Source organism: Tyto alba, unplaced genomic scaffold (genome assembly GCF_018691265.1).
Source record: "Tyto alba isolate M040663 unplaced genomic scaffold, T.alba_DEE_v4.0 Super-Scaffold_22, whole genome shotgun sequence".
In the NCBI taxonomy this organism is placed as follows: Eukaryota; Metazoa; Chordata; class Aves; order Strigiformes; family Tytonidae; genus Tyto; species Tyto alba.
The window spans coordinates 16,323,132-16,611,489 of record NW_024881296.1 but is presented as its reverse complement, the minus strand read 5'-3'; the positions used below and the strand labels follow the sequence as shown (position 1 = coordinate 16,611,489).

Genomic DNA, 288,358 nt, shown 5'->3' with positions numbered 1-288,358 from the left:
GTTGGGAGCACTAGCTCCGTTCAGCTTTAGAGGAGGCTGAGGAAGGATATTCCTCTTGGGTTCAGCTTCCTGACGGGAGGGCACCGAGACAACGCAGCCAGACTCTTCCCATTAGCGCCCATGGATGGGACTAAAGGCAACAAGCTGGAAAACAGAAAGTTCTAATTATCTAAAAGGGAAAAAATTTATACCATGAAGGTGGTCAAACACTGGAATGAGGCTGCCAAGAGGCAGCGATTCAAAACTCTGAGCAACCAAACTCTGGTTTAAGCAGTAAGTTAGACTAAAGGAGCTCCAAAGGTTTTAACTTAAAACAGAAGCTAATATTTGTTTCATTGAGTAACCTACAAAATTACAGTGTAATAAAGCTTTTGTTAAATAGCTGTTTTGTTGTTTTTCCCCCCTCCTGCTGTCCTTTCTTCTCATTTTCTTATTCTGTGAGGAAGAAAATTAGACTTTATAAGACTCAAATCAAGTGTAGCAATATTGGCCCTCTAGGGATAAACCCATCAATACAATTAGAAATGCATTTCTTTAAAAAAGAATACATGTGGCTATAGGACTAAAATTATGAGTTTACAGACCATTCTTGTCTAGCAGCAATGTCATGTTTATGCTATATCTCAAATGCACTCTGACACTACAGCTTTCTGTCATGCTTTTATTTTATTATGAATGTTTTCATATTTAACTTAACAAAGTACTATTTGTTTTCATTACTTTTCTGTGGAAATGTTTAGTTCCTATTTCCCTGGCACTCAGTGTATGATGCTGTCTTTAGGATTTATAAGTTTACTGATTCTGGTTGTACTAAAAAAAAAATCCTCCACAAGAAAAAATAACTTGGAATTCCTTAATAGCCCCCGATCAATGTGCTAATTATTTCAGAGAGGCAGATTTGCTGTTACCTTTCATTGTCGAAAGCAACACACTCATGGCAGGCTTCAGTGCTATAGAAATAAATACTGTTTAATATATGAACATGTGATTGGCCATGCGCAATGAGTGCTTTAATTTGTTCACCATCCAATTAAATTGCACAAGTCTTTTCCATGATTTATAGCACAGACTATCTTATGGCTTGTAATTTGTCATACTCTAAAGGGTCTTGGGATACAATTTTATGAAAAGGAATATATTCAAGTTAGTCGTTATTGTAAAATGCTAGAAAGCACATCTTTGTTGCATCATATCACCACCCTGGAGCCTTATAGTTAGATTTCAAGGGATGAAGTGAATACTAATGGTTCCTGAGCATAAAAGGGAAAACTTTAGGGAAACCCAGAGTCTAAGGAAAAAAATAAGTAAAAAATGATTCTCTTTTATTTTAAGATATTGCACACAACAGTGTGAGAGCTAGTTTAAAATTCAATTTCTATTCATTCAAATGTTGGTGTATGTTACCCTTACATTATGATTATAAATATGTTATTTGAGAGGACTGCACATAGAGCACAATATTTTAGCAGTTGATAACACTTATGTCCATATCTTAGAAAGCATAATATATTCTGGGCAGCAGTTCTGTCTGTCAGCCAGACCTCTAACTTCAGTAAGTCTGTTTTTCAAATGTATTCAAAGTAAAGCTTAATTAAACAATTATCATACATTAGATATTGATAGGCAAGTGCCTAAAAAATGCTTTTCATTGCTTGTTTCCTTGATTTCTTTTAGACAATTAAAATATAAAACATTTTAATTGCTAAAATATAATCACTTGTTGGAAGTGGCATCTCAGTATTAATTAAGGCCTGCAAATTTATGTATAACGTTTGCAACTCTACCTGCTTGCCACATGCCCACCCAAATCCAAGATGTTTCTAGTGAAAAGAGATACCTGTTCTACAGCACTAGGCAAGCAATGGTTATACAATCTGTTAAGAGAATCCCTATGTGGATGGTAGATTTTAATGTTTAGACTGTACTTGCTTTCCGTACTCATTTCAAGAATTTTTAGGAGCATTAATGTTATAATTTTTCACATTTAGATAGAAGTTAAAAATGCAGTGTACCTCTGTACTGAAAAAAAATCAATTACGGATTAATTCAGAAACTCTGGTGACCTGAGTGTTAAAAGTTCACTTCAGCTCAACTTTTAATATACTGTATACTTAGTATACTCAGAAATACAGCACTTCAAGCTCCAGCCAAGCCTAGCCATCTAGCCTGAATTACATTGCTTGTACATTTTGAATAAGAACATCTTTACTCATGACACAATGTAAACATATGCTTAAATATTCTCCTGATATTATGTAGTTTTTATGAAGTAATCCCAGTAAGTCAGAAAAAGAGCAAGGGCAGGTAAGGCTGAAACACTGATCCATATATCTGTGATTTGAGAAAATCTGTCCTGCAGATATATTAGACAAATCTTTAGGCTGCTGCATTATTCTGTTTCATGCTTTCAGAATGAGTATTAAGGAGGTCCTTGGAGCTGTACTTTCAAGGAACTGAAACTCATGTTCACTGTAAATGTTGTAAGACTTTTGGCAGTTGAGGGCTCCCTCAAATACAACTCCTCCCCATCTCACTAGGAAAACAGAAGTTTGGCCATTCTTCCAAATCTCCAAAGGTACTGAAGTGTCTCTGAGGAAATGCTCTAGCCCCCACCCCCTCCCCTCTTTTCCTTTATAGCACAATGATCTGTGGCTCTTTGTCTAGAGCAGCAGCTGAAAAACATGGTGAGGAGATATGCAACAAATGAAATAAGTTTGAGTTTATTGTATTTAGTATGTTACCTCAAATGCAGACAATTATTTAGAACAAACAAACAAATAAAAACAAAAACAAAACACAAAAACCTGAGAACTGCAGATTTGAAAAATAATATTAATCAAAATCTGTGTCAAAGCAGTAAATTTGATAATTTAGCAACTATCTGCAATCCAATTTACTGTACTGTGGAAAATAACACTGTCACGGCAGATTTCAAGGCCTGCTCCCTGCTACTACCAGCTGTAATATTAATTACTTCATATTTTATGTTTTACATACGGCACAAGAATAATTAAAGAAGAAATTTTCAGTAATCCCTATTCTAAATATTTCAAATCCTGAATTGTCTGAATACTGGTACTACAGAAGGTTTCCCCTCCCCCCGCTTTAAAAAGTTTCCTGGCCAGTAAGACATATGGCAACAGGGATACTACAACATTGAAGACAGGTATTAAAATACATTATCTTCAACTTACTTCAGTATTACAAGTTCCATTCCAATCACTTTTCTTATTCTCTAGTTTAAATAAAAAATAAAAAAAGCTATGACGATTATAAGGAAGAAAATTTTACAAAGCATTTTCAGACAACAAAGGAGTCAGAAACGAAAACAGGTTCTTTGCTGGCTCTTTGGATACCAGATCTGGATACAAAATGAAAACGTTGTTACATACAAGTCTTGAACAAGTACTTAAATTTAATAGCTCTACCAAACGAAGCAGAATGAAATGAGATGGAGAAAATAAATATTTTTTCTTCAGGATAGTTTCATTTTTGAGTAGTAAGTGGGTAATTGTAGGTTACTATTCACAAAATACTTTCTGACAGAGATCTATTAGACTGCCAAACTACTTTCCAAGTACACGGCTGAAAACGCTTAGCAGTAGACATATAAAAAACTAGAAATATTTTCTTAGAATATAGCATGGAAAAAACATAGATCAAAAATCCTTTTTGCAGCATTGTTTTTTAATCCTATGAGTAAGGTAAAGAACAACGCAATGCCAGTAGAGGCTTTTTCTCCTTGTATATATTCCCTTGCTTCTTATGTCTTTGTTTAATTACCAGACACCTGACTACTTTCTAGCCATTGACATTGCTTCAATGAATGATGATAAAAATTTTATGTTTGCCCTCGTTTCATGCCATAAATGTTTTACAGGTTCATGAATATTCATTTTGTTTTAAAAGTTAAAGACAATGATGTTTCCAGGGTTTCTCTGAACCTTGCCATTCTGCAGTCTGCTTTGTTTCATTTGAATGCTTTTGTATTATTGTAGTTGAGTGGTTCCTGTGTACACAGCAGTCATATAGACCAAAATGGCAGATTTTTTTCTTGGCAACATTTCACCAAGTACATTGAAAAAAAATTTCACAGCATAGTAATTGACCCTGTAGCCTGCAAACCAGTTTCCTCATCAAGATGTGCAGCAGCCAAATCTAAGATGCTGGTCTCACCACAGAAGTTACACCATTTTCTATATGACCACTGAAATGTTTGGATTGAATAACCAAACAAGATCTCATTTGTTTGCCAATTACTTCCTTAAAAACATTACAGTCATCAGTTAAAAAAAAAAAAAAAAAAGAATATTACATCACCTTATTACTTATCAGCAGTTGTTATTTTTAGCAAACACACAATCTACCGACTTAAGAGCTTTTATGTTTGTGAGCCAAATCCTCTGCAGGGATGGAAGCTGAGAAACAATACTTGAACTGGTGCTGCCAGGAGGTTCTAAGTGACTGTGTTCTGACTTTGCTCCTCATATTGCACAAACACACACACAATACTATTGTCCAATGTCACCACCCTTCTGGGAGAATGCTTTCATACTTAAATTATGAAACCTGTATTTATGAAGACTGGATTAATAAAACCCCGATCTTGCAAACATTTTTTAAGGAGTACGGTGCCCAAAAGCATGAGCAGCCTTTGACTTCAAAGGCATTTATGTGTCAAAGCACTCCAAGTGCTTTACTGTTGTAGATATGTGTTTGAAAAACTGTATTTATAAGCACTAGGTACCAATGGCTGTTGAGAATGAGATGACTAGGGCTTCTGTGGTGCAAGACTTGTTTCTTTGTCTTATACTTCTCCTGCTCTCAGCCTTTCTACACACATAAGGCATACTTTTTCAGTTTAACCAATTTAAAACCAAACATAAGGTAGTTTCACTGAATTAATTAAAATGTTTTCTAAGATTATTTACTCATATTGATGCAACTTTCACCTGCAGACATTGTCTTACAGACTTGTTACTGACAGTATTTGTCAGACTATCAGGTGACTTTAGTTTCTCAAAAGCAAAAAAGGAAACAGGAGGTCCTGGACTGCGTTACATTTGCCTTCAAAGTGTGTTGGCTCTGATACAGGGCTGCCCCCTCTCACAGCTCCGCAGCGTACAGCTTCTTACAGAGCCTAGAAGTGACTCTGCTGTACACCTTTAGCTAACCTCATGCCTGGCTGAGCTGGTGGTCCCAGGGCAAGTACCATGTGTTGGGATGGATCCACACTGGCAGAACTGAGACCCAGCTCCCACAGCTTCTCAGCTCAACATGCTGAACCAGGGAATTGGCTTCAGTGTTGCCTACAAGCTTTCATCTTAAAGAATGCTGCCTGATTAGACACCTTGACAATATATGAAGTGTTGCCACTTAGAAAACGCACCCTTCGTTTTGCCTTTTTCCGTAGTAGCCTTGCTGTACCTACTTCTTCAGAAAACACACTTCTTTGAGTTTGACATCTGCCTGACAGACAAAGCCATTGCCTGGAATATCTTATGCTTTCTAAGATACAGATGCAAGTGTTATCAACAACTAAAATAGCATGCTTTATGCCTGGTCCTCAGATAGATTTGTCCATCAATAAGAAGATTGAACTACTACATAGACAGCCTTACTTCCATTAAACTTCCAGTTCATTTCTATTTGAATCTTAGGTATGAACTGATGGATTAGTCCTGCCACTTCCTGCACTATTCTTTAAGCCAGCTTTCTGAAATGTATGGGAGCCCAGTACCAGAGACAGACAAGGTAAAAAAGGAGTCTGACAGTGTGATAGACACCTAGTACCAGCATGATTGATGGGGGCCCTGGGTTAAGTCACAGAATCAGTTATTAAGGCTGGAAGAGACCATTCTATGGGGTCATTCACTCCACACCACTGCCTAAAGAAGACCCAATTATATCAGGGTGCTTAGGGCTGTGTGCAGTCAGGGTATGAATATCAAGGAAGGAGATGCCACAGGCTCTCCAGGCAGCCTGTTTCAATGCTTGAGTACTCTTGTGATGTTTTCTTTTTTCCTAATATATAACTTTCCTTTTTACAACTTGTGTGTCGGTTACCTCTTGTCCTATCACTGCACACCTGTAAGAAGAGCTCCATTTTGCTCTGGATCTTCCCATTAAATAGTTCCAGACAGCAATAATACCTCTTCTTAGCCTTCTCTTCTGAAGAGCAAATACAGCCCGCTCTGTCCTTCTCCTCATATGTCATGGGCTCTATAAACCCAAGCGTCTTGGTGTCACCTTACTGGATTCACATCTATTGGATTCATGTCTACAAGGAGGCTGTGGTACCAAACTGTTGCACATTATAGTATCTCTTCCCCGCATCAGAAACCCATGTACAAGGTGTAATTATGAAGCACATCTGTGGACTGCCAGCCAGCTATGTCCTACATGTCAGCTCCTACAAAAGATGAGTGTCAGTGGTGATGAGCAGCCTATGCAAAAGGCATCAGGATCATAACAGAAGAATATGAAAATATGGGGTGAAAAAGCACAAAGCTGGTATTTACAATATTAACGTTCACAAAAACTGTTAGGGAAAGTATTCCCAAGCAACTCAAAGGCAGGCTTTCAACTTCCAGCCTCTCAGTCTTCACAGGACACACTAACAAATTTCAATGATCAGGCTCCTGCTTTGAAAATGTTCCTATAAAGGAGATGATTTACTATGAAAGTTGTCCAATAATCATTATTCATTCTGGATACTCCTTTCAGACATCAGGTCATTGTTAGTCTGTGTATATTCTTGCACCTGCCACATTTCTTTACAAAACTCAACACTTCATGTTAATTGGTTGCTTAAAAATTAAATATTGTGCTGCCACTAAGTCAATACCAAATTCTTCATCTGGCATTACTTTCTTTGACCAATGGATTATTGAAAAACTGATCTTTGAATTGAAAGGTCAAGAGAGCATATATATGTAAAAACAGGACACAATCACTAGACAAGTCATTACTCTGAATCAGTCCTACTATTCTAGTTATTGTATCCTAGTTGTAGTATCCCAAAGTTGACATTCAATGTTCATTTTCATATTAAAAATCATTGTATGAAACACTGAGCTAGACGTGGCTCCTACATTAACTTGGGGAGAGGCAGGAGTTCATCATAGGATTTGAGGTGTAATGCAGATGTAGTACTTCTCTGAAACACAATTTCAAAAGTCCAATAAAAAAAATAATAATCTAAAACTCAAAACGCATTAAGGAAAATTTGGGAAGTTGAACTGAAAGTGCATTGAATAGCTGATGTGAAGTAATTCAAGTACAACATTATTATCATAAGTATTTTAAAATTAAAAATGTACTACACAATGACAAATGAGTAAGGAAACTTGTATGTACTCTCATCACTGAGATTATTTTTTTTTTCAGAATTATTATTTGATGGTATATTTCTTTCCCAATTTCTAAACTGTGTAACAAATTTTAAGATGACTATAAACATGCACTGTTTCACCCATCATTGAAATTGTCACTTTTCTTGCACACAGCAAAAACACTTAAAAGCTTAACAGCATTTCAAGAAGCTGCAGTTCAAACTAAGAGGAATAGAAATCTACAGATTAAGGTATAATATCTGCCCTCCCCAATCCCCAAATTACTTTAATTTGAAGTCAAGTAGCAAAAATAACCATTAAGATAATAAGAGTTCAAGGTTGTGCAGATCAGGGCTAGATCAGAAATTAAATATTTATCATGTACACCTGAAAATAATACTTTCTTCAAGTATTAATATTCATAAATTTGTTGCAATAAAAGCTGCATATGCTGTTCTGTGGAAACAGTAGAGCTGTCACTCACTTGCAAGAAGAGAGTGCCTCATGCCCTGGGGTTTCTTCTGAGTATGGCTTCCACAGAAATAATGTTACTTTACTGCGTAAGATTGTGCTAGTTACACTTTAAAGAAAAAAAAAACAAACAAATGAAAAAAACACATCACCAAAACAAAAAAACACATGAAAAAACAGTTTTCTTCCCCCTCACCCTCCTCCTCCCTATTACAGAGCACAGGAATTTTCCCCTTATAAATAAACTTTAAATATTCTATATTAATTTATGTTCCTATTCTGGATAATTTCTGTTTCCTAAGTGGACTGGATCTATAGCTTATTATTAAAAATCTCAAAATTTTCAGTCAATACAAATTCACACTAACACCAGAGGATCTAGTGCAACAGGATTTTCATGCCTGTGTGTCTCCAAGGTTTAGTAAATCTTTAAATATGGACATCCAAAGTCAAATAAGATGTATACAATCTTCACTATACACCTAGGTATAGTGAAGATTGCAAGAAAATTACCACAGCATTAAGACTTAACACTGAATATATACTTCTTATGAATGTACTGGTAAGTCTACCTAGAAGATGACCATAATAGATTTAAAAAAAAAAAAAAAAAAAAAAAAAAAGATGGACAACATTCATTACTGCTATAAATTTCTATCCAGAATTAGAAAGTTCATTATTTTATTTTTTATCCATATTATGTCTTTATGTCGTCCACCACAATAAAATTATTTATGTTATCTTTCACATATACTACAAAGTATTTAAGTATTCTATTACACAATGGGGCATTAAAACAAAGAAAAACACCAGATCCAGAACAAATAAATTTCAGGTAGTCCACATTTTGTCACTAGGTCACAACAACAAAAAGAAATGGGTATTGGTTTTGAAAAATTATACCACCAGTCACTATTAAAAACAAACAACCCAAAGAAAACAACAATGAAATAACAAAACTCCACAGGTTTATACAAACCAGCTGAAGAAAGGTCTTAAAATCTAATTTGTTGTCTCATAATTCTTTCAGTAAGATGATTTCTATCATATGAGGACTATTTTGTATATTTTATTCTTATAAATACTCAGCTATCAAGGTTTTAGCAGTCTATTTATTTCTGTCAAATGCCCATGAAGAACCCCTTTAGCTTAAGACAGCAAAAGAAAAGCTGTTTCTTCTTTCTTTCAAATATTCCTTCATTGTTCTCTAGTACCAATAAATGAGATTTGCACCAAAGAACTCCATCTCAGATTCGGTTCTGTCAAATGAGCCCTCATCTCAAATTGTGCTGAGTACGTATCACTGCAGTTACACAAGGTACCTGAATTGGGAGTACTCACTGAGAAACTCATAAAACGTGGTCTCCTTTCCCATTTGTGTCAGACAGCATTAGACCACATTGACTTTAAACACTGAAGAGTATGATTCAGAGAACACATTTTCAATTCAGAACTGAGTTGCCTTTGAGGTTAATAAATAAACAAATAAAATCTTACTAGTCTTGAAGGGCAAATCAGTTGGATATTCCTATAAAACTTTTGAGACCTTTAAAAGAGATCTCATTTTAAGAAATACAGGTATACAGAGTACTCTCAATGATACTTCCCACAGCTTGAACTATAGCAGGTTTGGTTTTGATTTGCTTTTTTTTTAAAATGGCAAGCCCACAAACTTCTTTCCTTGCCTGAAATTTTATAAGAACTGCTTCTTAGCAGACCTGATTAGTAAAGTGAAGCTATATCTCCTTTTTTCTCAGTTAGAAGGCTTTCATATTTAATTTGTGTCTAAAGAAATTTTACTAACATAGAGGCCCTGGGATAAAAAATTTAATTTTATGGTTATAATAGAAAACAGGGGAATTGAAAAAGCTCCCTTGGAGTTCAATCACAAAAAGGAAAGATTCAATTACTTTGAAAATCTTTTGAACCACAAGACAGAAATATTGGAAATGATGAGCCAGACTGGGGGTCATCATCAGCTGTAATCCCAAATGGCATTTATTCCTTGGCTTGTATTATTATTAATTTAGAAACATAATGAACTGCAAGCCACTAAAAACAAGGGGAGATAACTGCACTTAAGGAAAGTAAGCACTCTCATAATTATTCATTAATTGAATAAAAGCAAATGTTAACCACAGTAATATTTTCATTGTCTGCCTAGTGCTCAGTGACAAAACTGAACTTGCAGGGAAATTATAGTTTCTGAATATGTCTATTTATGTAAGATCTTTAATGGCAATGTATTATTATAGAACAAATATGCAAATAAGAGTGCTTAAAATACATTTTAATTCCATAAAGGTTAATAAATATATGGTAAAATACTGTGATGAGAACATAAAGCTACCTATAGTTTCATGGAGTGAACCTGACACACCATTTTACACCACTACCGTTTTACTGATTTTAGTTATTTACTCCTAACATATACTATAGAAATATGAGATACATGACATTTTTTATGTGCATACACCTCCAAAATGTGTATCTGGCATCGAAATGAAAACCAAAATTGAATTAACAGACAGCCACTTCTTTCAAATATCTGTATGAACTACTTCTATCCTACAAACCAATGAAAGTGTGTCAAAATTAATTAGCAACATTTTGAAAACAATCTTGTAGAATGAACTGATTCACTTGAAGTGATTTGTAGTTGGGACATTCAACCTATGCTGAAATCTAAATCAATTTTTTTTTAAAGACTTCAGAACTCAGGATGATCATCTTTAACATTCACTTGAATAAGACTTGTATATAAATTATTAATAGCAAAATACTGATCATTCCTTTTTAAAATACTACTTTCTGCAACACTGAATTCTCTATTTATTGTTGAAATACATTCAGAATCTAAGAAGTCTCTTTAAAAAAAAAAAAAAAAAAAAAACAAACCTCTCATAAAACAAAATTAAAGTCTCCATTATCCTAAACAACCTATTATTTCTTTTCATGATCCTACTAGTTATATCCAAACTATATAATTCTTCCTTCTTATTTATTCAGATCCTTAAGTATGTGTGCGTGCAAACTGTGAAACGACCCTGGTCACGTGAGGCTGTAATTATGTCTGAGCAGTATAACACTGCAAAAAGCCCACACGTATATTAGTTACCATGCAATATATTAATATACTAAGATAACAGACTTTGAACTATGTGTGCAATGATGACTGATTTGATGTTAAATGATGTCTGAAAGCTGAAAACTTATCAAATAAGAACAATGTTGGCATTTTATTTCTATGATCTATGGTTTAATGCTTGACATGACTATATCTTGAACTTCATTGACCAGCAAACTATCAATAAAACTTAATTCTCCTTCTGTATTAAGCAGTTTTCTATTTCAAATACATAGAGAAAAAGGAACAATAACTTGGAGAACATCACAGTGCTGCCAATTAATGCATTGTATTCTAAAAAACTTTTAAGGGATTACTTTAGGCTATTTAATGAATCCATTAATGAGCAGTGACTTATCTGTTATAAATTGATTTCTCTCCTACACACTTAACTGATCTTGCCATTAATCTGTCATTCTGCCCCCAAATGATTTCAAATTAAGTTCTTCATTGCACACTACCACTAAGGACTCCTAGTATAGAATTTCAAGGCCTCTAACCTAACAAAGGTGTCCTGAAGATTCACTAGACATAGACCTCTGGATGAAGGAATGCTAATAAATTAGCATAATAATATATAAAGCAAAATATTTGATCACATATCATGCTCTCTTCCTCTAGTGAGAGTGTTTTAAAAAAATTCTATAAAATTGCAGGCTTTGTGAACTATTGATAGAATTTTATAACTATGTGCTGAGTTAACAGAAGTGGCTGTATTCTGTAATTCCTTGCTCTACTTACAAGAGCTCAGTACTAAGAACATGTTGGGTGGCAAATACTTCATCCATTCTCACACTTTGCTGTAATCATTGAGCAGGCAAAACAATCCATCTTTATTAAATACCACACTTTTTTTTTTTTTTGCCTTTTTAAAAAAAAAAAAAAAAAAAGAAAACAAACCTTTTATGTGAACTGAATACGATTTCAGTATTTCAGTTCTGTAAGGTGCTGAACTATACCCTGTGTTCCTGGGCACTCTCAGAAGCCATGTATTCAAAGGGAACTGACCTTGCATATTTTATATGGCATAGCCTGACTGGGTTTTTAGGTTTTTCCAATATTACATACTCCTGCTTCACAAAAAAAAAAATAGCTAAGGATATCTACACTCAAATAGCAGAAAAGTAACTTTAACTTGCTTTCTGGATGTGCTGCTAATCCAACATAAAACTATTGAAAACCTAAATATTATTCTAGTTATGCATTAACCTTGATTGATACATACAATATTACCCAGTCTCCCAAGGTTTCAGTATGGAGCTCAGAAGCACGAAATATGGGATGCTACATCTTTTTTAACCATTTATACTCAACATTCATTTTCCTGGGAATAAACTGTTAAATTGGTAAACATTATTGGTTTCTGACTTCAACATTTTCATTTTAAGTTTCTACACATTCCCTTAAAATATCTCCATAATTTACTTGCCTCTTTTTTTTTCTCCTTGACATCAAGCTTTCCTTAACGGTGCCCTGTTGCCACTAGTTACACAGAACAGTCTCCCCCTCATGTTTCTGATCACCATAGTCTCCCCCAATCAATCAATTCTTTCCTTATCTATACATGGGTTCAAAAGACAATTAGGTAAGTACAAGGAAAAAAACTCTATCAATGCCTACTAAATAGAAGTGCAGCTTCAAAGTCTGGCTCAAAAAAATCCTAAACTGCAGGGTAAGACTCAGGAATAAGGGATCACTGAATGTCTGTCTTGTTCTTACGTCCTTCCAAAATGACATCTAGCTGCAGTCTGTCCTGAAAACAGAAAACTCACTTGGAAAGGGACAAGGGGCAGAACTGGCAACATAACTATCGTGGATTAAGAGACTAAAAAAAGAAGACTATAGTTGGATATTGGGAAGAATACCCTCAAAGTGCTCATTGACTTCTGAAATACTATCAAACTTAAGTAGAGACAGAACACTGGCAAATTTGGGTTGGTGTTATGTTCTCAAAATATTTTCCGTTAGCTCTTGTAAGACAAGAAGACAGTATGAATGTAACTATTTTATCAAGACATTACATATATGGTCTATATGATCATTCTCGGATAATAAATTCTTAGAAGAATTGAACCTTCCAGGTAGGTTAAGAACACAGAAATGTTTGTCTTGATATCCTACCCTTTCTCTTTTCAAGTGTTCCTTATTAAAAGGGAACAATCAAGCATTGGAGGAGGTTATCCAAAGAGGTTGTGGAAACTCCATTCTTGAAGATTATCAAGACCTGATTAGACCCAAGACCTGAGCAACCTCATCTGAATTGACTGACTATACTTTGACCAGGAGTTTGGAATAGATGACCTTCTGGGGTCCCTTCCAACCTGAATTATCCTGCGACTGTATGAAACACGTACTTCACAGAAAATCTGTCTCAACTGCCTTTATTTTCTCTTTTCTAGTTTCATAACTTAATCTTAAAAAAAACAAAACAAAACAAAAACCAAATCCAACAACTTGCCCAGTATCACTAGTTATCATTTGCATTATTATATTGCCAAGGAGATAAGTCACAGCTATGTCTTATTCTTTACATTTATAAACAATTTCAAATATATTAATAACTGTTAACTATTAATTCTAATTATTAATGTACATTATACATGCAAATAATTTCTGAGAAAAAAAGCAAGCTCTGCCATTAAATTATTTTGGGGATCACAAGTGAAAAAATGTATATAATTTATATAATTTGGCTAAATATGCTTAAAACCATTTTCTATCCAAGAGTCTAGCAAAAGCCAATCCACAGTTACCCTCTTTAGTTGAATAAAGCATTACAAATCTAAAACAGCAAACCCAAACCCCAATTATTATGGGGTATGTCAAAAGACTCTTCAGTGTTTTCACTTTCAGACCTGAAACACTTTTAGCCTTTCTTTTAAAGGCTAAGTTAAAAAGAAAAAAGAAAAAAAAAATAATTTCTCACTTTGCCACTTACTTTAAGGTTGAAAATCAAAAGACAGACAATAAATTAAATGATAGTGAAAAGAAAAAACAAAACATACCCACAACAGGGCAACAAAGCAACAAAATTATCTTGTTTAACACCATGTTACCCTAGAGTTAAACATTTGTTAAGAAAAACAAGAACAGATAGAGGTGCTAGCACTGTTTTAGCAGACGTACTCAACTGAAATGGAGAATGGACATTTCTATCATAATGCAGTGTCTAGCTGTGCATGTCAAGAATCTTATTAAACTCCCTTAGTGGTCATTTCTTGTTCCCTCTTACACCAAAACTTCAGACTATAGATATAAAACTCTCCAGAACTCTGCAAATTAGATGATGTTTCTCCAAATTGCTCCAAAAAGATTTTAAGTAGTTTTTATTAATACACAGAAAACTTATCAAAGAAAACAACTATTATAACATTGAAGAGTCTTGTGAGCTTCCATCAGGCAATATAATTTTCTGCATTTTTATCACATGAATTATTTCAATTTGTAAAAATAAAGACAGAATGAGCAACAGATAGTATTTTTTGAGAGGATTGTAACATTCTGGAATCCTTCAAAAAAAAAAAAAAAAAGAATAAGATGGCTTTAAAAGTCTTAATATCACATTTAAGAGAACAACTACAATAATGTTTGAACATCTGTTTGCCAAAAAATATGATGGCAGAATTTAACTTTGTCAGCCCTATGACACAATTTGGCCAGTATCAGTTTAGAGCACATTTCAGCCATGCTTAACAATCTGCCTTGAATTGCAAGGAATTAAGCAATCTACAAAGATCATCAGGGGAATGTTCTAAGCAGAAGCGTCCTAAAACACTGCATCAGCAAATACTGTTTCAGTGTAAAGATTTCCCCAAACTCTTCCAAATCCTTTATCAATTCGCACAAGTAGTCCATCAGTCTTCTACTGCCCATACTGAAACCAACGACCTGAATTTCTCAGTTGCCTGTATCAGAGAGCAACAGTAAAGTTAACCACTTTCATTGATAGTGTTGTCAAAGAGCTACAGACCAAGACAATTACCCAGAATAAACCTTTTATTAGAAGTCCTCATATAAAAACCTTTTCAACATTTTGTTTTAATTTTGTGAGTAGTTATGATTCATTTTTCAAGGACTTTTTTTGGCCCAATGCAATTAAACTACTTCCAAGTTGAATAATATAAGCATATAAAAATTTATGTTGAAAAAAAAAAAACTGGAGTGAAAATCATCAATCAGTGCATAGTGAATGCACTATGAAAAGATACACTGGTATTTACAACAAGCACAAAACTAAATTAGTATTTCACAAGTGTAGTTCTAACTGTTCTGAATAGTTCAGAACTCTTAAAATCTCCTCTTCTCCCTTTTTTTTAAATCTTAAATCTATGCTACGTTACTTTCTATACATAATATTGAGACCATCAGAAACTATATTCCAGCATTAAATCCTGTGGTATATATTCTTGTTCTTTGTAGTTAGTCAAAAAAGATAGGCAACTGTGCTATAAAATCTTTTTTACCTAAAACAATCTGAATAACTCTTAATTCAATGCCTGTAAAACAAATTATCCACACTATAAAAGCAATCACACACCTGGGTCAAATGGTACACTCAGAGCTGTAGTTCTCTAAAGAGAACTGTACAGGTGTAACTCGGGTATACAAAGGAGTTGAAATTATTAGCACAGCTGAGGCAACAAGTGTGGAAACAGAGAAGTAAATCCCCACAGAGTAGCAAGAAAGAAGCAAAGAATCATAATATAAAGGACTACAGCATGGGGATCCAGGGAGAACAGCAATACAGGGTCATCAAATACAGCAGAAATTAATAAGGAGACAGAAAATATGAATAAGTCTGAAAAGTCATCTGTCAACTGAAAATACTGTGATGGGAAAGGGGCAGAGAGATACTAGAAAACATTCAAGAAATGGGGGTGTGGCAGAGGGTGGAGAAAGGAGAAAATAAGCAAGCAAAACAAACCAAAAGAAAGCAAAATTAAGGGACAACAAAAGGACAAAGAACTACTTAAGAAAGGTCAGAGAGAATATGCTGACACAGAAAGTAAAGCAAGAAACATAGTATCTACTGACGCCTAAGGTCATTAAGAGCTACAGTTAGCTAGCTTTAAACATTTCTTTGCTTACCCTGAGTACGGGTGGAAGGCTGTCCCAGAAAAAGTTCTTCCCTGCTGCAACAGGAATGTTTCTCTCCTACAGCACAATCAATGAAAATCAATTGGCTGATAATTGCTTTGCATCAAATTAAATTACGGAGGACTACATGGCTCAGAGTGTTGGAAATGAGATGTGGAGCCTTTCACCTCTAGGTCACTGCTACAAACACAATGCAAGTCAATAATGACTAAGAGTTGTTACTGTTGTGTTAGTGAAAACACTGATTTTAAGCTCTACTAAAACACACCTTTACCGCTTTGTAACCTCAGAACTTTGTTTTGCCGATCCCTGAACAAAACTCGATGAAGCTCCCAATACTTCTCATGTGACCTTTGTGCTGCCTGTGATTATCATTTATGTAATTCTTTGAGAATACTGTTCTTAAACTTTCAATAGATCACAACCCAAACAATCAGGTTACTTCTCAAACCAGTTTCAAAAATTAAAGTTTGTAAACAAGACATAAAGTATATATCAAGACCCCAAAATTATGTCTAGTATTTCTACTTTTAGCCAAAGTCATAAATACTCAAAACAGAAATTTTGAGAATTTTCTTTGATTCTTACTAAAAAAGAACCAAACAAAACAAAAAAAAAAAAAAAAAAAAAAAAAACAAACAAAAAAACAAAAACCACCAAGCCAGAACACTACTAAATTGTGCTTCCCTGTGGAGGCACAAAATCAAAAGGGAAATAATACAACTTTTTCAAAACACTAGCTGATAAATGCATTTTTTTTGTTGTTGATTAGTGAGAGGAGTTTGTTTTCACTTCAACTTAATTTATGCATGTGTTCCTGTTTGCTAATTTGTTCATGGTGTGAACAGATCTTCTGACTCAATTACAATACTAATTGAAAAACAAAAATACATTTGGATAGCTAGACTAACCTTTGCTCTCCAATAATGTGCTACTTGGTAGGTCAAGGAAGTTTAAAACCACATGGCCCTGTACATTACATACTATAACCATGCAAAGGCAATATTGACTCTGTTTTGGCCGGCAAGGGCTACAGATGAAAACTCACTGTTGTAATGCTAGCCCATGTAAGTAGCTAAGCCCCACACAGCCACTCATTCCCCTCCAGCAGGGTGAGTATGAGAATCAGAAGAGCAAAAGTTAGAAAATTCATAGGTCAAGATAAAGACACTTAAATAAATAAATAAATAACAAAAAACAAGACAAACAAACTCCAAAACCCAAAGAGAACACACAATGATGTTATGCAAAAAACCCTCTCAAATGCTCACCACCAGCCAATCACTGCCAAGCCAGTCCCTGAGCAATGGCAACCCTGGCTGAAAATAATTATAATACTAGCATGAGTCAGTAATCCCTAATACAGAAGTAATCCAGAAAATAGATACTTATCTCCATAGAAGGAAATATACATTGATGAAGGCAACCAGAGTAAAGGCTAGTACAAAATTTCTCTTCAGTTTGTTATGCTCTGGGTCATAGCATTAAATAGTTCAAGTACAATAACTTGTTAGGTGTGTTTTCTCCCCTCTCGCTATTCAGATGACTGAAACATTGCTCACAATTTCAAAGAGTTCTAAACCTCTACAACAAATTCTCAGAGCCTGCACCAAAGGGTAGTTTCTGTGGCCACACACACTACCTTGGACCTATAGCATAACATTTCTTGAGATGTGAAAAGCATTTCTTTAGGCAGTTTCACATTTTTGAAGATTACAGTTGCTGTAAGTAGACTGAACTCTGCTTTTGACAGCTAAAAGATAACTGCTTTTGATTGTGAAAGTAAAGTCTGGACAGTACCTCCGATACTGCTGCCACTAGACCGGGTTGCTCAAAATCCCATGCAGCCTGGCCTTGCACAATTCCAGGGAGGGGGCAGCCACAGCTTCTCTGGGCACCCTGTGCCAGTGCCTCACCTCCCTCACAGGGAAGAATTTCTTCCTTCCATCTAATCTAAATCTACCCTCTTTCAGTTTAAAGCCAGTACCCCTCATCCTACCACTACACCCCCTGACCAAGAGTCCCTCCCCACCTTTCCTGTAGGCCCCCTTTAATTACTGGAAGGCCTCTATGAGATGACCCCAGAGCCTTCTCTTCCCCAGGCTGAACCCCAACTCTCTCAGCCTGTCTTCATAGGGGAGGTGCTCCAGCTTTGTGGCCTCTCCTCTGGACTTGCTCCAACAGGTCCATGTCCATGTCCATGTTCAGGAGCCCCAGAACTGAATGCAGTACTCCAGATGAGGCATACTACTACTTCTTATATTCCTGTGTATATAAACACTCTCCTAATTTGGAGTGTGATTCAACTTCTCAGTAAGATTAGAATAAAGATAATGTTCTTCCCCCTCCCCCTGCCCCTCCCCGCCCCAAATCTTCCTTTTTACAATTTATTATTCTAAGAATTGCACAGCAATTCAATACAAGCACCATGGCTAAATATTGAAGGGTGGGGAAAGAGGGGGGGGCAGAGGGGGAGAACCGGGGGGGGGGGGGGGGAGAAGAGAGGGGGGGGGGGAGAAGGGGGGGGTAGAAGAGAGGGGGGGGGAGAAGGGGGGGGTAGAAGAGAGGGGGGGGTAGAAGGGGGGGGTAGAAGAGAGGGGGGGTAGAAGAGAGGGGGGGGTAGAAGAGAGGGGGGGGTAGAAGAGAGGGGGGGGTAGAAGAGGGGGGGGTAGAAGAGGGGGGGGAGAAGAGGGGGGGGAGAAGAGGGGGGGGAGAAGAGGGGGGGGAGAAGGGGGGGGAGAAGGGGGGGGGAGAAGGGGGGGGGAGAAGGGGGGGGGAGAAGGGGGGGGGAGAAGGGGGGGGAGAAGGGGGGGGAGAAGGGGGGGGGAGAAGGGGGGGGGAGAAGGGGGGGGGAGAAGGGGGGGGAGAAGGGGGGGGGAGAAGGGGGGGGAGAAGAGGGGGGGGAGAAGAGGGGGGGGAGAAGAGGGGGGGGAGAAGAGGGGGGGGAGAAGAGGGGGGGGAGAAGAGGGGGGGGAGAAGAGGGGGGGGAGAAGAGGGGGGGGAGAAGAGGGGGGGGAGAAGAGGGGGGGAGAAGAGGGGGGGGAGAAGGGGGGGGGAGAAGAGGGGGGGGAGAAGAGGGGGGGGAGAAGAGGGGGGGGAGAAGAGGGGGGGGAGAAGAGGGGGGGGAGAAGAGGGGGGGGAGAAGAGGGGGGGGAGAAGAGGGGGGGGAGAAGAGGGGGGGAGAAGAGGGGGGGGAGAAGAGGGGGGGGAGAAGAGGGGGGGGAGAAGAGGGGGGGGAGAAGAGGGGGGGGAGAAGAGGGGGGGGAGAAGAGGGGGGGGAGAAGAGGGGGGGGAGAAGAGGGGGGGGAGAAGAGGGGGGGGAGAAGAGGGGGGGGAGAAGAGGGGGGGGGAGAAGGGGGGGGGAGAAGGGGGGGGGAGAAGGGGGGGGGAGAAGGGGGGGGGGAGAAGGGGGGGGGAGAAGGGGGGGGGAGAAGGGGGGGGGAGAAGAGGGGGGGGGAGAAGAGGGGGGGAAGGCTCCATCTGCCAAAAGTATCATAGAAAAAAAAAATATATTTATGTCTTTCTACTTCCTTTTTTCTCCCTACATCCTGGCACTGAAGAATGTACACCCCCCTCCTCTGGACAGTCAGGCACCTCCTTACATAGCAAACAAAAGAAACACACCAGTGTTTGTTCCATCCTTCAGTACACTTAGCTTTACCCAAGTATACCAAATATCTGTTCTCTAGAAAACAGAATGCTTAGTATTTTCAGTGTTGCAGACAAGCCATAATAAAGGCCCTCATTATAAAAAGCAATCCATCTGTAGCTTCATGCTACACACACTCTGATTAATATACCACATTATCAAATTGCGACTCTCCCCACTACTGCAGCAGGAGATTGTCTTCCTGGTTATAACATGAGGAACTGATTGAAGTAATTAAAAAAAAAAAAAAAAAAAAGAGAAAAAAAACCCAAACAACTTGTCAAAAAACATTTTCTCAAAGTCGTCATCCAATGGAGAGAGCACAGGCTGCCTTGGGGGTAAAAGCAGCACAAGGAACAATTGCAGTTTCTTCAGCAGGCACCTTCCATCATGAATAACAGCCCAAGGAGCCTCATCCTTTGTTTAAGAAGAAACAATCCCCACAGCTCAGTAACATTTTGTAAGCAGTAACAAAGATAAAAATCGTCAAGTTTAAAAACTATGGTGCAAAACTACACTAGCAGCACAGCGATACTGGTTTTACTTCAGTTAGAGGAAGAGTCCTCCTTTTATACAATAGTACAGTGATTGGAGCACTGATTGAAAAGCAAGAGTGCCAATTTCCAGGCCACAGTTACTCTGAAGACACTTCTTTCTAGGAAAAAGCTCTAAGCTGTAGGGAGGACCAGGAGGGGGGGCCTTCCACTTTCACCACAGCATCTGGGTCACTGTGTGCACAAAAGGATGACAGCCTACAAATCACACCAGCCTCGGCACTTACAGAAGCTGTCTCCATTACCTCAGGAATCTTGTATTGCTACAAAAGTTCCCAGTTCAACTATGGGGGTGAACAGTTTCCCAGTCCTAGCTTGGCTAGGAGCTCAGAATACATTTATGAAAGCAGAGAACTGTATCTGCAGACTGTTTGTCTATCTAAAGCTTTCTGTTGGTGCTCTCTAACCACCCAGCGCCTGTGTAAACAGTTGGTGTCACAAGGTGTGTTCTGAATTAAAATTGATGCTATATGAGTGAATTAGCCATGCTCAGACCCTGCCCAAGAAGCCTGATAATTCTGGGAATTTAGGTGCAGGTGAGGTACCTTCCAAAATGTATCCAATCAACAATCCACCTCCTTCATGCAGAAAAAGGAAGATTTCCCACCTAAAGTAAGGTGCTGTACATCTTGGAAAAATACGATCACTGGTGAGTAGTTTCTATTCTTAAGACATTTTCATTGCCACAAATAACAATGCTATAGCTCTATAATACAAATTCATCATATATAATCTTCAAATTAATGCAGGAAATAAATACTACTTTATGACTCTTGACCGGGAAACTTGAATGAAAGATGTTGCAGCTTACAGTACTTAAAAAATATTGGTCTAATTCCTCACTATACTTGAAAACTAAATCTTTTACACTTATTTACTACATATTTTTTCCCTCTAACAGAGTAACTACTGAAATCATTCTTCAGCAAGCTCTGAAACAGTTTGTCATGATTTTTTTTTAAACGTACTTTTTATTGGCATAAAACAGTTTGAATTCAGCTTGATTTATAATGTAGGCTTCATTGTGTGTTATTTTTCTATAGCAGCTCTTAAAAAGCTGCTTCCATTCACAGGTACATTGCAAAGAACAAAAACCTTATACATAAAAAGTAATGTGCTACTATAATTTGAAAATATTCATCTCATTCACATTCCCCTGCCTCCACTAAAAGATTTATAACACGTCTAAAACAGGAATTGATGAATTCATCAGCGTCTCGGACATTTTGATCATAATCAATAACATAATTTTACCCTTTAAATGAGATTTCAATTAAAATACGTTTTCTCAAAGTAATTTTATTTTTATCATAAAAATAGTTTCTGTGCAGACCAACAGCATTAACTCATTTGATACCAGATTCTATGTTGTAAGGGATGATAACCTACACAGCCAAACTATGATAATACTATACTTAATGGAAGATATATGTAATTCATTGTGCTGTTTCATAGGCTAAATATTAAAAAGTGAAGCATTCCTTAGATAAATAAGTACAAATATAAAGATCAAGCATTATTACACAAGTGTAGAAGTCCATTATACAACAGTGACAAATCTAAGGACAGTAACATAATATCAACGTAAGGAAGACAGGCTGGCCTGGCTCCTACAAATTCACTTTTGAGTTTTCTCTTAGCTCTCAGAAAAACACAGGACAAGACATTCCAGTAGCTTCCACAGAAAGTGCAAAAGCTTTCTTGGATGGAAGAGTCTGCCAGGAGCAGCAGAAAGGGAGCAGACAGACCATCATCAGTCTCTCATCAGATGATATTAAATGACACCATCAGAACTTATTCTGAGTTCTATCTCTTTGGAAGCTGGTGCTTACTAGGCTAGGGAGTTGCTGTAGGGAGCTGAAGTAGGGAATGTTTTAAAGAAAAAAATATTTTTAATACTATACAGCAAGAAAGTTTAGATGTAAGAAATAGAAACAAAATGTAATAGTCTGGAATAAGATGAATGAACAAATATATACGAAGCCATGCTAAACCAGAGGGGTTTGTGGTTCATTGAACAAATACTCCTGCTGTAGGAAGTAAATTAAATCAAGTGGTGTGATCTGATTATCTTCAAGGATTATTCGTCATGGGCAAACTACTGGTTTGGGTAGGAACAGACTGCTACCCTTCAACTAAGTGGCAGTTATTGATCTTTGCTGGCACAGTCTCATTGTTACATGGCTTCACTGTTACAGAGAGGCTGCTAGCTTAATGTCTGTCAGTCTGGGAAATAAAAGTAGCCCTTACTTAGGAAAGATAAAGGGAGGCAATTTCAGGGTCTTTCATCTTTTTCCAGAGCTGTACTGCTCAGAAGCCAGAAAACACATTTTCTTTGTCTACAGCAATTAACTACATTTTGAACATCACACAGTTTTTAGGGATGGGTAATATGTATGCCTAGATATAGGGAGAAAAATTCTGGCACTATTGGTATCAATGGAAATACAACTTCACCCAGAATCATCATCCTGCACCAGGACACAGACTTCAGAGCAAGGAAAGGAGAGGTGGGGGTAGGTGTAAGACTACTTGTAACTGTATGAAGCCCTTAGAGTTTTGGTTTCACTTCTGAGAACTTTCTTAATCGAATGGAAAAACAATTTGTCCTGTTTGGGGCTGGCCTAGAGTTCCCGTTGGTCTGGCAGCAGGAGGAGCTGCAGCCCCCTGAGACCCCAGGGGCTCCCCAGGTCCCAGTGCCCTCACCTGTGTGCGGGGGCGGGGGGAGCACAGCTGGAGGGCTGGGCCCCGATTGGCCGATAGTCCATGTCACATGACATTGCGCTCACTATATAAAGGCAGGAGTGGGTCAGGAGGGGCTCTCACTTCCGGGGGTGTGGCTGTGGGGCCTTTGTGTTTGGGATCCCCGGCCGGGAGCAGGTGGGTGGTGAGCAGCTGTATTGTACATTACCTGCTGATACTGCTGTCAGTGTGTTGTTCTGCTACTGTTATCGAACTGTTTTTATCTCAACCCGCGAGTCTCCCTTTGCCCCTCTGATTCCCTCCCCATTCCCGAGTGGGGGGAGGGTGGGTGAGCGGCTGCGGGGCGTTTAGCTGCTGACCAGGCTCAAACCATGATACAATTGCAGAGAATTTGAAAATAAAAAAATAAGTTTCTGTAGCTCCAAGAACAGACAAAAGCTTTGTGGTCTCTTGTCCAGTGAACTGCTTTACATAAATCTTCACAAAGTCACCAAGAGGCAGTATCCAGGACAGAAATCACAATAATTATAGCTATTTCTCAAGCTCAAGTACCCAGCTTGTTTTGAGGCAAATCTCAGGACAAACTCATCAAAACAAAATCAAATCAGAGAACTATACTAGACACAAGCAAAAACAGGATTACAGAAGCCCAGGAACAAGCACATGATGCCACTGCTCCTCACATTTTTCAAAAGATATTTGCAGTTTCTCAGTTCTCCACATAATTTGAAAATTTAAAGTTACAACTTGGTAGTAGCCTTAGAAATTTCACTCTATTCAGCCTGGAGGTGGCAGGAAGCTGTAGCTCCCCTTACACTATTTCAGCTGAAGAATCTCAGCTTCTGTTTGTTTACATTTGGAAGCTGGTCCTGAGAAGCTTTAACATATAGGAAAATCACCTTTCCATGATGAAGAGCCAAATACGAATCCAGTCATGAATAACCACTGCACAATGGGAAACACGTAAGTGTAGACCAATTCAAATAGAGGGAAATCTTGATTTTATATATGGCCCCCTTAGTGGAGAAGACTAATTCCTGCAACACAACATTCCGATTAGCTTCCATCATTACTTTTACACATTTACCTTGGCTCTTGGGTGCTGTGCATTTAAGTCCCAGCTGGGAGATCCAAATGTATAATGACATCCCCCTGAGTTTCTGAAGCTCAGTGTCTGGCAGGGGGGTGAGGCTCCTCAGAAAGGAATGACAGCAGATGCCCTTCAGGGAGCTACAAACCAGGAGTCACCCCGAACTGCCACCCTGGGCCCAGGCTGTTGACTCAAGGTGAAGAGCTGACAGGCAGCAGCCGTATTTGCAGATGTTTCAGTTAGATCTCTCCCAGCAGGTGTCACTACAATGTAGCATTGCTATAAAACCTTAAAATAACAAATATAAAAGCAGCAGGGTTTCCCCCTGACCAAATGACAAAAAAAACATCCTGAAGACTAATCATGTCAAATCTGAATAATCTGCAGAAATCAGCTTTGTGAGGAGAGAGTGGGAAAACTGTTAGTTGTGTATCCCTTCCACTTTCATACAACTAATTTTCATCTTATAAATTGTTACTCTAGAAGAGATGTCTTTAATGAAGTGGTTAATTTAATGCAAAGACTCAGCATTCCCTTCTTAGCAGTGATGTACACAGATGGCTGTATACCAAACTCCATCCATCTATTTCAAATTGTTAGAAAATGGGTGTTGAATTCTATTCTTTGTAGAGATAAAATACATCTATAATAAATATGGCATCCACAACAGTTTTCTAGAAAGTGGTTCTGAAAAAAAAACAAAACCCCAAAACAAACCACTCCCCCCAAAACACAACACAACAGAACAAAAATGAATTTTCATTTCAAAAGCAGTCTCCATGCAGACTCTGACTATCCTACCACCCAGCTATTCTGCAGGCATTCAGTCACTTCACTGTAATGTCTCAAAAATCGATAGCAATTTATTCTCTTTGGACCCCAAGCAACAAGAGTAAATAATACTGTCACCTCCAGCCTTCCTTCAGAACATGGTCACAAAACAGTCTTGCTACTATACTACAGCCCTACAGAGCTCTTTATCTATGCTGGCTTTGCAGATTGTATTCGCTTTCATACGGGAAAAAGACACAAGACCACAACACAAAGGGGGCAAGTTCCTGTACTCCAAACCAGCCAGGCTGCTGAGTCGGAGTTAAGAGGATGGCTTGGCATTTGTCTTTCTTCAGTTTCACCTATACTGATTTTATTGGACCAAAAAACAACCAACCAACCAAAATGTGGTATTAGAATTTTGTTTTTCCCATGCAATAAAGGGAAATTGAAGAGATAAAAAGTTGAAAGACAGGTTGGAACTTCAAACCTTTTCAACATTTAAAGGTATTTCTTAAACTAATTTGTTAAAATTAGGACGCTTTATAATTCACATTCCTTACAATGCTACTGAACATATGTCAGAATATTTAAAATAATCCAGAATATTCAGATTTCTTAAAATTATCATAATTTGTAGCTAATATTAAGGAATTAATTCCCATCTCATTATATGCCAGCCCGTCTCTTCTGACTGCTCATAGCATCAGGCACAACATCACTAGGACTTTTACAAAGTTTCAAACACAATCAAATTGTTAGATATGAAGATATGTTCAGTTAACAACTGGTGACACTGTGTATGCGTGTAAAATGGACTCTTTTCAGGGAATAGTAGAGAAATATGCTTGTACCTTTGCATATTTAATTGTCTTCACTGTTGGATGGTGTGTAATCCTGTAGAGCAGAGAAATTACCACCCCCACCCTCCAAACAGCAATTCTGTTTCTTTTTAAAAATTCTGATTTCCATGGATTTATATCTAACAAGTCCAGGATGCATCACTAACTCATACAGGCACCAAGTCCTGATTTAAAGCAGTCCACCATTTGTTCTGTGGCAGTTTTGTATCAATAAGCACAAAGACAGGGTATAAACTGAATGTAAAGCTGGGACTGTAGGGTCAAGAGAAGAAAATTTACCTTCTATTCCTCCAGTTTTCAACACGGACAGTAATTCCTTGAAGTAATTTCCCACTCTTAAATGATAAATTGCTGAAACTTAAAAGCACAATAAAAATCTCTACATCTAATGGATCTCGTAAGAATTCTCATTACCAGACAGGTCATAATTGTGACTTTTTTCAGTAGGGGTAACTAGTAAAGAAAATGGGAAATTCTAAAAGATTTTAGATTAGTATCTTAGGAAAAGAAAAAATCTGAGTGAATTTTACATGACTATTTGAGAACAAATGAGGAAATACTAAGACTGTTTATTCACACAAGGTACATATATCCTTGTCTAATCAAATGGCATTCTAAACCCAATGTTAGCAAGGAACTTCGCTAAAACTTTAGAAGATTGTCCTGGTTCAGGCTGGCCTAGAGTTCCCGTTGGTCTGGCAGCGGGAGGAGCTGCAGCCCCCTGAGACCCCAGGGGCTCCCCAGGTCCCAGTGCCCTCACCTGTGTGCGGGGGCGGGGGGAGCACAGCTGGAGGGCTGGGCCCCGATTGGCCGATAGGCCATGTCACGTGACATTGCGCTCACTATATAAAGGCAGGAGTGGGCCAGGAGGGGCTCTCACTTCCGGGGGTGTGGCTGTGGGGCCTTTGTGTTTGGGATCCCCGTCCGGGATCAGGTGTGTGGTGAGCAGCTGTATTGTACATTACCTGCTGATACTGCTGTCAGCGTATTGCTCTGCTACTGTTATTGAACTGTTTTTATCTCAACCCGCGAGTCTCCCTTTGCCCCTCTGATTCCCTCCCCATTCCCAAGTGGGGGGAGGGTGGGTGAGCAGCTGTGTGGCATTTAGCTGCTGAGTAGGCTCAAACCACAACAGTCCTTTTTGGCACCCAACGTGGGGCACAAAGGGTTGAGATAATAAAACCACAACAAAGATCAATGTATTCATTATTTTAGAAGTCAGCTAAAAAATGCAGAAAACCCAATAGATACTAATGTGAAAGAAAAAGCAACAAAAACTGCATTTTATACTGAGTTATAAACTGAATAAAAAGGGAATGAACCAAATGAAAAGACTGAATTCTTGTATGATAGTCACATAATCCGTGAAGAGCTTTGAATAGGAGATGCCTGGAAAGAAGGTAGAACTGGAGTTGGAAATTAAGCCACAGAGCTTCCTTTTACTGTGAAACACAGCCACATCAAATGGGAAGTCTGCTACTGTGAGAACCGACAGTCAGCATAGAGCAAAAACAGTCTAAACAGTGGATTATCATTCAATTATTTAATTAAAATCTTTAAATTCTGCAGGGCTTTTTAATAAATATTTAATAAGCACACAGGCATCTGAAATCAGACTGTTGGTATCTGACTGTCTCATCAGGACCTACACCGGACACTCATTCAATCCTATGAAGGCTGTTACTAGCCCCTTACAAAAAAAAACCCTCACAAGATTAAAAATATATTACAAATAAAAATCTCACAAGAAGTTAGCAGCATATGAATCAACAAAGCAACAGTAAAAATCAGGAGTGATGCTCTACAGTTCCATTTGTATCCCCCAACAAGTGCACTTCATTTAATTTACTACTTACTCATTTTGCATCTGCTATTGTCTGTAGGTGTCAGCAAATACAGTGCTAACTACACCTAGTACTGGGAACACAAAGTAGCAATTTTAGAGATGGGCTTAAATCATTCCAGAAATTCTTCTGTGGCTTTGAAGTATCTCCCAATAAAGCTCTGAGGAGATAAGCTTTAACACTTTCAAGAATAGTTCTACTGTCCTTAAAGGAAGACTCTATGAAAAAATCTAGGATTCAATAATCTTTACGTAGATGACATGGGGCAGTGATCAACTATCCAGATAATACTGTTAGTCTCATACCAGCAAAATGTTAAGAATGTAAGCCAATATCCCTTAAAGCATTTATGCACAAAGTCTTTTTCAGGACCAAGCTTACAAAACATCTGAAATCCAAATCTGCTCCTATATTTATCACATATAATCTAAAACAGACCCTCAAGAAGTCACTCCAACCACACTCTTATGGTGACCACCTTAGTATTCATCTAAAATTCTCGTACAGATGCCAAGTATCTGTAGAAAGTAAAATTCAGCTATAACCCTGAATAATGAGTCCTATTGGTGGCCCTTACTGACACACACAAGCCAGAGTTTCAGAGCTGCTCTCAAGAGTATCTTTCATCTGCAGTTGCTTCACTTTGCTTGCACCTACCTCCTGATACACACCTGGTCTCACTGGAAGCCAGTTCAAGGAGCAAAACCAGCCAAAACTACCACAAAGAGGAAAACACTTTTTGTCATTTTTAGCTCTCTGAATCAGTTCTGCACTGAAGGAGACAAGCAAGAGTATTAGCACGTGAAAGGGGTTCAAAGGGATGATTTAGCTTTGCCTACCCATTTTAACAAATTAGCTATCACGTGAAACTGAAAACTGACTGTATAGAGGACCAAAACTACGAATACGAATGCTCAGTCATCCTAATACATCAGCTGCTGACACTGCCAAATGAAATTAGATGTTTCTTTGTCTTTATTAAGAAAAGGTTAACATGTCCAAACCAGCTTACAGTTAAAAACATGAGAGATATTTAAAAGTTTTGCTAAACAATATCATGGTGAAAGCAACACATTAGCCTCCACATATTACGAAGTGTTACCTAATTTATATTTTTACACCAAAAATGAGAGTAAATATAGTTATGGTCATTTTAAAAGACCTTTCCATGAATACATTAATTTAAATTAGCTATGTACAAATAATTAGGAAAAAATACTATTTTGTTGTTTGCATTGTTTTGTGTGTATTGCAAAATCCAGTACAAGCCCAAATCCAAGTGTTATTCCTTACATTTGCAGAGCTATATAAACACATAATGTATGAATGTTACCACCTTACCAAAGTTTCTCTTTTTATAAAGTCTTAAACTAAAATCACTGCTGAGTACATTTCATTTTACCTACCTGTCCAGTAAAAGATTTGTTATATTAAGTACGTATTCAGCCATTTCCTGATCTAATCATAAATGTGAAATGTAGGAAGAAATTACCACCTGATGTTTCGAATAAATGTGACTGAGGCAATATTGGTTTAATATTTTGCCTTTATCTGCTGGCCACTTCTTGCTGTAGATACCCAGTAAGTGGAAAAATGAGTGAGGAAGAAAGATCAAGTTAAACAAAAGGGAAGAAAAAAGGTAGCCTGTATTTCTATTTTTGGCATGTCAATTCTACCAATTCAAAATTGTATCTTTTCTTCATGAAGAAAACAAAAGACTGAATTAAAATTATCTGCTGCACCCCAGGACTGCCATTTTTCAAGAGATTAGACCCTGTCATGACAACTTCCAAAAATCAAGTGCCCTAACTAATTTTCTAAAAAGATTACATTCCATTTTTGCCTGTCTTCAGATAGAGAAGCTTTTTATAGAGACTTACTTACACTCTAGCATATATATATATATACACACACGTGTCTGTATTTCTAATAATTAACTATTACCCTCTCTCCAAAATTATTTGAAAAGGGGTAATTTGGGGCCTTTGCTGACATAAGCATTCTCATTCCATGTTCAGATAGTAATTTCTTTTGTCATAAGGCTGAGTAAGCCCTAGCCCAGAGCCTATCGTTTATAAGGAACTAATGAGAGTTAACAAGAATATTTACCAAGTTTGTAATGAATCAAACCCTTCCCTTTTAACCAAATCTCCACTAATTGCTACAACTACTAATAGCTACCCTGAGCAAACTAAGAAGGTGATTCATTCTAATCACCACTTCCTCAATACTGCCAATTACTGCTATGATGCTAATGTGGCTATTTTTCTTTAGAACGTAAATAGAAATTGTTAACTAACTTCACACCTCTTAGATAACTAGTTTTGACTGCTAATCAGTTTAGGCCAGATTAATATTTGCAATCTAAAACCAAAAAGACACTACTTTGCACCACAAAAGTAAAATTGACTGGACAGGACAGCATTCTTGCTTCCAGTCTTTCCCAATTAATTTCTTGAAACGTCCAAACATGACCTTATTGGAGCACAAGCACATGAGATAATAGTACATAATGGGGAAGCCTGAAAATATATGATAAAATTATCAAGGGAAGACAGAATTGTATCATAAATTTGAGGAAACAATGAAATTTATAGAAATACATTTCAAAATTTGTATAATACTGGAGTACATTAACTAGAATAACTTGTAACAAGTTTGGGAAAACATTAGTTTGAAGGCTGACATTCTAAAAACAACAGGCTCAGTTGACCAACTAAGGTCCCCTCAGCCAGCTGCAGATGCACACAGTGAAACCAAAAGCCTCTAGTTGTATTTTTGACACTGTTAAGTTTATGTCCTTCCAAACACCACTCCAGACTTCACAATACACTAATAATGTAAAACTATTTTTCTCCTGAAGTTTTACACAAGGCTTCATAAATGTTCCAGTAACAGAACAAAACAGTAGTTTGCAGCCAGAAATCTTGTAGTTTAGAAATAAATAAATAAATTTTCTTTCTCAAGTGTTGTAAGTTAAAAAAGAAATTGTACTGTCAAACCCAACTGCTTGTGCACCTCTTTGCGTAAAGCTAAAAGGATGCTTTCAGGACAGATATAGTTTTGTGCCTTGTGGCTGAGCATAAACAGAGACTGCCACACTATTATAGCACAGTTTATTATTTAGGTTGCCTGTTGTTTCCAATTGAAAGGCCTTGATTCAATTCCTTCTTTTTTTACTTAAATATCCAGAAACAAATTTTCCATTAAAGAAATATTACAAGAAAATAAAACCTGTTTCAAGGAGAAATGGAATGCATTAGGGAGACATTCCAATACCATCATTCTTATCACTGAAGATGAGATCATACATGCAGATTTCAAATCAGATTTCAATAGAGCACAACAAATGAGGCCCAGCCTGCAGTACTGAACAACAGGAACTTACAGTGGCTCACTGAGTGTGTACTGAATGAGACAGAAGCGCTGCAGAAACACAGAGGCATACACTCAACACAGTGCTAGTCCATTCAGACACAGCTCAGGCGGAGCTGACATGGCTAACATGGCACTCGAAGCAGCATTACTAACTTACATACTTTACTAGTTCTAGGAACATTTTATGCTTATTGATGAGGGCTATTTATTATGCATAGAACAACATGCTAGTGCAGCTATCACGCTTTTGGTGCATAACCCAGTTTATTATATTTATTGTATAATTATAGAACTGTATGTAACACCAAAATGTACAGACAGCACACAGAAGATCTTAAATCTATTATTTCCTTACTTTTGAAATGCTTGATCACGATGTTGTAATAATATTCACTCAATCTACATTCATAAACATGTAATGTTAAAATTTTCTTTATGCAATATTAGCATAATCAGAAAAATGTATACCCTAATATCTGAAGAAAATACTAATAAAAAAAGTTTTGGAAAGAACAGTATATTTTGGAAACAGCATAAATTTTGTGTGAATTAAATTATTCCTTCAACAAGTTTAGAAAAGTTAGCTAAGTAGACTAGTAGTAGATTAAGGGCATAATCTCAGAGCTAAATACAACTGAAGAGTTAATTTACTACAATATATCTAAGACCCAAAGTAGCAGAATTTATTCAACAGTTTTAAAAGACACAAAACACCTACAATATCCTTGTTATTGTAATGAGTAAAAACAAACCAAGAATTTTAAAATCGATTCTGAAGTCTATCTTAGCATTATAGTAAACACACATTAATACATCCAAATTTTAAAAAAGCTTTTTCTTCATTTTGTCATCATGATTAAACGCCCATGCAAAAGCGGGTAGCTGTTTAAATGATCCAGACCTCAATCAAGAAGTTCAGTACCTAATTAATTTACAGTTAGAGCTATTCTTACTATATAACTTAATATAAATAAGGAAATCTAAAGAGATTTATCTACATGCACAATGTTATCTCAAGAAAAAGTGTCCTCTGTTGTAACATGTTCTGCAGCTTATACTCATTTATGTATTTCACACTGCAGATTCCATTTAATTTTTTTGATTTACCCTCATCATTATGTGAATATGCTCCAATCAATGCCAAATTGATAGAATTTGTTTCAAATAAGCAGGCTATATTTTACTGACATATTATGAATGCTACAGAAGACTGATTTTGTTTGCTGAAGTACGCCAACTTCTTTGATCTCAATGTCTTGTCTTCTAGTCTCTAGAACCATACTCTGAAACTAGAATGGGTTTATTTCAGTAAGGAGATAAAGGTATGACCTAATTCACTTTTCTGATAGTAAACACGTAATTCCAATTCCTTCCTCACAGCAACATAAAATTTATAAACACTTTATTTTTTTTAGTAGAAACCTATGATTTGATACAAACTGATTTTTCTGAAAAAGAAAAAAGCAAATTTTAAATTCGCCTTTAAACACTGCTGTTACAAACTTATTCAGTTAAAGCAACATTAACTTATAACAAGGGCTAATTTTAATGTACTATTTGTTTCTGATATACTCTTATACCAAACATTATTGCAAGGAAATGAGGATGTCCAACACTTTTCATCTTTTTTGAACCTCTGACAGCAGTTCATATTTGAATAGTTGCAGCATTTCCTTCACAGAAATCAACATGACTACCGAAGAATAGTAAGCAGGTACATCAATCTATTAGCTGGATTTGAAAGAGTACAAGTTTATAAGTTATTTTTTAGTCTGTTGTCATAAAGAATCATTCAACAATCATGTACTTAATTTTAAGGTTCTTCTCAAATCTGTTGACTACCTATGAAACATAAGACACAAAAGAAATACACCATTCTGCATACATAGGAAACCATATATTGAAAACAACCATGACAAAATAAAGATCTACTCTTCAAATAAGTTACTTCTGGAAGAAGGAAACAAAATCCACAATCCAAATTTTTGTGCCCTCCTTTCCCTTATATTTCCCTTGGTTTTGCCCTTCATATCCAGAGCCAGATTCAACTCCAGTTAGGATTCTCTTTTCCTAACCCCATCCTTGCATGTTTGGACAGCGTCTCTATTCCTCCCAGCTCGCCTGTCCTTGCTGTCAGCTCTCGAGTACTTCCTTTGTATTTTAGTGTTTTATCAGGAGCTCACTGCTAACCCATGCCACATTTCCTGCACATCAGGATGGATGACTCTTGAACGCAGAGCAGATAATTTTCTGGGTGATGCCCAACCATGGACTGAAGCAGCTGAGGAGAGCCCCTCAACACAATCCTTGTTCTGCTGACTATGCTTGAGGGCAGTAGCCTCTGGCCAAAGTACATTGTTGACGGCTGCATGAAGTAACCTCTCAAGTGCCACGGTAAGGTTGGCCAGATCTTAGCCCTTAGAGCCTGGAGAGGAGTCTAAATCCCCAGCTCGAGAAGACATCAAATTCGAGTTATTTTGCACTGAAATAGACTGGAATGTAGTTAGCTACAATTAGACAAATCAACAGAAATTAAAGCAACTGGGGAGTCTTAAGCTCTAACGCTATTTTGCAAGTTATCACAACACCTCGTAATAACAAGTGAATTACATTAGAATTTAATCAACCTAAAACCAAATTCAAACTAAGCCAGACAGCAACTTGTGAAAAGAACATGTTGAGAACACAGAAGTGGAACTGTATAGGAATATTTAATACATCACTTTACTGACAAAACTTTAGTATAGTGAAAAGCCTAAAAAGTGCCCAAGATGGAAACACTAAGGTGCCCCACTAATACATAAATGGCAATTTTTAATTCTTTTTTTTTTTTTTTAAATCAGTCTTTTTCCTCTGTTTGACGTACTGTTGATTTAGGTCTTAGAAGTTTCAGCTTGCTTGTAAATAAAGAGTAATTTGGACTCAACTGAGAATATAGATTTTGAGAACCAGAAGCTCTATTATACTATAAAAACAGACAGAACAGAAATCCCAGCAAGGCTGATGAAATAACTGCTCACTCTGAAAAGATGTACAAACTAGTTTGTCTTAAATTGTCAAAATTTAAGTAGCTTTAGAAGAGAACTGCTGCAGTAAAATCACAATTTCATTCCCAGCAAAACTAAGAATGATAATTTACAGTCAATAGCCATTACAAGTAACTAATGCAGATAAAGTGAAACAGTCTACTTCTTATGAGGAAGAATTCGTACAAGTCTGCATTGCTAAGATGGTTACTGCCCAGTACCATCTCCACTGCAGGTGAGGCTGCATATACTAAAAGAAAGATAGGACTGAATATACATACTCTTCAGTTTACTTTTTGGTGACTAGTGGTAAACTAGCCAGGTTTATTTCAGGTTGGATATTAAAGATTGTTATTTTTTAAATTAAGTAGTTAAGTGACAAGGGAATAAAAATAAGCAGAATTGAGAAAGATAGACATATTGCCCAATATTAAGAAGGATAGGATGAATCTCATTTTAAACAGTCATTGCAAAGGTAATGTTCTAGAGTCAAACATTCATTATTACATCTTTAAAATGTCAGCAAAAAGTTTTGTATACTTCACCAATTCTGGAATTCTTAATACACTTATAAAATAATTTTATCCTGGTTGATCTATTGTTAAAACAATACTGGTTTTTAAAATATTTGTTTTTTTTTTTTTTTTCCTGTTACCTACTATATTGCTACAGTGTGCAGCATATTATCAGCTTAAAAAAATAGATACAATATCACAAACTTGCCATTTTCTTTCTCAATGAAATAGAAACGAAGCCATAAAGGTTAACTTCACAGAAAAGTATTAGCTGACTGCATTAAAGCACAAAAATGGGAGATAGTTATTTATGGAGCACTGTTCACCATTATCCTTTCCAAATTCTACAACGTGGCTAAATATTGATGCATTCCCAAGTCACCTTTTCCCCCCTTTAGTGTTAACAAGTAGGAGTATGTTTTTGATGCTTCCAATTTGTCAAGATCAGGTGAACTGAATGGTTTTACAGAGTACACTATTCCAACTCCTTCAGGGGCTATAAAACCACATTAAACTCAGCTTGTTATTAATAATTCATGGCAACTTCCTTAGTTCACTACAGGGGCATCACTCTTAGGGCATCATTCTTATTGAAACAACTTAACAGGGAAAGTCAGAAAAACAGTGTTACCATCAAAATGAGAAGAAGCCTACCATGAACCCAGGGACACTGAAAGCCCTAAAGAATTTCAATTCTTATAATTTTCAGACTAAATCCGGCATTCTACACCCCCTTCTAAAAGCTGATACTAACTTAATAGACCAGTAAAAACAACAAAATTCCTTCTACCTACTAACATTTGGCTTATCTGTAGATTTGAATTGTCAAATTTCCACACATTTAGCTATACTGCAAAGGTATTCATGTTCTCATTGCTCTGCAATAGACTCCTTTAACAAAAATAATTTAATTCAATTAAGGATTAAACAAAATATATCCCATTAAACATATCTATGATGCAAAACTATTATGATTTGGAATTGGAACACTTTTTACTATAGTAAGACAGACCTACTACTAAAGCAGTTACAGTCAACACCAATTACATAAATATAGAACACAAGACTTCATTCTTCATGGTCACTGAATAGATGGCTCATACAGGATTATGTATTACTAATATTTGACTACAATAAATGTGGCGCTAACTAGATGGATGGATTCAGAAAAAAATGGCATTCGATATAAACACATTAAGGTAGGGACCCAAACAACATTTTTGTAATTTACTCAATGGAGCAAAATTACCTTTGACACATCAGTAAAAAAAAACATGGAAAAAACAGATTCATATTTACAGAGTTAGTTAATTCCAGTGTAGAAGGAAAGTGAGTTCACTTCAAAAGCTTAGCCAACTTTGAGTAAAATAATGATATATACACTAAAAACTTTTAGTCATATGGAAATCAGAAATCCATCTCTGATTCTTTTAAGTAACAAGAGAGAACACTGTGTTTTAACCATCTTTTCCCTCCCAAACATTTTTTTAATCTGTTACTACACTAACACTGGATTTAACTTGTACGAACAATAATGTTACTTAATGTTGGCTTTATGCCATCTTTTACACAGATGTTAAGAAGGAAATGAAGATGTAAATGAAGATGTCCCGAGAGCCATCTGACTAGGAGAAAAACCTAATCTAAAACATGAGAAGAACTGTCTGTGTATGCTCAGCTTAACAACAATCCACACCTATGTGTGCTCATATTTATAGTGGGTGGGGAAGACGACTGTTTAATACAAATACTTGTCATTGAGATTTTTTTTTGTTGTTGTTCTTTTGGTACAAAGCTTATCTCCTGGGCTTTCGTCCTGGGTTTGAGCGAGTGGTGGGGTTTTTTGGTAGCAGGGGAGGGGGCTATAGGGCTGGCCCCCTGTGAGAAGCTTCCCGAAGCTCCTCCAGCTCCACCTCTGCACCAAAACTGATCCAATCAGCTGTGCCTCTGCAATAATGTATGTAAGAAGGGACATGGTGAGGAGAAGTGGGACTTGTGAGGAGGAGTTGTGGCAGCTACGTGAACACCAAGGTCAGTGGAGGAACGGAGGAAGAAAGGAGGGGGGAGGTGTGCCGGAGCAGAGACCCCCCTGTATCCTGTGGTGAGACGGCAGGGCGGCCCCCCCCTGCCACCCATGAAGATCTACGGTGGAACAGACACTGATTTATGGCCTGTGTTTTTCACCTGGTTGATCAAGGTGCTGTGCCCAAAGGAGGCCGGGGTCTCGTGGGAAAAGGTAGCTCTGCTGCTATAATTCAGCACTGGGAGAATTACAGCATGAGGGGATGTCACACGCCAGAGCAGCTCGGGAAGGGCTGCAGCCCATGGGAGGGAATCCAGTGGGAGAAAGTTGGTGACCCATGACGGAGCAATGTGGCGAACGCTGCGGCCTGTGGGAGGGACTCACATCAGAGAAAGTTGGTGGAGGACTGTCTCCTGTGAGAGGGGGACCACGATGGAGCAAGGGGAACAAGTTCCAGAAGCTCCCCCACTGAAGATGGAAGACGCAGCAGCACTGACTGCACCCCCCATTCCCTGCCCCTGCGCCACTGGGGGAAGAGGTAGAGATATCGGGAGCAGAGCTGAGCCCGGGAAGAACGGAGGGGTGGGGGGGAGGTGTTCTCAAGATGTGTCAATGCTTCTCACCAACCTACGCTGTTGACTGTTTTTAGTGTCTGTAATAAACGTATGTTCTTTTTTATTTCCCCTAACGAGTCTCCCTTTTGCTCATGACCATAATGGGTGATCTACCCCTCCCGGTCCTATCTCAAACCCTAAGCCTGGCTCTCTGTCCCTTCTCATTGCCGGAAGAGAAGGGGGAGAGAGTGACTGCGTGGTGTTTGGCTGCTGACCAGGCTCAAACCACGACAGCTTTGAAGGCAAACACTCTAGAATAGTCAACACTCTCCTATCTTGCCCACAACTGTAGATGGGGGCGGGGGGAGGGGGAAATAAAAAAAGGAAAAGGATATCCTGCTTGAAGGGCTGAGGAGACAAATCAATGTCACTTGTCATTTCTCAAGAGTGTTGTACTCTTGAACATTTGGACAATTTAATTCTCTAAGGAAGGGCACAAAACAAGAAAAGCCTTAATTTAAAGGAAAAAGAAAAAGTAGTACTTTTAAACTTCTATCTTGTAATTTAAAATACTGAATTTCATAAGCACATATTACTGAAATTCTCATTAAGAAATTCCTACCTAAGACAGTTTGAGAAACAGACAAAAAACCCAAGCACATGTCATCAATAGTGTAGGTCCTTCACACACAAGAGACCGCACCTTCTTGTTCACATATTTGAGTTCCAGAAATCCTTTAAAATTTTTTAACATGAGATTTTTTAGAAAAAAGCTGGACTTTACAGATAACAAAATGCAGATCTCCAAGTGATATTAGGTTCAACAGAAAAACTGAGACCTGTCTGCTATGCACGAATTATAACTGATTAGCACCTTCATATGAGGTTACTCTTATAAGCAGCTATACTCCTATGCTGCTACAAAAGGATGGCAGGGCCATCGCTTATATAAAAATCTGGTAGATATGCATCCTTGAGAATTCAAAATGCTCAACAATGATAATATGTCAAATGTCAGATCCTGGTAAGCCTCCACACGAAGCCCAAACCCACTCAGACCATCACCACTTCATTCAAATTAAGGGGGAAAACCACCCACAATGGCCACACAGCCTGTGGAAGAGTGCTGGAATTAGGAAAAAGTAGTGAGGGTAAAGTTTATTTTTCTAAATAATAGCACTATGAGAGCAATGTGAATGATCGCAAATAAAGGGAAAGCTGGAAAGCTCCAGGAAGGAAAACCGGTCACTGCCTCTATCCAAGAAGAGGATAAAGGGTAAAACTCTCCCTCCCCAGTTCTCCATATTCCACCACATGGAAGTACAGATCAGGAGAGCTCCACATCTTTACCAGCAGCACTTTGAGAATAAAAACTCTTGCCACCTGCTTTTTACCTCCAGCAAGAATTTTAAACTCATCCCCATCTCTAGGATTAAGCAGGCTGCTTTGGTCTGGACTGCCTCATTTATCACTGTAATTTTCAAATGCTTGGGTCTGACTTTTTGGAGAAGCAATTACAGTATTTGAAAATCTGGTATTAAGAAATAAGGTATTGGTGAGTGGCTTGCTGTAACTTGCAGTCAGTGTCCAACCCAGATGATTAAAAGGGCAAAGCTTCAGACATACATGGGGGCTAAGTTTTACTGCTATGCTTTCAACGTACAAGAACAAAGGAGATTGTCTTTATTGCCTGTATCATCATTCCATGGACACATTATCTACACACTTGTAAAGGCAAATTTTAGATTAATCAGTTCTGATTCTGTTGGAGAAAACAAGGAGGGTCAGGCTTTTGGGTACTGATTCTGTATCATCTACACAATACCTATTGACTGGTGTTTCTCATTCACTCCCTGTTCAGTAATGTATTAGTTCAGGAAGGTTGTTTTTTCCTAACATAAACCCCAAGGACAAACAGAAATTCATTACTGCCTTATGGTCACAACAGTTGACAAGCTTTCTCAAAAAGTCACTTATTTCTCCTAAGATAGTTGATGTCTAAATCCAGCTGGGAAACAATAAAAGGGACCCAAACTTTCATTCTGAAGAAATTGGCATTGTCTTATTTGACTATGACATTACTGTTAACAAAGTCTAATTCTCCAGTACTGATAAGCAGTCAAGTAGGTGCACAACAGCTTCATGCAGATAAAATGAACAAAGAAAACAAACATTTCTTGACTTTGTATCTTAACTCCCCCGTTTGTACAAATGTCAAAGTAAATCAAAATTCTCCCCCTGTCCTCAAAGGGCTGCCTAATCATATTAATGTCTAGAAATAAAGTAAGATTTCAAAAGCTGTATTCACATGAAATCAACTACCTGCTTTTTTCATATGTGTGTGTGGCAACTGCATCCTAAATTGGTTTACAGATGGCTGCTTGCTTTCTCTCAGTTCAGGAAACTGATTACATGAACAGTTCCAAAATAATGCATTTGAAATGATACTGAATACTCGTTCCACACAGTGATATGCAAGAATGTATTAGGTCCTTACCAGAATTATAGCAATAGTTCCTCTATTACCCATGGAGAGTGATTTTTTTTTTTTTTCCAATTTTACTTACATTAAAGATAAATGTTGATTTGTTAATATTGAAAAATCAGGAATGAAAAACATGTTGGAACTACTGTCATTGTCAGAGGAAAGCAGACCTTTCAGAAGTGGAATGCACCATGAGAAACATTTTAAGTCTGTCACTGAATACAAGTAACATCATAAACAAGAGTTATTTGCTAGTATTTGAGTATTAATTGGCATTTTGAATGCAAAACTCTACACAAGTGAAGAAAAAAATCAAATCCTAAATGTGTTTGTGACATGATTTAGTGTCACAAAAAACCTGCTTACTTTAATGCAAGTTACATGTCCTTCAGTCTGGGTACTACCTGGCTAAGAATGCAAAATCTCTGCAAAAGGGTATGTGAACATACAGCAGGTGTTCACTGATTTGATATGATATTAGATTAACTGTATGGTGTTAAATACAATTTTTAAGTATCTGATGCTTACTGTTTAAATGTGCAATTATTTTTATCTTCATATTAAGAATGAAAAATAGTAAATTTAATCCAGAGATTAATTCAGAGGTGCAGCTTTGTAACACCTAACAGAGCTGCACACACACCACAGTAAAAATAACTTATGTTAGGTATATATAACTCAATAATTCTCAGGTATAAATGGGAGAATGAAGTCAACTGATTGAAGCACTTAGCTGAATTCAGACAGCACAGGTAAACTCTCAGAGAAGTGCTGGGATCAGTTCTGTGACTCCCATAGATTTTAGCACGTTACTCAAGTCTCATATTTATTCACAGAACAAGTAAGAAAACAAAAATTAATCCCGAAGTGCCTCCCTTAAACTCCAGATGTTTAATAAGATTGACGTGGCCAAAGCACCACACTATACTTTAAAAATCTGAGTTTTAATTTTATTTCAGAGCAGCACTTGGTACTTTTATAAGGCTGTAATGCATTTTCATTTTACCTGTACTGAAAAAAAAAGGATAGAGAACAGCAGGAAAGCAGCTATTCTAAGAAAGGAAGGCATAAAACGTAAGCATAATGCAACAAATAAGAAAATGAAGAAACTCTTCTTTTCCTTTATTAGAAATATGTGAAACAGATTGTGCTCATCTTGCTTAGGGCCAAGAGCCTTATTGTGTGGAATTCAGCCAGGCTCCGCCACATAGCTCACTAAGGAGTTTTGCTGTGTTAAAGAGTAAACCAGATGGGATATTTGCTTCCAACAAGATAATTCTAATGGAAATTGTTAAAAGTACTGTAAAAGAAACTTTTCAGCTTCATCTGCTATTTTATTGTGTACAATGAGGGCAAGCAGAATGAAAAGTAGACTATAAAAAAAAAATAACACAGAAAATGTAAAAATTCAAGACATTAATCATTAACCAATTTTAGAATTTATATGCCTCAGAACTCCATCTGCTTACATAAAGTACATACCAGGCTAAAGCTAGATCTCATACAGTAGCAGAGATAGTATCAATAAAATACCCTAAAATTATGTAAAGTCAAAATACTCAACTCAAAGGTCAGTCCATAGCTTCACACAGCTTGAAGAAAAAAATACCTATCATGCGAACAGCCTGCTACACCCAGAGCCTGGTAATACTGTAACAGATACAGCCTTTCTGTTCAAGACCATTAAGACAACGCCTCGTTCCTAAAGACCTCATATTTTCCAGATGAGCTACAAAAGATAAAGAAAAAGGGAGATTAGGCATGGTTCCTGTTCTTTACATCTTCTTGTAAATCTTACTAAGAATTTTCAAAGTCTTGTGCCCAACTGTGCTAGAGCAAAATGAAAGGTTTGTTCCCCCCCCCTTTTTTTTTTTTTTTCAGTTAATCAGTATCTAAGACTGTAGAGCCTGAAAACTGATCCTAGCAACAAACAGTTTTTTCAATATAGGCTACGACCACTTGATCACAACAAAAAATGTGTTCTTACAGAAAGAAAAAAGGTCACAAAGGCAGTATTTTATAAACAAAGCAGCTAAGATACATACTGAGCCTATTGTTTCTGAGAAAGAGGGTCAATTATCGTACAGAAACAAGCTTGTGCTTCAGTTATCCCCATCTAGTTTCCCAAGCAGAGGTACCTGCAACTAAAAATTTATCATTAAAATGGGCAATATATACTATTTCTTTTTAATCTTGCTCTCTCAGACTAAAAACTGCTCTAAACTCCCTTTTCTTCTTCAGGAACTGTTCTATACCAGACTTAGACATTCTAAACAGTCTTTGACTTTATCCTGCCATGTTTCTTCAGTCAGAGAGCAGACTGGAGTGAAATTGATATGATTGGATAAAGGAAAATCAATTTTTTTTCAACATTTAGTTTCAGTAATCTGATTATGAAGCTTTCAGTAATAGCGTAATTACTTTGAAGTTCTGAACATATGTTTCCACTAAGAGTATTCCACAGAGGCCACTGTATCAGAAAAGGGAAGAAATGCAAACATAAATGTACCAAAAATATTTCAGCTCATCAAAAAAATTAAAATTGAAAGGAGAGCCATATGCCAGAGATGTATTATGATGTCCAACATAAACCCCTTTCATTTCCATCATCCACAGTCCCTTTATTTAACACCAATGAAGAAAATGGAATACTTTTTCCATGACCTCAGAGCACATTACCAGAAAGTTACAGGATTGGCATATTTAAAAACAGAAAAAACACACAGAAAATTACTAAGGCAGAAAGAAGCTGAAAACTGTTCCTTGAATTTTGAAGGGGAAAATTCAAACAGGACTAATGTTTCCACTGATGGAAAGGGTGTCTTAGAAAAACAGCTCACACAGTAGTCTTGAAAAACCCAGATAATTCAGTTTCTTGTGACTCTTACTCTTTTGAAGTTAAGTAAATATCCTTAGCTCTATACACTGAAATTTATTAAATCTGATATATCAGATCCGACAGAAGACAGTTCTATTGTAAAAACTTACTAGGAAAAAAAAAAAATGAATCAGTAAACTAAGATGGGAAATTTACCACTGTACAAAACATTTATGAATGATAAACAAAAGATATAGAAAACAGCAGCACAAACAACAGGAAAACATTAAAAAAAAGGAAGTAGTGCAACTACGTCATCATGCAGAAAAAAAATACGCTTCCAACAAAGCAACACTTGTATTGGTTATCACAACAGTGATGAACAGAATGAAGCATTGCTTTTTTCTGGAAAGACAAGTTTACCTTTTTTGTTTGTTTGTGTTTTTTATATATCACAAACAACTTACAAATATAAATGAATTGCTTCCTCGCTCATCTATGTCATCATAAACAAGCTTAGTAGGTAAGCCTACTGTTTTATGTAGTAAACCAAAAAAAAATTTCAGACATTTGTAATCACAAAAATAAGTTTTCACAAATAAACTAAAGTGAATGAGAATGTCTGACTTGTGATAACAAGTGTATTGTTAATACCACCTTCACAAATAAAACATCACAACCAACACCTTTTGATGGTAACTGCTCTTAAAAAGCTGTGCTTTCATTTCCTACACATTAATATATTATAACCTTGCTGTCCTTTAAACTGCCACGGAATGACAAGATCTTTCCTCAATTAGTATCTTCATTCATCTTTGCTAGATTCTGAAGCTCTTAAACAATAAATCAAATCCACTCCTACATGCTATTCCTTCATATACTGATGTCAGGATTGTGTGCACTCTCAGTTAGAGGGGTTTAGGCTTAGAGCTTGGAGGCAAAGACAAACTGTGACCTCGAATCCTAAGAGAATGTCAAAAGAATTTTGAAAAGCATGGAATAAAGCAAAGCATGTAAAAATATTTTTGTGTTTTTTTCTTACCAAAATATCTATGCTATAGGGACAAATAATACATAACAAAAGACCTTTTGACATATACAGAAAATGAACACACAAACTCACTGGTCCGATTTCTAAAATCAGGGTTAAAAAGGGAAGACAATTAATGGCAAGGCACTCCTTGAGAACATTCATTTGACAACCAGCTTACTTTCATCATTTCAACTTAGCTCAAATCAGATGAGTATAGAAAATCATAAATCTTCCTTAGCAATCATAACTGGAATAAAGCTGAGAGGTGTGGGTTAAAAACTGTATGCAGGATCCAGACAATTTATTTTGAAGATGTTGAATGGGCAATGGATGATCATTCTTTTCAGTTGTGTGTGTGGTGTTGTCCTTGTTTTTCCCCCTCCAAAGATAAATGGAGAAGAAAATAAAGGCATATAATATCACAATTTCAGAGGTCATCAGCAAGGATGGAAGTTTAAAAATAACTTTAGAGTCAGAGTTTAAAAACTTTCCTCCACTGAGACTGTTAGCATGAACAGAGGTATTAATTTCTGCAGATGGCCTCAAATGGTGCCAAAATCCAAGAGAAAGCTTTTGCTCTAAAATTTACTCTAACTACTTAGGAATAACAAAGCAGGAGAACAGTTAACATGGTTAATTTCTCTGGAGCATGTAATTTACAATGGCACTTCTTTTTGAAGGCATTGTGATAGACTTAGAAGGAATTGTTGAAGATTTGTAGTTCACTCATGACAAGCATGTAGCCACTGTAAAAAAGACATCACTGAAATGTCCTACATAAAGCTACCACGTACCTAATGCATCATAATTGTGACTGCATATTTACAGCAATCTTTTGGCTGAATTTATGAGAATTCATTAATCTGACTGCCTTCTTCAGAAAAGATGCACGTTTACAAGCACAAATGCCAGCTACCACTGTACCAATTGCTCAAGGGCATTAAATAAAAGGCAGTCTTACGATTAATTGTGAATTAATTTCTACCCCTAAGATCACTGAACTCGAATTTAATATTTGACTAATGGCTGGAGGACTTAAATGATTCCCCTTGTATCTTGTCATTTTAAGAGAGATTTTGTAGTAACATGGCAAATCTCTCAGTAATTTTCATATATCTTAAAGAACAACTTTTGTGCTACAGTTTTTCCTGGTCAAACTTTAATATTGTCTACTAATTTACATGCTAATGTCTACTGAAGTAATGTACATGCTTATGGACAGAAGTGATGAAACACAGGAGTTACTGCTTGAAAGCCAGTTTAATATGACCAGGCAGGCTTCAGTTTGCCTCAAGAAGTGCACAGCAATGAACTAATTCTTTCTCCATCTTGTCCAGACTCAAGAATAAAATAGACAAGATGGTGCGGATGGGTTTTTATCCTTTGTAATGTCATCCATCTTTCCACTCCTTTTGCACTGATCAAAATGCAGTTTGGAGAGGCCTAAGGTACAACATTTGGAAACAAAAATGGTTAAAGTACAGATTTTAAGGAACATAATTTATCATACTAAAATTTAGTTAATGATTGTGAAGTCAGTCCTCATAAAACGCAAACATTCGCAAGATGCCACACAGTGTAGTTCAGAAGGGAAAAATCATGTCTTGTTAAATAATTGACAATTATATAATTAAAGCCTGTCTGCTAATTATCTCCCAACAAACCTTTGTTGTGGAATCCTGTGAACTCTGGGTATACAGCTGCAAGTATCTCTCTTACATAAACCTGTTTGGCAAAGTAACTAAGTTACCACTAACAGTTTTACTTTCCCTTGTGCTTCTACTAAATACAGTAACTTGAAACACCTGCACCATTCAAAGTATTGTTTGCATCTGTGGGCTGACCACTTATACAACTGACAGTTCCATGATACAGTGTATGCTAGTCCAATTCATTTATTTCAGTAAATGGAGATATGCCTGTTTCCAGTGAAGAAAACTACCTCTTGAGGCCATGTTATCAAAACAGAATCCAGTAACATCTTCTGATTTCAATGCATCTACAGAAGACACGTAAGTTACTTTGACAGGGATTCTTATGCAGTAGCATTTGCTGTAACACATATCAAAATATTATTTAAATTTTCATATTTTGTTATCATAGGCCTTTTCCTAATTGTTTCTCAGAATAAGTGGAATTTGAAATTCTTAATTTTATTCTCATCTCACAGATAGATTGAACCAAATGTTTTGGCAATAGATACTATATTTACACATTATGTATGCAAGAATTTGTCCTTCCTGCTTCAAAAGCTGTTTTCAGTTTATCTTTCTTTATCACTCAGAAAAAGAAGGTAAGAATTTAAATACAATATTCTCCTTTATAATCCCTTTTGTCCAAAGTGCTGTGAAATCCTTTGTCAGCTTTGGATATGCACAAACTTCAGCCAGAGCTGAGCGCACACTGCAACAATTGAGGGTGAAGACACATAAGGAGGACTAAACAGATCAAAAAGCACCCTGATAAAATATTTAGTCCCATTTTTGCTATCTCCTCCTGCATTTCCCACTTATCTTGAGCTGACTTTGGTGTTCACTGGGCCCTTCTTTGAGGATGATATCCAGCAAAAATTGACAGGTTTTTTGCTACAATAGCACACTAAATTAGTTCAACAGTCCAATTAGCATTACGGTCAGCGACAGGAATGAGGCAGGACGCACGGACTGCAGCAGAGAATGGGAGGGAGCAGCAAGGGAAAGAAGTGGAAGCAAAACCTTTTCATGACTGATTCAGCTAGATCAGAAGTCGTCACCCCTATCACAACAAAAATTTAGTATAATACAGAGTCAGATCTTAAATTAACATACATACACATATATATATCCACTCACCATTCTCTTTACAGATATATCAGTAGGTAACTAAATAATACAGAAAAGGATGGGGATTTTGGCAATGGGAAATAATTTTAAGAAACTGCCAGATCAGTAGTCTATCTGTAGGGCCCTATCTGGAAAGCTCAGAAAACTGCATCAGAACATCCTTAGCCACTGCTTAATTAGTCTCTAATGTGTCTTGATATTACAATACTGTTATTTTGTGGCCATTTAAAAAAACAAACCAACCAAACAAAAAAAAAAATACCCACAACAAAACTAAACCACTTTCCTCCCCCCTTGCTACTTTTCTTTCGAAAAGAAATCCAAGCAAAAGGTCTTCCCATCCCTCTTCAAGTAAACAAAGAAATACAGAATGCTCAAGTGTATCTAACAGAAACCAGATGTCTTTTGAAGATAACCTATTTCATATAATACAAACCTTCTAAAACCTTGCTTATAGTCATAACAAAGCATTTTCTAAGAAAATAATCAATAACACAGAAACCCAGTAAAACACACAATGTTTCATGATGCAGTTTTGTACACACAGTATAATAGTTACCCTCGCAGAAGAAAGCAAAACTCAGAACACCATCAGCAAAACAAGACATGCATATGAAATGCGAGTAGTCTTTGATAATCTGAGATTTAGGTTTTGTTTAATCAAATTAATTACCAGAAAATTTATTCCACATGTTTGTAAATAAGTGTAGTAGTGATCTACAACTCAAACTATTATTCCACTTAAAAGTACGTATTACGGTGGAACTATCCATAGTATTACATAAACCAAAACAGAACATCAAGATGACAACAGCAAAAGAAAGAAGCCCAGAATCGCAGCATGAGATCATCAAAATATCTAAGTAGACAATTTCCAAAGTACTTTTCCTTTGGTTCCTAAATTGGCACCATTATCTTCTGGTCTGAATTCATTCAGGGAAATTCTGAAATAATTTCTTCTAATTTTGCTTCCTCAAGGTTATTTTCATAGCAAAGAGAAATAGAAATATTTATGCAAAATGCAAACATTACCAACACACAGAAAAAGAGTGCAATACAGGAGTGATCGGTCATCCAGATAGCTAAGACTTTCACCCAGGCTCTTCTTCTCCCCTAACTTGATTACTGCTGTATGAATCATATTTCACTGTCAAAGCCCTTTGCAACCTGTCTCTACCATCACCTTCATCTCTCATCCACTACATAAATGGTGGCCTGCCAATGTTAACTATCTAGAGCCCATTTACATTTTTTAAAAGTTTAGTGCCTTCTCCCATCTTTTCTGTCCTTTGAGAGCTATTTCCTGAAAAATTCCACGAAGCTGCCCCAATATCTTCCTTCAAATTGAGTTTTAATCTTTTTCTGTAATACATATTGAAAACTCAAGAACGGGTTTTCAGGAGAGTAACGTTATTGTCAATGTTGCTGGCTAAACTAGCTCAGCTAATGCAACTGCAGGCTGTCATTTCCCTTGCACCAACACTGGTTCTCAGCTGATCCAATGACAAGCAGATATAGGGCTTTAAATGAAAACAACACAAAAAACTCCCGTGCCCTTAAGCGGGTTTTTTGACAACCCAGCTCACTTAAATAGCTCACTCTGGAATCAAAGGAGTATCAGTTTCAGCTCAAGGAACACACGGTTGGGCCGTAATGGGGAAGGGAGGGGACCAAGGTGTTCTCCTTCAGGTGGCGGTCAGCTGCCCTACACACCGCCACGGCTCGTCCGTCACTCGGCAATTTAAAGAGCCAAGCAATGAAACAGGGTTAAGGGGTGTCCCTTCAGTTACACTCGTATAACTTTCGTGCCACCACACTGTGAACCAACTCAGGGAATTGATTCAGACTGAGAAGAAACTATTTCTTCTGGATTATGTTTTGACTTCACAGTGTGCCTGGACAGATGGTCGCTCTGATGCAACTGAAAGATTGTTTGCTGGTGTAAGGGCAGGGATGAGCAGTGTACAGCAAGAGGAGCCATACGACCTAAAGACAACACTGCTGTAGCATAATTTTTAATATGAAAACTAATCATACTAACCCAGGTTTTGTGTGTACATATCCTCTGTTATACCTACAGTGGGTAATGCATGTATGGGGGGGTTTTGGTCTGTATTTATAAAATTCCAGGGTATTGCGGTGCTACAAGTAGAATGCTTAAATGCCTGGAACAAGTCCTTATGAAGCACATATATGTTGAATCTGCAAATTATTTTTTTTTTTTTTCTCTCCAAAACATAAAATAGAAGCATTTGAAGGAGCTGTTTATTAATAGCGCACTTTGCTGAGCAATGGAGTTTTTTTCCTTGTTCGAAAATATATTTCCTTAGTCTCATTTTAAAATCATTGGGAGATTTTTAGGCAAAAGTAGTTGGGGAACCAACTATATACTGAATTTCCACTGGATTTATTTTTGCCTTTTAATTAAACCTTTAAGAAGCCTACTTAATCCTATCATCTAAAAAGGACAAAGGAAAAAAAAAAATAAAAGGGAAAACTATGAAAGTTACAGAACTGCTAGCTTCCCACGATAAGAAAAATATAAAAATTATAAAATATCAAAGAACATCAGACCATGCTAACCTTGTCTCTTCTTCCAAACTTTAACACAAGTATTTGCTGATTTAAATAGTACTTGCTAGACATAACTCGTGAAATAGTAGATCTGATTAGTTTTTATTTATAAAATTGCAACATTATCAAGGTACCAACATAAAAGCTATATATTGCTAAGCAGCTGAAAGAAGGGTTACTTGATGTTTATGACTGTCTGTGACCAACTCTTGAACTCACATTTCCTGTTACAATCTTTAACTTCTTCACAGAAATTAGCAATGCTGCCTCACATTAGAGAGCTGTAATTTTTGCTACTGGAAAACTTCTCTTATTAAATTGACTTAGGTACACGAGCCTCTGAAGTTTTTGTCCACTTCTTGTCAACCCACAAAGACTATCCTGTATCATCTGCAAAATAACACCACTGCATTACACTTTCCAACAAATCTGTCTTCCTGACACCGATACCAACACAGAATAAGTGTGAGCAGGAAATTGGAATGCTAGGAGGTCAACTGATGTCTTTCAGTGATTTAAAATAAGCAGCCCTCAGCTTAATTATATCCTCATATTTAGGTGATTTTATCCTTTCAAGTAAATAATAACTAAAATCCACAGCTATACCAAGCAGAGCATGAGCCCTATTGTTATTACCTATAATTTTTCTTTCCAAAGTAAATTACCTCTAATTTTCTGTAATTGCTAATTAAAAAACTTTACTAAAAATTAATCAATGAATAGTTGATTAGTTAAGTGCACCAGAAGGTAATCAATATGTAAAATCTTCATTACAAAGTATGTTATCATGTCTTTTGCTCCATGACTACATCATTTGTTAAGACTGATTTCTTTCTCCCCTTTTAATGGTAGAAAACAATTGGCCTTAAAATTATCACCAATAACCATTCTAAAATAACAAGGGTTCTATGTAATCTAGCTGCAAACTCATTGCAGAATACATTTCATAAATAATTCAGACCCTGTTCTATATTCTTTATGCACCCTCACAAAAGCTCACGTTTCGACAGAGCACTATCAACAGCTCCTTGTGAAGCAGCAGAACCATGACACTAGTGATAACAGATAAACACAGTGCAATGCATCCACATGGACGTTGGACTGAGTTTATTTAACAAATCTTACAGAGTTCAGCCAGTTCAAAAAAAAAAAAATCACACTAAAATTGTATAACATTGTGATACGGATATGCCTGTATTCAAAACAAAAATAAAGACGACAGACCGTTTTTCTGCTCCGACTAAGGTAGAAAAATGCAATCTAGTATTTTACCAGTGTCACCAGTATCAAAAAAGCTAAGAAAAATGTTATGCTCCAAATACTGAAATAGATAAAAGTTTTAAGAATCTGTGAAACAAATTTGTGAAAACTTCTGGACAAATGTCTGAGCAAATTACCTTTTTTTTTTTTTTTTCCAACAGAACATAATTTCCAACTTTTTGCCAAATCTAAGTGTCAAATTTAAAGCATCACATCAATACCACAAGTACCCATCTTAACCTTCGAATCATGATCTAAACATAGGTCTTTCATCCTATTGTAAAGCTAGTGCTGCTTAAAACTCGTTCTCTCTATCCACAGCTCCAGTGGGTTTCTGCTGCTATCTGAAAATCTGAGCATACTCTGCCTGGGGCTACTTTCTGTATGTTAAATCGAAAGTATGATGCAGTTAAACTGTGTGAGAACTTACATCCATGTCAGTATGGTTGAAAAAGGTACGTTAAAATAACTGAAATGTAAGGCAAAAGTGTGCAAGTATTCATACCTTATCCATGCTGCACAGCCACCTTGGAGCCACTATTATGTAAAAAATTCATGGTAAGTAATAAAATACTATTTTCTGCAAAAACTTCGGGTTTGATAAAGATTTTTACCAAAATTTTTGCTTGGTTCTTGACCACAGGACAGAGTAAGCTCTAGGCATCAGCACAGTTACTGTCGTCTAGGGCACCCAACTGCTGGAGGCTGCAAAACAGCCCCAGTAAGGTTGATCTCAATCACCACTTTTTGTCCAAGCAACAGTACTGTTGATCAGGGAAGAAGTCATGGCAAGGAGTCACCAGCAGACCCTACCCCCACGTCAGCCACAAACCCCAAAGAGGTGTTCTCAATGCATCTGACCAGCCCAGCATTATGAGACAGAGCGAGCAGGCAGGGGCAACTCCAGCTAGTGCTCATCAGGCTGATCCCTTTTTTCTCTATTGGTCACAACTTACCATTAAAGTCATGCTTTCTAAATTTCACTACCTATACTGCTAAAAAGCTTTGAACTAGCTGCAACAGACAGGCATTTCCACGGTGCTTCCACTGAAGCACAACAGACTCACTAAAAAAATGTGAATGCAGGAAAAATAAATGGGGGACAAGAAGCAAAGTGACAGAAACAAATCTGGAAATATGGAACAGAGTCTCAAAAGCTTAAGGCAAATGGTAGTGTAGAAGTTGTCCACAGAAATGTTTTCGTCTACAATAAACCTCTTTGAGAACTGGCTGGCAGAAGACAATGAAGTATGACACAGGTCCTTCAAGCAGCATATATTTAATTCATTTAACTTGCACCACTGTTACAAGTATGGAAATCAGAATGAATTTGGCTCCCCAGTGGTCAGTAATTTATGCAAGGATTCCTATCTTGCATCGGTCAGAACATATACATACAGTATTCTCTAGTCAAAATGAAAAACACTAATTTGAGCACTCCTCCATTTATATCATTCTTTTTCATAACAAAAATAAAATAAAATAAATTTCTACAGAGAAGTTTACCGAAGTCCTTAACTGAACAACACATCAGCAAGTAGTATAAATAAATTGTAACATTAAAAAAGGCAATCTATGCATAAGTGAAAGGACTGTTGAGGAATTATTCTGGCAACTTCACTTATAAGTGAAGCACATTACAGAACAATCTTCTAAAAACATTTCTAAAACCAAGAGCTGTTTTTACCATTTACCTTGAAAAATAATTTTATAACCAAGTAGTAAAATTTCAGAAGCACTCATGAACCCAATACAATGCATGTGTCAGCTGCCATGGACTTTCCAGAGAAATTTGTCCATGGAATTTCCACACAAATGGGAGTGCTACATAATCAACTTGCTGTTATGATTTTCTAATAGCAGATGTCACACAGATTAAATAAAGTTACATATTTTGAAGGCCTTCCTCAAGATATAACTTCTTACTGAAAACAAGCATATACTGATTTATTTTGTTTTTTTTTTTTTTTCAGGTAAGATGCTAGCACTCAGAAATTCATTTATAAGCAAATCTTTTTTCCACAAATCTCCGTTCAGTCAACAAAAACTAACCAGACAGGAGAATGTAATAACAAGCAGGATGGGAAACTGTATGAAGACTATTAAAAACCAGTAATACAAGCCAGTTGTCTAACCTCTTCTGGAACAAGAAGTGCTATGGAAAAAAAGTCTTCCCCAGCAAAGTATCAAAAAATTTCTTGGTGGGGGGCAAGGGGAGGAAGTTCAAAGAACCACCATGAGTATGGCCAAACACTTAGAGAAAGGTGGAGTGAAAAGGTTCACCTATTTCAGTGGACAAAAGCATAAAACCAGAGGGAGAGTAATAAGAAAGAATAAGAAAAAAGTAGTAATACTAACATATTAATCTGGTTTGTTGTCCCCATTTTGTAGCACAAGAACAAAGGGACATGAAAAGAAAGTAAGAGATAGAAAATTAAAAATCAGCTAAAGGAATTCACTGTCATGTGTTGCATAATTACATATTAGAATCCCTTGCCACAAGAACTCATGAGAACATAAAGCATTTCCAGAGACATGAAAGTGTAAAACATTTTGGAAAATATACTGTGTGCCTTCAATAGGGTAATTCTTTAAACACTCAGGTCAAGAAATTGGGCATAGATTACACAAATTATTTCACCCTTCTCCTCCTGCCCCCAATTTTGCTATGGTATTTGTAGGTATAAGTGCTTAGAGGAGACTCTTCTGAAAGCAGGACATTGGACAAGGTCTCTACATCATATACTTTGAAGGCAATTCTTGTATTTTAAGGGGGAGAAGGGGCGAGTTTCACTTTTTTTTTTTGTTCACTAAAATCACAGGTTGCTGCTTAAATCATTTAAGGTTGCAAATCATGTAAAGCTGTGTTTATAAATTTGCAACTAATTGGGATGTACATTTCATAATCAATATTCACAAACATTTCCATCTGCCACAGTGAAAACAAAATTATAATTCCTCAGTCATGTAAATGTTACCTTCATGAGCAGTAAGTAAACATGTAGATTTCAGTATGAGGGCTAGAAACATCAACTCTGTAACCACATGGGCAGTTCGTTATGTACACTTCACTTACTTTTCTAAAACATTCAAAAACAAACCTACACTGCGGTTTTGTAAATACGTGTATTTTATATACTATAGCAAGACATCAGCAGAGGAAGTAACATTTCGAGATGATAGTGGAACATCTGACCCCGTGCTTTCCTTAAGTCAAGCCTTTAATTTAAAATATTATCTCCTACATAAGTAAAAAAAAATAGTCCACATGACAAGAAAACCCAGTAAGGTCCCACAAGTAAGAAAAGACCATCAGACCATCTGCATAAATATTTATACAGACTGAAAATATCATGTAAATAACAGCCTTTTAACTTCCTTTTAACTTTTAAAAAGCTGAAAGTAAAAGAACATTACCCAAATACTCATGTTCATATACTGCTAGCAAAAAATTATGTCTAGTTGAAAGACCCATAGGATTCTTGGACACTTTTGAGACGTTAAACAACAATAAGTATTTTGACAACTGCGTGCATTTCTACTTGATCAGGTCTTACATAGACAGCAATTATGACACTTATGGTGAAGATAAAACAGCAAGCCTGAGGAAGGCAAGGAAATATTAAAATAAAAGTGCATCTACTACCTTTTATAGCTTTTACTTCAAATAAATCAGAAAATTTATAAAGTGAATGCAAGATGAAATATGTAATGAGAGGCAAGGACTACAAAACAGATTTTGTAATTTGTGGGACTCCTCCAGTATGAGATTCATCTTACAAACAGAAGACAACCCAGTGCTGGAACAACCGAATCAGATCATCATACCAGCACTAGATGGGTACAGAAGCCAACTCAAGAACGAAATGGCAAAACTCCCAACATAACTAGGGCTCAATTGCTTCTTCCTCAGATCACCACCGGCGAGCACCATGCCAGTAACACGTACTTATACCAGGCAAGAGCAAAGTTGACAAGCGACACATCAGCATTTACAACCGATACTCTGTGAGGAAATAAAAAATAACTTTAAAATGACCTCAAGCACCATCCCTGGGCAGGCCGTTAGTGGGTCATCCCCCACCAGAGGGGCAAACAACGAGGGCACTGACCCCTCGGCACTGCGACCCCCGAGCCCCCCCGCACGGCCGCGCCAACGGCACGCAGCGCTTCAACCTGAGGCGCAGCAACGAGCCGGCGAGGGGGCGGCCGGGGCACAGCCCCGGGAGCCGCGCAGCGTCGGCCCCTCCCCGCGGGGACCCGCCGAGGAACCGGAGGGACCGAGGGCAGCCACGCCAGCCCGCGCCACCCCCCGGGCCCGACGCGCCAGGGGCGTCGGCGGCAGAGGGGCGGGCAGGAAAAGGCGGATCTGCATCCGGGCTCGCTCGCTCGCTCGCTCACTCACCGATCATGGAGGCGGCGGCGGGGGGAGGAGGAGGAGAGGATGGGAGGGGAAGGAGGCGCTCGCGCGTTCCCCTGCACCCTGAGCGCCGGCGGGATGCGCATGCGCCAGGGCGGCCGCGGGGCCCTCTGGGTAACGTAGTTCACGCCTCTTTCCCACCGCCCAGCCCTTCTCCTCACGGGGCCGCCTTCCCCCTTCCCCCCCGCCGCTCATCTCCCCGTGCTAATTACTTTCAGTTAATTTCCGTCGCGCGGCGTTAGCGCCTGCCCGCTTCCCGCTGTGCCCGCCGGCACGGGCGGGCTTGCCGTCGGCGTTTCTTTGGTTAACCACCCGCTCTCCCCCACCCCTCTCCGCGCGCACGTGACCCCCGCCGGCGAGGCGGCGGGTTGTTGACGCGTTGCCTAGAGACGGGCGCGAGGCCGGGGACGCGTGCAAGCGCCGGCGGCGGCCCGCGCCCGCCCCGCCCCGCCCCGCCCGCAACCGACCCCGCCGAGGGACCCTGGCGCGTGGGGCCGGGCGTGAGGGAGGCGGCGGGAGGGAGAGGCCCCGGGGGGTATGGAGGAGCAGGTAGTGGGGAAGGGCTGGGGACGGGGGAGAGGGAGCGGGGGGACGGGCTGGGGGACAGGGGAGGAGGGCAGGGGAGGAGGGCTGTCGGGGGCAGGGAAGGCGCGGGAGCGGGTGGGGAGGTTGTGGGGGGCGCAGGAAACTGGGGTACACCCGCTGCGTTTCCTGACTTACCAGCTGGGGCGTTGATGGATGTTTGTTTTTTTTTTTTTTTTTTTTTTTTTTTTGTTGTTGTGGGTTTTTTTTGTTTTTTTTTTTTTTCCCAGTCTGTATTTTGCCGCTTGGCCGTCGCGGATGCTGGTGGGGAGATGGTAGTGGAGAAAGCGGGTTCAAGCCCTTCAAAGCCCGTAGGTGACGGGTGCCCCCAGCAACAGAAGCCCCTGGGGCACGTGAAGAAAATCAAACAGCAGGTCTCCGATGGATTCACTGTTAAAGCCATGATGAAAAATACTGTGGTACGTTTACTGCTAGTATAGAGGTGATGTTAATTAACTTCCATGTCCAGGAAGCATAGCAAGTTAGGGCTGGTGATAAAGCATGTCAGGAAGGTGTGGGATTTGCTAAAACTTCATCTGGAGTTTGCTGGTTCTGAAATTACCTTCAGGCTTTACAGAAATGTTATCATAAGGTAACTGTCTGTGCCTGTGGAAATTGTGATGCTTCGCCTCCAAGCATATTGCTTTGGTGCCACAATTTTTCTGTATTGTTTTGTATTGACAGCGCACCTTCTATTAAACTCTCAGCCTATAGAATTGTGTGCAAGCCTTACCGCCTCACATTTAGCAAAATGCTGTCAAATAATACTGTAGTAATATTTGAGAGTGGTTTTATACACTGGCACAATGTAGTGTAAATTTGATGTGAATATCACATAAGATGGCAAAGATCTGGAAAATACATTCAGTTTTAAAATAAGCTTGCAAAATAATAAAAAACTCCCACATGGTATAGGAGAATACTAAAATGGAAACAAACATTAGTTTTCCAACTCATAGTTCAAAGACAAGAAGAGTTGATCCAGCAAGCTTCAATTTCAGTAACAGTCCCAATTTCTAACGAATTTAGAGGTATCTGAGTAAAAATGCTAGGATAAGGGTCTTTCAAATTGCTTTATATTGTTTTATTTGTCTACTGCTGTCAGATTTTATTAATTAAAAAAGCTTCAGCTAGCACAAGATGCAAATCTTCAACATATAAATGGATGAGCTAATATGAACACACATATGTGTTTAAACTCCTGAATTGTATTTTTATTTGGACACAGTTCAAGGTGTTAGCAAAGTCTTGTGTTCTCAAGGTTTTTTTAATTCTATATGTTCTTCTGACAACAGTTAAGAAATACATTATTTTCCCTTGTTTTGCTGAAACAGTCTTCTGTGAGCTGTCTCTCTGGACTTATCTGTAAGAGTATCCTCTTAAAAACCCAAACAAGCCCATCTTTAAACACATTTTTAATGGAGTAGAAATTGTGTACATTAAAAAATTTTTTGTTATTAGTAAAACTAAAAGATGTTTCACCTTAGTGGGAAAAATACAAGAAAATAACAACAAAAAAACCCCTTTGTTTTAAAGATTGTTTGTTTTGTTTGTTTTTAATTCAAGAGATGTGTGAAATAGACTATTACACTTCAGCGAGTTTAAGGATTCGTTTTTTGAAAGACTTTGCCTCTTCTCTGGGCAAAATTCAAGTCATGGATATTTGCACATATTTGTGTACACCTAGATATGTAAAAGACACTTGATTTTGTCTACAAGAATCAGCAGTTTCAGTGGAGTTTGAGAAATATATAGTTAATTTTAAGAAAGGAGCTTTGACTTGTGAACATAACTAGCTATGAGTTTAATCATGATCTAAGTTTCTTTTAAATATTTATAGAGTTTTAATTTTTATGACTGCAATTCTAGCTTCCTAAACAGTACCAGAATGTTAAATCATGTAGTACTGTCATTAAGCAACAGCAAAAAGGTAAATCTGCTGCCTTTTTCACATAGACCTCATGGAGACCATCTAACCCAACTTCCCGTTTGAAGTGGGCCTATCACTAGCACTCAGTCACGTCAATCATGGATTTCCCTAGCTAAGCTGGGAAACCCTCCAACATTAGAGATTCCCCGACTTTTCTGGTCAACCTGTTTCATTGCTGCCCCCCACTGCCTGACCCCCCTGCCTGTCCCCTTTCGCCCTGTCAGAGGTAGGGTGGACAGTGGTCTGACCAGCTCCACAGGTTCTGCTCATAACTGGGTAGGAAGCAGTGAAACTGTTAGAGGTCCTGGAAGATTCACAATGTCAAGGCTGTATTTTGCAAAAGCTCCGAGTGAGGAGAGGCAGCCACTGGGATCATTTCCAGTCAGTGTGCAAAAAATCAGGATAGAGTAAGGGATATCTCACTGCCACTCTGTCTGTGCAGAAGTGGGTGTCCCTTTTCTCTTTTCCAACAAGTGGTTAAATGGAGCTTCAGATTAATAAATACTCACTTGTCAGGGGTTGACATCATCGATGAAGTTCTCATGGAAGGCTTAGGAATTGACTGGAGGGTTGAGAACACAGCAGGCAACTATAGTTAAGACATGGCAATTCTTCTCGTTAACAGCATAAGGCACGGAGTTGTCAGCACCATGTTCAGCATCTCCAGGTCAAACAACTAGTTACAGATTAATAGCCTTTGGTGCAAGCATGAAGTGAGTCATAAAATCAGCAGAGAGTCTAACAGATTACCATTATGCATATATGACTGTAAATATTGTAGTAAAGGTTCCAGAATTCTTTGATGGTGCTTGGGCAAAGAACATTTCCGTAAACCGTATTTCATGAAAGTTTCTGGATAACTTTTTCTTCTCAAGTCTGCTTTCACAGCCAGTAGTAACTACAGAAATTGAATACATGCAGTATTCAAGATTTTTCTCATCTCTGGCTATATCTAAAAATTATTTATTGAAATACATTACTTAATATATATTCACCAAAAAAAATTGTTCCTGAACTGAAGAAAGTGTTTTGCTTTATGTTATTCCAAAACTAAACTCATATAGCAGTTTAGATTAAGAGCAAGATCCAATATAGGTCTTCTACATTAACAAGTTAGATACTGTGACATTTACATTTTAATTGTTTTGTCCTCCAAGTGGAATCAAGAATGCCATTTCAGGTGCTCATGCTTCACATGTACTGCTACACATGTACTCTACTGAGTAGAATTAGGAATATAATTAAAAATTAACATACAGACTAGCAAGTAGATAAGTGTCTATACATGAATGTGGGCAGCAGGAAGATACTTCTATTCACTTCCGATCCTCTCCAAGTGGTTATTTTTCCTATTTTCTGCACTCGTACATGAGAGAATAAATGTTATTGCCCCCCTTTTCTGTAATAAACTAGTGGTAAAAGCACCTTTTCAAGGAGAGGATTAATTTTGTTGCTTAAAGGGAACTGTAGAAAGGGAATTCCAGTCTATCTTCCAACTTTTGAAAGATTCTTAACCAACAAATTACAAGATTGCTGAGGCAAAAAAGATCGCAGAGGGAAAAGTCTCCATATGTCCTTTCAAAGTGCTGTTACTGTGATACAAAGAGATAGGATTCATAGGGCTAGAAAGTGGCAAGCTAGGGATTGAGGTAGGCGAAGCTCCTGCTACCACAAGGCTCCTCTGCCCTGCTCTCCTCTGTGCCCTCACTGCATGCTTCTGTCCCCCCTATTGCATTTATATTGGTGTTTCTTGCAACCACAGAGGAGGTTGATCAGCTCTACCAGCTGTTAAACTAACATTTAAAAGGAGAAGGGGAGACAGGAATATGTTGTCAGCACAATCTGTGTGGGTGGAAATGTCCCTCTTGGCAACATCGCAGTCTTAATTGATTTAAAACCAGTTATGAAATGGAGTTCTAGCAGAGTAATTCCGCAAGCATTTAAATTAACATAAACTTGGATGACAATTGAAAGGTGTGGTTTTCATCCCTGGACATTTATTCTTTGTGCAATATAAACTTTTGTATGGTCACGCAGTGAACTAGACTGGGGTCCTGGTTAAACCTAGATTAAAAGCAGTTCAGCATTTTTTTTCACAGCAATGCAGACTTGACGCACAGCTCAGTAACAGTATAATCTAATAAAAGTTGTAGCTGCTACAGTCCTGCCTGCTTCTGCTGCATATTTATTTGTCCCTCCTCCTTTGTGCCAGTATACAGTCATGCAACTGAATTGATGAGGCACTTCAGCTGCATTAGATCCAAACATGAAAAGCTTCAACACAAAGAAGTTTTTATTTCCCCTCATAAAGTTATGTTCCTTTCCAATTCCATGCTTGTTTTTGCTGTAATGACCACACTGCTAGTATAATGTAAAAGCAGAATACACAGGAAAAGTACTAATACTTAAGACCATAATGTCTTCTAAAAGCCTGTATTTCATACTATGTTTTCCAGCTATAACTTACATGGCTTAATCATACTGCTCTTGTTATTTTAAAATACTTTAAAATCAGCCCTTAATTTTCACAAATATGAGGAAAGGTTGATACTGTTCATAGTGGCAGTGCCAAGATGATAAGATTTGTTTAATATCATCAGACATGAAGAATCATGTTGTTTCGTTTATGAAAATCTGTTACACACTTGCATCTCGAGTAAATAATTTTTTTAATAATTCAGTCATGATTTAAAATAGATAATAAGTAAATTACCAGTTAGACTCCATTTCATGTTTTTGATTGACATTTCTTGTCTTAAATCACTTAATTTGATTCACGATCTTTTACGTAGAAAAAGACCTTGAAAGGTTTTAAATTTCATACCTAGAGGATGTAAATGTAAATTGATTTTAAAACATTATGACAATGATGTTTCAAGACTCCTCTACTAATCAGTTTTTTATGAACTAATGAATAAAATATTCTAAGTGGAGACAATTACAGAGATAGTTGTCAAATTCTGTAAATTCTTTCACTGGAATTAATCTATTTTAAACTTTGCAAACTGAAACTGATATAGAAGAGCAAATGTCAGACTAAATTTTTTGAAGTATATGAGAGAAAAACTCTTACATGTTTACAGATTTCATACAAGTTAAAATTCTGCAGTGGTATGAGTATGTGGGTATCTTCAGCTGGTGTTTCACTGAATGAAGTAAGCATTTTTTAGTTTTCAGATGTTTGACTGCAAGTGTAGGAATTCAGAGCAAAGTATTAGAAAACAGTTAATAACAATAGTCTCAGAACAAGATTTTAAGACATCAACTTGCTGAGTAGGGAATTATCTAAAATCAGCATTTCCCACATGCATCTGTGAATCCCTCTAGAGCTAGCTGACAGAAAATGTGAAAGAGATTAGTTAAGAAGCATATGCCATACACCTTTCTCAGCACCCAGACTCCAGAACAGATTCCAAAGAACATATGTACATATTCTTTCTTTCAACTTGGTATCATTCATTCCAGCTAAGAAAAATCATGGCCTTTATGTAGACTTCAGCCTTTATCTTGGTCTTCTCCAAGAAGTTGACTGGCAATGCTATACGATACCTGGAGTGAGTTCAGTGAAGAGCCATCAAGACAGGGTTCTGGAGCACATGTTCCATGAGGAGAGGCTTAGGGAACTGTATTTTTTTCCGCCTGGAGAAGAGAAAGCTACCAAGGTATCTAATGGTATTAAATCCTAACAACTTAATGGCCTAATAGCTGTGAGAAGGTTGTCAGAAAGATAGGGCCAGTCTGTTCACTCTAGTGAATGATGGGAAGACAGAAGATGTGAGTTGAAACGAGGTGTTCAGGATGGTCAAAAGCTTTTTCACCATGAGGATAGTCAAGGAGTGCATCAGGTCTCCCAGAGCTGCTCAGTCTCCTTGAAGGTTTTCAAGACGCAGGTGGAAAAAACCCTGAGCAATCTGGTCTGATCTTGGAAATAATCCTGCTTGGAGAAGGGGGTTGGACTGGAGACTTCCTGACGTCCTTTCCAACCTGAGTTTTCCCATGATTCTACTACTTCTTCCATAAGGTGGTTGGTTGTAGCCATTCCATGCCTTGGCTACTACTAAGGTCAGACAAATTAGTGATGAATAAGTGACTCCAGTTGGGGGAGGAAAAAGCAAAAAGGCATTTGACAGTTTTTGCTTTAATAGCTTTGCTGCTTGTCTGAAGATGTGATGTGTTGGGGGTAATAAATACTACAACTGAGAACTTTTCTGATAAATCAGTCTCCCTTCTGACCCTCATAAAAATTATATAACACCATATTGTTCTGATTATAATAGTGAACTACATCATAAATGTAGGATTGACTTTATAAATACAAGTGAGTAAGCCTGCATCAGTGCTTGGGTAGCAGCAACATGTGTTTATCAGGTGAGATCCCTACTGCAGCTAATTCTTCTTATACGGTCTGCTCCAACAAGTATGTGGCGAGCAGTGCCGCCAAGCACACAATGAATGCTGCGAGGAATTGAAGCAGCAAGCTGTGTCTGTAGCTGTCAACTTCTGGATGCTGTCCCTTGTCTCACAGTCTTCCCTTGTCACTGCTGGAACTTAAATGACATTGGAAGCTTTAAGTGAGCGAAGGAGACAGAAGAGGTAGCATAGTGGCATTTGCACTAGAGAAAGTAGTGGGAGAACACTGGGGAAACAGGAGAGGAACTAAATGTCACTCCCCAGAATTGGGGACCTGGGTGATCACTAACCCACTGTGACTTTTGCTATGGCTGTTCTCCCCAAACTTGTGCACTGATGTTCTGAAGCCAGTTGTTGCTTTGTTGCAGGCGGAGGGCTAGAGTCCATACCAGGGAAATGGAAGTTTTCTTTCTTCTCCTATCTGATACTTCCAGTTAATGTATATGCCTGGTCTTACTGAAGTGATCTGGTTAGGCTTTGAAGGGGTCAGGGCGGTTTTGGTTTTTTCATTAAGTTTTCTTAACCATTTTGAAATGCCAAAACAATACTGTTGGTACATTGATAAAATTTCTAGACAATGTGATAGAAAAACTACTGTGAAAAACTGAGTGGTTCCTTCCAACAACAGTTGATTCCTTTATATACTTAACATTAATATAAACAGTTTGGCATAGCTTTTCCTTTTGACAGCATAGTTACATATTTTTTGCTGGACAATTTACTGCTCTCTGCTAACTTCCTTTCCTAGATAAAATACATGTGAGATAAGATGAAATTATAAAGGTCCACTATGCAGTTACAGTGTGCTGAAGGCTGCATTGTGGAAGTCTTGTGTTTAATAGTTACACTCCGACTCTGTGGATCCTTTACAAATATGCTTATTGTAGTTGCAGATTTTGATCTCTGATGGGTGTAAGTAGAGGGGATGCGTGTAAGTAGAGGAATTGCTCTTGAGAGCAATGTAATTCTAGAGTCAGAAAGGCCTTCTATAGAACTTCAATCAGGCCTCTTACTTGACAAAACAGGATTCTGATGCAATAATAAAACTTGCCTGAATTATAATAGGATAATAAACACACAATTTAGCTTTTCATACATTTGTGATGGTATTTTTTAATGTATATTTAACAGTTTGAATGCTTGTGTTTGAAAGCAAAGTTTTTTCTTTTAAAAGAAAAATGACTCTTCATCCATGTTTCTATAAGGAGTGATGTCAAGAACTTGATAACAACACTGAATACGGATTTGTTTTCAGTTTGATAATAGAAATATGTCGATAGCGTATCATGCCTTAATTGAAAACTGATGTCATTAGCCTGTTTAGAATCCAGACTAGTTTTGGGGCTTTTTTTTGTTTGGCTTTTTTTTTTTGGTTTTGTTTTTGTTTGTTTTTTTTTTTGTTTGCTTGGTTTTTTGTTTTTGTTTTTGTTTTTTTTTTTTTTGTGATAGAGGGCTTTTTATCACTTGTCTAGAGTAAACAATTCTACACCGCATTAAGTACAACGTTCTGCACAATGTGTGGCAAAATTAAAACATATAAAATATATCATAGAGGGTGCAATAAAAATTCTTGAATGCATTGAAGGAAGCATGGCATACTGCTAAGATCCCATGTAACAGCATTTGGAGGAAACTTATATTTTGATGCCTATTTCATTAATCATAAGCATATTACTGAGATTTTTTTTGATGTGGTTGGTAGGTAATTCATAGTATTTTGCACAAAACCCAATGTAAATCCAAATCAAAGGGTACACTATTTTTCTGCCTACCTTGTGTGCTTAAAACATCCACTGGTTTTGACTTTATCATATTAACATTATAATTTTTGTTTCACTGTGCATCTCATTAGAATATGAAAGAAAGAACTACTTCTGCATGAGTTGCTTGGATTTGCCCGTGTGTTCTTTAAAGTATCTGTAGGTATTGTCTTCTAAAGTTTAGCAGATCTTTTGATCTTTCAATAACTGTTCAGATAGGATTTATTTTCTGTTATTTCCATGCAAGATTTGTCATAATGACAGCTGTATTATTAATCCCATGTTTTACAGAATTAAATGTTATTCCCTACATACTTTTTTTTAGATTTAAGGGAGTGAGTGAGCAAGGCCCCATGCAAGGAACATTCCTGCAAGGGCTTATGCAAGGAGCATCCCTGCAAGGCCATGCAAGGCCACATGTGCAAGGCTGGTGCAAACTCCTACTCCCATACATGTGTGCACTCCCAAGTGCAGCTGCTGCAGCTCCCTTTTTATAAGACTATTTTAGAGGTGTTCTAAAAAATCCAGAAGCTTTGAATTAATTTCCTTTCATTGTAAGTTTCATTGCATAAAATTAGGTGAGATACTTTATGATCCAAATTTTCTGTTTCAAGACTAATCATATTATACTTATTTAGAAAAGACTGGTGCTCTACATTTAAATCTTTAGTAAAATTAAATTATGCCCTGGCTTTTCTTACAGTCATCTTGCTAATGATTTAAAGTGACACTAGTCACTTTACATTGGATATTGGAGATATCCAATAGAATATCACATGTAGAAGATATTGGATATATTCTCAGCTGAAACTATTTAGTCAAGGGTGCATTCATACTTTACTGTCATTGACAGCCAGAATTTGATAAACTTTTTTTTCACAGAAGTTGAAGACATACATTCCTACTTACCAAAGCAGGTCTATTGTTCTCATTCTTTCCGTGCTGTTCTCTACTGCTCCATGCTCACTTTTTCTCTGACTTTCTTTACTTATCCTCCAGATGTGTCATTTCTTCCTATCAGTAGATTTCTCTTGCAATGATGTTCAACAGGTGGGTTTTTGAGGGGGAGGACAGTTCCACATAGCTAGAAACCTTTTAAGCAATGTACTTAGAAAGCTTCTACCTGGATCTTATTAGAATACCCTGGATAATAATTTTTACTGTAAAAGATCTCAAAGCAGTGAGCTCATTATACTTTTAAATTGTAACTTTTTAAGGTATGACTGAAAAAATATTTTTCCCAGGAAGTGTACATGTATTAGCTGATTTTTTTACATCTTTTATATAGTGTTTTACTAACTCATCTCATGCCCTTCTAATTTGGGTGCCCTTCATTTATTTTGTCAGATTTTAGATTAATAGTTTAAGGTCAGAGGAACATTTAATATAACTTGATTTGATCTCCTGCATAATATAATCTGCTAAATTCAGAAAGTGATTTTTATATGAAATGTGTAATTTCTAATTGAGCTACCAGATATGTTTTTTTAGAGTAATACAACCAGAAAGTAATGGTGGTGTTAGAGAGTCCATTATATCTGTAAATTATGCCAATGTTTATCTTGACTAATGCAGTACCATTAGAAATTTGCAGTCCAGACCCATATATGTTTACCACAAAATAATCAAATTTCACTGTGTAAATATTTTTGAGTTAAACAACCACTTACAGAGAGATAGTATCTTTAAAAATCCACAAAACTAAAGTTTTAACATGCTTCAGACTTCTATTTAAAATCTGTTTGATTAATTATTATTTTATGAGCTTCTAGTATGACTTTGGACATACTTAACATGTATTACAAAATTATTATTCAGGACAACAATCAAGTTTTAATATTTTATTTGATAGCATCTGAAGGCTTTTGGTCATCCAATTGTTCATCCAATATGAAGAATTCAGAGAGTGCACTAAAAATTTATAACATCCAGCACTTTGATTTAAAAAAGCAAAATAAGTTCAGTTGTATCAGTGGAAATCAGTGAGTTACAGATTTAAGCTTGCATGAAATTTCACAAACTCTTCTGTCTACTGGTATCTGACAAAGGAATCTTTAAAACAGAAATATTAACTGTGTGTCAACCATTGACAGTACTGTGCCTACCAACTGGATGCAACATTCAAACCTTTGGATATAAATTTGGCTGAGGAATTACTGGGTTTTAACAGGGTTGCTTCAGTTTGGATTGTCATTTTTCCTTTACCCTGTCACTGGATAGAATTGAAATTTTTTTCAGCTTAAGTGAGAAAACAAATGGCCCTTTAATAGCAATAGAAAAATTCTTCCTCTATTGTAGAATGTTCCATTAGGCAGTAATAGCAAAGTGTGTATTGGGGGATATATTAAAATACATTCACAGGAGTAATCACTCAATCGCCACTAATAAATCAGTTAACTCTAGATTTTTGGCCGTTTGGTATTCCTTAAGATGTTCTTTATCAGGATATCCTTAAGTAGGATTTAGATGATTATTCCCCGTATTCTATCCTATTTGCTCTTTTGCTTCAGGCAAGTGGAACTTCTTTTATACTCTATAATTTTAAAAGCTCATTCTCCACCATTTCTTGAAGAGGTGAATTGCACATCTTATCCATGTGATTAATATAAAGACTGTAAATCTGATTTTTAAATATCACAATTATTGATTTATAATCAGTGTATATTATATCTATTATCTATCCTAAAAGTGTGCAGGCCTTTCTATATTTACTATATAAAATTTAAATAAAAAAAAATATATATATATATTTCCATGATGCAAGAAGAACCAGAAATGTAATTAGTGTTAACAGGACCACATTAATTTTACTCTACATTTCTAGATTATGTAGATTTCTGCTTATGCATCACAAGTAAAATTTCAGCATATTAATGGCACTAATAAATATTACAATGCAGTGATTGAAATGCTTTCTGAGTATTGTATCATTTGAATACTAGCTATTTTTCACTTAGAACTCCAGAATCTAAGTTAGAAGAAGTTTGTTGATAACTGGCTTTTCTGTGTGGAGAAGGACAGATGGCTAGCTGCTTAGCTATATTATTGGAATTATATTTGCTGGTGATTAGAATAAATGTGGGTTGAATATACCATTTTATTGCTGGGTTAGAACAAAGCTAGATGAATATGTTTAATGAAGGTAATTGGAAGATTCAGTATTCAGCCATCAGGTAAACCAGACCTACTTTGTTAAACTGTGGAAGGAACATGACTAGAAAGTGGCTCTGGTATCTCCCTTACTCTTCATAATGAAAGCAAGTGTCCTGTTTTATACATGTAACCTTTCAAGCTTCAGGTATTATTGTATATCTTAGCTTCTGTTGATTTTATCCTTTTGGAAGTTGGCCTTTTGCTTTTTGTCATCTTTTTGAACATGGTTTCATTAGTATTTTATAAAATCTGTCAGGTATAGGAACATAAATAGAGAAAACATGTTGAAAAGGTTGGTAACCAGTATTCTGTAACTAGTGTAAGTGAAGAGTTATTTACTCTTTCTTTACTTTTTTTAATCATTGCAGTCTGATATTTTGTTGGTCTTGTGATCGTCTGATTTGATGAGGTCTAAAGGGTAGCAGTCGTCTTCTGTAAAGCACTTCAGCAGTCTATAATCATATTAGCCATCTTTCATTACTATTTCAGCAGTTATAGTAAGATGGTGGCAGTGTATTGATGTCAAAACTAACTTCTCTGTCTTCTGTAGTTTAGTTTGTAGACAGTCAGCCTGCAATGTCAGTAGCCATTCAGCTTCCTTTTGACCAAAAGGACTGCAGTTAAAGTGAGCAGGGGTATAACTGAGCAACAAATTACAGTGAATATGAATTAAACAAAGCAACCCTAGAGTTACATGGCAGAAGTCAAGTGTTACTAATTCTCTGAATTATTACCTCATAATAACTAGCATCCTGAAGATGTTCCTCTGTTATTAAATTCTTGCAGAGTGAGTGTGTTATATGAAATGCTGAATAACATTTTTCACAGTGTGTGATTCACATTGAGTACTTTATCTCTGGTAATCAGATCACATTGCATAAAGGAAATGTGTATGTGGTTGAATCAGGCAGATTTTAGAGGAAAATGGTATTTTAATTTCATTTGAAGTAATATTTAGAAGAAAAATGGAATCATTAAGCAACTTTTCTACATTTGAAAAGGGCAAATTGTGCTTAACAAATTTGGTGATCTTCTTTGATGGGGTCACAGCACTGATGGGCAAGGGAAAAGCAGCTGACATCATCCACTTGGACTTGCGCAAAGTATTTGACAATGTCCCACATGACACCCGTGTCTCTAAATTGGAGAGACATGGATTTGATGGATGGACTACTCAGTGGATAAGGAATTGGGTGGATGGTCACACTCAAGGAGTTGAAGTCAACGGCTTGATGTCCAAGTGGAGAGCAATGACAAGTGACATTCCTCAGGTGTCAGTATTGGGACCAGTGCTGTTTAACATCTTTGTTGGTGGCATGGGCAGTGGCAGTGGGATTGAGTGCTCCCTAGGCAAGTTCACTGATGACACCAAGCTGTGTGGTGTGGTCAACATGCTGGAGGGAAGGGATGCCATCCAGAGGGACCTTGATGGGCTTGAGAGATGGCCCTGTGCAAACCTCATGAAGTTCAAGAAGGCCAAGTGCAAGGTCCTGCATATGGGTCAAGGCAATCCCAAGCACAAATACAGACTGGGCGATGAGTGGATTGAGAGCATCCCTGAGGAGAAGGGCTTGGGGGTATTAGTGGATGGAAAACTGAGTATGAGCCAGTAATGGGAACTTGCAGCCCAGAAAGCCAACTGTGTTCTGGACTGCATCAAGAGAAGTATGTTCAGCAGGTTAAGGGAGGGGATTCTTCCCCTCTGCTCTCATGAGACCCTACCTGGAGTGCTGTCTTCAGGTCTGGGGCCCCCAGCATGAGAAAGACATGGACCTGCTTGAGTGGGTCCAGAGGAGACCAAAAGACAATCAGGGGCTGGAGCACCTCCCTTATGAGGATGGGCTGAGAGAGTTAGGGTATTTCAGCCTGTAGAGGAGAAGGTTCTGGAGACACCTTATAGCAACCTTCCAGTATCTAGGAGGGCCTACAGGGAAGTTGGAGAAGGACTTTTTACAAGGGCCTGTAGTGATAGGACAAGAGATAATGGCTTTAGACTGAAATAGGGTAGTTTTAGATTAGATATAAGGAACAAATTCTTTACTGCGAGGGTGGTGAGGCACTGGCACAGGCTGCCCAGAGCAGCTGTGGCTGCCCCCTCCCTGGAAGGGTTCAAGACCAGGCTGGACGGGGCTTGGAGCAACCTGGGCTGGTGGAAGTGTCCCTGCCTATGGCAGTGGAGTTGGAACGAGGTGATCAACCCAAACCATTCTATGATTTAATGGGTCACATCTTACAGACTTTTGGAGTTGCATGGTTGACAGAAAGTTATTCAGTAAAGGGAAAGGCCAATGATTAATCATTTTCAGTTTTACCATGTCTCTAAAACACTCTATTTTTTATGGAAAAAAAATTTCTAATGCAGTTTGAAATTTATCTCCAAATCATTAAAATAATAATGATTAAAAACTATAGTTTGTAGTTTCTATTATAAAATATTGTTGCATTTAACCAGATGTATAGCTAGTGATTCATTGCGCTGTATTACAGGTGGATTTATAAGAATTAACACTAAAAACCTGAAATGATTCAAGGGAAATCAAAAGCTTTCAAGTGTTGTAGGTTGACTGAACCTAAGTATTTTACTTAATGTCCTCATTGACTGAACCTAAGTATTTTACTTAATGTCCTCAACAGTCATTGTACTTTACCAACATATTTATCCGGGCACGTGAAAAGAATCCCATTTGGGGCAAAAATGGAAGTTAGTTGTACTACCTTGTTCAGCTTTTAGCTTGTCTGTTAATAATAATTCCATACTGCCAATTGTAATGACAGCTTATGGGGTAACTCAGAACTAAAGAGAGCCACCAACCTAACTCAGCAAACAGTAATCATATATGCACAACTTTCTCTCACTGTTGTGGATAGGGTAAAATGTACCTAAGGGCGAAAAAGCTTAATATTCTATTATAAAATGTTAGGATGACAAAACTTCTGTCTGTATTTTCTCCAAATGTTGCCAAGGAATGAGCTCTTTTCTTCAAATCATAAAAAATGGTATTATGTTTTAAGATTTATTTTTTTTTAAATCAGCATCCTAAAGAAAAATGTATCCTCTTCATCAGGATGTATATTTTAATTATACTCAATGTAGCCTATGAATAAATAATATATTTTCTATAATGCTATTATATAACATTTGCTTTATCACTTACTATGGTTTTACAGTGATGGCTATAGAGTTCCATCAAAGTTTGCATTTGTAAGGTTTTTCATGAGTATTTATGGAAAAAGAAGGTAAGGTACATAGAACCTGATATTTTCCTGTGCTTCATTTTTTTTTTTTTTTTCCAAAAGATTCTAGAGAAAGCAAACCATGTTATATCAATTACACAGTTATGGTTTTATGCTTACACAAAGATATCTATATCTCTCAGGATGCTTTTATACTTTAATATCCAAGATCACTTTTTGTTTTGAGCTACTTATATGTAGACTCCTGAGCCCACGCACATTTTCATTTTCCTTGTAGAAGTCAGATGAGCTGTGTACAAGCATAGGCATCCATTTGAACCCAGATCATTAAAGATCTTGGTATAAATTAAAAATTTTGGAGATATTTAGGATTTGTCTGTAATCCTGGCAGATGTCTGATTTAAGCATGAGCAGGAACATAACAGTTTATGATGCTGTGATGTGAAGTTCACTATAGGGAAGCTACTGAGGTTAGTACTGGGGAATCCAGTGAACTTTCATGCCAGAAACTGTAGACCTGCTGATGGTTCCACCACCTGTGTCAGTGCAGTGAAAGCTGGTCCACAATGTGCTTCATGTGCTGTGGTAATCCTTCTGCTCACAGTGGAGCACCTTCACAACACAGGTCTATCAGATTTTTAACATGTGTCTAGTTATGCTTAATATGATGTATAGTAATATGTAAAATATGTTACTGAATTGTAAATACATGTAGTTACACAGATACTTGGTGCAGATACCTGTACAAATATAACTTGATGTTCTTGTATTTGCACACAGACATAGCTATATTCACAGTTAAGTTACTTTGATACATTTATCAAATTCTGGTTTCATACCGTTTGGATATGTGGTAATTTAAAAACCAAACTGGGGCATTTTCAGATATATGGTTGAGAAAATGTGTATGCAATCTTAAAGCCAATTTATCATTATTTGTTACTGTACTCGCATAATGAATTAGGTTATATAGATGTGCAAGGATCATTATTAAGCATTTTTAAAGAGCTTAACCTTTTAGTATAGAATTAGTATGAGAAAATTTAGCCCAAGGATTGCTTTTCCTAATTACAAATTTTCAAATGTAGGAGTTCATAATGGCAGTATTTCTTGCGCTCCCTCCTCTTATAGCCTTCATAGCATAGTGTGGTAGCTAATAGGGGCACTGCTAGCAATCCTAATACTTAGATGACATAGCCTTTTCCATTTTAATAATTTCTTACATTCTTTTCTTTGAGAAACTGTCACATTTACAGTGTTTTCATCAGATCTTTAATTTGGTGTAAATAAACCCTTCAGTCTATGAACTGGTTTTTGTAACATGAAATTCTCTTCAGCTTTTGCTGATATATAAGCTTGAATGTTGAGATTTCCTTTCTTGGTTGCTGAAGAACTGTGGCCAGCTACCAGAATAATACTGCATCAGAATTTGGGGGCAGACAGGCCTCTCTGCCACAGTGAAGGCTTGAGAGCTCTCTGAGCTGTTGTTTATTGGAAGAGTGGGACAGGAGCTGAAACAAGCCAAGCTGTCCTGTCTTCAGAACTCAGCTTTATCCTAGCACTGACAAAACTATCTGCAGAAGAAATAAAGCTCAGTTCTCACTGCTAGTAAATGTCTTCCCATGTCCAGGACATTCTGATCCTGTGTATAGTTTTCCATCTTTTTTCCTCCTGCTCTGCCTCTGACACAAGCATCATATGGTCATGAAGGTATGTTAATATTCCAACAAAACCAATGAGAAGTGGAGGAGAAAAAGAGTGGAGTGAGTTGTTTCATTTGTCAAAGGTGAAACTGTTTGCTTGTTTGCTTTTTCCTTTAAAAGAGCACATAGGAGGGATTACATAGGAACAAATCAGTTGTAAAGCACACCAAAATTAGGAAAGGCCAGATTCCAGATTGCCTGTGATACCTTAATTGGTTCTTCTTTGTGCATTTATAGTATGCTATAATTTTTAATAATTTTATAGTATACTAATTTTTATTATTCAGTCCTCAGGATAAACTCAGAAGGGTCAGAAATGAAATTGCATGTACAATATTAAGTCTGCTGGTTTTAGATTATTACTTTATTTTGCAACAGTAAAATCTTTTGCTCAATCACTGTATATAGACAAATGTGATAAAATATAATAAGCAACTATCTGGGAAATTAGTATTTTAGAAATGTGTGTATGTCAGATGTATTTTATTTCATTTGTTTGGGGAAATTATTCAGGATGCTAAAATTTGTTTTATCTTAAAATACTGAGGATAATCAATAATGATTAGTAAAGCATATATCTAACTTTATTTACCATTGTTGTGTCCGTGCATGCAATGAAGACAAACATTTCTAGTTGCTATGTTGAGGGTGCTAAAAAATTGACTGTCCAAATAGCTTCTTTTCCCTTGATACGACATTCTTAGGTGGTCAGTCAGAAAAAAAAAAAAAAAAAATTTCATTCATTGTGAACTCTGCTACTTCTAATACCTCAACGTAGTGAGCTTTAATAAGCTATTCACTTAGATGTCTATGAGAAAGAATGAACTTCAGTTACTCTGTAGATCTAATTTCAACTTGCTGTTTTATAGCACTTCTTCAAGTAGTAGTCATCCAGACAAATCTATTCTTGAAAGCTTCTTGAAGGCTAATTACATATCCTATACTGAGATGCATGTTACATCGATGAAAAAATCATAAATCAGGACATAATTATGAAGTTTAGTAGAGCTAGAGAAGCGAGAAAAGGAAAATTGAGAAGGATTTTTTTCCTACCGCAGTTACTATTCAACTTAAAGTTCTATGAATGATTAGCATAACTGGAATAACCCTGGTAGAGATTTATGCAAACCTATAAAAGATTAATGCTGATTCCTATAGATTTTTGTATTTGGGAAGCTGCCATAAAATACACAGTTCACTAAAACATTTCCTGTTAATTTGGTGTGGCATAACATGACTTATTCTCAAATATAAAATGTCACTGTAATCATATGTTACTGGGATTTATTTTTCCTCATCCAGTCACAAGAGAAATATAACTGATTGGCACATTGCCAACAATAAAGTCCTTGTCTTGATTCTGGTTTACCCTGTGATGATGACTGTATAGCATTTCTCTTTCAAAAACCATGTGGTTTTGCATTGCCTCTTGAACCAGATACCAGCTGTTCGATTAGACATTGCAATCATCAAGAGGCTTTGCAAATCCCGATAATGGGTGTAGAATGCAATCCTAAATTTTAGGCTCTTGATCCCCAAGGAGGAATATGGAATCTTCAGCTTAGTCATTAAGCTCCCTATATAGCAACTTCAGGATAAGTGCCATAAAAATATAGTCCACAAAACTGTTATGAAGAGGCACCTCTTGTGTCTATTCAATAGAAAGTGTGAAACATACGGTGTCATACAGTATCACTCCAACTGAAATTTATCATCTCTGGCTTAGAGGTGCAGGGAGGTACCCTCATTCACTTGAAGTCGAAAGATTTAAGTTTTTCATAGAATTAACAGCTAACAGTATTCTTTGAACAAATGAAATCAAGACTTGTTCCTGTGCCACTGCTACAGTTGCTATTCTCTATATATTAAACTAGTGTTTAGAAATTTTGGCTAACAAACGGAAGGTCTAGATTTGATTCTCTTAGACTGAAGAGATTCAGGTCCACTTCTCACAGGAGCACCCATTTATACATATATATCCTTAACCTTTCCTATTGCTTTCTGATATTCATGTCAAACAGGAAAGTGAACAGAATTAGAAGATTTCAACTTTTACATTTTAGCATGCTAAATTGGCAGAAAAGTAACCCCTCTTCTCCCTAAGAATGAATATAGTTTTCTGATTACTTAGAACATGGAAAAACCTTAGCATAGCCAGATCTAAGGCAAGAGAGAAAAAGGAAACATTGCACCAAAGGTAAGGCTGTTGTGACACTACAGCTTTGAACATACTAAAAACCATTTTAGTTAGTAGATATACTTACCTCTGTTTTTGCACTATTCTCTATCCTTTTATAACAGTGTTGGTATCTAAATTTTCAGAAATAACTGACATCTTTTTAAAGGTTAAGTAGAATATCATTTTTAAAGTACTGTGTTTGCTCTTTAAGAAAAGCAGGTGAAAAAACTGGACATTATTAAAGAATGATTCTAGAAAAATTAATACCTTAAAAACAATAATAGAAAAAGTTATTGGAGAAGGAAATTGCTGCAGTATAAATGTTTGATTCCCAGTATCTGCATACCTTACTCCTTTTAATGTTAGAGATATCCTGGAGTGAATGCAAGCAAATTTACTTAGTATCTTATTTGAGCTAATTTCAGAGTAAGTTTCTTTTATCTCAAAGCATTCATTTACCATTCACTGAAATGCAAACTTAACAATAACTGATTGAACAAGGAGGCCAAATTGATATAACAGTTTTACTAGGGTATTTTCAGTACCAAAGAACAATATTTTATCATGTTCACTTTGTTAGATAATTAGTGCAAGACAGACTGTCAAAATGTAATTTAAGTACAGTATCCATTTTTCTTGTTTTTAACTTGAAAATATACCAATAAATAGTTTTCACAGCTCAATTACTTGTGAATACTTGCATTATCAGTTTTTAAAATACAGTATGATAGCGCTTTCTGTTGACTGCCAACAGAAATGTACTTGAGAATATATGCCCTTCTAGAGCTTTGTCGGAAGAGTCACGTTATGTCAGAAGAGTTGGCTGTAACTTCTGCACTGCATTTGCAATCCTATGTATTTTTATGAATTTTGAGTACATATTTGAAACTACTTTTAAAAAGTTATTGCAGTAGAAACGTGGATGTGATGCTAAAAGAATCATAATTATTTTTTTAAAAGGTGATATGCATTTACACCTAGTGCTCCATGATCTGTGGTTTTCTGGTCAGGTTCCTGTGTTCTAAATTTTTAATTCTAGTATATTTAAGTTTCATTCCTAATACAAATTTGGTAAATATAGCATTACGAAATGGTCATACAGTCATAACTAAGAGCTCATTTCCAGTGTACACATTAGAATTAGTGAATTAATACAGTAAGCTCTCAAAAGTTGATTTTAGATGCTTGCATCTGTTCTTTTCAGAAATTTATCAAGAAAGTCTTCATGGAAAGTTTCCGTAACAACCCAAAAGAACATCCTCCTTATAAGATAGATTTTAAATATTGCCACAGCTATATAAGCCAAACAAGGAAGTCTGAAAAATAGAATAGAAAGCAGATTTTGTAGTAGTTAGCTCTTAATTTTCTGACTATATTTTTTTCATTTCACCCGTGTTGTATTATAGAGTAGTGCTGATGCCAGTAGTCTTCAAGGATCTGATCAATCATATTCTATTTAATAACACCTACAAAACAGTCTTTTTACAATGTGAGTAGATTTAAAAAACATTATAATTTTGTTTAAAAACCATTATCATTAGGCTTGGAGTGATAAACATAGCAAATAAATTAATGAATATGCATGGTTAGGTACTTTGTTAGATCAGCACTTGTTGAACAAAGATGGAAGTTCATGGTATTCCAGTAACTTGTCACAACTGACATTGCCATTAGCCATTTATCTTCTGAGCTTTGATTTACATTATTTTATTGAAAATTCATATCCAAAATAAAAGGAAAGTCTTAAACTTCATGTTTATGCTAAGATGCTGTCTTAATGCATTCCTTATTTAAAAATGGGTGAAATCAAAGAAGTCATTCACTAAAACCAAGTGTGGTTTGAGTTTTTGTGTTGCAGTTATCAGTATCACTGAGAGATAACCCATTTCTCCTGAATTTTGATGTTTGTCCTAGAGGCAGTAGAAAAATCAAATGTATTTTAATTTACATTATCTACCCAAATCTTAAATGCCCTTGATTAATAAAAATATATGTGACAGAAAAGGATAGCTCTGCTTTTAATCTGTTACAAAGATCATAAAAGCAGTGAATGTTATGACTAAGATGTTTCCTGAGGGATGAAGAAATCTGCACTATTCTTAAGATTGACCCATCACCTTGAAAAGCAGTCGTGAAGGAGACCTGCAAATGCAAGACCACTGTCAGGTCAATCTGTCGTGGTGCTGACAGGTCTCTGATATAAAACCCAATTTACTGTTTAAGAAGCACATCCATTATCCTTCTGATTTTAAAATAGAACATACATCAGCAAAATGATAAAAGAAAGTGCTTAAGAATTAAGAAAGTCAAGGACTATTTCATATCAGAAAGTCACAACCTTTTTTGCAAATTACTGATTAAAATTACAGTGGCTGTTAGTATTCATCTGTCTTTTTTTCTTCCAGAAAGTTAAGAGTTTACATCAGTTGAACTTCAATCATTGTAATTTTACTTGTATTATATTGTTATTTGGATCAATCAGACATTATATTACATTACTTTTTATAGGATTTGAAGAGGGTTTTGGAAGTTTGGGTGTTTTTAGGAAAACTGCTGTGTCAGGTTTTGGGAAAAAGACCTGTCTTTCTGACACTAATGAAAAAGCCACCACCAATAAGCCATGTGTTTCCTATCAGTAGGTTTAAGCTTCATTTCCATTTGTAATCTGGAATAGACTAAAATTCTCAAGTTTCCTATTTAAGGAGAATCTGTAGATTGTTTTATTTAATACAGTTTCAGTTCTTGAAAAGTGAAAGTTTAAATCATTGCTGAATGGGCAGTAAAAAAGGAAAAGCATATTAAAATTTTTTACTTGATGACCTTAATCAATTTAGATGTGAAGTTGAATATCCTAAAACAGCAGGAACAAAAAACTGATTATATTCACTGAAGTGTCCACCAAGGCTGATGGTGAAATAAGATTATGGATTTCTAGTATCAATTTCCAGTGTCATCTTACTTATGAAATTTTGAAATAGCTATTCTAACTTGTGCCTGTATTTGATGATACCTTTTTTCCTGTTGTCTTTTTTTTTTTAAAAAAAAATGCTTTTATTGCTAGTTAAAGTGTTAGAGCTTGACTGCATAACTCTTAATTCTGTAGAATTACTGAGCATAAGATTACCTAAGTGTAATTTTTCACCTTAGAAATAATTCAGGAATAAATATACTATTCACTTCATATTTTTTAGTGCGATTTTATTTTTTTCAAGAGTTTGTCTACTCTCCTTGTAAAGGATTTGCTTTACTTGTAAAAGATTCAAAGTCTTCAAAGTTGAAATATATTTAATTACTATTTCTAAAGTCTTAGGATATATTCATATGAAGTAATGTATAAAGGCACAAAATAATTGTAATTTTAGCTGACTGGCTCAAAATCTGTTTTGTTCATTTGGTATGTGTTTGCTGTTATAGTCTGTGTTTTCACTTAGAATTTTGTTATTTCTTAATGAGATATTATGTGATTTATTTTATGTATCAACAAAGTTAAGAATATTTATAATTCAAATGAACTAAGAAAACCACTTCTAGCCACACAGTCTATACACCATCTGATAAGATTGTTCTTGAATTTATAATATATATAACTGCATCAGTCTTCATTGCAAGCAATATAGGCTTATTTACAATATGCATATCTTCAGGTTCATTGTTTTAATTGAAAGACAGCTGGTTTCTTGAAACATAAATAAAGCTGCTCTAAAAAGTGAGAGGAGGCTTGTCCCTGCACCTGAATTTAGCTAACAGAAAACAGACCTATGTAGTTAACCATTTTTTGAAGTAATTATTCTGATGTTGAAGGGTCATCTGTTACAGATCAGCTTTCACCTGAGTTTTACTAAGAGGTACCAGACAGCCACTCTTTTTAAGAAGGTTGGTTTTTTTGCTTGATTGATCTTTCTTTGAGTTTTTTTGTGGAGATTAGATGTAGTAGAGCTTTTTTTGAATTAAGGTAAAAAATTGCAATTCTAGTAGTAAAAGTTGACTTGCGTGCATTTTTAATTTCATGGGAAAGTTTCTTCTAAGGATTGTTTGAGGGAAAAAATCTTAAGAGTGAATACCCTAATTCTTATAGTTTCTAATTTCAAAATAATTTAAATAACATTTACATTAACATTTCCAACCCTTAACTCTGTTCCTGTAAAGCAAATTTTGTCATTTTCAGAAAGATATATTCTGTTCATTGTTGATTAAGTTGCTTAGCTATGTGATTTCCTGAGGCTTCCCTGCATGGTTTATTTGAGATACTACAAATTTTCCAACAAAATGTGGTTTTATACATCTTCGTGTAAGGTTATATAATCTACAAGCAGAGAATGCAAGCCAAATGTGCAGAGTAAGATCTATATGCTGAAAAGCAGGGATTCCAAAAAACTGTTACAATAATGAAACCAATAACAAGTGAGCAATAACAGCAGGGCTGTGGCCTTGTATATAATGGACTAATATGAAAACAAAGTTTATAAATAGAGACTATATGAAAATTATTTTGCTCATATATAGTATCAGCAGTTGGGAATGTGTTGTAAATCTAATTTCTTTCATTACATGTAACTCCATTATACTGCAAGACATATGTAAAGAGCATATTTACCCATTTTCTGTGTGCATTTTGGATTTTTTGAAAGTATAATTATTCTAGAATAATTATTTTCTGTGTATACTCTCCTTCTAGGTGTGTTTCCATACAGACTTGAGGAGAAAGAGCTTATAAGAAACAGTTGTTCTAGACTAATTAGTGTGTATTAAATATTTTGGAAAATTTCCAACTATAGATGAGTGTTAATGATGTACCTTGCAGACTTGGTCTAGATCTCATTGGATTTAATTCCCCTTGCTTCAATGAAATTTGTTTCAGAATTACTGAGCTAGTTTTTAATATTTACTAGAGTAGATATAGCTAAGGCAATTTGCAATTTTGAATAGAATTTAATGGGGCACTCACATAATTTATTGAACTCTTGAAAGTGTTACAGTGATTTAACTTCTTTGTAGTTGTCTTGCTCCAGAGTGAAGGGATACATCCCTCTACTCATTAATGCATGTGTGTGTTACAGCAACCATTTCCACCAGCTTCCTCCAAAAGCACCAGTAAATCCTCCTCTCTGTAGGTGTGGTTCCATGAACAGGTGAGCTCATATGACACTTTACTGCTGCCTAGAAGAAGTCTTGGTTGTTTCTTTTTTTTTTTCTTCCCTGCTCATCAGTGTACAGACTGTCTTCTTGGGCCATATCTCCTGTTCATCTGGTGCTAGTATAAATTGGTCTGGCTTGCTAACCCAGCAAAAAGGTATAACCTCTTTTGTCCTTGGTTAGTTTTCTACCAAATTATTGAGATGAATCAACTAAGGGGACTCACACAAGCACAGTGAAAGGCAGATATTGGGAGTATGTGTCTAGTAGCAGGGAGTGGAGAAAAAGGAAGCTCCACCTTTAAGCAGTGGTGAGATATTAGATCAGCTCATCTCATTCTGTAAAAATGTTGTGATAACAAAGCCACTTTTGAAGTTTGCACTTGACAGGGTCCCTCAAAGAAACATTGGCAGACATGATTTCCTATTTCAAGCAATGGATAAGGCACAGTGGAGGCTTTTCTATAGTCGTATCTAAAAATTAAAATAAAAAAGTCTATTAGGATTAGTTCTTTATTAAACCTATGATACTTATCATGAATTGCTCCTTTATCCTGTAGAGAATTATTGATTCTTTTTTCTTCTTTGTAATGCATTCAATTTTTACTAGCTGTTCTATTCAGGTATATTGGACAAAAATGTTCGGACTGTGCATGCATTCAATCTCTCTCCTCTCTCTCTCTCACACACATACATATGCACAAAATAAAACATTCATCATGTTTCTCTGATAATATAGTTTACAATATAATGTATACTGTATATATCTGTACTCTATTCTTTACTGTCTGTAATTTTCATTATCTAATTAAATACTTCCTTTTTTATTTTTCCATTCCTAATGCACTGGAGTACATAAACTAGTGGGCTGGACAATATGCAATGTTTTCAATGTCATTAACTAGAAATGGGAAAAATTATTACACTAACATTAATTTAATCTATTTTGTACCTCTTTTCCATATTTACTTTTTTGTGGTTAAATTATTAAAGCTTGTTTTTATATCTTTTATTAGCAAATCATCTCTCAGTATGTTACCATTCTCAGTATTTTCTCTAATATTGCTATTACTTTAGCTAAGGTTTTTATCTTTTCTCTAAAAATACTTTTATTGGAACAATTATGATCTGTTTAGTTTATTAGTTTTGATTTTTATCTCCCAGTCTTGCATGGATTTGGGGGAATAATCCCAGGTTAGCTATTCTTTCTTTCTGGCATAATAGTATCATTACCCTTTTCCTGAGCTGTTTTCAAAAAATCACCCTGAACATTTATAGTTCTTGTATTTTTACAGTGATCTGTAATTTATTTTTCATTAATTATGATCTTTTTAAGTTGTTTTAATAATTTTCCAGGTTCATATTACAATAGTATTGCAATATTCAGTGCTCCCTTCTTCCCTCTTAGTGTACAGAAGGCCCCATGAAATTAATGAATCAGTGAAAAAGTAGGAAGATAAGACAAGACGCAAACCACTCATATCCACAGTTCTTCTACTTTGTGTGTGTACTGGAACACCTCATTTCAGACAGCTTCATTCATATGCTGTCCCGTTGGTTGCAACAGTCAGTAATAATTACTGTAACACTCCTGATTCAGAAACAATCAGCTTTTTCAATGTTAGGGGAAGTTTTTTGTTGTTGTTGTTTGTTTTCTGAGATTGCCTTATCTATATAGCTTCTAAATCTTTGATAAAGATCCATTACTGTACTATTCTTAATGATGTTATTGCAAATTTATATCATCTTATTACTAGAAGCCATAGTCAAAGAACAGGATCTGCTGATGACACTGTACAACACAATTCAAAACTAGAAGCTCAAGTTTATTTTTCTGCATCTGTTCCTTTAAATATCTTAAATATATCTTATGCATGTGATAACTACCTTCAAATATTTCTATTTCACTGAAACAGAAGGCTAGAGAACATGGAGGAATATTCTGGAAGAATATTCTCAGAAAAGCTATGGAAATATAGGTATCGCAATGATAATTGGCAATATTAGATTTTCATTTTGGTGAAATTTTTCAGTTTTTGAGAAAAGATAATGAATAAGAAAGGATAAAATAAGAAATGTGATATGGTACTTTGTATGATTCTGAAAACTATATTCTGTATTATTGGCCAAAATGATCATGCTTGGAAAGGTTATCTAGTTCATCAGCTAGTGTGCTGAGATTCATGCATACAGTTAAATGTAAATGATATCAGTGAAAATGGAATTTAGTCTTTGTCTTTATGCAAGAGTATGTTACTGTCTATTCCATTTGTCTGCAGTTTGACTTTGTCTAATCCAGTTTATAGATTGACATGATGAATAATAAAGAGGAGAGAAGTGGGAAAATAATATGTAAATATCTTATTAAAGCTATTGGGGAATAATTTCTTTGTACAGCACTTTTAAGCAACCGGAATCTTTATATGACCAAAACCTAAGCTATTTTGTCACCGAGCTGTAGTTATTGTTAAGATTTTACCTGTCAACAGTTTCAGTAGTTTGGAAAATAAGTTTTACTTGTCATCTAACTCTGTCATTGGTCTAATTTTGTATTTTCAGAATTCACTATATAGTTACTCAATATGGTTTTGATCTCCACAGAACCTATACCTTTATGAGTGCATTCTCTTCTTTGTGTTCTTACCTGCAATCTGCTGAAACTGGCAAAATCACAAGAAACGTACATGGAACCATATTCTTTGGCACTGGCTTTTTGCATCCTATTGGCTAACTGTACCTATTTTGTTGGGGTTTTTTCATTTATATGTAAACTTCTTTGAAAATTTATTCCAGATTCTTTAGGTAGTAAATTCTGTTTGTTGGTGAACTAAAGAAAATTAAATTGATGATCGAATGTTGGGGTTTTTTGTTTGGTTTTTTTTGTTGTTGTTGGTTTTTTTGTTTTTTTTTTTTTTTTGTTTTTTTGTTTTTTTTTTTTTTTAATGTAGGCACTCTTGATTTTAATAATCCAGTTGTCTGCTAGTGACCTTTGGGATGAGAATTGTTCTGTAACACCCTGAGAAGAGGGTGTATTGTTCTTTCTGGATCTCAGTAAGAAAGGCATGACAACAAATGACATAAAATAGTTATTTTAATAAAACAGAATAAAAATATTACTATAGATTGCAAGTAAATCTTCCATCCTTTCAGAATCTGGGAACCCTCCTTTTATGCAGCACTCGACTGACCGCCTAGATGGATTTTCCCATGGCACACCGTGAACTTTAGGTCTTTGGAGAGTTTCCTCTTCCTTCCTGTACTGTGGTGACTTTCATTTTGTGTAGCAAACAGAATCATGTTATCTTCTCCTGACAAGTTAGAATGTTATCTCCATCATAACATTCACCAGCACACAGCACAGGCAGGCATGGGCCACTCCAGCAGATTTACTTACAATGGCATAATCATACTAACATGAGGGCTTCTCAAGTGTTAAATACAAGCCTCAATAGAGCAGATGTGTTGCTCAAGATCACTAATGCCTTGAATACAGTGTCTTCCACAAGGCTCCCAATACATTCATCTGCCCAGATGTAGATGCATACCAAAAAAATGAAGTATCCATAGAATTTACAATATACATTGAGTTAGAAAAATTATCAGCTCTGCTTGCCTACAGTGTCATTCTGTTTATCCTAGAGCAGATATAAATTTTAAGCAATAACTGTACAACCAAAGTTTACCAAAACTTCAGGAAATAGCTGTTTAGTATATGTGAATCGGTATGATCTGGTGCTATAGATTATTCTATGTCTACTGTCTAACTCTACTCTGAATGCAGGGAATTTACCAAGAATCAGTCCTATGTACCTGAAGTATAAGATCTTACTTCATTTGCTATTCTATCTACATTTTGTAAAGTGTTAAAGTATTGAATTATTTGTATTGTCCTTTAAGAGGAATTAATTTAAGTATGTTATATTTGAGAAGATAAAATACATCTTAATAGTTCAAGCTTAGCAAGGCATAAAAGCTTGCTTGCTTGCTTGCTTGCTTTCTCTTAAAGTCATCTTTGGTCATCTTATGGTCTTTGTATTTACACTGAGTGCTAGATTTATTTACAGACAATAAAATCTTGTCTTTAAATTTCAAAGCAGTCTTTTTCCTTCAGGTCCCAGAGGTTTCTTCTCTTTTTCCCTGAAATGATACATGAAAATTAGCCAAGTCTCACCAGAAGTGTGCGATTTTTCTTTGACACTAGTGCAAATAACAAAAATAGCATTGTTACATATAAAGACAATAATTTCTCTTAACTATAATGTTAACAACAATCACCAAAGGCATTCAAAGATTATTTTACCTTTGGTAAATTTCCAGTATTCATAGGCATATATTCTTAGAGCATTTCTATCATTTACTTATTTGTTCTGAGATCATACCAATTTTCATTTCTGTCTTTTCTAGTTTTGATAGTACTTGGGTTGTTTGAGTGTGTGCACTGTTCTATCTGAATAAGAAAATTGATAAGAAAATTGATAGCCTCTGGTTTGTTTAAGATCTACTCTTGTGTAAGATGAGATTTTGCAAATATATGTTTAAATTAATCTGTTACTAGTCTTGTATGCAAGGAATTGAGATTGCACTCTAGTTACAAAGGCATCAGCCAAAATTTTTGAAGACCAAGATTTAAGAATCTTTTATAAGTCTTATCATTTTATAACTAGCTTAGATTTATTCACCACATCCTCCAGACTCATTCCTGATTTTGGAAACTAGATTGTACATCAGTTTTTCAACTTGTATTTAACATCAATGTGGTTAACACTATACAGTTTGTTCCTCTTCATTCCTCTCTGTCAGATCTGTAGTGTTACAGATTATTTCACCTTGTCAGAAAGAAATATTCATAAAATAAAGGTATCTTAAGCATTTTATGCCCTGTATCTTAACATGGCAAAGTTGCCTTTTTTTAATGGTGTTCTGCTTTTTCAAGATACATGCTCTTACGATGACAACCTTATAAGTTTGCTTTCTTGTTTACTTTAAGCAGATACTTTCTTAAAATGGAATGTGCCAACTGTCAGAAACACTCAACTATTCAGACAAATGGAATCCTTATGAGAAGGAGAGTTTTTCCTTCCACTTACTGATTTACATATACCATAACAATCTCCCTATTCTGGTTTGGTGACAGGGAGAAGGTGGGACATTATTCCTTTAACTTGTTCGTTGGTTCTTTTCATTTTGAGATTATTTGACAGAGTTTTTACATAACTGCAAATTATTACATGGTAGAGTGTTATGTTACATATTGCTAAACACTAGGTGAAGTGTTAAGTCAGCATTCCATTACAGCTGTTTTCTGGAAACTATCGTTTTATATCCTGTTCAGTTCCTGTACTATTGTCTTTTCCATGTTACACAGAAGATATCTTTTAGAAGTTTAATCCAAAAAGTAATGGAGAATTTGTTGTAGTATATAGAACCTGCTACAAAAGATTCCTATTTTGAATTATATTCCTGTTCCTATGGCAGTGTGAAAATTAATTTCTGTATGTGAAAGATGAACATAAATATTTGGAGACATTCTGTATGTATGTTCACATATTGCACAAAGGAGCAATAATTGAAATTACTAGGCTTTCAAAATATTGGTCTTATGAATATACATTTTTCTGTTTATTTTTTGAGATATTAGGACTTGATATTTCTAAAGAAGACACATCTAAAGGTTATACGATACGGCCTCTGATATCTGATTTGTGCCAATATCAGTTGTGATTAATCTGATAATCTCCTATATCCTCTTCAATCCTCTCTAAGTCCCTTTATTATTGCAAACTCCAGTCTCTGGCATCAGTGTTTCAGTGTTTTTATTACGCCAGTTACAATCTGGATTGATTTAGGAAGTGAGTTTCTCTAACTGACTGCATGCTCTGCATGTGCATCTTTGCAGTTTCTTTTTGTGGCAACGCTGTATAATCATCTGAAGCATCTTTTGCTGAGATTTTTATAAGCTGTGATTTCACCAGTAACCATATGATTAGTTTCTTCCTTGTGTTATTAGTAGCTGGATGTATTTTTGGATGATAAATATAAAGCAAAAGGTGACTGTTTACATAAACTTGAGATTTTAGATCCTCTTTTTTTTTTCAGGAATAAAGAAAATAATTCATAGCAAGTAATTAGCTCAATGAGTTTAGATGAGTTTATGCTCTACTGTTTCAAAAGTGTTAATGAGAATATCTGAATTCCCTCAATATTATTTATTTTATTGATTTATTGTGTAAATATTTTCAGTAACTTGGCAATGAATTTTTAATGTGAATATTTGGTTTTATACTAAAACACAGTTTCAGTTAGGTAAGTCTTCTGAATAGGCTTTTCAATCCATCTTAGTAAACACAGTAACCACCTAGCAGAAGACCATGATTTCCTTTGAAAAAGAAAATAAAATGAACAGTAGAACTACTGTACTCAAGACTTCAGAGACGACCTTAAGACTAGGACTGTTTCATACTGGACAATAAAATGTGAGATTGCAAGTACTTTGGCATATAAAATGCAAAATGTAATATTTGATCAGTAATATTTTCATTGTTTTTAATAATCACATAAATTCACCAAGAAATCTATTGTTAGTCAGCTGTGTAGCAAATAATTTTCCATTGGACTACAGTTCTTTTTCACAGAAAGTAAGCGTCCTGGAAATGTAAATGTTGTCCATACACCTTCTTATTAGAAACTATTGCTGTATAAGTTTCTAGAATAGTCGATATGAAAGTAAGGATGGAAATTTTGAGCTAAACTTTTGTAATCAGTAAAATTAAAAATCAGTAGTAGGTAAATGTATTCTTCACGGTAAGAACAGCATTAAAATTAAAATTCTTATTAAAAAACTTTATTGTATTGGATAAATTATGAAATTTCAAAATTCCCATCAAAGTTTTCATTTCTTATGAATCTGTCTTCATCTGAGGAATTGTATTTGGTGAAAGGAAAGACAGTTATGAAGTGTTCTGCTTGTTTCCTTTAGATGTTTCATCCTTCTGAAAACATTGCCTCAGCTGATGGGGAAAACTTTCATTTAATGGCACTCATTTTAGTTGGTCCTGAATTAATACAACTTTTTTTTTTTTTTTTTTAAAGCAAAATCACTGTTTATTTTTGATATCTGTTTCAGCTATACTAAAATTATAAATACAGACATACATTTTGGCCATAAAAATTCTGTATATTCTGAAGTAAAATAAATGTGTGATCTGCCCTTAGATTTTTTCTGATAGCAGAAGAAAAGTTTGATACTAGATGAGTAATTTATGTGTAGCTGACCTGGGTTTTTCTTCTGACTTGTCAGTCTTAAAAGAAGTATGAATTTTATTGAGGCTGGTGATGCACATGTAGCTTTATTACCTTTTTGAGAAGCTACGAAGTGTTGAAGCTCTTTATTAACAAATGCTTTTTATTTCCTTGTGTCAGCAAATTTCCTAGATTGATACATTCTGTTTGATTTCTACAATCCTACTGTACTGTTTATATGGTTCTAAGGCATTATTGTTTGCAAGGCCTTGAAATAAACTAGTAAAGGCAGTATAAATATATCCTTTTTCTTTTTTTTACTTTAGTCATATGACTTCCTTCTGTGCTATGATTAGCTGCATACTTACTTTATTCTGACTTCCATGAGTGTTATTATTAGTTGCTCTCAGTTGACAGCTGAACTGTCAAATACTGTATTACTGAAAATAAATTCCTTCTTAAAATGTTAGTAGGCCTGATAACTAAATAATAGTTACTGCTCACCTGTCTTCCACATCTTCACCTCACAATATTACCCAACTATCTTTTCTTTGTGAGATGGTACAACTGACATATATAAAACATAATTGTCGGCATTTGTTCTCAATTTCTGTTTAACTTTGAAATTGCAGTTTCTATTACAGACCTAAAGGAGTATCTTGGTTTGGGCTGAAATAGAGTTAATATTCCTTTTCAGGGACTAGATGAGTGCTGTGTTTTGGATTTAGCTTTGGGTTTGGTATGAGAAGAATGCTGATAGCACACTGGTGTTTTCAGCTGCTACCGAGACTTCAAGGACTTTCCGACTCCCCATGTCCTGCTCGTGAACAAGGGCACAAGAAACAGGGAGGGAGCATGGACAGAGCACCAGACCCAAATTGGCCAATGAAATATTCCATATCATGGAACGTCATGCTCACTATATAAAGGAGGGGTGGCTGGGAAGGAGCTCTCTCGCTTCCGGGATTGTGATTGAGGGATCTTGGTATCTCGGGGTCGCTGGCCGGGAACGGGCTGGGTATTGGTTAGTGGGTGGTGAGCAATTACGCTGTACATTGCCTGGTTATATATTTCTTTTTGTTTTCCCCCTATCATCGTTATTGTTCTCGTTTTATTGCCATTATTAAACTGTTCTTATCTCAGTCTGCGAGTCTCCCTTCACCCCTCTAATCCCCTCCCCCATTCCCAGGTGGGGAGGGGGAAGGGAGGGTGATTAGCTACGGGGGTTGGTTGCCAATCAGGCCCAAACCACAACAAGGAGGACTTCTGTTTTGATTTTGCCAGTTATAACAATTCATCTAATAAAAGATATTCACCCTTACTGTAAACCTTATTGCTAGAGTCTGTGTACACTTCAAGTCTTTATATATGCTGCTTGTATATGTCAAGGAAATTAGATCTGATTTAAAAATAATTAGAACAGATTATAAACAAAATAATTTAGTACAAATATAAGTATCTTTACAACCATTATTTAATGCATAATCTTCCATTTCTTCAGTTTGATTTTTTGAAATCTGCATTGTAATGAGTCATCAGATTTTGAAAATTTATCAGGAATGAAGGGATTAGAAGGTTTTATATGGCTGAGTAGTTCATCTTTGGCAACAGTAAATTTTTGTTGATCCCTAGTTAAGCAAGGGATTGCTGATCCTCAGTTAAGCAAGGAATTCATGCTTGTGCTTACCTTGTGGTAAGCTGTGTGAATTCAAAAAGAAAAGATGGATGGAACCTAACATTTTACAAGTTTTCAGTTGTCACTTTGCTGTGATTTCAGCTATGCATTTTACAATTCACTGGGTTTACCTCTTCTTTAGGACTAAGGGAAACTAGATAAAGTCTTTTTCTGTGATTAAAGAGGTTGCAGCAGCAAGATGGTGTATTTTCTGATTGCAAACACATTTGTTGGGAATGACAGTCTGTGAAGGTGAGGAAGAGGGAGTTGCCCTTTGTATGAGAGAGCTGCTGGAGTGCATGGAGCTCTGCTTGTGACAAACAGTGAGCTTAGCTGAGAGTTTATGTGTTAGGATAAGAGGGAGGACAAACAGGGTGACATTGTTGTGAGTATCTACTACAGACCACCTAACCAGGTGGAAGAAGATAAGGCTTTCTTCAGACACCTGGAAGAAGCCTCACATTTGCAGGCCTTGATACTCATGGGGGACCTGGTTGATGTCACTTCAGTGTCACTGTTGATAATCTTTGAAAGGTCATGGCAATCTTGGGAGGTTCCTTGGGGCTTGAAGAAAACAAGTATCACTCCTATCTTGAAGAAGGGCAAAAAGGAGGATTCAGAGGACTATAGGCCATTCATCCTAACATAGGTCCCTAGAAAGGTGGTGGAGCAAATTATCCTGGAAACTATCTCCAAATATATGGAAGACAAGAAGGTGATCTGGAGTAGTCAGTATGGATTTGTAAAGGGGAAATCATGCTTAACCAACACGATAGCCTTCTATGATGATGTGACTGGCTCAGAGGATGAAGGAAGAGCAGTGGGTGCTGTTTATTTTGATTTTTGCAAGGTTTTTGATGTCGTCCCTCATCACATGCTCATAGAACTGGAGTATGGAACAGATAAGTGAGAAGTGAGGTGGATTGAAAACTGGCTGAACTGCTGGGCTTGAAAGATTGTGATCAGTGGCACAAAGTCCAGCTGGAGACCGGTATAGGTACCTATGGGACAGAGTGCACCCTAAGCAGGTCTGTGATGATACAAAATGAGGAGCTGCCGATATACCAGATGATTGTGCTGCCAGTCAGAGCAACCATGACGGGCTGAAGGAACGGGCCAACAGGATTATTCTGAAGTTCGACAAAGGGAAGCGCTAAATCTTGCCCCTGGGAGGAATAATTGAATACACCAGTACAGTCTGGGAGCCTACTGTCTAGAAAGCAGCTTTGCAAAAAAGGGCCTGGAGGTCAAAGTGAACAACATGTTGTACATGAGCCAGCATCATGTCCTTGTGGCAAAGGCAGCCAGGAACTTCCTGGACTGCATTAAGAACATCACCAGCAGGCAGGGAAGGGGATCCTTCCCCTCTGATCAGCACTGGTGGGACACATCTGAAGTGCTGTGTCCAGGTCTGGCCTCGCCAGTAAAAGAGAGGTGGACATACAGAATTGAGTCCAGGGAAGGGGCACAAAGAATATTATGGGATTGGAGCATGTGACGTACAAGGAAGGACAGTGAGAGCTGTGGCTGTTCTGCCTGGAGAAGGCTCAGGGGGATCTTATCAGTGTGTTTAAACATCTGGGATGGGGCATGGGATAAAGGAGGTAGAGACAGGCTCTTTCCCACTGGTGCCCAGTGACAGGACAAGAGGCAATGAGCATAAACTGAAACACAAGAAATTCCATTTAAACATAAGAAAAATAACTTTTTCTTTGTGAGGATGATTGAACATTGGCATAGGTTGCAACAAAAAGGTGGTGGAATCTTCATCTTTGAGGATATTCAAAACCCAGCTGGACACAGCCCTGAAGTAACCTGCTATAGCTAACCCTGCTCTGAGCAGGAAGAATGGACTAAAGAGTCTTCAGAGATCTCCTGCCATGTCAGCTTCTCTGTGATTGTCATATCTGCAATTTCTCCTACCCACCAAAGTGGAGAAAACAACTATGAAACTTAAAATAAATTTTGCCATGTAGAGAATCACACTAAGATTGCCAGTTATCTTCCAGTATCCATGTATTAGCTGACAGAAACTGGCTGCTCTGAGAGAAAAAATGGCAAATACAGTAGCTTATGACAGCTGACTATACAATAGTGTTCAGAACAGCCAGATGCCTTGCTGTCCCTATCCCAGTGTCTGTTTTTATATCCAGCATTGAAGACAGACATTGAAAAATGATTTGTTTAAATGACCACCACCGAAAAAAATGTCGTCATAAAGATTATGGAACTCTGTTTACAGTGTATCTTCAAACAGTTCTTCATTGCTCTGTATTTCAAAAGTTTTTTTCATAATCACAAAGGTTTTTTTTCTTTTTTGCATTTTATATGGGAAAATAATACAGTGAGATTGAAGGAAAACCATTTCAGAAACTTCCATGACTCAGAGCCATAGTTGTTCTTCATTTGTGTTCATGGGAGAACTGCCTTCTGATAAGCTCATCTCTTTTTTAATTGAATCCGTTGGAATTTATGGTGAGGAGAATAATTTATATTTCTGGATTTTGACACTTAAAAGATTAGCTTATTTTCCCTTAGCTCCATCTACTACTAGATTGTTAACTGTGTTTCTTCTTTTTATTCTTACCTGAAGATTCTGCCAAGTCCCAGCAGAATTATGCTTTGTGATGCTGAAAATTGAAACTTTTACTGGAATTTTGTTTTCCTTAAGTATTGGTTGATTTATTTAAGAATATTGTGGTTTACGATAAAACAATAGAAATGGTATTACTTTGATTGGTGTGGTCTTCAAAGTATGATCTCTCTGTCTTGAAGTTCAAACTGGTAGTTTGAAAATTAATTCTCTTCACTAAGAGATTCTGGCCGGAGAGACTGCAAGGACATACAAAATTAGGGTAAACTTAAGTACCTGGGTTAGAAAATGAAGCCCCAAACAAATGATTGAAACAATTGACAGTCCTGATGTGTCTCAGGAAATAAGAGTCTGAATTTTCTGGAAAAAAGAGAAGTTGAATAATGAAACACTTAAACCTCTTTAAAAAGCTTAATAAACAGGGATTGTCTCTAGTAGCATTCTAAATACATGCTGTTGCATCTGAATTACAGCCTAGGTCACCTGCATTTTCCATCAATTGTTGCACTGAGATTTAATAGCAGAACCTCAAGGACAAGGTTAGCAGACTAAACACCATATGCAATTTCTGTGAGCCACGGAAACATATTGTGTGTGTGAAACTAAGAATTTATGATTCATCTAATTGAAGTCTTACAGTCTGACAAAAAATTATCATCAGTCTAGGTAAGCAGATACTTGCACTTATAGTCACATTATCCAATTATTACCGCTTACGACAATAATGAAACTATTAAAAATGATACACACAAGCTTTCTAGTACCTATGCCTTACACTCATGCTGTGCTCAACCTTCTGATACATGTCTGGGTCCTGAACTCTGTGGTGCTATTCCTCCTCAAAATAACAGGTTAGGGCAAGTCATCAGCATCACAGCTTTCTGATAGGAGGAATATGGTGATTATGTTGATGATTTTATCCCCCTCACAAGGTGGTCCCCCTTGGGCCTATTTGGCATCATATTTATACATTCACTAACACAGTTGATTTTTTTCTTCGTTGGTCTGCATTTCCACACTGTATCCAAATTACTGTAAGTTATATGTTTTGTGTATGTTGTGTACTTGTTTCTGTCTGGTTGGAGGTGGGGGAGCTGTTACAATTCTAGTTTTATTCAGCAGCCTGTAAACTGTGGATTTCTGATAATCTAAGTAATGTTTTACTGGCATAACCTAGTTGAGCATATATACTTGTTCTGAGGACATTAGTAGTTTACAAATGCAACAGTGCCCTAGAAGGCATTGTATATAAACATATAGAGAATTAGATACAATGTCCTAGTAACAGCTTGTCACCAGTATCTACTAGTTATGTCAATATCACTGATACATTATTAGTTATTTCACAACACAATGCTTGACATAAATTGTAATCTATACTGCCTCAAGAATAAAGACAACTCTGAAATATTATTAATCCATTTCAGAGATTACCTACCAAAAAACCTACCAACCCCTCCCAAATTGGGAGATTAATTTTGAAAAGTGACTTTCTGATCTGAACTAAAACATTAATATAGATGCACCCAACGAGTTAACAATGTTGTAAAGTGTACTTGTAAAGTGTCTCAATTGGTAAAACACAAGTTCTGCATTTAATTTCCTGTTGTTATTCATGAATAAGGTAAGTGACAAGATTACTTCTACAACACCTTCCTGGTAAACCCACATATCAGTTTACTTTGGGATATCGAACAATCCATTGTCATATTTTAAAGGTTCCAGTGCACTGAAATACTCTAGAGATATGGACTTTCCACACTTCTCTTCAGAGGATCTCCCTATTACATATTTAAAGTTGAGTTATGTATGTGATTGGCCTAGTTACTTCACTAACTACCTCTTCAGATGGCAAACTGCATGAGACTCTGTTAAATTAGTTACTTGCAGTCACCATTGCAAGCTTCACGTGAACTTAAGTTACTCTGATGGTATTGTTGCAAAATGTCTCTACCGCTGAGATCTGCAGAGTTTTACCCTGAAATTTTATTCATATTTTACCAAGCATTGCCAAAACCTCCAAAAAATATTAATTTGCATTTGAAAGAACTGCCCTCATCACTGTATACAGTGAAGAATTCTAGAACCCTTCTTCAACTAAATAGTGGCTCACGAGGAACACAATTGAAACTTGAAATGTAGGAAAGCAGACAAAAAGTTTTATGTTACTCCTAACTGCTGTTCTTCAAAGTATGTCAACTATAAGTGTTATTCAGAGCCCCTTTCTCTGATAGAATTGTAAAATTTGAGGGTTGAGAAGAATTAAAAAGAAGAAAGTACATGCTACATCATCGATGGACATGCATTTAAATAAAGAGCTAGAGCACTGCAAACAAACTGCAGAGACTAAAAATTGTCTGGATTTCACTGCTCAGTCTTACAAACACCTACAACATACACAGCAAATCACCACAAAGAAAATCAGTTACAGAAAAATAACTTTTTCATTCATTACCTAACCTCATCTGTTCATGGTCTGTTTATTCATATAAATTGCCATTAGTGCTAGTAATTTGGCTCGATACCCTTGTGTTTGATATCTTGATATCTTGTGTTGACAGAAGAAAACAGAACATTAGTCCAAAGGGGTTATGTAGACATGACTAGATACCACAGTTCAGACAAATATGTTGTTTGGCTAGTTTCTAGTCCAGATATTTTTAGCATAGTTTTGTTTCCCCTTACTCCATATGCATAGCTGCTGAAAGACTCAATCCATAAAATTTTCTAGGAGGATTATGAATGTAGTGATGCTGGAGTAAGGGAAATTTAACATATATAGTGTAGTATGGAATACAGAATTATGGAAGCATGCAAGTTGTAAGGGATCTCAGGAGGTCTCTGGTTCAACTTTCTGCTTAAAACAGAGTCAGCTATGAAATCAGAACATGTTGTGAGGGGCTTTACCTAGTCAGGTCTTCAAAATCTCAAAGTATGTAATCTGGACAGCCTCTCAAGGCAACCTGGTAGAAGCTGTCTTGTTTCAGTTTATGTCTCATCCTCCTTCCATGATACACCATCACAAAGAAGAAATTTGGTTTGAACAAAAGAGGCATTGAATGCAGTGAAATAAGGACCAGGAAAAGATGAGCATAGTGGTACTATCAAAAACCAATTTATCAAAAGCCTTTCATGAAAAGGTTCAATCACAACACAGATCCAACAAAATAATACCAGTGGCCATTGCCAGAGACAATAAGTGCAATGACTTTTAAGAGCATTAGAAGAATTGAAACAAATTGAGAGAGAATAAAAAATTTACAGGGTGAGTTTGCTTACTGATTTAGGAGAGGCATGGACCTCTAAACAAGAAATATAGCAAAATCATAGCATAATTTAAGTTGGAAGGGACCTCTGGAGATTATTTGGTCCATCTCACTGCCCAAAGCAGGGCCAAACTGTAATTTAGATCCAACAGTAAAGGTCTACCAGGTTTCTCAGGGCCCTGTTCCCAGTCAAGTTTTAAATATCTTTAGCGGGTGAAGATTCCACAAGCTCTCTGGGCAACCTTTTTTAATGCTTGACCAACATAATTTTGAAAACTTTATTTTCCTTGTACTTGATCAGAATTTCTTACATTGTAACGTAGGAGACAGGTGGAGCTGCTGCCAATGTGTATACTGCTGTCATTATTTTTGGTGCCATTGATTGTGGCATGACTATGACTGGCCTGAGTCTGGAAACTGCTGGCTGCAGCACTGAGTGGGACTGGGGAATCACCGATATTCTAATGCAAAATGCTGGTGGCAGAACTGGAAATATTTTGTATCTCCTTGGATCTCACCTGTAAAACAGCAATATTGTCGTTCCTTTAAAATAGTTCAAGCTCTGCTGAAAAAAAGGATCTGCGTATGTGGTTATTGTATTACTAATGAAGAAGAGAAATTGACAGTGCAAAAAACATGTTACTTATGTATTTTTATCACAGTACTAAAAGTGGGATAGAAGAATAGCAAAAGATATTTTCAGATTATGTTCTTTACATGGAATTGATAGGATATGGCCTAGACATGCCAGCTAGAAGAAAAAGTGGAGCCAAAAGTCACACACTGACTGTCGGACTTCAGAGCAAATAGAATGCTAAAACTTTCCAGAGTGGTGCAAAAATAAAAGGTTGTTGGCTTGGTAAGAAATTAAGTTTGTCTTGTTGATTTGGCTTTGTTCAATGAACATTAAGGGTAAAACATTCAAAGTTGCAAGATTGTACATGAGGGAAGAGAATGCCAGCTGCTAATTAATTTGATGCAAACTACCAAGGAGCATTCAGACATTAATATTTTTCTTACTACAAATCTAGGACATATTTATTGATATTAAGATAAACTATTTTTCTTCCATGACATAATGCATAGAGAGATATTGTTTCATCACAAACATATGCTTCAGTTGCTTGTATTTTTTTTTATTTTTGTGTGGGTTGGAAAGAAGAGAATTCACCTTTTATAAAATATTTCTAAACATTTACTCAACTTTTAGTATTTATAGAAAGTCATATTCTGATGTTTCTTAAGCTACAGTAGAAACTCAGACCTCCTGAATATGAAAGTCAATATGAGCTCTACCTGAAAAACAGACAGATATAATTTAGATCAGAAATGTAGCTAAATTTTTCCCTTAGTGTCATTCATCTTTTATATATTATAACAATGTTTCTGTGTTTCTACAGTACTTGTGCTTCCATTATAAACTAAGCAGACAACCAAAAGGAACCTTTCAGGTTGATATAATTTATTTTCAGGGTACAGCATATCATCTTTTCATTTTCTGTTACTAATAGAATTCTTAAGTACAAGATGTCTCAATTTTCTGTCCTATGTTATGATTCTATAATTTATTTGTATTTCTTAGCTTTGACTAATAACTTTGTTTAAACCTTGAAAATATCATTAATTAATTGCGGTTTAGTAGTGTTCACGTCATTCCATGAACTTATAGAATTGCTGTTATTTGAGTTGAAGTACATGTGAACTCTCTAGTTTACAGATGAATGTGATTATCAGTGTCATAGATTGTGAAGAGTCTTTCTGTAAATTATTTCATGAATCTTCTAATTTTGTTATTTTTTTATTAGTTATTACGAGATAGTGTAACTTTTAATTTGGATATATACATATCATAATGACTAGTTACCAGTGTGTAGGTGTTATTTTTACCTAATCAGAGAGAATAAACAGCATTAGCTAGTGAATATAGATGCCTACAGTACTCTAGCAATTGAGTTGTATAATTTATGTTATTATATCAAAATCTAGATGAATAGTTTTAAATTTTAATGAGTTACCAGATAGAAACCTTATATTACAGTGCCTTCCATTTATACTTTTGGCATCATGATGTTTACATTCTTGGTCACCACTGACTTACACTTTCATGTCCTCTTCAATGTGCCATGTGGTGCATATTCTTGAAATGATAGTTGTCAAGCAGCAGGAAGGTGGAGGAAACAATATAAATGTCGATACAGTCCCATGATTTATGATTTAACTTCTATCTTCATGGAAAATATTTGCCTGTGTCAGTATGATACATCCTGAGATCCAAACAGTTAGAAGGTGTTACTTTTCAATATTAAAATATTAATGGAGTTATAGTGAACTATAGCTGCCTTCTGAGACAAAACCTCATATAAATGTTTTTGACAATAGAGCTTAGTGAGAATGATCACCATTACAGTAGAGAGAGAGAAAACATCATCTCATTGTAGTACCACAACTGAATCTTTACCAAAACTACAGCATTAAAACTAGTCCATAGAGGAAACTGAGATATTTAAAGCTTATTTCTTTCTTTTTTTTTATCAAACTAACTCAGGCCTTTGGCTGTGATGCGAAGTATGACAGTGCTTTAGCCAGGCTTTTACATTCAGTGACTTGATCAATGATCTTAAAATGGATATTAAGTTGGGTGGAGTTACACAATACCATGATACCATGGGTAGCTCTTAAAATATGTTGATAAAAAGAAATACATACATTGTGGCCCTTATAAGAAGGCAAGAATGAGCAAGACATTGTAAAGCAGTAAATTATTTATAAGTGAAGAAAGTAACAAAGACTTGCTTCCCAATGATGGCTGCTACTCATACCCTTTTCCCTGGATATGAATTCTACCTGTTTTCTCTCTTCCCCCTTTCCCAAACCCTCCTATACCTTCTAACTATCGTCTAGGAGAGAAGTACATGCTGCTAATGAGCTACATGTGCTAACTGGACAGATAGTACAGACAGGCAGAGTAGCTTGCGACTGGTTAAACAGAACACTTAACTGATACATTCATGTTACCCTCCCTCAGTGGAATATTAATTGAGGTCTGCCTTCTTTACCTGGCTGCAGGTTTTCACAGATCTTCTAGGACTCTAATTATATCCCTTTAAAAATCTGATTTTTTTTTTTGGTACTCAAAAGTTATAGAAGGGAGAGCATACAGCTTTATTAGCTTCTTTCCTTAGAATAAGAGGCTAAAAATACACTACCTATCAATTTATTTTTTTTTTTTTATTCTTTATTATCGTTATGAAGCAGTGATAATTATTCTGTAGTTAGAGTGGAAACAATCTTCCCATCATAAGCATAGAAAGAATGAAATTCCCTGAGACTATTCCTACTTTCCAAGAAGTTTGATGAAACTCAAAAAAAGAGTTTTTATATTACATTGTTCAATGTAATTGTAGCAGTTTGTTGTTCATGGTACTAGATCTTCTGATGCACTCTGGTCTCTTGGTATTTGTATTAAGGAGCTAGGACTCAGTAAATAAAAATGCCCACTGAAAGTTTCCAATTACTAGTTATCAACATTAGTAATCAACATCTTTATCACCCTAGTCTATAATTTATACTTTTCAATTCAGTGTGGATTGTTTCTTTGGTTTTGTAGCAATTACTTTTGATTAACATATAGAGCCAGTAATCTTTCATTTCAATTTATCTGTACAATTTTGATAGAATTTTGCATCTGGGAGTTTTATTAATAGTGTTATTAACACTCTTTTCTAGATACTATGTGGAAAATTTTCTTAATAGTTGCACCTTCATTTATTTTCTTTGTTTAGTTCATTGATAAATTTCAGGAATATGCTTTTCAATAAATATTGTTTTATGGTTGTATCCTGGAGGTAAGATACCTGTGATATGGAAAGCTTAGATTTTTTACAGTTCTAGCACTGGAACAGATGACTTAATCTTTATTTAATCAATTAAAACAATATTGTCAAGGGTTCTAGAACCACAGTGTGTTGTAGAAAGAAGATAAAAATAACTAGAATAGGTCACCTCCTGTTGAAACTAGACACTTTCATTCCAGTCCTTGTTCAGAATAGTGTATGTAGCATATAAAACTACATCAGAATATGCTAGGAAAAAAGCATTCCAATACTGTGTAGTCTCATGGCTAGGGCATTCTCCCTTTCCTGCTAGAACCAGCCCTTTTATAGTTCAAGGAGTCTATACACAGTAAATAGGAGGTGTCAGTTTAAACTGTATTGAGTATGAATTTGGCTGTTACAGCACAAAAAAGTGGGATGAATTAGACATAATTTGACTGAAAAACAGCATAACATCTAAAAGAGCCACTTTTATTGTGGAAAGGGTATGTACATTGCACATAGCTTTATGCTTGCCATTGTGCATACCTTTTAGTTTCTTCTACGTAAAAAAGTCCTTGTTCAGTTTTGAGAATCTTCAAATCACGAGGAAAAGAATATGATCATTAAGTTTCATGCATTCACCATGTAGGTATTTGTGGCTACTTTGCTAAATTAATATACTGAAGATACTGTTTCTGTCCTTTGACTTTCACCTATGATTATCTTCATGCTATCTGCTAAACTCAAAACTGGGGGAGGTTAAGATTCTGCTCCCATCAGCACACTAGCAGATCAGTTCCTGAGATTATGAGAACTATAAAAAGAGGAAATAATCACTATGAGGTAAAGAAAATACATAGTTGGTCATATTTGCTGAAAGATAAAAAAGAAGTCCTACATCTGTCATGTGGACCCCTGGAGTGAAAAGAATTAAATGAGGTCCAAAAATTTGCAAAAACTGTGTTTTGACTGGCTAGATAGAAAATGTCTTCCTATGCAAAAATATCTTTAAGATTCCTGTGAACCATAGAAAAACTGAGGTCAATCTTTTGTGTTATTTCAAGTCTAGATTGAACAAAGGCTGTTTGCAATAATAAAAAAATCTTATCTAGCTGAATCTATAATCACATAAATATATAGGACAGGAAGGCTAGCAAGCTGGTGAAGTGACATTTTAAGGTCTAATTATCTTATACAAAAAAGAAACTGAGGAAAGTACAACTGAAGCAGTTGGACAGCCTGTGTCAGTGAATGATGACGATGCTAAAAAGAATCTCAGTCTCAGACTTCTTTTCAAAATGGAGAAAAAAGCCAAAAAACCCCCTGTCAGTACTCTCCAGTCTAAACCTAATCAGTTTACTGAAAAGAGAGAGATATGTAATATTTCAAGATATTTTTAATAACATGGATATCAACATTTTGATAATGGATCACAAAAACAATATTAACGTTCAAAAAAAAAAAAGGGGGGGGGGCCTTTGACATTCAGTAAGAAAAGTTAATCTAGCTCTACTTCACCACAAACCTGAAACATCATGATATCCAAACAGTTGATACCAACTCCTGCTCAAATGGTCTTTTTTAAAAATTATGGTAGAACTCACAGTTCATTAATTTCAAATACTGCTGAAAAAAAATCAGCAATTTCAGCAAAAGATGAGGGAGCTTCAGAAAAGGTCTTAAGGCAAAGAGTGATTAAATAGATTTAAAGCCATATCTTAAGTCACAGCACACATAAATGGCAAAATTGTTGAAGAAAAGCATGGATTTGATACGGCAAATATTTTATACTTGTCACTGAAGATTAACAAAAATCAACAAATAGCTAACAAACTAACAAGTATGAAAATGATAAGGTAATTTTAAGATATTTTTTTTAAGTTAGCAAAAGACTCCCTCATATCTTCCAGACCTCCAAAAGACCACAAAATTCTTACAGCCCTGAATATGGAACAGATTGATTTAGCCCATAGTAACAGTGCTGTATGGATTAAAGATGCTAAGAGCTTCAGTATCAGAAATAGCTACATTCAGTAAATATTATTCATAATATTACTCAGAAGTGGTAATAGGAGCCCACAGAGTAGAAAGTTCAAAGTTTTGTGTTTAAATATTTCATATGTTCAGGTTGAGATTAATATATTTCCATGCAGACTGAGCAGACATCAGTAACAGACAGTATGTCTTCCAGCTGTGTTGAAATTACTAACATCAACATAATCAAATTTTATCACCACCTTTTTAGACATGAAAAAATATTTCTCAAGGAAAAAGGATGCAAACAAACAGTAAGTCTAGGTGGTTATGGAAGTTGAAACAAAACATTTGGAGAATATAGATGACTACAAAAATTTACTAATCCTGCATTTGCAAATATGAAAAACAGTTCAAATAACAAAATCTGTGAAAGTAATGGCATTATGACCTATAAAAACACGTCTTTTTCTTCACAGTCACAACGAAGCTGCTGTCATTATCTGTGAAGACATTCTGAGAGAGTTCCTTTTCACTTGCATCCTACTATTTTGAGTTCTGATATGAGACAAAATTGACTCTTTCACTGAGGAAAATTTTACATCTGTTAGGGTTGGTTTTTTTACCTATATGCAAAGCAGACAAATGGACATTGTTAAAATCTCTTTTCAGCTACAATTTTAATTAAACAACTATTCTGTTCCTACTAAGGTTCCTCTTGTGAGGAAATGATTTGAGTTTAACACCAAAGAAAGCCATTGATCTGTTTTCCTTGGAAAAAGGACAGATATCTTAGCAGGTTAATACATACCTTCATCAGCAATGTTAACACTGAGAGAAAGAAAAAAATCCTGCCATACTGTAGACTAGATACTGCATCATGTCCTAAATTATAATCTCAGTACCAACAAACTTTTTTGCTCCTATTTTGTCCAAATAATATCTTACATGTTCATTTGTAATAGATTTGAATCTGAAAGTACTAAGGCAAATAAGTAGAAAAATTATTCACATAGATGAAACTTTACACCCCAAAACAGATCTTGACAAGATGCATGCATATGCCTAGAAGAAAGGAATGGAAGTGAAGGATCTGTGTGTGTAGGGTTTCTGCTTTTGTTTCTAATGATAACAAAGAAATAAAGAAATTGAAGTGTCAGGCTGGATTTCAGTTAACTAGATAAAGAAAGAAGCATGAAGATAACTCAAGTATTATATAGAGATAAATTTTAACAGATAGAGACAGAACCCCTCCTATGTAGAGAATGTATAGATAGCTTTAAGAATGCTGGTTCTCCTGAAATTTTAAGATTATCCTAAAAGCCTTTGAACAGCTCACTAAGTCAACTGAGAACCCCACTCAGATACACAAAAAGGCTTTTCACATATGCTTTCTGGTACACCATTTTTTGAAAACTAGTTAAACTACCGGTAAGTGTAGTGTCACATTAACTACACTAAGTCTGTTCTCTGTATTGTCACTGGCAGTTTAATATTTGTATAAGATGTGCTTAGCAAAAAGCATAGATGGTCAGGTGGCAGAGCTGACTCCGACTGCTTGTTGAAAGGGTCTTTGACAGTGGCATCAGTTCATGTGACAATACTTTCTACTGGTATTCATAATAATGTTCATAATAGTATAAGAAGCTGCTTTCATTCATATAAAAATCAGAAAAATATTATCACGTCATGCTACTTTTACTGTGAATTGTGGTTATAAGAATGTATCGATTTCAGTGGAAATCATCAGATGCTTACAGTCAGACATTCTTTTGAATTATGTTAAAGCAGAAGTGCTTTCTTTTCAACTTAATATATTATTCATAGAGGAAAAAAGAAAAAAGTAACATATGGAAAGACTGTATTTTGGGGAATCATAAAAATTCACCCTGTTATTGATAAACATTGTTTTTTTCAAGTTTATTACAAAGATGCAATATTTCACAATTCGTTGATGCAGTCAGAGCAAACACACATATAACATACTCTCTCATCATGAGTTAAAGGCCTTCACTTCTCTGTTTTAAGATCTGAAATAGTAAAGTATGAAACTGTCTTCTGGGTTTTGCTCATCATGAAAGGTTGGCAATTTGCTTAATAAGTGCAGGCTACTAGCACTTGTATGGAGAGTAAGCTGAGGCCTACAATCGACTTAATGGTCAAAGTTATAACAGAAATCTAGTAGCTTGAACTTGAACCTTAAAAAAAATGAAAAAGAAATAAAATACACTTTGGGGCAGTTGTATTTATTGATATTCTTATATTGGTTGAAATAGTATCTTTTTATTTTAAAAATCATCAGATTTCATAAAAGTTTTGCTATTTCTATGAATAGTGTTTGATACAGTATTATATCTGAATTAATTATATGGTTATAGCACACCAGGAATTATCTCCTAGAAGTGAGATTTTCTATCTGTTTAAGACAGACAAGGAAAAGTTCGTAAATAAGCAACTACTAAATGCTTTATAAATTTTTCAACAGTAATTCTCAAACTGAACAACAGTGGGTAAACTTACTTAATCAGGTGATATAAAAGAAGATGGCAATTAAAAACAGTTCATATCCTTTATGTTTAGAAAGTGGTGATGTTGATGGGGATAATTTTACATCTAGCTGTTAGTGTCATCTCACTTTCAGATCCATCATTATTCTAATTTTTTTTGGTTTTTTGGAAGCATGTCACACATGAAGTTGAAAAGAAAATGGAACTGCTTTGGCTGTTTAGGTACAAGCTCAGGTTACCTTCGTTGGGTTTTAATAAATAAGTACTTGATAAAGTGAATAAAATACGTAGTAGCTTTTTAAGCAGTTTCTTAATCTATTTCAGTGGCCTGATTTCACAACTTTTTAAAATACATAATGGCTTCTCCCAGTGTTTCAGTATTCAGTTTTACCACTTGGTTCTTCAGACTTAAAATGTAGTAGCTGGGCAAACATATAGAGGACTGTAGGACATATGGGATCTGGTCATGGAATTGTGCTGTTTCCTCAAGGTGGAGCAAATGTGGATAGGTAATGGAGGTAATAAGTAATTCAACGTTCCTCTCCTTTCCTCTTTAGCTGTTGCTTTTAGTGTTCCTATTCCATCTCTTTAGATGCAGTCAAGTAATCTGCTATTGGAGATAGCTATAGAACAGGATTTTGTACATTTTTTTTAAATTGTGGGGGAATGATGAGGTCCCTAGAGTACCTGCTTTGCTAGCTAAGCCTCTAGCCATGGGAAGCTTCCAGATGCATTCAACTGAAGTCTGAAGCATGACTATGAAAGGTGATAGGTAGCTCATCACAACCCCATCTGATTTTTTTTTATTTTTATAATAGTAAGTGATTTACCAAATATTTGGTAAATAATTCTAATCCAGTTCTAAAGTGGGAAATGAGTGCCAGTGTTGTTTCACTAAAACCATGCATGGAGTCTGTCACAATCAGAATTAGAATGCAGTGATTTTAACATTTCAGTCCAGTGATGAATCATTTAAACAGTGTTCTGTCATGACCCAAGCAAGTTTCTTGCCAGGTCACAGATCAAGCCAGCCTTTCAGAGTCTGTGTCTTCAGATAAATGATTTACCTGGATTGTTTTAGGGCTAATGAACCAGTGATTCAAAAGCTGACTGAACCCAATGGGGCCATGCTCTCTTTTGTGAAAAACCTAGATATTTTCAGACACTGTTCCCAGTTGGAGCAAAGATAAATTTTTATATTTTTAATTTCTCCATGATATGAGATAAGTTTATTTGCACAGTTCTCGTAGGAGTTAATTTTTCACAAAAACAAACAAACAAACAAGCAAACAAGCAAAACCCACAAAAAAAAAAAAACAAAAAAAACCAAAACACAAAAAAACAAACCAAACCGAACCAAACAAACAAAAAAAAACCCTACGTCTAAATAATTTGAAATAATTTTTTAGTACAGTTTTGTAATTAAGCTTTCCAATGGAATACATTAGACCTGCACAAGATGTCATCATTAGAAAACGTATTTACCAAAACACATGATGAGGCTTATTTAGTACCTCCTAGGTGTGGAATAACTGCCAAGGAAAAAAACAAACAAACAAGCAAAAAACTAACCAACCTCCTATCAATCAGATTTGGTTCTATGCCAGTTTAAAATAATTTAATTCTAGCTATAATGGGCATGCCATTCCTTCTCCTTCATTTTCAGCAACTGTGGTGGCATTCCAACTCTGTCGAACCATTTCAGTACATTCTTCAGCAAAGAAAAAAAAACAAAGCTATTTTAACAAAATAATGTGAATAGTTTCCCGACAGATCAGAGCATTGAAATGGCTCAGTGCATGATCAGGCAAACACCAAAATTAGTGTAAAGGATAGCATAGATCCAAATGGGAGGGAGGGCAGGACTTTGGCAATTCAGAATAACAAGAAAAAGGATTGCAATATTATGGCCTTCTTTTTCTTCTCTTCCCTAGATATCCTCAGTCAGGGTCAGAATAATAAGTTAGGATGTGAGGTGTGTTCCAGCATGGAACTTCATACACATATGTGTGATCAAAGTTCAAAAGAGGCTGAGACTAATTCTCTTAATATTTTACAGTTTTACCAACTGTTCTTTACTTTGAAATACACAGAGATATGCCATGATAATATATAGGAGCATTATGAAGAACTAAAGATTACAGAAATAAAAAAAAATGTAATTGAATTATATATATTACTAAAAAAAAAAAAAAGGCACCTGTTTCATTTTGTTTCCTAGCCAACAACCTTCTTATAACTTGCAGTACGTAGATTTGACATCCAAAAATACGTACTCAGCCATAAAGAATGCAGTGGTTACTTCTACATCAGGGAGCAGTGCAGGCCAATAGGAGAGGATCAGCAAAGGAAAAGAGCTGTTTCTGAGTATATGATGTTCCACACATTTCAGGGATTTTCTTCATACAGACTAACTGTTGTCTGAAAGGACTTCATTCACATAGAAACTGCTTCATGATGTGAACCATAATTGGGTGCCACTTCAGAAGCACACTTGTGATCCCAGATGAAAAATGAATGCAAATATATTCACAGTGAATTTATATTTTTCTAAACATTAGACTGCAGATGGAAAAATTTCTACAATCAGGAAAAATTTAGAAGGCTCACAGATTTAATGGAATTGATATACCAGAAAGCCATGTGTAACTAATAAAGCAAGAAGGAAAAGACTGTATTTGTCTGTGGACTGGAAGAAGGAGAGAAATATATTAGCAGTTGTCTCTCTTCTCCCTTTGCATTAAAGGAAATTGCTTGACAAGCATCAGGAGAGAAATCTAATAGATATGAAATAGTTACACTATACTCCATCAGAGAATAATAGATGGAGGACCTTCTGAGAACAAAGTGCTGTAGAGCAGTTTGTAACATGGGCACATCTGGCTTATCAAAACAGCTTATCTTTTCCCCAGTCAAAAATAACATTTCTGAGGCAATGAAATAGAGTAATTCTGCATGCAGCCTATGACTTACTTTCAGTAGTGTCTCAAGGCAATAATGAGATACAATATCTTTGTACAAAATCACATGTCTGATTTTCCTTTCAAGTTCTGGTGCTTTAGAAGCATGTGTAATGTTTGCTGACCTATTAATAGTTTCATTTTGGGTGCTTAAAATTGATTTATCTCATTTTGACTTTTGAAACTATGAGACGGTCTTTGTTCCATTGTCCAGATTTGTGCAGTAGCCCCAGAAGCAGCTTTTAAGCATTAGATGTGACACCATTTAAAGCCTATCAAGTGGCACATGTGAAGAAAGATCTCCCTGTTTCTTTTTGGATATAGAAAGCTTTTGTGTGATACATGTTGATGGATTGGGTTCTTTTGATATCGAATGCTTGTGATATTGATATCAAATAAAAAGAATTAATGTGGAACTCAAGAGTACCTACTGGGACATGTTACTGTTCCTCTCCTGTCATTTGATGTTTCTCATTCAATTTTTGTTATGTCTGCAGAGCAAAATCAAAACATGATTGTATTAACCACTTATGTTAGTTTAATCAAATTAGGATCAGTAAATTAAGACAGAGAAGTACAGGCTTTTTTGCTTATTGCCAGTCAGAGTAGACACTCTTGGGGATGCCCAGTGCAGATTCTGATTGTTAACACTTGCTAAGATTTGTGTTTCCAAGATTTTGCTACTACTATTACTTATATTTATTAGAAAATCTGTGGATGTCACCAAATACTATTAACATGATGTCATTCTGTTGTGTTGGTAGGTAACTGCCAAAATCCTGATGTTTTCTCATACATGATACCTGGGCTTGCCTTGATGATGGGCTTGTCTGTGTTACAAGCACAGAAACGTGTAACATACCTGTGTATGTACTAACTCCAGAACCACAAACTGGGAATCATGGCTTTTGCACCTAGGCTTGCTCTCTGGGCATGAGTTGTAACTAGGCAGCATTGTGCTGATGCCTGGTCGGCCAAGAGCTCTATCACACTATATGGATGAGGACCTTGGGGTTGATGGTTCTAGTAAAGCTTTGTACGTCAACATGGCACTGAAGAGTGCTAGGTATATTATTTGCTCTTTACTCCTGCTAGCATGAGTATTTCTTCACTGCATGGTGTAATTTATTTGACTTATTTAATATATCTTGCATTTTACTTGAGATTTACATTAGGATTTGGCATCATCCTCTGGCTCCAGTACACAAGGAAATGAATGGTGATCTTTTCTGTGGGGAAATAAGTATTTTGCCAGTTGGACTATGCTGCATTAGCCAAGTAGACTGTTAGTTTAACACAAGTACAAGAGGCAGATGAGACAAAGACCCTGTCAGTGGTTACACAATTATTGACTTCTGATTTGAATAAAACAACCTATATCTGCATAGGCAGATGAGAAACTGTATCTCCAATTAATTCTTGGTTTTTAATATAAATTCAGCACCATTCCTTGAAGAATCAGTCACCTATTTCTTCTTGTCCCACTCCATGCTGCTCCCCCTCTTATGCCACCTTAAGTGTTCACTCATCTTTGTAGTAAACCACCTCAAGGTTCTAATACTTCACAAACAAACAAAAAAATAAAAACAAAACAAACAAACAAAAAAAAAACCAAAACAAACAAACAAACAAACAAAAAACACCAACCAAGAACACCAAAAAACAATACAAAACAAAAACATCCCTTTGTTCTTGCTCTGGTGCTCTGAATACCTACACAAAATCCTCTGTCATTAATGGTGGTTCATATATTGTGGTAGCATGCAGGTGCATGAGGTGGGGAAGACCACTTATCTCAGTGTCAGTGTCAATTTTTGTTTGGCTTAAACTGCTTATGAAACTAGTATGAGTTTTCATGAAAATCACCAGCTGTCATATGCAGATATGTGTTTAAGCTCCTGAGTATGTATAGAGTTTGACACTCAGGAAATTTGGAAAATTCAGGCTTCAAATAATTAATCACTGTTTAAACCTTCTTTCAAATAATTTTTCTTAGTCATTTTCCTAATGTGCCATCATTGAAAAGTCTAAGAATGCAACCTGATACAATGGTTTTAAATGTCCACAAGTCAATGAAAGAAATACAGTCTTTCTCCTTTTTTTTTCTTGCTTAATGGCTTGTATGTCTTATCTTGTCACATAATTCAATGGCATAGAATTACAATAAATTAGTTTTGCAGTTATCAAACTCGTCAACTTCACTTTGTCATTTAACGAACCTCAGAAGCTGTTTATTGCTTCATATACTTTGCCATCGTGAATATTAGCCTTTAATTAACTGGAACTCTAAACTTAGTCTTTCTAGCTGTGTTGCAAGCAAATATTTTTGTTAGGTTGAAGAAGATAGTATTTTTTAACTGTTTTTCCAATAAATTGAATACATTCAGAATGGCCTTTTTAGTCAATAATTGTAACAATATAAAATGTAAGAAGACAAAATTCATTACCACAAGGAAAAGCATTGTGTGATTTCTTTTTGTATATTTTGCATAACAACATAAAATCACAGAGAAGCCTCAGCTGAGAGAGACCTCTGGAGATCATCTTGTCCAGCCTTCTGTTGAAAGCTGGGTCTTAGATTTGTTTTTTCAGGTCCTTGCCAAGCCAAATCTTGAATATTTTCAGAGAGATTCCACCACTTCTGTGGGCAACCTATTCCAGTGTTTAATTTTTTCTGAGAGTGAAGAACTCTTTTCTTGTATCCAGACACAATTTGCTTTGAAGCAATTTGCACCTGTTACCTCTTGTCCTGTGCATCCTTCTGAAGGGAATACCTCCATATTCTCTATTAATTATCTGTTATGGATTAGAAGAGTGTCATTAGATCCTCCCCTGAGCCTTCTCTTCTCTGGGCTGAACACATCCAGTTTCTTGAACCTTCTGTCAAGATCTCTGGACCTCTGATGATCTTCATGGTCATCTGATAGACTCTCTCCCTTTTTTTTCAGTTTTCTGTCATGAACTGGGAGGACCAGAACTGGACACAATATTCCAGGTGTGTCCTAACAAATATCAATAGAATGGATCTTCTTGATCTGCTAGCTATACCCCTATTGATACAACCTAGGGCTTGTTCTGCCTTCATTGCTGCAAAGGTACTGCTCACACAAGGTTAGTGCTTTCCATGGGAATCCCCCAGGTCCTTTTCAGCAAAGCTACACCCCAACTAGTCAGATCCCACCCAACTTGTACTGCTGTTTGGGATTATTTTACCTCATGTGCAAGACATTACATTTATACAATTCTTGTTGACCTGGTCTTCTCAGTTTGAGAAGGACTCTGCGTGGTGGCTATTCTTTGTGGTGTATAGTACTTGTTCTTGCAGTTTGGTATGATCCACAAACTTGGTAATCAAGCATTCAGTTCTGTCATCCACATCCTTTATGAAGATGTTGAACAGAATCGGACCCAATACCAACCTCTAGGAACTCCCGTTGTGACCAGCTGCCCATGAGTCAGTAAAAGCGTCTTAGTCTTACCCTAGGAGTTCAAGCCGTAACATTTCTGTAAGATTTTGAAATGCATAGTTTATGTAAGCAGCTTGGCAAATCAGATTATTTCAGCTGTCATCAGGATTAGTAGGTATTATCCCTCTGATTTCTACATTCTGAAATTACAGACCAGATGCGTCTTCAGAAACTCTCACATTACAGCAAGGAGGGTCCTCATGAGTTGTACATGGAGAAATGCTAAATCTGAATGAGGAGAAGAGCCATTAAGAATGGTCATTCAGCTGCAAAGAAGGACTGTTCAACAGTTTTCTATTCTGTATGAAAAGCAAAAAAAGTTTACTTTGTTTCCTCTAGAACTTGACTGACCTGAAAATTTTGGGACAGCTTCTCTCTGTGGATACTCTGTTCCAGAATTTAAGTGTTGGTCTTCTATGACATTTTTATAGCATGCCTGAGTAGCATTCCTGCATTGTGATAGTCTGCAAATAGAAAACAGAAAGAAGTCTGATCTCAAAAAACACTACTTAAAATCTAAGTATAGGAAAATAAATATAAAAAATGAAAAAGATCAGAAATTATAAAAAGTGAAAAGGTAAATTATACACATGTGCTTTTCCTCAGACACTGTCAAAGATGCACAGCTAGAATGACCCAAAGATAGGTCTGCATTAGAGAACAGTGTTCAGAATACCAAATATCATAGTGATGGTTTCACTAGTAATAAAGATAGGAAGGAAAGGAAACTATTTGCAAAAGGTAAACAGTATTAGCTCAATGCAGCCACTCTAGTGAATGTCCTGTAATCTACTTTTATCAGATGTAAACAAAAGGAACAAGTTGTCTCCATGTAATAGACTTAAAGCAGAGCGACAGTACTCTTCAATCATGCAAGGTACCGTTTCTTCAGTGCAGGGATAGTTCAACTTTCTTCCTGATTGTTGACATTTGTTTGTTCTAGGCAGATGTTAGGCTCATTCCTGTCTAGTTTTATCGCTTTGGAGTCAGTCGCTCTTCCTGGTATTTAAAAGGTCTCTATGCCTATTACAAATCAATCTGACAAGAAAAACATCTTTAAGACAAAGGAAAAAACAACAGCTCTCCCTCCAGACTATTTTCAAGTATTTGGTATGCTGCTGCTTCTCTAGGTATACACACTACTTTGCTAGTTATACAGTACAAGAATTACGAGATATGTAAAATGGGTAAGAAACTCCAAATCGATCTGGAGACAATAATGATGTATAATGTTGAAATGAGATACATGATAATAAATGAAAGTTATTAATGAAACTTCTTAAGAAGTGGTTTTAGGGCTAACCTTATTTAATATTTTCATTAGTGACCTTGACAAAAAAAATTAGGATTGTATAATGAGATTTATAGTTGACATAATGTTTGGAGTTGTTATTAAAACAGATGAAGATCACAGTGTCATACAGATGGAAGTGGAAGCCCTTGAGAACTGGTGTAATAGAAATTGAATTAAATGTAATAGTACAAAGTACAAGATAATGCACTTAAAACTAATGACAAGAAATTGTGTTATTAACATAGAGTTCATCAACTGGAAAAGATAGTTGCTGTGGCAGTTAATCAAAGCATAACTGTGAGATGCCAGTGTGAGGTGTCCATGAGAGACCAAATATAATGCTAGGAGATCTACCAGACAAACTGTAACTTATGAAAAAGAATAATACTTATTGTATTTCTGATCACTGATAATGTGGATTTAATATGAATACATTTGTCTTTCATCAACTTTTTAAGTCACAGATTAAATATACAGAAACTTTTAGGACCTCCAAAACTGACTTTTGGCATGGAGTTCCAAAATCCACTGCTTGCTTCTTGAATACATAACTACGTTTGTTTGTTCCAAACTTGTCACTTACTAGATTTTTTTGATGCCCTGTACTTTTACTGTAGGAGACTGGAAGATCTGTCCTTATCATCCTCTCCATGAAGACATGATTTTATAGATCTTTATTTTATTCCTCCATAGTCATAATTTCCCCAGTTTACTCTTTTCTTGTGAAAGCCATTCCATAATCTCAGTCAGTATCCTCTGAACCTTTTCTAATTCTACAATATCTTTTTCTGTGGTGACATATTAGAGTAGGCATACTATTTAAGATGTGTTTTCTAACCACTGAAAGATAATACACAACAGACTGGATTTGATATCCAAGATCCTTTTAGTCCTAGTTTCTTTGTTCCTAAATAAAAAATAGGAAGAATTTGAATTAACATAAACATATTTTCTAGAAAAAATGTAAAGGTATAGTAGAAGAAGTTTCATAGCAAATTTACTGACATGAGTTGGGAAGAAGAAAATGTGTGGTTTCAGATAAGATGCAGTTTGGGATTGCATTAGCTACCTCTAACGATGATCATCTGCAAGAAATAATTAAGATTATATCTCATGAAAACATATTCTTTATCAATAATTTAAGATAAAATTTAATAGAACAATGACTTCTAATACTGTACAGCAAATAATATTTTAAAAGATGTGTGAAGGTCCTGTGTTGTTAAAAATATACAAAAAGAACATAGATGCTTTTCCAGTGGCCTCAAATGAGCAGTGGCTCAAGGACTTCCCTGAAAAAAAAAAAAAAAAAAAAAAAAAAAGACAAGTGAAAGTATACTAGTGGCACAGAATAATTGTTCCTCTGCAGAACAATAAGTGTAGATTTACACTGGTTATAAATTATTTTCTTGGAGTATTACTCTCAACTGCTGCAGATGTGTTTACTAAGCAAACTTACAGCTATGCATATCAAATTTATTTTCACTAGTCATGGTCCATCAGTGACAGCAATATGCAACAGTAGGTCACAGTTTAGTAACCCTAGGTTAAGCAATTTGTAGTAAAGTACAGTGTAGGCATACCACTAGTGGAAACCTCTACCTCAGCCAGTGGAAAATTATATCAAAATACTTGGAAGTTAAAAAGTGCCAAGTCAGATTTAGATCTGAAGTTAGCACAGTTAAATTACAGAATAGCACAAATGAAACAAAGGTTGTTACATGTTTGCATATGTTCGCTGGAAAGCTGAATGTCTGTACTGCTAGAAACTAGCGTAAGGGTCATTGAAGGCAGAGAGACAAATCGAACAATACAAAATACTGGATATGATTGATGATCCTTGAAGCTCTCACCTTTTTTTGAAAATAACACTTTCTATGTATTAAAAGGTAGCAAGTCATAAAGGCATTTTTGACAAAAGAGATACACAGAGAATTGTAGGAAGTTCTTATCCTAGATGTATGGCTATAAAACCAAACCAAAAAAAAAAAAAAAAAAAAAAAAAAAAAAAAAGACAAGACTTTCTCAGGGAAGAATCAGTTGTCAAGGACATTTGAGATTAGTTTACCTGTTTTAGTCTCTTTTAGCATTTGAGATTAGCTTTGTTAATTAGCTTAAACAATAGATTTCTTATAAGTACTTGAAATTCTGTTATCCAAGTGCCAATTGTTAGTTACTGTTACTACTATGATAGGCTGAGAAAAAGGCTCCGGTGTGAGCATTTGGGAATTGGACTGTCATTCAGGCTCTCCGGCTACGCAATATGCTAACCAGCAATAACTTAGATAAGGAACTAAGTAGAGCTAAATCAAATTTCTTCACAGGCAGAGAGGAGAGGTCTGAGAGAAGACTTTCCTTCATTTCTTCCAGTGCTTCAGCCAACAATACTGAAGGGCTGGAAGTCATGAAAGCCAGATCCATGAGGAAGAGATATGGTGAAGGAGATTAGGTAATGGCCAGGCAAAGACAATGGAAGGTGAGGACAGTTATATGAGATGGAAATCAAGTCAAATGACTTCTAGAAAGAAACAAACAGAAAAAGGAGAAATGCTTAATTGTCCAACAACAACTACTACGTAATGTCAATGTTTTATTCTTGCTTAAAAATGTTGTGATAATGAAGAAAGCTACTTTGAAGAATAAACAGTTTGTATGAGACAATCTAAATCTGGCAACAAAAAAAAGCAGTTAAGACCTGTAGATCATTGCCAAAGGGTACCTTCAAAGAAGTGAAGTATAACATGTAAAAAAGAAAGCAAACTGTAATTTGGGAGATCAATGTTATTCTTCTTTTGTATCTGTTTCTATTTTGAGCCACATAAATTAGGCCTTTTCTAAAAATATAATACCACTGAACTATGGTTTTTTTTTTTTTTTGTTTGGTTTGGTTTTTTTAAGGTAAGAGGGCCCCCACTTGCAGGAGCATTTAAAGAAAGACCAACAAAGCCGACAGCATTTCGCAAGTTTTATGAGCGAGGAGACTTCCCAATTGCCCTTGAGCATGATACTAAAGGAAACAAAATCGCCTGGAAGGTAAGTCATGGCACAGCTGTGACAGCCAGCTGAGCGTATTGAAGTGACATCTCTCATTGTCAAAGTTAGCTTGTAAGTAAATAAACTGAAATAATTTCTTATCAAATGGAAGATGGTGGAAAAGCCATTAGAGAAAGGCCTCTGAGTCAGCTGTCTACCTTGGCTAACAATTAAATTATATGGTGCAAACAGGAAGATGACAGAGTTGCTTTGCCTTAGAGAATTGTCTCCTGCCCAATTCATCTCTATTTTTATGAGGACTTGGCAATGCAGCCTGTTTCAGGCAGTCCGTCAAATGATGGAAGTGGCTGGATACAGTGAGCAGCAGCCATTTATCTCCCCCAAATTTCACCTTCCTGCAGGACACTTCCAAATAGAAGCTTTAATTACCTAAATGGATAGGTCAAGATTGCCTGCTCCCTGAAAATGCAGAGCAGAATACAAACGAAGGCAGATTCTCATTCCACAGCTGTACTCTCAGTCTACAGCATATGTCAGACAGCGTAATCGCTGTCATACGTGCCTCTGTTACAGACTGACCTCCACTGCTGAAACCATTACGGCTCCGACATTTCTCTGACAAAAGGTTAATTGGCTTCAAAATAAATGTATTGCCTAATGACTCCATTCTAATGCGGCTGTGTTTCTCTCTAAAAGGCTTGGTGATGTTATTTGTAAAACTTGCCAATCTTCTAAGTAACTACTGCAGACTTTTAAATTTAATCTGAAAAATGAATGCTGATCTTTAACCTGCTCCTACTATTTAATTATTTTGGTTATCATGAATTACTTTATTTTTTTGAGTTATTTATTGAATTAGAATAAGATTTTGCTGGAAGCACTGATAGTTACAGAAAATGAACATGATATGCATGAGCAAAATATGTCAGATTTGTAGAATGTTTTAAATTATTCATGTCAAGAACATTATATCAATTTTAAATGTATAGATATGTTAATTCAAAAAAAAAAAAAAAAAAAAGGGTCAATTTTGCAATCTTATAGCTGATTCTATTCCTAACTAAGCCAACAGGATTAGACCTATAGCATGGTAAGTGGCACTATATAATTTGTTAGTAACTAGAGTTTAAGGTAGCTTTTTTGCTTACTGAAGTATAAAAGAGAGATCTGTGCTACTGTTTTGTTGCCCATAGCAGTGTTGACTCAGCACAAGGAACAATTAATAGTTCTTGAAGCAAAAGGAATCTCTATCCAACAAGACTTTACCCATGATCTGAATGAGATTCCAGTGCAACTGGTCTTTAGGCAACCCTAGAAATGCCCTTTCTGGACTAAAACTCAAAAGCTTACAATATAAGTCTACTCTCTAATCTTTCATCACCAGGTAAGACCCAAAGGTGATTTGCAAGCAACTGCAAAAAATCTGGAGAATTTGTCTTTTATCTTGAGGCATTATAACTTCTAATTTCTCAAAATCAGACTGAGAGTTACAGACCATTTACCTCATTTTAATTGCTGCCTGATACATGCATTTTCATCATAAGGACTATCATTCCACTAGATGATGCTAGTGACTGCTTAGTTGACTTAGGACACAAGAAAATTGAATGAAGCTGTGTCAGGGGAAGTTCAGATAGGACATTAGGTAAAGATTATTCACTGTGTGGTTGGTCACTGGAGCAGGCTTCCCAGGGAAATTGTCACAGCACCAAGCCTGTCAGAGTTCAAGGAGTGTCTGGATGGCGCTCTTAGTTGTATGATCTAGTTTTAAATAGGCCTGAAAGGAGCAGGGAGTTGGACATGATGATCCTTATGGGTCCCTTCCAACTTGAGGTATTATATAATTTTGTGACATCTTGCCAACTTGCTGCGTACAAGCCTTCCAATCACAGCTCAATGTCTAGAGTACGTGTTTGCTCCCTGTATCTGACAGTTTGAATTATTTGAAAATGTACAACCTTAAGATAGTCACAATAGTAGAGTCTCTAGTCAAAGATCCAGTACTTTTTTTTTTTTGGGGGGGGGGGGGGGGGGCGGGGCGAGGGGAGCACAATTTGCAATCTTACAGACCTAATATCTCCCTAGTGTCCACCTACCACATTGTCATGTAGGTAGTGCATCTAGGACTGAGATGTCATGCAACAGTTGCTTTTTCTATTTATGTTAACCTTTTCTTTTGAAACAAATTATCAGTACTTCAGCATGCATGCAAGAAGGCAACATAGTAGCAGACTATTCCATTCTTACATTAGCCCATGGCAGGGTCCAACCTTCTCTCCCTTAGTCCATGCCACTTGATTTAGTCACAAATCAATCCCGACTGAGTTCTGTGGCAAGCACTCAAGAAAACAATACTGAGGTAGCAGTTACTTGAGGTTGTTTAATTTGGCATGAAACCATCATTGATTGTTGTGTAGTTTAAGTAGATGAAGCAGGCAAATAGAAGTTTTCTAGTTCAAACTTTGCATTAGATAGATTCTAAAGTCTTAGAGGCTGCCCACCACTGTAAAAGTGTGAGAATTAGCTAATATTTAAAGGTACAGATAAAGTAAGGTCTGTATTTTTCACTGGTTTTAAGGACATGCAAATAGTCTAAATATCCAACACATACCTAACGGCTAATTTTCATCAGTTCATCATTGTTCTTTGTAAGTCTGATTAAATAAGTAATCTTTTCAGAAATATATGTTACTCAATACTGCTTAAATTCATGAAAATGAAAAAAATACTTTAAAAATGAAATGTGTCTAGGCAAAATGTTCTATAAAATCTTGGCTGAACTGTATTTATTTGCATGAATCATGGTTCTAGTGGAAGGATAAAAAGAATAATGATAACAGTGATATTTTAATCCTGCTGTAATTGCACAATATCAATCTTTTATTGTGAGAGGGTTTTTTTGCTCTGTTTAGATGTAATATACATCATGGTTCATTTCACTCTTGTTTGTCTACCAAGTGATGCATGAGAGAAAATGCAGGGGGGTCTCAGAAACTTGATTTGTTCTGACAGAGGAAAATACTACAGGATTTTGTTCTTTCTTGTAAAACACACAGTTGTTTTTTGTTTGTTTCTTTATTTGATTTTTTTTTTTTTTATATAATTAATGAAACAAAACAAAGTAACCGCAATTGTCAGACAAATATTTTTTTTGAAAACTCTTCTAACTCTTGTGCACTATATTGTAATTCAGTGGACAGAATGCAGTCATTTTCAGCTAGAACATATGAATCTGAAATGTTCTAATATTCATGAATTGTGTTAATATGTACCAAAAAAATATGTACAAACAACCCTTGATTTTGTATCAGTTCTGCATATCCCTAATTTTAATCCTGTGATTAATTTCCTGTAAAAGCTGACTACATACAACTATGTTTGCAGACCTAGATAAGATATAAATTTAAAGTTCAGGAGCTATTCAGAACTATTTCTGAATAACTGCATATGTTAAACCTTTAATTCTGAAATAATAGGACTTGGTTGTTCTTGTTGTTTAGCTTAATTATTTCCAAAATACACTAAGTTTATAAAGAGGCATTTTTACTGCAAATTAATCCTGAACATAGGCAAGATTAAACTCTGCAGATAAACCATGGTGTTTACCTGGTGCCTTTTCTTTAAAAAGGGACCAAAGCAAATTAGATCTCACTACAAGATCATTATAGCAAGATGTGTCTTCTGTGTGAATTCTCAGACTAAGTCTTTAAGTTTAGGAAGGCACCTCTTTGCATGCTTCTGTAATATTGGCATTCTGATTGGTAAGTTTTACTATTATGGCAAGTTCAAATAAGTGTGTTTAGACCTAGTGGAAGAAAACAAATGAACAGATAAAATAAATATGTTTACAGCATATAAATCATTATATACAAGAAATGGAAATGAAACCCGGTTTTGAAGAATACCATCCAGAGGAAAACAAAACAAAACAAAACTTAAAAAGCTCTGATAATACCAAATTGAAATTATCTGGTGTTAGAGGCTGTAACCACATTTATTTCTAAAAGCAGATGACATGACTGTCTTGGTGTTCCTAGTCTTTGTTTTCAAAACTGGAAAAAAAGTTGTCCTTTTGTCATTTTCAAAAGGTGAATATAGAGAAGGACTTGATAATCATGTCTGTGAAAAGAAACACACCATCATTGTAACTCACTACGCAAGTTTCTGGGTTTTATTACAACTAAAGTGAAAGAATCCATACAAAATTAATTCAAGACTTTTTATCCCCATTCAGGGGATTTACTAGCAGCCAGTGAATCTTTTGCTAAATGGCATGCACTCAATGTAATATTTTAATATCTAATTTGAATTCTTTGTTTTCATACTCCCTCAGTGGTCATTAAATAGAACTGTATGGATATTAGTGCCTTAAAATTGCTGCAAATATATAATACTCTTATTTTTTGATAAACCAGTAGCTTTTGATATCTAGAAACAAACAACTTCTTTGGTTGAATTATTCAACAAATGTTCAAGGGTCTTTTTAAATTTGAAGCATTCGGTTTTGTCCGCTAACAAAGAATGAATAATAATGATATGGTTTGAAAATGTATTTCTGATGTGTATCAAATGTAAAAGTTTGGAACATAAATGGTTGTTAATTTAGAGTTAGATAATATTATAAAGTGATCTTTTTTGAAAAAGAATGTGTTAAAATATTTGTAATCCCTTTGACTGCTTATGTGGGATCCTGCAGTTTTCCTTTAGCCTATTTTATTTCAAAAGGTAGTAATATATTCTTTTGCACAATCTCATACCAAGCTACAAATAATAAAAGCTCATAGTTCAGGTCTGAAAAAGACTTGCATTTTTAAATATACGTTACTGAATTAAAAAAGGTCAGAATGCAATTAAACCTCTGACTAAGAAAGTTGATAGAGAAAGTATTTCTGAGTTATTAAGAATGTGTTTGAAATGCAGTTTTCTGTATCATACAGAAAGTCATCAGGATGTTTGAAAGATTATTTTTTAGGGGGTGGGGTTAATTATGAAAGTCATTATGCAGGGAGAAAAAAAGCTTCTATTCTTCAAAAGAATTATAGACATTTTCGAGAAATGAAAACCAAATTCAAAACTGCAAGCTTCTCAAGCAAAATATCAAAATTAACATGATTTACATCTCTTGGAGTTTATGGTTTTTTTTCAGAGTAGCTATGTTCACTAAGGCTGACTTTTAAAATTTTAATTTCTCTTCATCCTCTCTTTCCTACATCGCTTGCTTTTTTAAGGGGCTAGTATAGGTTATGGCAACAAAAGTACTTATTGGCAACAGAAACTCGATGCGGTGGTAAAAGATGTTCTGCCCTTAACATCATGAATTTGGATTATGCATCTAGTCTCTTTTGTGTTTTAGTTTTTTTTTGTTTGGTTTGGTTTGGTTTGGTTTTGGTGTTGGCTTTGTTTTGGGGTTTTCTCCATAAAATATCTGGGTTTAAAATTGGGTTTTTTCTCCTGAAAGTGCAAATGGGTTTTGCTTGTTTGAGGGATAAATTTTAAGTGAGAAAAAAATATATATTTTTTTTATATCAACTGATATTGTTGGAAGGGAGACAAGTTGTCAGTTGCAGACCTCTCAAGTAACGTCTCAGTATTTTTCATTTTTGTGGCATTGTCTTGCCATTAAACCACATGAATAAACACCGTATGTTATTCCCTCTGCAGTATTAAGTAAACTTAGGTAACACTTCACAAAGTTCAAATCCCCAAACAAATTAAAAATAGTTGGAGGGAACTCATTTACCCTACTGAATGACCCCGTTATTATACTAACATCTTGCAATGTATAGAGGTGAGATGTAGTTCTAGAAGTTGACGGGTTTCAGTAGCTTAATGCCATCAGAAGGGGAAGGTCGAAATTCCCTTCACCTCTTCTGCTCTCTTTTTCTAAGAAATACTTGGCACTGGTACTGATGCTTGTCAGAGACCTCTGTGAGTAAATTTATCTCACTAACTTAAGGAAAAAAGGTGGATGTCTTTTTTCTCATTTAGCAACACATTCACAGTCCTGGGAACTTCGGTTACAAAAGGGTCCATGAGTGCTAAAGGTGTGTTTTGGTGAAGGAGAGAGGAACAGCAGTGAAGTACAGTGAAGAATGGGAGAGAGTTGAAGGATCTCAAAACTTTTTTTTTCTTTTGACAGCAATGAATTGCTAGGTTAGTTTAGCTGCTCATGGAATTGCAGCCTCAGATATCTAAAAGCAAAGAGAACAAACTGTCTATGAAAACTAGTACTTTTCTTTTGGATGTATTTCAGATAAAGAGATTTTTTTTATGCTTCCATTCTTTGTTAGACTGTGTTTAATATATTCTTAATAAAAGATGTTGAGAGGACATCCTGTTAAAGAAAACTCATAAATCCCCCACAAGTGTTGTCATGCAAAATGAAAGCTTTTTGCAAGATTATGTGGAAAGAGGAGTGGCCATGAATCATACTTAGGCACAGCGGGTACAGCACAAAGTGATGTTAGTTTCTGTTTTATTTAATGTCTTCATTAATGTTTTAAGAAATAGTTCAGAGTTTTCTTCTGCAGTAGACTTATGTTTATTTTCCCCAGAGGACTCATTTTTTTTAATCATTTCAGTGGTCCTTTTTAAGTCTGTCTCCAATACAATTGTATTAATATAACAGAAAACTGCAGTGTGGAATCAAGAGAAGGCAACTGAAAGCAAGAATTTCTTAAGCCAGAAATAATACATAGTAATTTAGAGAGGCTAGAAATATGAGTTGAGGTAAAGAAATAAAGTCTTGGAAAAATAAATTTTAAATGCTGCCTCTGGGAAAAAACAAAAACAGAAACAAACAAACAAACAAACAAACAAACAGGCAAACAAACAAACAAGTTATATTAACAGATTTAGTGTAAAAGAATAATTTGGAAAATAATAATTTTATTTTTTAAAGGACAGTAAGAACCTTTTCTGTGGAGACGGTAATACAGCACACTTGAGATTTGGCATGGTAGCAAAAAAGAATTATTCAGTCTTAAATTAAAAATGTAGCAATAGCTCTGTTGCATCATATTAAATCAGAAGTTATTTGTTTCTATGGTTTACTGAAGCAAGCACAAGCAAATACTGTTAATAAACAGTTGTGTATAGACAAATGGTATTCATAATTCTTTGTGACTGTGATACTAGTGCCCAACTAATAACTATTTAAAGTGCTGTTTTCACCGATGTGCAGTGACAGGACTTTTTCTTAGAGATTGCTAAAAATTGCAATCAGAAGTCTGTTCTAGTTTCCTTTTTTAAATGCATAATGCTAAAAAATAGGCACATCTTAATGACTATGACCTGGTTTTCATTTAAATGATAACTCCTTTGAATCTTTTAAACAATACTGTGTACATACTACACTTGTACCCACTCTATGACCTGAAACCATACAAAAGATCTACAGAATAAATGCAATATATTTTCTAGCAAATAAAACAACAAAATTCCTATTGACTCCATTAGAATGGGATCCTTATGACCATAGACAAATATTATCCATTATCTTGTCCCTTTTCTCCCTATAATATTACAAATTTTTATACTGATCTATTATGTTTTTAGTCCTTGGTAACACAGGAATCTATTTCTGATCAGCTATAAATTACAATGTCCTGAGTTATCACAGTTACAGAAATTATGATCATCCTTTTGATAACAACAGAATTAAATCTCTCTTACATCTAACAATTGTTAATTTGTATCTTATTACATTTATATACAATAATGTGTTAATTTTATATTTATATTCAATAGATATGTAGTTGTTTTTTTCTTCAAAACTCACTACGCTGACTCTAGCGTGTTATTTGAGTTAGCTAAGATTAACCATCTTTCATTTACAGACTAAAGTAGGGTACCAAACTGATCTCCTTCAATTAAGGCAACATTTTAAAAGTTGTTGAGTAACTCTTGGTGCTTCCACTTTCCATTCCATGACACATATAGTCATGGGAAGTGTTGGGGCATTAGGTTTCTCTCGTTTGAAATTTCTACATTGATTTATACCCACCATTAGATAACAATTCCAAATACATTTAGTCCATTCAAATCTTGCTTTTCAAAAGGACTATGCTAGAATTAATTTTCAATTGAAAAACATTTCTTAATAATAGTGCATCAATTAACTGCACGCTTAAAACAGTCATTAAAAATATAGATAGCTAATGGCTCTGTAATATGCATTTTTCTGTTGACTCACTATTTCTTAGTACTAATCAAATCATTCATGATTTTACTCTTTTGTGTTAATTTTCATGTCTGGACAGGAGATGTCTGCAGTTCCTAGAAGAAATGTGTGAAGTTAGAGATTAAAAAAGAATCTTATGAAAATGCTATTTCAAAACACTGTAACACAATACTATGTTTTTAATGAAATCCCATAAAACTCAAAGTTGCTATTTCAATACTTATCAACATTCTTATTGGTTGTTTTTAGTTTGTACATTTAAACTAATATTTCTGATGAAACACTGAATTATGTCACATTAAGTATTAGAGGTTACTCAATTTAATCTCTTCTTTTTACCACTTGTGGCTCACAAAAATGTAATTCTTTCTAGAGTTAGGTTTTTTACAGTCCTCTGATCTTTTCCATTTCTTTCATATTTATAATTTAAGAATCTAATTAAATGTCTCTTTTCTTCATGCTTGCATAAAGTACCATATTTATTAAAAATATGACATGTACTTTTGCTTAACAGCTGAATAATATGTTTCCCTTAAAAAGTAAAGACTGTTTTCCCGGAAATTAATGAGATCTCCTTTCTTTTAACAACATCAATGCTAAATCTGGGGGGTAGCATTCAGCTGAAGTGTAAAACAGGCCTTGCAAAGAGTAGTGACATTTTACCTGATTCCTGTAGTACAGAACTGCCATATTTCAATTATTAATATTTCTGTGGCTAATTAATAGTCACAACTTACCCCAGGATTCTAGAAAACAGTAATATTGTGGCAGTTAATTTACTGTTCCTTTTTTCCCTGCATACACAATTACAGCCATTCCTTTATTTGATGTAAATTGCCATCTCTTGAAAGCGTATGGAATGAAAACCCAGCCATGTATCAGAAATAACTTTAATTTAAATTTGCTAAATGACCTCTGAAAGCTAGATGAAAGATTTTCTGCTGAATGGGCTGGTGCTCCCTGCCTGTATAATTTATGTGAGAAATTAGTGCGAATGGTTCACTTTTATGGAGCAGTGCTGCTTGTAGCAAGCCTGCAGAAACAATTTTCCCGCAAGCCTCCATCTGTTCTTCAAACCAGGGCATATGCCATCTCATCGAGCTTGAAAGTCAACTGATTTATAACTCCTGAAAAGTGCATAGATTGAAAAGAAAGGTCGACTGCTGCTATGTGGCCATGATTTGCTAGGCACTTGGATAAAGACAGTTCTCATTACTGTGGACCCTAGAGGACACATGTGATGTTGTAAGCTTCAGAAATTGGTTGATTGACGTACAGGACAAAAACAAATTGCTCCTCCTCCTTCAGTTAAATAGCTACCTCTCTTCTTAAAGATGAAAACTTTTTAGAAGGCAAAGAGGTAATATAGCCAACACATCTTGTTATACTGTGTTTCAGGCAGAATAAGCTTTTCCTAGCTACAAAGGTTGCCATCTAGAAGTGCCAGGACTTGTTCCATATTAATCTTTAAGCTGCAAGCAGAAACATCTGTCTTTAAAAGTGCTTCTTGTTGTTTGTCAGAAAGTTTTGTTCAGTGCCACAAACACAGCATTGATGAATTTTCTGTATCTACTCTGAAGGTGATTTCTGAGCCCTGTCCCAATTAATGGATGGCTTGTTCCTTGTCCATTAGTTGTCAGCCTTTGTCCTGTTACCCAAATATTGCAGAGTTCTGTGGGAAGTGACAAAACAAATGGAATTGACAACATAAAAATCAATGTGTGTTTGATGTTTTCATTTCTGTTAGTCAGATACTGTGACCATTCTACTTTAAGGCTCGGAGACTGAGTAATTTCAACTACTTTGTCTTATCGAATCTGAACTTATTAATATAATTTCAGGTAAAAAATGACATGTAGTAAATTTCATTTTTAATTTAAGAAAGGTAACATAGAAATGATGCAAACAGAATCTTTTAATGTGAAAATTTGGGGGCAGATTTTGTCCTGAAAAACAGAGGTGTAGTATAAAAAGTACATGTGAATGTCAGGAAGAATCATCCTCTAAAAGTATGAGTTTATTGCTTGTTGAGGTATCTGTAGCATCTCTAATAAAATAATGGCTTTGTAGCTTTGGACAATCATCTGATGTTATGTAGCCATGGATATACTGACCTCACATAGAGTAGTATGCTTTCTGAACATCATATGACCCAATAAAGAAAAGCAGAGCAGTGCAAATTAACTAGATCACTATTATGAGTTATTTCTGTCGTATAAATGGAATCTCAAACACTAAAGTCAGTACCCAGCATACATACTGGGTATTTGTATATTGTATATGCTATTGACTGACTAAAGATGATGAAAATGTAGAGCTAATAAACCGTGACAATTAAATATACATTATAAACATCTTACTTCCCTATGTTGAAGAAATGTATTAAACAGTTGTAATACAGCTTTATAAAATTGTAAATTGTGTAAAGGAGAATGTGAGATGTTTAGGAAAACTTCATACTGTATGTCTCTAGCACAAATTAATAGAGAAAAGTTCACTATCACTGAAAACATATTCTAAAAACATATTCTTCAAATGTCTCTGCTTTAGGAATGTATTATAGTGGATATCTGTTCTCATCATTTTGTGATAAACACTATATATTTTGTTACCCTTCCATTGTTTCATTTTTGTTGTCCACTGTATGTTAAGCATGTGCATGGGCCAAATTTGACACCCTCGGTTCCATTTCATTTGCTATACTGTTTCCAAAGCATAAATTAATTCGTCTCATTTCAGTGTCATTTTCTCATCACTAGCCTCTATGGACCTTTCACATCAAATCCACATTCACATCAACTATGCTGCAGAGTTCTGATCTGGGCCTAGCACTTATGTTATTCCTCACATAGTTAGTCTGCTAATTAGTACTATCTGTTTGCTTAATAACTAGTTTTATTGTCCTTTTACTTTCTTCCCTGTTGGTTCTTTCATCTGTATCTCCTCTTGCTTATCTATGAAGAGTTTGTCTTCACATGAAGTTATTCATGAGGACAGCTCAGCAGGAACTGAGTAAGGAATGAAGGAATGTTTTTAACATGTTTTATTATGCTGTAAATGTGTCCTTGAATAGAAATCATTCAAATTAAGATTCATGAAAAATTCCTAAAACAGCAAGACCTGAATTTTAACCTTTTTTTTTTCCTTCAAATTCCCTCTTCCTTTGAAACTTGTTGACAACTCAGTTCAATAAAATAGCTATCAATGTGGCATGAGAGAGCTCTGTTCCTGCAGAGATTTAAGCATGTACTTAATGCCTTGTGTTCAAGCTCACTGAAGCAATACTTTTGCTTATACTATGTATCAGTAGTCTTAGTCTGATGTACCTACCTCTAAAGTGAGAAAAATATATTTACAGTTGTTTGTTTTCAGTCATAATGATGTAAATTTCTTAATAAATGCTAGTTTCAAATTAATGTTATTGGATCTTTAAGACATTAATGGGCAAGACCTTTAAAAATTCAAGTTATTTAAATGCATCTGATAAAAACTATTGAAGTGGTTAAATTGTGCTTTTTTATGGAAAATTTGAAGACTGAATCCATATTTACGTTTCAAATAACTGTGGATTTTTGACAGTAGTAGTAGCTTGTGGTAGGTTATCAGGGCTAAAATAAATTATCTTAAATATTTAAATGAGGTTGTTCCCCTTGGCTTTCAGCTTTTGCACATTAATGCTTCAGGAAACAGGCAATTGTAAGTAATTATAAATACTGCAGGTTTTCTACTAAGTGACAGAATCTGTGGGTTGCTAGTTTTCTCTCCTGTGACTTTCTTCAATAACATGCCAAAAAATGTGTCTTAGTTTGGTTTTAAAGAAATACCAGCTAAATAGTCTCTGTATAATAAAACAATCTATGTGCTATAGGACCTGATATATTTATAATATCAGAGTTAAACCCCAGAATTATTCATTTAAATCTTATCACTGGAACTGATTTTCTATGTTTTAATATTAGTATTTTATTCATATGTGCAGGTAAATCCATGTCTTATTTAAAGAACTATTACAAAAATTAGACAAATAATACTTCAGGTCACAAATAAGATTCAGCTGGACAGGGTGCTGGGCCATCTTGTCTAGATCATGCTTTTTCCAAGAAGGGCTGAACCAGACAATCCTTGAGATCCCTTCCAACCTGGTATTCTATGATTCTATGAATTATCTTTAAAGAGATATGAATATTCAGGTGAAAATTTCCTCAGACTAGAATGAGGCTAAAAAAGTGTATTGCTTCCAGTGTAATCTAAACTTCTGTCTAAATACATATCTGTTTAGGAATATGAGTGGTATTGTAATGTAGTGAATCTCATCTTGTAATGAAGACTAAGTGCACAGAAGTGCAGTTCTGTTCTGAAAAAGTAACACAGTCAATGATGGTGTGTTCTGTTCATATCCAAACAAATTCTGCTAGTGTCAGAAGCCAGTGGTCATACACATAAGAAATCGTAAATACCTATATAAGCCTGTACAGTAAGTGATGTTCCCACTCCGTCGTCTTCTCTTGTCCTTTCAGACTCTTAAAAAGGCCAGTTCAGTTGGGAGACCACTGCTTTGCCTTGCCATATAATAACAGCACTGGAACTTTGCTGCTCTTATTATTCCTAGGGTGGTAAACTGGAGGCCCCGGATAAAGCTCGTGTCTGAGGCAGAAGCATTCCTTTTAACAAAGCTCGAGCTGGAGTGTCAATACCACTGTTGAACTGAGGCGAATTTCAGTTTCCTTTGAGTTGTCACTTGCCTTGTACTTCCACAATGTGAAAGATAATAAGCATTATTAACTGATCTTAATATGGATTTTTTGCTTCATATATTCATGTGTCAGTTCATACACTTGCTGAAAAAAACCTCTCACATATTAACCAGGTGAGAACAGTGACAACTGCAGTCCTTCTATGTCTGTGCCAAAGTCTAACCTTCTATTCTTGTGCAGCAGTTTGGGTGGAAATATGAGCAGCTGTAAGTTGATACAAAAGGGCATAGTATATATAGGTATAGGAATTTGGGTGTTACAGTTATTAAGAGTAATTTACTCCTTTCAGAGTTAAAGTAAACTTACTTGTTTAAAATTTTCTCAATTATACAGTTCTCAGGGGTTGATCAATCCTGAGCTCAAAGAATAGTTGGCAATTTTGTTATTTAGCTGGAAATTTCTAGTTTAAGCTAAAGATGAGGAAAGCTACACTTCATTTTTTTCTTGTAGAAAAAACCCTGTGTTTTATTTTTTGTTTCTGCTCTACTATTTTTCGTTCCTTTTATGTTTTGATGTTTTTCTAAAGAGATGGGAAAAATAGCTGCCTAAAACTCTTCAGTAACATTACTGAATTTGTCCTATTCTTTCTTGACAAACTATAAGCAGCATATATCCACAGTCATGATACAACAAACCCTTCCCAAAATGAGAATTTTTTTTTTTTTTGGTGGGTAAAGATTATCTAACAAGAAAAAACCTTGATCTTTATTAATTTATGCATGGATTTTTATTAACCTTTAAACTTGAACTTACTCAAATCTTTCATTCACAAATTAAATCAGAAATGCATAGCAAAGGATTTGCAGTTTGTTTATCATCAGCTGTGATAAATTTGATATATTATTTCTGTGAGATAATAAAAGGCCATAAAATTCAGTCCAGCTACAGTGGAAGTCCTTATGCTGTGTATAACAAGTATGAAAACATGGACACAACTTCCTGTTCACTTAGTTCTTGTCATCAGTCTGTCAGAGATCACTTGTCTTCAGACATTTCTGATTACAGACAACAAGGTAGTATTTATGCTTTCATGTGTACAGAGTTGCACATAATTAGGAAGATAAATCTATTTGCTCTGAAGGGCATGGAAAGACAAACTTTTGTGGATTTACCACCTCAGAAGGTGAGTTAAACTATCTGACTGACTTTTCATTAAGTCAATTTGGAATGCTCATGTGAATAGAATAGAATAGAATAGAATAGAATAGAATAGAATAGAATAGAATAGAATAGAATAGAATAGAATAGAATAGAATAGAATAGAATAGAACATATTTCAGTTGGAAGGGACCTACAATGATCATCTAGTCCAACTGCCTGACCACTTCCTGATGCATCACTTAGACACAGCTAGTAACCATCAGTAATAACAGTCACAGAGAACAGGTACTTTAGCCCCATACCTTTTTCCCAGGTAACTGTTTATTTATTTAGGATCCTAGATCATGAATCTAATTTTTTAAAACATTATAACCTAATGTGGTGGTATCATCTAATATGGTGACTGTCAGGTTAGAATAATCCTCAAAAAAGTGGCTTAATTTTTAGATATGCACCAGTTGTGGTCCACAATTCCAGTTATTGATTAGCACTGAATTATTTGATAAAAAGTTAAAGGTAGGAAATACATGTTGGGACTGCTGGAATTGTGCCGTTCCTCTTAATCTTTTAATTGATCAAAGAGGTTTGCTGATAAACCGTACAGTTTAAAAGTGAGCTCTCTCTAAGAGTGAAGCATGTTTTCTCTGCTTTAATAATTAATTCTGTACCCATGTATATTTCATAATAAAGTGGCAGCCTTTTACACTGCTGTTACTTCTGTAAGAAAGTCAAAACTAATATGCACAAGCACATGAGAATGGTTTTTCTAAGTTTTTAATTTTAAAACATTAGTATTTTCATATCAGCTAAGAAAACTCTTCACTTATGCACATTCTCACCTGCAGGTAATGAAAATGCTAGCATAACAGGATAAGCCTCTAAAATACTATCTCGATAAAATCTACTGCTTTTTATTTCCAGAGGGATTTTTAAAAGTAGTTATTTCTGATCTGATATGACTGTATATGAAAGATATTTGATTCAGGTCTTCCATGTCCTATCATACATATCAAAGTTCACTGAATAGTAGAAGCTACCATGGCTTACTTAGAACCTACCAAGAAATTTCATGCATCTGTCTGGAATTCTTTACAGTCATTCAGCAAAACTTTGTACCCAAGTCCTGTTGTTCGGTCAGTATTTGTTGGAAAATACTTCGAAATACTTGGTAAAGTTGTTAAATAGTCAGGTTCTTTGTTCACAAATTCCTATTTAAGTCAATCTACCTAAAGCATAGATTTAGTGGGCCAAATATTTTCTATTAACTATACTGACTTTTTACTCCTATTTATTTCTAACTCTAAACCTGTGTGGTTTTTTTTTCTTGTAGAAATGTTTAACCTATTCTCCAGTAAATGCTACTTTTTTGTAAGAACCATGACAAAGCCATTTTAATGACCTTCTAAAGAAAGACCTTCTAATTAATTGCAACTTATAATATAAAATGTTTCTCAGTTGCCTACAACTTTATTGATCTTACAAGAATTCTGATAAGTTCAAAACATTCATTCCTCCTTAGCAAAAAGTGTTATATCTGTAGTCTATAAAATGTTCATCTGACTATTTTCAAAATTTTTTTGAAAGTTCCAATGTTTTTACCAACTAGGAGTGTAATAACTATTGTTCTATAATTTCTGGAAGGTCATTACATTTCCTGGTCATCAGATCTTTGGCCCAGTTGTTGCTATTAAATACAGTGTGAATGTTTTCTAGCACATTAACAATGTATTCCTTTCAAATTGCTACCATCCAGTTGAGTTTGTGAGTTTATTCCAGTATCTTTGCTTTTTTTTTCCTCACACCATTTACTGCTGTTGGTACTTAATTTTTATTACCATAAAACAGAAAGCCTTTGGTTTGTGTCTTGCTTTTATATTATATATTCAAAACCATAATGAAGATGGTGTTTATTTTCTCATCAAAGTTCATGCTCTTCTAAATTTCAATCTGAGATCCCAGATGATTTTGAGTTTCCACAAATATTTTTTCCTGGCATTTTATCAGATTTCTCACTGTTTGCCTTTGTACATTTATGTACTAGTTCTTTGTTTTTTTGGGGGGTTAGTTTTTTTTTTTTTCTTTTAACATGTATCTTACTATATTGTATGCTTATTGACTTCAAGAGGGTTTGATTTTTGAAGTTCAAAATTTATCACATTTATTTTTGCTTAAATTAAATTAAATGAGATTTTGGAAAATGACTGACTGACTAGTAGCACTTATACAGAAGCAGGTTCTGGTGAACAGCAAGGTCATCATGACTCATCTGTGCACCTTTGCAGAATTAAGGCTAACCACGTACTAGGTAACGTTAGTAACATGAAGTCAGTGAGCTCGGGGAAAGGATTATTCCCTTTTATTTAGTAGCCATAAGGCTGCATCTGGAATTCTGTGTCTGGCTTTGTGCTTACAAAAAATAGAAGACAGATACCAACATAGTGGAGCAGGTCCATCAGGGAGGCCACCAAGCTGACCGGGGGGCTGCAGCACATGACATATGAAGAGATAGTGAAGGAACTGGGTTGGGTTAGCCTGGACAAAAGAAGTCTAGTGAGGAACTAATTGCAGTCTTCCAGTGCCTAAGGGGTGTTATGGAGGAGACAGAGCCAGACACTTTTCAGTAGTGCACGACAAAAGGACAAAAGACAGCAATCACAATTTGCAATAAGGAAAATTCCAGCTGGATAGTAGAAAAATAGTTATCCATGTTTGGAGCAGGGGGTTGAGTGAGATGATCTCCAGAGGTCTCTCCCAAAGTAAATTATTATGTGATTCTATGAAATTAGGTGGATGACCATGTTATTTTGTATTTCTGCATTACCTTTCTTTTTAAAATGTCAAAACATACTACAACTTAATGAGTGAGACTTTCCAGTGCTTCTGAAACAGATGTTTTACAGGTAAAGAAACTGAGGCACAGAAATAATGGTACAACTTTAAATGCTATTAATGCACTTAATTCATTCCATTATATTCTTAACATTTCTTTAGCTTAAAACCACATTTTTCTCATATGCAGTATTTATACATACGTATATATTTATTCAGTACATAATTGCTATATCTTTCTAGCCATATCAGGCAAATTTACAATTGCATTCATAAGATGTCTAAGATTTGTATTCATGTTCAGTTTATCATAACTAAATACTAAATTCTAAAAACAATTCCAGTTTTTGATTCTACAGTCAAGCAGCTCTCTAAACTTGTGTCAGTCTGATTCTTCTTGAACACTTTGAAATTGATGTAGCTTACTGAGGAAAATACCTTCTTGATGCAGGAAAGCCAGAAACATTTAAAATTACTATGATTAGTCTATTGACATTGTACAAAGTGCTTTGGGCCTCTAGATTTCATGTGATTTAAATGAAAGTAGAAGAATTTTAACAGTACCTGTCATGTAATATTAGATTCTAAAAGTGACTTGAATAGAGAAGCTCATCTGTTTTCTTTTTAAGTTAAAAAAAAAAAAAAATGAGGGGGAGAAAAGTGAAATACCTCACAAATCTCTTACAGAGCTATTGAATACCAGACACTAGAGGCAATATATGGAATAATAATTAATTTATCTGGTAACCATCAACAGAATCATCTTTCCAGTTCCTCAACATCTTTCTTAAGGTGTGGCGAGGAAACAGGATATAATAGTCTACATATCGCCTCACCATTGCCTATTAAAGCAGGATATTAACTTTCCTCTGCCTGCCAGCCACATTCTTTTTAATGCAGCCCAAGATGTGTTTTGCTTTCTTTGTGACAGGAGCAACGCTGGCTGTTATGCAACATGGCAATCACCATAACCCTCAAGGGAGAAGGACTGCTACTCAGCCACTCAGTTCCCAAACTGTACTAGTGTAGGGAGTTGTTCTATCCCAGCTGCAGGGCTTTGCACTTTTTGTTGAGCGTCACAACTTTTCTGTTTACCTAGTCTTCAAGTTTCTAGAATTTCTAGATTTTCTGGTTTTATTTCTAGAACTGCAAGACTGCAGTTTGAAAATTCTTTTGGATAATGTGCATCAGAAGGCAAAAGATGTGAAATATCCTTCTGTAGCAAAAGTTCACTCTTAATAAAAAAACAGAAGAAAATATTCCAAACAAGGACATGAACTACTGGGGTAGGGTTGAAAAATATTTCAAATAAATGAGAAGAACTTGAAACAGACAGAAAGAAGCTTTTTTTAAAATAAATTTGAGTGTGGAAAACTGAAATTCTAAAATTCCAACATCAGATTTTAGCCAGCTTTCTTAAATACAAAAGTGTGGGAAATTGAAGGGAGGCTAATGGGGGATCTGCTCCAGAGAATTCTTGTATACCTGGATAATTTTACTCATATGAAGATTCCAATAACATCAGAAAGGTAATATGGCATTTTGTATTTAAAGAAACAAAAATTTGATTCTGTGAACCTCCCATTTCTCCATTCTTTTTTTTTTTTTTACTGTTCTATTGTCTTCAAATGCTTAAATATCTATCTGTTCCTTACTCCTATTAACATTTGGTTCATTTTGGTAATTTAGAATTATCAATGTAAAAGATGGCTTTTCAAGCATGAATTGTAGCAACTATGCAACAGTAGAAATGTCTGGAGAGCCTGAAAGATGTGGTGTTGGACAAACAGATCATATCTAACCCATGGGATTGAAAAATCCTTCCAGGGTCTTTGATCTGGCTGCACTCCTTTGACTGCAGTTTGTTCCTTTACTGACACGAGACCGAAGTAGAGCAATATAAATCCAACTGCCCTTTAAGAATGATACCTGAGCATAATTATCCAGGCTGGTAACATTTTGGCCCCTTTTACTTGCCTGTAGTGTTCTTTGCAAGAATAACTTGTGTTTTAAAAACAAACTTCTTCAAATAGAGATACTGGGATAGAAAGATTCAGAGAAAGTTACGGTGGAGTTCAGGATTTTTGGGTCTCTGTCTTCTGATGATACCAATGGGTGTCTGGGAAGATTTGTGTTTGGATACTGTTCTGTTCTTCCATGCGCAAGGATGATGACCAACACATCATTATTAATGTGGAAATGGTCACGGTTTTGGATTATATGTTCTGTCCCTGCTGATATGTGTTCTTGATGTTGATATGATGCCACATAAATCTTCATTTGCTTTTTTAACAAACTAGGAAATTCCATTTATCACAATCAACAAATACTATATTCTGATTTATTATTATGCTCTTTAACTGAAGAATCATATATTTTTCCCTTAGGGACTCAACTTCATCTAATATGCAGGATGGATAGTTCACTTGGGATAGAGCTACACAAACACTTGCTTTTACATCAGAAACAGATAAAAAAGTTCTATCTGTTTGTTCACATCCTGTGCCACAGTCCAGTGCTCTCTCAGTTGCACTTAAGTTTCATTCTATTAGTCAGATCACTAAAATGGTAGATCATAAAACCATTAAAAAATATGTTTGTGGTGGGGTTTGGTTTGGTTTGTTTCATTCCATTTTGGTTTTACCTTTTATTTTTATTCAGGTCATTACAGTAATCTGAGTGCAGCCACACAGACATTTGCACTGGTGCAGCTGAAAGGAATGTGAGCCATGGCAATAGAGTAGGAGGGAGCAGCAAAAGGAGGGAGAGAGGGAGGGAAGACATCTTAAATCCATTTTACACATGGATAAAATTTTAAAATATAAAATGTCTAATCAGTGGTCCCTAGAAACCTTGCATGAAGAATATGTCGGTTTATATCTTTTTAATCTGTGCTTTTTTATAGTGCTCTCAGTGTAGTATCAGATTGCCTCATAAATGTTCATCAGTTTATTTTACACAGTTTACACTATTAAACCTGTCTTGCAGATAAAGAGAAAGGTCACAGAGGGAGACTTTGTAATAGATTTCAAACTTTAGCCTAACCTTAACAATTATATGTATAATTTAGTGATTAATTAGAAGCTGGTAATTTTATTCTAAGATCTGACTGTTCAGATTACTTAATTTTATTTATGTGCTCAAAATGCAGATCCTGATGACTTATACTATCTTTATGAAGGCTCTAACTGAAAGATTTTAGAAACTATTATTCACATTATTAACTTAAATGTTTTAAAATTACTTAGAATCAAAGAATACTATTTCAGTAAAATGAAACAAATCTTTCTGTTAAAAACCTAGAAAATTACTTTCCAGCCAGAAGCAATCTTTTCCTTTCAAAACCAGACCAAACCAAACCAAACCAAACCCTGTTTATTTTTCTACTTAGCACTTCTGCAAATCAGATCCAGGACTCTGAAGTATGATCCCTGGAAAACAAGGAGTAGACATTAAGTGGACATACGAAAATTTTAAAGTAAAATATGGCCTTAGGCATTAGCTTTTTGTGAGAGGCAGAAAGAAGGCATACAGGGCCCTCCAGTGCATCTTTCAATTCTTTCCCTGAAGTTATTCTTTCTTAGTAAGAACACACCTTTCAGCTTTAGCCAAAGAATCAAAGGCTTCATAGACATGAAGCTGCTATTAAACTTACACCATGTTTCTTCTCTGAGTAGGATCCTTCTAGAGTATATGTAAACCAACCCTGCTGAGGGGAGGAAGATTGATTCTATAGTTAAAAAACTTAATATATTATTGTAAAAAACAAAGATCACATTTTAGATTCTACAACAAGTGTAACAATTACTTTTTCTAAGATTATAGTGTTCAGTGGTGCAACTTCAGAACTGTCCTGTAATTTTTGACTAAATATTTGTCTACCTATCCTACCTGTGTTTATCCTGTCTTTATCCCAAAGATAAATATGTACTATTTTTCTATCCTACACTGTGCAGTGTAGACACATACTGAAAAGATTCTAGGATGAAGTTTTAAAGCAGTTTCTGTAGTCATTCCATATTTTAGCTATTTGTAAACTAATTCTAGCATATTGAATTTGCTAGGTATATTTTGAAGAAAAAAAAAATGTATTTCTGCATAGATGAATACAGGGTTACCTTATTCGAGAAAAAAATCTTAAAACCTACCTCTTACATAAGAAAAAACTGAAACCCCCAAATCAAATGTTTCCACCTCTCTATTAAAAGACTAATTGATATATCCTAAGCTTTTCATAGAACTATGAAACTTTATACATCAGTATGTATTGAAGAAAATACCTTTCAGTAAGCAGCAATTATCCACGCCTTTGAATAGTTTGAAGACTAATCTTACACCCATGGTATCAGTAGGAATGTTTAGCTTTTTTATTTCAATAGACTCGAGAACCAATATATTTGTTTATGATTAATTATACTCAATTGGATGCTTCTTAGTGCGAAAAGGAAATATGTTATATATGTGACTGCTATCTTGAACCATGCTGGAGGTGACCAACATAAAATCAAGTATTCAGCTCTAACTGTGCTTCTATGTGACACCAAACTAGGCTAAAATATTATTCTTTGTCTACACTGGGCAGTGAAGTGCACTGCCATATAGAAAACCCATGGAAAGTAGACTGGTTAAAGTCTGGCATTAGTATACAACAACAAATAAAATGGGTACAAAATCTCATTTTTATGCAACTCAGAGTGCAAAGTAAACTGTGCAGCATTGTGTTTACGCAACCAGAGGGCTACTCAAAGGTTTAGGTCATAAATACAATTCCATGGAATGGTTTGGGAAAGCAGCTTGTCTAGAATAATTGCAACTGAGAAGAAACTAAAATAATTAAACATACATATAAATATTTTTATTTATATGAACATATATACTTACATAAAAATATATGTATTTTATAGCTAGCTCAGAATGTCATCTCTATTCTGTTTTCCAGACAAGGCTGCATGCTCTGAGTTGGCTGGATTTATATAATAAATATCACAGAATAATAAATAAAAGTTATCTAAATTTCATTTTAACGTAATCTTGTTAATAAAGTTTATAAAAAAGCTTTTAATAGAAACTGAAACATTAAATTTCACAAATTTTCAGTAGCCACACAGTGTTAGGAAAAACAGCAGTAGAGAGAAAGCAAATCTACAATTGAAAAATACACTGAGATGGCAGAAATTGTTTCTTAAAAAGCTGAATCTCTTGCAGCAGAACCTCGATATTTGGGGAGAAGGTGATGTGGAATATAACTGATAACAAGTATTTAATCTTTCTGAGCAAAATTAAACATAGGGCATAGGAACAATCCTTTAACTTCTCCACAGAAAGAGGAATAATTTTAAGATACTCTCTTCCAAAGAGTTCACAAAACCAACATTTTTCTTTTAACAGTTACTGTAATCTTATTTGAATGGAGTGTGCAAATCCTACCCTACACTCTTTTTATTTAGATGACATGGGAAAGCTGAAATTAATTCTCAATATTCTGATGACTTTTGATGCAGAAAAGTGTTAAAATATTTTGGTGAAATATTGCCATGAATAAAATTATGATTCATTAATAGTTTGCATCTTATTCCATATTGCTATAATTTAACAAATTATGTTTTATGTAATGAGCTAGAAGATTTTCTTCCAGTTATTACCTTTCAGTTTTAATGGAATATCTTCTCACGTGTACTGGTATAATGAATTTAAAGTGTTTTTTCTCTAGTGATTACACAAAACATCAGTCAAATATGGAGGATAAAGTCCTAAAATCTAAATTAAATAGTCGAGTGACATAAATCTCATTGAACTGAGAAGAATCTCTTTCACCTATTTCCTTTACTAAAAATTAATGAATAGGCATGCTGTAGAAGTATCAGAAACTCTTTTGTTTGCTTCAGCTGACCAACAAAACTGAACCCAAAGAAAGTAGCAACAGTTCTCTGAATGGCCTGTCTCTATTGTTAAATGTTTTGCATATTAAGGTAAAGGGATTATTCATCATGGTTGTTTACTGAAGGGCAGGTGGTGATTTTACAATCTTGTTAGGTTTCTAATGACGACTTCAGAATACAAATACCCTTATAGATTGTTTGCATCAACAGGCAACATACCGAGATGCACCCAGAGAGATGAAACAGGAGAGCAACTGCAACAGCTACCATCACAAAACTTTGTGTCTGTCCTATCTGCTTCCCTGATTTCTGTTTGTTCTAAAGTAGTGGAGAAGACTTCGAGGTCATACACCTCTATGTTACTAAGTACTTTTATGTGTCAGCTTGCTGAACATTGTTACTTTAAAAATATTCGCTATTCTAATTAAAACAGTACTGTTTTTTCAGCATCTGGGGAAGATTCTTCAGCACGGACTGTAAGGGTTGACAGGGAAGTGGTTGCTATGGAACTATTTTCTGAGCTACTATGGCAGAGCAACATTCAGCAGGATTTAATTTGCATCTCTTCCATGCTACAATTTCTTTGGGATGGTCTGACCATTGATTTCACCAGTCTCCCAGAAAGCATAGCTCAGCACAGAAATTACTTGTTTCCTCAAAAATAGTACTAGTGTCAACCCTCCCACACCCCCGTTTAGCAAGATTTCTAACAGTAGTGATGATCAATCTGCAAAGTAAACATGGACGCTAGTAGTTATCACATTTATTAGTTTCAATAAATCCTGAGCTTTCTTTTTTTTTTTTTTTTGTGTTTTTTTTTTTGTTTTTTTTTGTTTTGTTTTGTTTTTCCATGAAGGTGTTAGACTTATTGTTATGAGGGGGAAAAAGGTGTTATGTTAATTACAGCAATTAACAATTGCTGACTCAAGACTACAAGTGTGAAACGCCTGGACTTTCCATTTCTGCTATATAGGTAGAGAGACCTAAACATCATAAACCACTTATATCTTTATCTTCCATTGAAATTAAGTCTAATTCTGTGAATTTAGTTTCATGCTCATTTGAAAGGACTTTCTACTTAAACTTCTACTTAATCTATAGTTTATTAATATAATTAACATTATTTATCAATGATGCTCTTAGTTGAATTAAATATTTGTGTGAATAAAATGTCATTGCATGGCTGTTCTATGAAGTTGGAGGATCTGGAAACAAGAAATTGTAGCAAGAAAATAAACTGGTTTAACATATAGCATTAAATAGAAATAATATAATTTTAAAATTATACATATTAGCAAAGTTGCAAGCCTATATGCTAAGACATCCCAGACTGTATTTATGTATTATTCTTTCCTCGATAAACACAAGATCATTTAATATTCTTTACTCGAGAAAGGCTGGTTTTGGGATCATACAAGTTGAAATTTCATTCCAGCCCAGAGGTACCTGGCAAGTTAACTAATAATTCTTTAGATTTGACATTTAATGCGCCTCTGAGACTTCTTTTTACCGAAATATGTTTTTAACATATTTCGGTAAAACATGTTAAAAAATTAAGTAGGTCGTCGTGCCAGAGCTGCGGTCGTCAAGATTCCTGTTTTCCCACCTAATTCTCTGCTTTGGCAGAAGCTACATTTGGCTGTCACCCCGTGCCCACTGGCAGGGCTGTCTCCCGTGGGAGCTCCTGACTGGAAACGCAGCGGAGCACCCACGTAGCCGCCGTTAGGTGGCTCACTACGAATGCGTTTGCGGGGGCACCTAGCGGTGCCACCCCTCCTCCGCTTCGCCTGGCTCTCCGCCGCTGGGGCTGCGTCTGCTGCGACGAGATTTTTTGCAAAGTGTGAGTCATTTACGGGAATGAGGAGAAAAAGGCCCTGTCTTTGAGTTCCAGAAGAGCCGAGACCTGGGTCTTGCTCTGAGGAAAGTGCTCACAAACTGCAGTGTAAGGAGAGGTCTATTTGCCTCGCGCTACTGCCTGCCCCTTTGTTCCTTGTGTCCTTGGCAGAGGCTGAAAGAGCTGGGCCTGTAATACTTGGGCCCTGCTGTGCCACTTAAAGAAATAATAAGCCATTGTCTTCATTAAGCAAGCCTTGTTTTAGCAAACAGAATTCAGATACTAAAAAGGGAACATTTTTAAGGGGGGAGAATTAGAGACAGGGATGCTTTACAAAATTCCCTAGAGAAACTGCTTTGTTTCCACTATTTTATTGCTACTTACTGAGAAGATTCATATTCAAATAGGTTGGGGTTGTGAATCGGTCGTTTGCACATTCTCATGCACCCAGGAAGGCTATGATTATGGCTAATTACAATGACGAATGAAATCCTAACAAGAGTGCTCAATCAGATTGCTGCTCATGCATGAAGCAACTAAGACTAGCCAATGGAGGTGTGATTTTGGTAATTACAAACAATGGGGCTAAGTTGAAAAAAGCTTAGTAAATCTACTCGAGACAAAATAAGGTCTAATTAATCACTTTAAGTTCTGAATTCTCCAGATGATCTGCATGCTCTGTTCTCTTTAGCATTCTTTTAATAGACTTAGTCTAAGGAGTAAGAATGCTTCCTTTTTGCTCACACTTTCACTGGATAAAATGCAACTGTTTCAAAATCTTCTGACTTTTCCTTTGTGACAATCGTGTTGCAACCTGTTTTTCAGTTGAGTAGATGGAATGTTAGAAAAATAAACACACTGTTATTTGCTTTGCTAGCAATGCCATTGTCAACATTGAGAAAGACGATGACATTTCTTTAAGTTGTAATAGTATTATTGACTTCATTCCCAAACCTTATTTTATTGATGTAAATGTGAATTTTGATGTATCCTCCAAAGACTGCAGATGTTAGATCTGCCTTAAAAGACAGTTGTACTCAGTCTAATGTAAAAACATTACTAAAAAGTAATTTTTAAAAAACTTATTTTCATTACCTTATTTTTTGAATAAAGATGTATTAGTAGCATATGTACAACGTCAAATGAAATCTAATCTTTTGGCAATGAACCTTTGAGGGCAGGGCTCATATTATGACTCATTCCAAATTTTATTTTAGACATTCCATTACATGACCCAATATTTTCATATCAAAAATCCTTAGATTGATTTGTCCGTAAATAAGCAACATACTGAAGATAATAGTATGTGAGTAACACATAAGCTGGCTTCAGTACATTAGGGAACATTTGAGGAACTATTTTTTTATTGTAGATTCAGTTGGTGTGAAGGAATCATCTGTATATTTGACTTCAGTGAAACCTTGCTTTGACATAACCTTTGAGAGGAGTCATTTGGGTTTTGAACTTTTAAGAGCACCAGTTGCTTATATTTGATGTTAAATAACAATAAGTCTTCATATTAAGTTTTCCTGCTTATTTCAGAAAGCTATCTGTCTGTCTCTGTAGACATGTAAGTATGAAGGTATTATGTACTTAGAAAGTCCACAGAATAAGTTCCTTTTATTGTACTGCCATGTGAAAAACCACAAACCATAAAGTAAGTAACGTTTGTTTTGGACCACTGATGTTTGTACATGTAAGTCTTCTCTAGTTTTATTGTCCTTTTCTGTCATTTAGACAAGTTAGCAGTTTTTCCAAAGGCCCTTTTAAATTAGAGAGATCTTATAGTACACAAAATATCTTTTCCTTGCCAAAAATGTTGATGAGGTTGATGCACAGGTTCAGAATTTTACTGGATATATCACTTTTTGATTAGACAGTTTTAATTGCTGCTATTTTGTGAACGTTGGTGTTAGAAATTATAAAGCTTGGATTTGAAGTGCTAAACTAAACTTAACAATTCGGTCCAAGGGTTCTGTTGGTGTTTGTTTCAGATGATCTTACAGATTTGTTAGTAACCTTGTGACTAAGGACAGGAGTAAAATTTTTGCCTCTGATTCTTCTGAAATAAATGTCACATTTATACTATGAAATGATGTATTGCCTAAGTTGCTGTACTTCTTTCATTACCAGTTGTCTTAAAACACGTCTTTTGTAGTGTGGTTTGGTTGTGTGGAGGCCTTGGTGGCAATAAATAGGAACTTTCTGGTATGCCCTTGAACTGCTTTGGTAGAGATTCTGTCATATTATGAATTATGAATGATCCAGTAGTGCACAAACCTCTCAGTAAGGATCATGGAATCACTGCTTTCAACCAGGCCCAGATTTGCATTCTCTGGATAAGCCATGATCCATAGTTCTTCATTAAATGATTGACCCGATGAAATAGCTTGCTGCTGCCAAAATTATAATTTTGCCCCTGCTGGATCCTGTTGTTTCCCTTGGGTAAATCCTACTGTTCAGCTATACCTGAGACACGGTGCTGCTGACTAAACCAGCAGTGGATATAGTATTCTGCTGGTTTGGTGAGCTGAAATGGTCAGCAAGGGATCCGGACAATACCAGAGCAAGCGGGACAGAAAGGTAGTGCACATCCAGACATGGAGATGGAGAAATAGAGAGGAGGGAGTGGAACCTCAACTTATCATCAATGTCAGGTGGCTAGATTGTTTTAGTCATCTCTTGAAACTATGTCCTATATAGGCCTTGTTTGTATTTAGTACTTCTACTTCATTTCCATCCATTAACAAAATTGTTCAGGGAGTGTCTTCAAAAGCTTTTTACCTCTTTTGATTGCATCTAATTTGTCATAAATACTTACGTTTTGTATGGAAAGCCTTTGTGTAATCTTTTCATTTGATTTTCCAGTAGTCCAGTGAATTAAAGCCATCTAGGTTGTATGCCAAACACTTACATATCCTAAAATTAAGTAATCCGATTCATAGCTTGATCACACGTACTGTACATAATCTAAAAAAAAGCAGAAGTAATCATTTTGCCTCACTGCAATTTCTCATTTGACATAATATGAATGAGAAACTTACCTGAATATGGCCATATGTTTAACTTGAAGATCTTATGAAAAATTCTGCATGTGATGCACATACAGTAATTTCACTGGTGAGACCAGTTACTTTTGTCCCTGCTTCTGTGCATTTTTAAATCACTAATTCTTATTTTGATAAAAATGCAGGAGTAGGAGTAAGAGGAGTATTTTAATCTCTTCTCTCCAAGAAAGGAGTCTCTGTCCTTTACTGATGTGAAAACCAAGATAGAAAACAATAATTCCTACATCAAAGAAGTCCAACAGTGCATTGCTCATTGAGGCAGGTAGGAATAAGGGTTGTTTGCTGTTAGATAGCTATAGCTATCTATCTGCTCTGTTCCAAGGGATTAAGATATCTTTTAGCCTTGCTGAATTGTGAAAATTATATTAAAAACTTATATGAAAAAATGGTTAAATATATTTGGCTTAGTTTTTAGAAGAACATTGAAATTTTTTGAAGATAACATTAGTTGTAATTTTAGTCCTAAAGGAACATTATAATTGGAGAGAGAATAAAATTAAGTCTAGTGTATTTGCATTACTAGTTTATATAATAGAATTTATTTAAAATATGAAACATTTGTTGAATACATAGTGCTATGGTGCAATATAAAGGTTTAATTGGCATTCATTTTTGGATGACCTACATTATGCCTATAAAACCTTTATTTTCTCAGCATAATGTTTTTTCATAGTAACAATATGGAGCTGTATTAGGGCAACTTAAATAGCTCTTTATCTTATCAAGAAATGAATTTAGCAAATAGGCTTATGTAAGATGTTATTTGAAGTAAGCGTAAAGAAAATCTGATTTTATTTCTGTTAACAGTGTATTACAGAATGTTGTAGATTTCAGTTTGTTGTCTCCCTGCATTTGGTTATATATTCTCCATGACATCCAAGAGTAGTTTAGCAAGCTTCTCTAATAGATAGCTTTACAGTGACTTTTTGTGTTCTTAATTGAGATACTGTGACACAAAAGTGAAGCATAAACTGCTATATGAAGTTACTATATAAACTAGATCCATGCCCAGGAAAAAAAAAAAAAAAAAAACAAACAACACTACAGGTGCTTTATCTAGGCACTCTGATTTAGTTAATTTATTCTGCTTGTCAGAAACTTTTGGGATATAGGAAACTCAGATGCTCTAATGGCATCTCTGACAATTTATTCCCACAAGCATCAGTTTAGTTGTTTCATTTTTGGAACAGGAGGCATTTAATTGACAAAGTATCCTGGAAAACATACTGAGGTTAGAGCAGTACCCTATGCTTTCCAGTGACAAAATTACTTATGAACCAGGGAGCTGTATCAGTTTGCTATCTACACTACTCCTACCTGTCTCAACGGCGCTCAGGGTAGGAGGAATTAGAGACTCTAATCTCTGTGTAGGTTAGTATGTATTATTCACATATTATGCAATGTAGCGTATGAAAGATATTCTATAGGTAATTAATAAAATTAATCTTTACATCTTTGATGTTACCTACCATTTCCTTCATAATTATTTTCTCACTATTACAGTAATATTATTTTTACTCTTTATTTTAGTCTAATCAAAATACCAGTTGTTGCTTTTTTGTTGTTGTTGTTGCTAGGATTTATTATATTTTGTAATTGTTTCCTTTTTTTTGAGGTATTTGCAAACCTTAGTGAGAGTAATAGTAATACAAAGTTGGAAGATGTTGCTAATGCAAAGAGGGACCCTACACGAAAATAAGAAAAGTTAGACAGGTTTGCCAGCTAGAGTGCTAGAAATGGGTTGAAACTTAATACCAAAAAGTTGTGTGTTTAGAAAGTAATAGTAAAGGTTACTCATAGTAATATTAATCTTATTCTTAGGGATTTTGTAAGTGGGAGTCTGTGCTTGATTTACATAAAACAAGATAAAAAACTTATGACAATGTCAGTTGACTGCAGGATGGCTGTGGGATCCTGGTATGATTCAACTCTAATGCAATTTTGTAATGCATTAGTGCATTTAGGAGACAGGATATATAACATTGTGGAAGGAGTTGATAAAACTTAATTTGGAACAATCTGTAGTTCCAGTCACCTGTGTTCAGGAAAGATTAACTGAAACAGGTGCAGAGAACTCCCAGGATGACTAGGATAATGAAATCTTAGTTTTACAGAGAGATATTTAAGAAGAGTGGCATATTTAGCTGAGCCAAATAAAACTTGAGAAGGAAATACGGCTACTCAGAATAAATATAGTTATAAATTGTGGCCAGAAACTTAGTCAGGAGTGAAAATCTGGAGTAGTCTTCCAAATTGCATGGCAGCAGCCACTTGAAAGGCTTATGGAAGGTTTATATGTCAAAATTGTAATTCCTGGAGATAATAAAATCCTGTAGGTAATAAATTATTTTGTTTGTGTTGCCATAAGTATGGTTATCTCAAAGGCTTTTGAAAATAACAGGATTGCTTCTTACTTGCACTGTATTTATTTAATACTTCAGTTTGTTTGGGGTTTTTTGCCAGTAGGAGTGTAAAACAAAAACATTTTTACTAGAAATACATCATTTTCCCCTTGGTTTATTTATTTAATTTGTTTTTTGTTTGCTTTGAGGCACGCAGCATTTCTATAATTAACAACAGGTTATCATCAGGACAATTTTTCTCTAGAAGCTTGACCTACACTTGTAATACAAAAGAATACTTTTGCAGCTGTGAGTAGATTCTGCCATCATGAAACAAACTAAAACAAGATAGATACTTGGAAGTAATGTCAATAGTTTTATTCTATAGATTTATTGAGAATGAGATTTTTTTTATATAATTTGCAGCTTTACCCCATGGTCTGGAAGGTGTGCCAGAAATTGTTCTACTCCAACAGATTTACAGATTTACAGGGTCTTTAGCAATACTCTTGAAACAAATATAAGTAATAATAAAATAGTAATATGGTGGTTGCAGAGAAAGGTCATATCATGCTTCCTCATTGTGTTGATATAAATTTTTCAAAATTGCACAACAGTCAGAGGGAGTATTCAGTGCTGACTGGATCTAAACTTCCATTAGTTTTTATGGTGACAATATACCTACATTATAAATTACAAGTATAATTTATATATTCTTTAATATTTATATAATACATATATATTTTATATAGTTATTCTTATAATTTATATAAATTATATAATTTATTTATATAAAAATATTGCATTTAGTTATAAGCTCAGACTCATTAATTATAGCCTAAACTTAAAAAAACTATAAATCTAATCTTCCCCAGAATTTTGTTTTAGAAAATATTTCTCATTTAACTAGCCAAAATAAGAATGGGAGAAGTTATGTTTTACTGCAGAGGTGAGAGCTACAAAATGTACTGTCATTTATTAATATTTAATTTAATATTGGAATTATGAACATTTTTTTAAATTTAGCAGCCTATCACTTATAAATATATCTTTGTAAAAATTGGAGTTATGACAGGAACAATGTAGGAAAACTAAGTTCTCCAACTACTTTGACAAGTTATTATTTGATAATCTTTTTAATATTAAAACTTCATATGTGTTCCATTAATTTGTAATAAAATGTATGTTAGAATGCCATAAGCAATTAATGTATAAAATAATCAGAACAGCTAAATCTGTATCCTTTTGCTAAAAAAAGGACTTTGTTTATCCTTTATGTAGTAATGTGGCAAGAAGCTATTTGAAGGTTGTTAATGACATAAACTGTGGGTGGAGTTTATAGAAAACATTGTTACAATCTGCAGGCAGAAAAGCTTGAAGTATTTGTTTGTTTGTAATTAGACACAATCTTTTGTCAATTGATCTGTTTAGAACTTCATGTGTAGTGTCTGTAGGCTCTGCATTATGACTATGTAACAACAGTATTCCCCTTGGAAGAGTTTAAAAGAAGGAAAGAAAGAGAAAGGCAAACAACTGATTTCTCGCTCTTGACAGAGGACCCAACAGGAATTGATATGAACTGGTTGCTGGGTAACCTGCAGCTGCTCCAGTAGGATATCTTATGGCAAGCATTCCTCTGGGAAGTGATATTTAGGACCATGACAGGAATTAGAAGAAATAAATCTAAACACACGTACTGAAAAAAATACCTTCTTTTTGCTGGAAGTTTTACAAGACATAATTATGATTCCTTGGATTTTATTCATTTTATGTTCCTACAGTTTAATTGAACTAAAGTAAGACGTATGTGTCACCAAGTCATGCCAAATTGGTTGCCAGAAACAATACTGCCATGTAAAAGAACACAGGCATGGCATAATTAACCTCTTTATGATAGTTTTAAAATATTTTTAATGATTAGCTAGAACTGTCATATGACAATAAATACTATCTTAGTAATTATTATTATATAGTTTAGAAGCTAAAGTAATACATTACAATCAAAACCAGAACTGTATATCACTTTGTTAAGAACATTTTAATGAAGGAATTTTAAATCACAAAACTGGTTTTATACTTAATTTCATATTGGGGGAGGAGATTCTCCATCCTGCTCAATATCTCTTCCTGAAACTTGTGAGAAAATCTTTTCATAAGAATTAATTTTTTAAATGGAAACTGCTTTCATTGACTGGTGAGTAAGAAGAAGAAAGCAGACCTATAGTAGGAAAATACTTTTTCATTTCACTTTTAAAACAGTAATTTTCCAGAAGTAGCTATCAGTTTCTTCAATACAAAACACTTCCCATGCAACTCGGAAAAAATTTATAGTACAAGTCTAATAGTCTATTCAGACATTAAACCAGTTGATTAAGATATATTTACATAATAATAATGTTCATAACATAGAGAATTATACAATTCTAAGAGAAGGCTTTAATAGAAACACTTTAAAATCATGTGTATATAATTCATTTTGTGATGTCTATATAATTCATTTTAAAATGTGTATTGTTTAATGAAAACCCAGGAGCCCAGAATGCTTCAGTCAAGGAATACATATTTGACAGGACAAAGTTTCTTAAGAAGTACTGGGCTGTGGAAATGAGTAGTTGGAGGAAGCAGGCACTACCTACTGTTCATAGTACACAAACCCATTTACTCCCTTTAGAAACCTAGAATGTATCAATGCAAAAAAATCCCTTGAAATTAGAATGTGCATTGTAGGGATGATTGTAATGCCTTTCCGTGATAAATATAGCCGTGTAAAACAAGACTTATTTCATTTTGCAGTGAGTGAACATGTAATGAATACCATGTAATAGTTCAATACCAAGTGAGAGAGATTTTAGTGTCCTACCTAAATTTTTCCCTTAAGCAATGTCACATTGCTTTATATGAAGTCTTATTATTCTTACAAAATAGACTTTATTTATTTTAAAGTAGGGTTATTCTTAATGGTTAAAATAGTTACCAATCATGCTTCTACCTCTGAAATACTTCTAACAAGTTTTCCTCTGGAAATGAAAAAAACCCCCATATATTAATTATTACTGTTAATGAATTTTGCAGTCAATTCAGTATTCTAATATAATTAATTTCTCCATATTTTGTCCCTCATTTCTTCTCCAGTAACTTTCCTTCAATTTGTGATTAGTTTCTATGCATGTTAATGAAGTGATGCTTGTGTTTTCTGTTAGGGAGAGATGTAAATAAGTTTCCTTGGTAGTCTGTTTCTACATTCACATTTTGTTATATTATAGCTTTTTTATTTATTTGTGACTGATATGTTAGCCTTCTTCTTGAGGTCATTTAGACAATTTGCTGGAGTAATTTTTTTTTCACCTGAATGGCTTGTTTTACATTTAGTAACACTCATTACAGTTCAGGTTATGTGATCATCTAGTTACCTCAGTAGCAAGCAGGACACGGGTTATTGTTAACATTTTGTCCTGTCCATTTCATAGAATTTTTGAGGAATTCAGTAGGAAAAAGATGTCCCTTTTTCTGAAAATTATGTGAAAATCCATTATGAATTAAGCAGATTACACTGCTCTAGCTCCTACATCTAAAAGCCTGTTTACATGCAAACTGAAATAGCACTTTATCATTCAGGGAAAAGCAGTTTGTATTGGAAACCACGTTTTTACACAATTCATAGCATAATTTTCAGTTTGACATAACTTTTTATAATCTTTCTAATGTAATGATTTTCTTTAGCATCTATTTTTATTATTTCTTTATTATTGTCCATAGAATCATTATCAAAGCACGTCTAGAATCTTTGTTCTTTTGGGGAAAAAAACAGCATGTTTTAGGGTATGTGGATTTTGAGTTTGTATTTCTGAGAAAGACATGAAACATGCCAATAGTAAAACTACAAGTCTGTAACCTCATATTATTTTCAGCTGCTGTATTAAGCAATAAAAAACTGATTTATTAGTCTTTAACCTAGCTCTCATAGATACCTTTCCTGCAGTAATGAATGTAAACCATTGTTTACTATCTAAATCAGCCTTGTCAGAGAAAAATTCTCCAATAATATTTTTAAGTCAAAATAAACTGATGAATTCTTCTGTGGTCTGTGATCAAACAATCATGAATGGCTGTTTTCTTTCTTATAGTTGCATATTGAATTTGAATAAGACACAAATCTATATAGTCTGAAGTACCATTTTTATTAAAAATGTATATTTGACTTGTAGTCACTGCTATAAACAGTATCTACCTAAGAAACTGATAGGACTTCTATATTCTGATTACTTTCTATTTAAAAGTTTCTTTTAAGATGTTTGGAGTTCCTGTTTATGTTTATTACATCAAATATTAAACCTAACCTTATATGTCAAATATTGGAAAGCACCATCATTTCCAATATAATTTTGCATATTTTCTTTGAGAAATCAAACTACAGCAATAAACAACAGTGGCATGGAACTTTATGGGCCAAAATAAAAGAAGCAAAACCTATTAAGGAGACCTGAATACATATTTGTAAATTGGCAGACATTTAGGAAAGAAATTACTAGACTCTATTGCTCAGAAACCCTACTAAATTGGAAGACTAAAATGTATTTTACTGTGGGGAAGAACTGTCATAAACTTTCAAGATGAGAATTCAGTAGAAAACGGAGATTTAAAAGAAAAATAAAAAAAAAAAGTTAGATGTTTGTTTTTTCTTATTTCTGTATACAAATCTGATATACTGAAATCACCATTGTCTCTCTTTCCCCGCAGTAATACATGTACTCTCTCTGTGGGGGACTTTCTGCCACAAAGTATCTGGATTGAACTCATGTGTTCCTAAAGATAAACACTTTTCACTGATGTCAGTAAGATTAATGTCTGAATATTTCAGGGTGCACCTTACAGAAGAGTGTTTCACAAGTTACACTAGATAGAAGAGTTAGATCATTGAAGTTGTTTAACAGAATATGTGCATTACTTCACATTATTAGACTATTGAAAGGCATAAGAGACTTCTTGTAAATACATTTAATGAGAAAATGCAGATATGGTAGGTCAGTAGAAATAGGATCATCTCAGTTTTAGAAGACAAACAAATAAACAAAAAGCACCCAAAGAACTCTCCTGGTTTTGGCTTTTGACTCTAAAGCATTTATCCTCCTCTAAATCTTATTTTTTTCCATTAAAAATCAACCATCATGAAATTAATATGGAACCAGTTGAATTTCACTCAGGTAAAGGGTGCAATTTCTTACATCTTACGTAATTGATATGGTACAATATATGAACATGCTACTGATATTCCATGGGTTTTCTTGAGGGTAATATTAAAAAAAAATGTTGATACGAAAATTTATGTATCATACTTTAATTGTGAAAGCTGGAAATCTCAGGTAAAATTGCTGTCCTGACATAGGTGTAAAAAAGTTTGTAAAATAATTTCTGAAAAGAGGAAAATTATCAAATGGATTTAAATGCAAGTGAAGGAAATAATTTTAGTAGCGGAGTAATAGGTAACAAAAGAAATTATTAAAGTACTTGTTTCTTTAGAATGTTTCAAGTGAGTTACATTAATTATTTGAAGGTATGAAGCTGCAACAGAGTTACAGGCCTAGGGTTAAGAAAGTATAGTGACTTAGAAGGTGATAAGTGGTATGACAATACATACTGTTTTGTATTTCTGTATTCCAGTTTTTCAGTCTTTGAGAAAGCTGATGTGATTTGAACGGAGAAAGTAAAAGTAAATGAGGTGAACATTTGGAGAGGAGAGACAAGCGGAAAAGTTGTAGAGAAAAGAGCAGAGAGGGTAAAAATGGATTAGTAGAAATAGGGAAAAGGGATCTGTAGAACATAGATTTAAAACTGCATTTTTAAAAGCAATGAAGAAAAAGAAAGAGAAAATAAATTCATAGCAATATCCCAGCCAGGAGAAAGGGGCTGAAGATGAAGGTCATCTGGGGTTTTCTAGGTACAGGTATAAGGATGCCATCAGTTCTTGGGTCTTGTCCTGGGTTGAGTGAGTGGTGGAGTTTTTTGGTGGCAGGGGAGGGGGCTATCGGGGCGGCCCCCTGTGAGAAGCTTCTCGAAGCTCCTCCAGCTCCAAGTCAGCTCCACCTCTGTTTGGGAAATTGAGCCCATCAGCTGCACCTCTGCGATAACGTATTTAAGAAGGCACGTGGTGACGGGCAGTGGGACTTGTGAGGAGGAGTCGCTGCAGCTGCATGAACACCAAGGTCAGTGGAGGAGCGGAGGAAGAAAGGAGGGGGGGAGGTGTGCCGGAGCAGAGACCCCCCTGTATCCTGTGGGGAGATGGCAGGGTGGCCCCCCCCTGCCACCCATGAAGATCTACGGTGGAGCAGACATTGATTTACAGCCTGTGGCTTCTGCTTGCATGATCAAGGTTCTGTGCCCGAAGAAGGCCGGGGTCTCATGGGAAAAGGTAGCCCCGCTGCTGTAATTCAGTGCTGGGAGGATTGCAGCATGCGGGGGAGTCCCACGCCGGAGCAGCTCGGGAAGGGCTGCAGCCGTGGGAGGGAATCCAGTCAGAGGAAGTTAGTGACCCATGACGGAGCAGTGTGGGGAACGCTGCGGCCCATGGGAGGAATTCAAGTCGGAGAAAGTTTGTGGAGGACTGTCTGCTGTGTGAGGGGGACCACGATGGAGCAGGGGGGAACAAGTTTTGGACACTCCCCTCACCGAACATGAAGGAAGTGGCAGCACTGACTGCACCCCCCATTCCCTGCCCCTGCGCCACTGGGGGAGGAGGTAGAGATATCGGGAGCAGAGCTGATCCCGGGAAGAAGGGAGGGGTGGGGGGGAGGTGTTCTCAAGATGTGGCAATGCTTCTCACTGTCTTACTCTGTTATGTGTTGTTAGTGTCTGTAATAAATGTATGTTCTTTTTTTCTTCCCCTAACGAGTCTGCCTTTTGCTCGTGATCATAAAAGGGGGATTTTCCCCCATCCCAGTCCTATCTTGAACCCCAAGCCTGGCTCTCTGTCCCTTCTCATTGCCGGAGGGGAAGGGAGAGAGAGCTGCTGCATTGTGGTTGGCTGCCAATCAGGCCTAAACCACGACAGGTCTGTAGATCTTTTATTGCAGTACTTTAGTGGAGTAAACATAGTTTAATACAGACAAGTGGAAGAAATAAGATAAACTCTTACTAAATGAGTTCTTCAACTCAAGAATTTAATGGTATTCTCTCAGCCAATGTAAATGCACGTTAGTTATATTCTGATTACTGTGTCATGTTATTCATAACATTAAAATGTTTAGTGAAAGAAACTCCACTGAAGTATTTACATTAAATCTCATTAAATTTATCAAATCAATTATAAAAATATTTGTTTGAAGCTGCAGCAAGTCTTTATTTACCAAAATGTAATGATAAGGTTTTTATTTTGAATCACCCTTTATGGTCATGGGCAAAAGGCAGACTTGTTAGGGGAAGAAAAAACCTAATTTATTACAGATATTAACACCACCACCACTTAACAGACAGAGTAGGACAGTGAGAAGCATTACCACATCTTGAAACCGCCTCCCCCCTCCCTTCTCTTCTTCCTGGGCTCAGCTCTGCTCCTGATATTTCTACCTCCTCCCCACAGTGGCGCAGGGGGAGGGAATGGGGGGTGCAATCAGTGCTGCTGCTTCTTCCACCTCAGAGGAGGAGGGAACTTTGTCATTCTCCCCCTGCTCCAGTGTGGTCCCCCTCTCACAGGAGACAGTCCTCCACTACTTTCCTCCACTACTTTCCTCCAACTTGAGTCCCTCCAACTTGAGCTGCTTTGGTGTGGGACACCCCCGCATATTGCAGTCCTCCCAGTGCTAAACTACAACAGCAGGGGCTTCTTCTTCACACAGGATCCCAGCTGCCTTCAGGCGCAGCCACCTTAATTGGGCATATGGGGTCCCCCACAGGCCATATATCCATGTCTGCTCCACTGTAGATCTTCATGGGTGGCAGGGGGGGCCGCCCTGCCATCTCACCACAGGATACAGGGGGGTCTCTGCTCCGGCACACCTCCCCCCTCCTTTCTTCCTCCGTTCCTCCACTGACTGACCTTGGTGTTCACGCAGCTGCTGCAACTCCTCCTCACAAGTCCCACTGCCCGTCACCACGTCCCTTCTTAAATACGTTATCGCAGAGGCACAGACGATTGGCTCAGTTTTCATGCAGAGGTGGAGCTGACTTGGAGCTGGGGGAGCTTCGAGAAGCTTCTCATAAGGAGCCACCTCTATAGCCCCCTCCCCTGCTACCAGAAACCCCACCACTCACTCAAACCCAGGACATAAGCCAAACAAAAATCCTGAAAACTGACTGATTCAGTAAAGCAGGGGTTTTTTTTAGAATTTAGGCACTGAAAACTGTTTCAAGTGTAGTGCAATGAAACTAATGTGTTAATTTAAATAAAGCTTGTGAGATAGTCTTGTTTCAAAAAAAACATTTATTTTTGCATTTGTTTATTTTATGCATATATTTATTAATGTAGCAATAAGGATTAATACAGGAATCTCAAAGTTGAAGAAGAGAAGGGTAAATTAAAAATTATTGGATGGAAAGATTTTTCTGATAATATGTGTCAGGTATCAGACCCAGGAACAATAAATTTAATGAGTTTTGTAGCAACCAAGGGAGAAGAATTAAAGAATGATAAATAATGTGAAGTTGAAAGGTTTTGACATTACTGAATAAGACCAGATCATCATACAAAAAAAATTAGATAACCTTGAAAACTCAAATAATTAAACTGAAATTAAATTTAATAGTAGGATCTCTGGCTTCAAACAATGGAGACTTCATCTGGAGAAAGTGAGGAAAATAATGGGGTTCAAAGAATGTTGCATGATTTTGTGATGACTGTAAATGGCCAGCATAATTCAAAAGTGCTAGTGGACTTCTGGGATGTGCAGGATGTTTTTGTAAAGAAACAGTCATTACACAACGCATTGGTAAGGCCTGACAAACCAGGTTGTATTCTGGTCTGAGAATCTCTTTCCAGAAGATATTACTTTTAACTGGAACAAGTGCAGGAAAGACTACTGAAATGGGTGAGTGTATATCAAGTCTATTTTAGGAGAAAAAAAAAAAAAAAAAAAAAAAAAAAAAAAGTAGGAGTCTTCTTTAACCTAGAATAGTAAAAGATGAAAGAGAATAGTGACGGTGAGGTGTTCTCAGTGATTTTAAATATTTCTTGGCAGTTAGTGCATCATCAAAATCTGCTGTTCCACCTCAAACTTGAATTGTGTGAAATTGCAGACAGTGATAAGGAGTGCTAAATTTTGTGTTACCTGCAGATTTTTCAGTGACTGGTGCATAGACTCATGTATCACTTGTCTGTCTCACTGTCTGCCTCGAACTGTAAGACTGTTTGACTGACAGCCCTTGCTGCCTCTTTTATTGTCTCTTCTGTTGTCCCACCAATGAATGCCAATTATGCAAGTTTAAAAAGGAAGACATGACACCTTCTATACTAAGAGGTCATTGCATAATCAGCTTGTATTCTATAGTGCATATTTTTCTATTTTCAGAAGTGACCCAAACAAATTGCATCAGAGAATTCTACTTAATTGGGAAAATATAAACACTATCTCATAAGACAATAGGAAATTAAAGTCAATATAATTTTTAGTGATTATAATGAAAACTTGAAGACTTTTGAATTTGATGTGTCACTGAAGAAACATAACTATATGTTATGCTTGGGGAGAAAATAAAATAGAACTGGCTAAAAATTTCATTTCCGTTTACCATTATGTTTTTCCAGCTTGTTAATATAGGATCATAGTTAGTCCTGTGCTCTGTAAACTGTAAAGCTTGCTCCCCTTAAAAAATGTCTTTTAGATTCTTTCATACTTAGATGCTACAATTAAGATAAAATGACCCCCATTATGCTATCCAAGTAGTGTTAATGCAAAACTCAAAGATCCTTTATATGCTCAAGTGACAAATATATTTGTAATTTTTACTGTATTTTTTCATTACATACTGACCTGGTTTTGATCCAAAACCTTAGTAAAGAACGAAAAATAAAACCTGGATTTAATCCATTGTTTTCTGCAGGAGTAACATAGAGAGATGATGAAATGAGGTCACCTTTCTTCCCTGCCTGTTCAAACTCCTTGCTTGAATTCCAGAGAACCAATTTTCAAAACCCTTTTTATGAATTTTTTGATAGACATTTCTCCATATGAGAACAGTTTTGGAAATTATATTTTAATGGGCCTGATGGAAAACACATGATATTTCTAGCAGTATCTGTTCTTGTCTATGTAATAAATCATAGTATATATTCAGTAGTTAGATCTCCACTGTAAATTTATTTTGTTTGGAAAACAAATATATTGTTTTTCTAAGTATTCTGATAAACCATAATGGTGTTACATTTTTCATCAAACTTGTTAGACTAGTTTATATAAAGAGTAATAAACATTTGTATCTTCTTTTAGTAGCTGCTTACTTTTTCACAAGGAATTATTTCAGTTCTGTAGCAAGTTCTATAGTCCTCATGATCTGCATGCCCAAGTTCATATCACTGTCAATGAACCACTTTGGAGAATTTTTTGCTGATATCTGGCTATACCCAGGGAACGGACTTCCATTGGTCCTCTTCTGGTCAAGATCATTTATTTCCTTGCCTTTCTAGATTTCAAATGTATCCTGGTTTGCTCCAATTGCTGTTAGGCCAGAGAACAAAGAAACAAACATTCAAACGCCCACACCCCCATACCAGAGTTTAGCCCTGGCTTAGATAAATCTGTGTTGGGGGATCATTTCTGTAGAATGACTGAAGCAGCTGAAGTGGCTGGAAGAAACTTCCTATTTCTGTCTATGATTTCCAGCTGTTATTTGTTCTCTGGTATTTCAATGATCCAAATCAACCTATGTTGTTTTCAGGGTTAGTGAGTAGAATTTTGTATTATACAAGCCTGAGAAATGTGAATTAAAATAATAATAAAAATAAAGAAGTGGAAAACTTCACTGAGGTGATTGGACAGGAAAAACATTTTCTATACAGAGAAAAGCTAACTTAAAATGAGAGATGGTACAAAATATAAAGGAGCATTTTGTATCTTCTTACTCAAAGATTTATTGTATCTGTTCAGCTTGAATTTATATGAATCCTTTGATAAGTATATTGCATGACAGTACAGTGTTACATAATTGTGAAAATAACCACTTGGCTATTTCATTTGCTTATGAGTTTCCTTACTGTGTTCCTCTTCAAGTATATTTACATGTAATGTAAAACATAATTGTTTTTCACTTAGACACAGTACTTGTTTGTTATGTCTTCTGACTGAAGTGATTAACTAGAGTTAAAGGGTTTGCACGTCTTTGCAGCTAGGAGGAAAAAACATTAATGTAGTTCATGTTTTTAACACAGTTTTGTTTATTTACAAGGAAGTGGGTAGTCCTGCTTTCCTAAACACTAGGGGAATTAAAAAACTAGAAACCGCTTCTATTCATGACACCTGCTTTTTTAGCCTTCACTCTGCACCAAAAGCCTAATTTCAAGCTTTCTCCTAGAACATATATGCCAGAGGTTTTTTTCCTTTTTCTAGAAGTTGATTATCATCTTCAAAAACTGGCGTGCCCCATTCACATGCAAACATGAAACTTACTCTGCCCAAAACAATACTCAGAAAAGCTATTACTTCACAAAGATCATACAGTTTCTTAGAAGGAAATAGCTTAAAAATAAGAGTTTTTATAAGGCTTGATCCAACCTATTACCTTATCTTTATCTTCACTGTGAGTTAAATAAATTACTAAAACTATTGAACATAATAACAACTGAAGAAAACAGCATGTGGATATGTGTATATATGTGCTTTTTTCTTGATTCTTTTAAGCATTTTAGGACTTGTCATTGTAGAACACGGTGTAACTGCAAGTATAGAATATTACAACTGCAAATGTTATTCTTGCCTTTGAATGGATTTTTTTTCTCAGACCTGTATGATAGAGGGCATATTATACAAATTCCTTTTATATCAGTCATAAAGTCTCATTAAATTACTAGAATATGGATTCTTCAGTGAATAAAGCAGTGTCTTTCAAACATTGTTAATAGTAATTAAACCACTTGATCTTTAAAACTATTACAGGCCTTAAAGACTTATTGTCAAATGCATATTGGAAGTTACAGAAATCTTATGCTGTGATGAAACCTCTTTTTTAACAACATCAACAATGTTTTTCATTTGATATGGGAATCACATTTACAAAGCTGTTTATTTCAGCTGTTCACATTTTCAGATTAATTTCAGGCATTCAAGTTTCAGATGTTTGAAAGTATTAATTTCACAATTTAATTTTTATCTTGTCACATTCACTGGCTGTATGCTAGTAGTTTTAGAAGAATTTTATTAAGAGTCTATAAAACCACAAACATAACTGAATTAAAGGAAAAATTAGATGAGACTCACAAAGTATGAAATCTGTTGTGCTACAAATTTTCCATGTTCGGGTAAATATAAACGCTACAAAAACAAAGTAAAATGAAACCTTCCCATACCACATACTTTTCTACAAGTGAAAATATTTAAACACAAATATATGACTTTTTATCTTGAATTCTGAAGTGTTCTACACAAAGATTTAAGTAATTTCAACCTTCACAGCCTCAATTGGTATTGAGGCAATGTGTTCAGGAAGCTGTCAATGCAAATAAATTTACAAAGCAGATGTGAATGCAGATATTAGTAAAATGTCACATGAAAGAACTGGAAAGTGAAAGCTTAATCCAAGATAATTTCCTAACTCTGCTTTCAAAATGTAATGTTTAAATGTGGAAGCAGGAAATCACAATTCAGTTAAGTTTGCTTCCATAGTGTTTGTTATGCTAAAAAAAACAGGTTCGAGTGACAGAAGTAGATTTTCAGTTTATGATACTTTTCATGTTATAAACTTAACCTGTTGTGATGATCTGAAAAAGAGTAGTTAACTGATCAGATGCATCTGATTCCTTTGATTTACACTGTTAGAAAGCAGTTTTCATGACATACTGATTTGATTCAGCTCTCACAACTGCTTGTAAGAGATAAGGAGATTGTCAGAAAGATGTTATTGGATGCTCAGGGACCGCTTTTGAAGTTACTCTGAGCTGACAACTAATGAGAAGCTGTTTTTGATAACTTACCCCTCAGTGTAGGTAGATGTCGTAGTTATTTTTTGTTTGCAAACTGATGGATTAAGTATGGCTTTGCTAGTATGGCCTTGTTTGTTGTCTGTCTGTAATATAAAATCTACCCTACTACCAAGCAGATAGTTTGTTAATATCCCTTTTCTGTTTTGTGTTTTTTTTTTTTTTTTCCTGTGGGTATCTTCTTTACCATGTGTTAGAGCTAAACAGCAGTGTTTTGGCATATTGAAGATGACAGGAAGTCTGAATTGAAAACTGAAGTGTTAGTGTGATTGCAGTGAATATGTTTGGTATGACAGCAAGAAATATTTTTTTCCCAAAATTGTAAATACATTTTGTAAGATAAGCATACCCTTCTATGTGAGAAGCCCATAAGATTATGAAGAGGTTAGTTATAATTGTTTCTCTTGACAGAAGTTACTTGGGATGTATTTGACTGAAATTACATGGAGAAGCAGCAGCTGGTTTTGCCTCCAGATGTAGATTTTAATAATCTTTGACTTTTTTTCTTTTTTACCTCCTAAACATGGTGGTTAAGATATTTTTGATAACCATGATAAAAGGATAAAATAATGCTATTGGGAGCTGAAGGCACTGTGAAATGAAAAGTGCTATGTTTAAGGAGTGAGAATTGTCATCCTGAGAATGTATAGGAGATAAGGAAATCAAAGAAACTATATGTGAAGGAAACATGGAATAATACAAATAGCTTCAGTTTCAATGTTCTCACCTATTATCTTCAGAAGAATTAGTTGTTCAAGAATTTTCTCTTCTCATGCAAAGACATAAAAGTATTTATTAATGCAGTATCAACCATGAAGAGTTTAATTAAAAAACAGGCCTTAAACTTTGTACCTGAAACTCAGACCTGGCTAAATGATTCCAGAAGACTAGTCCTGACAGAACCAGTCCTACTCAGGCAGTTTTGCCACAGAGGAAGATGGAATGTGTCTTCTTATTGTTCTGATCTCACAAAGAATATGAGAGCTCTCAAAATGAAATTTATTAGACACTGTATCTGGTTTTGGTAAAAGATCCTGGACTGGACAATGATGCTGTTAGTGCTCAAGTAAAATTGTCTCCTTTGTACCATGAAATTGGTACATCAGGATATTTCATCAAATTGGTAATACATGACAATAATACATTATTTCAAAATGAGTATAGCTAATGAGTCTTTGGAATGAGCTGAGGACTTAGGTTCTGACCCATCAGGGATTTCCATAAACATAACTGGTCAATGAACCAAACTATCATGAATATAATGGTAAAATCCTAGGTTATTTCTGAATTGTGAAATAGGTGCCTGCCACAGTATATCCTGAGACACTGAGGGTCCTGGCTTTACAGGGAATGCTTTCCAGCCTTCCTGTTTAGGTGTCTTTCCCTCTGAAGAAGGGCAGAAATTGAGAGAGGAAATGATACGTGTCCTCGTACTTTCTCCCTAACATGGATTCTGGAAGTAGCTAAGAACTATCCAGTGCTGAGGAGCTGGAAACTATTATCACTTCTTATGCAATTTAAACCAAGCTTGGTCACAGCCTCAATGTAGTTACTGAGCAGGCCTTAGAGCTTAAGTCTCTGGTGATTAGAAATTGAAGTATTGGGTGTTACTGTCACAGGCCTGAAATTTCTCTCTTGTAGTTTTATTTGAGGGCATACTTCACTGGCAGACAAAATAGTCCTGAATAGTGATAACAGAAACTACACTGCTTACAAGTTTGAAATTAAGAAGAGATTAAATATTGATTATACAACGCATAAGAAATCCTCAAGCAATGAAAAGTATCCTCACATCAAACCACTGAGGCTAAGAAATTACTCATATCAAGAATCAGAACTTTGATTGATCATTAAATAAAATTTTGAAAACTTGAAAGATGCACACATCCTTCTTATAAGCCTCATTCATTAGTGTTGGAAAGAAACCTGCTTTTAACAGGCATTTCTTGCTCATTCTTCTGAAGTATCACTATTATCCAGTATGAGACATGAGATAGTTTGCTGCTCTGACTCAGAATGGCAGATTTACATTTCTCTTTTTTAAACCTGCTAGCCATTATCACTTTGTCTTTTTCCATTTTTTCCACTGTGTCCTTCCTCTTCGCAGAGCTCATGTGCACAAATAACAGTCTTTGGGGTTACAGTGTGTGCCAAAATCCTTAATACTTACCATCTTCTGACTGCCAGACAAACTCACTTTATTTGTGATGGTGGACTAGGAACATCAACTGAATTTGCACAGATGACTACTGAAGCTTGAACTAGTGACTCAGTTATAAAAAAGCAAGCTTTTGTCTCCGGTTCCTATAGACAATTGCCCTAACATCATGTTCCCAAATTCACCATTGAAATTCCAGACCTTGCATATGATATGAGATAGTTTTCAATTCCTAAAATTGAACAGAATTTTTTTTACACTGGAAACTGTTAGTATCTAAATATTAAAAATCTCATTTTGGTATCTTTAGGTTTTCTCAAGAGGACATCTTTTATTATAGTGATAATGCCATGGGAGATAAAAACAGAAACATCAATCTTAACAGAGTATTAAGTCTGAAATTTGATTACGATCACTTATTTCTCAATATGTTTAATTATTTTTAGTGTTCATTATTCTTTGAGAATATCAATCTTGAATGCTTGTCTGCTATGATTAGATGAAGTTGTTGTAAGGTTTAACTGATCTTACTGAATTTCATATTGTAGGAACAAAGTTGTATGTACTGTAGCAGCCACTGAATGGTCTATCAAAAATAATTTAGATTATTCAAATAATTAAAACATTTTTTATTCTTTTTAAAAACTAATTAAGAGGATTTTGATTGATTACCCACATAAACCTTGTTGGATTCCTGCAGAAATTGGGATAATTGCATTAATCTTGAAGTATTGTTAGGCATAAGTGATACTTAATGATGGTATGGGAAATAAAAAATAATATTGTCGTAGATTTTCTATAGTGTTCCAGCAACGTCTATGCACCTTGTTATCAAGTTTGCTTTCCACAGCCCATTTGACAGCTATTAATATAAATCTTTGTCAGATTCAATTTTCCTTCTTATTTATTATTCCAATTTTTGGATCTGTATTACATTTCATATAAATATATGTTTAAATTAGCCTTTATAGTTCTTTTCAATCCTGACTGAGCTTGCAAGCAGCCTGGAAGTTTATTGCAGTAGGGTGACAAGTAAGCCTTCATTGACAAATAAAACATACTCCCAAAAAATAAAATCTGTGAAAAAATTGTAGTCATGAGGTTTTGGTTTTGGCTTGTTACACAGCAAAATTAATTTTCTCTGAATGCTGAGACAGTACAGACAGTGCTAATGTACTGGTTTGGGCAAATGCCTCAGTTTAGTCCGAAGAGAGATTCATGTAGAAAAAATCTATCAGTGACACACCCACTTATTTCATTACATCTTCCAGACAGCAAATTAAGTTGCTGAGGTAACATTGCAACAATGTAAAAGTTTTATAGCTATACCAAAATTTTAGTAACTTTTTAATAAAATACATGAATACTGAAAATATTTGTATAATGGTCAAAAAATATATAGTAATTTGCATTTTTCTGCTTTACATATGACTATTTTGGTAGCTCAGCAAACAGTGAGATAACCCGGGTGATGAAAGCCCAAGTGTACTGCTACCTCTTCGGGACTCAATCCATGGTAGCCTGTCTGCTTTTTCTTTTTTTTTTTTTTTTTTTTTTTTCCTCTAATATGAGTGCAGAATTCCCAGTAAGATTGCTAAGGCTACACTATACTGCATGGCAAACATACCATGTGATGGTGATTTCTAAGGAAATAGGTCTATGGAAAAAAAAGCACAATTAATGTCTTCATTGCATGACCATTGTCTACTAAAAAATTGAGATCCCCATTGTATTCTAAAAATTGTATATGTATAAAAAATTGAGATCCCCATTGCATTAGTGAAGTCTATTTATACTTTAATAGTGTGTCCTATTAAGCTCTACTGTGCAAAAACACTCTAATATATTAAATTAACTGATCAGCATATGTACAAATTCAGTCAACTCAAACTGATTAATGATAGTGTATTTAGTCTCTTAGGGATTGTCTTTGAACTATTTTTCCAAATAATAATTTTAACACATTTCTTCCCAGACTGACTACACTGCATCATATTCAGGCTGTAGTTTGATTAGAAGATATTAATAAAGCTATTATCTGTGAAGCTTCTGCACTTGATGATGTTAGCAGTACCTGAATTTAGAGCAACTCTATGGACAAATTCTCTTGCCTCTTCATCTAATTTTGAGGAGCTTAGCTCTCACACTAATTTCCTGCATCAAAACATATCTAGGATATCCCAGTATTCAAATAAAAATTCGAATTTCTTAGCTATCTTTGGTTGTTTACTTCCATCCTGAGACCTTTTTTATCTGCCCATTAGAATGTGTACTGTAGCATTGAGCATTTCTATTGGTTTCAATGCTTCTGCCTTGCTAGCCAGAGGTCTTTACCATTATCATTTATTTTGAAGATTACTTTTAAAAAAAGGAACACCTTCCATTTACTTTACATGGATTTGCAGAATTTGTACTGTTAGGTTGTAATGACTTTTGAATGTTTGTATTTGAGATAGATTAATTAAATGGATAATGAACAGATCTTACTTGTCACTCTCTGCTTCTCAAAGTTACTTTATTTTCCCTTTAGAGACTGAATAAGAATGATTGCATTAATAGGGCTACCCCAAATTCTACATCCCTATTAACAAACAAAAATACATAGGACCTGAGAACTGAGAATGTGACTATAAATTGGGTATAAAACCTTATTAACCATAAATCAACTGTGAGTACTGACATGACTATAGGATGCATGCACAAAACAATGTAAACCAAACCAAAGATGGTGTCTCGTTTTACCTACATTATCTTCCTTTTTCCTCTTACTATATAGTTTTATTTCATATTACCTGGGAACCAAGTAGGTGTTTTTTAAGCTTGTAGTCTTACCTTTATATTTGATATTAGGTTTAGTCCATTTAATTTTTATGTCCAACTTACTGATATTATTTATCTATGCTATTTAACTGTGAATGTTACAGCTATGACCAACAAAGTGTTTGAAAAGAAAAAAAATATCATATGTATAAGTGTGAGTTCTCAAGTTTTTTGTGCAAAATTTACTGCCATTTATTCTTCTGGTCAATGTGAAAACAGAACAGCATTCCTAGTGAATCTAGGAACTCTCTTAAACACAAAACCCGTAGAAGTATCAATCAAAAATCTTATTAAGTAAATGTGTAAAGATACATATGTAGAATGCATATCAATACTATAACTTACAGACAGATACAACATGATGTGTTGACTTTTTTGGGTGTATTTTTTTCAAAGACAGTTTACAAATCCAATCACCCGATCTCATTTCGTCTAGTAAAAATTGTATTATAAAAACCTGTTTGTTTCAAATTCTGTTTGCAATGCACTGGAAGACAGTTTATCCTTCACTGATATATTGAATAGAAAAGACAAAGAACTGGGCATTGAACCTGTGAAATACATTCTGACTTGCTGTACTGTGTGATACTGGATTTTGTAAAATGTAATTCTTGAGGTTTGCAGAGGCCATAAAGCATAGTGCTAGCAACCATTTTGCTCTTAGTTGTTTTACTTAAGTTCAGTTTGCTTTCCACAAATTTGTCTTTGGTTTACACTTTTTATTACTTTCAAAGAAAATAAAAAATCAACCAGAACTATCATTACCATAGTCTACTGTTGTTATTTATTTGAGCCTCTGTGGTAGTTTTTCCTTTCCCATAATTTTCAGAAGAGATTCATCTAGCCTGAAAAAAAGGTTATTGAATCAATATGCTGGATGGTTCAAATTTAAAGCATTGCTGTGGCAGATTTGTAGCATACTAAATAACCTTAGTAAACATGATCCCCATTTCTTATGGGGAGAAGTCTAATTTTGAGCTAAGAATACAAGATTTACCTGTTTTTTAATGGCTTCTGCTTTTGAAAGGAGTTCCTTAGGAACAATTTTAAAGTTTGCTATAGAAATTTAAGGTATTGTTATTAATAATATATATGAAAAATATTATTGTGTTATCTTCAATTCATTGTCTATTCACGTCTGTATGTTAGGATTTTATATTGGAAACCTCTGCCACAATGTCTGCGGTATGTTCAAACCTGAAGTACATACATTTAAAAAAAATGTTTTACTGATTTCCATAAATACTATAGATATGCCTACAAAGTAAGTCCACAAAATTTAAGAAGGATTCTGGGATCTTTGTAAAAGAATTTGGAATTGTTTCTTTGTTGTTTCAAGTATTAAAGAGCACTATTAAAGTAACAAAAATGCACTAATACAATATAAACAAAGCTATCATGTTTCATAGTGGCAATTATTATGTGTACATCAGTTACATAGGAAAGAGAATGTAAAATAGCGTATGTTGCATACCTTTCTAAATACATACATGACATTACCTTATAATAATAAACATAAACTTTATTTTTCCTTCTTAAATTTGACTAGACTCTCAATAATATAGACTTTGTTAACAAGAAATTAAAAATCTTTAAAACTATACGTTTGCAGCATTACAAGACATAAGAATATAAATTTTCAAAATAAATGCATAATAAAGCTACTGGAACTACATAGGGAAGGCTTTCTAAATTCTTAAGTCAGTGTTTGATCAACAGTTTTCCCCTTTGAAGTGCCATATTTTTTATACCTAAGTAGGTTTGTTATGGGTACCAAATTCAGAAAGATATGTTGATTTTTCTGATTGGCATGAGTGTAGTCAGTTATAACACTAATATTGTATCCAATATCTGAAGAAAACTTCTGTTTAAGCTAGCATGGAATTTTGCACAGAAATCCAAGTGACTATAGCTAGATAATTTATCACAGGTAAATTAATATACCACAAAGAAGCAAATGAATAATTTCAATATATAAGTTCCTGTTGAATTTGTTCGTAACATATGATCTCCCAAAAAATCAGTGAAGGTCATATGGATATAATGACTGAAAGTCATCTGAAGACTTCTTTCCAACTCTGTAATGCCATTTTCAGTGACACCATCAATATAACGGTTGTGTTCAGTGACTCATTTCACAGACACCCATGTCAGATATCACAAGCAACTGTAATGTCCTCCTAAAGCAGGGTTTATTTTTAACTTTTTGAGATTAATATTTAATCAACTCATTTAATAGTCTTGAGTGATACATCTGCACCAAACATTTTGATCATATTTTTATAATATAATAATAAAATACAATACTAAATATGACAATGTAATATAGTATAAACTATACATTATATATTATATAAATATAGGTATAATGTTATAATATAAAATATAAGAATAAAGATTAGAATATAATATTTTAAAGTTATGGAGACAGACTTCTACTGATACCTTTTTTGCAAATGTATTTGTGTTCTTCACCTCAGTTGTGTAAGTCATGCCAACCTTCTCATTTATTGTAGAAAACTAATGTGGTCATAGTATGGCCTTGAGCATTGACACAGCACTGTAAATTACACAGATAGCACAGTCCCTGGTATGTTTTTGTCCATGGTTTATTTGCCTAGATAATACTCATCCATGATTCAAGATAAGCAACTACTGAGTCTATTCAAAGTATACAGTTGAAAGGCAACCACCATGTTTTGTACACCAATGCATTTAGCTGTACAGAAATTATGTCTTTCACACCACTGTGCGTCAGGCTCAGAGAATGACTCCTGGCCTGTTTTGGTTTTAAGTAATAATGTAATTCATGCAAACGTCTGTTAGTCACGCTTTAGGTTATCAGTTCTGAAAATTATGTGCTCGTCTTGAGTTTTGACTTATTTGTTACAATATTGATTTTCATAAGGGGAGGATTTTAACTCTTCTATGGTAGCCCAATCAGTTTATTCCAAAATCTGACCTTGAAATTTACAACAATATCCTGACTATCTTGTTCAATAGTTCACTCTTGAGGACAACACCTTCACAGTGTTTGGTATCAGCCAGCAGATGGTGCAGTATTCCCTTCCATTTCTGAGGCTCTGTCAATGTCTGGAATTGGTTCATTTAGTACTTGATTCACCTGTCTGCAGTTTACCTTTGGGGACATTTCAGCACTGTTAGCACCATGACTGAAAAGTGTGAAATAAGTTCAAAGCCATTTTACAGGACTCTTGGAGGACCTAGGACAAAGGGTTCCTGGTGGATGACCTCTTCTTCTTAGACAGTCTTCTGCTCCAAAACTGCTCTTGGTCCATGTTTCTTCTCAGACACACTTGAAGGCAGTGAGAATGTTTTGGTTTTCCCCTGTAATATCTCTGAAGTTAGTGAAGATTCACACATTATGGCCCTGCTTTCTCCAACTTGTTTCAGGAAGATTTGATTGCATAACTTATTTGTTGGTAAGATGCAAGAGTACCTGACCTAGATATACAGCATTCATTGTAACTGTCCCAATATATTTTAATATCTTTCTGGATTCTGGATGTTTATTTGGAAATATTCAGACTCTTTCCTGAGGAGGAATGTCATTTTCATATGTAGGAAATTGAACCAAATAAGCCTATTGGGCTGGTGGAACAGATTCCCAAATGAATGCACCACTAAATCACTTTAAAAGTTGGGGAATGACTTTCAAGAGTTATCAGTCAAAAGACATTCAGTTATGCCATTATTTTGTCAACATATGCCACAGATCCCTTACAGCTTCTTGGCACTGTCTGAAAATTCCTTTGTCTTAAACATCAGTAAGGGTTTAAACAAAGTTTCCCCCTTTAAGAGATCCCAGTACAGAGCTTAATCTAGTTCCTGTGGCTCTGAGGAAGCCACAGGGTAGGTCAGATACTTTTTATGTATGCTTGACTTCACCTTGCTGGAAATGTGGGGTTTTTTATAGTGTCTATAATCTATTCCAGGGGAATTAAGAATTCAGATGTTAGAGAGGCATAAACATCTTAAAGTATTCCAGTTACTGAAGTAACCTTATCCACACTCACAAAAAACAAGTGTTTTTATACATTTCAACTTATATAATATCCTAAACAGTATTATATATTACTGTGATGCCTTTTTATATGAAATTCCATTAAAATACATGTACTGAGCAAAATGTGTTTGGTGCAAACAGTTTCTTGAACTCAGTTAAAATTTGGTTTGTTACTTAGTTATATTAGCTCTAGAGATATACAAATAGAAGTCCTGAGTAATTGGGTCACCTTTACACATATTTGTTTTTTAATTAAGCTTAATCAGTATGAAAATAAAGTTCAGTTAGGAGCCTTATGCTAGGGCTTCTAGGAAGTGGAAGAATATCCAGTAGTTTATGCATTTTACATCTGTGATTTGATTTTTTAAATGGAATAGTTTAAGTCTGGCAAGAGATTGACTAGATGACAGTGTTTTGATTTTTAAACTGATATTGTCGTGTTGATTTCCTTTTAGAAGTAAGTTCTGCAAATGTGCTGACAGTAATAACTTGCTTTACCATATTTTATTTAACACAATTTGCTGTGACAAATTATTCCCTCATCTGAACCCATACTATAAATCATTTAGATTTTCATATATGCATATAAAATATTGTAGATCTCAACTTCTGTGTGTCCATTGGGTTAATCATGGAAGAGGTATAACTGAAAGTAGCAAATCTAAATTCATCCAAAATTAGGTGAAGTTGCCCATTAACCTTCTATGCGGAGTACTCCTCTTTATGACAGCTCAGATAATTCCATTCAGTGAGCAGGAATTATTTAGATCCAGTCAAGAACTCCTAACTAAGCCAATGTGGCACATTGCAGTGTCAATATGGCATTAATAGAAACAGAATGAGTCACCAGAGGATAACCTGACCTTCTGTGGCAAACATCTTCCTCCTGGAATGCTCCCCTCAGAGATCAGAACATACAAGATAGGACTCATTCCACTGACACAGAAAGCAGAGAACAATTCTTATAAGGGGAGCTCTGCACCTAGAGACATAGAACTGTTCTCACTGTTCTCACTTTCCTCCCAAATAAGACTCATTTTTTATATGAACTTAATGAACTTCTCCCCTGAAGCTCTTGGAGAAGACTGTATTATTAGAGTCCATAAAAATCTTTATCATCTTTCCTTGACTGGCACTATATGTATCGCTTTAAGTCTTCTTACAAAATGGTATTCCACAATTCAGAATGTTTTATGGCTTCCAGAAGATTCAAAATGGTAGCAGTTAGAAAAGAGTATTACAGAAATTAAATTTTAAAAAGTTTTAGTTTTTTTCATGACTTTAAAAACTTTTATTCAAAAAAGTACCCATATTACAAAATAATCTTTCTTAATACCGCCAATGTTGTTGACTTTTGCCTCAGACTGGGCTTTTCATAAATCAGACCAGACTGTTAACTGCAAGTCTTTGAAATAAGAACCACCTTTCATATATATTTGCATAGTTATCAACATGATTTGGCCTTAATATTAATCAATGCAATTACCAGAAGCTGCAGCATTATAAGTTACAAAAGTAATTTATAGTTTTTACTTTTCTATCTTGCATTCTATCTTTACCACATTGGTAAATCTTTTTTTTTTTTTTTTAATCCAATTTCAATTCTTTGCAATATTCCGTGAATTCTATCATTCTGACTAATACTGTTAATTTAAAATTGTTGTGGCCTGTGATAATATAATAAGAAACATCATTTCTGCTAATCTCCAGGGCACTCCACCATTAGCCTTTTTGCTTCTTTGACTGTAACCAGCTTTTAATTCATGAAAGGACTTCATTTTGTCTCCTGTGGCTACTAACTTAATAATCTCCTGAAAAGGACTCTATTGAAAGCTTTTTGAAATCCTAATTCGATATCTACAGAGCCAGATATCATTTATCTATTGTTTTGTTAACTCTTAAAACTGTGCCTTAGGTTGCTTTCAGCAAACTGAATCTGCAGAGTACAGTCTACAAATTTCTGCTCTGTGTCTAGCAAGACTGTTTCATCAGAGCAAGAGACATATAAAACCTTTAATTTAGTGCTGTAAACCAGGTTCCCAGTTCTTGCTAAACTTATGAGACAACCAGTTAAGTACTGGGATCTTGTGCATTATACTGATTATACTTCTGAGAAATACAGATTCTTTTTAAGAAATTAACCTGAAAAGGAGGTTGTTCTCATTAACAGAATTATCCAAACATGTGAAATCAATAAGATTAACTGTATAATAAGAAATTAATGAATACACTGTGGACTATGTCTTCCTTTCTATTTTGCACAGTTTTCCTTGCTTAATAATAATGTTACCCACAAATACACAGTTACATCTTTGGCAGTTAATAAAATGTGAGGGAAGACTTTTTCCAGTGTTAGTGTTATAGGAATGAAACCTAACTTGCCAGTTGGAACAGGTGTATGATAGGTATATTTTTTTCCTCTGACAATGCTCAGAAATTCTGCATGGCAACACATTTTTGAAATTTGTGAGCAAAACTATAGCATGTCTATTCCTGTAGGGAACCATTAGTAACCCTTTTACTTCGCTCTGAATAAAAGAATAATGGGAAAGTCTTAAAAAAAAGAAAATGGCTTAATCACATTTATGTACAGAAACACATTTGCTACACATTTGCTTTTGTTGCAAACTGCAAATATTCCCTGTTTAGGCCAACTTTGAAATTGCATAACATCTTTCAAGTAAGTTATTAATGTAGACTCACCTTATATCATTTGAAGAAATACCTCTTCTTCTTTTCTATTGAGAAGAGTGAACACAGTATCACTAATTTGTTCTATTTATTGTGGCCATTCTGACCACTTTCCTAGCTAGAGATAAATGTCAAGAGTCAGAAACTGATAGGAAGTCTCATGGGATGTTCTTAATGTAGAAAAATCACTATTCTAATTCTCCTTTGGAACATTTGGTTTCATCATTTTTGTTATATTTTAAAAAAATATTGTGTGTGAAAATGCAAATTATAATGTTTAATGACATGTTTTATAAGCTTCCGCAATTTCTAAAGCCATAAAACTGGCAGTTTTTCACTATGTATATGTCTGAAACCTATGACAAAATTGGGGGGATGGACAATTCTAGTTGTGCATTACACTGTAGGAGGTTTTCTGACATTTTATGCTGTAGTTTAATTATCAAAATGAAATAAATCTTCATATAGTTGGCTTTAACTTTTCCCACAGATGCTTTTTTCTATGTGCCTTTGTCCCAATGTTCCTGTTTATCTCTAATTTTTCTGTTTTGTGATATTTTTAATAATCCAGAGAATTTCAAATTAATTTGACAGACAGTTTTGCATGAATAATTGCCAAAGAGAAAGGAAAAGAATGCCAAAAAATAAGAAAGCAATTACTTGGCCACTGGCTTTCCAAATGGGGTAGAATCAGTTGACACTCTCCCAATTTACCTTCACAACTAATTCTTATTAGTGTTAGGTTTCATCTTATTAAAACGTTACCAATCATTCTTTGAGCAAAGGTTTAATATTTTTTCCAAAAAGTCAATTTTAAATTAGTTCTATAATGACATACTGCACTGTATGTATTTTGTTGGGATGGACAAACTGGTCTACTCTTCAGATAAAATTTAAAATTAACTTCATACTGCACAAAGTAAATAAATGAAGATCAATGTGTCCTCCTCAAAAAGGTAGTGGGAGAGTCTTGCAGCCACCCCTTTATTGTTCTTCTACCTTTAAACTCTTATCATGGATTGGGAGGGATTAATCTCTACCTAGCCTCCTCCCCTTGCCTATTACTGGGACAGTATTACCCTCTTTGCTTTCCTTTTCAGAGAATAGGTGTCTACTGGTGTCTAATTAAGTGTCTGCAAAATTGAAAGCTGCTTCTTCAAAATGAAACTATGAGTTCTGTAGTGAAGGAACAGTTTGTCCTCTGTTTCTTGCTGCTGCCTAAGTGCAGCTATGGGGGATTTCTCAGATATTACAGCTGAGGATGCAACTTACTCTACCATGGGGCCATGGACCCCTGAAGAATCATTAATTCCCATTCACCTCTCAAAGAAGGTGTATATAATACATATAATATTACATGGCTACTTTAAGTGCAAATTATCTTTATACATCATGTGATGCTCATATTAGGCAACTGCAAGGAAGAGAGATTAGCAAAATATAGAGAAATAAGTCCTCTCTATCTTAATCTAAAGTTTCACATTTATTGTGCTTGTGGAAGTCTTACAACATATTAATAAATCATGTAAGGAAAAATAATGGGACAATGGGGTGTGTCTAACAAGGTGTCAGCAAGTCTCTGAGCAGCAAGAAGAATGTAACTAGATAAGCATACATTCTGAAGTAGTGGAGATACTTTTGTCTGCCACTGAGGTTATCATGTGGTCCATTATTTGCTTCACACAAACAATTCTCGAGTACATTCCACATTTGTCAGAGTCATGTTTACAGAGCACTTTTCTCAGAGTGCATTCATCTTCTATTTATAATGCTTCCCATCAATTAAAAGAGAGCAATCCTTTAAGCTTAGTCTACAGCTATTTGTTGTGTTAGAATAATAGTATATTCTACATGCTTATTTCAAAATTGGTTGAATCAGATAATCTAATATGATCAAAATCCAAATAAATAAGAAGTTAACACTTAATTTCCTTTACTTTTTTATCAATTTGAGGTATTCCTAAATATCAATTTATTGTTGTTATTTCCAATGAAGAATTAATGGGGATAAAATCTGGATATTTTATATTAGGGCAAATTGATGATAATAACAGATGAGCTCTCACAACAGCCTTGTGTAGTAGCATTAATGCTATATATATCTATATGAGAAGTATACATTTTAAATAATATTTGTCCTTTTATATCTGTATCATATTGGTGACTCATAATGATTAATTATCCTGCTCAACTCTTTTTCCTGCCTTACTATAACACACTGATTAACTCCTATGCTGTAGAAGAAATCCTTGCTATTAGTTTGCCACTTTAACATTTCATATCATACTATAAGGCCTGTATCTCATAATCCAGGGGTTTTTTTGTCTTCCTGTTTTTCCCTGTATGATATGCTGACCCTCCACTAAATTGGCAAGACCTGTCTGAACTGTACTATCTGCAAAGCATATTTTTAAAAAATCTAAATCCAGGTAGTACATTTATAAAGATCTATGAAAATGCAAGGATAGCATCCCCTCCCCTGAGAAATGCCTTAGATTATCTTCTGGATGACATAGCTCACAGACTGTTAGAGATTCACACATGTAGTTTAGAATCCATTTTTTCAGTAAAAGTTAATTCTTAGGTTACATTTATAGGAAGACATTTCAGGTTGTTTTTTTCACTCTCTCTAGATGGGGAGGGGTTTACACAAAGTTATATCTTCCTTCTCCTTGTCCCCATTTCTCAGCCAATCATTGATACTCTAGTTATTTACAGAATAATATGATCTTTTGTTGGCTATTAATTTTCCTTACCTCAGTAACCCTAGTAAGATTAGATTGTCAACTTCAGGTGTGGTAACTGAAAAGAAAATGTTTCAGTTATCATATGCAGGATCATCACCATTGCTCTTAGCAATTGTTCTCCAGATAATATCTCTGGAGTATGTCTGCTGTAATGACATAAATTTGAGTATTTGATTTTCAACAATGTTGCAGAAATCTTGATCATATCCAGTTCTAGCCATTGTTGCTTACAGATTATGAATATACTGGTTTTGCTCTATTGCCAAATAATTTTGATCAAACCATTTCTGTTTCAGTCATGCTTCTCATTCACACGTATCAAGCATACACCAAATTAAGTGGATGCATTTTATTATGAATGTTTCTGCATAATTTGAAAAGAATCCACATGGATTAGGCAGCAGTGTAGGCTGAGAGAAATCAGTGGAAAAATGAGGGAGAGAGACAAACAATGCAATTAGTATGCATGGATAAAGAGTTGTATTGTTTCATTTTGGAGCTGTATGCTGAAGAAGCATCATTGTGCAGATAGGAATAATAGAAAATAATTATCAGTTATATGCCCCTAAAATGAGAGAGAGAAAAGAGTTTAGAACTACATTTACTTTCAGGTGTGCATCATAGTTGGGAACCTTTTCATACCATACTCCTCTTCAGTGTTCTCAGACTTAAACGTTACTGTGTTCCAACTTCATTTAAAAGAGCAATAGGACATCAAGATACAGAGAATGCTATGCAAAATTTAATTATAACTTGCTATATAAAATATAACAGAACAATAGCTCTTCCTAGCTTTTCTCAACTATTTTTATTGATGAGAGCATTACTCTTGTAACTAACATGGTTGTAATAGGAAATGCAATAAATTCAGAATTATTATCTATGTAATTTTTTTTTTTACATGAAGTGATATTTCAGAGCTGAGTTCAGATAGCCAGTACAATAACACACCAAAAACATTTCTTAATATTGCTTCTTTTCATTTATCTATGGGAGGCAAATATTTTCTTTTGTTATTTAAAGAAGCTAAATATCTATAGAATATGTTTAATAGGCTCTAAATTCAGCTTGACTGAATTAAGAGATTTCTGTTGGGGTGTTTATCTAGTTTCTCCTTTGCCATTACTTGTTTCTCTTCAAGTCTGATAATCATCCACTTGTTTTAATATAAGTATTTTATCATTTCATCACAGAATGGAAAATACAGCTAAAACTTCCCACTTTTTTTTTTGATAGAACACAAGTAATAATTTAGACTAAAACTCTTTCAACAGAGAATATTTGTAGTATAAGCCTATGGAGTATATATTGAAAGATGAAATACAGCAGACTAGAGAGAATAATTTCTTGCTGGAAAACTTGTAGGGACTAAATGCAACAGCAGAATTGAACTCTGAACCATGAGAACCATAAGCAAAGTTACCATATTAAAACTCCATTTAATCAAGTCTAGCAAATACTAGTGAGAATTACTTGCTCCATAGTGAAGATTAAAACTAACATCTCATTATGAAACAAGAGATAAATATGCTAAAAGCAAGAAACCAAAAACTCTGAAATGCATGAGCTTCATCTTGACTATAGGTAGAGGATATCAGAAGAAAAAAATAATCCCTGAGAGAAGGTTGAAAGAAATCTTGGAAGAAAAATCAGAAAGGAAGTTCAAAACTGAGACTATTCAAGACTGTTTCTGCTTTTCCCTTTTCATTAACCTAGAAAATATAGATGAAATAGCTGGTATAGAATGGAAAACAAATCATAAAAGGGACTATTATTATACCAAAGAATCCTTACAAAAACTCCTGTTTGTCTTCATCATACCAACAATTCCAGAGTTTCTTTTACTTATTTTAATGCCTTAGATAAAGTCATTAAATGAGTACATAAACAGTTAAATATAATGTTTCTAGGAGATCAAATCCAATTTTTGGATAATCATATCAAAGACATACAGTGTTATGTAATTAGTTGTGGAAATGAGATGGAGAATTAAGTTGTTTATGTATCTTAAACACTACCTTCTAAAACTCAGGTTTGCCTTATAGATAACAGATTATTTTAGATATGATTATCTAAGAAAGGCCAATGACATCCTTATTGTCAAACTTCTATATCTTAAATTCTCCCAGATAGCTTGCTTTCTTCATCTAACAGGCAGATTAGCCACAAATCTTATTTTTACTATTCACAACCTAGACTCTTTCTCTGGGTTTTAATTATCTCAGCAGACTTGCCTGTCACTGTGAGCTGCTTCACAGGAACAGATTTTCTGCTGGAGAAATTAACTGTGACACTGTCATTAGTTTCCTCCCATCTTGTGCATTGTTCATACATATTGATAAAACAACAGTATAAACTGTATATTGTTTCTTTCTTACCTAGGGAGCTTGTAGTATATATGCATAAGTAGCATGGAAGTTTCATTAAACAAGATTTTACTGATTATAATACAGTTGTTTTTGTTGTGTGATCATATTTTGTAGTAATATATCAATTGTTATTAGTTGGCCTATTTACTGGAAATTCAGAGGCTGGATTCTTACAACTTACAAACCACTAGTACAGAAGTTCATAATAATTATAGTGAGATTTCTTCTTAGAATCCATGGTTGCAGCATTATTGTCAGATGTGGACAAGTTTTGCCAGGAATTTGAGGTTTAATCAGCATTTTTTATGGGTGGATGTGAAAAACAAAAGAATTTTGTGGGTATAAACAGAAAAATTACATTTTTCTCTGAACAGCTGTATAGTAGCCACTTTTAAAAGCTAAATAGTAAACACAGAAGGAAAGGGTTTCACACCATAGAATGTAAGGCAAAATATTTCTGGCTTCCATATAGTAGGAGTTATTATAGAGCACAAAATACTAAGTAAAAATTGGCTATATGCTTGGACAGCTGACACTTTAAGAAATGAGTTAGAAATCAGAATCCTTTTCAGAGCCATGACAGTTGCCAACCACTTATGGCTTTGGAACTAATTAAGAAGTGGGGAGTACACACAAATGCTTTATGATCTACAGTTTGTCATACCTATATTTTGTAGAGATTTTTTTTCATGACGAAGCTTTTGTGTTATGTGCAAAAATCAGATTTGTTTTTAAACCCAGTAATCATATTCACCTTAAAGTTAATATATCATTCCTTTGTATATGTAATGCATAACTGTAAGTCGGAGTTGGTAGATAAAGGTAATATCTCCTACTGACCAGTTATTATCACTGAAAAACATTGACAAGATTTGAACACACAAGATTTCTTTGTATCTGAAACAGAGAAAACATTTCAAGGGCAAAGAACAGCTGAGAAAAATTTCTCAGCATATCAGAAATATCACATATTTGAGAAGAAAGATAACTGGTAGATACAGTTGGAGGAGATGTTAGTGAAGAGTAGGAGAAAAGAAATGAGAGATTCTACTATATGTGTTTTGGGCAAAATAGTTGCAAATCCTGATTCAGTAATCTAACATGGATGTGCGTCCATCAAGGATATTTTTCCACGGAACTAGTTTGTAATTTTGAAAGACATGTCAAAAACCCATGTAAGGAATGAATTCTAAAAAGGAAAAGAAAAAAAAAAAAAAGACATAATCTGATAAAGGCGTTTTTCCTTGTGAAACATACACCCCCGATTTAAAATAAAGCCCACACATTAATAATTGTATCTCTTCTTTTCACATCTAAAGCTTTCCCCAGACACAAACTAGCTGTTATAGGTTTTTGTTTTGATTTTCTGAAACTAGAACATTTAAAAACAAAAAAAGGAATCTAATAATCTTATAAACTGTAAATTAAAACTTTAAAAGAAAAATATTGAAGGATGTCTTACTGTCCTATTGACAGAGAACAGGAACTATTGCTGCTTCTTGGTCATGCTTTTTTGTCAACAATTTCTTGACTGCCTGGCCACTTCTTACCCGATACAGGTTCCTCTCTATAAGGAACAATTTGGCCTCAGACTTGTCACCAGAAGTTTGTAGTTGCTATATAGCTGTCTTCTGTTCTTAGTGACTTCAGGGGCAGACTTCTTTTACCACCTCACAAGTGTTGTCTGTGGCATACTGAATGTCCTCAAGAAATACAAACCCCATCAGTTGAGGAATTTAAATGTCTTCTGATTCTTGATTTGTAAAGATCTTCATACATGGTTGATTGATACAGTTACTTTTAAACTTTCTCACTAATTGACCCTGGGATATAGACCCTAAAGGCATTAAGACATTTTTCCTTGTGAAGCAAAAACCAGTGAGAAAAAAATTATAGAGAAGCCATCGTATTTGGTGTTGTGAAAACAAGAAATGTGGGTTTCATTTATTCCTTCTTCTCCATGATTCATTACCAGGGACTTGATTTCATTCATGTAGGTGAATAGGTGTTATGCAATTGTTCTTTTTAGTCTCCTATAAGGCGTTAACAATCAGTGCACATGAAACTATATAAGTATGTAATTGGCACTATGTCTGCCAATAGTGAGATGCTCACAGCAAATGTAAAGGACTTATTTCCAAGTATTTATTCAAATTGATTTATTTATCATGGATGAATCAGTTTCAGCATGAATGATTGAAGCAGTCAAGTCAGTAGCTAAGATATACAAGACCAGGATTCAGGTCTGCTCAGTGAAGCAGGGAGGAAAATGAATCATGGATGCAAACAGAGAATGTATGTCTGCTGCTTGCTGACTATGGGATTTATCCAAGGTGTGTAAAAACCAAGTTCAATTCTTGGCTCCTTTATTTCAGACTTTTCTTCTGCAATTCAAGTAAGAATGTGATTTTGTTTGCTTAACCTGACAAATTTTTTTAGGATATTTGGAGCTTTAACTTGGTCTATGTGACAAAGATTGTTAGGCGTGAAGGGGGAAGCATCTACCCAATTCCAAATACAATCTCACTGGAAAATTAGGGTAGCAGCTAAGCAGTGTTTTAAAGATGGAAGCAGATGCCTAAAGAGATGGATTGATCTCCAAGTGATTTTGAGGATCAAATTCTATTCAGAGAAAGTGCTTTGCTGTTGAGTCACTTCTTAGCTGTATTCCGAGTGTTGACAGGCTGAAAGCAAACAACTTCTGGTTCTCTCTGGCTATCCAGAGTGTCTGTAACATCAGAGTGCTGATGGGTAGAAGAAGTAAAAAGGAGGAAAACTAGGATAGAGTACAAAATTCCTCACAAAGTGTATAACTTGGGAAAGTTAGCACACTTTATATTTTAGGATGGGAGGGAGATTCCTATTAGAAATAGGTACCTAATTTCTCTATCTTTTTTCACAATAGAGACCCATGGAATTACTTTAGAATTCTGCTCCTGAAATTAATAGGAAATAAAATTAGGTCAATATTCTAGAAAGTTGGGAATTCTGTACAAATATTGATATTTGTGCCATGCTGGATATTTGTTGGTTACAAGATTCTTTCTCTTATTTGTTCTTTTGAGTGTCCAAGTGAAGACGTAAAGATCAGACTTTTCTGAAATAAATATAATGTTATTCTTAAAGTGGCTGGTTTGATTTCTATGGGCAACTTACAAAGTAAGGTGTATAATCAAGAACATCAGAATCTGGTACTGACTTACCGAAAAGTTAAAATATATGGAAGCATATTAATTTTTATTCTTTTCTTTAGGTCTAATATTTCTGGATTTCAATATCTGTCTATAAACCATATTTGAGACTTAATGATATTCTGCAATGATACAAACAAATTACTATTTACTAACCATACCTGTGTAAATGACAGGAATTATCTGTTGGCCTAATCACATTGTATTAGTATTGAAAAATTGCATTTATTTGTTTATTTATTTTGTATTTTCAGGTAGAGATTGAAAAGCTGGACTATCATTACTATTTGCCTTTGTTTTTTGATGGGCTTTGTGAAATGACATTTCCATATGAGTTTTTTGCTCGTCAAGGAATCCATGACATGCTGGAACATGGTGGAAACAAGATTCTTCCTGTCATTCCTCGGCTCATTATCCCAATAAAAAGTAAGTGAACCTGTGTAAAAAATTTTTGACAAGTTGCTAATTAAGCAATAAAATACGACAGGCTGTACATTTCATGGATATTATTGAAAATGTAGGTAAATTGTAAGGGATAAGGCCAGAAGGTTTATGCCTTCAAACACCTGGTACATGCAGTAATCTAGAAGAATAGACTGTCTGGTTAGTGTTTTTCTTGTTACAATGTGGATCTTTGTCTTTGGAAATGTGAAGTGACATTTTCTTACCTGTATATTTATTATGTAAATCCATTACTGTATAAACCAGTTCATCTAAAATGACAGGAGAAATCAACAGATGAAACTTACGGAATTATGTTTCTTGTTGTGCTTTTGTTTATTCTACAGTTGTCTATTTACTCTCTAGATACGTTTTCTGTCATCATTCTCATTACTTTGCATATCTATATATATCTATCTAAATTGGGCGTTCTGCCTAATTAATGTTATGTGTAAAATTCTGACATTCCAGAAATAATAATTTTAAATTTTTTTTATATATTTGAACATAGTTTCTCATAGAAAAATTATGTGAAAGGTAATAAATTAATACAAGTGTAATACCACTAAAACTAAAACTTCTTTTCTTGAGACATCTAGTTTTTCAGTACTTTGAGGAGATACTATTCTGAATCATCATACTTCTTTATTTAGGTATCATGGTTCTTAAGGCTGCATGCTAAACCTATACTAAAAGTTGCTCATATTTGTTAAACTTGACTTCTGTTTTATCATGGATCAATAATGGTACCATTACAGTCCTTTGTCCTATTTTCCTGAGATGACTCAGCATCCATGCTAATACAGAACAAAACAAAGTCATTGTATTTGTGATACAGAATGAATAGAGTCAAATACAGTTTTGGAAAAGGGGAAAGGGAATGTAGTTTGGAGCCTGATAATACTAAAATAATTGTGTTAGAAGAGTGAGAATTTTGGTTTTTTCATTCAATTTGTTCCCCATTTAAAAAGTTTAATTATAGATGTCATTATCTTGCTGTAGATTTTGAAAATGTCAAAAGGAATATGTAATATTCAGAATGGTTACTCTGTAAGTGACACTTGTGAAAGGTTATGAAAATGTTACAGTTTTTTCTTTCTAAAATGGAAACATGTAAAGAGAGGAATCCTGTATTTCTAACACCACCTAAATATATTTATAGTAGTATAATTTTTATTGAAAGCTGAAATAGTTTCATCAGAAAAGACTTCAAGTTTATGACAACATCTACTCAGTTAGGATTTAAAGTCTTGCTGAGACCAGGATGTAGCTTAGAAATAATTGCCTGGAACCTTTAGCTGTTATGCAGCTTTTAGCATTAGAAAGAGACTGCTAGGTAAGGATATTTATATGGGTTTGATATGTAGTCTTTTAAATCAAGTAATAATTTATGATGCTGGAACACATTCAAGAATCTGCTAGCTAAATTTGGTTGTTGGTTCCGCTCTATTTTATTGTACAATGCTTATTTTTATATTTTAAAAAAGTTTATCTATTGGATTTAATGTGTGAAAAGTCAAAGTAAGATCAATTATAAGGGCTTCTTTCTAATTAAAATCATACTAGTATTTTAAAAAGACACCGCCATCTTAAGATTTATGAAAGTATGTACTTCTAAGAGTTTTTAAATTTGCTACAGCGGTCTAATATAGCAGAGTAGTCAGAGCTATACATTTCTGTGACTCAGCTGCATCCACAATAAACTCAGCTGTTTTACACATATTACTGTCGCTGAAGTGTCCCACTGGGTGAATTATATCTGATTAATCCGTTTTCTTCTAGACCACTACCATGTTTCTACTGTGAAAGGGTGAATCGATTGTTAGGCAAGGAACTACGTATGATGGAGGGGAAAGGGATAAAAGAAAGACAGAAAAATAACTCCACATATAGAGTGCTTTTAAAAGCACTTTTCTCTCCTGCATGTTCATCAAAGGAAAATATTAATAAAGAGCTGCTCTCTAAAAGCATTTTAAATTAAATATTAGAATTCTTTATTGTATTTTAATGATTTAAGGAGAAATCTATCTTCCACCCATCCTTGCTTAAAGTTCACACTTTTTGAACACTATATCATTAAAGATGAAATGTATATTATATAATGAATCTGGGGGTTACTGTAAACCCAAATCCTTTTAACAAATTTTCTCTGGTTATGCAAACAGGCAATGACTAACAAAAGGCAGACAACTGAAATTAACAGGTCCAGTTTCATTGCTAAAATACCTGAAATAAGATTAAAATAATATGGAAGAATGTTATTTAGTTGAAAAAAAAATTGTTTATTTTTTTGATTGTCAAATTGAAAGGGACTCTTATTTTTTGAAATTCAGAGGAAGAAAACAACCCTCAGGTTGGAGGCATTGAGAGAAAAATGTTCAAAATATATTTTGTTTTCTCAAAAATTCAAAATATATTGTACTTTGCAGTAGCAAAACATGATAAAATAGTTTAGAAATGTAGTCATTGCATGGCATGAAACCCAGGAAAAACAAATCACCTAGTATATTTCAAACTTGTAAGGAATCCAACTAAAAATAAAAAAAATGCAAAATCAGAAAATATGAAGTTGCTAAGACCTTTTACTCACTTTCACTGAAGGTGTAGGCAAACCCACTGTCTGAGGTATTTAAACTAGAGCAACGATTCGTAAATTGAAATATATGGCCATTAGCAAAGCACTTTGTAGAGTTGTTATGAAAGTTCTGATGTACAACACACAGCAGAATATTTTTTTTGCCAGAAAAATCTGTGGTGTTATTTCCATTGTGCAGACAGGTAAAAAGGTAGAAGGAGGATGATTTTGTCCCACATCGCAAATTGCATTGATGTCAGGGAGAAGAACAGAACCCAGACACACAGCCTTGGCATGGCAAGCAAAGCTGCCTGTAGGTCACATGAGAGTTCCATTATTTTTAGGGAACAGACAGATCTGTCTGGCCCCACCATGTCTTTCAATAATACACTACTGTATCTTAAAACTCAATTGTGGCCTACCATTACCTATAGCCAGCCAAGAATAGCCAAGGAAAGGGGTGTGAGAGTAGAGATGCCTACTGTACCATGTGCTTGCCAATGGAAAACCCCTGTTCTTAATTCTGTATGGTTATTATGGGAATGTAAAATTCCTTTTGATACTAATTTTTTTAGGTACATTATTGCCTTTAATATTGCATCTGCCATACAAATGCCGGATCAGAAAAGCTGTAAGTCCTTTCACTTGCTTTCATTAGTCTTCTGCAACTCAGATTTCTGACTGCACAGCTGCCCAGAGTGAACGAGACTTACATGTAGACATAAACACTGAGGGAGCACCTTTGCCTGGTATTTCTATGAGTAATATCAGCGACATCCACCACAGTGTGTGGAAGCACCTCCTCTCTTCTCAAAGGCAGTGAGCATGCTACCACTTATATTTTCTTTGCTGGCAACATAGGTGTAGAAGTTTGCAACCCCTTCAAGCACAAAATGACCAATCATTCCAGCTCCCACACTCCAGTTCATTGCAACTGACTTTTGCTAATGTAATTGTCTGTGGAACAACTCAGTGAATCTCACATCTAGATGTATTAATTAAATTTAAAAACCAAAACAATCCAAACCAAACCAACCAAACAAACAAACAGAAAAACAAACAAAAACCAAACAACCCAAACACCAAACCTAAAATAAAACCAAAATATTTTCAGGGTGTCATTTATTTTAAACTCCAGTCATTTCAATGGTCTAGTTTATAGCTTCACTGTCACAGATTAAGGAATAGTATACTATAGCACAGAAGTTGGAGTGAGTAGAAATGATCAGTAGGAATGTCTTGATATAGCTTTGCTAATGAATAAAATAATGTGAAATTAAACAGTTAAATATCTTGGATCACCCACTTGCCAGAATCTTTTTTGTTCTGTGATGTGAATCCTAAAATGGACATGTAGGCAATCTGAATTAAGGCCTAGAAGTCACTATAGCTCACTTAGATAGCACTTAGTCTTTGCACTTAAATTGGAACTTAGATGGAAGTATTGTTTCTACACAGTTCCAGTCAACAGACCAGAACTTCTGATTGAGTCCAAAAAGGATAATCTCCATCCTCAGGAACACTTAAGTTTTCCTTTTTGAGACTGCTTCCATGCTGTTAAAAAGCTCTTCTCTGACACAGTAGATCAAAGATACCTTAAACTTTGTTGAAAATGTTTCATTAAGGGAAACAGATTTTTTGTGAGTCAATTGCAGAGAAATGCACAGAGCAGTCCTCCCTCAGTGTCACCTACAGAGTCCTTTTTAATGTTTAATAAATTGCTAAATTAAAGTGATTTCTGTTTTCATATTCTCCACATTCTATTTGAATGTAAGATGTGGATTGTTGTATTGGATAACAGTGTAGTTAATTCCCATTTAATGTCAAATCAGTGTCACTGTTGCATTTAGATAAGTAAAGTTGAACCTCTTGCTAGCAGTTGTTCTAAGCACATTTATACGTATATTTGTCCTCATATATCTTCAATGTATTTGAGTATTTAATAGTCATTAAATACTTTCTTATTTGACAGAATGCTGAAATATTTTTATGGAATAAATATGGTTTTCTGGGCTGTAGTGGTTTTGTTTGGTTTTTTTTTGGTTTGTTTTTGGTTGGTTGTTTTTTTCTAAATCATGTAAGTTGATTTCTGTCATCCACAGAAATTAAATTAAACCTTTAATGGAATTGTTATCTTCCTCCTGACTGACTGTTGCTCTTGAGAACAAGTTCTGTTAGTTAAGATCACAGACTGAAAATTAACTCTAAACAAAATAGTTTTTATAGACTTAAAATGCTTTTAAAGTAAGCAAAAGTCTCATTTAAAAAAAAAAATAATTGTTTTGATTCTTAAATACCAAAGCATTTATCCCCTGCAGGTTCCATCAAGCAGTACAAGTGATTGCAATTAAAAGGTTTATGTTAGATTCTTCCACCCAAAACTGGTCATTTCAGGTAGTTTCAAATGGTATAGAAACTAGATTCTTTATTACTCGTCTTTACTCTTGTCTATGAGGAAGAATTGTGTTTCTCATTCAAGAGACGTAAAGCTCATCCATGTTTGGAAAGTGAAAACTACAATTAACATCTCACTTTTGAAGTTGGAGGTAGAGCTATTCTCTCCTGAGTTGATTAATTTATTAATATTTAACATTTATTAGTACTGATTTTATTCTGCCATTTTATCACCCAGTCAGTCTGTACTGTAAAGTCCTTCTGCAATTCTTTTGAGTCCTTATCTTTAGCACCTGAAATAACTTGGTATCATCAGAAAACTTTATCATTAGTAAACATGTCTTCCAAATCACCTATGAATCTACTGAAAAACATGAAGTTCAGCACGGATTCCTACAAGGCTCTACTAGTGATGCTCCTGCTATGTGGCCATTTATTGTTGCCCTCATTTCCTATCTCTAAGTATTTATTTATATGGAAACTATGGCAGTTAAGTGTTTCAAAAACCTTCAATGAGGGACCTTATCTTATCTGCAGTAAGAAAGAAAACCACTTTAGAATGAATCATACCATGGTTTGAGTTGGAAGGGACCTTAAAATCACCTAGTTCCAACCCCCCTGCCATGGGCAGGGACACCTTCCACCAGCCCAGGTTGCTCAAATCTCCATCCAGCCTGGCCTTGAACCCTTCCAGGGAGGGGGCAGCCACAGCTGCTCTGGGCACCCTGTGCCAGTGCCTCACCACCCTCGCAGTAAAGAATTTCTTCCTTATGTCTAAACTAAACCTACCCTCTTTCAGTTTAAAACCATTACCCCTCACCCTATGACTACACTCCCTGACAAAGAGTCCCTCCCCATCTTTTCTGTAGCCCCCTTTAAGTACTGGAAGGCTGCTATAAGGTCTCCCTGGAGCCTTCTCTTCTCCAGGCTGAACAACCCCAACTCTCCCAGCCCGTCTTCATAAGGGAGGTGCTCCAGCCCCTGATTGTCTCATGGCCTCCTCTGGACTTGCTCAAGCAGCTCCGTGTCCTTCTTATGCTGGGGGCCCCAGAGCTGGATACAGCACTCCAGGTGGAGTCTCATGAGAGCAGAGTAGAAGGGGAGAATCCCCTCCCTTGACCTGCTGGCCACACTTCTCTTGGTGCAGCCCAGGACACGGTTGGCTTTCTGGGCTGTGAGCACACATTGCTGGCTCATAGTCAGTTTTCCATCCACTAGTACCCCCAAGACCTTCTCCTCAGGGATGCTCTCAATCTACTCATCGCCCAGCTGTATTTGTGCTTGGGATTGCCTTGACCCATGCTCAGGACTTTGTACTTGGCCTTGTTGAACTTCATGAGGTTTGCACAGGCCCACCTCTCAAGCTTGTCTGGGTCCCTCTGGATGGCATCACTTCCCTCCAGCATGTTAACTGCACCAGACAGCTTGGTGTCATCAATGGACTTGCTGAGAATGCACTAAATTCCACTGTCTGTGTCACCAACAAAGATGTTAAACAGTGTTGGTCCCAACACCGACCCTTGAAGAACACCACTCATCACTGTTCTCTACTGGGACATCGAGCCATTGACTGCAACTCTTTGAGTGCAACCAGCCAGCCAATTCCTTATCTACTGCTGAATGGTCCTTCCATCAAATCCATGTCTCACCAATTTAGAGACAAGAATGTCATGGAGAACAGTGTCAAATGCTTTGCACAAGTCCAGATAGATGATATCAGTTGCTCTTCCCTTATCTATCAACACTGTAACCACATTGTAGAAGGCCACGAATTTTGTCAAGCACAATTTGCCCTTAGTGAAGCCATGCTGGCTGTCACCAATCACCTCTTTGTTTTCCATGTGCCCTAGCATAGTTTCCAGGAGGACCTGCTCCATAATCTTGCTGGGCACAGAGGTGAGACAGACTGTTTTTTCTTGTCCACATTCTTCTTCTTCAAGGACCTACAATACATTTAGAACACTATATTAATTTCTGCAGTACAGATGCCAGTTTTACTGGTCTTTGGTTCCTCAGATCTTTCCTGAAATCTTCTCTAAAAATGGTATCACTTTTCATTGTTGACAAAGCTGTTTCCTTTGAGAGGGTGGGTACTTGGTGCAGGTTAGTAGCTTGAGGCAGCACAGGGGAAGGAATGTACACCTAGGAATGGATAGAAACTCTGTAAACTGGCATAGCCACTGATAAGGTTTTTGGGACTCTGTTCTCAGTGTATTATTTACACTAGTTAATTAAACAGGGCCTGCAAATGTTAATAGAATTCAAGTTTTAAAGGTGCTGATCTAGTAAAGCACTACAATTATGAGCTCAACTAAAGCTGAAAAAAAGCCACTGGCTTTCTCTTCTGTATTGTGCTAGATCATGTTTCTTGCAAGTATCAATGATTCATTTATGGATCTTAGCCTTTTCAGCACCTTAGGCTTTGGCTTTACAGGGCAAATCTGTGATGACAAAATTGCCTTAAAGTTTCCATGCCTTGCCCACTATTCCTCCTTCCCAACACCTCACTACAATATATCACTTCTTCAATTGTACCAGAAGAAATATCTGTACATTTACATTCTAAATTGGATCAAGTTCTTATCTGACTTTAAAAGTACAAAGCACAAGGTTGTTATTCTGGATTTTATTCACTCTCAATTGAAAAACTGTTTTGTATCAACCTGCATTACCGTTCTGTAAAATTAGCATAATACTTACATTATATCAGTTCAGGTAATTTAGTATTATGCATTTTGAAAGTTTTGGACAAAATTCTCTGTAAGAGAAGCATGTATCACTTCAATCAATTGCATTTTGAGAACACTTCATGTTAGCAGTTCTTTAAACCTGGCTCTGTGAACTTAAGAAAAGAAGCCTTTAATCAACAAGACTAGGTAGATCACAACAATTAAAGCAGCTTTATACTGAGTGCTTGTTGTCCTACAGACCTGCTCTATGTGTCTTGTTCTGCTTCAGGCAAAAAATTTTCTAAAAGAGATGCCTCATTTACCAATTGGGGCATGGAAGATATGAATGCAAATTAAATTGGTTTTGATCTTTGGCTGTGAGACCTAAATAGAAAATGGAAACCGTCATTGCATTTTTAAAAATAGATTCACAGGTGTGTTTAAAAAGGGGGCAAATATAATTAAAGGCCAGTCCAAATTAAGGAGAGTTACATTATCAATACAACTTTAAATATAACTACCAAAATCTAAACTTTACTATTTAGAAAAGAGATGGAAGTTTGGGGAATCTGATTTGATTCTTTGAAGTTTAGGCTATGAGTGTGCTATCTGGAGAAGAACATTCTGTTTTGATCTCTTCAGTGAAAATACACTGTGTCATGAAAAAGATCCACTGTATACTGGGAGAAATTCTGTCATGTTTCCTGGATTATAAAATATATCAGTCTCAAAGATAAGAACTGTGGCTTCTGTTATAGGCAACATCTGAGACTGAGATAGGATTTTCCAAACTGCCACATAAAAATAAAATATAAAAATAAAAAAATATCAACTTACATAGCTTCTAGTTCTTTTTCTTTCAGCTGTTAGAAGTGTTACACAAGGAAAAGACTTGAATGTTTTAAAATAATAATATCTATTGCTTCATATGTAAGCTACTTCTATCTAAATGGAAAAGCAAACAAGTGACATCTTAAGAAAAGTATCTGCTCTTAAAGGAAATTAACAAAAGAAAATTCTAAATTTATATCAATTGCCAAAAAAATTCATTGAAGTTGTTGAATTGGTATTGTATATCAACTCACTGCTAACAAGATTTAATAAACAGCACTGTGAAAAACATCCATCCCCAAAATATTCTGTTTCAAATATGTTTTCAAATTTCATAATTAGCTATTACTGTGGATTTGAATAGTAGAATCACAGAGCTGACTCAGATACTGAATTTTGACACCAGATATTTAATCTACTAACATTTTTAATTCTTTTAAGAAAGTTGTGATTAACTTCAGAAAATATTTGCTTGAAAAAAATGTAGCGGTACAAAATAAAATATATTTGAAGTAAACACTTCATTATATACTTGCATTGAACAAATATTTAAACTGGAAGGTCTGCTGGAAAAGAGTGTATCCTAATCACAAGCAAAATTGTCAAGTTTATATACCATTAAAGGAGAAAACATCAGAACTACCAAGAAACGGAGACCATTTATGGGGTTGGGTATTTTTTCAAAATTGCTACTTCAGAGAATTGTACAATACATAGCTGGTAGACTAAATGACCACAAGTGAAATATATACCATTGAGGGAGGGAAGTCCTCTAGAAACCCTCTGGGAGTGGACAGGTATATTTAACTGAGAAGCAAACTGTCCATTCACTTTGCTGTTACTGTGAAGTTCCATGTCTTACAGCAAACTTCTAACTCAAGAGGCAACAGCCTAGCATGCTTTCAAATGGGAATATTTTGGATATTATGCATGTTTCCTTATTAAGGGAGCTGTACTGTACTAAGAGTTTTAAATGATCTGCTTTATTCCTACATAAGAATACTAGTACTTCCGTTTCTGTTAACCTCTGGATATCATTGACATTTTTCAAAATGTTGAAATGTACTTCACATACTGCATTAAAATTTTCTTCCTTTGATTCATGTGGGAGAATGGTCTGCAGTGGTGGTAGTACACAGAAAATAATTACCAGATTTTTAAAAGATAAACATATGTTTGAAATTGATGTATCCTTGGGGCAGGGACTGTCTCTAATTAAATGTTTATACAGTGCCTAATATAATCAAGCCAGAAGCTGGTAGACTGCTATGCATGCCACAGTCCAAATATTTAATAATAATAACAACAGTTCTGCAGTCAATTTGATCTTACTTTTGATATTTACAAGTGTTTTCCTAACGCACACTGCAGATTTCTGCAATTTGAAGGGCTTCGGGCTTAAATTCTGCAGTCTCTTTGATTCTACCATATCCATCATTTTAGCATTCAAAATCTTGATCCAAATGCTCTTTTGTTCTGTGTGTCAAATGGAGGATGGGATACCCCTGTTACTAAGTGCTACTAACAGTAGTTTCAGTATGCTGTTCATAATCATGCAGAGAGGCATGAAGGGAGGTTACTTACTAGCTGATTTTCAAGAGTTGTCTCTACACCTCCACATAACCAATGTGCTTTGCTTTTTCTTTAGAGCTCTAGCTCTGATTTTTAGCACACAGCAAACATTCAATTAAAAGCAGAAGCGGGTGGGGCACAGTTCATTTGCTTAAAGAGGTGGAAAAACTGACATTGCTCCTATGTGAGAATACTGAATTCCCTATGAAACAGCATTCCTGTGCACTGACAAAACTTAGTGCCAGAAATACTGACTCTTACTACTTAAGTGTGAAGAGGCAGTTCTTGAAGAAATTGTTGTTAAATCCTCTTCAAATTTCAGTGTGTTCTTTACAATATCTTTTTCCAAGTGCTTATAGTACATTGTGTTATGTTGAACCACGTATTTATATACTTCTGTGGTTATAAAATACATAGCACTGAATATGAGCTTATCTTTTACAGTTTTTGCCTTCCCAGTGAAATGATGTAAAAATATATGTAAGTGGGCAGAACACTGGAGAATTAGACCAATACATAATGGCATGCCAAATTTGACAACTGCCTCCAGGTGCATAATTTCAAAGGAGGTTTTATAACTAGAGGGATTTTGCAAAAAAAAAAAAAAAAAAAATATATATATATTGCAAGCATGACTCATTTTTAATTACAAAAGAGAATGCAAACTATTTGCTTTTAGTAAAATTAAAAGAGAAGAGAAACAAAAGGTATTTATGAAATGTCTTAGTGTCATAAGATTAGAAGCATGACACTGAAAACTAAGAGAAAAATCTAAGTAGTCAAGACAAAATCTTTTTTTTCTTTTAGAATGTTTGTCTTTTTAAAAGGCCTACAAGGTTTTTTTGTGGGTTTTTTTTTTCCCTATAAACATTTGCTTCATTGTACTGATTCTCAGAATAGTAGGAATTGTTAGCTGAATGAATAAAATTATCACGAAATAAATGAGTACAAACATACAAACACTGATTGTTGCACTAGAATATATCTGTTGTCAACCTTTGCAGGTTGTCTTGCAGTTGTACAGTTCCATTGGCCCCAAATGGTACTTACTGAACATTTATTTTTTATTTGTTTGGACCATGCCAGTATTACACAGGCAGCATGAAGGCATAATGAGCTGCATTCTTTGGGTTACTGAAGAGTCAGCACAAATTGTGGGAACAAATAACAGTCAGACAGGGCAGTGTTTTATAACATCAGGACTGCGATCCATCTTTGGTATCTTTCAAAGTTGGGCTAATAAAGGCCCACTTACAATCCCCAGCAGAGTAAAGTTTAATTAAATTTGTCCATTAAAGGACTCCTCCCCCTCCCTCTACATTTTAGAAATTAATTCTGCTTTCTGCCTGTTGTTCTTTCTACATCACAGATGCACTGAGCCTTCGTAACCGACAGGTCATCTGCATCACGCTGAAAGTCCTCCAGCACCTGGTGGTGTCAGCTGAAATGGTGGGGGAGGCCTTGGTGCCCTATTATCGGCAAATCCTCCCAGTCCTAAACATCTTTAAGAATATGAATGGTGAGTTATCCTAACAGACACTGTGTCTTTCAACTTCTAAGGTAAAAAGGGGCTAGAGGCAGGGTTAATTAACAATGTAGTTAAGATTTATTACTGTATATAAACTCAAATCCATTTGGACCTCTAAATAATGTAAACCCCCCCTCTTACTATTCCCTAAGGATGCACTGAAATTAACAATTTCATTTATTACTCCTTGCACGTACAGTTTATTTAACACAGTACAGGAGCACTGAAGCAGTTCTATAATCTTCCAATAATTAAATTGTAAAGTTTTGTAACAGTCTTTTGAATACATTAATAAATTGCCAAGGTTTCTTCCACCCTCCAATATATTAGTTCAGTCCAACCTTTTTATTCCATTCTATGCTCTTCACAAGCAATTCACTGCTACCACCAGGCTTAGGAAAGAATGAAAATAAAAGTAACAATCAAACTAATTTGAGGGTCAAGAGAACTCCTTGTAGAAAAAAATTCAAGTTACATAACATCAAGCAAAACAGTGAGGTTTGAAGTTATTACTGCTCACCTAGCAGGTTTTATAATAGAGAAATTTAGAACTAATTTATATCTACAGTTGAGTTTGTTTTCTTTGTAGTGTAAACCTTTACTGACAATTTCAGTCTTTAATAACTGGTGCTGTGAGTACTGTATACTGTGCATGCATTTATACTACAGTCACTACCTGAAATAAACATGATGTATCTCATTTTTGCCCAAATACTCTTTAAAATATTTTTCTGTAGTAAATCTATCTGTACTTATCTGTTCAATTATCTAGCAAGTTACTGACTTTAAAGTTTCTGTTATTGACATGCAGACATGCAGATCAAAAGAATTTATTTCCTCACAATCCTGCAAAAGAGGTTTTTCATTAAATTTGTGGCATTTTAATAGCTATCTACAGGACTGCTTCCTATTATACTTTTTGATTGCATTACTACAGAATGTATTATCTTATACTCAATCTTCAGTAAGTATAAGATTCACCTCAGATTGAAAAATGCCCACCCAAAGACTGACTTGGAGACTCAAATAAGATTTAGATTTCAGATCCCTTTAAATACTGTAATTGTTTCACTTAGTGAGAAACTTGCAGTAACATATGGAATTCCACAAATGTAATGTGGTTCATATGACAAATATGGCTTTCTAGAAGTTGTGGGATGAAAGGTTATGAATAAAATCCATAGTTTGAATTTAAGTAATTTCAGTAGGGCTCTTTATGAATTAGAAGATTCTCCCTCAACAGATCTGATTTCAGTATCTGGCACAAAACAAGACTTTCAAAAGGACTCATTGATTAATGAATATACAATACATGCTTTTTTCCAAATTTCAGCCTGAAGTAGCCCATAAATTCTCTTGACTAGGCTTTTCTGCAGTGATTTCAGATGAATAATAGGGAAATCTCATGTGTAACCAGGTACATAGCTTAACAAGGCAATAAACACATTCTAAATATATCCTAAGTTTTTATTTTATTGTGAGCAAAATAAAACATATTTTCAGCATATTTACATGACAACTGCCCTATGTGAATTCGTACCTATATCAAAACTAAATTTGATATTTGGCATTGAAGAACTAAATAGCAAAAAGAAATCAGTAGTTGAAAATTAATACATTTTATTAACGTATTACTTTTTTAGGAAGAAAGGTTTTGAAAGTTCAGTATTACAGTAATGATATGGATACTGTCTGCAAGGCCTGCTATATGAAGCTGTTCAACTTATTCAGTACTTGCATGAGGGTGATAGGGAAAGATTCTTCCTCTGTCTCCCTCTGCCTCAGAAAACTTATATTTCTTTCCTCCTTCGCTGGTAGTTGACAGAAAATGTATGCTTCCTTCCTTCCCCTTTCTATATATCTCCCATATACTTACTAGCCAACTGAGGTACAGGTCTTTGCTCCCAGGTTGAAAGAAGTTGTAGGGACTGATCCAGGCGTTTTTCTCCACTGCTTGTTCATACAGGTAGAAGATGGAGTGAGGGGAGTGTACAGTCTTTTTCCTTCTGTTATGTATAGCTTGAGAAAAGAGGAACTGTTGTACCTTTTCCAGGAGTTGTGTGAATTGCGGTCTATTCAGTCTGACACTGAGGAATTTTGTCCAGAATTAAGGTAGCTGGAAAGAGTCATGTTTTAGCCATTGCCATCTCAATAAATTAGTATCTATCTGTTGAAATAAACTCTTTCCCAAATTCAGTGTCTGCGAATACTGTTCTCACACTAAACAAGTTTATAGACAAGAGAGCATTTGAAAAAATAAAGAATTATTAATAAGACATAAGGTCAACTTATTTAAGATCAAGTTACCTGATGTCCAGTTCAGAGCAAAACAGGGTGATTCTTCATGCAGTGTGTGTGATGTGAAGCTCTGGAACTCCTAACCCAAAATTCTTTGGATACCAGAAGTTTACATGGGTTCAGTGGAGTCTTAAAAATGTCATTATAAAGAATCTGTTGCTTGTTTAGTAACACACATGGGTCATCTCTGGCTCATGGCATTCCTAAACCACAACATGGTGGAAGCTGAGAAAGTATTAGGCAAAGTAGCATAAATGCTTGTCCTATGTTCACACTGCATAGTCATCTACCTTTGAGAGACACAATTCTGGACTAGGCAGGAATTTGCTATTATTTAAAACATCCATCCTTATGTTCTTCCTACACTGGTTCTTATCAGACTTGCAGAAAATACTCAATTCCCATTGACTTTAAAAATGTTCTAGAATATAGGCTCCTCAGAAATTTTATTCAATACTACATACTTCTGACTTGTCTGAATCATGATCCACCTCACAATATTAGGCTTATAAATAAAAGAATAAAAAACTTGCATTAGTAAGATCTTAAGGTTAAGATATCAGAAACAGGTATTTAATAAAATTAATATAGAATGTAGTTTTAGCTTGAGTTGTTCTTCAGCCAAAAAAATTGGTAAATCTTTGCTCTGAGTTCCCAGTGTTACCTGAGCTCAGAATATAACAATAGTTTGAGAAGCTCTCAGTTCTGTCTCACTTAAGTCTAAACAATTCTTTCCAAATTCCCATTTGCTTCTCAACACTGAGGCTACAGTTTCACAGTCAGCAACAGTATTGTTTAGTTGCCATTGCCTTCAAGGGGCATTCTATGATAAAAAAAGGAGGTAACCTTGATGACTGTCCCTGTAGGCAGCTATTTAGTGCATCTGACTGTGGTTCCCACTGCAGATTTTTACTGGATTAGTCAGAGAGGCTCTGAACTATGTAAATCCTCTTTTCTGGGATCTGATGTCTTTCGTGCTTAAAGAAGCTATCTCCTTGCTCCTATTCAGCCTGCTGGCAAACTGCTTCTTAACTAGCCGCATGTGCTCCTTTCTGCACAGTTATTAATGCATTCTTTTTAATTATATACAGAATATTGATTATTCACATAAGCACAGTTTCTCATATGTTCCTTTGCTTTTCCATTGTACTTTTGACATTTTCAGTTTCTGCTACTTCCATCTGTTACCTCCAAATCACCCTGTCATTCTTTTGTAAACATATCCCTTTTTGTAAATTATCAGGTTCTGATTCTGATGTCTTTTCCTATCTTATGATGTCTTCCGAACATGCTTGTCTCCATAATATGTCTTCATAATGATTATGTTGTCTTGATAACTGTATAATACCAGCAAAAATGGTGAAAAACTTCTGACCTTTTGGGACAGAAGATAACATAGATATTTAATTTTAAAATTTTAGCACCCATTATAGAAATCTTTATTAAAATATTTTTGGTCAGTACTTCACAAAGTGTCTGTTGACTTCTTCTGCGTAATGTCTTTTAGAGAGGTACATTTTTCTTTTAGTTTCATATATCAAAGAAATAATTTTGATTTTTCTTTTTTTCTGAATTCTCTGGAACTTTATGGTAGTCTGTGAGAACACACAGTATAAATGGAATTCCTGTTAACCAACAAATTAAGGTATACCAAATATATTTTATCTTTAGAGTTTGTGGGCCACAAAATAGACATAGTTCAGGTGATTTCCAGGCATATGTTCTGTAATTTGGATCTCTGGAATTACAGAAATGGAGAAGAAGGCCTATTAGTTGGATATGGGCAAATCCTGCCATTTTCTATCCATTTGTAAGGGTGACTTTTCTATTGGTAATTTTTGTAAATAAAAGAATAGTGGAGTATTGGTGAAAAATAAATTAAAAGTTTTAATTATTGAAAACATCTAAAGCATGCTCGCACATCTGAGTCATAAGATACAGGTAAAAATATATCAATAAGCCCTAATTTACAAGCACCAGGGCAAAGATCCAAGCCTCCTAAGACAGTCTGTCTGAAAGCCGGAGGGGAGGACTCAATGAACTTCTGAAGAGTCTCAGTAGTGAGCAAGGGGCTTTTTGGTGCACAAAGCATACTTGGTGTCTATGAATTTGTACCCTCTCTGGCACTTAAGGCCCTGACTTGCAGTAGATATTTCTTTCCACTTGGGTTTCCGACTGCTCTGTTGCAGACCATCAGGACATAAAAGAGCAAAGTTCTGTTGTTGTTGATGCTACCATTAGTGTCTTTTTATTGATGGAGACAGTGAGAGCATCCTCACCAACTGGCCATGGTGTGCTCTGAAAACAGGTTGAAACTTTCTCTTGAAACTGTTGGCCAGAGCCACAAGGGTGGCAAGAGAGCAAGAGAAGGGAACATGAATTCATCCCAGGGATTGGGGAATACTCCTGAGATGTAGGATCTGTTTATCTAATCTCTGCAGACTGAGAGTTGACAGCAAGCTGTCTCTAAGAAAGCTCCCCAACATATGGATTATTATGAAAATGTGCTACTATATCATATAAGAAACAAAAAAGTTATGATAATGCTTACCAAGTCTATTATGAACTCTGTAATGCCACTGCAGTTTTCATTTAAATGTGTAAGTTAAATGTACTCTTATGAAAATCATTTCAATCTTGTGAAGAGGGAAAGAAAAATATGTATATATTCAAATGGAAATAATTTTTTTTATGTATCAAAAAACCTATTCTTCTTGAGTGTCTTATTTTCTAAGCTACCTTTTATAAATCTGTGAGTTAACTGAGGTAAATACAATTTAAGAACAAATACAGTATGTTTGTTCTTTTATGAAAGCAGGCAAAAGACAAAAATAAAAGGAAAAAAAAAGGGACTATTCAGAGCCTGAAAAATGCTATTAGGGTGTACATATGCCAGAATACTATCTGAAACAGAAACCTGTTTATTAAAAAGATTAGACAGATATGAACAGCAAATTTCTCTTGTTTAATTTACCTGACAGGTAAATTAAAATTTCATTGATTTAGTTTAAGCATTTTATGCTGTCAAATCCGAGCAGTCTCAACAGCTGTACTACATCAATTCATGTACACAAAAATATTTTCATATCATCAATTTATATTATTCATTAGTGATCAAGACTAGCTTTGCAGATAAAATAATATAGAATAGATGAAAACAAAATAGTATTAGGATTTACATGCCTCAGACAGAGGAGTATGGGATGGCACTGCACTGTGGAAGGTACCTCTCCAGCATGGGAATTTCATCTGTGACTTGTTTCAGTCACTGTAAGGTGAACAGTGGTAACAGGGCAAACTGAAGACTAAATTTCTTTTGGCTGCAATAAAAATGCTTTGATGCTACCAGCAACTTAAAGCTAACGTAACCTTCTGACAGCCTCTACCTATCTAGTCAGTCCTTTAAACTAAAATTTTAGAGATATGACTTAGAATACCTGATGTAGTTGAATCATAGCATTCAACCAAGTGTGAAGCCACAAAGCAGAATTATACTGCATGCTTTACAGCACCTGAACTTCACTTGGGAAAAAACATTGTCTTGTCTGAAAGGTACTTCACATACTTTGGAGAACTCTATTTTACAAAATACAAGAGTACTACATAGACTCTAAAGGAAGAAGCAGAACTTAAGTGTTTAATTGCAAAAGCAAGAGACTGTGCCTGCAGGTAAAAGTGTTCCCTATATTGGAGCTGGTGTATTTTCAGAACTGCTTGTGTATTCCAGAGACAGCAATGCTCCTCAGAGTGGTTCATGGTTATTAGTAAGAAGCAGCAATTATCCTTTAATGTGATTAAATATGCTCTAAAGAAAATCTCTTGCTCAGAACATTTCAACTGTTTGCTCCTTCCACTGGGAAATCCAAAAGTGCTTTCACAAAGAATGTCAATTCTGTTCTAAAATACTTTACAGTTTGCCAACTCCATGTTCAGAAATGATGTTTTGGATTAAAAAATAAAATGGACAGCTCAAACATCAACTTTTACAAAGTAATGTATTTGAGGTTCTCTTCATTTCTCCTGTGAACATTGAGATTTCAGATTATTCTTAGGCAACTTTTCTCAGGGTTCCCCTGCTACTAAGAAGATTACATGCTTTATCTTCTCTCATTTTTAAAACAGAAAATGGAGATTCCCACTGAATTAATTGATTCATGGTTAAGATTTGGATAAGAACTACCTAATTCCATGAGGTTATTGATAAAATAAGGCATGTCAGTATACTAGTCGTATCAGAGCAGTAACATAAACAGTGTACTACATCCACTTTTCAAATTGTTCTTATGTTTCATTGTGACATTTATTCTTCATATTCTTATGTATATTTTTCAAGCTTTTTCATTATCTCCAAGATTTATTTGAATTCCATTTCTGAAGTCAGTTGTGATTTCTGAAATGTAAAAACAAAGATTCTGAAATGGCTTTAAGGATACACAGTTCAAAGTAATAAGACCACCGTGACAACACATATCTGAATGAACAATTTAGTGTTGATACATTTTCTTCATTTTGATATACACCTTCAGCACAAGAGGATTCAGAATGTTCTGATTCATCAACATTGAATGAAAAATACTGTGGTTTTCCCAAAGTGGAGTCTCTTGTGCCAATAAATCACCTTTTTAAGCAGATAAGGATAAACTGATTGCACTCAAAAAAAGTTATTATCATACTGGTAAGAAACAATATATATTTTTGTCATTCCCAAGTGTAATTAATGATATTATTTCAAGAAGCTTCCTATGAATTATAGTCCTAAAAATATTTATTTAAAAAATAAACTTGAATGTTCTTAAGAACATCAAACTATTTTTCTTCTGTGATGTCAGCTGATGGTCTTTTAAATGTATTTTTCAAAAGTGTCTGTTTTTTTGGTCAAAAAATCTCATCTTGAAAGCAAAATAATGTTTCATAAAGTAGTTGAATATGAACTAGTAGGAAACTGAACCTCAACAGTTAACATCAGTTTCCTCACATATTTTGTTGTACACTGGCCAATCCTGATTTGTTTCAATGACCATTCTTCCATATGGAGTTACAAAAAACCCACTGGAACTCTGAAGTATAGAAATTAGAAGTTACCAAGACCCACCTGCATCAGAGCATTTGATTCTTTAGTATCTTCAATGCAGAGCATGATATTTTAAGATTATGATATAGTAAACTTTTAATGTGTAATCAAAACCCTGTCAGGTATTTTATAACACATGTAGAGAATTATCACACTTAGATCATAATTGCTGGGTAATTTCTAATTACTATCTAATTTCTTAGTTGAAAATACAGGATCAGTCTGTGTAAAATAAAAATGACTCAGCAGTGATTAAATTGATGTTATTAACACTTAGCACTTACTTTTAATGTGTTAATAACCTAATTAATTCAGCATCTTGAATTCTTGATAGAGGAAAAATCAAAGGCTTCCCATGTCAGAGGGGATTGCATCCAATATTGCATCCAATATTTTCTTTTTCCTTTTTCAGTTTTTAGTTTTTTTAGTATGTTGACCCAAGGAAAGGAGGTTTGCTGATTGGATGACACACAGAGGTGAGAGTTGGGACTTCTGAATTCACAGGAAATTCATGGACAAGTAAAATAGTGGAAACGTCAAATTCTTCCTGTGCTTCAGTGTGAGCATATGTAAAATGGGTATAACCTCAAAGGCTTGTAGGCCTCCATCAACATTTTGTTTGGCAATCAACCAGAACTTTTACAAAGTTCCAGGAGTGTATGTATGTCAGTAAAACATCATTTTCATAAAATTAAAAGTTCATCTCATGCTTTGCTTTAATACTTTTGTGGCATTTGTGTTCCTGTGGGAAATAATTATCTTTGGAAATCCCATGTTTGAGGAAGATTTGGGCATTCAGGATTGGATTTATGGGGAATTACAATAGTATCTTGTAAGTCTGCCTATTCTGTATACCTGTCAATATCAGCAGGTAAGTATCTGTTCTCCAACTGACACAAGGAGGTGCTTAAGTTGCCTGAGAAGCCCATCTTGTATGCATGCTTTGAGTAAATCTGATGCATAGCTGCAACATTAAAGCACAGCAGGAATAGCAATTTTAATTTATTTGGCTTGCAGCTTTATTTCTGGCTTGTTTGGTGTTGGGCTGGCTGAGAAGGCCAACAGCGTCCTGGCTTGTATCAGAAATAGTGTGGCCAGCAGGACTAGGAAAGTGATGGTCCTCCTGTACTCAGCACTGATGAGACCTCACCTCGAACACTGTGTTCAGTTTTGGGCCCTTCACTACAAGAAAGACATTGAGGTGCTGAAGCACATCCAAAGTTGGTGAAGGGTCTAGAGCACAAGTCTTATGAGGAGCGGCTGAGAGAAGTGGGGTTGTTTAGTCTGGAGAAAAAGAAACTGAGGGGAGACCTTCTCACTCTCTACAACTACCTGAAAGGAGGTTGTAACAAGGTGGGTGTCGGTCTCTCCTCTCAAGTAACAAGCAATAAGACAAGAGGAAATGGCTTCAAGTTGCACCAGAGGAGGTTTAGATTAGATATTAGGAAAAATTTCTTCACTGAAAGGGTTGTCAAGCATTGGAACAGGCTGCCCAGGGAAGTGATTGAGTCACCATCCCTGACGGTGTTTAAAAGATGTGCAGATGTGGTGCTTAGGGACATGATTTAGTAATGGATTTGGCAGTCCTAGGTTAACGATTGGACTTGATAATCTTAAAGCTCTTTTCCAACCTAAATGATACTATGATTGTATGGTGTTGTAGGGTTTTTTTGTTTGTTTATTTGTTGTTTTTAAATAAAATGCATGTACAATTGTGAGCTGGAACTAGAACCCACATTTCTCAACTGGTGTTTGACTGTGTAACTGCTAGGCACAGACTCTTGCTTCATCTATAATTTCTTCTCTGGGGAAGAGTTCTGAAATCTTTTCTGAACCTAACCATTCTACAGCATAAAGTATGGTGCAGACTGGCATAGATTTATCTCGTAAAATACTACCCACAGAATCATCTAGTTCAGCACATGTCCCGGTTTGGTGGGATTACACCTCCATACGTTCACATTTCCCCAGATGCGCTAGGTAGATCATAACTGCACCTTCCATTCTACAATTCTGATTAAAGCCCTCTAAGCTTTGGAGAAGTAGAATTTAAGATGTGCACTTTCACTTCTCCTTTTCAATTGATTTGCTGTAGACAGGTCCATGTGGACTTATCTGTCACCCTTCTGAGGCTCCTGATTCAATTTGCAAAGAGCTAGGACTCCTACAATTCCTCTCTAGAAGGAAGACGTTTCCTACATTTCCTCTCTAGGCTTACTTTGTATCTGCCCCTTACAAGTAGTCTAGATTGTCAAAAATTTGACTGCTACCCTTCCAGTTAGGAGTTATTCCTTTCTCCTTGGTAAGTAATTTTTACGTTTTCACATAGTTGGCTTGCATACGGTGAGACTGAGAATTGATTTCTTCAGTTGGACTAGCACTGCCTGCTTCATTTAGAATTACTTTCAGAGTACACTTTAAATAATTCTGAGAAAATATTTGTTTTCTGCATAAATCTTCTCTTTTTATTTATGTTTACAAACAAATGTTCCTGAGTTTGAGGGGACATATGGTTTCAATTTGTCACATTTATTAAGGTAACATATTTTTTTATTTTAAATATACATCTGAAATATGTGTTCATTTAATAATTCTGAGTGGATTCTGTTTGTTTATTGCAGATATTTTTAATTTATGTGCTCAGTTAGGATTTCTGTTCTGAGAAGACTATTTCTGTGAAAGATAGTGTGAAGTTGCAAAAATTGCAGAAATTGTCTCTGTACCTGGCTTTCTCTTTTTATATCAAATAAAAATTAAAAAAACAAAACAAAAAAAAAAAAAAAAAACCAAGAGCAACAAACCAAACCAAACCAACCAACCAGACAAAAAAACTCCACCAAATAAATAACAGGTAGTGGGGAAAGAGGAGCTTGGAAGAGAGAGGGAACTCCTTGTCTGGATGACAATTTTCCTTGTGGCACCTCTCTCTTGCCCTCAAGGAAAACAGGCTAAAGCTCTATGTAATGGAATGATACCGGTGGGAGCATAAATATTGCACTGTGATTAAACCACCAAATACTCAGGTGATTAAAGTGCTTCAGGTCCTTCAGTTATTATTCTGTTATATCATTTCATATCATATCAAGACATTGCTTTTTTCATAGTTTTTGCAGAACAGTCTAGGCAACAAAGTTGATTTTGTGAGGCCCATAGCTTTGGACTATTGATTCCTTTTCTATATTGCACATCCATCATCCCCCTTTTTAGACACACCAACAAAAGTACGTATTCTTGTTGTAATATCATCTGGCCATCCCAATGCTGATGCAAGTAGCACATGAAAATCTCAGCTTCTTTGACAGGACTGTACTTTTGACTTTACTTCTTTGAGAATTAGGTGAACTGGATTAGACAGTTATGATCGGAAGATTTGAATACTAATGTCTCCATCTAATCCATAAACTTCTGTTTCACATAGGAGTTACATTTTTGGAAAAAAAAAACAACAACAACAACAACAAAACACAAACAAACAAACAAAAAAATGAACAAACAAATAAAAAAATAAAACCAAAACAAACAAAAAACAAACAAAAAACCCAAACAAAATAAACAACAACAAACCAGCAGCAACAATAACAAAAAAATCCAGCAGAACAGCCAACCCCAAAACACCTGTTTTTATATTAAGACTTTCCACTTATACACCACATTAGGTTCCCTGTTATTTTCTCTTTGAAAGCTAAATTAAGCATTCAGGAAAAGGTAGGAAATGCCAAAGCTAATGTTCAACTCTAGCTCTTTTTGCTTCATTTTATGTATTAGGATACAGTTTCTAATCAAGTGTTTACTTACTGTTTATAATGTAACACAAATATTTTGTACAATTTTTCACAACCTAGGATAAATGTATAACACTGATTTCTTTTTTCTGCGTTGTATTTTTCACTGCTGTTCTGATGCTCTACATTTTACCAACCACAGCTTCTGTATTCATTTTCTCTCTGCAGTACATATCTAAATATCTTTTCATTATTTAAGAATCTTTGCTTCAATTTGTTGGGCAATTGCTTATGAAATTTTATGTATCAGAACATATTTGGGAAAGACCATCTGGGGAACCATTCAGAATAAGTTTAAAATTTATTCTCTCTGCAAAAGATGTATGTGTTCAAAGTAAATGAAGTAGGGGGATTCAAGAGAAAAGTGGCCACAGTGAGGACAATATGGTATTAAACACTTTTCCTTATTTTAAAAGATATGAACATCTCTTTAATAATTGAATAATGCTCATCTGTCTCCTTCCCTGACAAATTTAAAGTCTGGTAAAGAGGAATCTTACCAAAACTTTTGAAGTTGTCAACTATTCTGTTATTTACACAAAGGGTAGACCTATTTAAAAAATAGAACACTGCAAACTGTTTCTGGTCTTGGGCTGAAAACAAAACGAATCAAATCATCAATTGGCACCAGAAAATATTTGTGCACAGTTCCTGTTGCAGTTCTTCAAGTGTAATTTTGTTGTCTCATCCTCTCATTCTCCACTGTAGCCTGAGTTTTCACTCACATTAAATTCCCCATTATACTCCTCATACAGATCCTACACTTATCACAGCTTAGTCAGTGGGTGCCTCATGAAAGGTGTAAAAAAAATGAAGTTTGTGAAGCTGTAACTTCAATGAGCCACGGTGACTGAACTTCCAAATCAACATTTTCTTTTTACACAGGTGAAACTTCAAATAACAAAGTATTTATTATTATTCAGTTCTCCACTGAAAAATAAATTTTTTATGTGGAAAATTTTCTCGGAATTTTGGCATCAAAACCTCCATAATAAAAATATTTTTCAAGTAATTCTATTTAAAAGTACTAGTTTTCATTACAACTAGTACTCAAGGATTTATTTCTAGATTGATGTTTCTCAGTCTTTTGAAGGTCTGGAAAGAGATCTTATTTGTAAGACATCTCAGACTCATTCAACTTTTTGAAGAATTCCACACTTATCATGTGTATTTGTCTCAGTAATTTTCCATCAGCATACATATAGGTTGACATTTTAAAACTCATATAATACTTACATTTTCTCCTATTTTCTATGTCTTCTTGGTTGCATGCATAACACTTGTGCATTTTAGCTGTTTATGTATGCATTTATCTATCACAGTTATTTAAAAGGTAATTATAGAATAACAATGGTCCTCACATCACAGGATATTTCTTTCTGGCCTTCATGTTTATCACCTACATTTAGTTTGAAATTTCCATGCCATGTGACTATAGTGCTAGGGTTTGTTATGAGAAATGTTAGTAACTGAGGAAACTCTTTATTCTTATTTTTAATTCTCATGTTTCCTGAATGGGTTATCCACATTACTACTTCAACAAATGATCAAAAATCATGGGCTAATTGAACAAAGATGAAAATCTTGTTATTCTGGAATATTTTTTTCTGTTTTATTTTTGAAGCTGTTGACATCTTCCTTTTTTTTAGCATACAACTTCATGGACAATTTATCATGTCTGGTTTAAGAATTAAGGTGATTTTTATATGAAATTTTACTGTTAACTTTATGTAATGTGTATTTTTTCCCCTTCTGTTATATACTGCACCCAATTTGAATGGAGATTGACTGAGTGTTCTTAAAAACAATAAAAACTTCACTGTGCACAGTTTCTACCACAGAGCATTAAGAATGCAATCAGATACTAAACCAATAAATGGTTGCTACTTTATTCTGAAATACGCAGAAGTTCTTTTTGACATTGCCTTATCATTTACTCTATAACACTAGAACTGTTTATCCCAGATGACCTTGAGGATAGCTTAACAACTACTAAATCTGAAAAATTATTACCATCCTTAATCATATAAGACTATTGATTTAATTTCTTCTCATACACTGTATCAGGTTTTTGTGATATTTTATTGTTACACAGAACTGAATGTGAAAATGCCTGTAATATTTACCAGGGCACTTACCAAGTGAAAAAAAAAAAGTCAAACTACAGTAATTCTGAGAACCTCCAGTATATGCTATATTTTATACTTCATCTTTATACCTGAAAAAAAAAAAATCTGTAAAAAATATAACTTAATATGATATCAAAGGTTTCTTCTGGCTTATACAAAAAACAGACTGGCCTTAAAATGAAGTCTGATTATTAAGTTTACTTGTTGAAAAGATGTCTAGTTTTATTTATCAGACATGAGATTGTTCTAGGGATCAGACAAGAGAAAGTAAACAAATACTGGGGGCATAAATTAGGTAAGAAAGCCTATGTTGTTCAGAAGCTGCCACAACCCAACACTGTGGGATAACAGTTTAATACCAGGCAAAACAGGCTTTGACTCCATTTACAAACTACTTCATAACTTCATAACCATAAAACAGGCAAGTGAGGGGTTTTTGTTTTTGGTTTTTTTTTTGGTAATGAATACAGATCTGTTGTGAAAACCCTATTACATTGTTCTTAGGGGTTTAGCAATTCAATGTTCTGTTGAGGAGATGCAAAGATTATTTCCTATCTTCTTGAAAGCTATTTTCTTGATATATAGACTTTTTTTATGGAGTCTAGTGAATAGGTCAGATGCAGATGAATTTAGGGATAGAAAAAAAAGAAATAGCAGAGAATAAATTTAAACCTTTGAGGTCCTCTTTTGCAGTGGACCTCTTCTACAGATGCTTATTAAACTTATAGGAACTATTCTTGCTACTCTGGCTGAAACTAGTAGAGTCAGTATTTCTTGTATGGAATCCCAAAGAAATACATGAAACTGAAGGTGGAAGCAGAGATTTTTTTGTGGATGAAAACTGGAGAATAAGATTTTGATGTGTAACTTAGAAAAAAAAACAAACCCTTGATAACTAGATTTCAAAATATTACATAACTTGAACAGGATTTATAATATAGGCATATTGCAGATTTAAGTATGTCTTATGGTGGTGTGAGTTTATGCAAGAAGAGTATTCCAAAACTTTTTGTTTTTTCCAAAGGCATTTCTATTTGGCAAATAATCAAATTTTTAAAATTCTTTACTTTACATTACTATATTCTTAATTGCAAAACATACACAAAATACAGGTTGCTATTTGTTTCGTAATCTTTCCTCTGATGCAACCTAATAGTTTCAGAATTACCATCCTCTTTTGGGTGGACCTGACGTGTAATTCCAGACATGTCCCAGATCTTTAGGACATCTCTGGATCATATACTGCACATGAATAATACTGACTAACGGCTTCAATCTGCAATCATTATGCAGACACTAAACTCTGGAGAGATTACTCAGAATAGAGGACTGTGAAATTGCCTGAGTGTCAAGCTCTTAGGATAAAAAGTTGACATCACTGAATCCAATGAGAATTTTTCCATTATTTGGAGTCCTGTTCATTTCAAGTTAAACACTGTATTTGTCAGCTGTGGTCTGTCTCTAATTCATTCTTCGTATTACTTCTTAGAGGCAGCAAATGTTTTTGTGAACTATAATTCACAAAGCTATCAAAACAAATAAAGTAGAAATACAGTCCCAATTGCTATACAATATGTGCTCAAATCTCTATTGTGATAAAAGTAACTGATGACTAATATATAATACATGGGTGCAAAATTACCTTTTCAATGTATCATGTGATTAAATATATTTCTCTTGCTCAGATTTTATTAATCAACAATCATGCCACTTTACACATTAATTTGGGTTTTTTTGTTTACTTCCTAACCCTACAATACATGAATTCACTGAAGAGTTTTGAATTGAAAGTGAAGCAACCAAGTTCTAACTTCTGTGGATTTTTATTTCTTAACGCTGAATATATACTGCTTGGTCATGTAGAAAATTAGTGTAAGTGATCACTTACCAAATTAGTTTAGATTATTTATCATTTATGGTTAGAGTTCATTTCTGTTTTGCTGTTATCAATTATAGTTGTATCTGTTCTTGTATCTTATCTCAAATACTACTATTTTTTATCTTATTTTTTCATTAGTAAATATATATTTTAGATCCATCAGTTTACATAAGCATTTCATATATTGCATAAATACCAAACATGAGTTATGTGAATAATCAGTAAGTTATTAATTTAAACACTTTAAAATGGCATTTCTCCCTAGTAATATTTTCAAGTGACATTTTTAACACTAGCAAGATTAAGGAGAACTAAAAATGTGAATATCTACATTGCTGATATCATGATGGGTGTAATGTAACATACCTAAATATCCATGTTAGCATGTGCTGATGTAGAAATTCTGCAGCCACCTTCTAACAAAAACAGATATGCTATGGGATGGTTGGATAGAGTGGAAATGTAGGTAAAAATTGGCACAGAAGTTTACTCTGTTATTTCTGCCACTTTTATATTGGTAGGAGATTCCTGGCTCTCATAGGGGTTCTCCAGGGATAGTAGCCAGGTCATTTTACTGTTGATTCGCAAATCCCACAGTGCAACAGACTGGCAAAAGAAATCAAGACTCCCTGTCAATCTGAATTGTTAAACAAGCAATGGTCCTCAAATGTCATCTTATCTTTAGACTGTCTGCATACTCTATGGCAATTAAAAATGTTTGTTAAATGGCTGGAATGTATGCAGATTCTTCATTGATTTGTTCTGTTTATGTGTTTGCATTAATTAGGTACAGAAGTTCAGACTTCGCAAATATGGTAAAAAGGTTGCATGTTAAAATGTTTGAGGTTTTTTTTTTTTACTATTAAAGACAACTATTTCAGTTGAGAATCTGGATACTGCAATAAAAAAAATATATATCAAGCCTCTTGTAATAGTTAATTTTGAAAAACAGTTGTCAGTTAATTACTGTATGTTTATTTTTAATAATTTTTGTCCTTTTTCTTTTGATCTAACAAAAGTACTTCTCATTCCTGCAGAGAGGAATGTATTTGTTCTGCTCACGACTGCCATCAGAGATACATAGTACGTTATTTAAGGGCAAGATTCTGCACACATTTACTCTCCTATGATTAATATTTAGCATGTTTTGTCTAATGCAATTGTTCACCAACATTACAAGGAAGAGGTCCCTTTTGTTGCATTATGTTGTGTAGTTTGAATGGCACGTGATATGTTGTTTATGTAAAGGAGCCATTTAGAGGCCATGGATCCAGTTCTCATAACCTCATTTGTTGGAGAATGGCTAAGGGAAAAGGGACATGGATCTAGAGATCCTCTTTGCGACGAGAGTCTCTTTTAAGTTAGCATGAGTAGGCCTCAGTCAGCAAGAGTGAACAACAGCAAGAGTGAATCCCATGGGAAAGTACTGACTAAGGTTCTGAGATGAAACATTCTCTATCTCGTCAAGGTTGGGAAGCATTCCTTGTTCTTCTTTAATCAGGGGAGGATGGAGAAATGAGCATTCTTTGTTTCTCCTAAACTAACTTATTTGGGTCTTTCCCAGGGCTTGGGCCAACAAGCCCTGGCATGGCTTGCTTGTATTTTATCCAATCAATGATTGACTAGTAGGCATAATTAAGCAGAAGGATTATAAAAGGCTGTAATGAAAATCAATAAACTGAAGCACACTTTATCACTCATACTGAGTCGGCTACGTTCTTCCTCCTTGGCTGGGTCCTCGGCTCGCCCAGCCCGGCACTCATTCACACTGAGGCAATACTTTTTATATTTATTGATCCCAAAGAAGCAAATTGCCTGGGCGAACCAGGGGATTTCATAAAATGAAGCCCTGTTCAAAATTTTAATGAGAGTAGAATCTGGTGTTTAAATGAAGACGCCCACATTATCGTATGCAGTGACAATCACCATGCCATAAATTCATTTATCTGAACACTAATTATATTAGTTTTACAGGTATTACTTATATATTACATTTATAATTGTATCATGTTATCTATATATAAATGGTATATTAGTGATTTAGTTTTATGTAACATTACCTTCACATTGGAAGTGGTTGTGAGCATACAATATTCTTTTAATTCCTATTAGTTAGACTTCTGTGTAACATCTGTCCAGCCCAAGAACAGACTGTACCTTTTATACTTTGCTGAGCAAAAAACCCATTTAGTGCCTGCTGTATCACCACTATATCATTAAACTATCATTGTTTATCTTCCACAGTAGGACTGCATGTGTTTTGAATATGTACAAAAGTAGAATTCTGTGAATTCTTGAAAAATGACAGGCAAATCCTTCAGTGGTTTCAGATCTGTCTCTAGGTAACTCTCTGGTCTCAGGAATTTTTATATAACTTCTCACTGGATTACTTCATTGATATTCTTTCAAGATGAGAGGTCCTTTGGAACCTCAAATTTGTGAGTTCCCACTGTGGGTTGGGGAAATCTCAAGTCCAGGCAGAAACAGGGAATGGTCTTAAAATCTGTCAAACATTTGGGATTGAGATGCAATGTTTAGCAGTTGGGTGAATACGTATGTGTTGAAATTGCATTGTGAAAATCGAGAGTTTCTTGCACAACATGTGTGAAGTATACAAATTCCAAATATTAAAGACTAAAATTACAAGGAAATCTACAATGATCCATATTGATCTGTAGCAAAATAGTTATTGTTAAATTTAATTTAGTCTTCAGAGAGGTGTTAATTTTATTTCAAGACCTTACTTAGTATGGAATTTATTTTAATTTTTAAAATTACATAAGTGGCAGCATTATTAGAAGGAAAGTATTTTTGAAGGAACTGTTATATTAGATTTATAATGACCCTTAAATTGCAGTGCAGGAAATAGAAAACTGTTTTCAATAGTAGAGTCTTCTATGTCGAAAGTAAGAGTCTCATTTCATGCCCATCTCTTTTCAGATTTTTTTTTGAACTTTTTTCTAATAAATTACTCTGCTCTCAAGTAAATAATAGATTGACTGCAACAAATGACATTTCATTTTTTCTTTGGTTAGATCTACATTACATCTAGAAGCACAACTAGGAACTTATTTTTTATGTCAAAATTGTATGTGTGACCTGGATGTGTATAAATTTAGCTTAACTTAGGTGTTTTCTACACTTCCAGTTTGTTTGCATCAGTATTTATGCTCTTTCACTCCTGAAGACTTGAAGTTGTTCTAAATGCAAACTTTTTCTCCTTCCTTCCAAGAGGAAAACATTTTAAAATCTGTATTTCCTACTTTAGATATAAGAACACATAAAAAAACCTGGGACATTTTATAAGTCTTCATTAAAACTCAGAAAATTATTACTTTTTACACTGTTTCTATATGCATTGTAGTTTTTTTTAAACTTTATGGATTTTCACTTACTGAAAAATTTTAGTTGAAGGGCCTCTTTGGTTCGGTTTAAAAGGCAGCTTTGTTTCAGAGTAGAATAATACATTAAGTTTAAGGGATTTTTTTCTTTTTAATTCATGTCTGTTTGAGTCATTGTTTAAAATCTAGTGCTGCTTGCAATGTCATCTGGGAAAGAATGTGACAAACAGTTACCTACTGTTGTGTAATAAACTTAGTTTCTTATTTATACATCCTTAGTACTTGTTGATTTTGCTCTATATATTTGCCATTTTATTTGCAAATGTTTAGGTAGCATATCAAAATAAATATACTAAATTGTTATTTATGTATAAGATTCTTTATAATTTGTATACGTTTATTTATTTATTTACAGAAAAATCTAAACACATGCAGAAAATCCTAAAAACATTATTTACATTTCTTAAGATATTGTTAATTTTGTTTTTTCCAACACTTCTAATTGTGGTCTGTGAAACTTAAAAATATGCTGCAGCAGCACTTGGAGATCGATTATAATGGGACTTTAGCCTTCAGTAAAGAAATTTTTTCATGCAGTTTTTTTAACATTTATTTAAGATTTTAAGTGTTTGCTCAAATGGCAAACTGTTTCCATCACATTACATGGCTGTATTGTATTCTGTAGATGATGAACAGCACAGATTAAAATAAAACTGCTGATATTATTTTACATGATTAATTGCAGGTAAAGATTAGAGCCCTGATAAACTAATTACCAGAGAAGCTCCTCAATGTGCTATTTTGCTATGCAGCGTCTAATAAATAAAAAGTGGTTGGAGAGGAATGGTGTTGTCAGATTTTATAGTACCTGAGATTACATTTTCCTTTTGTTTTTCAATGCATTCTTTACTAGTTTTTGTTGCTCCTTGCCTTACATTTCTGTCAGTTTTTCATGTGCACAGTGTTTAAGCGCTGTCCTACTAGTTGTGATTGACTGACAGTAGGAAAAGATCTAAAACTGGTTTTGTGGACATCATTTGTATGTATGCATATGTGTGTGTTTATACATTTACACACACAGAGATACACGTACACACACACATATATTAATGCATATGCACATATGCTACCCTACTCTTCTGGAAGAAATTTCTTTCTTTTAGCTTCTAAAAGTATTGTAAAATTTGTTTATTTGTAGTCTGTGCCGTGACTCCTTTGAAAAGAGCATGTTGATGTCAGTTGGTGATGAGAAAAGGTAATACTGTAGTGTTATTTCTGGGCTGTCAACAATTTTCCACATATTTTAGGGGCTGGTGAGGGGTCAAAAACTCTGGGAAAAAAAGCAAACATCTGTAATTCCTTGTGTTCATATAGCAGTAAGCAGATCTCAAAAACCAGAATAAATTTCAATATAATAACAGAGATATTACCTGAGAATCTCTTTATCTTATGGATCAGTGACAGCAGTGTAGCACATGTTGTGCATGCTGAAAAACAGGTCCTTAAGTCATCAAGGTGACTGTTTTTCCAAAGTGCTGTTTTTTTATGATATACTGCATATTGGAAAGAAGAATGTTACTTTTCAAGTACAATGTCCTCCATAGCACACCTAGACTGAAATCTAGCTGACTGTTGCACAGTATCTATGTCTGTGTTTGTGCATTTCTTACGTGTCTGTAATATTTTCTTACTTTGATAAATTGTACCTTTATAAACTTTTATCTACCTGTAGTTTCAGATTTTAGCAGAGAACTCTAGGATTACCTACAGCAGAGACTGTTAAAAGTTTTATACATAAAGAGAAATTGCCACAGAATCCAGTTGCTCAGTCTTACAGTGTCTTTCTGGCATCTAAAGCCATTATTAATTGACCTTGGTAGTTTCCTTAAAGAGAGACAAAACAACTTTCATGTGTGTGTCAGTGCAGATGGTAATAGCCCCAGAACTGTTGCTTCAAGCCAGAGATCACAAGCTATTTAAAAAAGAGCACATCCCTCTATATACTTCCTACTGATCATGGTCTATTAACAGTACTAAGTTCCAGTGGGAGAGGGGGCTAGTCAAGAACTCTGCTTGGCTGCTTTAGGGCAGAGCCTGTGTTATGCAGTTTACTGCACTAATTATATACTCTTGATGAGCTCATTAGAGGACAATAAAGAAAAATGAAAACAGTTTGCAATATGTGTGGTCAAATTAGCCACACAGAGAAATTATGGTTTGTACTTAAATGCTGTTTAGAAAGAATCCATTTAAAAAAATGTAGACACTCATGTATGTACACTGTAATGATGCCTAAGCTAATTTTCTTTAATGTGTTTATTTTTCAAATTGGGAATTGGACCCTGTTTCTATCTGATTAGAATGCAAAGGAAAGATTTAAATGAGACAGGCAACCAGATATCTACAGCCATGTACTTCATGGAAGTTGTTAATTATGCAGATCGGAGTTGGTGGTCCATTTGCAATGATTCTGGTTTTAACAAAAATTCAGGTTCAAAAGTTATCCCCATTTAAGAAAGAGACTATTCTTAAATCGGTAGATTCCACTTCAACTCTCAATTTATGACTATTCATTTAAGTCTCTGTTTAAGACTATCCTATATGCTCTTAAGTGAAAATAAACTGCACTTAAATGCAGTTAGGAATCTAAATAATTCATGGTAATTTGAAGAAAAAAAAAAACATTTTAAGGATTTCTTTAATAAACACTGCATATATATATATATACACACACACTATTTCATATACAAGATATCAGCATGGATAGAAGCTGACAGTGGTATTTAAGTTGTAGATTTTATTGACCTTGAAACTGCAAAGGTTTTTTCTTCTCTGTAGGTGTACAAAAGTTACTGCAATTTATAAATGGGGAAAGAATAGTAGAGGTAGATTTGTTTTATGGCTGCAGCCCAATCAGAGCAAGATGGTGCTACAGAAGACAAGTGAGGCACCTTCCCCCAATCTGCTTAAAAGTTGGTATAGTTGCATGTGTCATTGTTGCTTGCCCAGAGTCTGTCAAATAACTTAGAGTTTAAAAATCTTTAAGTTAACCTGGTACATTCTAATGGAACTTGGTTAGGAAGCAATTCCATGTTCAGTCATACTGGGAGACTTGAAGAATTACTTTCTGTGAGGGTTGGGTATATAATGGGTTTAATGGACAATTGAGGGCTGGCAGCTGAACCTCCAGGCTCAGCTTAACCAAAATGGAGTGTGCCATTAATGCATGAATTGCTCAGGATTACACAGTCAGTGGCAAAACAGATTCCCGGTGTTTTGACCAATTATATTAATTTCATGTAGCAGTTTTCAGCAAAATGCAATCAAAATTTCAGCCCAATTGAAAGTCTAAATTTCTAAATGAGTCCCGATGTGCCTTGACTAATGATTTTATAAATCATTATTGTCCTGAAACTTCTTTTCTATTTTGCTTATTATAACTTTTTTACTACAATTGTTTTCTCTCTCTTCTGTTTGGTCTCCTGTAATGAAATTCTTTTAGCATAAGATAGAAATATCACATACCTATGGAGGTTTTAAGTTTGGTATCTTTATTGATATAGGCCTGTTTCACTAAGGAATTAACCTGATAGTCCCTAGAAATTCTTTTTTTCTGCTATTCTTTCTGAAGCAATTCAGTAATGTGAAAATTTGGGATTAACCTGTATCAAGAATTCTCACGCTTTTATAGATTTGATCATCTTCCAAACACTAGCCATAACATTGACACTAGAATAATGCTCATAAAAAAACACTTTTCAGTTTTCAAGTAAATTCGCTCTCTTAATTTCTTTTTAGGACTGAAGTTTGACCAACTTCCATGTTAGGAGAGCTAATTATTTCAGTTAAATATAAAGAAGTTCTATTTATCCTTTGTACATTGCCCAGCTGTAAAATAAAAATCTCGGTAGATGCTTTCATGATTATAATTAATTTTCAGAACTTATATATATCTTAAGAAATAAATGTTGAAAGAAGATTTTTTTTATTATTATTGTTATGAATACAGAACTATGTCAGTGGGAGAACATTGAATTGCATACAGGATGGAAACTGTTTGGATACTTTAACCATTGTAATAACCAGAAGTTGGGTTTGGTTTTGAAGCTTTGGTGGTGCTGATTTTTTTTGTCCCCCAAATTAAGATTGCTTCAACCTAATTGTCTGTCTTCATTTTTACCTCTAACACCTAAAATTTCTCAAAAGCAAAAGTAATCAGACAGAAAAACTGACAGAAAAGTAGTAGAAGTGAAACAATGGGGCACATAGCCACAGCTAGATGAGCGTAGTGGGAATTAGAATCCCCAGTTTGAACAAATCAGGTACAGAAGTCCATAAGTTTTAAAGTTCAGACAAGCAGGTGAATGAAGTTTTGCTATTCTAAAAAATGCAAAGCATCCCTTTCTCAACAATGCTCTATAGCAGTAACTGTATACAAACAAGAATAAAATAAAGCAACATAAGCAGATTGTATATTGTCAGAAATATCACCATTTTGTTCATAATATGTTAATTTTTATATTAAAAAATATAGTTATACATTGGAACTTCTCTTTTTTCCCCTGCTTTTTTATATAATTCAGTCTAATAATTACTGAAATATAAATAGTGTAAAATGATTTTTAAAACAGCTTGTGGATGCAAGAGATATTACAACTTACTGGTAAGTTGTAAACTTTTTATTTAATATAATGCATAGGTATGATATTATATACCTCTCTTAAAGCTTAATATACTTTAATTAATAAATATCATTTAATTAATTAAATAACAGCTGTTATTATCATAAATTCATCAACTATTAATTTCAAAACAATAGACTTCCCAAGGCATGCAGTATTGTACCTTATAGGGGTTCATTGTGGCAACATGTGGAATAGGTAATCAGACAGTACATTCTTAAAAAGGAAAGTCCAATTATTTTCTATTGCTCAGATCCAAATAACTGAACTTCCATTTGTAAGCTGGGAACAATAACTAGGCAATGCTTCAGATTGTGAAATCACAACATCTTTGTTGCAAAACGATTTTTTCTTGAACATTTATAGTTATGGATTATGAAAGAATATTGTCTCAGGTTTTTTTTGGAATAACTGGACAATTTCTTCTTCCTCTCTAATTACCCAAAGATCTTTTAACCTTAACTGAGCCCTACTGGATTCCACAAACCAGAAAATTAACTGTACAAAAAACTCAAGAGCCTACATCTGTATGAAAAATGCAAAGTTTTCTTTAAAGCACACCTTCCTGTTATCAGTAGACTAATTTATTGCCCCTTTTCCATTCCTGCTCTTGGTGCCTGCTCTGGGTGGCACTGCAGCCCAGAGAATTCTTCTTCTCTGCATGGCTGGTTGTAACTGCAATATTAGCAGACTTTGTGGACTTCCTTTAGAGTTGCAAGTGGGAGTCAATAGAGAGAGAAGGATTTGGGCTACTTCAGAGATGAACTGCCAGAGAAAGTGTCTACCTTATACTGCATAATTCTTTAGTATGTGATTTTACTAGATTTCTTCTGTCAATGTTCTCATAGCTTTGCTGCCCATCTCTTACAGCTTTAGTATTTTCTTAAATACAGATCATAATATCCTTCAAAAATTAACAACTGGAGAATAATCTGACACACTTCTCAATAGGGAAGGATTTCCATTGACTTTAACTTTAATGGGAATTGGAACAGACCATACATGAACAATTTGTATTGCCTTCTAATTAACTAAAGTGGCCAAGTTAGTCATTGCAACAGAATCACAGGACTCTGTACAACTGGTGGTTCAGCTCCTCCTAACTGGAGGTCTATATGTGCTATTAGAAGATATAATTCATTTTATCAGAGTGTAATCTGGACTATTTGCCAAATCAATAATTATTTGAAAAGAAAGAGGAATCCTTTTTGCCAGACTGCAGATAACCACAGGTTCAATAATGAAATAATTGACTCTGAACTTCTTTCAAGATAAAGTAATTAAACTGCATGCAGTTTGCTCTGTACTTGGACAAAACATTAAAGACTGGAGTCATATTTACTCCAAATGAAAATTGAAGATTCCATGAGCTTGAATAAGAAATAAATCTTGATTTGATAGTGTAGCCAAAACCTTATCTATCTGTGCTAGAGCATAAACGTATGAAGCTGTTGTCTGTCTGCTACATTTTACTGTCCAGTTTTTGTATTTTAAGAACTACACTGTATATCTAAAATTTGCAAAATCTTTGGGAGTTCTTTGACAGAGTCCACCATTTTGATGTATCCTAGAATTATAAATTATGTTAGGAAAAGATAGTGTTTTTCATTCTTAGCTGTTAAATTCAACTGTTTTATAATGATTTTTTACAACTAGGATAACAGTAATACTAATTCAATTATTATTAAATTATTTAAAATAAATTATAAAAATTAATTGTTGTTATTTTTAGTTTCTGTTTCCACATAGTCTTGCCTCCTGAGTTGCAGTTGGAGTTTTGAATGCAAACAAATCTCAGCAAATACATGAAGTGAAATCATCAGCCTTTCCTCATATAGAATTAAAAACAATACAAAAATGTTTCGAAGTTTACATAGGTTTCATGATGATTTGCAAAGTACCTGAGGTGATTTGTAATGAACAAAAAGTAAGGCGAATAAATAACACTAGACAACCCATGAGTTTTATTCGATCCAGATTCTAAATTCTGTTTGAAGTTATATAAGGTAAGCAGATGATTATGCTGTAATTTTTTAATACAAGCAGAAATCAGTATTTTATATCTACTGAAATCAGTGACTTCCATTGACTCCAGGCAGAATGGAATTAAGCATGGAACATAAAAGATGCAATGAAAAAAAAAATTATTAAATGTTGTTAATCTTATGTAGCAAAGTGGTTCATGTACTGGCAACATTTTAAAAAATCAGTGCTTTTGTCACTTGTATACTATTTGCAAACTCCAGTTTGCTAACTAGTTTTAGTAGAAAACTAGAAAAGAATTCATAAATCAGAGACTTAATCATAAAATTATCAGGGAGCTGATCCTCCTTAACCAGAAAGTCTACTTGTTAAAGCACCCACCAAAACCTGGCAAGTATAAATTCAAATTTCTCTCTGCACATAGAAAGTAGATCTGAACTATAGTATGCTATGTATCTTCTGAAAATGTTTTTTTCAGGTTGTTTTTTCTCTATGTGTCATTCCACTGAGTATGCCATACTTAAATATTTCTTAGTGAAAGGATTTGAGTTTCAATATTTTATGGTTTTTGTTTAGAGTTGAATATCCTACATCTTATCTGTGTCAGCAAGCATTTAAATAGCCAATGCAAAGCAAAACATATTTAACAGGCGTGGCTGAGGAAACACAAACTAATGTGTAAAACACTGACTAATGCATAATTTGATGATCAGAGCAGTTTCAGTGAGAGGTAGGAAATGCAGATATAAATCCTATCAATTTGAGGAGAAAAACTGAATGTTTCAGTATGCTGGGTGATTCTCTACCCTTTTTCTAGGTACAGCAGAATCTGTCACCATCTCTTTCCAATTTGTGAAGTTGAAGGTCTAGGCCTTCATTCCATATGTTTCCTATAGTTTAAGATGTCTAAGATGGAAGTAATAATTTTAATGATTTTTATTGCAATGACAACTTTCTAAGAAGATCCAGAGGTGTTTTTTAGAGAGATAAAAGGTGAAAGGGAAAGTGATCTTCAGTTTTTATGACCAAAAGAAGAAACAACAGACCCATTTTTCACGCAGCTTTAAGGCAGTATTAAGTCTTATGTAATCTAAATTTTGTTGTACTCTGCAACATGGTCTAACCTTACTAATGTATATATTATAGTATATATAGCTATGAACATCAAAAAAAATCTGCTTGCTTTTTGCTGTTATGTCTAAAATCTTTAGGTTAAAAACTTTGTAAATTGTACTGGTCATCCTAGGCTGAGATTCCGAGCTGCGTATCAGGGAGGCTTGAAGCCAAATTTATGCTCAACTTCTTATGGGATATTTCAGGAGGCAAATAAATGTCCTTGCACGTGGTCACAGTAACTTGTTTGAGCTTCTGTTTGAATTTCAGTATTGTGTATTAAAATGCCATTTCTCCCATGTATATCTGGTTTTGCCTTCAAGCCAAGGGTTGACTGGAAAGGGCCTCAGAAAATAAACAGCACTAATTTCTATAGGAGTTGCTTCCAACATCTGACAATTAAGTTCTCTTTTCAGTTACTGATATGTAGGTTTAGACATCTGATTTTAGATCCCCAGAGTCTACAAACTTTGGCCAGAAAGTCAAAGTATTTTTATGAAAATCTGTAATCCCAGTTTAACCTTGTGACATCTACAAGTTCTATTTTGTCCATAAACCAAAAAAAGAATAAATATTAGAACCGAGAAGATCCATTTCTTTCTTTCTTTTTTTTTTTTTTTTTTCTCATATTCTGGGGCTGTTTGTCACTTAAAACAGCTGGACTAGTTATTAATGGATTAAAAAATTCTCATAATTCTGGCAAACTCAGATATGTCAGGAAGCTCTAAAAAAGGTACGCCTACCTTTATTATTTTAGAATCTGTGGTAAAGGATATATGCTAACAAGAGGTAAAAATCCATTCAAAGTTGACTTCTTGTACTCTATCAAGACTCCATTCTATGCCTTTGAATCTATAGTTGAGCTGTTTTGTCAGGTATAAAGTACTATCTAAAGTAAAGATAATAATTTTATTAGAATGTCAACTACTATCTATAGTATGCTTGGATAGCTTCTCATGGAGAAGTTTCTATGCTGCAGGTAACCAAAATAATTTAATTTTTTGCCTGTAGATGAATCTTTTTTTTACTTTTTCATATGTGGTATAGAATTTAAAAGCACAATCTTCATTGGCTTCCTTTATTTATTCAATGGAAGGTACACTCTTCTTACCCACACAAAGTCCAAGTAGTAAACTCGTATTTCTTTTACATCAGTCTGACTATGTCATGTAATTGCCATTAGTTTTTTGTTGATCATCTAACATTAGATGGTGTTAGTCATCATACTGTTACATGTTGAGATTATGATACCGTGCATTCCAAACACAATGATCTAAAGGTAATTATAAAACTCAGCCAAAGTGAATTAAATCTCCTTACCCATCCCCACCTAGTGAAGGTCTGCTCTCTACAGTATGTTAGAGGCATAACTGAGAGTAGTAATAAAATATTAATAGCTTTGTTTTTCATTTCTGAAATACAACATCCATTTATAAATAGGCCATGCAATGATATTAGGTATTAAATTTTCCCATGTGTATTGTTTCTTAAAGTAAATAATTAATTTAGATTTAGATAGCGCTTGTAAGGAAGGAAAACAACTGCAGAGGTCTAGCTTAAAATGTGAAGATTTTCATGACTATAAAGTAATTATAATTGCAGGGTATAAAAATGCTGCTGCTATTTTTTTATTGGACCAAAATAAATCTGAGAAATTCTGTACCTATTGCTTGAGCTCAGACAAGCAGATTTATTATTTTTTATATATTCTTCCTCAGTATATTATTTAATGTAAAGTTCAAAAGCTTTGAAAAAAAGTAATATAAGATGTTGAATACTTTTTCAAGAAATCATACTTAATATCATTTGATTGCAAATATTTAAGCAGAAAAAACTTTACAGAATCTGAGTCATATACAATGCAGAAAATGCATGCTTGAGCAATTCAAGAGGTTGAAAATGCTTAAAGAATTTCTACATTTATTAGGAAACCTAAATTACATTGGCATATGTATTAGTTATAACAACACTGCTACTGTATTGTCTGTGGTTACTACAACGCAGCTGAGCATTTTGTTATTTGTGTAAACATGGACAACGAAAAGATTGTTTAGTCCCAGAATGGGAGAGAAAAGTATTCTAATTACAGTTTGCATTGTTTTGCCCGTGGGCTCCCCAAGAGCCAGTCCCTGATGGGAAGCTGCTGCCTCACATTCAGTGATGCATGAACTCAGGCTCTTTGTTCTGCAACAGGAAAAAAAAGTATCTGTGCAGTGCTGTTTCTTGACTAGTGCATGTAAAAGGTTATTGTACTTGATTCCTCTGCATCTGCACAGAGCTGACACAGAATCTGTCCTTTTTTCTTTTCACTTCTGTATGTAACAATTGTTAGTTTCCTTCTTTTATTGTCAAAAGACATAGTGAAAGTAGGGTAGAATCAATCTTTTATTTCTCTGGCAATGAAAGAATTATTATGTGATTTTATACATTGATATCTGAATAATCACTTATTATGTAAACTCTTCAGAATATGTAGATGAAGGGGGAAAGTAAGCTCATAATCAACAGTTCCTTTGGGCAAAATACATAAGGTAAACCAAGTGCAGCCAAATGTTATGTTATTTACATGTCATGCAAATATATTTTCTAAAACATATTTGACAAAGTATTGAATTCACTTATAAATATATAATAGACCCCGCTCATACTGAGGCTCTCTTTTTTACTATTCTCTGAATAATTAAATCATATGGAAAAATGTCAGAAGGCAAAATAAAATGTATTTATTCTAGCCATACCTTCCCACAGTATGACATGTCATCTGAAAACAACACTAAGCTTTTTATACCATCTGTGCTGGTTGGGGATACATTTACAATCCATGTCAATGTGGAATATTCCTTTTCAAGTTACACACAATTGGCTTATAACAATAAGCACCTAAATAGAGCGATCTACAAATTCAGACAGCCACCGATACTTGATTCACTTTCATCCATTCCTTGAATTTTGTTTTATCTTTGGGAAATGGAGCTTGTTCATCATGCTGTCATTCACAACTTTATGCAAATCAAATGTTACTACAAAGATTTGTTTCCGTAGAGTAGTGAATAGATTGTTATGAAATAAATTCTGAATACTAAATATTAACAGAATTTAAGTAAAATATTAGTGTTCCTTAAAAAAGATGATTTGTTATAAATTTTTTAAAGTTTGTTTTTAAAAATATTGAGAAAATGCAGGAAAATGTTCAGAAAAATACCATCATTTCCCAGGGACTATACATAAAGCTTTTGGTAAATATAGGAATTCTTAGCTTGTAATTGTACATAACTGATAATTATTGTATACCAGCTCTCCGTAAGTCATCTGTAGAATCAAATAATATATTGTTTCAGTCTGCACATGTGTAAATTGCATGTTTCAAACCACTCAAACAAAGCTAGTGTGTATTTGAGACTTGTTACATGCAATTATTACCAATGAAATTACAATAATTTGATGTCTACATTTTTTTTCATAATTTGTCATCAGTTAAGAAATGGTTTCACAACACAAAAAAATTGCAGATCAAAACAATCTTGACTCTCTATTTTGTCCAGGCAGAGCTCTGACACTTGTGACAAGGAACCTGCTAAAAAGTAGTTTGAATCTCCCTCCCTCAGAAAGGTCCATCTTCAGCATAAGGTAGAGCTGCAGAAGACAGAGGATAAATCTGTTTAAGAGAATTTCTTTTTGTCATCCTACATGTAGAGTCCCAGCATGAGTTGGGGGGACTATCCCCTTACATGCTGGGGATTCTTTTCTCACCTTTCCTGTTTATTGTGTGATAATTTTCCCTTATTAATTAGTTAGATATTATTTTTCACTTAATCTTTGTTCAGCATTGTTTTTTTTAACCCCAATACTTTGCTTCCTTAAAGTATGCTTCATAATTTCACAGTAATGTTGCCAGAATTTCCATAGAACAATAGAAGAGCTTCTGTGTATCACAGGAAAAAGGCATGTATTTTGATTATTAAGAATTACTACTTTCTTGTTACAGCATTAATCACTTACCTCCTGTTCCAAAATGCTGATTATCAATGATAATTATCAATGCTGATGCTTCCTTAATGGACATTCAACCTTGAAGCGTTTAGGAAGCAGAATCTTGGACACTAAAAAGTATTCAGTCTCCTGAGGAGAAAACAAAACAAAATGAAACAAAACAAAACAAAATAAAACAAAATAAAACAAAATAAAACAAGATGCATTGATTATTGCCAATTTCTGTTGTAATAGAATTTATAACTAAAATTTGGTCTTCCCTCATTTTGTTTAGTTAAATCTGCCTAGAAAAAGTTCAGGGTGCTTGGTAGCTCTGCTATTTTGTCTCAGTGATGGACTGACTCTCAGCATATACATACTGTGCATACTGTGTGTAGTATATGTGCTAATGTCTGAACAAGAACATTTAAAAATGTATTACGAACAGTTCCATCTGTTGGAATGAGCTGTCAAAATGACTTCTTTTTTTAATTAGAGTTGAGTGAAATTGTAAGAGATTATGATAGGCATTGTTTGTAGAGAAATATCTTTTTTATTAAAGTATCTAATAAAAATGGGGAAAGGGATATTTTTTGATATTTAAACTCCAGGTTTACTTCAGACTCTAATATATTCTTAAATTTTTGAAAATGTATTTGTTGTTCTATACTCATTCGCTGAATTGAATCTGGCTGGAAGTTTAAGAGAAGATTTCCCAATCACTACATTGCATAAAGACTGGTCATTAGAATGACCATTAAATATTTCTTCTTCCCAAGAAACACTCTTGTACATGCAATTTTGCAACACAGTTTCTGTGTAAACAGTTTTTGCATGTGGGCAATCTGTCCCTCAGCAATAGCCTTAAAATCTACCTTTTAGATCTTTATACTTAGCTCATTTCAATAAAATAAGTCATATGTTTCTTTTGCAACCTTCTGTGGCCTGCTATAAGCAAAATTATTAGCCTACTACATTCTAAGTGGTGACAGTGTTATGCTACAGTTCTCTGTTGCTTTTAGATTGTTCAGTAGAATAGAGCATATATTCCAGACAGATTTAATCTTAAAATATGGAGTATTAATTGTGAAAAAGGCAAGAGGAAGATAAAGTCAGTGGAACAAGATAAATTGTTGGTAGATCTTACTCATCAGTTTTCTTTGAACAAGAACACAAGTAAACAGTAAGCTTTGTAAATGTGGTAAAAAATTAAAATATGCATCATATATCAAAAAAAAAGAGAAATACTGGCCAAAGTGTATTTTGTTCTTAAATAACATTAGACAATTACCTTGTGCTACTTTATTTAGCAGTTGTAGTAATGGCCCCTGAAGATCAAGCATGCTTTGTTCATGTTGGAGAAAGTAAACCTAAGTGATTAAAAGCTGATGATAGGTAGCAGATTAAACAGTATAAAGTAATGTAGGCTAGGTACAAAATAGATACATGTTTAGTTAAACTAGCTGCTAGTAGTAAAAGACCTTCATTGCTTTAGTCTCTAGCTAAATATTGTCCAAGTCCAGACAGCTAGTGGATAACAGGTTGGTTGTGCTCCCAGCTCTGTAACAGTGTGGAGAAGGCTTTTTACAGCAGTATAAATCATATACAGAGTAACAAACACAGAAATGCACTTAATCACAAGCATTTATGCCTTTTTTTCTTTCTTTTTTTTTTTTTTTTCTGTACTGCTGATTAGGCTCAGGAAGAAAAATTAATCTTCGGCCTTATAGAGTAAGTCCTGTATTCTTTAGTAACATCTGTCTTTCTCCCACATTAATGTTTTTTAGATTGAAGGAAGCATTTGCACTTCTGAGTCACCAGTCAGTGGTGACAGTTTGCTCATGCCTCAGGATATTGAGTCCAATGGTTTCATGCATATTAGTCATCTCATTTGCAAGATTCTGCACATGTGCTCTTCAGACTTACCTTAGTGCACAGATTTTTCACAGATACAAGTTTGCTAGACTTTCAGAAATCATATCATGAAAGGATAAATGGGATGCTATGGGAACCCATACTTGACAGCATATGAGAAGTAATTAAAAAATCTCGTTTTCTGTTGCAGTTTTTGAGAGCAGTTCCTTTTATTTCCTTGAAAACTCAGCATGTCTGGTTTCAGTTTAAATTATACATGCTTATTTACTTTTCTTTTCAACACCCAATACAAACTTGTGAGCACTGAAATTAGCAGAGGTTTTGCTATCGACTTAAGTGACACTCAGTTTTCTCTCTACATGTCTCTGTGCCAAATCTTGTTTGTGATGCAGACGGCTGACATTTGCTATTGTTAGGATTTGGCCTTCTGCAATTACTGTGTTGTCTTTATTTATTTTTTTCTTCTTAGTTATTGAAACAATGGGAATGTCTGGGTGGTGTAAGGCAAAAACATTTCACATTTTCATATGAACAGAACTTGTGGGTAGAGAATGGATTTACTATCTTCTCATATAAGGAATCTTCTAACACTTGTTAACATGACATGGAACTAAAGAGTATATATATGGGAAAATGATGGCATATTATAGGGGCTGATGAATATATTTTACAGCTTGGTTAAATAACTTGCATTTTGAAGAGTTTGGTTCAATGGCAGAATAAGTTGAAAACACAAGAATTAGGCAACAAAATTCTACTACTATTAAGAAAAAAAAAAAAATAGTAGAGAAACTGAGATGTTTTGATGTGGCTCCCAGAGCTGATAAACCAGTTCTACCTGCTGAATTACAGGTTTTAAAACTTAGTGTTAGCTGATATACCTTCAGGGCTCCCTGGCCACTCAAGAAAATTCACCAAAATCTTGCACTGAAAAGAATGCTGCAATATCAAATAAAAACATCATTCCATCAAAGAACATGGTATGTCACAACACATTCCCTTAATTTCCATTCCACACAGTTTACAGATGAATGACTCAGAATAGAAGTGCAGGGAATCACATGCTGTTCATTACTGATTTAGGTATGAGACGTTTAAAGTGTGTATTCTTAAATCAGGACCTTATAGATGACAATGTCTTCATTTAAATTAAAGTATAACACATCCCATGTACTCTGATAATTCTTCAACATTATAGGATCCTAATTCTCTGTAACATTGCATTGTCTGTATTAGAAAATAATGAAAGATGTTAGACTTTACCAAAAGTTTCATTGTGAAAAGTTTGCTATAACAATGTTTTATTATATTCTTATTGAACTTCAGCCACTGGAAAATAGGATCTTCTCTCCATTGTTTGAAGTTAACCACAAACATTAAGCAAAAGACAAAAACAAGGACCAAATTTGCATTCTAGTTTCCTTTATGATTGTTACAACTACACAAGATGTGCTAATATGTAGTTAAGGTCACTGATACCAATTTCTAGATACAAACATTAAACACCCAGAGCATCATGAGCTATGATTTGTTCACCAATTTAGCAATCATTAACTTTTAACACATTTGCATATATAAATTCAAGTAAACAAAATTTATAGGACAATCTGTATTGTGATTGTGTGTTTATGTATGCATGGGTGTTTATTAGTATGCCTGTGTGTATATGTATATCTCTATATATATGTATCTCCTATCATATGGCACTTCAGAGCATTGGGGACCAGACTGAGAGCAAGGGAAATATCTGACAAGTAGAGGAGCGGACTAGAATACGTGACACTAGTGGGAGTAATGGTATAGCATGGATTTGTCCGTAAATGCAAGATATTTCTGTAAATCTTTGTTCTCTCACAAGTTTTAAGATAAATGGAAAAAGTATGGATAAAAGGTATATAAATATTTTATGTTGTTAATTAAACACACAGACTATCTGGGAGATTTTAATCAATATTTACATATACTGTAAATAACACATTTATGAAGCTTTGAGTACTTAAATGTAGAGAAACCCAAAGTAACATTATGTCACTATTTTATTCTGTATTATTTTAATCAGTCATTTAAAAAATCTTCTAACTTCGAATCTTTCGTTTGAATCACAAAAACAACTATTCAGTTTAATAATAATTGACTTGAGCTAGGGAAGAATATATTTAATTATTTTTTTTACTTATTCAAAAATCAACAAAATTAATTTTAACCACATTTTCAATGCACCTGTAACTATGGATTTATAACTAGCATATCCAGAATACTAATTATTCTAAATCATTGGAGAGATTATTTTGACAAATTAAAAATGGAATAAACAGAAAAGGTAAACTCTCCCAATTAATTTAAAACTGTTAAATTGATATTAAATATAAACAGCATTTCTTTTGAGAACAGGTCATTTAATGATGCATGTTGACATAGTATGCATTAATCTTTCAATTGATTTGTTTTGGGAGATGTATGACACGGCTTAGAAGTGTAATATATGGAATTAATCAGATATTTGTGGGAAGATACCAATGGCCACAAGCAAAGAGATCTCTCAGAATTATTTCCTGACATGGTGTTTGTCGATGTTTTGATTGTCTGTACAAATAATGTTAGAAAACCTTTGCAGATTAAAATGTCTGGTAAGGTATGAAAAAAGTAAGAGAAATCAAAAGTTCCCTTAGTCACCAAAAAGTAGAGAAATAAGTTTAATATAGCTAGGTGCAAGGTAGTAAACTTGGAAACAAAGTATACACCTTGTACTTACATAATAAATCTTGTCTTTGAAAATTGCAACTCATGAAAGAGCATAAGGTCATTGAAGATGAGTGCCTCAACAGGAATTTCCAGTGCGGTGCTATGGTTAAATGGGATAGTATAATGTTTATAAGAGCACTATCAAGTGGAAGGTGTCTGTGCACATTTCATTATAAACTATTGCAACAGTGCTGTGTTCAAAGCTGATATTCACACTTCAAGAATATGAAATATTAGAAAGATTTCAAAGTGTTATAGAATGAGAAAAATATCCCCTGAAACATGAAATCTACAGGCTTCAGTTTAGTCCTTTATATACTACAGAAACTATTTGAGAGAGAACTTAGATTAGGACCTGACATAGATACTTATGACAAAAAAAAAAAAAAAAAAAAAAAAAAAAAAAAAAGTTGTTAGCTTGAAATTCAGTTTACATTAAGTTCTAGTTGCAAGTGTAGTTGTTATTCCCTAGAACAATTTATGTGTCATATTCAAGAGTCTACAATGGCCTTTAAGATAGGAGTGAATAGATTTATTAAGGAGATATTTTAATCCAGTTCTTAGGGGAGAACACTGTCTTGTATGCATAGCCTTAGATTCTATGGCTATGCCTGTATTAGCAAATAAAATATCCCAAGCCTGTTCTCTAGTGGCTCAGCATTTGTGCCTGGATGCCTGCTAACAATTAAACAGTATGGGAAGTACTGGAGCAGTGCTTGGCCCATTCTCTGGCCCTGTTTGTTTCATTAATACGGTTGTAGTCTGTGGGTTTTTTGTTGTGGGACAGATGCACCAAATATCCTGAAAACACCTAGAGTAATATCTCTCAGTTTTCTTGAACTGCACCACAAAATTTGTAATTATATTCATTGAGATGAATCAATAAAAGAGTCTAATTTTGCTAAAGATCCTGGTCCCCAAAACCTTAACAAGCAACAGACTTCATAAACTAATAAGGCTTAGTAAGTTCTATAGTTACTAAGCAATATGAGGTAAGTAATATGTCTAGTTTGCTGCAGATCTGGAAACAGGTTTTGAAACTTCAAACGAGTTAATGATATTTTAACTCAGTACTTCAAAAGAATCTTCTATATTAAACAGCCAGTCATTGCACAATAGCTGTGGAAACAGGACAAGAATGCACAGGCAAGATTGGTGGAACTGAGGCCACTGAGTTGCTGAATGTCATGAGATTCATAGATTTCAAAGCCAAAGAGATAAGCAGACCATCAACTCTGATGTTGATGCTTGCTGGTGTGTGTTTGAATAAAATGCGCCTCTTATTGAAAAAGGGAGAGCTCAAGGGTGACTGAAGTTTAGCTTCCACAAAGGCATCCATGCCTTATTTGAAGCCCCTGTTTGGTTTGCATTTCTTCTAGTGACCAGATGTTCTTACTGTTGAAATTGCATGCCTAATCTGCATTGAATTTTCAATTTGCATTTGAATTTGACTTTGATACTCAGCATTTTGTTCTAGTGATATCCCTCTTCATAAGATCAAAGAGCTTTTTAGTAGCTAGTATTTTCTTCCCATGAAGATTTTTATGTACTGTAGTCAAGTTACCTTTCAGTCTTTCTAAAGAGCTAAATCACATTATACTTCTGAACTCTCACACTGTATGATGCTTTCTCAGACCTTGTGGTTCTTTGCTGTACCTGTGCCATTTTTTCACCATTTTTTTTCTATCAAGACACAGAATCAATACAAATATTCAAGAATTAGCCTCACCAAGACTATAAAAATTCTTTCTGCTTCTCTCACTGCACCTTTTCAGTACCCCATAAATAAGTACCGACTTTACAGTGGAGATCTGCATCATCCGTAAAGCCAAATGTCTTGGTTTGGGCTGAAATAGAGTTAATATTCCTTTTCAGGGACTAGATGAGTGCTGTGTTTTGGATTTAGCTTTGGGTTTGGTATGGGAAGAATGCTGATAGCACACTGATGTTTTCAGCTGCTACCGAGACTTCAAGGCTCTCCGACTCCCCATGTTCTGCTTGTGCACAAGGGCACAAGAAGCAGGGAGGGAGCACGGCCACAGCATGAGTGAAATAAGAGTGAGCAGAGTTGGGAATAGGAAAAAGTTATGTTTGAAACAGAAATAAATGTAGTGTGAGATAAAACAGAAAAAGTTTGGAGTGACCAGTAGATCAGAAGGGATCAAGTTGGGTCGATTAAAACTGTAGAAAACACCCTGATGTCACCAGTGGCTGGAGATCCTTCTTCATGCTGATTTGGTTTTGTCATGGTTGACTCATTCCTGCAGAATGTTTCAAGCCTGGGGGAAAGAAGAAAGTGCCATATCATGTCCCATGAAGTCAAGTGGTCTCCCTTGTAGAGTTCTAGATCCCTGGACTGCTTTGTCCCCACAGAACAAACATGCTACAGAGGGACACTCCCTGCCCAAAAGATCTCACAGTCTAGAGTGCAACACTGCCATTAACAGGTGGAAGAAAACAGACAGGGGAAGCACCAGAAAACAACAAACCAGCTCTGTTCAGTATGAAAACAGTGGTCAGGAAAACAGCCATCCAGCAGTTGTGTATGTGAGGGTTTTGTCGTGGTTGTTTTTATCATCATGGCAAACGATTTTAAATAGGGATTTGAAGGTGGACAGTGAGCATGGGTGTAGGGACATTTATAGACGTTGTATAAGGACAAAGTGTAGCACATTTTTGTACGTGTTCTTACAATTTAAATCTAGTCCTATATATTTTCTCTTAAATTCACTGGAATCATTAAAGCAAGACATGCATTATGGCTTAATCTATATGTCAGTTATTAACTATTATAGCCTTGCATTTGTACCTTTGTATTAAAATCTACACTTCATTTTTTAAGAAATCTGTTTTAAATTATACATATTTCTTGGAATCACTTTCAGTTTTACCTTAATCAGTGTATGCAAGATCTTATAAGACTGGCATTGGAAGGCTTGGCTTTTTTGCACATGGTTGGTGTTCCAAAGTAGTCCAAGCTAATCTACATCCTATTTCCATCTTTCTCTGTCACTAGCAGTTGTACATTCCTGCCTATTGTCTTGGGCCAGGGCCAGTAATTGCCTCACCCTGCTGTTTTTCCTAGTAGTGAATATGATCCAACAAGAAGAAGATAATAATTTGCAAGCAGTCTAGCATGCTGAAATGGCCTAATACAGTATGAGATGATCAAGTCAGAGACGATAAAATGAAGAAGATGGTGGGAATACAGAGTTGGGGGGAACAGGTAGAGTCAAAGATAACAAGATGGCAAGAGACATAATTAGGATGACACAGTCTGCTGTCATGGGCTAGAAGCCACAGCCTGAATGACCAACAAGAAAGTCGAGAAATTAGAGAAGTTTCACTGACTAAGAGGGGAAATCCCTTCACTGAATCAGGAAAAAAACAATACTCCCCTATAGTACTGAGGGCACCCTGTGCTTCTGAATAAGTTCAGTTTCCCATGAGGCTTGAGAGCAGCTGTACTTACCTCTAGAAGTTCATCGCAGAAATTGTCCAGGTCAAATGCTTAGCCAAATTTTTGTTCTGAAGATGCTAGTGTTAATAATCATTATTCATGGCCTTTGTTGTATTTTTTAGCAATAGATATCAGAGCTGTTTTACCACATTTTACTGTGATCTTGTGATGATTGTGGTATAAACTTCTGACGTTATTGTGGTATTTCACTGCATGATCTGTAATTGTTTTAAAAAGGTAATATTGACCTACTTAAATATATCCATAAAGAGAAATTGAGTCTCGGAGAGTAATATACCCACCTATTGAATGTGCCAAGAGTGCATCTCTAATTTCGTACTCCAACCACTAAATTACTATGTTGCTATTACACTTACCATCCCTAACTTCTCCTAAAGTACAACAGGTAAAATATGAAGTAATTTTCTTTCATAATATTCTAAAATAGTACATCTGCTTTCGGGTGGTTTCTGCAATTTGCTCCAGAAACATCTTTTCTATAGTGCTAGAAATCTGAAAATCTTGCAATTATTTAGAATGACATTGTCTAGTAAGTTAAATAGAATGACAATGTCTAAGATAAATGAAAAGAAAAATTAATGTGTTGATCTATCTTTTAAAACTGAATTTAGCTAAGCATTTTATCTAAAAACTGAATTACACTTGATTTCAGTTTTCCTTACTCACAGGACTTATACTCCAGCATCTCATAAAAGGAAGCCACATAGTTTAGAGTGGTGGAATTTATTTTTTTAAAAATTGAAATTTGTGGATTGAATTACAACATGTTACCACAGTTTAATTAAAATATATACCAACAATTCTATTGATTTCCTATTTTTCTGCAATGTTTTATAGCTAAAACCAACCAAATGATCTGTCAAACTAATTTTGATGGGATGTGTAACATAGTAAATGATTACTTCACTTTGCTTAATGTAATATAAATCCATAAATAGACGTTTGTTTTATGCATGAAAAGTGGGCTGCCTGGTAGAGAACAAGAACAAATAACAAACAAAGAATACTCAGTGACAAATACAGACTAAAGAGTAAAAGTTGATTCATTGAGAAATTTTATGAGCTGATTATTCATTATGCTGTAGTGCCATGTACTGCATCAAAATTCTTTTCAGTTGGGTTCAGTTCTAAATTAGTTTCAGAACACTGTTCTCTCCTGCTTTTATTTTTCACATATAGTGCAGCTCTGTATATTAAGACTTTTTGTGAGAAAATATTACTTGTACTGTATGTTGTTTCTGTAGTATATTCTATAGTATTCTGAGTTTAGAGGCTAACTTGCATTTTAGTGTGCACATCATCAACATCTGGCACTATAAAAATGATGTTTGTGGAGTAATTTGTAGAAACCGCCCAAAATACATATTTCTTCCAATGCTAAATGCAACTAGTAGTATGTACAAAAGGTAGCACACGTTGTCATTCTAAGATGTTAAGCATAGCAAGGTTGACAGCTCAGTAACTGTACCTTGCAATGTCAAGTACTCACTTCTAGAGCCAAATCTTGTCAGCAGTAGAAGATCTGAAAAACTGAAGCAATACTACTTTTTGTCCTGTGAAGTTGTTACCTGTACATCAGGAAATTCTGTGAATGTCCTGGAGACAGATAACATGAAATCTGATTTTCTGTAGGGCTGAATAACTCTCAGAGCTCCCAGTGATACCAGTGTGTATCTACTCCCAGCATTGCTGGGGTAAAGACAGTAGAAGGAAAAAGCATAGCATAGCCAGTGGTTCTGCAGACTAAATAGTTGGAAAAAAGGCTGCTATACTTTTTTCAGAGAAATAAATATCGCAAGTGATTTGATGGCAGAAGAATGTAGTACTTACCTTGCAAAAATATACGTGTCTGAAGAACGATCAGGTAGATGTGCAGTGTTAAGATACGTTAGAGAGGCAACTAAAAATCTTGATCTACTGGATCAAGATACTAGGCAATGTCATTCTGGTGTCTTCCAGTACTAGCAGAATCAGAGAACAATCTAGAAGAGTCTTTCCTCTGTTCTTTCCAGCTTTTACATATTACATCAACATGCTTTCAGTGCTATGACATACTTCAGTAAAAGAACATTAGGCCAATAGATACTTACAGTTACAGAGGACCACAGTAGGATGCTGAAAACAGACAGAAGGGATCCTTATAGGAAGGTATTCTTATGCCATTATCAACCAAATCAACCTGCCATCAAACTTTCTTCCAGTCTTTTGTCCTTCTATTACTCTCCCTGTTAGTGCATCAGTCAACTTTTACAATTGGAAAGCATAGGATGTCTATAGCAACCTTAACTTGAAACATTGCTCAAACTATTTACTGTGTAGTACATGAATAGTTTACTAAAGCAAAATAATGTTATTTTCAGGCAGAGAAGAGCCAAACATGCCTCTATAGAGTTGATCATGACAGAACAGCAGTGCATTCACAAAACTTGAAGTTCTGGGTTTTCTTTCAAACTGAGGCTCTAATCATCTGTATTTTTTTAAGGATAATTTGATTCAAAATGAGAACTTTCCCCCCCCCCCCAAAAGGGAGCTGCAAGCATACTTTCTAACTCAAAAGCTTAGTTGTCATGAGCTGCTTTTGTAAAGTATTAGAATAGTTATCTTGTGGAAAAATATACTTGACCACTGGATCAAGTAAAGTATTTACACCCATAAAGTAGCAGGAACCTTTGACTTTGTAAAATTATAATTTCTAAAAGTCAAGCACTGAAAAATTTGCCCCTAAATTTAAGACCTCACATCAATCTTCCCCACGTGATTTCCTCTCCTTGCATAATCAATCAGGTGTAGGTTAACCTGGTTGTCTGATGAAGCTCCTCTCATTCTCCGTTCATTTATTACTGTTTCCCATGACAAACTTCATATGTGGAATGATTCTTTTATGCCAGTCCAAAATAGCTTGATTTTCTCAACATTTTACAAATTCCTGCCATGATGCTTTTGGGGATAAATCTGTATGCAAATGGGATTAATTTATACTGCAAATTTGTGGTAGCAGTAAAGACTTCACAATACTTGTCTTCTCAAAAGTAACTGGAGTAAGCATGGGAGTTTGAGGTGCAGAAAAAGTGCTGTTTTCATTATATAAAGTTTAATTTCTCTAGGATATTTTAATACTGACAGTTTAAACATAAATAAGACCTGACTTGATATTTTGGGTAGTTATATATTTTGCTTACAAGATTTGACATCTGGAATAAACATATTTTAAAAGTAAAAGAAGAATAGTAAGATAAAAGGATACTCTTTTAAAAAAATTGCATCCAAAATAGCCCATAAATTATTTGCAACCTTCTTAAGTTTTTCTACCATTGGAAGGCTATAATTACTATCTGAAAATGGAAAAAATGTTGCTCTCACTTTCTGTCAGCAGACAATCACCTGTATTTAAAAGGCACTTTTCTGTGCTTGTTGAAGAGAAGAAATTAAAATAGCATAAAGTATGTTTTGTGACTTATTGCTCTTCCTATCCTATCAGTTTCATATGAAAATACATTTTTAAATAATTCATATTTCATTTATGAACAAGTTTTCATTTCCTTCACAATGGAATTAGTCTGTCTTATACTTGCATTTGCATTTCATACAATAACAGTCAAACACTCTAGCAAAGTAACATTTTTTCACCATATGACCTGCTCTCTTTCAACCAAAAAACCCTTATTTTTCATATAAATTTCTGAAGTTTCCTAATTCTATTGCAACATAAATTGCTTATTAAAAGTTTACCTTGCCTTTCAATGCTTCTCTTAGCAAATCTGAATCATCAAGACTAACGAAGTAGCTGTGAGAAAACAGGTTCTTTGAAAAGACTTCCATAGGCAAATAAAATCCTCTAAAATCAGAAATTTTCTGTGGTACGTTAACAATCCCAGGGAATGTCAACAGCAAAAAAGCAGTATATTCAGTTTAAGTCAAGCTTTGGACAATATTCACTTTGGATCATATTTTTAATTTGGAAAATTTACTTGTTCCTACATTTTTCATTCCAAGCAATTGTCTTCCCCTCTGAAGCTGAATAAAAGTTGTCAGAGTAGACAGATGCATTCAGGCCCAAGACACAAAAAAGCTTATCCCAAGTTTTCCTTCTTTGAAAATATGTATGTTTTGTAGAATAGGAAAAATATTTGTGATGGTGAAACTTACTCTAAGGAAATATTTTCTGTTGTTGACAAACTAACATTTGATCATCCTCAAAAGCCATCTAGTATTTAACACACTTCAGCTGAACTTATTTTCTGCTAACAGTTTCAGGTTTTCAGAAAGAAAGTAAACAGTACATATTCACAAATTAATTCAGTAACCATCTCATACTTATGATGAAGTCAATGAGTTGATAGGAGGATTTAAGGACAGGATTGCTGGACTAGGTTTGCTGTATGTTTTTTTCATTATAGGCAGTAGAAGATATTGTTACTTGGAGTGTTATATGCTGTCTGATTGCCTGTTTGCATTAGTGGCAGAGGTCAGAAGCTTGCCTTCTTGGTCAGAGAGCACAGCAATTGCAGCTGTTTGAAAAAAAAAGTGCTGGGGGTTAGAACATGTAAAAATAGTGGGGGTACTGTTTGTCAGACCAGGTGCAAGAACAGAAAAAATCCGTGCTTTGACAGAAAGAGGAGGAGGATAGAAGAGAAATAGCACACAGAAAAAGACAAAAACATTCCTTCTGCTAAATACTAAACTATAGTCATTGGAAAGAATACAAGAGGTTATTCCAGCTCCCTTGTTGACTAAATTGTATGTTCTTCCTACAGATAGTTCCTAAAAAAGAACTGTTCTTTGTTTTCCTACGTACAGACACAGTATCTGTTGTTTATGACTATAATCATAGCATGCATAGTTTAAAATGTGGGACTATGAGATAGGCTGTGTTTCTCTTTCTGGTTTGTCAGACACTAGAAACCGTATTCCTTATTCACTACAGCTTCTTTGTGCTTTACTAACAAAATTTCTGACTTTAAACTAGTTCTTTGTACATTGCTTCTACTACCCTGATCTGTTTCAAAAACTTTGGACTATATTTTTTCATGCCTTATATTTAGATCAGATGTATTTTGTTCACCACTGTATTTTTTTTTTAACATATAAAAGAAATTCTCCCAAAATTAGTGGACAAAGTATCTCTAAGTTCTCAGGGTCTGTTTTGTTGAAACACTTTGTCAAGCTTTGGACAAGTGCAGGAATCTGCGGCTTTATAAAGGCCATGGCTGTCACAGGATGAGCTGTCATGGGGAGGATCTCAAACTCTGTTAGCTCCTGGCATCTCAATTGACTGATTCTGCTAGGCCACCCCACTACCCTCTAGCTGAAGCATGTGTACAGAAGTCCAAAACATGAACACAAAGTTAGTTATAAATTGAAGGCAATTGAAGGCTTACCTATGAAGGAATGATTCAGACTCAATTGGCAAAGCTCAGATAGGTGATATATAATCTAACGTTCATGTTTTCCTTTCCTGATATTTTGTTTAATGGCCACCATATATCAATGGCCCTCTACATCAATATATACTAGTGTTTTAATGCAGACACACACTGAAATAATACATGCAGCATCTGATTATCGGAGAAAGCTCTACTTAGGTTTAAGTATAGTCATAAACTTTAAAGCATTTTATTGCAGGGTTGAAGATTACATTCTGACTTTATTAATGCCTTGGGAAGAAACCCATGATCTTTATTGTTCTATGTCAGCAATCCTCATGTTTGCCAACTCTATTTGTAGGATTACGGTCAAGTTACTATTTATTACAGCACTGGAATGTGTTGCTTTCTTCTGTACTCATGTACAAAAACACTTGTCAAATTTTTGGAAAATTGTGAGCTAGCCAATTTTGCTTGTGTGTTATCAGAAAAGTAAGCATGTGTAAGAGCTCTTCTTGACAACTGATTATCTAGGTATTTGCCAATAGCCTCAGCAGTATGCCTCTATGTTTTTGTGTTCACTTGAATGAAGGGGGAAAGAACCACAGATGTGATTATTTTTGAGAGTTTTTTCTTTTTAAATCCACCTATCTTTATATATCGCTGTTTACAACATAATATGACTTTCACAACTTAAGAGCTTTCACAAAATGGCATCAAAATAGCAGATAATTAATGCTGCGCTGCTACAGCTAGGAATATAGTGTTATAGGTTTATGCTTTACATAAGTCAAGGCAAAGCTTTTAGTCAAAACAGTTCAGAACAGGTGAGGAGAGAATTCAATTCATCCTTTCAGGTAGCTCCTCTTAGGTACACTGGAGAAGATAAGCTTTAAATAGTATATCTGGTCTCTCAGCTTAAATCAATTGGCCTGGCCCGCAGACAGTTTTGTAGCCTATTCTTTGGTAAGAAAGTATGCTGTGTGAAACTGTGGTCTCTTTTCAAAAATTTCTCATATTTAGGAACTAGGTCTATCCATTGGCATATTAAAAAAAAAAAAATATTATTTTAATAGACTGACTAACTCTTTTCTAAATAAGAAGTCTAAAAAAGTTATCACCAGAAGAGTGTTCTGAGCTTCAAGTGGAGTTTTGTTGTTGATTTAAAAGGGAGCAGGAGTGAATCTGAATCAGCTGTGTAGCAGACAAGAATGCATAGATACAGGAGAGTACAGTGGACTAAGGAAAAAAGAGAGTAAGGTGATCTAAGGGAAAAAACAAGCAAAGCACAAAAGGAGGCAGGGTGAGAACACAGCATAGAAGGCTTGTTTTAACTTTCTGTGATGTCTGGTTTCTAGACTTCAGACTGGACAGATTTGAAGACAGTCTGTACCTAAGCAAAGCAACACAGCTTTCAATTATGTCTAGAATGAAGCTCGTACCTACTACATCATGACAGCACATTGATGCCCAGTTCCATTATGCAATATGAGCTTCAAAATAAAAAGGTATTAACCTAGAACTAGAGATGAACTAGATCACAAGCTAAACTGTGTTCATGTGTCAAACGCTTGTGAACTCATAAATGCTTGCATAATGACACATCCATGTCTGGTACCAAAGAATTGCATTCCATGTATACTGTTCAAGTTCCACAGATAAGAATCAGGGCTCTGCAGTAAGTGCCAATCCCTGTGTAGATTTCTCAAGGAAAAAAAAATAAGATGTAATTTTGATATGAATTTTGATAACATAACAGGCCATGTCTTTCCAATATAAATGCATTAAATATGAACATATGTCCATATTTTTCTTTCAAGCTCATCATTTTAATTTGTTTCCTTTTTCTTTGTTCTCTTGACATTTGTCTTTTCCCCCTCTATTTCTCTAGCATCATAAACAATGAGAAATCAAACAGTGATTATCTTAATATCTTAAAGGCAATAACAACTTATGGCAAATCCATAGCTCATACTGAGCAGGCATTCTTCACTGTAAGCCAAATCATTTTACAATAAACAGGATAAACAAATTTTAAAAGTCTTGAAAAATTAAGTAGCATTAAACATGCAGATATGGGCAGTTTTTAATGGGATAAGCACCCCATTACACTAGAACAAGTTTTGACCACCTGACACTAAATGGTTTACACAAACACAAATCCAAATGCAGAATTGGTCAACAGGATTTATAGAAAAGAAGTAGATCACAATTAGTTCAAAGCATTGGGGTTCTCTCTTAAGTATGACTTTACCTTTGAATCTCCTGCCATCTTAATACCTCGTTTGGGACATTTACTGTATCTTTTTTATGCTTAGAGAAATACACTATCAGCTTTATCTCCGCTTAATACAGATTTTTTTACCTGGGAATTAAGATACTTACTGAGAGGATTTCATTGGTGGTAAAAAAAGGAGTTCTTTTTTTATAAATTCATTCCTTCACAGCACTTGCTAACAAGGGATGTGATACTACTACCATAGATGGAGTTGATTTGGAACATCAGTATTAAGGATTTAGATGACATATTTGTAAGCTACACTTAGTTATAAATATGTATTTTTCTGGTTTGAATATCAACATTTTTGTGTTTTGCTTTGTTTTGTTATTTTTTTTTCTTATAGTGCAACTGAAATATTATTTTCAGCTGTTATGTGGGAATATTTATTAGTTTTTATACTTCCATAAATCTCTCCTTATGCTAGTCCTGATATGCAACAGGAGAAGTACAATTTATATTTTTTTTTTTTTTTGGTGACTGCCAAGTAATGTTTGGACTTTGAAACTGCGACTTCATTGAGCAAGTGAAGATGCAAATTTATGTGGTTAAATAACTACAGTGGTAGCCAGACACCTATCTCAATCTGATTCTCAGAAGTGATGCATTCAGGGAAATAAATCAGGATTTAAGTGTCATTTAAAAAACCCAGCAGTCAGTTTTATAGGTGCTTTTATATCATGATTTAACACTGAATGTGTATTGTTTTCTTTACTATATAAAACATAGTCAAAAGGCTTCTACGATATAGTCATCAGGGAATCCATTCAGTTCCCTGAATGTAATCTATTCAATGGAATAATTTGTACCATACTGAAAAAGAGGAAATAAAATGGTAAAATTAAAAACCTCCAATTGTGTTTATTATGTGAACAAAGAAATACATAAGAAACTACAGTATAGGTACTTTGAACATTTTTGTTTAGAGATAATTTGATTTTTAAGTGTAATAGGTGTCCTTCATAATCATTAGATGTGGCATACACATATTAAAACACTTGGCAAGTGCCTTGCTTTCCAGTAGATAACCAACAATAAGGGTATTTGTTATACAAAGCAGTAAAACAAGCTGTCTCTGAGCAGCCTTGTTTGGGTTCTGGGACCAGTACAGACATGTAAGCTTGCAGGTGGTCAAGGAAGCTAACCCTGCAGGAGAGTGAGGCAAAGTCTTAGGCAAAATGCCATGATAATTTGTAGAGTTCAGGTGTCCCCACACAGGACTTGTGTGCTGTGTAGTTACTACGGTATCTGTTAAGTAGTAAAAAGAGACAGGTGTTATTTACAAAGCAGCAAGCTGGAACATCAATGCAGAAAATTTCTGTTTACATGTGTATACTTTAACAGTAGGAGCATGCTACTGTATGTACAAAAATAGTTTTGCCATTTGATCAGTAGGTACTCTAGAAAGAACTACAAAATTAATTTTGTCTGCTATTGCTTGATTCTCCAATGAAAAAGCAGCTGTTGCTATAACTTTCAAGCCTTCCCAATAACATATAAATGATCACCCATATCCTGAGACGGCCTCAAAAGCCTGTCTACTCTCCAAATTCTTGCCATATTTATAGTCTCTTAACATTCACTGCTATCACAGGGTGCTGCTCCAGCAATGAGAGCGATGAAGGGAATGCTTGCATAGGCTGGTGCTCTGCATTCCTTCTGCCATGGCCTCTCTGCTTCCCCGACCAAAGCCAGCTGAGATGCATGACAAAACATCTTGTGACCTCTCTGCACTAAACTTTCCACCGCTGTGTGACACTGAAAGAGCAACAGTGGCAGATCTTATGAAAGAGCTATGTAGTCAAGGTTTGAATGCGCTGTTATCAGGGAACTCAAACCTTGCTAGGTGTTTAAAGTCAAGCTGGGTGGAGCTGGGGTATGACAAACACTCCACCATCCAGGTATTTTGCAAATGGGTGCTTTCTAGCTTTAAGGGTTTTCTGGGTTTTTGTACTACTGAATATTACTTTTACTGGCCAAAATCCTCAACACTGTAAAATTCAATAAAAAGCTGTTCTTAGAAGATGCTCTGAGCAAGAATCTTTTACTTAAACAGTATGTGAAGCCATTTTTTTTTTTTTTTTTTAGAATTACAGCTGATAACAGAGCTACTTAAGATGAGAGACAGAAAACTCACTCTGGCTCATGTGCAGCTTTAACTAGAGGGCTTCTCTCTGCTGCCTTTCTGTGACCTGGAGGGATATCAGTCCTGAAGGCAGTACTTACTGATTTTGAACCTGCAGCTCTGTCAAGGAGCAGGAAGAGCAGTGCAGCACCGAGAAGGGGGGACAAACCAGGATCCAAGGGTGACCCCAGCACAGGCTAATGGCACTCACCAGTGGGACACGGTCCCACACAGGATCCAAACACAGCAGACAGAGCTGGTAACAGGGTCTACCAACAGCCACATACAGCAGTGACCCAGAGTCTGTCCAGCAGCCCCAGCCAGAGCTGAGGCTCCACACTAGCACAGCTGAAGCAGGGATCAAGTGCCCAGTCCGGAGCTTAAATGGGACCTGTGGACCAGGGTCTGGGTGGAGGCCCCACGTGAGGCTGCTCAGGGCAGTTATGGTCTATTAGTGCATCTAGAGCCCTGATAATCTCATTCACTGTTAAGGTGAATTATATATAACATAAAATAGAAAGCATGAAGTATAACCTACTTTTAAAAATCCTGTTGTCTTTGCTGTTTGTGCGTTCATATTTGTGACTACTGGCAGACTCTTCCAGTTACCTTCATTAGCCTAATTTAATTTGAAGTGGAAATTCTATTAGTGTCGTTTCTGTAGTGTCAGGTGGGACAATTAAGGAAAGATGATATACCATATAATAGGTACAACCTGTTGCCAGTTATTTACTCTTCTTTACTCTCTATTTGTTCCCTATAACATTTTATGATATCAAATAGACAACTCACCTTAAATATATAGAGTGTTTATTCACCTTGTTTTCATATAAATGACAGCAAGAAATAGATAATAAAGATAGACAGAGATAAGAAATTTTGAATTAAAAATTGGATGTGCAGCAACTTGTTCTGTATGTAAATCTGTTTTGATAAGTATTATGTCTCATATTTAAACTCTGTATTAAAATTATCTGTAGCTTTTCCTTAGTCTTTCTTGATTCTCTCAGCTTCCTGTTCTTCCCTTTACTTATCTTAATATTTCAAAATGCAGTAGGCATTCATGGGAAGCAAGCAACATCTCTGACATCTTTTCCACTTATTGTCTACACTGAGTATGTTATATATTGATCTATAGCTTAATTAAGCCAGAAACAATTATTATGGCTGTCTCGTATGACATGCATATAATTTTATTTATACACCTTGATTATAAGAATTGACTATATCATAATGTCCCTGTTATCTTCATGGCAGGGCATCAAGAATCTTTCATCACTTGCAGGGTGGGAAAAGGTTGTGCCATGACTGTCAGTGACAATGACTGTATTATTGAGTTGTTCTGAAGATACTGTGTGGTTTAGATTCAGTGAAATTCCCCGTGCAATGGACACCTTCACAATTTCAAATTTCTTGTGATGCAAAAGGACCATTTCCAGACTTGAAGAATCACAAAGTGTTCCTAAAAGGATTAAGAGATCACAAGATAGATGAGAAGTGTAAAGGAAGCAGAACTGCTTTCTCAAGATAATCCCAAAGTTGTCGTGACTTTGCATTTAAAAAATAAACAAAGTCACAAGGAGACTAAAATAGAAATAAAAATCAGAATATACCTGATAAGTAATGAGCAGAAAATTCAAGACAGTTTGAGAAAATTTGAGACAAATAATTTCTGATGTAAACTTCAATATGAAGCCATCCTTGGGACAGCCAAGCACTGGAGCAGATTGTCCAGGGAGGCTCTGCAGTCTCCATTCTTGGAGATTTTCAAGACCTAACTGAGCAAAAACCTAAGCAGACTGATCTGATCTCATAGTTGACCCTGCTTTGAGAAGGAAGATGGATGAGAATCCATCCTCATTTCCTTTCCAATTTGAATCATTCTATGATTCCAGAAATCTATGATTTCTGTGACTCAGACAATTTTCTTTACATCAGGAACAAACCCCACCACACCATATTTCACACCGGATTTCATGTACATATGTGCCCCATAACATTTTTATTTTGGAATAAAATATCAAATAGAATTGACAACTGCCTAATACAGCTACATGCAGAAAACCAGACCACAGCTTTTACTGAAGAGTAATGTCAAAGCTCTATATTCCATATGGATGTCACCAAAAGGAATTGTGATTTCATCAACACAGCTGCTAGCTTTGTAATGACATATGGGAGTAACTTTTTTTTTTGATGAATGTTCTTACAGCAATGTTTCCTCTGCCTTCTGCATTTTTTCCTGACATCATGACTTTAAATATGAGCACAGTTTAAAAGGCAGTAGTAATTTCTGACAGACTCCTTGTACTTGTGTTATCAATCTAACTTATCTCTAGAATTAGTATTGTCTCAAACCTATTATTTCCCAAAGATCCAGATATAACTTTATCCTGTAATTGTGAGATAGATATTTTAGTCTAGAATCTATTTTGTCTTGTGCAGCTGAATGTGAATTAAGATTTTTATACATACACAAATGAGTGAAAGCCTTTCTGGATTCTACTTCTACAGGATAGATTAGGGAAGAAATATAATTATTATAAAATAATAGTATCAAGGATCTAGCAAGGATACCAAGGATCTATTGAACGTTATTTCAAATAAAATATTAGTATACTGAATCAATAAATGCAATTACAAAGATTTAATAACAGCATAATAACTTTCTATATGGTATGCTATATTTAATGTCCTCTTTGGATATGTAGGTGCTTCCTAAACTAAGATAAATCTGTACAGAGATTAATTTGCACAAAGACAAAAGACCTCTGTACAAAAGTACTCCTTATGATGCAGTGAATATCTGATTTTTGAGAAACAAATCAAGTATTTCAAGTATTAATTTAAAAATACAGGAAAAAATAGTTTGATTTTTTATTTATAAAGTTAACGTCAAACCACTTGAATTATCATCTTTCAATAAGCATTTTGTGCTGCAAGAGTACAGAAAAGACAGATGTTAACTTTCCAATTTAAAGAAGTGTATTTTTTACATGACAGGGTTTAAAGAGTGTATGAACAACCTGTATTAGCTGACATAATACTTTTTTTTTGATCGAGAAGAAGCAGATGTGAAAGGCAGGCTCGTATTTGTGCAGCTAATAAAAGCAAGAGTCTTACTTAATCCACACACAAACACTTTGCAAGTTCAGTTACTAGATAAGACAGTGGAATAACTATTGCATAAATTTTCTGATATCCTTCTCTTATGATAATAGACTTGGTGAATTTACTGAAAGTAGTAAATAATGAAACATGAAGCATTTAACAAAGTGATTGATAAGGAGATTTGTAATTATTAACATTGTTTTAAGTGAGAGCTTTCTTTTAGATTCTAGTAAATAAAGTTCAGTGACTTTAAAAAATACTAACATAACATTTTGAATTAGTAGTAGGAAAATAGCTTTACATGGGAAAGTTAATTTATGTAAAACTGTTACATACTTTCAAAAGACAAATATTTTGTTAAACGGTTGCACTTATAATTACATATTTATGGTATGCATTTTATTTGTATATAGTTTTTGCTTTGATAAATGAATGATGTACAAGGACATGTTTGTGTTATACTTGTCTATTCTAAATCTCGATAAATTATGAAAGCTCCATCTATTCAGTTATCTTCCATAACTGAAGGTGAACCAACGAATATCTAGTCACTGCTTTAATAGGACATGATATCCCTAGCATTTATAAATTTCTTTTTATTTACTGAATTCATTTGTCATTAACTAAGCCTATCTTAGAGGCTTTGTTGACTATTTCATGACCAAAGGGCAAAACCACATAATGTTAGCAGTCAGAGTAAAAACAGTGAGGGAATGCAGTTCAAAAGCCACAGATGAGAAGGTCTCTTGAACATGTGAACGCTGAGATATTCAATGAACAACATAAATACAATGATGTAACCTGACATAATAAATGAATAAACTATATACCCTATCAATAAACATGTTTTAAAATTCATATTTAGATACAGAATTGAAAAGTCCAGTTCTAACTTTTGAGAGGGTATGGGATGGAGGAAAGTAGTGCTGTATTAAACTATTTACTTGAAAAATTACTATATATATTGTGAACTTATGTTATTATGAAATATTACAATGATGTCAAGCAAGTTTCAATTCAAACAAAATACTCATTAAAAGAAGTGAAAATCTTGTTCCAGAAGAGGAATCAAATGTTAATAAAAATTCAGGTCAAATATTCTTTCCATATCTGGGAAGAGGTTAATTTCATTCCTTTACTGGGATGTTCCTTCTTAACTCCTGGCAACCTTAACACTTGCACTGCTGGCATCAGTCACTAAGACAATAAAAAGTCTGCCTTTTTTTCCTTTGCCCCCTGACTCCTTTATGATACAGAGAGGAACAATAATTTATCTGTGCAAAATGGCCTTTTTCTACTTTTTGGTTTGTTTTTTTTTTGACTGGGTCAGAACAAGTCTTCAGAAGGGTCCAGTAACAAAATATACTAACAGATGCATTTTGAACAGTTCAGAAAATGTTGCATAACACCCAAAATTAATTAATTTTGAGCACTACTTTAGCTGAACAGTAGCCTTCACTGGCTCATTGAACAGCTATGTGGTTTGCCCCTGCTATCTGTAGTCACTCTTAAACTTCCACAGTGCATTTATTTAAATTGGCCATTCTGAATGACACGACCCTAACTTCCCTTCACTGGTGTCAGAAGAGACTTGTAAGCTCACCTTTCTCTGCAGCAATTTCTTCATCAGTTTCTTTGTGGAAGTGTCTTTATCCCCAGTTGACATCTGTGAGAGCATTACGAGAGAAGGAGTCAAAGACAGCCTCTGGGGAACTGGAATTGAGGTTGAAGGTCTCACATTTAAAAAGTCATTTACTTCTGGTTTAGTTTTGCTCTTAGGCATTATTCACAGCTTTGCTCTGTCTTCAAACAAAAGGAGCAGTGGCCCCACTAAAAGAAAGAAATCTGAGGCTATTGAATGTGCTTAGAGTTAGTAAATATTAACTTGGGTTTTCAGAAGTCAATCCACAGTATGTCTTTAAAGCAAGAGAGCCTCTGCCTTTCATTGCCATTGCCTTATTGTTGCTGTACTATTTTAAATTCTTCCTTACCAGACAAGGTATTTCTAATAATACTTTTTCACAAGATAGGGTTTTGTAAGTCACTAGGCTAAAATTTTTATTCCTTGGTTGATTATTGTTGTGATAAATTGTTTTTTTGCTGGTACTAACTAAAAGAAAATACAAATATTTACAATGAAATGCAGAAAAATATTTGTTCCAATACTTTGTAGTTCTGTGCTAGGCATGTGAAGCTTCAGTATGTATTTTAACATATCTGGTGCTGACTGCAAAAATGTTCCAGAACAAGTTTGAGAAAATTACATACTCAAGCTTTGATTGATCTCACAAGAATGTCTTATTTTATGCTTTTGATTATGGGAATGTCAGTGTATTGACTTTATCATCTTGACCTTAGAGGATTTTTTCACCTAAGTATTTTCATGTATTATTTTCAGATTTTTTACTTCTCAAGTAACATAAAACTGAGTTTATTTAAATAAGGCTTACTTGGCAAATAAGTAGTACAGGGTATATTCCTCATTGACAAAAGTGTTTTGCTAAGAAGGGTAAATTTATATCTAAAAAAGGAGCACACAATACTTACTGATTTCAAAGGGAATTGTTCCCTCTCGTTCTAAAGTAAATTTGACCCCAAAAATTTAATCTGTCAAGATAACCAAAAGTTAAAGTGAATATAGCTTCCACACAGTGACATTTTTTGTCACTGTTTTTCACTTGCAATTAAACAAAAGACTGTTAAATATTTTAAAAGAACAAGTATAGCAATTTAGTAAGTAACACTGATTCAGAATAAAATAGTTTTCCCAACTTATCCCAATAGAAATTTCTGTCCTAATATAATCTAATCATACTGTTATGCCTCTTTCTTTGTAAACTGTGCATAAACATGTGTGCAGCTATGAATGACAAAATAATTTGGACACCTATAGACTAATGTTTGCTAGTCATAGTCTTTACAGTCATTACCAGTATTACAGCTGCTGGCCTAAAAGATCCACTCTGGCTTTTGGTGAATAATCGGGAATTGTCTGCACTGCAGCAGCACACTGAGATATCTTAGCTATGACCAAGCAAGCTGGAAGGGCAACACCATTCAGGAACAAGCAGAGGTAGCAACCTGGATCAGGATGAGTATAGCTGAATCACTGGGTGCTGACCTGGGGGTCTCTCAGTAGGGTTCCACTGCCCTGTGTGGATATAGTCAAATGATTTTGTTTGCCACTGTAGATATTACTAATAAATTCCTTTAAAGTGTCCTCACATGGCTACATATGTGGCTAGCTTTATATTCAAGCATATTTCATCAAGGACAGTTACAATGTTTGCTGTGCAAACTTAAGTGTCCATATGCTTGCAGGGTCAGTGTTTAAATGTCTGTGCAATTTAAGCAAAAAAACAGAAGAAAACCCTAACAACATTTTATCAAATTAGCTCTGCCATACTGAAGGCTTCTGCTTTATATCTTCGTTTGTACCTCTGCATTTGAGTTTCTCAGGTAAAATTTTACTGTAAAAATAGAGCGTCTTGTTTCTGGAAAAAAGAAAACAAAACAAACCAAGTCATAGTCTTTCTCTTATTTTCCTAAAGCTTTTTTTTTTTTGTATTTTGAAAAGTGGTCAGCCTAGGTTTTGTTTATCCAGAGAGTTAGTCAAAGCATTGAAGTCATCTTTCTGTTGTTCTTGTCAGGAAAGGATATTTTTAAAAAGGAAATCTAAAATAGATTTTAATAGCAAAGAGAGATTTCACAAATATCTTTCCCTTTTACTCCAGTAAAACAAAGAACTCTCAAATTACAGCTTCTACTATTATTTTCAGAAGTTTCAATATTATGGGATAACCTGGTACCACAGTATCTTTTGTCAGAGCACCAGAAAAAACTTTGAAAAACATTAGCCTCAGTTTGACTTCCTTGTCATTGTCACTTGTAGTTTTAATATCACTGTAAAGTACTACCATTTTTCCTACTAAATGCTTCACAGAATCAAATTTTTATTCTGTTTCTTCCTCCGGTAATCCTCTAGGGTCATGTGTTTTTTAATGAACACAGCCAACAAATCTGTGCTGTACACAGGAGTGATCAGGTCAGCTCCAGCAGGATTTTATGGGCTAGTTCTGTACATTTTATAAATAGGCTTGTGGTTCCCCAGTAGTTAATGTCTAGCATAAATATGGGCTGCTTCCAAAAAGGGAAGTCTTTTACCACTGCCTGCCCTCTGTCCCAGACACCAGCTATTCATTCCAACCAGATTCCCAATGCCAGCTCATGGGGCCATGCAGTGAGTCAGATCAAAGCAATGACTGGGTTTATAACTAATAGTTCTCTTGGTTTAGATTTCATGTACTGATGGCAAATATCAGGACTTACTCCTTGTGTGTATGTTCTTTTTTCATGTACTAATAGGTTGTAATTCTATAAAGAATCTTTGTCATAAAGTCTCCAAGTTCTTTAACTCAATACAAGAAGAAATTGAAACCATTTGACTTGGATAGCTATATTCACAAGAAGTACATTTGTAGGTACTTTCTATACCAGATTAGAATTATCCTCTATAGAGGGAAATGGTCCTTTGCTTTCCCAGAGAAAAAAAAAAAATTCTATAATTTGGAATTAAATTCTTCAAAAAGAAGTAATCCTAGTAACAATCTCTTATGTGAACAGTCATAAACATAATAGCCAATGAAATTGAGTTTTTAAAGCGTGTTTTCCAAACATTTGTATACAAGTTTAAGTTGAAGACATAAGTAGGGTCTGTTCACCTGAATGAAACCATGGTCTCCAGATTGGGACTATCAGATACAATTTTTTTTGGTGGTGGTCTTTTGGTAGAGTGAATCATTGCTTAAATACAATCCCTGTCTTCTGACTTTTAAGAAAAGAAATATTGTTTTGGAGAAGAATTCAGTACATTTGAAGTTCTGCTTTCAAAGATATGCTAAAACCTTGATTATATTAGTATTTTATTCTATTAGGAATTTTTGTACTAATTAGCAAATAAAAGATGTTAAGCTAGATCTAACATATCTACGGCAGTCATTACTAAAGATGTACAAAAAATTAAGTTGTGACTCAATAAATAAATAAAAATTAGAAGAAAACACATTTGAGAATGAATTAGCTTCTGGTTTAATCAGATCAACATGTTTAATTTCAGTGTACAGTAGCATGAACAAAAACAAATAATGGAAGCTATGAACTTTTCCTGAGCATCCTTGCCAGACAGGGAGCACAAGAAATTGATATCATTACCAAAGTATTTTCTAACAGGTGTTGCTCATTATAGCGCGGAAACTTGGGCTCAGTTCTCTTCATTATTCTGAGCCAGGACGCTACATGGATAAGGAAGGCAATCTGAGTTTAAAGGTTATACTAAAGAGTTTATTGCTCTCAGTCTATTCTGCAGTCTCTTCATTGATGTATTATTAGCAAATCCAGGCAGATGGCTTAGCTACTAGTTTTGGAGCTTCTCCTACCCAAAAGTGACTCTCCAGAAAGGTGATCAGTGTGAATTCACAGATGGTTCAGTGTCAGTACATTGAGAACTGAAAGTAGTCTTCAACATCCCATGGAAGGGTACCCTAGCTATTGGGCTAGTTTGAAGAAAGGGGACACCACTTTTGCCATGCTGTTATGCTGTACCAAAATGTTTTACCTGAATCTGTTCAAAGAATTCAGTATAAATATATAACTTGTTTCTGGATGACCAAAACTGAGTTTTTGAGCCCAATTTATTGGTAAAACCAGAAACTAGCCTGCCTTAGTTACCCTGTTCTCCTAATGAAGTTATTACAATGTTGAGAAATTAAAGTTGTAGTTAACTAACTCTAACTGCAGATTTTGAAATAGTTTTATTCTCTTATTCAGAATTAAAGAGTCCATTCAGAAACTACAGTTTTCCCCAGTTCAGTATCTATGGATTATTTTGAAAATATTTTGATAGTTTCCTTTATCTGCTATAATTTCTCTTCCTATCTTTGATCTGTGCCTCTCCTACAGTTTCTTGGCATAGTCTCATGTTGACAAAGCTACACCTCTTCAGTGTGTACCACTGATTATTTTATGTTACCCTTTTTAAAGATGCTCAACACTAAAATTAACATTTTGATGTTTTACTGGAAGCAGGCAATACCTCTATGTCATTCTTTAGGTTAAAAAGCACAATCACATTTTCCAATTTGATTTCTGTTCCTAGCTAAATACCATATTCTGTGGTATTCTCAACCCCTATAGAACACATAGATGATCAGATGCAGAGCTAGTTCCCTGGATATGTGATTCCATGTCTCCATTTCTGCTTCTGTGTTTTACTGATGACTAATTCTGACACAAGTACAATAGACCTGAGCCAATAATCTTTTCTTACATTGGTGATCCTTACACATAAAAATAGTCCCTTGCAACAAGTCACTTAGGATTGAAGAGAAACATCACTTACTCAGTACTGAGTGGTAGATAATATCAAATTCAGGATGCGAGATACTCATTTTCAATTAAAGTTTGCAGTGCGTATCAGGCCAAGTTACCCCAACCAGCACAGAGTACAAATTTTGTTTTGTTGCGCTGCCAGCAATCACTGTACCATGGCAGTAGTAAAAAGGTGAAATTTCAGAAAAAGAGCAGTTGGCATATCTGTTGTTATGTGCCTGCACGTGTCTTGGGAAAGGCAGCAATAACTGTAGTTAGGGCTTAATCAGGTGCTAGCCAATAGAAGCAGCTATGGAAATGCACTGAAGTAATGCGTCTTCTGGTACTCTGTTCACACATGGTCCCAGAATGGTATTATTAATTTTTCAGCTCTAGTAGCACCCTTCAGACTTGATAACAGAAGGAAAGTTGTCGCAGTTTTACGTGTTTTCATTTCTATCCAGCTGCCTTTCTGCAATTAGTGACAGTGGGCAATAGTCTAAAACCCAGAAGTGATTAAAACAAACCAGTGTGATGGTGGACAATAAATAAGTTTTCAGTGTACTACAGAGGACAAAAATTGCTGATTCAACTTGTGTAGACACAGCCTCTAAAGTGCTAAGGAAATCATACTCCCTTGTGTGTGCATCTGATGTCACTATTTTTGGAATATTTCTTGACTTCAGGTAACCAGAAAAAACAAACAAACAAACAAACTTTTTTGAATGCAGGACACATAAAGCAGTAAAAATTCTTAGAAGCTGGAGGAACTCATACATGAAGAAAGACTAATATGAATAGTTTTGAAAAGGCAAGACTTCAGCTTACAAATATTTGAACTCCATGCACTTCAAGGAAAGAGGAAATTGTGGATTGATACCAGGGGACTATAAAGATGAGTGAAAGGATAAAATTTAAAAGAAGATGCATCAGACTGAAATTAGGGAAATACTCCCTGATGTTCTGATATTTCAGTTTGCAGAAAAATCTCTTGAAGGAACAGTCATCTAGGACTTCTAAAACTAGAGAAGATAAACTGGAAAACATAGCAGAGGACTAGTTATGACACTGAGGAGATCTGAACAAGTGAGCAGCCCCTTCTCTATCCTTACTTCTATTATAATATTTCTATATAAAATTGCTTATTTAGATGCTAGAAGGGGACGTTTTCATCTTTAACAAGCCAATGTGATCTTTAAATAATATATTATTATAAAATAAACTGTTTTAGCATGGAACATAGCAGTGTGTATGTTTTAAATTAAAGTTTAAATGTTTGTCTGAGAACTGTTTATGTTACCAGAAAATTATTGAGAAGGGAGTATGTTTGAAGACTATGCCTGTGAAAGGAGAATAACATATTTTTAGTAGTCCTTCATCCTGTGATGTCTACTCAAAACTCAAGATCCTTAAGGATCATTATACAGGATCCTGGAACATGATACCATGTTCCAAACATTTGGTTGTGGCTGTCTCCATCAAAAAGCTCACTGCAGAAAGTAATACATGCAATATCTCAGTTGAGGTGGTGGTAATATTAGTAATTTTAACCTTTTTTTCCTAAGAACAAGAAAATGAAAAAATCTGATATATTGATAAAATTACAACTTCATGCAGGAGCAAAACCAAGATGCTCCAGTGTCATGCTAAACAGGAGAGACTACTGTATGTTATTGTCACATTGACTGCATTTATTCCTCAGAATTATACTATTATTTTTTATAAATAAATAAAACACCATAAATTAAATTAATGGAAAGCCACGAATTCTCCATGATAGAGTCTGCTGTGTCTTGAAAATCAAGTCCCTGTAGAAATCATGGCATAAAATTGAAATTGTTATGTTGAACCAGTTCTTGGTTTATGTTTTGTTCTGTACACTAGCCATTTAATTAACAGACACTAACTAGTGCCAGCACTACTATTCTCTCTGATACCTCTTGTTTTATATTCCTTGAGATTTTATTTACTTCTTCTTTAAAAGCAAAAAGATTCTATGTTTAATTAAATTTGTGGCTTCAAGAGATCAACAAGATAAAAAAAAATATTAAATATTTTAGAGAACAACTGTAGAAGATAGTGTTTACACATCTTTTATGTTAGATTTTGATAAAATTTCTCTGTTGATTGATGGTATAAAGATATTTTCTGTTAAAGTTGTAGGCTGATAGTAACTGTTTTTATACTACCGAGGAATTTATTTAAACTTCATGCAGCTTATAACAAAGACACAATTTTAATTTTTTTCTTCTTCAGAGAAGTTATCTCTGTAATTCCTAAAGACTGTCATTGCTGTAACATTTGAGACTGCAGAGATTTGCTAAGGTCTCCTCCTCCCACAGGCTTTGGCTATATCTGTCAACCTAATAAAGCTGTGGGGTGAAACCTGAGAAGAGCTGATCCCAGTACCTCCTGCTGACTTCAGTAGGAGCTTAGCACCTATCAGCATCAAAGAGTTTGTTACTGCAGCTGATTCTCAATAATGGAAAACAATTGACAATAATAGCAAATGGAACAAAACCCGAAGGATCCAATAGATTCTGGGAAAGGTTTTGAGGACACTCCAAAAATTTAGAATCATCTTAGTTTTACAATTCATCATTTCAGTTGTGACCAGACAGTACCAGAAAAACTTGATACAGAATTAAATTCAGATTCAAAGCTGAAGTAAATTGTATAATGATGAGAGTTTGAAAAGACTGACTGTGACCTATACAAAAATGAATACAAAGTCAACCGAAAGTAACACTGATAGGAATCAGCATTTTCTCTGTTATCAGAAGTTATTTTCACATTTAAATGATGTGCACCCATGGTGAACATTTAGCCTTTTACTTTCTGTCCACCACCCTATCTATTTTGCTGTTTGACATAGGAATGGTTTTGTTACCTGTGTCTGTAGCACTTTACACAATGGAGATTCTGAACCATAACTGAAGCTCCAGTAAAACACGTAAAGAATAATAAGTAGCATTACTTACACTATTGAGACTTCAGTCCCCACATATTCTTTTCCAAGGATTCTAATCTTAAGTGTAAATTTGTCAAATCTTGGTTCTTTTTGCCATACTACTTCTTGTCCTTAGCAAGAGATTCATTACTGCAGTCTGGTGTGTTTATTAGCTTTATCTGAATGATCTGGATTTACTTGGGATGAAACTGATTGAATGTCATCTGCATTTTTTAAAGTTGGCAACAAGGCTTGGCATATCTGCACTTGCATGTTCCTGGAGTCAGTGTAGCTAGGGCTTTGTTTTAGTCCTATACTATGCTTTGATATCTTTTCAGCTGGACCTATGCAGATGCCCTAAATTTATTTGTCCTCTAAGAAGAGTCAAGGGTCTGGAAGCCCTGCAGATAAGGAATCACAACAGAGACATTTTCTAGTCATCATAAAGGCATAGCTAAGCCTGATTATGACTGGAATCACAGTTGCAATGCTATATGAAAACCAAAATATTAAGATGAATGACAAGAAGTCTGAGAACAAAGATCAGACCTCTAAACTATGAAGGAATAAATAGGATTTTGCCACAGGGCATAAGCATCAACCTGCACTTTCCATTGAAAGCTACTGAAGATTAAAAAAAGCACAAACTCCGGGGCTAACAATAACTCGGTAGTCGAAAAGGCTTTTCGAATGTACAGTATCCAATGTATAAAATCACCCAAGATGTCTGAAGTGGACTGTGTCTCATCTTTACTGCCAGCTAGCCTTTCAGCCTTTAAGATGTTCAAAATTCATTGCTATGGAGAAAATCACCGAAGCATGAGCTGGCATATGAGCTTTTAAGTTCTGTTCATCATTTCCCAGTCCTGGCCGCTGTTTTTCCTTTTCAGAAAGGCAACCTATCTGCTCTATCACTGTCTTGTACTAGCCAGCCTTCCATGCCCTTTTCTTCCTTATTTCCCTGTTTCCTCCCTCTTTCTTTTCTGTCTGCTGCGACATCTTCAAACAGAAGACAATGTGTTCAAATAACAACTGTGCCAAAAGTTGTGAAGAAGTATACTGGCTTGCAGACGTGCAGCTTCATAGTGAAATATCAAGTGTCACTACATTGTCCACCTAACTGGACATTCATAATTGCCAACTTTGTAGCATAGACTACTGTTATTTTCATGTAACTTGCAAGCATAAGTTAAGAGAAAATTCAGAGCATTTTTTGAAATGTAATCATATTGTGGGATTGAAATGACAACCAGATAATTTTTATAAAGTTTCCATTATACACTGCACAATCCCTCTTAGCAGGACCAGTGATACAAAAAGGATGTAAGCCATATCCCAATTTATAGTGAACATATAGTTCTGAGAAAGTTCCCCTATGCCTGTGAGAAATTACTCATCATGAATTAAAATGCACTGTTCATTTGCATGCAGTTACTATGTACCATCACTTGTCTAGCACTCCATGGCTGAATAAAACCTACGCATGTATGTAAGTCACTGACAGCATCACTTCCCTGGGCAGAGTCATGCTTGTTTGTGTAGGTATATAAGATTTTGGTCTATGTGAAAAATATTCCTTTTTGTACCATTATGTCAAGCCAAGAATTCAGGTAATTGGAATTATTATTTTTTTAGGTCTTGTTAATTTTTACTGTATAAGTCACTTATCCATAGTTTGAGAGTATTGGTGGAATACTCTGAAACTGTTACTGTGCAACTTGGTTCTGTTTTCATGTCTGCAGCCAAGAGATATAGAAAAGATGTATGGCTCCTTACAGGATGTATCAGTACAAACATAGATTTAGACCTGCTAAATTCCAAAGAATGACTAATCATTAATTTTATGTTCCATTAATTGAATACATTTTCTTTGTTGAAAGCCTCTTCCCACAATCATTACCTGTTTTAATAAGATGTATAGCTACAATCCTGAAATTTCCCATCTAAGAGAACCTTGCACAGTTTAGGAAAGCTTTTCAGGTCGGTGGGATTCCAACAAGATTCAGAGTCTTTCCACGAGGGTACATAGAATTCATCCCAAAATAATACTGGTATAAATATTTAAAAGTGTCTGTGATGCCCTCACTGTTGAGATGGACAGTGAGATTATTTGCCAAAGAAGTTAATTATCAAGTCTAGAGGGTGGAGAGGTGATTTGAAATTAATGTATGCAATATACAGTGCAATATAAGTGTAATTTGTTGCACTGTTTGTGAAACAGTATTTTTCAGCATGTTTTTTTCAAATCAGTGGAAAATCATTACATTCCTTCTAAGTTTCATTACCTCCAAGTTGAATACATAATAAAGGATGATGTTGAACCAGAAGGAAGTGTATCAGTTAAATTTAAATCTATAATTTATACTCATCAGAGAAAAATAAGCACAGCAATCAACTGGAATGTGTAGATGCATTGTATCATTCTAATAGCAATTTTTGTTAGTTCTGAATTGGGCCAAAACTTGAAGGCAATGTGAAGGAATGCAGTTCAGTTGGTTATATCGGAAAGATCCTAAGCGTGTGTTAATTTAAACTGGCTCTAATGATATTCATCATAGTTTCACAGCAGTTGCACAGATTACACCTAGATAATTTTTGAAATTTTAGTTCACAAAAATAGAGCTATTTCAAAGTCCTATACCAAAATTTGTGAGAATATTGTTCATATAAAGTAGTTGAACATACACAAGAGAATTTAATATTCCAGGTTGTTCTATCCTACAGATGACATGAGCCAAGGTCTCCTTTTCCTGTTTTTGATGGGCTGCTCTGGTAAATGATAAAGATCTAATGAATTAGAGTAGAGACTAATAGTTAACAGATGCAGAGACGCTAACCACTCTATTAATTAATGCTGCTGTACATTATGTGGAACTAATGCAAATTAATGTATGTGCAATATTTAGAGATTGGAATTGTACTTAGCAACTCAGTGAGTACCTCAGTGGAAGTATTTCCAATATTTTAGGAAAAGTGCTGTGAAGGAACTAGTAGAGTACAATCACTGTAGCATTTATTCATGACCTTCAGGTTCTAATTAGCTCTTCCTACTTATGAAATTTTTGTTCAGTTTGAGTCAGTTAAAGCTACATTTTATCATTACTTTTAAAAAGGTAAGTTAATATTGAATTTTCCTACAGGTAAAAAGTTATAAACACAAAAAATTGGTATTGCTGATTAAGTGTTCTTCTGTCTTAAAAGACTTATTTAATTAAATACATCTAAAAAATGTGGCACTTTTAAAACTCATACTCTGGTGCCAACATGCCATTCATTATATGTTAAGTTTTTCAGGCTGCTAAAAATTATTCTTTCATTCACTTCTCAAAAAGGATGATTTGTCCAAATATTACAGAGAATCATTTCTTTTGATATTCAATTGAATTCAGACCCAAACTAACATTTAAATGGAACTCAGTGACGAATTGCAAATTAGAACTGAAATTATTCTTGTATGGTTGATAGTTTAGTCAACAACCAGTTGTCTCTTTCACATAAATGCTGTGCATACTGGAGTAGAAATCTTTTTAATTTTTTTTTCATAATAGAAAAATATGTTCAAACAAATTAATTGTTGAGTTTGGCAGTGTTTAACAATTGCCTGTATGCAGATCAAACACTTGAGCTGATTCTTAAAGTGAAGCAAAGAGATAGTTAAAAGAGGATCAGTGAGCAAAACAAGTGCACTTCACCTGAAGCACAGAAGGTTAGGTATGATATGTACAAGACAGTGAGAAGTGATAGAATCAATAGTAGAAGTCAATACAAATTTGATGTAAACTTGTGTTTTTACCATACACATATCACTAGAACAGGTGTCATGATATTCAGACACTGTGTGTAAGCAGAGCCATTTATAATACCTTTGGCAAAAAAGATTTTCATAACTAGTAACCAAAGCCAGAAAGATAAACAGGGTTATTATTTTTTTCCTGAATAAAAATATATACATATTGAAAGACTCTTTTCTTATCTGCTATTTAAGGGAGTTAAAGCCTGGTTTTATGCACTTTTAAGTGTGACATTAATTTGTTTAGTTCTCAGCATAAACAGAGATATATCTACCCAGTAGTATTCACGAGCAACTTGTAAGCAGTAAAAAAAAAAAAAAAAAAAAAAAAGCTTTTATATTTTGCAATAAGGTCTTTATCCCATTTTGCATATTAGTTATGGTATTCAGTTTGATCATTAAAACTACCACACAGTCATTTGTATGAAATGCTGTATTTTAATAATGATATCTTTTGGTCTTGAAAAAACTAGTTTATTGGAGGTGTCCAGTCTGAATTAATGGTTTCACAGTAATATTGGGGTGCTATGAACTGAAAAAAAAGCAAACAAAACACTTGGTAGTAATCTGCTCCCATGTCATACCTACTTCAGTGTTTATAACCCCACCTGGTCTCTGGTAAGCAGTGTGTTAAATTTTTATTGAATGTAGTCAGGAACTCCTGAAGCCTTTGCCAAGACTGTAGAAGGGAGCAACCACTTGAGGTTTGGGCTGCCTGAAATCAAGTTATTAGCTTAACTGAATAGCAGAAGTTCTGGGATGAGTTTATTTATGAACCCGATTGACAGCCTGCACTGGTTTACCATAGGAAAGGGAAAGAGATAATCTAACAGGGGAGAAAGCTACCCTTAAAATGGATCTATTAGAGCAGTGAAATTACTTTTTTTGCATATTTTCAATCAATGAAGTTATGGCTGCCTTGCTGGGAGAAATTTAACCACTGTCTGCTGCAGAAATGTTGTGTCGGCATCCAAGATTTCCTTGTAGTCATTGTTTAACATCTCTATGTTCTTTTTTTAAACATGATAAACTGCCTTTCACATCTGACCTGACAATTGTCCTGATGTAAATTCTATTTCCTACTCAAAAGTCTGTCAGTATGTTTTACTTAAGATTTCAAAATGTCTGTAATTAGGGTCAGTTCAGGATCTTAAACAGATTTTACCTTTGCTCTACCAAAGCTTCGTGTGTTCTGGTTTCTTGTCCCTAAATGAAACCAGTGACACATTATTTTCTGTCAGGGCACTTCTGAAATAAGCAAATATATACTCTATGATCATTCAAAATAAAACAGTTTTTGCATTATCTGGGTAAGTCTTCTATTTATCTATGATATTTGTTAGCCTTTATAATAACTAACTACTCTTTAAATGCTTTGAAAGTCTTGGATGTAAATATTGTTATTAATAGGTATTAGTAGGTCTTATTTGCAGGTTTTTTGCTGTTGTTTTTATATAGATATTTTCACTGACTCATATATGATATAAATCCTTAACACCCACTGTCATCTGATTTCCTTGATTGTAAAGGTCATCATCAGCATAAACTAAACCATAAGTACTAAGTTTTAAAGCTGAGTAAGTAGAATCAGTTGATAGTTAAAGAGCTTAAAATAGCCTACTATGGATTCTGGTAGCTATGTAACTAGCATACACAGAATTTCCTCTGCCCTACTCCTCAACCGAATCCAAGCTGAACGCTTTTTTTGATGCAATCACTTGATCAAAAAATGAGCAGCTAAAACCAAAGTAATTTTTCAAAAGCAGACATAATTGTGTGAGAAATCAGCATTTGGTTACCTGTTTTTAAATATTTCGGTCAGATTGCTTCTCAAAACTGCTAGATTTAACAAACAATAAAAATAACTTTTCCATTTGATATTTCTCTTAGTGTCCATTTATTAAGGAGGCTAATGTTTACCTATATTAGGAAAGAAATTGATTTCCTGTCAGTTCCACATTCCTCTTCATAGTTTTTCCTTTTGTCCCAAAGAAAGTGTGGAGCTGCAGGAGTTTTTTTATCAAACTCATAACTTTCATATGTTTGAGCAATTGTTTGTGCATTGCAGAACTCTTGCTGAACTCATATGTAGGTGTGGAGCCATTCACACAGCTTTTTGAGAAGTGACTGCACACAGGGAAATAGGAGCATCCCTCTTTTATAGGAAGGTTAGTGTTCAGTTCTCTGTGTTTGAGGTCTTCCATGCTGCTCCATACTCATTTTCTCCAGCATTCCTCCAGTCTGTTCACTAATGGTAGTGGGATAGATATGGCTGTAGAAGGACATAGATGTTGGCAGGACAGAAGGTAAGAATATAAATTACAGCAATTTAATTTCCAGTGAGTACAGAACCTTGTGAAGAAACTGGTTGTCTCCTCTGTGGCTGCAGCTGTCAGTTCTCATGAGCAATCCCCCTCCTCAGCTTTAATGGAAGTGAGAGACTCCTTTTCCTGTCCTTCAGATGAATATAAAAAGGACACCTCTTAGGAGCCTTCTGGCTCATGAGCTCATATGAGCAAAACTGGAAGGGATGAAGATGAGTTTGCATGCATATCTTCCACTAACTCATTCATTCTGAAAAATTTTATCTGCTGCTCCTTGCCGAAACCCCTTATTGCATTGAGATTTAATTATCTATTTAGTCAAAATTCTTTAGCTAAGATTTTCACAGATTTTTAAAGAGAGCTGACACACATCAGTATTCTCTACAGTAGTTAGATTAGCAGCTGCTGTAGGGAAACTGAACAGCCAGAACTGATAGCCTCCTCTGTCACCTCTTGGTTTGCTCTTCCTATTAAAGAACTTTGATGGCATGTCCCATTTGATACAAAGCTGGTTGTAAGGAACAATCAATAAAACATGTTCAAGGCTGATTGTTAGGGTGAGTAGTATGGAAATAACAGTAGGTTGGTAAGTGGTGAGGGTATAAGCAGAAGTGGGGCTGATAGTTACAGAACTAGAACTCTGAGTCCGATACAGTGGAAAATGATAAACCAGAAAGGTGTCCAAAGAGAGTTTGATCAATTACATCAGAACTCCAGGCTAGGAAGACAACAGCAGCTCTGTTTTGAGTAGGGTTGAAGAAGGAATAAGTTCTGTCAAGGTGACTAGAACTGAAAGGACTGTTGTCAAGATGGAAGATTATAATGAGGTTGATATGTTGCAATTCTGTTAGTCAATAAGATGAAAAACACACCATGTTAATAAGATTGGGAACAATGAGATTGGTTTTGTTTTCTCCATTTAAAAATTCATATTCTATAATGTATCCACTCTCTTCTTTACTGACTGTATCTTCCAAAGGTTTTTTACCCTAATTATTTCCATTCTTGTGGTTGCTTTCAATATATAGTAGAATATTCAGTGTTGTAAATCTATTTTCTTACATGTTTAGAAACAATGCACACTATTTATTTTCCAAACTACATAGTAGTTTATGAGAATGAGGACCTACTACTGTGATTGCTGCTTTTCCTGCTCCATTAACCCGAAAAGAGCTCAATTTCTAACAAAATCTAAATGCATTCCAAACCCAATATAATCTGTAATATTAATTAATTTTTGTAACGCTCTTAAATAAGATATGATATATGATCTTTTGTTGAGTATGTGCATGAGTTTTATGGAAGAAGACTGCAAAATTTTCTAGGAAATTCTTGGGAGGGGTTGTTTGTGGGTTCTTTTGATTAAACATCCCTAATCAGTTCCATTTATCTTCATCTGTAGTTGGACATGCATTTTCATAAAATAATATGCCTGATTTATTTTTTACTGTTCAAACCATTTTTATTTTATACCACTACTCTTCTGTTAAATAATATTTGGGTTTTTTGTTTGGTTCATCATTCACACATTTAAATTATGAATGAGCTATATTTTTGAAGAAGATTCATTTTCTTCTTGATTGTACTGCAGAGAAATATGAACTCCTAGGCTAATGCTAGCTTGTGTGCTGAAATTACTATTTATTCAGTGAATATACTGTACAAACCTATTCTTTCAGATGTTTTGAGTGAATGGTGGCTCAGCCAATCTTCCGTTCTTTCATGTGTAGAATTCCCATGTGAAGTTTATGAGAGACTTTAGATTTTTTGCGTGGAAATTTCAAAGGAGAACTTTTACACTAATATTTGTATTATACTTATTATCTGTGTGACAATACAACGTACACATATTATTAATAACCAACATTTGCTCTCTTGGAAATATGATACAAGTTTGAGTGGCACCAAGATCAAAGGTTGAATCTAAAGCTACATATATTAATAAACTCCAAATACAGAATTTTCTTTGTTACTTTTTTTTTTTTTTTTTTTTGGTAAAAGACAAATTAAAATGGAAAGTGAGGTCATGTTAGAATAACTTCTTTCTGGCCTTATATCCACACTCTCCTTTAAGGCAAATTCACTCCCTCTGAATTTACATAAGGGACACAGGATCCAGGCTGCTTCTTCCTTAAATTAATAAGATTCACTGTGGCCAAATCAGCACTGATTATTTTTTTTTTCTTCTCAAAAGGGAAATAAAGCCAGTTAGTTAGTATGATACAAGTTAGACTTACAAATGCCAGTCATATGATGCTTTCTTTCCTTCCCCATATGCAATTTCTACCACAGGGAATAAATGATTGACACACCACCCCCCTGCCATCATAACAATGTGTCACCCAAGACCATTATTTTTCAAACATTAGTGGCATCCCTCCAACTGGCCATAAGGTTGCAGACACATTTTTTAATCACTACTTTGCCAGCTGTAGGAAGCTGAAGTCACACTATTTAATGTGTGCTCATGATAAATTTCACCTTCTTGTATCATAAAATGGAAGCTAATGAAGCACAACACAATTGCAGTGAATTAGACAGCAGTAGAACAAGGCAGGAGAATAACCATTTATTGACATTTCCAAACATATCTTAAATGCATTGACTTTTAAACTAACTCACATTCAATTATTATAAAGGGACCAGGGGAGCATACTGTTGGCTTCTTAAGGAAGATTATAACAGTTAATTAGTTATTAATTAATTGACAGTCTTATTGCTTAATGTCTTTACATTTATAAACATTTCTGTACCCAGTGACTTACTTCTATCCATTTTATTTTTCATCAGCATGTGAAATAAGACATTTTATTTCTTCTGTCCACACATACGGGGGAGATTAAATGGTCATGTTTTAGCAATTCTTATTAAGACATTTCCAATATTAATTAAGATATTTACAACATAAATTGGTTTTGGAATTAGTAAGAATTTTTTTTAAAATGCAGTTAGGCCTAAGAGTAAAATACATCTGTTTTTTTCCTATAGATTAAATTTAGGTGTTAATCCTGTCTTAAGCAAACCACAGGTTTCCTGAGTAGAAACTTGCAGGGAAGGGGGGATGGACAGACCCGACAAGGAAAACAAAAGGCTCTGATGAAAGTGCCCAGAATAGAATGAGTTTGACAAGAATGATTAAGAGACAAACCTGTTTATTCTTCCATAAATGATTTCTTTACTGTAATTTTTACTCACTGCAATTAGAAGTACATATTTTTTTGCTGCTGTTGTATAGACCATCCTTCCAATTCACAAGCAACACACTTGTGTTCTTATAGTATCTTGCAACAAGTAAGGCTGAGAAGCATATATATTCAGGAATGTGATGCCTTGATTACATTCATTAATTTCATTACCAGAACACTTACTGGTTTTTATTAAGGCAGATACTTGAGGAAGTGCAAGAAAGACTATGGCCATTCCTATACATATGACCCAATAAATGACCTCAAGGCAACGTGACACAGCAGCAACTATGACTGTAGCATCCACATAGCAGATATACTTTTTTTTTGTGTTACTAATAGATTTTTTTAAGATCTTATAATACTGTGGACTGCTATCAATAGTAGAATTGTCCTGCATCTGGGCCTGTATTGGTTAATTCTCATAGGCAGGGGTCAGTCCTGGTGCCAGTATCTAGCTGATTGGGAGGGAGAGGGAGAAGGAATAGGTTCAAGCTGGGACTACCAGTGATTCAATACATACTATTAAATAGTATTTTGCTTAAAGAAACAAACAAACAAACAAACAAGCAAAAAAAAGAACAAAATAAATCCCCACAAAAAACTCATGATGTTGATGACTGTAGGTGCTGTCTCTTACAAAATTTGTGATGTGATGTCTGAATCATTACCACCTTTCAGCACATAACTATAATTTGACTTAAGTATACAAAAATAAAAATATTTGAGGTTAATAGCTTCTCTCAAAAAGGTTTTCCTCACTACATTTTAGTCCTGCTTTTATTTCCAAACTTGTACATGGTGTGGTCAGAGGAAATCTAGAGAATCTGAAAGGATAGATGGAGCAATAAAGAGTCTCCAGGGTTGGTAACTTCACATGGCAACTCCTTAACCAAAGTCACAGGGTCTATTCCAGCAGCTGGAATAGATCCTCTGATCTGAGTCACACTATACTAGTAGTCAGACTATAGTATTTTACCACTGCTGAAAAAGGCAGCCACTTTCCCACCTTCCTTCTTGGCCAGGGGGTCCTGATGTTTCATCCACCTGACCCCTAAGAGAGTTGATTCAATTAAGCATTTTGACAGAAAATGAATCTAGCAACTCAAAAGAATGGTTGGTTTGTGAGCTGAATTAGCCTACAAACATCTGAGATGCATAGAAAAGGTGATGTGAAAAAACAATTCTGGGACCCATGGAAGAAAAACAGCACATGTTCAGGTGAATCTAGGGCCCCAAAATATATAGTAAATAAGCACAAGAAAATATTGGAATTTTTAACATTGTGCATATACCAAAAAAATTGAAATCCTGCCTAACATGAAATTAAAATGCATCCAGAATATGAGATGTTTTTAACAGGGAAAGGAGGAGAAAGAATCAAAGATTGTCAAAAAGTTAATGATTAGGTTAAGGAGGGTTACTTTGATAGAATTTCTCTCTACTCATTTGTGAGAAGAAAGATTCTCTAGAAGTCAATTCCAAACAAGAACCTAATTTCAGGTATTTTCACCTCAGGAGGGATCTAATTTCTTCATGTGTTATAAATGTTAAGGAGACTAAGAGACTAGTCTTAGGCTAATGTTAGCCTTTTTGATTGCCTTCCAGTGAACTTCAGCAATGTGCAACTCAAATTCTAATGAGTGAAAATGCTAAGAATAAATCCAATTTGGTGCAAAATTCAGCTTTGGTAGTTGTAAGAGTCTAGATTTCAGAAAAGTAATCAGAAACCTAAGAGTAGTGTAGAAAAGACTTGTGTGAGGTAGAAGAAACTTGTATTTGTTGGCACTGATTTCCCTACCCCCCAATACACACACATTTTCCTGGAGAGGACAATTTGGGAATGTTTATAACAAGGCAAAAAGTTATCATCAGCTGGAAGACAGAAGGGGTAATTTTAGCCAGTAGACACTAAAATGTCTGAAATTATGTCTGTTTGTTCTAGTGCTGGATTTGACCTAAAATGTCCTAACTTCTAGGAGGACTATTTTTTCATTTTATATTCTAATTTCCTAAAATTTTACTATTCTTCTCACATGAGGTTATGTGGATCACTAATATAATTCCTGTGCACTAACAGAACTCCTTTATCTTTTTTTTTTATTTTACTGATGCTTTGCTTATATTACTATATAGCAGGCCTTTGTGCTGTGATACTAGGTCTCCTGATAATCTATTGATTATGTTTGTATTACAATTCAGCATGATAAACTTTTGTCAAAAATGAAGTAGCTTGTATGCAAACTATTACCTCAAATCAAAAAGAAATTCAGAACTGACATATCATTTCTCTCTGCACATTTTGAAAATGTGAGAGTTTTCACGATAGAATTCAGATCTGGGTGAGTTTTAAACAACCTCAAAAAGTGAGTATGCAGATCGATCTACTTCAAAATAAATATCATGTTCTATTATCTGTAACCTGTAAACATCTCCGAGTTCCTAGCATCAGTATTGATTATATTACTGATTTTAGGTTTGGTTGTTTTGTTTTTTTTTTTTTTTATTTAGGAATATCAACTGTGCAAATGTATTCTTTAACTATGATGGAGCAAACAACTGTAGCACAAGCTTGTAATAAATAAAATAATACTTATAAAGCTAGAAGTCTTGAATAAAACATTCAAAAAAGCATTTTCCACAAAAGTTTCAGGATGAGTTTATATGCTGTTAGATTACAAACAAATATTTTTAGGGGAGTTTGGCAGACAAGAGAAGGAAATCCACTAGTATTTCTGACAATATAGAAATGAGAATAAGACAAAAGAGAAAGCAAAATGTTAAATGTATCTTTAAAGGTAAGATTAAAGTCTCTTTCCTCTTCAGTTATGATCTCTAAAGAAATAAAAATGGCAATAATGTATTCTGACAGAGTTCAGGAATCTGTAGATTATACTATGCCAACCCATATTTAACTTTCCTTATTTTTTTTTTTTGTAACAGCCTACTCATGAGGAAGAGATAATATTTCTTCTTTCTCGAAAGAATGAAAATTTCAGTCGTCTGGGATTGATCTGCTATGTGTGCCTTATAGCATATCTACTCTAGTTCATGCTATGCTCTACGTCAAAATTTTCGTAATAATTTTTTTAATACCTGCATTGCTTTATTTTCACTGTATGACCAAATTCTAAAGTAACACCTTGAGTCTGAAACACATATACATATATGTATAAGCTTACCTCTGTGAATAGTTCCCTGAATTTCAGTTGGACTCATTGTGCGAGTAAAGTTTTGTGTATATATACAAATGTTTGCAAATCAGAGCTTAGAAATGCACTCACAATTAGGCTTAAACAAAAAATGAACTTTTTTGCCTAAATAATATCTTCTGAGGAAAGATATTTTGTAGTCATTTAAACTTTTCTACCTTTTTCTAGTTTGGCATTTTTGATTGGAAAAAAAAAAAGCAATCAAGAATTGATTCAGTAACAGAAGACCTCCATGTTTATTCTTACATTAAAAATTATGATCTGAATAATCAATATTTTTGAAATTTCCCTTCAGTTTTTATTTAAAAACTCAAAAAGGGAATAATTTATTTAAAAAAATCCATATAATTGTGTTTTTACATGAACATTTTTTTGCCATAACTAACATTTCAGTCAAAATATTTTTCATAATGTCTGAGTATTTGATTCTTCCTCAGTGAGGACCAAATCTTCTTCTTATGTAAACTGACATTATTCCATTGATGTTAAATCATTGTCATTCCACTGTATCAGATAAAGATCCAAAAATGCTATAAAGTCCCAGCAATAATGTAATTTCCCATATAGTATGATTTTTTTAAAAAAAAACCTCGCTTCAATAGCTTTTTTATTTTTTAGAATTCAAAGATTTTTAAAGAAGTCATAAAATAGGAAAATATTAGGTTAGTAGAGACTTTCTGAACTTTAATTATAGAACAAGCATCCCCTTGCAATAATTCTTATAGAGGACTTCAAACTGTAATATATACACCGGAATTTTAAGTGCTATGTTTATTTAGTATCCAGTTTTCTTTAAACTTCCTTTCTGTACAGAGTGTCTTCTATAAATACAAAACAACCTGTTTCCTTGGCTCAGTATCAGGAAAGTAATGAATCATTTCATATAGTGATGTGCTGAAGATGGTATGAATATTTAAAATGTAGATATACAATCTAACTCTAAATAGAATATCTATGCCTGGAATTCCAAAAGCAGCTAGAGATTTTTGATATTTTACAAAAGTATGTGAAAATATCTAAGTTATGAAGATGAAAGTGAGGACTTGAAAGGCCTGAGATAAATTTTTCCTACCCGTTCCCGTACACTGTTCCTTCTTGTTTTAACACGAGTTAATTGTCAAAAGTTTGTCACAAATTTTAAATCATAATTTATTTTCACTTGTCAGAAGAATATTAGAGTATAAATGTCTATGAAAATTAATTTACACATCACTGTGTGTGTAAATTTCATCATTAAAAAATTGCTGCTTTTCAAAGTTATGTTCACCTCTGTTTAAGTGAAATTCTGTGATTTCATCCTGTCTGCCTTAGATTAGAGCATTGTCTTGTACAAAATTAATACATCTAATTGCATAAATATTTATTCATAGATGATGTTCCATCTAACTCAGTGGAATCACTTATTTTGTAAAGTGTTGTGGAGTCAGACTTGGGTCTCTCCTTACTAGCAAAAATATAAATCTGTTTAAAAGAATATCTTACAAGAAACAAAATACTTTCTAGCCAGACTGAAGTACCAAAGAGTCTGTTTTCTTACTTCTTTTTGGATTTACATCTTTAATATTGCTTCTTATTTCAAGAACCAATTTTAAGTGAAACTCTGCTAATGCAAAAATCTCTTTCTAATATCCCTGTGTATCTCTGAGCATGAGTAGTAGGCAGGATCCGACTTTCAATTCCATAGAATCACAGAATCATAGAATACAAGGTTGGAAGGGACCTTAAGGTTCATCTGTTCCAGATTTCTGGGCAAAAGATGGCCCAGCACCTTGTCCGGCTGAATCTTAAAAGTGTCCATTTCTGTTTACAGCCAAGAAAGGGAAAGAGTGCTCACATTTGCATTTTCCTTGTTTAAATCAGGGATGAGTCAAGAATTTGGGGTTACAGTATTTTACAAGGTTTTTATTAAATTAACATGGATCTTCCAGGTGATACACAAACGTTTCAGAGACGTCACATGAAAAGGGGAAAAACATTGTCTAAATAGCCTTTAGTGCTTATATTTCTGCTAACCAGGAGACCAGGGTCATAGCTCGTCCCCAAAATTCTTGAATAATCAGCCTAAACAGTACCTCCCAGAAGATGCATTCATAGAAAGGATCATGTAACTTTACAGTTGCACTATCTATCAAGCCATGTTTGCTGTGACCTAGTCAGATCACAACCCAGAGCAGTAAGGAATGCAACACTGTGCAATGAGAAGAAAGTGGCATGTTTCCTATGAGTGATAACCCAGCCCAGCCTCCTCATTGCCTGCTGAACACATGGCTGGCCTGTTTACAAAATGAACCTAAATAAACTGCAGCATCTTTGTTTACTTAGATATTACTCACAGAGTTTCATTGCCTTTCATACCATTCACCATTTCAGACCACCACAAAGGAACATATTTATTTACATATAGCAGAAAATATGTGTTCAAAAATTAAATATGATCCTGAATGAAGAGGAGTATTAAAATTCTGTACATTTAGTTTTCAATCTGGCAACCTATTTCCAAGGTTTGGATAGTGGATGTTCCAGAAGAAATTTGGGAAACTGTTTATTCTGGCAATGAATTTAGCCACATGCTTATAATCATTTGAAGTAAAGACTGCATAATGAACATAAGCGTTGGCTTATAGTTAAGCACATAATCAAGTATGTTTCTTAAACTAGGACAGATTTAAACATGTTAACTGATTTCCTGAAGTAGAGGCCTACAGTCTAAAAACAAAGTATTTTGGTTGCTTTCTGTTTTGACTCCTGGACCTTAATTTGCATGCAAAGATTTAAGTGTGCATGAGTGTGTTATCTCTTATTTAGCACAAAATCACTTTCTTATCATTCCAATTATCTTCACCTGTGAAAATAACAATGATGCATCTTATTGATGCATTGTTTCAGATTTAATTGATTCTAACTGTTGTCTGATGAAAATATATGCTATTGAATTTACTTCTTAGCTGCATTTCATTGACTAAAGATCGTAAAAGTTTGTAGACAGGAATGACCAACACTTGTACTAATAGCCTGTGAACTTTAAGAAGTTCAGAATTTTGGTTTAGTTTGGATTTACCCAATGCTGAGAGCGAGTGAGTCTTTTTAGAATGAGAAATGGCCTGTAATTTTGTAAAAAGTAGAAAGGAGTCCAAATAAAGCTTCAGATAGATTAGCAAATAGGGAATGGATAGAAAAGGCAGCAGAGGAGCCTTTCTAATGCTGAGCTGATGGTTCTGCACTGACTAAAGTCTATGCAATTCTCTCCATTATTTCTGGATGAAATGGCAGGCAGGAAGACACCAGGAATAGGAAGATAAACTACTTGCAAGAGTACCCCACTGGGAAACATGGAATTTACATTGTTCATGCTAATTAATGGCTAATTTTACCTACCTAGTTCTACATTTCTTCAGCCTTTTTGTTGGAAGAAGGCTAAGGCAGTGATTTTTTTTTCTTAAACTACAAACGAATATGTGCCTTGCACAATTCTTCCCATGGATAGGATTCATTATGGAAACTAAGTCAGTGCTGTGAGAAACTAATGCATTTGTAATCTACAATATCAGCCATCAAAAAGGTAGTTCCTCTCTGCCCAGATCCTTAAGTATGTTTGCATAAACCTGGGCTTACTGGTTTTCTGCAAGAAATAAACTGAGGGAAATTAGTAGTGGCAGAAGGCCACTACAAGCAGCAGCAAAAGAGATTGTCTACTGACATAATAATAATAATAATAATCTTAATTAGCTGAAATTTAAATCAGCAGTGTTTAAATGAAATATGATTTTTTATCCTCTTAAATGTACATAATCTTCATGCTTCCTGGAGACTTCCAGAAGATTTGACACACGGAATTTCCTTCTAATCCTCTTTCTACTCTTTCACTTCACTGTTATTTGGGGGAAAGAGAGGACTGTTTGTCCTTGTTACTTACATTTCCTCTTTTGTGTGTGATTTCAGTTCTTGGAAAAATAAGACACTGTTTACCATGGAAAATAAATAATTGTAGAAGTGTCATGCAACCTTACCTTTCTACATGGATGTTGTAGCTTTCTCATTTCACACAGCCTCGAGTACAGATCCAGATATTTGTTTATAGCCACAAATCACAATTAATCAGAAAAAATTTACATGGTGATTTTGTACAGTGAAAAAATTAACAAGAATGACACCAGAAAACACATTTCATTTATACTTTGACTTCCAACTCTCACCTGTTGGGGTGAAAAGACAGTTAGTGCATCAACTCACCATGCTACCTATATTTCTTCTCTTATCTTTGTCTTCATACCAATATAAGTATAAAATTTACTTGATGATGTTGTAGAAACATGCTCTCCTTTCATCCAGAAGCTGATTTGACTTTTTGTACAGGCCACTGATTTCATCATGTGGGTGACTGTGGTTGCAGAATAAGCTTAGATGATCTTTATCTTATGTCTTCTGGAAAACTTCAGGGTTAGTTGAGCAATCTTGCTGCTGACTCAATTTCATATGTTTTATTAACCTCCAGAGCTTACATAGAACAAGAAAAATACTTAAAAGATTTTTTTTCTTGGGCTGACTGATTTTAGAGAAGATCCTGTGTCTTATTTGGCTTCTTATTTGAAGGGTTTTTTTCCTGCACTTTGCTTATTTATATGTTGTTGCCAACAATCTTAAAAGCTTTATATATAGGTAAAAGCCTGGTATTAATATTACTGAGGACTGTAAAAGTTAATATGTGTATGTAAATCTATAGCCAAACTGATCAGCTTCTAAACAGTAAAGACAAAAAATTTTCTAAATGACTGGCACAATTGTACTGTAGCCATTCCCACTTTTCTTATATGTTAATTACTAATTTTAATTTGAAAACATATTTCAAACTATGTTTCCAAGGTAGTGTAGCTCACTGAAAAGCTTATGTACATGCTAGTTGAGACATAAATGGGAACTTGCTACTTTAGCTAGTAAGCCATAAAGTAAATAACCACTGACATAAATATCAAATTATTTTAACTAGATATCTGAAAGACAAGAGAAAAGAAAGATTATTATGGGGTCCTACTTATAAGTGATGCACTTGAATGCTAGTCAGTATACTTATCAGAGTCCCACATGGATTCAGTGTTTTACTGGAGCTCATTTTAGAAGTGACCTCACTTCTAAATGACAGTCAATGTTTACTTATGTTCAGGGCCTTTTATACCTAGGTTTATGTTTTGGTTTTCATATTTCGTATGTTTGTATTTGTTCATTTGTTCAGGGCCAACAAAAGATGTATATTTTACTTGTTCAAATTCATACTCTAATTAATCATGGGATTCAGAAACATGGACGTTATGAAAGAATAGGTTAAAAAGATAGCATTCATCAGAAAAACATTTTCAAAATTTTGGAGTATATGCTATAATGATGAAAACAGAAGTAGAAGAGGTTATTGAGATGTAATAGGACAAAATCCAAACATTATGTAGCAGTTAGACTCTACTTAACGCAACCTATGATCTACAGATTTGGAAAAATAAATGAGATTTCATTTCTAGCATGCATGCTAAGTTTAATTACACCTAACAAACATGATGACACTGTACTTTTAATTTCCTCATTCACAGAGACAATGTATTGAACCACTTTAATTGTTCAACATGAAGCAGTGATGGGTACCAAACTGAAAAAAAAAAACAACCACCCAGTTCTTCAGGAACATTTAAAATACATGCTGCAGTTGATAACATTTTCTGTAGAGTAGAATAATTTTGAATGCTTTTTCCTTGTTTGCTATTTGTAAGGAAATATTTCTCTGAAAAATAAGAAGAAGATTATTGGTGTATTTTAATAAATAATATCTAACAAATGCAGTTAAAATTATGCAAAAGGATGATCACAATGTATAGCTGGAGTACAAATGGTGATTTTCCATTCAACTAGCTACATTTTGTATTGAGATCCAAATTTGTAAACTCCACTAAGGTCAATTTGCTAATTATTTAGCATTACATACAATATACTGATGTTATTCTTGTTTAAAATGGTATCTGACTTATCTTAGATTCTGTTTGTAGACCTATTTGCACCTCCATTAATTACAGTAGAAGACATGCATATATTCATGAAGTAAATTTGACATTAGATAGTAGAACTAGGAAACACATCTTCCTTAGTCACTTAATCCATCTTCCTGAACAAAAGTGGATTATTCTTCTTCCTATTTATAGACAACCCTAAAGATCATGGTCTTGCCATTTCCTTCTTCACACGGGCTGTGATGAATCAGGTCTAATGGCAATATTATAAATGAAACATCTCCAGGGAATGATCTCCAGCACTGAAAACTCAAATATCAAATGATGGGCTCTGTCCCACAATACTCATTAAGGTCATGATCAAGAAGTCTAAAAAGTTCATTTTTTCCCCCTCACTCTATTACTTCTATTCTTCTTCCTGAAACCAAACTGAATACTATGTGCTAGCAATTTTAAGATTCAAATAACACTTATTTCCTGCTAGCTCAATAAACCTTGAGTGAATACTGAACTTTTAATGTCACACTATAAATTATTCTTTAGGGTCTATATTATAATTTCAAATATTCCAAGTTTACTTTGCTAGATGCTTTTAAGATGGTAACATGATTTTTCTGTCATTGTTTCAGAAAATAATAAATTAATCTTTGGGGAAAACTCTTCTGCTTTTGTAATTAAATAGAATAGAATATCTTTAGCTCATATAAATACCTTTCACTCCAAAATTATCTTATGCTAGTTGTAGTTTAATTTTATGAAAAAATAATATAAAAGTTTCTCCTAATATTTTCAAATATTCTGTTTGGTTCAAAAGATGAAGACGATATGTACATCACTCAAGAGCTCTGAGGGATAGATAAGCACATTGATTACAGACTATGCTCTTTAACTTACTGTTCTACACCCTTGATAATACAGTGCAAGAACGATCTGTTGGTTTGCCAACAGAATTGCACTGAATTGCAGCAGTTCAATACACTGCCATCTTAATTTCAAGGTTTTTAATTGAATGTCAATTACACAGTTATAATCCATATCTTATTAAAAAGTATTATACACATGCATTTTAAATAGTACATTTTCTTAAACAATCTTCCTTTTTAGAAACCACTGTAACTAAACAATCAATTGTGACTATGTAACAGCCACAAAACATTTATTACTTAGTGTGATTATTCAATTGTAATTAAAAAACAAAAACAAAAAAAAAAATATTTTCTTTTCTATTAAACCAACATTTCCCATCATTAAATACTTTTCCAGGGTGAAGTATTTCTCACCTTGTCATATAAATAACATTTTTTGATGTTACCTATCATAAGATTTGAGTATTTTCCAAAAACTAATCAGGCTCAGCAATTTCATTTACTTTTAACCTCACCTTTTCCATCTTGATCCATGTCCTATTTTCTTCTTCTTAGCTGCTTTGTGTCGTGACTATGAGGATACTAATTTGAAGTGAGTTTTCAATTTTGTTCTGAAAGCTGAGAGAATTGCAGTCAATCTAATACCCTCTAACAGGGAATTTGAAATCTTTTGTTCTGTTTATTGAATTAGCCTATATTCTACTCCCATGAGGTTTATTTTTCAGATTGATAGATTCGTGATTGATACAAAAGAAAGCAACTGAGGATGACAGTCTCCTCACAGAGAAATACACTCTGAAGTATGTAGGAAAAACATTTCTTACAGGACTTTCACACTTATGATAGAGACCACATCTTTGGTCTTGCAATTTTAAAGGATAACAATAATCAGAATCTGTTGTACTTGCATCAAAGCAATATAAATTTCAGTAATCCATTCAGGAAGTTTTCAGTGTAAAATCCAGGGCCTAATCATAATACAGCAGGCTAGGGTAAAGCTTTAAAGTCAGTCTCAGATAGAAAAAGGCCTTTCCCAAAATTTTGAACAATTCTTTGACTGAATGCCAAGTGCTCCAAATGGACTGCTTTGATGGTGTAGTTAGTTTGAGTATCCCTCAGTATAAGGTTGGCAGATAGATTTAGCAAAATTTAACAGAATATTCTCTTATTGTCACATCATTTTCTGTCTTGATGGAATCTGAATTTGTACAACTGCTCTATCCTAAGAACTGACTCCTGTGAGACACTGGGAAAGGTGAAATCTGAGAACGATACACATATTAGTGATAAATAAACAACATGATGGAACAACTGACATTAAAGAGTATAGACTCTCACAGTTATTACCCAATGAAAATATTCCTGCCAGTATAAGTGTTTATATTAAGGATGTTTATCAAAAGAATTTTTGAGAAAGTCCTCAGAACAGCATAATTAAAAGGAAAAAAATATTATATAGGCATTATACTTGTTCCTTAGATTTTCCCTGTATTCATGGAGTAATTAAAGAACAAGGGGCATTATGTTTCTCTTAGAAAATCAGAAACAAATTTCTATTTATGTATTTTACTATTGAATGGGCACTGCGAAGCATTAAGGAATTGATGTCTATATTACATCTTTAATCTGCTTTATGAAGTATTTGAGATGTGCATACAACATCCCACTATTTGTTTGTGGTAGTCAATTTAAACTATTTCAGGGAACGTGTACTATATATTAAATACTTAAAGTTCCAACTGAATAAACACTCAAGTTTCCCATCAACTTCAAAGGTCTACAAATAAACTTTGTGCATTTAAAGTGAAAAATGTGTATTACACCCCTCTGACCTTTTTAATTTAAAATGCTATTCTGCCTTATCTAAACCATTTATGTTTTGGATCTTCCTGTATTAAATAATTTTAGGTGGAGAGATGAAGATCTTCTTACACATTTCTCCACAATATATATTTATGGGCACTCACGACAGGTTTTATTATCAACACTTATTGTACCAAGTTCATGTGTCATGAACCCAGAAGTGTTTCAGAATATATGACTAGTAAGGCTGTTGTGAGTGCCCATTATACTTTGGAGAAGGGGTGAAATATTATGATACCCATATGTTCTAGAGGAGAAATAGAAAGAATAATATCAGGGTATGCTTTTTTTTTTTGAGATAAAATCAAATTACATTCTTAAAGCATTATTTTAAAGTTACCATGTGTTAATCAACTATAGCTAAAACGTGGTCTTAAATTGTTAAATGAAAGCACAATTACTTGCTGCAAGTAGTCATTTAGAAACAAACCAGTACGAATTTAAACCATACAAGTAAGAAATGGTTGTCTGACATAGGAAAATGTTCAAATGAAGTTCTGGTGAATATTGCTGATGATGCTGAAGTCAAAAGAATTATTTTTTACACTGTTAAAGGAATGTGATTTTCTTCAAAATAAACTGCATGGTGCTAATCCTTATGAAAGTAAATGGACAGATATTAGAAATATACTCAGAAAGAAGAATGATTATAATCTGCTTTACATTAATATAAAAAGTTTCACAACATGAAGAAAAAGTTAATCCATGCTCCTATTAACACTTCACCCATGAAAATCGAATCACAATGTTTGATCTTGCTCTCACTGAATTCAGTGTATTGAATTTAATAGAAAGACAACCTCATCACAGCTAAGTCCAGCACTGGCCCTGCTGCTCTAATTAGACTTTAACAATATTAGGGCTTTTTTTTTTTCCCTCATCTTTTTACTTCATTTCCCTTGACTGGAGTGCAATTTCACCAAAATGTAGTAGACTAATCATTAATTGGCAGCAGCATATAGACTGAAACTTTAAATTGACAATCACAGCAGTAGAATACCAGAAATTTATAGAAGCATAACCGTTTCTTCTGCTGTGTGTGTGATAATTGTTTTTCTGCTCATTTACATCCAAAAGAAATTAAACTCTACAACAAAACTATGTATTGTAGTGTTGGTGCAAAGTCTGCTGTTTGAAGTCTATGCAGAGATTCCATGAAAACATCATGGTGAGAACTGTCGTTCATTCGCTTTGTCATTTCCTAAAAATTTGCAGAAACATACCCTTGAAAGAATTAGGTCACACAAAATGTGGCCTAAGGGCTTTTCCTTTCTGTTTTCCCCAGTGGAGTTCTGCAGCTGGTGTGATAAAAACTGTTCTACATCAATGATTTTTTGAGTTTGTTTCCTGAAAAATTTACTTGGCTTATGGAAATAAACCACCTTTATCATTCAGTGGGAAAATTTCCTCGTCTTTCCTTCCAGATCTGGTTTCTCGATACAAATGCATTGGTATTACAGTGCACATAAAGGTGCATAATAAATGTTGGCAACTGTAATGATCTTCTGAATCTTCTTCAGACGGTTGTAGCTAAAGCGGTGCATTAAAAATGCATGTCGCAGTAATGTAAGAAAATGATTACAGCAAACTTTGCTTTCCGTGGATGTTACAACTTACATATAAATAAATACAACTTCAAAGCTGAGAAATTTTCTTTCTCATGACATTTCTTACTAAAGTCTCACAGTGTTACATGGTCACATGTGCCTTTTCCTGTTAGAGGAGTAATGGACAGCTGTTGTTTTCTTGTACTTTTGGTACTGTGAAAAAAAGTTATGATTTTTTTTTATTGAAAATAATATAGTTAATCACTGTAGTAGGCAGAGAAAAGCTAACTCCCTCTCATTTAGTCTTCAGAAACTCACTGATTTACATGGTGAGGCATGAATATAGCTGAGAGCAGTATTAGGCCTTTCTTAATGCTTTGTATGTGCTTGCCTCGCTTACTTGCTTCTTTAGTTAGGAAATGCTTTGATTTAAATAAACACACTTTAGTCCTGATTTTTTAATCACTTACACATTTGCATGACAGTTTCCTGAATCAGACTTATGTCTGCTTATGGTATCACGAACTGCATTTTATGTAGCATGAGACCTATTTTATTGAGAAATTTTGTATTAATTTTGTTGACTATCATTTTCTGAAGCTTCTCATATGCATACTTAAATACTTTCTCTATTTTATTTCCCTTTATTTTCTCCTCTTTTTTTTTTTTCAGAGTTTCCTAGGTTTATTTTTGTTAATATCTTACTTAAGCTTACAAGTTACAGATGATACCAACATCTAATTTAAGTTTGTTCACTTTGCTTTACTGTCATAGCAGTTTTTCTTGAATATTTGGAATGACCTCTTCTGAGTACAACACAAAAAGATCATCTTTATGTAATTTCTATAGATTGTGCAGTACAGTAATATCTTCAACTGTTATTGCAATATCAGTAAATTTAAAACCCAAAGAATAAGCTTGTATCACTTTTAGATCAGTTATTGCATCCATAAAAACATAAACAGCCATAAATAAATGAAGATAGATGCAGAATAACTATCTGTGAGGAAGTTAGTTCAAGTTAAAACACTAAAAACTTGGCACTGTGGAAGTATTCATGTAAATCTGTATTTAGGCATTTAAGTATCTAGCCTCATGTACAGATGTTCTGATTCACTGCAGCCCGCATTTGGGAACTGGTAAGGGCTCAGGATTGGCCCACTCAGGTAGCTGCTGCAAATTGGAGTCAGGTGCTAAACTTTGGGTCTCTCTGAAAACATTGGTAGAAGTTCATGGTCTAAGAAAAGGTCTGTCTTGCAGATTCTTCCTTGACAAACAATAAGCATAGAGATCAAAAGATCCTCTCTCCATGAGTAAATAATTTGATAAGTAGGTGAAATCTCCCGGAATCATGAAAGCTGTAGATTTGAAACCACATAGGCTGAATGATGCTGAACTTGTTTCCTGCTACCTGGGACAGTGCTCCACCACTACGTTTTCATACAATAACAGTGAAGGAGGCCACTGCTGCCTTTGCTCATCTTTTTTGCCTGCCATCCTGGGAATACAAGATTTATGGGCTCACAAGCTTATTGTATCCTGCAAGTCTTTCCCAGCCTTAACTCCCATAACCTTTAAACTCATTGTCCAAATCCAATCAAAGTGAGAAAGTGGGAAATCTGGGTAGAGGGGCTAGAGGAGAGATCCACATTTATGCCCCTGTTGAGAGAAATGATGGTAGGTTGTACAACACATAGAAGGTGTCAGAACAGGCCTCAGCTTATACTGTCTTTTATCTGGTAGATCTTGTGGTAAACCTGAATTGCTGTCATAAAGAGAGGTAGCACAAAAACCCCCATGCATCCATAGGAAACAGGCATTATTACTGGCTTGTGACAAAATTTGCTTTTAAAGAAAGTATTCAGTCTCACCCAGAAGGAATGGCAACAGGTATCTACCCTCAGGAAAAATTCTGGGCTGTAGCTCCAGGGTGGATGCAAAAATTTAAGTCTCAGAGAAAAGCAAATATTTAAGTCTCAAAGAACTGTTCTGCTTGCTGTTCCCCCCTGGCTACCTCTGTGAGACTCACTGATCAGCCTTTCACTCACTTGGACACTGTTCTTGGGAAAGGAACTCCTACTTCATGCCGTGAGTTGAGTCTAGTGCAGCCCCACCTAGTGCAGTCCTGCAGAGCCCACATAACAAATATTAAGTGATGCAATTCTTAACTTGGTCTGAAATTTCCATTCTGATTGTAAAAGAGTTATACCATGATGTTGTGTCCTGTCCTGTGTCTCTAATTCTGCCTGGCTGTTTTCACAGTTGTCTTCCATGGATGTGTGAAGTCAAGTCGGTCTATTATTTGAAAATTGTGAGTGCTATTATTGTTCCTCTCCTATAAAATCAAGTTCTTATCTTATTGTACCATTTCTCTTACAGAGCTAGAATCATAACCCCTGTTTAAGCCAATCTGAGCTGCTAGATATGGATATATTACAATAGTGAGGATATGTAAACCGATTTTAACCTGAGTTCTTCCATGATTTCTGAGGATTCAGTAACAGTAGTTACAATCTCTGCCAGACAACTATCAGCGGTTTCAGGAGTTGTTGAGGCAGACGGCTGAGGCACTAGATCTGATAACAGGCATGCCTAAAATGACTTATTGACTCTTTAGCATTTTTTTATATTAAGGAGAGAGGAAAGTGTATGCCTCTCTAAAATGAGAATATTACCAAATACCAGCAAGAGATCTCTGGATGATTCTATTTTCTATGCATACAATTAAAAGGAAAGAAGACAACAGGAGAGGACAGGTCTTAAGCAATGGGAAACTGTTGGTACCTCTCCTCTCATGGACTAGTAACAGCTTCAGTTCACCTCCTCCACCTTAAAAAGTCAATACTTAAGCTGACAACTCACATTCCTCTAAGGAGCCCTATACTTACATTAATAAGGTTGACATTCTCTTCTAATAATTTCCCAAAGTAAACCTGTAAGTAGGTGAACTCAGAACTGTAGAGCAAAGATATTGGATCCTAGCTACAGATGTGCAGATAAGCCTATCTAGCTTTTCACCTTACTGTGCTACAAAATGACTGTGGAAACTCAACAGGCTCAGATATAACCTGTCAATCAGCATCCAGTGTGATACTTTAAATTACACTATGGAATAACTATCTAATCCATAATTTATATATTCATATAAATTAGAACCTTTATGGAGCATACGTAAGAAAATTAATTGGACAAATGAACATCCCTGCCTTTTGTTCCTCCACTTTCAGCCTTTGTTTTTCTTTGTCTTCTACTCCTCCCATGTCCACATTCTTGTCCCTGGGAAAATGAAATTTCTTTGTGACCCATGAAGAATTTTGCTCACATTAATCTATGGAGTCTAGTATATGCTATTCTTTTCCCTTAAAATAACGTCCCATAGTTTCCTTCAAAAGTCATCACTCTGAACTAGCTGAGCTGCTGTTGTCCAATAATGCTCAATAATATTTTTCTGAAGCAGATTTTTCTGTTCCGCTTGAGATAGTGCTTCCATGGGTACCAATTCAGCATTACAGCTGCAGAGTTGTATTAGAGACATGTAAACTCACTGCAGCCATTAGCATTAAACAATGTAGGAGATGAAACAGCCACCTGTGGCCTGCTGGAGAGAGACGATAAAATAATTTTGTGAGGTGTTACTTCTCCCTTTCCTCTGGAGGGTGACCCTATCCACTGAGCAATAAGCACTGCAGGAAAACATTAAGAGAATATTACTCGTGAAGTATGTCTCACTTAGATATTAGTCATGCTGTCTTCCAGGTTATCTTTTCAATGTGTCCCAAATTTATTGGAAAAAAACCCTCATGACTTTCCTTCATAGGAATGGCCATTTCATTGTTATTAATGTAAAGCTAGTTATAATGTGTGCATGCATTCTCAGAGCATCCAAGTGAGAGAAAGCATATTTAAGTTGACAGGGAAGAATTTTCTTGACAGCTTTTTACGTTCATTCTTCGTTACGAGTCAGCAATGTGTGCTCACAGCCAAGAAAGCCAACTATCCTGGGCTGCATCAAGAGAAATGTGGTCAGAAGGTCGAGGGAGGGGATTCTCCCCTTCTACTTCATTCTCGTGAGATCCGACCTGGAGTGCTGTGTTCAGCTCTGGGGCCCCCAGCATAAGAAAGACATGTACCTGCTTGAGCGGGTCCAGAGGAGGTCACAAAGACAATCAGGGGGCTGGAGAACCTCCCCTGTAATGACAGGCTGAGAGAGAATTTGGGATTGTTCAGCCTAGAAAAGAAAAGGCTCCAGGGAGACCTTATAGCGGCCTTCCAGTACTTAAAGGGGGCCTATAAGAAAGATGTGGAGGGACTCTTTGTCAGGTGGTATATGATAGGGTGAGGGATAACAGTTTTAAACTGAAAGAAGGTAGATTTAGAATAGACATAAGGAAGAAATTCTTCCCTGTGAGGGAGGTGAGGCGCTGGCACAGGGTGCCCAGAGCAGCTGTGGCTGCCCCCTCCCTGGAAGGGTTCCAGGCCAGGCTGGACGGGGCTGGGAGCAACCTGGGCTGGGGGAAGGGGTCCCTGCCCCTGGCAGGGGGGTTGGAGATAGATGATCTTTAAGGTCCCTTCCAACCCAAACCGTTCTATGATTCTATGATTATAATACATGAAAATGTAAACTTACAAATATTCAAACACATTGTGCTATGCTGTGCTATTTAACTGTTTTCTTGGCTGTTAGAAACCACTAGGCTAGCCTGAGTTGCCCAAGAGCATTCAGCTGTATCACTTCTCTTGTCTCTTCCTCCCTGGACTGACATACGTGTGTGTGTGTATATGAGCTGTTTTCCTTCTGAAGCTGAACAGTTGTAGGCTTGTCAGGCACCAGGGCTGGAAGGGCTGGAAGTGAATGATTAATAAAATACTACTATTGCAAATACAAAATGTAGCATGCTTTAGCTTCATGTTGGAGAACGTAAATGGTCATATTTGTCTTATAATGCCAGGATTGGCTGGAGAATACCAAATTATGAAATTGCTGATCCTATGCCTTAAGGCTCTGTCACAGCAACATATCAGGATAGCAATCACTCAAATGACCACTGCAAGGGAGATGAACTCGCTATAACTAGTACACTGCTACCAGCCTAGATACATGATATATGCAGCAGTTTAGGACAATCAAATACAAATCCACTTGAGAAGCAAAGATTCTTTTTCAAGCCTTACTGTTCAGGTTCACTGCTTTTGTAATGAAGTGAAAGGGTATTGAGAAAAGTATTACAAACTGAACTAGACGTCCTGCGTTATTAGCAGATGGATGTTTTCAACATGAAGGCACCTATACAGATATCATAAAGGTATTACCAGTGTTAACTGGGTTCTAATTTACCCTGCTGGGCATGTCATGCATCCTGTTTGCACACAGAAAAGCTATTCTTACTTCTACACATAGACCCAGGATAGATAAGTTTAAAGCTCTTTTCAGTGAATGTGTAAAAACAAGTATGGCCTGAAGAGATCATGTGCTTATGGGTGATTGCAATTCTTCAGGTGTAAGCAATGTAAGAAATAGCACCATTTTTATTTCTTATACTCACACATGTCAACAGTAATATTGTATCATCATGGACATTGTAAATCAGAAGAATATGCTCTTAATTCTTTCTCCTATATCTGGGACCTATGACTGCTTTTTATTTTTTCAGAAAAATACTATCTGGAATGGGAAAAAAAGATTCTGCATTAACAATTTTTACTGGAACAATACCATTTTCTTAAAATGATGAACAAAAGTAATAATGTGTAGTAAAACAAATATATATTTTTATATATTTAAAATATTTTTCTCTTAAAATTTTGTAATATATCTTAATAATAGTTTTATCTCAAAAAACCTGCTAACCATTTCCCATCATATTGTTTTTATACACAGCTCTTGTGTGCAATTACTTCGTTGTTATGAACAATTGTATTTAGGCATCACTAAAATGCTTGTGTTCTAATAACTTCACACTGCAATCCCTTTGTGAAGAAGTTAGGAGTACATTTTAAGAACCACAGTGTGGATTCTATGGTACCTATAGTGGAATAGTAAATAATGATTTTATATTGGATAGTAAAGGAAGTAATCTTATAAAAGTTGCATAAGTGGCAAAACAAAAGGCTTTTCTGTGTATTGCAAGAGTGTATCAGTCTGCTAAATCTCAGTAGGTGGTCTTAGTACTGGGTCAGGTTACTGGAAAAGAATGTGTAAATATCTCCTGTCTTTGTACATACACACTGATGTTATCAATAGCATTTTTTACTGTTAACTGCCGTTGCAGTTCAGTTCCTTTCCGTTTTTTTCAAATTCAGTAAAGAGGTTCTTCTCAGACAAATGAAAATAGCACATAATTTAGGAGCTCACAGTATCAGCATACTCCACGATTTGAGTCCCTGTAGTCTTGATGTCAAGTTAGGCAAATAAGCAGATGTACCTGAGATGGCTGGCTTTTAGTAACCATTGAGATGGGTCACGCAGTTTCACAATGTGCCACAAACCAACCTCCCTTTCACTGATATATCTCGGGAGAAATACCTGTTCAGAGAAATATATGGTTCCCAAGATCATTTACTATCAGTAAAAAGTGCTAAAGGGTTCTCTGAAGGAAGATATTTAAATACCAATATTTAAAATAACATCTTAAAAATCAGCTTAAGTCAGATCAAGATTTGAAGAACTCTGTAAGCTATACTGGAGAGCTGTTATATCCCCATTCCTCAAACTTCTCTTCCTTCAACTTACTACTTAAAAATTTAAAATGACACAAAAAGATCCAAATATTAAGTGTTTAGGATGGTCATCTGCTGTACTTTCTTTCTGTTCAGCTGTAGTCTCATGCTAGTGGTAGTATGTCATCACTAAACTGTGTGCCACAGAATATAGGAGTGCCTTCTTTGCATATTAACATACAGTGTCTTCAAACATCACTTCAGAAGACTGAAGAGTAAGTTCCTATACCCTGAGATATTGGCTTTTTTGCATGTAATTTTATTTCCCAAAGCATTACAGCTTCCTTATGAAACTGACTTTGAAGTGAGATCTCAGGCATTCAACAGGTTGGGCTGGGTGCTGCTGGGCCTCTTGCTTTCTTCATACTTGGGGCCCTTTTGAATAACAGGTCAAGCAACAAAAGGTACAGCTGTAATTTAAACAAGGAGGGTGAGTGTTTTCCAGTTAGAGTCACTAATTAAATAGTTCTTATTCACCTACCTTTCTTCACACTCAATGCAGGGAAAATGTTGAAAAAGACAAATAAGAGACAGTTTTGTGAGAGATTCCTAAAGTTTGGTTGTTTTTTTTTTTAATAATCAGTCTGCATGCAGTGTATGTGCAATTCCTACGTTGCTTTTAAAAGGCTTCACCTTTCACAATTCAAAAGCTGTGAATCTGCAAAAACGCCACAACTGGGGGACATAATTTTATTTATTTTTTAAATGTTCTGTGTTCTTGTAAGTAAAGGCTACACATTATAATGCATTTTAGTTGTATAAAAATTAGCTTTTTTCTGTTTTCTTGAAAAGCTGTTATAAATCCAAATGTATGGTTTTCTTAATGTAAAATAAATAGCTGTTAACTAGCTTTTGACAAGTATTTCTTTTTATGTCCTTCCTCTTCTTTATAAAAAGAATGCAAATCCATATCTTGGGAAGGTAATTTTTTTTTTTTAATCTATTATATGCATTGATCCAACTGAAAAAACTCAGAAACAGTAATCAGACTACTCAATTTACTTTAAAAAAATATATATTAATGAATTTTAAAGAGACACCAGAAGGAGATATCCTGACCCTTATAGGACAGATATCTGGGGGAGCAGGGTGTTCCTTTCTTTCTGGCTTGAGGATAAAATAACGCATTCCAATTTCAGTGCTATCTGTCCTTTAAACTGCATACATTCTGTCCATGTCCCACAGCAATGAAAGAAATCTTGGCAAATCCACATGGTCATTCATAGCTTTCATCTCCTTGTCCATTCTCAAATCACTGCTAACACACTCTCAGTTGACGTCAGGTTCTGGCTTACTTTGGTTAATTAGGGAACAGAAAAAACAGAGAGCTGTCAACTTTAGGCATATCCAGCAACTTATAGGCATATCTATCAACTTGCTCTCATAATTTCGATGGGAAATTTTTAATATATTGACCTATTATTTATATGGTTGCATTCCAATGATAGTAAAGAGCTCGCCCTTCTGTCACAAAGTTATGAAAGTAGTCATTGGATTCATTTAGTTGTCAAAGAAATTTTTGATGGACAAGCTATGCTAAATAGGGTCCTTAAAATGTAATAATTTTGAACAGTGACTTTAGACACAACAAATTCCATTAGTACGTGACAGATGTACAAACACATCAACAGTTATTAACATGAAGTAATGAATTACTGAGCTTTTCGACTGTAAAAAAAAATGTACGGCTTTCCCTCAAAAGCATTTTGGTTACATAAATAAAAGTCTTCCTGGGAGGGGAAGGAGGATGGATTGTCAAGCATATTGAGTTTAAGTATGAATTAACTCAATGTTAAAAAATGACCATTTCAGTATTACCTTTCATACTGAAATCAGTGATCTTTAAAGCATTTTTGGACCTTCAAATTTGTCACTTTAAATTACTTTAAAAAAAAAAAAGTTTATTCCGCATATGCAAAAAAAAATATTTTTTCCATGGTTTTAATTCTTTTTGCATTAATTGTACTATATTTGGATGAGAAACTAGTGTGACAAGCAGATGTATTCACATCAGTTCAGCAAAGCTATGCAAATTCTGCACACACAAACATGATTTCTACCTAAAAAACAGTATTTACTTTGTACTAGCTCATATACATCCAAAATTATTGGAAGAACATCAGATTCACGTAAGTGGTGTAACTCTTGTTGCACTTTAAGCACAATTTCTGACCTAATGTATTATTTTGCAACAGTAAACAGAGTACCAAGGCCACAGAGATCTCAGACTCTGGTTTCTATTCCCTTGTTGAGTACGTTGTTTATCTAAGATTATTTAATACTACTTTGTTTGATATTAATCAGTAGCACAAACATAGGCAAACTTCAAAGACTAAATTCATTGGAGAAGTTTAAGTACTTATAGGAGAAAAAAAATATAATAACATTATCTCTTTTTTTTACCTCTTGGTCAAATTCATTTGTTAATACAATTTGTAACAAAATCTGTGATTTCTTTTTCATCTTTGTACTTCTATTAAAAAAAAAAAATAAAATCTGGGCTTAGAATGGATTACAACTGATGTTGCTAACGTTTCCTGGAAATGGAAAACTGTGATAACAGCTGCTGTCTTGGCTCAATTTCAGTTGGGTTTTTTGGGTTGTTGATTTTGCATTTTTTTTATACTGCAGCAATTTACAAGTAGTTACAGCTATCTCTAGTAGGCTTACATCATTAGTAAAACATCGTCAGTCAAATGTTTCCTTTCCAATCAGAGCACTTCCTCCACGTATTGAATTTTTGACTTTCTGAATAGTATATATAGTAACAGCACTTACATTTTAAAATAAATGCTAATTTATGAAATAACTAAAAGCCAGCTGCATATGGAAGATAACTATAGAAAGAATCTCTACTTCATGCTAAAGCACAATGCCTTCAAAGAGAATTAAGAAAATCTTGGAAGTATCTTATTTAGATAGATAATACCTAGGTGATTTCTATCAAAAGTATAAAATATTTTTTTGCTAAGACCTATGATGAGCAGAAACGTCTCTGTATTAGTGTTCTTTTTAAATTCCAAGCATATGTGTGTTCTTCTTGGATTGAAACATTCTCTTGCGATCTTTGCAGTGCTGTAGCATTGTAAAGTGGTAAACACACAGCACTAGTGATGAAAAGTAGAAGAAAGAGCCAAGTAAAGCAAGAAACAAGGAATTCTGAGTGTTGATAGTGTCAAAAAACAGGTCTGTGCATATTCAAAGATTTGGCTTCCTTAAAGCCTTAAATATTAGTACTTTCCACTTTAATGTTTTGAAGTGCTTTGAAAGATACATGCTAAATTTTTTTTAATTGTGTTTTCGTAGTTTCAAGTCAGGATGCTAATGAAATTTTATTAATTTTTCAGCCTCTTTTTGATATATGATTAAGCTTCCAAAATAAATGTTATATATGCAGGTTAGAATCTGTTACTGTGACAAGTGTTTAGGCTTTTTTGTATAAAAACAGATAATAATTCTCCCTATGAATGTTGTAACTTCGGCAAATCCTCTTTCACCAAATACATTTTAATATTTAAGGAGTAGCACCTCCCTTTATCACATTTGAAATGGCTGGTGAAAAGCTCTGCCAGCTCAAGGGGATCTCTGCACCATTTCTCTTTCTGGGATTACTCTGCGTTGAGCAGCTTCAGGTATTTCACACTAAGCAACCTGGCCTAACTTTGAAAGTGGAGCTGACTTCAAGCAAGGCATTTGGACCAGATGGCTCCAGATGTTCCTTCTGACATAAATTACTCTATGAGCTCGTCTTTCCAATGCTCTTGCTTTGGCACCAGCCTGCGTGAGGCCAGTTTGTACCTCTGTATGCACATAATCTAGTATCCTAAGAAACATGTAAAACTGGTGTTCACATTGCTCTGAGCCTTCAGGAATGCAAGACGGGGTTTTCTGTCTGTGTTAGTAACGACCAGAAGTCATAAACTCCTGGTGGCTCTTCCTTCACTTGAGTGAAATGAACCGTCAGTTTCCCTTCATTTCTTAGCAGACAGGAGGATTTTAGAGCCTTAGCCTGTGACTTTTCACAGGCTTTCAATTAAATGAGCAGGGAGACCGAACTACCTCATCTTTCCTGGAGCTGACAATTTCAAAGCACAGTTCTGAGTCACACTGAGAGAAGAGGTGCAAAGGAAAGCTCCTCCCTCCCGCCGCACTGACTCATCAGGGGCTTTCATTTTCCACTCTGGTCAGGAAGCCAACGTCGTTCATAACAATTAAACTAATCCTAACAAGAGGACTTTGAAAAATTAATTAAGCTCTGAACTGTACCTAAGCAGTGAATTTATGCAGTGTGAACCCTGACACACATGCATGTCAATCTATAGCTGAAATCAGCTTCCATTTATTTATTGGTACTGATGCTGACTCCCAGAAGGGATAAAGTCCTGAGATTTTCCACAAAATATTTTAACGCTAGTTTGTACTGTTTAACTGTATATTGTTCTGTGAGATGCTTTTCTGTAGAAATACAGTTCCATACTGAGAAATATATCTCCACTTTACAATCCCATCACTGTTGTTTTTTTGAAGCAAAAAACTTACTCAGTTAAATGGCTAGCATGTTGGATTACTGTGATCATTTTAATTGCTCAAAATACCTGTTGGTTTGACTAGGATGAACTGAGCAGCTTAAAAATTATTTTTACCATAGTTATATTTTACCACAAATAGTACTTTAATCATCTACAATATAAAGTCAAAAAGCATGATTTGTGACTGATCCATTCCATGATTTGGAGCAAGTCAATTTACTTTTCAGTATCTGTTTCTCAAGATTCACAAAGGGAGGAACAATGCCTATCTGTCCAAGTAGCTTTATTGATTTGTGTACAGAAAAAAAAAAAAAAAAAACTATACAAGAGCTCTCTGTTTTTAACTTGTTGTAGTTAAAAATTTCTGCTAGGACCCACTTGTTCCAAGACAAGTTGAAATATATGTGTGTATATAAGCTCTCGAAATCTCATCAGTAACAAATAAAGGAACAGACTTACAATTTGAATCGAGTGACAATTTGATTAAAAACATTTCTTAAACTGGGGACATGGGACTTCCTTCACGGTCTCTTCCGAAATCTCTTTTAAATATTATTCTGTCCTCCAACAGTAAGCATTCTTCAGATATTTAACATTTGGGGAAACTGTAATATCCCAAGATCTACAATACCCCTAGAACAAGAGGTGTATGAAAACTCTGGTTTTAATTTGTGCTTTCTATGAAGCAGAACCTTGGGAACAGCCACTGCAAGAAGCAAGCTCTGTTATCTGTGAGACACTTACAGAGAGGTACTTTGACATATTTGGGGGATTTAAAAATCCTCTATTTGAGACCTGGCCTGACTTGAAGTGAAATCTAATAAACTGAAAGAGTATCTTGTACCCTTTCAGATACTAACAAATGTCCAGAGATAAGAATAGATCTGACTGAGCTTTACTTTCTTGTCCACTCCAGGACTTCAAAATGGCCCTATCAAGATCTTAATGCACTGAGGGAAATGCTTGTCCTTCTTGAATACAACACCATTTTGTATCTGTAGCATTACCGTAGTAAAATTTTAAAATTAAATGAGATGGAATACTAATAACACTAGAATTTATTTAACATCCTGAATCATGAACAGAAGCATGTCTGGACTCAAATGCAAACCAAATTGTAAAGCAAAATTCAAATCCGCCTCCGTTCCCTGCCAAATGCCAAGTTCAGTCCCTGAGGGTCTGAGTGGGGTTTCCTCGGCGGCAGCAGCTGGCACAGGCCGTGCTGGCAGCGGGGCAGGGAGTGCCGCTCCTGGCCTTGGTGTGCTGGGTGATTTCATCAGCTAGCACAGGTCCTGACAGGTGCAAAACCTTTCATTTCACTTTTAAGCATCATAAAACACTTGGTGCATGATTTAGGAGACTGCAAACTAACTTTTTGCTCCAGAAAGGTAAATGAGAACTTCTGCTTGTAATCCTCTAGATTTGTTAGTATCGCTTCAATGCATTTCTTCTAAACACAGAAATAACGTTTGCTCTAAAAAAGAGTCCTTGATGAAAGCTGAATTTGCCAGACATTTCACTGTGAGACAAAGATATGACAAATGTGCTTCCTAGCATTTTCATATTGATTTATTCTCCCTTGCAAAGGACAACTTCATAAAGAGCTTGAATCAGATCCATGTTCACACTTAACATATGCAACATTTTTGTGGCTGACAATGTTGGCTTCTCATGCAAACTAACTTGCAAATAGAGTCAAACCAGAGAAGGGCATGCTGAGACCACTCTACTTCAGTAGCTATTTTTTTCCAACTAATCATTGTTATTAAGACTAGATATTTACCCTTAGGTGTATTGGGCAGACCATTCTGACTCATCTGTTTAGTGGATGTTGTCGTGTTGGGTTAATGATTAACTTTTTTGTCTGAATGATTTGTTAATTCCTATAACTGCATGGGATAGCTATTTTAGTACTTACCAGGTGACCCAATGCTGACATAACCTTTTTGGTATTGTAGCTTGTGTCATGACATTAATGTGAATTATGGCTGTCTTGAGGATATAGACCTTCAATAGTACAGATTGTCTGTAGGAAAAAAAATATTTCAATGACTACCTGAAAGGAATATTTCTACAACTACCTGAAAGGAGCTTGTAGTGAGGTGGGTGTCAGTCGCTTCTCCCAAGTAACAAGTGATAGGACAAGAGGAGATGGCCTCAAGTTGCACCAGGGGAGGTTTAGATTGGATATTAGGAAAAATTTCACCAAAAGGGTTGTCAAGCATTGGAACGGGCTGCCCATGTAAGTGGTTGAGTCACCATCCCTGGAGGTATTTAAAAGGTGTGTAGATGTGATGCTTAGGGACATGATTTAATGGTGGACTTGGCAGTGTTAGGTTAATGGCTGGACTCGATGATCTTAAAGGTCTTTTCCAACCTAAATGATTCTATGATTCTGTGATACTACTAGCATTATCAAGGCGTCTTGTTGGCCGCCTCCAAACATGCTTAGCAATGCATCACTGTTACTTCCAGAGAACTGATTTTTTTACTACTTCTTTGAAACAATGATGAAAGCTGTGTAAGCTCATTAGCAGAGCATGTGTGTAGGCTTAAAATTACAGATAATAGACAAATGGTTGGAAAGTCAGTAATTCCTTTACATACTTGCCAAGACTTAGGTCAAGGTTCAGGGTTTCCTTTGCTCAATCCAGTGAAATCAGAAATACCTCTAGGTATTCTGAGGAGTGCTGGCAGTGCACATGCAACACAGGTGATGAGGCACAGTTGATCTCAGTTGCTTTCCACAATAGCAAACCATGTTTAACCTAAATTGCACTCAATTGTGATGTGCTTTTCTTTTCGTAATAGTGTTTTTTACAAGCCAATCCTTTTCTTTAATACCTCTTTGTGTTTTCTATGCACTCTTATCATCTGCTATTTGTAACATTACAGTAAATACATTGTAGTAAATTTTGATGTCATAACCCTGTCTTCTCATGTCAGTGAAATAGCTTATATATAGGAAAGTATTCATATGCTTAAGAATAATCACCACAAAAAAAAATCACTGCCTTTCCACTTAGAAGCCCTGTCCTTGTATGTCACATCTATATTTCTGTAAACATTTTACAAAAAGCAAAGTGACACAAATGTGTCTAAGGAGTTTGAAAATCTGATATACACATAATTAGCCTGGAGTGCAGTCAGATATTTTTCAGGAAAATTCACCAAAAGGTGAATTGCATCTGTGTTCATCAGCTCTTTCTTCATGAGCATCGTTCTTCAGTTTTTACTGGTAACAATGTCATAAGCTTTAAATCTAGATCCTTGGGCTTAGATCCAGGAGAGGATGTGAGGATGGTGCAGTTGTACATCTATATCCCCTTGGCCTGCGAATGTGGAAGAAGCACCAGGAGCAAAACCTACTCTTGCCCTTGTATGTGCCATGTTTCTAATGATAAAGGCAGGCACTGCCCGAGAATTTGGTTGCATTGTCTTGACAAATGTGTTCTTTGCTGGCCAGCTGAGAGTGTCAATAAGCAAGCAGCGTTATTTGGGAGGTTGAATCTATGACATGGGCACATTGCCACCACTGCCTGGGGTGAGACCACTGACTGATTGTGTGTGGACTACCCCACAGTGGTGTGAGAGCCGCTCCACCTGGCCACTGCGCCGCACCTCACCCGAGTACAGTGTGCTCCTACCAAATTTCTTTTGATACCTGTCTTAGAATATACCCGTATTAAGATAGTTGTCAGAATATTGTTTTAAATAAAAATGAAATATATTTCCCTTCTTTAAAACACTCAGCGTCATTGCAGGTTATTTCTTATTCTTGTATTTTTTGTTGTCACAGATGTTCACACTGATTTTTTTAAAGAATTATGCTCTGTGTGTATGAACATGTGTCACCCTTGCTAGTCCATGTTAGAGAAAGCAGCAGTAAATGTTAGTGCAACTGGAGTCTGCAATAATTTGTCCTTTCAACACTGACTTAATTTCACACATTTTTCAGGGAGCAGAAATTGAAGAGTGCCATGTTATATTCCAAATATCTCCTTTAGGCCACATGACATCCTCTCTATCAGAAACCACATAAACGTGTGAACATGGAACAATCCCAAAATACCTATTTAAGAGTTCAAGCCATAGCAAGTGTAGCTTAAGTCACATTTTGTAGATAGGTGTTTATGCACCTAGCAGTAGAATTTTGTCCTAAGTAAGCAATGTTAGAAATAAAGAAGTAATGATTTTAAGAGATAAACTGTGCAAGAGAGAGTCCTTCTTTATCTTATAAAATAATGTGTTTCCTTTATTTTTATTAGGATTTCCTATGTCATTATTTCAAAGCATAACTGTAAATTTAAAATAATTCTTGTTTGTTTTTTTGTTTTTGTTTTATTATCTAGTTAATTCAGGTGATGGGATAGACTACAGCCATCAGAAACGTGAAAATATTGGAGATCTGATTCAAGAGACACTGGAAGTCTTTGAACGCTTTGGTGGAGAAACTGCTTATATAAACATTAAATACATGATCCCTACTTATCAGTCGTGCATATTAAACTGAGTTGTATCAAATGGGATGATTCCATTTGTGTTCTAAAAAAACTGTATCTGACTCTGTATGGCATCTTATTAGTCATGCTTTTTTTCTCTACAGCTGCTAAAATAGTGGCTTCTGGGGCATTAGAGTGTTAGCACTATTGTGAACAAGGCTTTCCAATACATAAATAGTGCCTGTTCCTTTGATTACAATGGTGTACTGTGCTTGTTTGTTCCCTGAAAGAATCGCTCCTTTATGACAGAGCTGACTCGAGCAGGAATCAGAATTAAACCTCCACTTGTGCAGACAATAAAACTATAATTTTCATACGCAATTCAGCAATTGCTGTTCTGTGTCCGCTTGCCCTGAGGGTGATGTCAGAGCCTGTAACAAGAAGAGTTTATGCTGACTGCTTAATAGGTGTTTGTCATGGAAGAGAAACACCAGTTCAGCAATGCCTCCCTAGCAGCTGTGCCGACTAATGTGCACTGACACAGAATAAAACTGTTGAATGTATAGACCAATTACAGTGGGAAAATTTATATGGCCCATCATAAAGCGCCGTCATAAAATTAATTCATGTTTCTTACACACTCCTGATGTCAGCTTCCAAGTGTTTACCTTTTCATGAATCTTGGGTTCCTCTTGGCGAATATCAGGCACAACCACAGTTTTGAAGAAAAAAAGCCCAGACAAAACTTCAATAAATCAGATGGAAGATGGAATGTACATAGTGTATCAGTCCCTAATGACACACACAAATGTACATGTATGTTTTTAAAGGGCACTGTTTGGGTGGGGTTTTTGTAACTACAAGGTCGCTGTTTCTCTTCTGTTATTATGATATACATGTGTACAAACAATGTAACTACTGTTACAGGAATCCCTTAGAATTTCCTACTCTGTTTCTCACTGCATACCCACAACACAGAATTGTTGTAATCATGGATTTAAGCAATGGTATTGAGATTGACTTTATTTCTTTTTAAGCATTTCTATGAAATAAACCTGCAAAAAATAAAATAAGTTTTACAATTCTCAAGGACAACCATTTCAAAATATTGAGCCAGCTCAAAACAAATCAGGAGATATGAGCTTTGTATAAAAAGCACGAGATTTTTAAAAGTACAGACTTTGGGCTCATTTTGCTTTTATTCTGGTTTCTAGAGGATCTCAAAATATATGCACGTTGCACTTTCAAGTGTTTCTCTGTAACTGTTGGAGCTCAAAATGCACTCTTTGGTGTTAGACGCATGAGACTTTTTCCAAGTGCTTATCCACATCCATATTCACACTGTACAAGGCTTGCCTGTGTGAGAGACACAGCCCCTACGCTGCCCTGTTCTCTTGGGTATGTACTGGAAGTGTGGGGAGCGCCTTCCCACATGCCAAAACTCTGAGCTGGATCTGTCGTTAGACTGACACTAGACTTGCCTTTTTCTGCTCTGTGGGATCTTCAGCCTTAGGATTTTTTTTTTCTTTTCTTTTTTTCTCTTTCCTGTAATCGAAAAAAAGCTAAGAGAAAATTTTTACTCTTCTTGCCTCTTTGAGGAAGTGCAGCATCAAGTGTTGCCACTGGCCACGAGTGCTCACCAGTCCCTGGTCTAGGCATGGCAGCTGCAGGTTCACCTTTTCCCCAGGCTCCTAAGACCTTTATTTTCTATTTGTTTTTTGGTTCTTTCTGAGTTTTATTTACACATTTCCAAGGCTTCTCTCAAGTCCCTAGAGTTTAGACAGTGTCTATCCTGTGACTGACACACACCTGTGATGCATGAGCACACCCAATACTCTGCCTCACATCTGGGGTATCTGTAAATATTTCACCTCCTGGTCTGAAAAGAAGGTGAAGCCTGGCTGTAGGGCCATGTCTTGGGAAACTCAGGACTTTGTCTTCAAATCTTGCATCACAGTCTAGCAGGATACTGTAGGGGGGGACTAAGGCCACATCTCCTC

At 35.2% G+C, this 288,358-nt stretch overlaps 1 protein-coding gene across 2 annotated transcripts; it reads left to right on the top strand.

Moving 5' to 3' along the window:
* The first annotated feature begins 54,637 nt into the window (after nucleotides 1-54,637).
* PACRG (parkin coregulated) lies at nucleotides 54,638-287,428 on the top strand. Of its 2 annotated transcripts, none has more exons than XM_042796179.1 (6): nucleotides 54,638-54,946; nucleotides 55,224-55,412; nucleotides 112,144-112,278; nucleotides 175,603-175,774; nucleotides 187,200-187,349; nucleotides 286,269-287,428. In XM_042796179.1, exons 2-6 carry the CDS (start codon nucleotides 55,266-55,268, stop codon nucleotides 286,427-286,429), a joined length of 765 nt encoding a protein of 254 aa, XP_042652113.1. In that variant the 5' UTR covers nucleotides 54,638-54,946; nucleotides 55,224-55,265; the 3' UTR covers nucleotides 286,430-287,428. The 2 variants fall into 2 exon arrangements, with proteins under 2 accessions (XP_042652113.1, XP_042652112.1); XM_042796178.1 differs by having other exon boundaries at nucleotides 54,638-54,960.
* The last annotated feature ends 930 nt before the right edge of the window (nucleotides 287,429-288,358 follow it).

Bases quoted from the DNA above. Each gene is read 5' to 3' on its own strand.
- PACRG (XM_042796178.1), top strand. The intron at 112,279-175,602 runs GTAAGTCATGGC...TTGTATTTTCAG, and splicing joins GAAACAAAATCGCCTGGAAG to GTAGAGATTGAAAAGCTGGA. The intron at 175,775-187,199 runs GTAAGTGAACCT...TCTACATCACAG, and splicing joins GCTCATTATCCCAATAAAAA to ATGCACTGAGCCTTCGTAAC.